Source organism: Amblyomma americanum, chromosome 4 (genome assembly GCF_052857255.1).
Source record: "Amblyomma americanum isolate KBUSLIRL-KWMA chromosome 4, ASM5285725v1, whole genome shotgun sequence".
In the NCBI taxonomy this organism is placed as follows: domain Eukaryota; kingdom Metazoa; phylum Arthropoda; class Arachnida; order Ixodida; family Ixodidae; genus Amblyomma; species Amblyomma americanum.
This window is the reverse complement of record NC_135500.1, coordinates 117,067,553-117,355,910: the sequence shown is the minus strand read 5'-3', so window position 1 is coordinate 117,355,910 and position 288,358 is coordinate 117,067,553. Positions and strand designations below refer to the sequence as shown.

Genomic DNA, 288,358 nt, shown 5'->3' with positions numbered 1-288,358 from the left:
CCTTGTATAATAAGGGCCTTTTCATTCTTCAAATCAACGAGCGCGAAAACAAGTCTTTGAAACCTATTCTCGAAGGGCCATGCATAAGCCGCCTTGTCTAATATGACATCGCCACCCACGGAGGAGCAGTACTTCGTATGCGGCACAAGCTTTATAGGCTAAAAGCTAAGAGGAAGACGGCTTGTCGAAAACGATCACGTCATGCGGTACGATCTCGAGCTAATTGTGTGTGCGTTCTTGCATGTGCCCGTGTCTGTTGGCTTAAACGTCATGCTATTCATAGTCCTGAAGAAAGTGAGATAAATTCAAATTCCCCAGACTTAGTAACCAGCGTGAAAAAATCTAGTGGTGCAATGGTAAAGCGAGGAGAGAACTTCCTGTTGGCGTTTATCCCAAGCGGCATCTACTGGACTCTTGATTCGGAACAATAGCACTGCTTGGGATTTTCGCCCCTGTCAGCGGCGTCCAGCTGACGTAAAGTCTAAAACGATTTGAAAGTGATCACTTTAGGCTTAACCTGTTATTATTAAACTGCTCTAACCCTGTTTGTTTTCGCAAGAAGGCTACACTGAATACACGAGCTTAGCTACAGGAAGGATTTCTCTATTCTGCACCCTCGTGTTTGTTGCGGAGTTAGTGGCCGTCACAGGAGGAAAGAATTATTGACCCGTTTCAGCCGGAAAAAACGTGATAGCCTTCAAATCCCGTTTGACTGTACTCTTTTGTAACGAAGCACTCCTATTAGGTCGCCTAATGGCCCGTGACGATGTTATTCAGGTGGGTGAAGACCAGAGAGTGGGAACTGTGAGTAGCGAGCAACCTCTGATCATACCATTCTAGTGTGCATGGGCCTGGAAGAGCACCTTTCCAAAATTTGGTCAACGGTGCGGTCCAGCTGTGTCTGTTGTTTCTTTGCGGAGAGTAAGGGCGATCAGGTAGAGTGATTTCTCGAAGTCGAGAAAAAAAAAATTTCAGGCTGCTGCAAAAACTTGTTCTTGTTTACTTTTCTCGAACTTTCGTCAAAAAGGGAGGAGCAAGTAAGGGTAATCAATCTAAAACACCAAGATGTGTATTTGGATCATCGCCACGACTTGGTAAACAGATTTTTTGGCTATTCAATCCTGCATGGTAGTTCATGAAGCCTTTTGTAGTTCACTGCTTTCCTGACTGTCTTTTTTTGTTCCGTTGTCGTGGCTCATTTGATCAGTTTCTCGCTCAACATTTTTTAGCTTGCCCAGGACTACGGGGAGACGTCCGTGCATAATTTGTTCATAAGGTCATCGCTGGAGGTTAGCCATGCAAACCTGCACCATGCGCGGGTAAATTACATGCAGGTTCACCTGCAAATTTCGGGTTGTAACAGCGCGTGAAAGTGATGCCATTCTGACAGTGGAATGTTCCAGCTACTAAGGCTTTAGGACAATTAGGCATGTTTGACGCGTGGACGCATGACGCATTGCTCTGGAGTGCACAAGGCAGTGCATTCTAAAGCTGCTCTGTTTTTCCGAAAGTAATAATGGAAGAAGTTGTTAATATGTAATTCATTATTTTAAATCTTCCTAATTCAATATTCTACCTACGCTTCTTAAGAAAAGACGCAGCTTGTTGACTTCAAGAAGGCGCCATCACGAAAAACAAAATTTGGACCTTTTTGCAACATTTTAGCTATTATGAATGGACTGAGATGAAGTACAGACCACGTCTGGCACAATCAGCGTGACCTTCTCAACGGCAGCAGCTCCTTTCGATAGATCAACAGTGTCTCTGGGCGCACAGCTTCCGAGACATAGGCGAATTCAGTTAGTGGGAGCTGAGAAAAACACAAAAAATATTTTTTTCGCTGGTCGGCAGGTGGCACCAATCTGTAGCCAGCAGAAGCGCTGAGCTCAGAGCTAGGCTTCTTTAGAAGACTGTTTTGAGCTGGCAAGAGCAGCGGCCGACTTACTGATATGTTTTCCCTGATCTTATATATTACGTGCGACCCCTAGCGGGTAGAGCTCCAGAAATATAGTGCTCTCACTTCTCTCTCACGCTAGAACAAAAATAGCACGTCTGCAATCAATCGTGCTCCCATTTCGATTCTACCAACAGGGCCTTACTAGCGTTCGGTTCCTACCGAGCTGATCGCGAAACTGTAGCCTTTTCATACACGTTCATTCCCACTGCCAATGTCTGCTGCGGAAGTGTCATTTTTTTGTCTTCTTTTTCATTACAAAAGGAAAAATTAAGGCATGTCCTGCTTTTGAACGTCTCAAAGACTAAGGCACATCAGTTTTTTTTTTCATTTTACGACCTACTGTCTCAGCCGGAGCAATATGGTTTTTTAGAGGGCAGCATTTTAACGCATTTTGTTTAATTTTTCTTTTCGTGCACTTGAATTATAAGGCGCAAAAATTTAAACCTTGTTGAAGTAAGCTGCCAGGGACACATTTTTCAAAGCGGCTGTACTCGCATTCGCTGCAGTACATTTCAATGGGCCCAACATGGAAAGCAAGCAAAAGCCCACACTTTTAGTGGAAGGCTCGGTAGCAATCATTCCAGGTTACGCACGTGCCACTGAGTGCCCTTTTCGTTTGTATGTTTGTTTCGGTGAGTGCCGTCCCCTGCTAGCGAGCGTCCTTTATGCTTTTATCTTTTTCTTAATCTGAGTGCAGCTCCCTGCAAGCCGTTTACGACCGAATGGCGGCCATCCCTTTCGTTCGTAGGTCAGGCGGTGTGCTCGCTCGGCCGCGCAGCTGGGTGTCCGATCTCAACGCACGGCCGAAGCGCGGGCCCGGAAGCCCTTTGACATTTCTCGGAAGGCAAGCCTCTGCAAGTGTGCGCGTCTCTGTGTGCGTTTGTGTTTTTTAGAAATTTGGAAAACTGACGAAGTCACAGAGTTCGACGAGTTTAAAGTGTGCGATCTTGTGAAACTTGCAGAAAACGCAAGGAAGCATATCAGTGCGAAAGCACTTCGTCACGACTTCAGACCAACTCACCACGTCTTCGTTAATCTTGGCCTTGAAGGCGACCTTGGCAAAACTTAACATGACAACAGCTCATGCATAAATAGAATAAATATTGCCGCAACTCGTTTTAAAAGCCGCGGCGGCGCGAACAGATCCGCTTCGTCGCCCACTACACGGCGGCACAATGCTGTCGCCGCAGCCAATAGCAAATCGTGTTTATTTATTTATTTATTTATTTATTTTTTATTTATTCATTCATTCATTTACTTATTTCAAAATACTTCAGGCCACTACTTGGCCCAAGCAGGAATGAATTAACATTGTTACAAAACCAAAAGAATAAAATTATACAATATTAGCAGCTCACGGGTACTAAAAGAATAAAATTATACAACATTAGCAGCACACGGATATAAAGAATAAAATTATACGACATTAGCAGCGCAAGGATACAAAACATACATATAAACAATATTAGCAGGTAAGTAGACGATGTAACGGATTAGAAAAATTTTTAGAGGGAAAAACTGATGCCGGTAACGAATTTCAATCTTGTACTGTTCTAGGGAAAAAACTGTACTTAAAACTGTTAGTTTTGGCGAAAAGGGGAGCAAGTGAATGCTCATGAACGCTCCGAGTCCTTCTCACTAGAGGACGCTCAATGCACTTTAGAAGCTTGAGTTCATTTTTTCCTGTTAAATAATAAACAAGAATATCAATCTATTAATTTTTTGAAGGTTTCTAGTGTATGAATGTTACTTTAGATGATTGACTGCGAGGGAGAGTCTTCCCTCTTGTATTTTTCGTATATAAACCTAACCGCTTTCCTACTGACATTTTCAAGAATCCTTGTGTCATTTTTCGTGTAAGTGTCCACACTACTTAAGCATAGTCAAGTAAAGAGCGCAAACAAGTTTGTAAGAGAATTTTTTTATGTGTGCTGGGTCAGTTTTTAGCTTTCTTCTCAAAACCTATAGCCTTCGTAATGCAGCTAGCTGTAGAAATATTAGTGATGTGTGCCGACTACTTTAAGTTATTTATTGTCAAGTGTTACACCTAAATATTTATTTGTCAACTTCGAAAATTATATTTCCGCGAAGAAGGTAAGGAAGCAAACTGGGAGACTTTTTTCAAGTTATACTTAAGGGCACCGTTTTTTTCATTATTAAGTTCCATACCCCATTTCAGACACCATTCTTCAATCGCAAAAATTGCTTTTTGTACAAAGCTGTGGTCATGTTCGGATGAAATTTGTTTAAACACAACACAGTCGTCTGCGAAAAACTTAAGAGACATCTTCAGGAACAACCGTAACTAAATCATTGAGGTATATTAAAAACAACTATGGTCCAAGCACACTTCCCTGGAGAACTCCTGAGTGAACACTAACAACGCTAGAAGCGGCCTAATTAATTTCGACATATTGCCGTCTGTCTGTAAGGTAGGCCTGAATCCATCGAATGATAAAAAGGGCACACCCATAATCTGCAACACACTCCGCGCTGTGCATTGTACATCGTAGTTTTAATCGGCTTCCTTCTCTGGCGCGAACAGATAAGATCAGCTTAAATTCGATCAGAGCTTCATCATCATCATCATCATCATCATCATCAGCCTGACTACACCCGCTGCAGTGCAAAGGTCTCTCCCATTAACTATCTATTATCTCTGTCATTTACCAGCGCCGTTCACCCTACGCATGCAAACTTCTTAATCTCATCTGCCCACCTAACCGTCTGCCGCCCCCTGCTCCGCTTACTTTCTCTTACTTTCGCTTACTTTCGCATGTAATGCCTTCGCATTACATGCCCTGCCCAAGCCCATTTCTTTCTCTTGATTTCTACTAGGATGTCATTAACCCGTGTTTGTTCCCTCACGCACTCTGCCCGCTTCCGGTCTCTTAACGTTAAAACTATCACTTTTCTTTCCATGGCTCGCTGCGTTGTCCTTAACATAAGCTGAACCCTTTCCTTAGCATCGACAATTATGCCCCATAGGTGAGTACCGGTGAGATACAGCTGTTGTATGCTTTTCTCTTTAGGGATATTGGTAAACCGCTATTCATGATATGGGAGAACCTGTCATATGCGCTCCACCCCATTTTTATCCTCCTAGTTATCTCCCTCTCATAATCTGGATAAGCTGTCACTACCTGCCCTGAGTAGACGAATTCTCTTACCACTTCCAGAACCTCAATGCCAATTCTGAACTGCTGTTCTCTTGCTAGACTGTTGAACATTACTTTGGTTTTCTGCGTGTCAATTTTCAGACCCACCGTCCTGCTTTGTCTCTCCAACTCATTGATCATGATTTGCAGTTCCCCTCCTGAGTGACTCAGCAAGGGAATGTCATCAGCGGATCGCAGATTATTTAGGTATTCAATGACTCTTATCCCCAACTGTTCTCCATTCAGGCCTAGGATTACCTCCTGTAAACATGCGGTGAATAGCATTGGCGAGATCATGTCTCCTTGCCTGACGGCCTTCCTTAATATAGTTTTATTGCTGACTTTATGGAGAACTATGGCAGCTGTAAAGTTGCTATATATATCCACTGCGACCGGGGCAGTGGAGACGAAACAGCTTCAAGAGACAAGTAGCGAGGCTGAGTGTGGGGCGAGATGTGCGAATGAGTCAGCGTGTCTTTAAGCTCTGTTAGTAAGTTTTGCTTGGAGATAAAGCCTAATCTATTTCTCCAAGAAGCATTTGATCGCCAGTAAATTTTAAACTTCTAAAACAAGGTATGCTCTTCTTCAACAGGCCCTTTTACGTCTTCAGCAACGCATCCTTCGTCAGTCCTGATGAAGATGCTGCCACTGCGGTCTTTTGCAGCGGAACAGTAGATGCGGCGGTCGATCTTGGCTGTTGAACGGGGCGTTTAGCATTTTACGCAAAAAAAAAAATACTTTTATCTCCCTTCTTTGGCAAACTTGGGCGAACATCGTCCAGGAACCCCGGCGAACTTTTCGTCCCACTAGCTAATACATGGGCGCGCGCTAACTCAACCATCACGCCGCGTCTAAAAGGGCGCCTTGCGGTTCTTTCGAGCCTCTTCTATCACTGCGATGCGAAGACTGCGCTGCCAGAGGCAGCGTAGCGCAGCGATTTTTTTTTCTCCAAGACACTTGCCATCCGCGACGCTTGGCAGCTGAAGAGAGGAAAGCTTAAATTTTTTTTTTAGGATTCGAGATGATTCAAGAATTCGGATGCATGAAGCTTCTAGGTAAAGCATGCCAAGTAATTTTGTGGTAGCGTTTAAAATGGGGACGTAATCGCCAATTAAAAACGCGACAATGTTGAGGCTTCTCCTTCATGCCGTTGAGATGTGCGCGGAAATTCGTGATGACTTCACTGTTGCGGAACCATGAAATGTCCGCTCCCTTCGCCCACATGCTGCTGTGCGTCCTGCGATGCCGCCTAGCAATACTTCGTGGGTTTCACCTTCGGTGGCGTTGGTTTTCTTTCTTGAAGCAACCGTTTGGTAGCCGTAAATGTAGCGCCGCCGCACTGGCAGTCATCATTACGGCCCCTGCCCGACGCTGTGCACTGCTGAGAGCCTGAGCGCCAACACAGCTTTATTCGGCGATTACGTCCCAATTTAAAATGCCGCCACAAAAAGACTTCGCAATATTTTCCTGCATATTTCACTCATTCTACATCTCTGCACTTATCAAATTCTAGCAGCTCTTCAGTAGCCCTTTAAAAGAGACCAGTAAGTGCGACGGAAAGTCGGTATAGTCTAAGGTGGTCGTTCTCTCGCCCAAGAGGCTCATTGGATCTTATGGCTCTCTTTGGTATTTTCCAGACCCTTAAATTAGTTCGACTCGATATGCAGTAAGCCTACACACGTGTGTCATTGGCTCACGATCCCGTAATTGTGGGGGCATGTTTCTGTAGATCGTTCTGTTCATCGACGAAGTAGGCGGCAAAATTGCTTTGTGGTGTGACGTAGCGTCACCTGTTCGAGACACATTTCAAGAGTGCGGCTAGGAACACCTATAACCATATCCCAAGCCGCTTTTGCAAAAAATTTCATAATTACATCTACTCTGCACGACAAGAGAGAGTGCCATTTTTTTTATTCCCCGTCTTGTGCAGCAAAGTTTCGTCGGGCTTGCGCGAGACGGCAGACTTGAGAACCACTTGCAGCGGGACCTTGCGCCATTGTGGAGCCATTTCATGCTGCTTGCCACGTTTGACGACAACGTAGACGGCGTATCGCAGCTGGCTGGTGAAGAAGTTCTTGAGGCAGTGGCAGAAACTGTGAACAATGGCAAGCTCTAAGCTTCTGCAGCTCAGTAGCTCAGCAATTAGGTGAATGCTTTAGGAGGACGTGGCACGAAAATATGGTTATCTTGCCTTCCAGTGGCGAAATATTACATTCTATAAAAAAAACAGGACTCTTTAATAGGAAAGGCTCGGCATGGCGCCGCGTGTATTAGAACTTTAAAATAGAAACGAGAGGGAAATACAGGTGCACAAAAGACATAGAAACTTCAAAAGTGTGAAGTGATGGGCTAGTTTGTAGATTGAAGGTACATTCGTAACTTACAGGAAATGGACGAATATGACAGAAAACAAAATGGCTATTACAGGCACTAACAACTGTTCAAAGGGACCACGCACTAAATCTAACTACGGGGCACGGATCACACCTTTCTAATCATTACGGGGCTTGCACTACGAGTGCCTGAGAGTTCTGTGCCGAGTAGGCTGCAAACGTCGCAAGACCATGGAAGCGAGTCGCACACAAAAAACTCGAAGTAGGCTAGGTGAAATTTGAATTACCTTGCAATGCAACAAAATAAGCCCTTTGCCGCTTTTTTTTTTTTCAGTAAGCGAGCTAGAACTTTTCTGAATGTTTTTTTTATCGGTGCGCATGCGCAGGTGTGCGTGCGTCCGTGTTTCACTTCCTTTTAAACAGTTGTTCCAGAGCAAGAAATGGGCTTGCGCCGGGCATGTAATGCGAAGGCAAGATAACCGCCGGTCATTAAGGGTAACGGACGGGATTCCAAGAGAAGGCAAGCGTAGCAGGGGGCGGCAGAATAATAGGTGGGCGGATGAGATTAAGAAGTTTGCAGGCAAAGGGTGGATGCAGCTGGCAAAGGACAGGGTTATTTGGAGAGACATTGGAGAGGTCTTTGCCCTGTATTGGGTGTGCTCAGGCTGATGATGGTGATAAACAGATGTGATTTGCATCCGTATTTCTCGTTTTTTTCATTTGTGCGCCCCGCCATGGTGGCTCAGTGGTTAGGGCGCTCGACTACTGATCCGGAGTTCCCGGGTTCGAACCCGACCGCGGCGGCTGCGTTTTTATGGAGGAAAAACGCTAAGGCTCCCGTGTGCTGTGCGTTGTCAGTGCACGTTAAAGATCCCCAGGTGGTCGAAATTATTCCGGAGCCCTCCACTACGGACCTATTTGTTCCTCTCTTCTTTCACTCCCTCCTTATCCCTTCTCTTACGGCGCGGTTCAGGTGTCCAACGATATATGAGACAGATACTGCGCCATTTCATTTCCACCAAAAACAAATTATTATTATTTCATTTGTGCTAAATATATACGTACAAAGATGGATTTAGATGATGGAGCGTGGAGCCGTTACCACCCGCGGATTAGGCATCACGTGCCGTTTCACTTCCGATCTGTAACAATTCCTTCTGTTTATGAAGGTGAACGTTGCAGGGCGAAGGACCCCGCGCATGCCTGATCAGTTTAGAGGAAGCGTTGGCCTAGTCAGCTAATCGCTCTCGACAAAGGTGAAGGGAGACGAGGAGGTGATGAGCGCATTAGGCATGTGCCTAGCCTCTCGCCATGTCGCTAGGCTTTATAGTTCAGCGTTTTCCAACATGACCGCGAATAATTTCATCACATGAATACATGGATCACCTTGCATTATTTAACTTGCGCTCAGATCTCATAGCATTTGGGCATCATTTGCGTTTTGCCTCTGGCAAAATGTGGTCGAAGCAATCGGTATTAAAACTGTGTCTTTGGGCTCAGCACTGAACGCGCCAATCACTGAGCCAGGGTGCGAAGTAACTGGTGCTATAGACGATTATCTGATTTTCAGTGCCTAATGGAGAGCTTGTGCACGGAGCGATATGGCTGTCAGCTGTTTCGCCAGCGCCTGGTGGCGTGGGCGACCGGTTTCAATGTTATCCCGGCGACCGAAAAGCACACCAGGGGAGTGCTAGTACTCATTGCAAACCAGTACATACCGCAAGCAAGTGCGTATCGAACTCCGCACATACCGAATGCCATAGTACGCGGAATGTGCGGAATGTGCGGAGTTCGATTCGCAGGAAGCAGTTAAACAACTTGGCCACGCTTTGGTTGCAAGTGGTGTGTTTCTCTTGGTTCCAAGGAGAGCAATACATGTTCTCCGGTTAGCGGAAGAAGATTCAGATACCTATCCACATTTGGAGGTAGTCAATAAAGAAATGAACTATACGTTAAGTTAGAATGGGAAACCACATTAGAAGGCCTTTCCCAGGGCACGAAAGACTGACGTACTTGAGCCCTAAATAAAACATGTTTTGTAATCAGGATAAAACAGCACCATAAAAGCACGGCTTCAAGAAAAAAAAATAATGTAAGGAAAGGATAAACAGTTAACGTTCAGATCAAAATCTTCGGTATTTTTATACCTCCTGAGAAATAGCTGAGTAATAAATGACAACATTATGAAAAATTCCTCACACAGTAATTTCAGAAAAATCCAATAGTGTTCATATCGAAAAATACTCTCCAAAAGCAATAAATTAAAAGAAGAGGCAGGTACTTTTACCTAAGTAAGGCTCAAAAGAGATTTTTTGAGCTGAGAGATTTTTAAGTGCTGCAGCCAGCAAGACATGTGGAATTAAAAAACTCTGATAAGATGATCAAGGCCAGGACCGTGGATACAAGCCAACAGGGCTAGAGTACATACATAGCCAATATCAATTTCTGATATCAAGGATCTGGTTGAATAAGTTTTTTCAAGACTACGTGACGTAGATATTCTATAAGTCACGAAGTGCAAAATTTTTTAAAGTCCGAAGTTACTAACAAAATGATGCGTTATTGTAAGCGAAGGAGTGCAATTAAGTTCTGTAAGTCAAGACACACTAACACGACCATATTGTACAAAAGAAACGCCCCTGAGTCGGACCCTCCTTGGCCTGCGAATCGCTGATGAGGTGCCTGTTCCCCCGGTTGACAGTCCATGTCCTCCATGCACCATGGTTCTCGAACTGCTGTGTCACTCCTCCTATTTCGCTCAGAGTGTCTCGCCCGCCATTAGATGCCTTCGCCCGGCGTATGTATGTACAGGGTCGTCCGCTCTTAGTGCGGACGCGCGTGCGCATTGCCGTACATCTAGAGGGCAAGTTTTGCGCAAGATCTGGCGATTTTTGCGAGCTCAGAAATGTACGCGTGCAAAAGAAAAGCTCATTTCAGTATTAAGTGACATAGAACGTCTTCTCTGAAGGAGGGTATTGACACAAGTACCTCGTTTAAAACGCATTAGGAACCTCTCAAAGTGCTCGATTGTGAAGCTGTTTTGTTACGCAAGCGAACCAGTGGAAAGGGAAAGAAAACGAAGTGGCGGCTATCCCGGGGCACGGGGCAAATTGAGCAACAGCAAAATACCTTTACGGAAAACAACTATTCCGGATGTTTGAGGCATTATTCCGTCCGATGCTCCTGTCAAGCATCGAAATCTTAGTTCGGATAAAAAATTTAAAAGCGAGGCTGACATAGACGCTCCCTAGAAGCAGGAACTCGCAGTGATGCTAAGAATCTGGACTTGTGCGGGAGAAGTGACAGACTCTCGCCTCCATGACGTCATCTATTCCAAATGTTAAGTTTCTTGTAGCCGCGATAAGGATCGTTTCTCTTGCAACATAGTTCTTATATCTTGCTGTCACTGCAAATCTGTGATAATATCTTCTGACATTGCAAAGATGAGTATCCGTAGAAGTCGCTACTCAGAGTACGGTGGTGCTCGCGCTATAAGTCATGTGTACATTGGGGCACCAGAAAAACTAGATCAGCGTTGAGTGCAATATTTTGGTGTGATCTTATTGGGTTTATCGGTCCAAAGCGAGTCAGGCTATGAGGGACGCTGTAGATGGGGGCTTCGGTAATTTCTGCAACCTGGGGTTCTTTAACCTGCACTGACACCGCACGCTACATGAACCTCTAGCATTCCGTCTCCATCGAAATGTGACCGACGCGTTAAAAGGGACAAAAAGCCGCAATGATGCATTGGTATTTTCGGTCATCGTTAGCATGCTGTAAGGCTTTTCTAACACACTTAAGCAAACGCAAGACACGTGTGCGTAGTCTCCTAGCAGCAGAAGAACGTTGCGTGAGCAGATTAAAATTTTTTATTTAAACAACTTGTAGAAACCCGTCTGTTTCTTTTTATGCTTTGATAAAATGTACGAGGAGTCTCAGGGTAGCCCGCCACACATTTTTAATTACAGGATTTTTTAGATAAACGCAAGCTTTTCGCGACATAATAATACCACGGATGGCGGACGTCAAAAAACAGACGAATCAAGTTAACTACTAAAGTTATTGGCTTAAATATAATGGTTAATCCTTAACTATTTCCGGTACGCGTCTGACTGCAATTAGAGATTTGTAGTCGCCGATTAATGATCGGTTAGTTAGTCTGTTAGTAGCCGTCGGTTAGTTGTCGAGCCTGGGTACTGCGTGGTCGAAATTCTAAAAACTGATGTCGCCATTACTAACGGCTGGCTACAAATCTCTAATTGCAGTCGACACATATCGGTATTAGTTAAACGTGAGCTATTACAATTTAGACTATCACTTCAATCGTTAACTTAAATGGCCTGTTTTTTGCCGTCCGCCAATACAGCAAAAAGCTTCTATTTACCTCAAAAACCCTATCTCTAAAAATAAGCAGTGGGCTTCCCTGAAACGTCAAGAATACACAATGTCACTCTACGCTGCGCTGATGTCGTGAAGTTTCCGGACAAACAGAATACTAGCACAACTTGCGTACAGGCATAAAAGTCCGTTTTTCCTGACAGCGGAGTTGAGGTGTTCACCAAGAAGTGACACAGGTACTGCGCCATTTCCCTCCCTCAGAAAAAAAAAGCAAAAAAAAACACGGGCGTGCACGTACAGACATGTACCGCTTGCGCTGGATTCCCTTGCAAGATTTGTTTCTTTTTTTTTAGTTGACTGGGTGATGGACGTTTTCGTCACTGCTCGTTTTACTGCCGGCTCCTGCTGCAAATCGGATTACTACGCTGTCCTGCTTTCATCGTTCTCCTGCATTCCCGCGGGCAATGCGCATGCGTATGCTTTCTTCTAACAACAGCACGCTGCATTCCGCTTTCTCTTTCTTTTACATCTCTTTATGTTTCTCTGGTCTGCCGTATTTTTCTTTGTTAATCTAGTGCGCAGGGCGGACCAGCGTTATTGCTCCGCTAGTAAAGCCTTTTCTCGGAAACACGGAAAGGCAAATATTCGTCCAGGGGTCGATTACGCCATGTATTTGTTGAGCCCATACACCAATCGTCGCATGGGCTCTATATGGAGGCTTACTTCACTATTCCTCCCTTGGTGGTCGTATACGATATTGGTCACTAAGCCTATTTTTTGATTCAACGCCGCTCAAGATGCAAACAGGTTTCATGCCGCAGCAAGGCTCGGACTCCTGCAAGAAAAGCATGTCAACAACGAAGTTTAGTTTCGCCGACATATAAGTTTTAAGAGCGCAGCCCTCGTGCGCGACGAACGGAAAACCAGCTAGCATAGTACGTATGTTATACTATGTTATACTATGTTATACTAACTCTTCTAATAATGTATACCGGGTTTCATGGGTTTCGTTAAGTGTCTCTGTACTACTTTGCAGGAGGCTAAACACTAGGTTAATTCCGTAGATAGTTCTGCTGTTTTTATTTAACGACAATAACTGGTCGCGCACACCACCACGCCTCTTTGTAAGGCAAGCTGAGTTCGTCATGACACAGATAGTCGCCAATAGAACCGTGACTTTAATGTGTAGGAATATTGCAGCTTTCTCTATACCAGCACACGTCATATAGCCTAAGTCTACAGATAGCTGCTTCGACTACTTTGACTATGCCAAAGAGGTTAGCACACCGCTTTCTCTTGTTTTTCGGCCATTTTTTCATTCATCATAATTCCTGGGAACATGACCTGGCAAGCTTTAGCAAGCACTTCTGAAATAACATCCACTAGTCGAACTTCCAAGTTTCCAACTAAAGTATGTGTGCGCACTGTGCTACCCGCATTTTGTTAACCTATTGCGCATACTGACCCATGAAGCTACGTTTACTTTTCCGAAAAATCGCGCAGTGGAATCACACGTCAATATTGTTGATTCGCCGTCGAGGCGCTGAGCCAAATATCTGTACTCCACCTGATTTATGAATCACGTCAGGGTTTTCCGCCCCACGCCGATGCTATCGGCCCAAACGACGGCAGTTTTAATGGCTTGTGGCTTGAAAAGGAATTCCATCCAGCCTATTGACGGATGACCACTAAACACTGTAGTCGCACTATCCGTTGCTCACACTCACAACGAATGCGCCCCATGAGGGCAACTTACATGTGCAAATTTTGGTGCGCCACACTCAGCATGATATTGAGTGTACCCTTTGAAAAACGCCGCTACACTCTCTCGCACAGCGGCAAAAGCAAGGAGAAAAAATCTTGGCGACATGAACCAACGGCCGACCCTGACATTCTTTTCACATCCGCGCCAAGATTTTAGAAAGATGCATTACCGAAAGCAGAAAATACAACTAAAAAACGACGTAAATAACATAACTTACAGAAAAAGCAATTGGCGCGAGCTTTCAATGGCCCCATTTGAGAACTCGGAAAATACATGAAGTAAGCTCTAATGCGCTAGATTTTTTAAACAAAAAAAACTCTTTCACAGACTCGTTTGTGCTCACTGCTCTGCCTAGAAATGAGTTTTACGCGAAGATAGGCGCGCCATTCATCTTGAATGGGGCTTCGCTTCTCAAGAGAGAGAGAAAGAGAGAGAGAGGAATAACTAATTTGCACCCGTCAAAAATGACGGGGGAGAAGGCTTTAGCCTAAACCCCCCTTCATTACAAAAAATTTCCTGTTAAGAAAAATTTTACAATTCTGTTAATTTTTATGAATGCAAACTTTAAATTTTCAATTGCAAGTATACTTTGAAATGAATTTGAACAGTTCTTTGTGTCTATATCTCAAAACCTAATTATACTTTAATTTGAAGGATATTTTAAATCTGAATTTGAATATAAATTTTGAGATTTCTTATTCTGGTAATAAAATATAACCAAATTCTAAAATTTCGATAAAGGTTGTTAACAATTTTTATTTAAATATAAATTCCAGATTTTAAATAACAAGTTCTAACTTTAAATTTACATTGAAACATTACAAAATAAAAAGTCAAATCATTACCCACTGCAAAGGATTAAGCTTCATCGACAGTTCAGAGAGGCTACCAACCACGGTTCTCAGCATAAAACACAAACGCAGCACAAGTTCCAAGAGAGCTTATTAGCGCCTCAAGCCCGTCCTCGTATTCAGTGTCACTGCTACAACCCACACAAGTCGCGATAACAGGGCACTTGCGGCAACAGACTCCTAAGAGGCCACAACGCTACAGTTAGGCCCCTGAAAGGCAGCATAACGGAAACAGCGAACAAGATAACATGCCTTTTGATGCCCATGTTGTTTGCAGCCATAACAGTTCCGTGCCAACCACTAAAGAAGCTTCTCAGGAAAGGAAGCTGTGCTGGTACTGGAGCAGTCGATATGAGAATTTTACTCTTCACGTGGTCATATTCACCACATCAACAATCAGGGATTTTCCAAAAATCGTATCATCCCATTCAGCCTTCCGCAGAAGTCTCCACCATTGAAAAATATTTAGGTATAACGCTAGCGTCTGCGTTCAAGATTACCAGAATTCCGGCAGATTTGGAAAGCCTACCACTTTTTCTTCATTCTTATCTCAGAATCTTGTCCCGACAAACTGTGTCCTCATCGTTCCGGCTTCAGCGGAACAGTTTCAGCAGAGCGGATACTACACTCATTATGCGCAACGATTAATGGCGTCCGCGGGCTACCAGTGGCTTTCCGCAAAAACATCCCAGCTGCTTTTATTGACGTTCAGCCACGAAACAGCAACCAATACGTGTGTGACAATTCATAGGCAAGAGCTCATATCGTGAAAATTGGGGCTAAGTTCGAAATTAAGAGCGCCATCTTCTGAATGCATGACCTTACGCTGGCAAGCGAGCCCATTAACAGCACTAATTTTATTCATTCTACTGCCACTAGCAATGAAGTTTCATTTAGGTCTGTCAGCCTGCCCGGCTTAGCTGCGCTAGGCACTCAACTTTTTATTGGCCTACTTGTATGACACTCGACTAATTGATAGACTTCAAAGCATTCTTTAATCTCCTTTGATATGTACTCGCCACGCGCTGAACATTGTGTCTGCCTATCTGGTGAACATTAACCTTCTACACTAATTTTAAAACTTACCTGCATTCCTGTTTGATGTATATTGACCCGAATTCAATTACCATATATATTTTAATTATTTTTGAGCTTCATAATATTACTTTAGTTTCTACAACCTTCCTTTTCGGCATCTCTGTCCAAAAACAACTCCCCAACACACAGCGTCGTCTAATCGCTGTTTGAACGCCGACTGGACTCTTTCATTAAAAAACTTCTTTCTCTTTATCTGTTGTTGTAATTTGGCTAAGTGCACACGAGCTGTATTTAAAAAATGTTACGCGCTGTGCACAGAAGACTCAACGTTTGGAGATTGTGTCGCAGCCGTCCCTTGATTTCTTGTTTTTGTGTTCTTAGTTATCCACTGATACGCTAGGTTACCTAGAGAATCTTTTCCAGCCGGTGGTCGGGTTCTAAGCCGACCGCGGCGGCCGCGTTTCGATGGAGGCGAAGCGTAAAAAAATGGCTGTGGATTGGCTCTGGTTCATCCTAGTTGAATTGCGAAAGCTTCGTTTCCTCGGCACGTCGTCTGCACAGCGCCTCATTCCGACGCTCTCGACAACTCAAACCGGCCTCTTCGCAGTTGAAGAGTCACTCCGGGACGCTTGACCGCGTTGTCTCTTTCTCTCTTCGTTTTTTCGTTGTCGCGTCTCTTTTGCGCTCTCCATAACGACTACACTACACTGAGGCGAAGCGCATATATATATATATATATATATATATATATATATATATATATATATATATATATATATATATATATATATATCTTAATCCGTTTCTTCCGCACGCCGCCGCTTCTTAGCTGCAGCACATCGTTGCAGCTTCACCTTATACACATCATCCGGCATACCGTGGAGGATTTGCTAGGACGACTGCGACGAGCCGAGTAGGGGGGCCGCTTTTCCACAGCTGGCATGACGTCACGTAGAGCGAGCGACCCTCGCGGCCGCGGCGCGCAGCTGCAGCATGGAGGATTCGCTGGGACGATCGCGACGAGCCGAGTTGGGGCCCCGCTTTTCCACAGCTGGTATGACGTCACACATAGTTCACGCTAAAGGTCAATGGTGGATTCTCCAGGACGACGGCCAAGAGCGGAAACCTCGAGCAGTATTGCTTTCGCAATAAAAAGGCGCCCGTGTACTGTGCGATGCCAGTGCACGTTAACCCGAGTACTACGTCTACTGATCCGGAGTTCCTAGGTTCGAACCCGACCGCGACCGCCGCGTTTTTATGGAGCCGCAACGCAAAGGCGCCCGTGTGGTGCGCGATGTCAGTGCACGTTAAATGTCCCCAGGCGGTCTAAATCATTCGGGAGGCCTCCAATACGGCACCTATTTCTTCCTTTCTTCTTTCAGTCCCGCCTTTATCCCTTTCCTTCCGATAGACACGCTCAGCGATATATATGATCCGCGGCAGAAGGTAATTGTAATAATTCTGAAAAAGTGTCAGCTCCATGCTCATGTCTACCAGAAATCGCTGAGATGTCGATGTTAAAAGTGCTGTGTGCTTCTACCCAAACTGTAGTACTGTACCAGAAAAAAAAGTGTGAATAACACTGAATGAATCCACACCCATGCAGGCACAACCTAGTACCTTGTTCGACTGACACGTGAGTCAACTGAAGCAAACTATTCGTGTTTTCTTTATGCCATTTTCGCAACAACAAACGAAAATAAAAAAGGATGCATTTTACGGTGAAAAAGACTCAAAGTTCATCTAGCCTTCTGTGCTAAAATATAATGACTTCAAGAAAGTGAACTGAAATTGATCGACGCAGTATCTAAAATACTGTGTCTAAGAGGCATCTCCAGACAAGGCCGAACCTGGTGAGCCTATTGCGAAGAATAAAAACAAAACAAAAAATTACTGTTATTTCATATTGCCACACCCTTTCCCACAATCTAAAGAGGATAATGAGCCATGCTAAACTAAAGTTGGTGTTCTCCGCTCCTGACAAGTTATCAAACTTGTAAAATGGCGTGAACCCTCGCCCTAAAAAAAGCCGTAAAATGTAAAAAGCAGCATGAGAACAGATATGTCACCTGTGAAAAGAATGTAATCTATTTCCCGTTGAAATGAGGCCGGAAATACATAGGACAGACAGGCAGATGCCTCAATGACAGGTTGCGAGAACATAACAGTGATGTCAGGAACGGTGTCGACGGGTATCTTGCTAGCCACATCAGCGCAAAAGAAAAATATGAAAAAACAAAGAAGTCTCCTGGTTGTTATCCGGATTTTAAAAGGTCTGTTGTCATTGGATGCCACAAATATCAGCTTAAAAGGGAAATTGCAGAGGCGTTAAATATACTATCGCAAAAAGAAGATGCGTGCGTTAGTGCTGCCTCAGTGTTTTTATCTGACAAAGAAATGCATTTCAGGTATGCTAATCCGTAAAGGTTGTTCGACGGTAACGTTGTTTGAGTGCATCCTATATTTCAATGGTTTTATATTTCTTCTTCACTGTTAAAAGTGCTTATATTGCCTGGTTTCATGCAATAAATCTTGAGTTGTAAGTTGGCAGCCGTACGGTTTGTCTCCCTACGTCCGTGTCTGTTTAGCGCTATGTGGCAAGTGAACCGTCACCAACTCACCCAAGCTTCCACTATGGATCCTCCATACAAAACTCGCAAGATTTAGACACATGGCACATGGTGCAGAAGTGGTAGTCGTGTTCGCAACATGTTGGCATGTCTCATGGGCGCCACTGAGCGAAATTACTGTATAGTCTGTATTGCAGCGGAAAAACGGCGAACGGCTAATGTCATTTCCGCCGCCATCAGTCACCATTGAACCAAGGCGCGTTTATCTTGCGCGTCCATGTGCTCGACAGCAGTAGTGCTGCATTGCTTATGCGGTTCGATGCGTCTATATCCAGAAATTGTCTTCGAAACATACAACACAACACGCGCTACCGCAAAGAAGAAGTCCTCCACTGATCACCAGCGCTGTGCCAAATATGCGTATCAGAAAAATTGTTCAACATACAACTTAATTTTAATTGGTGCATTGTTGCATATATATTTATTGATTGTTTCAATAGAACACAGTTTCTCTTATTTAACTAGAACGCTTGACGAATGTTCTCCGATCAACTTCCACTTACTAAGCTGAACCTATGCGCGCCTCAGTTGACTGTGTTCTCGCTTCTTCCTTGGGGGGACATAGCCTTGAGCGGTGAATTTCACATACCAATGTCACTTAAACATTTTTGTTTTCATTTTACTACTATGTATGATAATTCACATTGCTTCATGTATCTCTGGCATGCATGCATAATCGGGCTTAAATTTAAACACATGCTTGGCCACACCCGCGATGTGCCGGACACCAGAAATGCCCCAGGGAACTTTCTGCACACGAGCCAGCTCGACTTTTGTCTCCAATGGCTTCATTTGCTCCTTTTCTGAGCCATCTTCGTATCCAGTCTAATCATTGTCATTATAATTTTCCCCAACTGCGTGAGAGCCTAATTATGCCCCCTTTAAGATCATCGCGACGTTTGTATAGTTTCCGTAGTATTCAACGCATTCATGGTTCAACCAATGCATTCAATTCCTCGTTCTTGCCAGCTGCCATAGCCGAGTGGAATGTCCTTCCAGACAGTGTTGTGAATGAAGTTAATTGCCTAAAATTTAAACAGATGTTAATTGATTTATTCCCCAACTAATTCCTGTTGAAGGCCCTTTTTTCTTTTTTTTTGTTTACTCACTTACTTGCTTGTTTTTCTTTTGAAGTGTTCACAGTTGTATCTACATGTGTTAAGTTTATGTTCCAATTTTGTTCTTTGTGACATGATTACTGTTCGCCCCCCCCCCCCTTATGTAATGCCCCCTGGGGCCTTTAAGGGTAAATAAATGCTGATGATGATGATCATCAGCATCACGGTTATCCCTTCAGTTGCTTTCCTGATGCTTAGCATCAGGAGATAACATATTGAATGCCCTGACCTATAAGATATTGATTGAAATGTCCCACCCTTGCTCTTTATCTGTTCTTGCAAGCACATGGCGAAACATAATGCTGCCGCCTTATAACCTACTTTTGCAGCAGATTTGTCGTTTACGATTATATTTTACAGCGACAGGTTTATACAGCAATTTCGGCGAAATACCGCCGTCGTAGGCGATGCCTTCCGCGCTCCTGCTTCTTCATTGCTTCCTTGCTTCATTCAGGCACGGGGACCCGCCCACGCAGTTGTAGCTTCCAGGACGCGGCAAATTTGTGATGAGAGGTTATGGTAATACGGAGGTCAACTTTCGCGTGTCAGTATCACACTCGTCTTATATAGCAGTCAGAATTTCGAACCAATTGATCGCCAGTAGAGCTGTTAAGCAGGCTTAAGCTGTCCCTAAGTGCATCTAACTGGAAGTTTAATATAGCGCGTAATAACATCCATTTGTCTCCGCAGTAGTGCAAAAAATGATTTCCCGTCTAATATTCTTCATTTTTGTTGAAGTTGTCAGGTGTCTTGAAAAACGGTAGAAAATAAGAAAAAAAAAGGGGGGGGGATTGGCTGCTACTATATTTTTTAGTAGCACTGGAACATGCTGCTTTATTTTGAAAATGTCCTAGCCGTAGCAAACGACTGAACCGTGTCAAAAATACCGCGAAATGTTTTTTTTTGTTTTGTAGCATTTTTCAGTAGCACTGTAGTTTTTTCTGTAGTACCTTTCTGTATTCTGTAGTTGTACAGCGCTTTTGTGCAGTAACTGCACAGAATTCAGTAGTTACTACAAATAATACTGTTGTTACTACACGCTTTTGGTCAAAACGTTACAGGAACTCTATTTTGACGCCAGGAATTTTCCTGTCGTGTTTTTCGACTTCAGCAGAATGTAATGGACTTGCAATGCCATTATTCGAGAAGACTTATTGGACCACAGCAGAAGGGGGCTGGATTCCACAACCTAATCAGCGAAGCACAAAGTCAATGCCCTTTCAAGAAAGCCGGACGGTGGTCTCACACCAGAATACGATTGTTTCTAGAGTGAAAACTCAGAGACACTGAAAGCTGAGCCCAAAGCCATCATCGCTGGTGATTCCGCCGTCGTGGAAAGGTCGAAGTTAGCAGCTGACGTGCTTTTGCACACGTGGCTAACGGCGTGGAGCACAGTGCTCATGGTTCAACTTCGAAAGGAAGCTCGAGAAATAGAATTTAATCCCGTATCAGAGCGTTACAAAATCAACAGGCTTTTTGAGAAGCCATAAGAAACATGGCCGAACGTGACGCTCTCGACAGCTCTTATGGATACAGTTTACGGTGAGAAAAATAAGGCAGAAACGTTGGCACGACAAGGAAGTAGAATAAAAAGGGCATGTATACTTTTTGAAGAGGAGCATTTCGAAGAAACGTGCCCTGATCGCTAAAGAGAAAATTGCTTCCCTCTCAGGCGCGACTGTTGTTGACCTTTGGCTTTGGAGCGGAAACAAGATAGCTATCTGTCTTCTTTGTTGTTTTTGTTTTTATCCATTTCTCAAGCCGATATAATCGAGCGGAAAAGCCTCCAATTGCCGTCTATAAAAAGTCGCTAAATAACTGTATTACGACGGCACAAGCAACCTCCTCCCCAAAAACCAGAATTATGGAAATTTACAAAAAACGTAAACATTTGATATGCTCAATTTCAATAACATGATGCCGGCAAGGATTTAGAACAGAAACAGAGATCTTTTTTTTTCCAAAGCGTTGGGTGCGTGTAGGGTATCGTTAAGTTCAGATCACTAGCGCATACACTGAAAGCTTCGAAAGTTACTGCGAGACAAAAAGCGTTTGTGTTAAGCAAAACGGGTTAGTTGCTCTTATCACAAAAAAACACCTATTGAAAACAGCTATTGAGAAAGGGTACACATATTAAATCTTCGTACCTTTTCCCCTTCACCTAGCAGGACGTGTAAAGTGGCAATTCACACAAGTTATGCTGTAACAATATACTGCAGATAACATAGCGATGTCCTTAAAAGTGTGAAGATGAAGGCGAAGCATTGTATTTGCTAGCCGCCGATAGGTGCTGCGTTTTTTTGAGCTTCTTGGGCATTCTCGGTTAGTAACACCCCTCACTGTCCCTCTCAGAAATGTCGAAAGCCACTCAGTGTTATATGTGGGTTTTGTTTTTTATTATATTAAAAATAGTGCTATAGTAAGTGATTAATCTAGTGCGCCATTGCCGCGCTTTTTGAATAACAGGCTTCTTATCATATGTGTTTCTAATACTTGTGTTTAAGAACTGCGCGGGTGCCGCCGTACTGGTAAAGATCAGTGCGCTGTTCGCAATATTTCTCGAAAACACGACGAAGTCGGCGCCGCTTTCATACTGCAGCATCCTTTTTTTACGACAATGTCAGTAAGAATCAGGTATATCTCACTGAAGGAGTAAAATCAATAGTAAACAACAGCAGGTTCCGCGAGAAAGCGAAGTCTAGCAGTTATAGTTTAGAGCTTAGGAACGATTTCATAACACGTCACTCGTAGCGTGAAATGTTATAACAGAGTGTCGGCGAATATTCTAAATTTGGGATAAGAGTAAGAATATGTTTTTTAATCGGTTACTTTTTCAATCCGCAAAGATATATCGAAAAATTTTCTAATACCAAATATTCTGGAATAGTGACGGAATGCTGCCGACTTTCGCTAATCCTGGAGAGGAAAAAAAACAATATCCTGCAGCTTCAGTCAGGTTTAAGTCTCAGGGCAACAGCACAAAGGCGTCATCATTGCCTTCTTTTCAGTCATTTTCCTCGTCGACCGCTCATATCGCAAGGTTGCCAGGCTTGGTCTTGAGGCGAAATTATATCAATGGTTTTTCTCACAGACCATAGCTGATGAAAACAAGATGGCCGACCAATGGCTTCAAAGAATCTCACCTTGAAAGTATGCAGTTTCTTGTGTTATCCTTCTGTACGCGTTCAATGTATATTGTGTTTTCTGTAATATGACAACACTCGTGGCACTTCTCGTGTCCCATTGAAAACCATTACGACATGACCTCCGTCACCTAGCTTACGTCAACTCTAATATGCGGGAAAGCCATCTTGCAGAATTTCACATGGGAGAGGGCGCACACTTGAGCTGTCACCGGCAGCGAAAGAGATCGTGTAAAAATCTCTCTTGTTCCGTGGTGCATTGTAGCCGGTTCAAATAGGGGGTTCGAAGGTAAAGGAGGCACGAAAGTAATAGGAGAGGCCCGGTCGCTAGACCAGGTCCTGCACGCGTGGTTTCGATTTCTTAGCTTCGCTACCGTAGCTTCGCCGCCAGCGTGGGGCTACCGGCCGCACATTCATCGGTGTGGAAATACAGCTGTGCGCAGCTTACGGACGCTTGAAGGTGCGTCGCTGCTCATTTCGGTTTTGTTTTGGAAGCAGCCTCACCTTTCCGGCGCCAATGTGCGTTGCGCTTGCTTACGTCCGTGTTGTTTCTCCGCCTCTACACCGGTTGTTCGCTTTTTGTGCGATTGAGCCCCCTTGTTTAGCCCAGTTCTGCATTTATGGCAGTTTAACTTTGTTTCTTTTTAGCTGCCAGTCATATTTAACTTCTGTATTTCATTTGCTCACTCAATTTTCAATTACCACTTTACTGGTTGCTTATGTTGTGCTGCCTAATCGATAAGTATACACTTGAGAGTATGCAATTTTTTTCGTGTTTGCGGTGCAGAGTCATTCAAGCTTTGTGTAATCGGAGTTGCAAGCTCATACACTGCTCTGAAAAAATGAGCACAACAATGTTCGCCTATCAACCTTTTCCTTAATCTTTTTTGAAATCATGAGATTTATTTGACATTCGATTCGGCATTCCAACGCGTATTTTGGCCTTATTCGATTCGGGCTAAAAAATTCAATATTTGCGCCCATGTGCTGTGCGATGTCAGTGCACGTTAAAGATCCCCAGGTGGTCGAAATTATTCCGGAGCCCTCCACTACGGCACCTCTTTCTTCATTTCTTGTTTCACTCCCTCCTTTATCAATTCCCTTACGGCGCGGTTGAGGTGTCCGCCAATATATTAGACAGATACTGCGCCTTTTCCTTTCCCCCAAAACCAACTAATTTTATTATTATTACTCCTCTTTTTATAATAACTGATACACTCACGATTACTCGAGCCTTTGGCTTATTTAATACAAATGAATTTGTTTGCCAGCGTATGCCAGCGTTCTTCCATGGAAACAGGTTTAAAAAGCTTCGTTCAGTTGTTTTAAACCTTCATTCAAGATTAAAATACATACCTGCCATGTGTGCGCCTCACTGTGTTGTAAATGGTTAAAACACACGAGAGGTGAAAACCATCATAGCCTGCCACTGCCGCCTTCAACACGGTCGTAACGTGGAGCTTATTTAATACAGATGTCCGGCTCGCGCAAACGTTTCGCCGCTTCATATACGCTAGCTCTTCGCATTTTCTACAGCTACTGTATAAATATTCTCTGATCCGATGAGTGCGTTGTCTCTGCTTTCAGACAGTCCGTGGTGGGCAGTCCAAGCGAAATTCTTTGTCATTCGGAGTAGTAAGAATAATAAAATCTCTCTGAAGAGCACAGCAGGTGGGAACCCGCAGGGAAGTGAGGTGTCGAGAATGTTGATTCATGGCATGTTGATGCAACGGAATGGCGAGGGAACCATTCGTTAATTCGGAACATTTTAACAAGTGCAAGTGTTTTGTGACGTTCCTTGTGGAGTGTGACTTTCCTTGTGTGTGCTACGAGGTTCCGCGTTCGACGGCGCGGCGTAGACGGAGATCCAGATGACAGCGGCATCATCAATTACCCAGCCATGCTCTTTGAGAGTGACGACCAGAACGAAGGGGTTTAAGCCCAACCGGACCCAACCGGACCCGCCGCCGCCGCCGCGGGGAAACGGGCTTTATCCTCCCCAATTGCAGTGGCGGTTCCAGGAGAGGCCTCCCGAGCACATCCCAGGACAAGGGACCACTTTCCCAGCCGGTGACCCGCGGGAACTGTCAGCGATCCAGAGCGCGCCTTACATTGAGGAGCGAGTGTCAGTTGATGGATGGAGAGCGGAGGCCGGTGACCCGCGGGAACTGTCAGCGGGCCAAAGCGCGCCTTACCACAGCCGACGCTATGCGCTACCTCGAAGACAACCTTCTTTCCCTCGGACTCAACACGTGAGGGGGGCGAGACCATAAGTGCGGTGGTATGTTTGTGCGCCCAAGTGAAAGCCCTAGCCCCCCTCCTTCCCCTCCGGCGTGGGCGTCTTCACCCTAGGGAGTGTGGAGAAGAGGATATAAAAATCGACAAGCAGTACGGAAGAAGGACGCTCAGGACGACATCGTTCGCCAAGAGGGCCTTCAGCGCCGAAACCCGACGGCGTGCAGCTTCTGCCAGCAACCGCTCGAGCCCAACTCCGGAGCCACTCCATCGCCCCCATGAAGTCGTCGGCACGTAAGCTCGGACGCCCCAGCCTCTGAATCTTAATCATGTATAATTATTGAATATATCTGTTTGTTTAAACTGAGCCATACGGTGTCTCTTTGCCTCTCCGTCCCGTGTGGACCTGCGCATTATGGGGGTCATCACAGTTTTCTCTGTGTACACAGGAAATGCTTCCGACAACTTTTCTCCATACGCAGCGGTGACGTGACAGCCGTTAACATGACATGGTCGTGGTTATCACGCAAGGCAGGCAGCACATACGGCGCGTCAAGGTGTGAAAAGTGCAATGTTCATAATAAAAAGAAAGCGTAAAGGCTAAGCCAGTGGCGATGATCACGAGAAGCGACAGATGGACGCCGTGTGCCGAAGGCAGCGAGACAAACACGATGTTCCTGGTTAAGTAAAGCGTGCTATGACTTCTTAGTTTTTGAAAACAAGGGGTAAAATATTGCAAGTAAGAGGAGATCTAAAGAAACAGAGCAAACGTACAAGAATAAACAGGCTAAGATTATATTGGCGGGCGACTTTAATTTGCCGAGTATCGATTGGAAGCAGCGCCTCAGTACCAGAAATGCGTACAACAAACACTTTAGCATTATCTTTGATATTATGTTACGCTGTGATCTACAACAGGTAGTATACGAGCCCACAAGAGAACAGGGTAACTGCAGTTTTATTCTCGATTTAGTGTTTCTTAGGCAGGAGTTTCCGTATGGTCTTGTTTGTGTAGAGGAAGGATTGTCCGATCACCACATGGGCACCTTAACCCTGCCACTTGTACAGATGACGGAAAACTTCCTCACTGCTCAGTTACAAAGATTATTCTCATGCCGATGACGTGTCCATTATAGAGTATATGGAAAACTGTCTGGTCGAATTTAACAGCGCTGATGTGTCTTTCCTTTGGAATAGGTTCAAGGTAATGTGCCACTACTGCATAAACAAATTCATACCTACAAAGAAAAAAGTTCACAAGCTTACACCTTGGATGACACGCGATGTTATTCATATTAAACGTAAAACTAAAAGGTTAAAGAAGAGACATGGGAACCCAAATAAAATAAGAGAAGTGCAGATCTCTCTTGAACAAAAGGTGTACGCAGCAAAAGAGCACTATTACAATACTTCGCTGCCTAACATTATCAAAAATGACCGTGAGAAATTTTGGAAGCACATGAAAGAAAACAAGAAACCAATTTCACAAATAATGATTGATGGCACCCCGATAACTAAGGATGAAGGCATAGCACAGCTTTTTAATGAGTATTTTCAAAGTGTCTTTTCAGTATCAAATGTTTGCGTGACGAATTTTCTAGAAAGACCGGTATATGATGTGGATTTTATTTCTTATGCTGGAATTGTCAATATGCTAGTAAACCTTAAAAAAACTTCTTGTGGTCCTGACGAAATCCCAAACATCTTTCTAAAACGATACCCAGAACTTATTGCCAGATTTCCTGTAAAAATTTTTTCTGTTTCCCTCTTGAGGGGACAGCTGCCGGATGACTGGAGGGTGGCCCGCGTTGTTCCTATATTCAGAAAAGGGGATCGCTTAAAATTACAAAATTATCGCCCTATTTCTTTGACCTCACGATGCTGCAAACTCCTGGAGCACATTGTGGCCAATTGTATCAAGGAATTCCTGGCTGCAAACAATGTGCTCACGGAGTTGCAACATGGCTTCAGGAAGGGTTATTCCACTGTAACACAGTTGGTATCAGCGATTCATTGTTCGCTTTATCCCTTGACAATAATGGCCGAATGGATGTAATATTTTTAGACTTCACTAAATCATTCGATAAGGTTCCTCGCGAAAAATTAATAAACTTAAAATTATTGGCATACCTGATATTTTTGTAAACTGGATTATTGCGTACCTGACTAAACGGACTCATTACGTCACAATAGGTGAACATAGCTCGGCCACTCTTCCAGGTACGTCAGGGGTACCGCAAGGTAGTGTTTTAGGTTCCCTACTCTTCCTCCTGTACATTAAAGACATCGTTAATGTCATATCACCCGGTGTGAAAATTAGGCTTTTTGCCGATGATTGTGTCCTGTATAAAGAAATAACCTGTCCACATGACCAGACTGTTCTTGAAACATACTTAAACAGGATATTGAATTGGTGCAATGAATGGGGAATGTTTCTCAACGCTGAAAAATCAGTATGCCTTCGTGTCACTCGTAAAAAACCCACTTATTTTTTCTTATACATTAGGTTCTTCTCCACTACGTGAAGCTATCAATTACAAATATTTGGGTGTTACCTTGACACCAACATTGTCGTGGAACACACATATTAATATTATTTGTTCTGCTTTCCGCAAACTGTGCTTTTTGAGACACAAACTAGAAAACGCCCCTGCTAATTTGAAATTACCCCGTTACTTTTCATTTGTTCGACCAAAGCTCGAGTATGCATGTATTTCATGGGATCCTCACACTAAGGCAAATATCAGTCACCTTGATAGAATACAAAGAAATGCAGTTAGGTTTATATTTAATAAATTCGCACGGCTTCACTATCTCTCTAAAATTATGCCAGACAATTGCAAACCCACTCTTGAATCACGTCGAAAGCAGTTAAGACTTGAATTCCTTTCTCTCCTTCTTAACAACAAACTTAAAATGAATAAATCACCTTATTTAACGCCTGCACTAACGCGTCTCACAAGACATCATCATCCTGACTCAGTCACAGCCTATTATGCTCGAACTTATACGTTTAAATTTTCCTTTTTTCCTCGGACAGTATCCGATTGAAACCATGGTTTGCTGTATGCAGTGTGACTAAAAATTGTATAAATGTGTACTTGTTTGTTCCTGTTTTTGTTCATTATTATCTGTATATATACTAATTCCCCTCTGCTTGGACCCAAGGGCCTGCAGTATGTAATAAATAAATAAATAAATAAATAAATAAATAAATAAATAAATAAATAAATAAATAAATAAATAAATAAATAAATAAATAAATAAGATTTTAGCGTCCTCAGTCTCGTGTTTCCATCTTGCGCAGTTGTTTCCCTGTGGCGGCCGTCTGTATCCCGAATGCTTCTGTAGACTACCGCTTTCTCCATACTGGAAACGTGTGTTGCCTGTTCTGCTTCATGAAAAATATGACGCTCGTGTCACCTAAGCATCTCTCTCAACAAACATGACCTGCCCCTTTTATTTGCAGCATATATTCTGTGCAGGGCCCCTTTCTTCTTCTGTTAGCGCTTCGTGAACGAGGTACTATTTTTTTCTAGTCAATTTTTTCACATCCTATCCGAAACAAATGTTCTGCACTTTTTATATGGCCGGTTTTGCCATCTTGGCCAAGACAGCACATCCTGCTAGCATTCCCCACGACTACAAGCTACGATACTTTCCAATGTGACGCATTCATTTCTCACGAATTGAGGAATAAGAAACTATCATGGCAAGCATGCTGAATGGAAATCTTTGGGCACAAATGGCACGAAGGCACATTCAGCGCCGCACACGAAGCACACGAAGTCATACTAAATACGGCCGCCAGCATAGTGCGTCATTTTATGCGAATGGTCGTCTGCACCGCGACGCGCTGCACCACAGCCGAACACGGAGAGCGAAGAGCGAACGCTGCAGGCGTACGCCGCACTATTTTTTTCACTGCTTCGTTATCGAGGAGAGCGAAAGAGAGGGTACATCACCCCCTCTCTACGCATACCCTGGAAACACAAGCGCGGCGAGAAAAGCGTGCGATAACAGCGCCCCGATAGCGGAGAGGAGCCGCTCCGCGGCCGTTCGGAGCGGCCTGGGATTTTTTGACTACCCCTGTACCTCTCAATTACTCAAACAAAAACCTACATGAGTACCTCAATCAGCAAAGCATTGTCTCAGCAAAGAGACTTACCGCTTACATTTGTGAAGATGCAAGAAACATCAAACAGATGCGTCGCCGCACCGTAATATTGGAATTCGCCAAAGATTCCCCACTGCCTAAACGGGTTTAACTGGGCGTTCGTAGTTACCCTATAACTGAGTACTCTGCACCAGCAACGCAATGTTCCAAATGCCAGACCCATAGACACGTCTCAAGACATTTCATAGCCCCCTTCGCTGCAAAGTATGCGCTGGCCCCAACTCACGCAAGTAATGTACGTCGAGAGCGCGATCAAGGTGCGCAAACAGCGATGGTCCACACCCCACAATATACGGAGGATGTCACAAAAAGAAAGCCGCTACACTTGCACGAATAGTGAGACAAGTACCAGAAAAACCGTCCAAAAGTCATGAACCGCCACCTAATCCTGAATTTGTTTTTTACAACTATGCAAGACCAAAATCAACAAACTTAAGACAAGACAGCTGGAAACTCTTATGCAGCTGCTGCTAAGAAAAAGCGTGGCAAGCCCCTCGGTCTCTTCACCTATTTTGAAGTTAACCTCATCTTCCGCACAAGACGCGATAAATGCCAACTCCTGCCCTCCACCAAAAAACGCGGCAACCGGACAGGATGACCTACCAAAAGCAGCAAATTGACACAGTACACGATATTACGGGATTACTGATACCTATGCTGTTTGCAGCCATCAAGGCTCTTGTCCGCGCAAGGCCCTCGTCAAGAAGTCTCCCGTTTCCTTGAGGTAGGAGCAGTTCTGGCAATGGACCCGTCGATGTCAGCATCTTACGGCCCACAGTGGCGCAGTTCAGCACAGCAGTGATCATTGCGTCTGCAACAACAACCTTACCTGATCTAACCATTCGCAATATCTTCCGCAAATGCACAATATTTCAGTGGAACGCTCGTGGTCCACAGTAAAAACTTTCACACTTTCGAGAGCTGGTGCGTGCGTATGATGTTTCTGTAATTGATTTTTTCAGAATTGCGTATTGGAGGCCAGTTCTGATTGAGCGGATAGCACCTCCTTTATTCGCAGATAACACAGGACGTTAGCAGGTTGCTGATAGGCTTCCGCTAGAATAATCCGGCTTCTTTGAAGTCTTTTTTTTTATTTGAGAAGTGTGCCATGAGGCATAAGTTGAAATTGGAAATGGAGAAGGAATGCACGGGATTGAAAGTTAAAAGAAGGAGTGAAGAACCGTTGCGCTGAGGTAGTCGCAGAGGTTGTTAATGAAACGGTTGTCCATTGTCCACTTCACGAAGTCACTTTCGCGGTTCCATCGCAGGCCCACCTCCCTGAGGAGCCATTTTTTGATAGCAGCCGTCGCTGGGCACGTCCACAACACGTGCCGCACATCACATATGTCCGGTGCAGCGCCACAGTGAGGGCACCTGTCAGGTAGTGGCAGATCTTTGGCACGCCACCGATGACGGACAGATGGTGTCAGAGCCGCCCCTGCCCGAATCCGGCGCACGGATACTTCCTCCTGCCGAGTAAGACTACGGGGGAGAGGGTGCGAACACGGAGGAATTAGAGCGCGTGTTCGCTGGCGCAGAACTTCGGAATCGGAAACGTGGGACAGGAACGGATCTGGGGGAAGATGGGAAGGTGGCGGATCGTCTAATGTATGAAGATGAGTCATAGCATCCGCTTGAATGTTATGTGGATCCTGGGCATGGCCGCGAATCCAGTGTATGCGCACAGGACATGGATACTTTGCGCAGAGCACATGAATAGATTGTGAAATCTGGAACGTTCGTCGAACAGCCTTCAGCTGTTTAAGGGCGGCGCGGGAGTCGGTGTAAATGTGAACTGTATTGAATGTTGGAACGAGCGGAAGGGAAGCAATGGCATTGTAAATGGCTTGAAGTTCCAATGCCAGGGGAGTGCACGTATCCGCAGTATACGTTGCGCGAGAGTTGAGATGCGGATGAGATGGACTATACACAGCAGTAACTCCCCTCTCTGCAGAATGAGATGCATCCGTGTATAATATGCACCCTTCAGGCAGATACGCTGCTGATACCGACGGGGAAACAGTGGGGCGATTGTCAGTGAGCTGGCAATAGCACCACGGTGGAAGTGTCTTTAAACGATGAAGTTTGAGAGACTGTTTTCGAGCTCTATTTGCCACCCGTTGGTCGATGATTTCACTTAGTGTATTAAGTTGGGCGAACTCCTGTAGCACAGGTATGGGTGTTAACGAGGCAGATATGTTATGACGCACATAGCCTCACGATTGATAGCTTCAAGGGAGTCCCACTGTCTGCGGGTGAGACGTTGAAATTGAGCCTGATATACTATCCGTGGCTGAAGGATAGAGCGCACAAGCTGGCGGGGCGTATGAGCACGTGCGCCACCAGAGCGCATAGCTATGCGACGAATCAGACCTAGAGTAGCGTGAGCCGATTTACGGGTGGCTGTCAGCCACGGGGTGCCAGTCCCAGATGTATGGAGAAGACCAAGAATACGAACAGTTTCTACCTGAGGAATCAGAGAATTATGTACCGTAAAATTTAAAGGGGGAGCTTTCCGTAAGGCGGCTTTATTTCCATTTCGAATGAAACATGATTTAGTAGGAGAGAGTGTTAGACCCAAAGGTGGGAGGCGAGATGTCAATACATCCAGCGCGTGTTGAAGGACCGACTGATGAATAGACGCATCTGAATGACAGCACCACAAGGTGATATCATCGGCATATGCAAGCACGCGGATAGAAGGGATGGTCTCTGGGGCTCGAACAAGAGGAATTAAAGCCACATTAAATAATGTGGGGGCGAGAACGGAGCCCTGCGGCACTCCTCTATTGGAAGTGAAATTACCAAAGGGCTTTCCGTGGACACGCACGCTGAAGGTTCGATTTGCTAAAAAGGCGTGAATGGAGAGGAGGAACCGGTGAGGGAGACCAAGAGTTTGAAGGGAGGCAAGAATGGCAGAGTGAAGGATGTTATCATATGCCTTTGTTATGTATGTAGCGATTACGGTTCGTACAAGGTGACTCTGTGGAGAGTGGTCAAGCACGTCAGCAGCCAAAGTAGCAAGGCCGTCCTCCGTTCCAATTTGTGGGCGGAAACAAATTTGGGATTCTGGGTAACAATCATGGGATTCCAGCCACCATGATAAGCGTGCGGCTAGAATGTTTTCATAAAGCTTGCAGATGGTAGGGGTAAGGGAAATTGGACGAAGGGCCGAGAGAGATACTGGAGGCTGACCTGACTTGGGGATTGGAACCACAATAGAATGCTTCCAGTCTCCCGGCATGACGCCAGAAAGCCACACTTCGTTAAAAGTAAAAAGTAGGGTTTCCAAAGCCCTCCCTTCCAAGTTACGGAATAAGGAGTTAGGTATGCCGTCGTGCCCGGGAGTAGTAGTAGTTTTTAAACGGTCAATGGAGGCCAGCAGCTCTGCCATGGTGAGGTCAGAAGTAATCCCATCGGGGGGCTCTGTTACCGATAAGTCAGGGGGAGACTTAGCGGTGCAGTCATGGTTTGGAAAAAATTGACGGGCCGCTTGTTGTGCAAATGTGTCCTCATCCACATTTAGCGCGAGGCGAATGCTCTCTGTGTAATCTGCAACCTGAGAAGGGCGCTCCATGGCGTGAAACACTCTCCAAAGATGTCGATTGCCCTGCGTAGAGGACAGGCGGGCACACCATGCAGCCCAGCGTTGCCTGCCTAGCCGCTTTGCATAGCGCCGCGCCCGTGCGGTAGCGCGGTGAAGAGTAGGAAGAGCCGAAGGGTCATCGGGGTGACGAGTAGCGTAAAGATCCGCCTGGCGACGAAGACCCCACAGATTCAAGAGATGTATGTCCGGGTTTGGGTCGTCTTCATTTACAGTAGTGGTAATAGTGTGAGTAGCAAGAACAGCAGATAGAGTAGACAATGCTGAAGAGGGGTTGAATGTAGATAAATGATTGTCTGCGCGTACAGAATCCCATGATGTTATTCGTACAGTGCGGCGTATTTTCCGTAGACGCGTAGGCGTGAGGGAGATAAATATAGGGCTGTGATCGCTACCCCAAGTATCAGAATCAACAGCCCAACGAGGGTTACCGGGGCCTAACCACCAAGTCAAATCAGGTGAATACGGGCCACCTCGTGGGCGGGTAGAAGTATTCGGGTGGTTTAAAAGTTGAAAGGAATGATCCGAAAAGCTCCCTTGGATGTGTGAACCCCTTGAGGAATCCGATGGGTAGCCCCACGCAGTGTGTGCGCCGTTGAGGTCACCACCAACCAGAATAGGGATACCCGAGTTGGTAGAACGTAGAAAACGAACCCATCCCAGATTGGGAGATGCGGAGACAGGACGACTATAAAAAGAAACTAGAATAAGGGGTGTGCGTGCAGGTTTTACGAGAAGGGCGACAACCTCTTGACGTGTGTTGCACCACCGTGAAAGGTCGAGCGGTGTGTGCGGAACTGAACTGTGAATATAAATTGCAGATTTACCTGGGCTGAGGGCGGAGGCGGTGCAACGGCGATCAGGGATAGATGGTGAATGGTATGCGCAGAAACCTGAAAGGCGTGGGAGTGCATTATGCTCTTGCAGTAGGAACGCCCATGCCCTCAGCTTTCCGTCGCGAAGGCGGATGTTCACTTCAGAGGCCTTATTAGCGAAACCTCGACAGTTCCACTGCACCACCACCGATGATGATGCGCTATCCATGACGAGGCCGAAGAGCTTCCACGATGAGGGATGTCACCTGCTTCATCAGCGCTAATATCTTGTCCACTGTCGGGGTAGTCACGGCTAACAGGTGGTCGGCACCTGATTGTGGGCCAGTGCTTACCCTAGGTGATTCCTCTGATGATTGCTCCCGAGTTATGAGAATTCTTCGAGAGGATTGAGAACGACGCTGTTCCCGGCGCTGGGTGAGTTCGTCTAGTCGGCGGCGAGCCTCCGCGATTGCATTGTCTAAAGCTGTGTCTTCATCTGTGGTGTCCACATGTGATGGATGCACTGGACGTTTGGGCGTACCATTTGATCCGGGAAGGTGAGCCGCTTGTGCATATGTACGCTGGCGAGGAGACGTATGGTGAGCAGCAGGCTCAGATAAAGGAAGTTCAGGGAAGTCGTTGTCGTCACATGCGAGAGCTGCAAAGCGATTACTTGTAGGAACATCCATTTTTGCAGGCGACTTGTGAAACTTCTTCGCTTGCTTCTTCTTTGGACAAGCGGGGGAGCGAATGTCATGGTCCGGCGATTTGCACAGGGCACAATGAGCTGTTGGTTCATTCATGTCGGCCACAGCTGCTGGATTAGGGCAGGTGTTTTGCATATGTCCTTCTTTGTGGCAGTGATAGCAAAAAATACGACGAGGTCGAAAGGGCTGTGGTTTGACGATCGCACCGTAGCAGGTAAGGTACTTCGGGAGAGTCAATGGGCCTTGCAGGATGAGCAGGTATGAGCCCCGGCGACCCATAGGCCGTGCTTGCAGTACAACATGAGTTGAGCAGCGAATATTTGCGCGCACCTCCTCGGGAGGGCTCGTGCTGTCGAAATGATAAACCATGCAGCGGAGTGTGTCAGGACCAGATGCAAAATATATTTGCACCGGGACATGCTTGCTGTCATCCAGGGGGATCCGCGTAACTGCGCAAAGTTTCTGGGCGTCCATCAAGGATGACAAGTTTACCATGATGGTGTTCGATGGGCGATGGACGACAAACCCGCAGTAGTTCGAAGAGCCAAGGGCATGGTCAATTGTGGCTTGAACATTCCGGGCAGGGATGGCAGTCATATCAAAGCGCAATGTAGGCTTGATGGTAACGCGGAACGAGTTCGCAGCAGGCGGAAGAGAGCCTTGACTCACGGGAGGCATCTGTGGAGGGGGCTCAGACGCTGGTGACGGCCCTTGGTGGGAATACTGAACTGGCGCGACGGGCACAGTTTCTTGAGGGAGTGCCACGGGCACGGAGGCGGTAGAGCAGTCCATGTCACAGGCCAAAGTCGTAGCATCGGAAGACGGCGCAGGCTGGAGGCCCAGAGGCGCTGACGATTGCGTGGACGTGGAGGCTGCGTCAGGTGGCAACACAGCGGGCATCCGCGTAGCCGTCGTCGACAACGCAGAATCCATGCAGACGCGTAGCACGGCCTCGCTCGGCAGCGCCGAGCTAAGCCTAGCTTGCCCCTGAGGGTTCCGGTTGGGTTTTCTCACTAGAGAATGCGCCCGCCGTGCCGGGAATTTCTCCGCAGGGGCGTCGTCAGCATTCGGTCTCACGGAGGGCACTGTCCGACCCACGCCACACACGAGAAGACAGCGAAAAGCGAAAACACAGACCTAGAAGCAGACACGTATCCACCCACTAGGTCTTCGTCTTCTTCCTCTTCTTTGAAGTCCCGCCTCACGGCGACGAGTACGTGTGTGCCTTGGCGCTAGTTGGTAAGCAAGTCCACATTGATGTATATCTGGAGCCAGCAAGCCATTAGGCATATCGAGGTTTACATATAATATCGACAACGCCGTCGCCACATATTATTTGCGGAGACTTTAACTCTCAAAGTAAAATCTGGGGCAGCTTCCACGCATGTGGCTGAGGGGCGGAACTTCCCGACCATTTCGCAAAGTATTCAATTGAGCCCCTAAACGGCGACAGCACAACCTAAATCTGAGGTGTGACGTCGGTCCGGTGCATTTATATGACCTTTGGAACACGTGCAGCTGCTCAAAACTTATCCTGCTGTACTGACTTCGAAACACGTGGCAGTGATCATTAGCCAATTCTCATAAGCGCTGGTAATACGCAGACGTCACCTAGGAGGATACTTACAAAGTCCACAAATTGGGATACCTACAAGAATGGAGTGAACAGAAGAATTACATCTGCAACCCAGAAGACAGAATTAGTCTCAACATTAGCTCATTGTCTGGAATCGAGCACACATATCTCAGCAAAAAGTGGCGGAGTACAGTTAAACGAGAAGCTGTGTGCGACGCGCAAGCATGCTGAATGGAAATCTTTGGGCACAAATGGCACAAAGGCACATTCAGCGCCACCTAGACAAACTTAGTCGACAAAGATGGCGAGACTTCTGTTCAACTTTGGATCTACGAAAACCGGCTGTGTCAAGTACCGACTGTTGCAAGGAGACAAAGTCTATCAATACTTTCCAATGAATGACCCTTTTTAAGATCCTAAGAAAAGGTGGCAATGAAAGGGTGTTTATTGATAAAAACCAAAACAGCATAGGAGGTCATATACATACCATGGATAGTTCTAATGAAAGGAGCTATATAACATGCGTGTCTGAGGTAGTACGCATCATGCTTTAGGAGCGTTTGATTGAAAAAATTCAAGTTTGTTCTTATATTTTTGTTAAAAAAACGGAGTAAGAAGTAAGCTCATGTCTTCAAAATAATATTTTTGGCGTCAGCAAATAAGGCAATGTAAGCTCATGAGTCTGTAGACAACGAATGGAGCGAATCGTCTATTTTGTATGAACTATTCATGTGAGAATCGGCTATGTGTTGTGGCACCAGACCAAAAAACAAGATTAGAATCGAGAATCTATGAGCGAGTAAAGTATTGTTTTAATCCAGATGAGTAAAATGGTTCTCCCTTTTTTGATGGCGCCAAGAGACCTAGAGATACTTGTTTATAATTTCGCTACTAGAGAATTCCATTAGAGGTTATCATAGAGAAAAGCTGTGAAATATTTTTGTGATTCTTTTCCTTCAAAAGGGAGGGAGGGGAGTAAGAGATTACTGCGGCAACCAGGAATGAGGAATTAATATCGACAATAGCGCATTGCCTAAGACACTAAGTACTCGAATTACAACTAAACATGAAAGGTACCCTACACATGATGAGGAACTTCAAAGGCTGTGTGCTATTCGTAGGAGACCAGAAAAGAAACCTTTGCGCCCAAAAAACATTCAAGATCTTCGCGCATGTCGACAGGAAAAACGCCACATTCGGCACTACCTGGATAAGCTAATTCGGCAAAGATGGCGTGACTTTTGTTCTACGCTCGATGTGCGCCGACCAGTAACCAAAATTTGGCGGATAGCGAGAGGTCTGCGCGCTCCATTCCAACAGCTTCACCTCTTCGCTACCCTCTCTATGCATGAATGTAATTCTCTAAAAGAAGTCTCAGAACAATGCTGTAGTCTACTGTCAGCAGGGGTTGGTGTCTGCGGCATTCGCCGCAGGTGTTCAGTCAGGCATCTCAGAGGCGGCGTTGACCGCGTCTGACCTGCCTTTCACAATTGAAGAGCTATCCACAGCTATTGCTGAATCAAACAGATGCACCTCTCCGGGTCATGACGATGTGACCTATGACGCCATCGAAAATCTGCCCCACAACTCGCCGTCTTCGATTCCTGGTATAATAAAATTCTTCCTGGATGACTGGTGAGGTTCCCACGGGATGGAAGCTGGCGAAAGTTGTGCCTGTTTTGAAACCTTGTAAACAGCCAACAAGCTACGCGTCCTACCGGTCCATCGCTCTACCGAGCTGCGTAGGAAAGCTAATGGAGCGGATGATCTCCAAACGCATCACTTGGTTCCTCGAAAGCCGAAACGCGTAATCCTAAGAAATGAACGGGTTTCGTCAAAACAGTTCTGCGACTGACAATGTTAATTATTGCCCTCGCCTCATCACCCGAAAAGTACCTATATGCTGGCTGCATACCGACAGCCGTTTTCCTCGACTTCAAGTCCGCTTTTGACTGTTCTTTACCATGCCATTCTCGCTGCCTTGGCCAGTCTTGGCCTCGGAAGAAGGCTATACAAGTGGATTGGACACTATTTGAAAGAACGGCGAATTGTTATGAGCACTCCAAGTGACCCAACACTATTTCACGCAGTGGAGAGGGGCGTACCACAAGGAACGGTGCTCAGCCCTCTCCTGTTTAACATTACCTTCTGTTAGAGACGAGGGGTCCTTGAGTGAGCTGACTCTTTCAGCGCCGCAGGTCTCTTCTCCGAATGACGTTGTCGGACTTGGTTATGAAGGAAACTGTACAAGGGGTTTATTTTACATTATTTACAAGATTTTGGAACCCATTGAAGGGTGATGGGGGAAGGTCGGAGGATCTGAGAAGATCTGAGGATGATCAAGGATTCTCTTCTCACGGCACTCGTCGTCCGGTTTAAAAAGGGTCCGGTCCCTAGGATTCCCCAGGTTTGAGGAAGTCTTCGCCAGGTTGGGCGTGGCCTAACTTGCGTTGTCGTACACACACACCACTTCACATAGGGACACGCCCCCGTCGCATGCCTCGCCGGAGAAAGAGGGTGCCGCTGGACAATCGCCCCCACCAGAGAGAGCGTTGTCTTCGCGTCAGAACGACAGTTCTCACGCTCCAGCCGGACACGTCTTCCGGGAAGTCCGAATGGGCGAGGCGCCGGCGAGCAGGCATAGTTGAAGGGGTGAGTCACCCCTGCTCGGTTCTGGCGGTCGCTAACTGCCTCCGCGCCGCACGGTAGATCATCCGGGAACAAGGTTTACAAACGGCAGTGAAATCCTCCGTCTCGAATCCAATAAACCTCGCGAGGACCGGCCGTGGGAAACAAGATGCCTATCGCCGTGCAGGGACCCCGGCTGCAGGTGTCCTGGCCGAATACGCAGCTGAATCAGACCACCGGCTGTCGCCAGAAACCTTACACTTCATACACCTAACAAGATACCTACCGCGAGGAGTGAGCATAACGATCTATGCAGATGGCATCTGCATCTGGAGTGCGTCACGTTGCGCTATATTACCCAGCAACTTCTTCAGAGAGCGTTTCTACATATCTCGACGTACCTGGCTCCCCGAGGTCTTTGTCTCTCGCCAGATAAGAGTGTTGCCACGGCTTTATCAGAAATACGACGACACGATATCCACTCCTCCCAGGTGGACGGCCACGATTTTTTGTACGATCACACCGAATCCTAGGTGTTATCATAGACAGCAACCTCTCGTGGTTGCCTCAAATAAGAAAACTACGCGAGAGGATCACTGCAGCATTGCAAGTTTTCAGATTCATGGCGGGAACAAGGTGGGGCAGGAACTGCCGGCCATTGGTTCTGCTTGAAAAAGCCTACGCTGAAGAAACCTTGCGCTACTGTCTAGCGGTGCTTCAGATATCTCCAACAAGCAAGAACATCCTCGAAGCCGCGCGAAACAATTGTCTGCGGATATATCTTGACCTCCCAAAGGGGTCCTCTGCATCAGGAACAGTAGCGGAAGCAGGCTGTCTCCCGTTGGAGGTGATTGCCTCTCAGGAAACTATGCGTACTGATCTCCGCCATGTCCTCCATGGAAGAAGCACTTCCTACACCGTGTTGACCTAAGTCACGGAAACTCTGGCTTTGGCCAAGGTGTGCAGCGCTTGCCCTTCCCTGCTATCAATCAGCCGCAGAAACTAATACCTGTGACCTTTCCCTCCAGGAAACTGTCGCCTCAGAAGGTAAAGAAGTTTGTTCCAGGTATGCTTTCTAAAATCCGCATGCCTCAGGCACCGATTTTACAAGCTACTCTCGCTTACGTAACCAATGATTATACGCAGCATCCCCACATCTACGCCGACGGTTCAACTAGTCAAGAAACTTCTTCCTCAGCCATTTATGTGCCCTTAACCAGGCGTATCCTTTCTTACCGACTGCAGCGGAAGACATCCTCGACGGCAGCTGAGCTTCACGCATTAAAGATGTTTCCTATACCCTGCGCCAAACCGCCTACTATGGGTTATGTTAATCGACTCCAAAGACTCTCTGCATATCCTGTCCAACCTGCTGAAGAAAAGCAATCATCAGCTCGTTTTCCATGACGTCGATTATCTACATCACTTGGCTATTGCTGCAGGCCACTGCATAGCATTTCAGTGGATACCAGCGCACCGTGGCATTTTGGCCAATGAAAAAGCAGATCAAGCGGCCCGTAAAGGCTACCAACATCGGCTATACATTCGGACTTCGCAAAATCTGATGCGTCACAAATGGCTGAAAGATTTGCTTCAGAAGAAATGCATCAGATCTGGAGTTTGCCGACACATCATTACCAGTTTGTTTACTCAGTCGACCCTCATCTCAGGTCTGTTCCATTATAGTCCCTCCTCCCCTCCTCCTCATCTTCAGGTCAAGATACCCACCCAGAATTCTTTGCCACCTGGAAACATTTTACCACCGACCTCACCTGAACGCTGCATTTACAAACGGCCTGCGATACCATTTTACTCAAATGAACAGTCCATTTTGTGACAACTGCGGCTCGATCGAATCTTTGGAACATATCTTGCTTGAGTGCCGTGCATATGCTGACGAGCGTGCATATTGCGAACAGTACACGGAAAAGCTCTCCCCGGTGCGTGTAACCATGGGCTGTGTTTCAAGTCCCTTAGCCTGCCCTAGGCATCAGAGACACGCAGTGAACTTTTTGTTTGCGTATTTAAAGAAAATTGGACATCTCGACAAGCTCTAATTACATCTAGCTTGTTGCCCTCATGCATTCTTCTTGCAGTGAACTTTATCTCCCACATTCCCATCCCACGCATAGTGGCATGCCAGCGATTTTTAAACGTCGGCTTCATTCTCTGCCTTTTTATTAAAGAGTTCCTCTCTCTCTGTCTATTTGACCAAGCTCTGCTAACATACTATTAGATTTCACTTCTAAGTTTTCGGACTTTTCATCAGAAAATTATACACTTGTGTCGTCTTCATTATAATACGACCTCTTGTGTGATTGTAATGTTAACATAATCATTAATGTATAACAGAAAGGAGCGACGCTTAGTACAGAGCCTGTCGGAACCCCTGTACGCGCTTTGTTAATTTAATTAACAAAGCGCCCTTTACTTGACAGCGCCCTTTGGCGCTGGAGACGCTGGAGCTCACACTTTCAGCGTGGAACACGGGAGAGTTTTGCAACCTCCGCCTCAAGGCACTGGACCCTAGACTGCGTCTTCGTCTTCCACATAACTTAGCACGTCGCTAAGCAACATTGTTGTGCCGTTTATGGATCGGTGTTGCTTTTACCAACCACTATGCTTTCCGGATGGGGATGGCCGACAGTCCTGCCGGTGAAAGCTGCAGTTGTGAGGAGACCATCGCTCACCTTCTCTGTGATTGCCCTGCATTTGCGAGTGCAAGACATACACTTTGTTGTGCCCTGGACCGTCTCGATCCTCGCCCATTAACAGAGCAAAAGATCCTCGGTCCGTGGCCACGGCAGTCGACTGCCCTCAAGGCATACAAGGCGCTCTTTTCCTACTTGAGAGCGACTGAATTGAGTGACAAATTGTGACAGCGTTGTGCGTGTGTGTGTGTTATGCCTTCTTCCCCTTCTCTCTTCCTTCTTTTAGCCCCCTAATCCCTCTTCCCCAGTGCAGGGTAGCCAACCGGAACCCCTTTCTGGTTAACATCCCTGCCTTTCCCCCCTCCTCTTTATCTATCAATCTATCTATCTAATTTAACTGAGGACAGTTCTTAAGGTATGTACTAATAAGGTTCAATGGCGGGCTTCTGATTCTGTAAATAGCCATTTTTTATTAAAATGTTGTGCTTGAAAGGGCCGATTTCCACTGTTTTTCTGTTAAAGTTGAGTTGCGCAGTGCATCAGAATGGCCTGTGCGCATAACATGGAGCTGAAGCCTAAGGTTGTATTTGATGGATATTCTTACCGCTTTCAAGGCTTACAAGTCAGAGTGGGATGAACCCTTATCCGGTATGTTGAGCGTTATGTCAGTCCAGGTCTTATTCCGGTCGAGCAGATAGCTAAGTTACAGCCCAGGGGTTGGTCATCCAATGGGTCAAGGGAAGACCATATTCGTCTTGTGCTTTTTAAAAAAGAGACACTCATGTGTGCTCAGGTTTTCTGAGGATGGCTTTTTTTTCAGTGCCAGAGTATTTGGGTTCAGAAGTTATCCTCGAAGCCTGTCCTCTCTCCTCTCTCAGAACTTCAAGCAGCCGCACATTTGTAAGTTGGACTCGAGATACCCCTCCGGCTATTTGTAAACTCCACTTGGAGGCCGCTTCCTACAAGACACAGCGCAGGAGTAGGTCGGGAGAGCACGGCCTTTTGTGAATCATTCGCCCCTACATGCGCCACTAGTGGGTTCCATCCCTGTCTGCCCTCTATGGTATTGATTTGTAGTTTTGAATTCTTTCGGGGCTCCTTATTACTTTCGTGTTATAGTGAAAGGGTAAAAGAAAAAAATCAAGCGGCAGGGAATGGAGGCTTTAGGGTTAGTAAGGGTGGAGCAGAGGTGAGCAACGCGTGTTACAGTTTGAAGAGACTATTGGTCTGAAGAGAGGGAGAGGATGTTATGGAAGGCAACTTTATGTGGTCACCCTGTCTTGACTGTGACTGTGTGCGTGTCGACGTTTGAAGTTGTTAATTTGTAATCTTAGTGATTTTATGCTCTATAAGTTGTTTCCACTTTTTTTATGACTGGTTAATGTGCAACAGTGCCCAGGGGGACTTTATCACTGATTTACTTCCTTTTGTTGTGCGTGAGGAAGCAATCAGTTATACGAAAGTAAACGTTATTCGCTTGTAATTAACATTCACATGAATCATGATCTGCTCTGGGTATTTTTTCAGATAAAGACGAAGCGGCTATCCCCTCAATAGCTTGACGAATAAAATAATAAAAAGTACTGTGCGAAGAGACTGTGCTCAGCGTTCAGTGTCCATTTATATGTGTCTGGGTTTACGCCTTCCGTGTACCACTCCTATGAGCTTGTTTCTCTCATTTGATGGTAAAGTTGCGTTTTCACGTATGATGTTTTCGCTGGAATTTTTAACGGCTTACGGCTTGTGGCAGCGTTTTTGCGGTACTTGACCGTCGCCTCATACATAAATAAACCAATTAACCAATTAACCACCGAACCTCACTGCCCAGCTGATGCGGAGCAACTGACTATGGCGGCAGTAAGACTTGTGACGCAGCGTAGAGTGCTAACACTCTGCCTGCTGAGATAGTTCGCCATTGGGAGCAGAACCCGGCAATGTTTAACCTCACAACTTCCTCCAATGAGGCTCCAATGAGCAAGGATTTAGGAAGAAATAGAGGGTATTAAATCGAATATCGTGGGTCTTAGAGAAGTTAGGACGACCGATGAACCATGTGCGGTGAGAAGGACGGGTATCGTAGTTTAACAGAGCGGCGAGAGCTCAGTGTCGGGTTCATGGTCACTAAGGATATATCAGACAACTTACAGCAATCATGCAGCATTTACGAGAGGGTGGTAGCTATGAAAAGTAACCACAAGAAGTCGTACTAATTGAAGTTTGTACAGGCCTAGGCGCCTGCTTGCGGTCGTGATGAGGATACAGTAAAAAGGTTGTGCGCACATAAGGAGTCGGAAATGAATACAGTAAAAATGCAGCAAACTGTCCTGATGGGCGACTCAATGCTAAAGTAGGCAAGAAGCAGACAGGCGACCAGTCAATGGAATATTACGCACATATTCTAGAAATGGCAGGGGCGAGTTATTACTGAAGTCCGTACAACGAAATAATGCATAGATCATGACATCCTTCTTCCGCCAACGAGACAACCAGAAGTACACTTCTAAAAGCCCGAACGGCGAGAATAACTGAAGGGTACTTTACATTGTGAAAGTATCGGGGAAAAGTGTAGTATATGTAGTTGCTTGGTGAGGTGAAACGTAGTGACCATATGATGGTGGGGTGTCGGTGTCGAATTAGCCAAGATCTGAACGCGTAAATAGGTGAGTTGGTATTGGAGCACATGAACTAGTTAGCGATAAGTGGGGAAGTATATCGAATTCACGATCACGCTCAAAAACAAGTATTCTGATTTCATAAAGGACGATGGCATCAGTGTTCACAACAAAAATGTTAATTGCACAGATGTCGTTACGGAGAGCCCAGCAGAAGGAGGCACTACGGTACTTAAAGAAAAAAGTGAGAAACTCTCCCACGAGACGTAACACCTGATTAGGCAACTCCAAAGTATGGAAGCTCCCGATAGAACGGATATAGCGGGCGGAAGTGTGAAAGCTAATCAATAAGTATAAGAGAAACGCTTTAAGGGAATACCAGGTGTTCCACGAAAGCCCGCAAGAAAAGTTCGCAGTATTGTTTATGTTGTAAAGTAATAGTGGTGTTTGCGGACACCATAAAACCGGTGAAACACATTAAATATTAAGCTCGTTCCAATAGTTTTATCAGAGATAGGCTTTCGGATAGAATTAGTGATTTATAGCTGGCTGTTAGTAATAACCACATCAGTTTTTAGAATTTCGATAACGCGGATCGGTGCTGTGGCTCAACAAATTCCGGGCATTTCCAACGGAATTCAATATTTGAGTGCCTGCGGTAAGCGCACACTGGCGTCCGTAAGACTGCGTAATTCCTCGGCGGCGCAGTGAGCAGTGGTTAGCACCGCAGCGCGGACGGGACAGAAACGGTGACGTCACGTATCCGCCGGGGAGTGCACGATTTTACACATCGCTTTCATCGCTGGCACGCGATTTTCTAAATGCGCCACACATTGCCAGGACTCGTTGAGCCGCGGCCCAGACCACAATTACGTTTTCAAAAGTCTAAAAACTGATGCGGCTATGATAATAACAAGCTACAAATTTCTAAATGTAGCCAGGTAACCAACTCCAATCGTTAAATGGTTAACTATTAAAAGAACCTTAACGGCTGTACTGATTCACCGTCCCCTTCTGCCCCCCTGCCCCCCCTCCTCAACACTTTGCCGTACTTTCAGTGATCGTCGGCCACAGTCGCAAGGAACCGTCAATCGCTTATGATAACACCCTTGTTGGCTTGTACAAACAGCTTTAAATGTTTGTGTTGTTTTTCCGTACTGTAACCGACTGCAGCCATCTACCGTCGAATGTTTTTGTAAATGAAATTGGCAATTCCAAACTTTCTTCAGATGTGAGTGCGTTGATCTGCTCCGACGTTTTGTTTTGCATATATACTTTGTTTTGCGTTTATACTTTTATCAGCTCGTGTAACCCGAGTCTTTTGTGTGATCCTACTCCAAGTTGGGCCATATTTTGGACGCAGTATTTGTAAAATAAAAAAACTAAAATTGAAAGTTCACAGTAATATGCCCGCCAAAACAATTCGCCCAAGCTGCCTTTCTTATCTCTTCGCGATCCCTTCTTACCTTCCAGCCTCTCTGGGTTAAGCGGCGACTACCCAATTGTCCAAACCTAACGTTACATTGTAACACGGATTTTTATTCACTTATAACACCAGCTCCCCTGACTGCGCCTGCACAGCCACATCAGGCTGATTACTGAGGGGCTCCAACATGATTGCTTCTCATTTCTCTTACCACCGCGATTCGCGGAAGTCAGCCTGCAATCAGCAAAGTAGACATAAGTTGTAGAAGAAAATTGAATACAGGGTTCTTGATTGCTGAAGGCATAATCTAGAAAAGGCAGAAAATCGGAGACCGCGGCGCTTGAGAGAGAAAAGTTTTGAATTCCTCGCGCGACAGTTTCACAGAATTATTGTTGTAGTTATCTCTCTTGTAAACTACAAAGTATATGACGTTTGGATCCAATAACTGGCACTGAAAATGACCAAAATACAAAACGTTTGTGCTTCGAACTTCATATTAATCAGGAACATCGATTTTTTTTCATTTATTTCATCACTGCTCGATTGCTAGCGCACAGAGCGGCATCTGAAACATTCCTCAGTGGAGTTCGTTTCATTAAAGCCGCTGCTACAGTGTTTTTTTCCAGTCTGTCGCTTTGCTAAATTCCGGATGAAGCGAGTATGTGAGTTCACAATCACTGGCACGAAAACCTTTTTGATCTGTTCCAAACTTTCTCCGATGGACTTAAGACGCAATTTATGGTAAAGCCTGCAGCTTTGCTAAGCTGAATGCACTTCGTTGCCTGCGACCCTTGAGATGAAGGAATTTATGACGAAAGTCCACGTGAGTACCTGCTAAAATAGAATGTTCTGAAGCAGCTCAAGGTAGATTTTCCGGTAGCGCGATGGCACAGAAAAAAAGCTTTATGTCTATTTCTTTTTCTTGTTGCAATATTTTTTACCATTCGTGGGAACAGTTTGCTGGATGAAAAGCGAGCATTACTTTGAGGTCGACTGTATATTTTGCCTCCTTTTTATGAAGCCCGAAAAAACAGTGACAACTGTTGAAATATTTACAAGAATTCATAGCAAGAAACCAGGATTCAAAACCCATTTTCCGCACGTAACTTTGCAACAGCTCTCCGATATTGAAGGATAAAAACGACAAAAAAGACACTTATTACCCAATGAAGCGCCTTAGAAAGGAGTTTTTAAGATGTGGTGACACTTCAGTTTTTACCAAGTCATACCTAAGGCTACAATAGTGGGAGTTGGCCCTAATTATGCTCAGATGCATTGGTTGTAAATAAAGTCTAAAAGTTTAAAAGGCCTTAAAGCAATTTACTTTATCTTTATCGTTTCTACTCATTTGTCCTCAGAAACGGTTAGAACACAGCGCATGTATTATTCAAAAAGACCTATTTATATCACGGAAAAGACATAAGGCAGCAAATTACTGATTACTACAATTAGTGGAACTAGAATTGCAAGCATAACTCAAAACATGTATTTTCTAGGCTTTTTTCTTCAATATAATTGGGTGTTTACACTAGTTTATTCCAAAAAATTATAGGAAATATAATATTATGTATTTCACGGGAGCGTAATTCCAAAATTGAGTAAATATTCCGTTATTCCCCTTCTCCAAAATAAATGTGCCTTTAGCGCTCGTAATTTTTATGCTGTTTACGTGCCATGTACGACAATAAGGGGTTAATATGTAAAAAATAATTATGAATACTGGTTTCTGGAATTTTTTGCTCGCTTTTCAGTTTTTTGGGGCTACTGCGTTTGTCATTATTTCTAAGTGAAGTTCATTATTGCAGACTCTATTATACAATTTGTGGAGAATATTTTTATATACTATTTTAATGTCTTGCCCCACGTTAAACAGCCGTGAAAAACATTCTGAGGAGAGTGCATAAAGTCGCTCAATGAATACTTTCCCTCGTCATGAACCACTGAGCCAAATAATACTTTCAGGCGCAGCAGGGGGCCCAGACTGGCGTCGAAAGTTTTCGACTCCATTTCCTGCGTGTTTTTTGTGTTGTCGCCATCCTCCGTCGCAAGCCCCATGTGTAATTGTGCTAAGAGAAGGCTATTGCATTGATTCTTTCATGCATAACGTAGCTACCAGGGCTGCGGCCAGACAGCAGCCTCGTTCCGGCGGCCCAGGAAGCTCCGTCCCCCTGGGCTTTGATCTATGATGAACCAGAGCAATTAGACAAGTAGATCTAAGAAGAACGACGTGGACGGAAGCGCTACCCAACAGCGAGTGTTACTAAAGTTCATTCTTGTACAATGATTCTTCTACTTGGCCATTTTCTTTTCGCGCTGGTTCATCTAAAATTATGATACGCCAGCTAGCCAAAAGCAAGTGTTACTCATATCACCCTGGAAATTCCAGTAGGCTTCGGCGAAGGGGCTGGCTTAGGTGCGCCGAGCTTTGAGCTTGATAAAAGTGACGAGAGGACAGGAGAAGGTGAAAGGACGCTCAAATTCAAAATTTGACTACAGATTGCTCTGCTTTTACAAAACGCATTTAAAATTCTTGTTAGAGGGTATCCGCGAAGCGGCTTAGTTTAACAACCCTGGAAATCCGCACCTTTATGCAAACTCCTTTCAGAGCCCCTTTAAGTAAAAAAAGCAATACATGCACTGGCGTTGGTCATGTAAGTAAAAATTTCGAAGCTACACAAGTAGCGATATTTCTTATCCGGCGTACTGCACGCTGCACACTGATAAACACTTATCCTGCATCCGTTAATTAATTGATTGAAATATAACCTTTACTAAGTGCCCTTTCTGGGCAATTAGCTCGAGGAATCTGTGTGGGCATGTGTAAGTACTGATGAGTTGCTGCTTTTTCGCACGTACAACTGCACTGCAAAAGCAGCATTGTCTTCAACACTCTTTTAACTCGCGATCCAATTCCGAGCAAGTTATCTTTTTGGCTTACGCAATGACTGGCAGAGAAATATTTCTTTTTTCATCCGCATGCTCATGCCTTTAAATCATGCTTCATCGTAGGGTTTTGGTTTCAGCAATGGAAGGTCGTAAGGTTCGCTCCCGGCGCTAGAAATGATGTAGGACCTATATATTTATAGATTTCTCATCGCTGAAAGGCAGTGTTTCCATGAGCACAGCACTGCTTTGCTCTAAGCTAGTTGATTCACTGTGCTCCGATGACCTTAGCCTCGTCGTCATTCCATAAGAGCTCGTTTACACTCGAAAGAGGGCACGTGCATAATGCCTGGCGTGTTATGTACGTACCCTACCGCTTTAATGTTGCAAAGTGAAAGCTGGACGGCTATTTTCCTCGTTTCTCTGAAATTAGCGGCTTTTCAGAATGATGTTTACATTTCTCACAATAAGCTTGCTTATTCATTTAATGTAACAGAGGATATTACGTGGTAACAATGCAAAAAACTACGAATGAAAGGATGAGAGACGCATATGCTGGTATTTGGAATAAACCGTGTAAACTTCGATGGCTTCACGTGCGCTCGCCTAGGATGTCCGTAGACGTTAAAGGGGCTCTGAAACGGCTTTCGAGGAGAGCACATTAACTAACGTAATCACTGCACTTTGTTGCCATAAAAACCAGAGCCAAATAATACTCTTCTACATACTGCAGATGACCCACAATCACGCGTCAAAGTTGGCGAGCCCTTCCCGGCGACTTTTCATGCTCGCTCCCTCCTCCATCCCCCGCATCTGCGTAGACATGGTGAGCGGTGGCCATTGGTTAGATTCTTTCAGACGTCAGGCAGCCACCGTGACCGCGGCCAATAAGCCGGTTAGCTCCGGTGGGTCGGGAAGCTGCGCTCCCAGAGGGGTGTCGGCGAAGGAGCGCCTACCTTCCAGCGTGCAAAAAGTGACGAGAGGAGATGGAAAGGCGCGAAGACGCTGAAATTCAAATTTTAACTACAGATAACTAAGCTTCTACAGGGCGCATTTAAAAATTCTTGCTGGAAACTAGTCGTGAAGCGGCGTGCATCAATATCCCATGCATGCCGCAATTTTATTAGAGCCCCCTTCACAGCCCCTTTAAACATCCTCAAACAGTCGAAATTATTCGGGAGCCCTCCACTATGGCTCCTGTTTCTTTCTTCTCTCAATCCCTTCTTTACCCCTTCCCTCACGGCACGGTTTGGGTGCCCACCGATATATGTGAGGCAGATACTGCGTCATTTCCTTTCCTCAAAACCAACCAACCAATCCGGCTATCAAGTGCAGATATGCGGGCTCAGCAGACGAGCTTCTTATTCTCTGAGCTATCGCAACGGGTAGCTTTGGACTACGCAGTGCCAGTGCGCAGTATAGGGTAAGAATACACACGGCCGGGATCGACAGGAGGGCGTATAGGGTGCGTTGCCCTCGAAACTGGCCGTAGAATGCCAGACAGATTTGGCAGTCCAGCGTTTCGAGCGGGAAAAGGGCGGACTCTACGATTTCTAAGGCGTTAGCATTAGAACCGTGTTCGTGAAGAAAAAATATCCGGTTTTGTCCGGTGTTGTCCGTAGACTTGTGTACACTTGGCTCCACCTGTCACCTGGCAGGTGGCAAGAGTCACCTGCCATGGTTACAAGGTAAAAAATAAAGAGGGAAATCTCTCTATCTACTTTGAGGGGAGAGGCTGGAAGGAGCCTATACTTCTGGCTTTGCCTGGCGTATAGTGTTTACAATTACCACCGCCTTGCATTGCCGCGGTTGGCAGTGTGACAAGTGGAGAGAGCAAAATCCCCTCTTCACCTGTACGGACTTGAGCAGCCGGAACGCTGCTATCTTTCAAGCGCTCTCCGGCATAGCGTTGTGCGACAATTGCTAACGGCCATCTGGCAGGTAACAACCCAAGCAGCACAAGTAATTGGCCCAACATTGGAACCGTATTGGCAAAGGCCGGCAATACAAAGGACCAGGATGGGACCATCCTGTTGCAATACATGGCCGATGATCTGTGCTACTTGGGAAGAGCCACCTGACACTGTTCGCTCATGGAAGAGCTACCTGCCACTATTGACATTCAGCAAAGTGTAGAGAGAGAAATTTCTCTCGCCTTTGTAAGGAAGAACAGACAGGGATGGCTGCCAGGGGGAGAACCAATGAAAAATACCACGAATGAACCATCAAAAATAAAAATAACTACGACTGATACAGTGAAGTTGCTCAGCAGCTTGGCTGTATTGATTGCATTTGGTGCATTGTACTCAGCTGAGCATTTCGGTGCTCAGCAAAGCTGAGCACTGAACCTTTAGATCGTAAAGCAATGCATGGACAAGTTCTAGGATTCTATGAAGAGCAGTTAAAAAGAACCCCCCTCCCCCCCCCCCCCCCCCCCCAAAAAAAAAAGAAACCATTTTCGATTCGAATTTACTCTCAGAATCACTTTTTCGAGATGGTAATTTCATTCATGCTTTGGAAAAACGCTTACTTACGTTACGTCATGTTATGTTATTAGTACTATTATATTGGTCGCCTGCTCTTGCTGATTTATGCTTTGTGGTGTATATTTATTTATCATTGTTATGTTTTATGCTCCTACTGCTTGGTTCACATAGTCCGGCAGTATCCAGAAATAAATAAAGAGGCCCAGTAAAAATGAAAGAGAAAATCTCATGCCAGTGCACTAAAATCACATAAATGATAATTAAGTGCACCAGTAGCCTTTCTCTTTGCGCTCAGAATTTTACTAGCGGGGATTTTTGGCTTTGCTGATCACTTTGACCAAGAAGCCTCCATCACGAACTGCACAGCTCTGCAACCCTTTACTGCGTATACTGATTCAGCGGATGCAATACGGACAGGTAAGTTGAGGCCTGATAGTGATTTAAGAAGAGAGCCTCTTGCGCACCCTTGCGGTATCGCGAGTTTAATCCCGATTATAATATAACATACGTGGTCCGTGAGCTCGGAAATATAGCGATCTTGAGCACCCTTAGGTGGAGATACAATAATTAGGAAAATGCTCCTCTAGCGACCCACAGCACGGAGAGAGGGCCCGAGTAGCTTTCCCTAAACTCCCCTGGTAGGAATGTACTGTGATGAAAAAAATTTTGGTGATCAAGCTGAGGTAATTGGAATTTGGCGGTCACTGGGGAAAGCGTGGAATTTTGCGCTTCATCGCATATAGAGTTGAGCTGCTTTTTAGGTCTCCGTTGAGGATGAGCACTCACTCTTAGCGGTGAACTAACAGTTTAAATAAGCGAATAGACCTAGAACAGTGGAGTACTTTAAAGAAGTCGCTGGGCAGCATCTTCTAAGTCAACGTCACCCTTCGCTGGGTACTTGACTGCGAGGTGGTTGAGGGAAGTGGGCTCGCTCACGGCATAAACGACCTGGCACCCTCTTTCCCCTGGTTAAGCACTGTGACTAGGAGCGACGCAGGTGTTCGAGAGCAATAGGAGAAGGAACACTACGAACATATTGCAAAGAGTGCACCTTGCTGCTTTCACAACACCTTTAACTGACTACACAGGAATTAAGCCTTGTGCGTAGAATTCAAGCCAAGGTACTCTTAGCCATAGCAAACGGTAGTTACTCGGGTTCAGCAGCAACCCAGGCGGCCTCAGTTATCTTCATCCCTTCGCAGGCCCCGAGAATATGCTCTTCATACGCAACGCTGCCCAAACCACGCCTTATTCTTCACATCCCCTACTCAAAACCTACAACTCTTGGTTAATCTCTCAGGATTTTGACGAACAGAGGGATCTAGCCTAACACACTCTGACTGGCTCACTGTGTTAAAAAAAATCGAGCTAAAGCTCTGGTTCATGTTTAATAAAAAGTACTAACGACCACCTTGCACTTCAAAGTGACCTCGATCGCATTAACGACTGGTGTAAAACGTGGCTAATGACCTTAAACATTTCTAAGTGTATGATAATTTCTTTTAGCCGAAAATCAGTCAATTCAGATTTTCTCTACCGCAATAATAACGACACATTGGCTTGAACTACGCAGTATAAGTATCTAGGCGTCCATCTTTCACCAAACCTTTCTTGGGCTGAACACATAAACACCATTTTCGCTAATGCTTCCAGGTCACTAGGTTTCGTTCACCGCAACCTGAAATGCACTACCTCTCACGTGCGTAAACAAGCCGACATTACTTTTGTCAGACCGCAGCTAGAGCACGCTTCATCCATCTGGTCACTTCATCAGAAATATCTTATAGAGAAGTTGGAAACTGTAGAGTATGGGGCTTGTCGTCTCATTTCACAAAATTACAACTATCATTCTAGTGTATCCCAACTAAAAATCGAAATTTCGCTCCATCCGTTGCAGATTCGTCGTGACATTGCCCTTTTATCTATTTTTCACAAATACGTCCATGCCACTGATTCACCGCCAGCACATTTACAGCGTCCCTCCTACTTATCACGTAGATTACATAATAACATAACTACAGCTATGCTCGCATTTATGGCAACACACATGCTTTTAACTTCTCATTACTCCCGCGTGCCATCCGTCTCTGGAACGATCTTCCAGACTGCATCGCCCTGCAGGGTAGTCATGACACCTTTCGCAAATATCTATTCAAGCACTTCATTGATAACGCATAGCACGTCATTCTATATTCAAGATGCATATAACTTCGTTTCCAGCTGCCTGAGACAATTGCCTCTTTGATTCTGTTGATGCTCAGCTTTCCTCATGTATGCCTGATATACTCTGTTGCTTTTGTATAACTTTTTGTGCATTTCCCCTATTTTTGTTACATGACGCATAGTTCTTTTTTTACCTTTACCGATTTTTTTTAATTGCGACATCGTGTCTGAACTCACCTGTTTTTTGTGTTTTGCTGTACTTTACTATGTTTTTTTCCTGATTTCTAACTTATTTAGCAAAAACTTCTGTATTTGACCCCCCTGACACAATGCCTCTCCGGAGGCCTGTAAAGTATCTGTAAATAAATAAATAAGTGTTCTGGCCTTACATATAATAAAGGTCATCCCAAACGCGGCCGAAGCAGCAAATATCATGTATTTTGTGCATAAATAATAGAGCGCGTCAGACTGCTTGTAACCTTCTTGCATGAATCCATCCTGCAGATTAGTGCACGGGGCACTACATTTAAGACGTTTTATCTAGCCTCTAAGTACGTTGCCCGGGTGCTCTTCGCGAACAAGGAAACTCGCTTCTACTTAATACAAGAAACGCTTAGCCGGCCCCAGTTCTCACTCTCGGATGCCAAGTGGAAGTTTAAGCCGTTGTTTTCGGCGTCCAGAGTTCATCGCACTATTTCCAGTGTAACCCCTCGAAGCAATCAAATTCAGACGAGGCGAGACGTGCCGCCGCTGCCGTCAAAGGTTTCCACCCAACTTACGCTAGCACAGCTCTGGTCCAGAGTTACTTCTGCACTTTTTGTGGCAGCAATTGTTGATGCTTCAGCGCGGGAAAAACATACACTCAGCTTCCTCAATAACAGGATTAGCAGCGAGTGCAGAATGGAAAGCGAGAGCAATGCGCCCGCCTTGATTTGAGTGTGTCTGGCGTCTCGGAATTGCACTGACAGAATTGTAGCATGTCAGCATAAGAGCGGATTATCTGAAAAAAAAAAACGGTCACTGAACAACGTTAAACAAAAAAGTGTATGAGGTTCAACCCAACGGAACATAGAAGATCGATGAGAGAAAGCAAAGGAGGCAGTATTTATAGCGAAGAATTTTCTGATGTCATTGCTACGTCATCGCATGACGTCACATCAGGCGATTCTCTACAGGTCAAGATGAAAGGTTAAGTGACCATTGGTCATTGTTCATGCGGTTGCTGGTGATTAGCTGTGACCACGCCATACATGCATACAATTTCTATGGGCAGCAACACATATAGTCTTACATTGTGAGTCTTGGAGGTGTGCGTTTGGTTTGACCTTGGTCGGGCTTTACAACTCAGTTTCGCCTGGCTTTGCGCGTTTGACCTAGGTCGGGCTTCAATGTCAAATGCGCAAAGCTAGGCGAAACTATGAGTTGTACCTCGAGTAGTAGAGCTTTCACTCTAAAAAAAAGGGCAACTGGCGCCTCGGGCTTCAAGCAGAACACTTCTTGTTTCCTCAATGATGTTTCACCCTGACAAGACAGTGCTTCTGCGAACGCACGAATATGTCAGGGGCTTGTATGTAGCACAGTAACTATAGAAGTGGCATGCCGACGCATGCGCTGGGTTCGCGAGCGCGCCTGAACAGTAGACGCGTAGAAGCTATCATCTCGCGCTTCTATAGCTTCGCATAGAGAGTCTTCATTGGCTGACCATGACCGCTCTTCAGCCCACCGGGTTAGAGAACCGATTGAAAGTAGAACTTTGTGATCAAAATACAAGTAATTGCCTAACTCGCAAAAGGGTACAGTGAACCCTGTTTTATTGAATGAAGCTCTTTGTTCTCTTCTGCCTGAATTGCGCTCGTTTTTATGTGTTGTATAAAAGTTAGGAGAGCTGAGTCGTGGATAGTCAAGGACCGCGCGAACTATGGTTTGCAGGCCCGTCACGCTGCTACTGCTGGGATTTTTATTCGATTCTTCCCTTCGTTGTAAATCAAAGACACGTGCTTAAATGTCCTCTTTCCTAGCACTGTCCCACTCTCGTTAAACCAATTTTATACTCACTACCATATTTGTCTTCTGTCGGGTACTGCTGACTTGTGTCCGCGTTTACGGGGTTAAATATAATTGCACTGCGTCGTAAACGAGTTCTCTAGGACAGAAATCTAACAAGAACACTTATATAGTGCACCCTCCTATCATAGCTTAGAATTCATTTTCTGAAGTTGTATATCTTCTGTTTTTCTACAGTAAAAAGGGATTTTTTTTTATTTTGCAGCATCGACATTTTTCAAGTTTTCTGAAGTGCTGAAGCGGCTTGATATATTATGTACTTGCTAGCGTTATTAAGTAATGCCAAAGGCAGCTGCTGCATATTTTTTAAGCCCCAGAGTTTTTGAATGTATTTTGGGAAGTACGAAGTACAAATCACTACATGATGAGAGCCTGTTGAAATGCATTAAAATTCACTGCATAAATTTGTGCTTAATGAATTGTTTCTTCACCCTTCTGGGCTGTGTTTTGCGGCTTTTTGTGTATGCTTCCTTGGTAACCTGGGCAGGCGCCCTTTCTTTATTATTCTATGACGCATTATTTCCTTAGAAAACATATTGCTATTTCTAACTGTTTATGATACACTTACCTTTTCTCCTTTATTATTCTGTGCGCACACTAATTCAATGTCCCAGAGGGCACGTAATAGAAAACAACTAATCGAATAAAAACTAATCAAAACGTTTACATGTGAGAATGTGTTTTTCCTGAAACTTCCTGCAAAATCCTAAATTTTATTTACCGCAAAGGTTTCATGCCTTTGGCGTTGAAGCTTCGCGCAAATGACGTTGAAACGTCATGAGCAAATGCAGCGAAATATTTTGTAAGAAACTTGCACGCTACCTGCAGTTTTGTTTTCTGCTATTCGTGTAGGGACTGGCGTATTGAAGAGAAAGGCGCCAAAGCATGGCACTTACTGGAACGCGTTGCATCGCCGCTAGTACCTGAGAAATTTTCTCGCAAATATGCTAGCTTCGGTTACAGTCCGCATTGACGATTTCGCACGTGATGCCCACTAAATAGAATGGGGCTTACTCATTTCTGTGCGTACACGATCAGTTATTTAATAGAGACCCTTTGGCGTAGCGTAGACGGACTAACGTAGACGTATGCCGATTTACCGGACACCGACTGCGCGCGCGCAGCCGGCGTCCGTTAGAACGGTATACGTCGACGCTAGTAGGACTCAGCTATAAAAATAAACCTTTAATGATACCAGATGATATGAAGAACATCACTGCGGAATGTTTACGCAAAGACAGCGAATGATACTTGCCGCCAGCATGGCTGCAGTTTGCAATAACTATTTATTGCACTTCCACCTGCTGGTGCAGCATGCGCACATTGTCGGATGAGCCAACAGATCTGCCCTCTAGGAGACTCAGGGTATCAACAGCTTCCCCACGTACTACCAGCAACGAATGAAACGCGAACGAGAAAACCGAAACACGGATAGCAAAATGAGACTATAATAACTGGGAGAAACTTAATACTAGGGCAGGTTTATTTCATTTGGCATGCGCGAAGACTGTCCCTTTGAGGAGTTAACCAACATCGCTTGTATTTCCTCTCTAGGCGCTAATACGTGTGTGTTTATGTGTCGGCATTTCAGCTCTCTTGTTGGCGTTTCATTTGTTGCTGATAGTACACGCCCACGACGTAATGTGACACGATAGCAAGCTTTGTGATAATACAAAGAATGCCGATAGCACGGTCCGCGACGCCCAAGCGGAGAAAGCAAATAAGGAAATGGCAGACCTCGGGGACAAAAAAAAAAAAGTACCCCGTTGTCCCACCTTAATTGATGGCCATAGTGATTGGCACTGCGCTTTTACAGGTAGGTCGAAGCGTCACGCATGCTGCCTGACTTTCGAATCTCTCACTCACTGTCATTATCATCAAATTTCCCGGCCCTGCGCACATGCAAGCTCCACCGTGTTTCCAAATAAATGAAGAGCAGCCAAAATCTTCAGAATTAACGACAGTTTCATGCTGTAGGAAACTAAATATGTTGCACGGAAATAACAAAGGCGTGCGAATTATCGAGTTTCCCGAATTAATGATGGTTAGCTCACGAGCTTTTAGAACGATACGTTTAAACAGCTCTGCTACAGCTCAAGATATGTAGCTGCTTTCAATCGTGTGCGATATTCTCTACACCTACGAGTGCGTCTGACGAATGCTATCTTTCCGCAACACACCATTAAAAAAGAAAACTGCAAAGTGAGCAGTATTGCTGTAACTCTTACTGACTTGCCATACTTCCTTTTGCACTCAAGTTCATCCGAACTGCAGAAATAGATAATACCCAGGCGAAGAATCCGCGGAGTCGATAACACAGTGAGAAAGACACAGCAGATGCTGCTGGCATATGTGACAGCAATGTTAAGCGTCGGCGCTACTGATAAAAGAACAAGCATTTCAGTAGCCTCCCTCCCAAAGCAAGAAACGCTCACAAGTTTCTAAAAGAAAACACACTTGCGCGAGAAGAGAACAACCATAATTTATGCTACATCGATATCAACACAGCCAGAAAAATAAGCCGGAACAATCCAACAATAATAAGTAGTTGGGAGAAATTGAAAGGTACTTTCTCCAGCACATGTTCAGATCTTGTGGCAGGAACAACGCAGCACGAGCAAAGAAGTGACAGGCGGGACACGACGCTGACTAACAGCCAGATTTTTAACCCACGTTCGTGGAATATATACATATCGCTCTTGCAAGAAGGAAAGGAAAGAAGCAAAAAACATAAGATCCACGCGTGGTAACAGATTAGGACAACGCCCCCAGATAGTAAATTTCTGTCACGAAGCGCTATCGAAGGTATGCTATCGCATACGTCGCTCTTTTGTCAGATGTTGAAGACTTCTTCAATCTCCCTGGTCCATTGATCAAATATGACGCGATGACCATTGCGTTGTTAAGCTGCGGAGAGCAATTATGCTCTCTGCAATGCTTTGCTAGTTCACTGCTGATGGCGCCCTTTAGGGATATTTAGTACTCTTGAAGCCGTTCACTTAAACCACGCCCAATTTGAAAAATATAGGTGCATCCGCATGACAGAGGTGTTTCATAAACTCCCTTTTCACACATTTCACGTGTTTTTTTTCGGTGCTTTTTCTTGCATTGATTTTTTCTTTGCTCGCTGTTGACTTTGGCGCATAGGCTTCTAAACTTGGTGGTGGTGACATGAGCACTTTTATGCCAGCTCTTGCGCCTAAGTTTTTGAGGTTGTGGGAAATGCCATGAATGTAAGGAATGATCGCGTACGGCTTCCTTTCTTCTGATGTGGTTGTGATGTATTTTCTGCCTCTAAGTGCTTGCAGAATCCCTGCTTGCAGCAGGTTACCCGACGAGACTTCTATCCAGCGTCGCAGAAGGAATTCTGCAAGCACTTAGAGGCAGGAATTACATCACAACCATATCAGAAGAAAGGAAGCCGTACGCGGTCATTCCTTACATTCATGGTATTTCCCACAACCTCAAATACGTAGGCGCAAGAGCTGGCATTAAAGTGCTCATGTCAGCACCCAACATGTTAAGAAGCCTGTGCGCCAAAGTCAACAGTGAGCAAAGAAAAAATCAATGAAAGAAAAAGCACCGGACAAAACATCTGTGTGAAAAGCGCTGTGTATGAAATACCTCTGTCATGCGGACGCACCTACATTGGTCAAATAGGGCGCTGTTTGAATGAATGGTTTCGAGAGCACAAAAGATGCCTAAAGGGCGCCATCAGCAGTGAACTAGCAAAACATTGCAGAAAGCATTAATGTGCTCCGCACCTTAACAACGCAATGGTCATCGCGTCATATTTTGATCAACGGACCAGAGAGATTGAAGAAGCCTTTAACATCCGAAAAAAGAGCGACGTATGCGTCAGCATACCTTCGACAGCGCTTCGTGAGAGCGAAATTGTTTATCTGCGTGCGTTGTCCTAACATTTTACCACGCGTACATCTTATGTGTTTTTTGCTTCTGCCCTTTCCTTATTGCACAAGCGAGAGGTATATATTCGACGAAAGTGCGTTAAAATTCTGGTTGTTAGTCAGCGTCGTGTCCCGCCTGTGCCTTCTTTGTCTCGTGCTGCGCTGTTCCTGACACAAGATCATGCACCAACCAGCCCAACTTTTCACCTCGCTAAAGTACCTGTTCAGAGTTTCTTCTACATTGGCAGATACATCCGCGCGTCAACATGCACGAAAAAAATAATAAAATGGAGAAAAAGAGGGCGGCCTTTAACAAAAGCAAGTTGAGTGGGGCTCTAAAAGGGACTCTCAAAGATTTATTCAAGGATCGCATGCATGAACGCCTTTGAATGATGGCGGCCCCATACATACCGCGTTCCCACGAAGAAGTTGTGTCAAACCGGCGACAGCACATGGTAAATTCTATGGCCTAGAATCATTCAACATTTTCGACATTTCTCAGCACGTGTCGTTGATGTCACAGTTGTGCGCGGAAGCCGGCTGCCGAAAAGGGGACAGCCGACTGTTGACGTCATGTGGCCTGTTACTGTGTTACCACAAAAGGAAAATGGAATTGGCACTGGACGAAATGAGGCGCAGCTCAAGTTTCGTTTAGTTTGCGAGGGCCATGCGCTGCTTACCGAATAGCCTAACTTAGCCGTAATACTCACGGTGGTCTCCTGACACGCCACATTAAAGAAGTACTTCATGGCTTTCATAATAGAGCCAGATAATTTTTGCGCATCTGTGGTTGAAAAAGTTTTTCAACACTTCCGGCAACCGAGATCGAAGATTTATGACACACAACCCCACACAACGCAAGAGACCAACACGAAGGATCTCAAAGGATCAGTGTTGTGTATTTATGTATTTCTTCGCCCAGATCCTTTATTTTTCGCGTACGATAAGCGATGTGGGATGTGATCGTTTTTATTTTAATCGCATCGGAGAAATTTTATATTCCAAATACCTTAATACCACGATGTAATGGCTTGTCTAAAGGGCCCCATGAAAGCAACAGCAGAGTGTGTCGAAATAGAAAGTGTTTTTTCTTCCGAATAAAAATAATTCACTTCGCTCCACTTTCTCCAGTACTACTTCTGTTGCTGCTGCGGTTTTTGTACGTCAGCCTGATTTACCGTTTGCGCCAGACCCTGTTTCGGCTGCAAGAAATACGGTATCTCCCACGCCGCTTCGTCCCTAGAGCCATTATGTCAGCCGTTAATGAACTACGTGATTAAAGAGAGGCACCCAAAAGGCTGCGCCCTCAAGGCACGACAGCATCCAAATTTAGGAAGAGAAACCAGAGCATGCATTCCAAACGCTCCTGTTTTTACACGTTTTGTTCCGGCAACAAACTTCCCTCATTAGTACTCAGAAACTGAGTAACAAAAAACGCAACACAGAATTAGAAGCGTTCAAGTAAAAATTAAGCACGACTTAAGATAGAGACTGCTTGATCTCGATTTGCTGCTTGCTTCGTAAACAGCGGGAGAATTCTTTCATTACTGCGTTCGCGTACGACGCTGTCACGGTGTGAACAGCGGCATCCTTAGCTTAATATAGTAAGGAAGGCAAGGCACGGACGGGAGCCTCGCAAACATTCCCTTCATTCACAATGATATCTCTCATTCCATCCGCGGTGGCTGCGTTTATCTGAGTCCCTCCTTTATCCCTTCCCTTAAGGCGCGGTTCAGGTGTCCGCAGAGATGTGAGACAGATTCTTGCGCCATTTCCTTTCACAACATATTTTTCTTTTTTTTCGTTCCGTTCATAGTCAGCGAATAGTGGTCGTGGCAGCCTTTTTTTCTCGAGCTTTTGTGAACTGCGACATTAGATGGGCACACTATGATCATGATATTACACGGAAATTACGAAGCCTTGTCAATGCGTCAACACGTGTGCTGTGCCCGGACGTGGAGCTCGTATAATGTGGCGTAGCGATTGAAGAAAAATCAAACAAGCGACTAGAAAACGAACGATGAGTTGTAGCCTCGCATTGAATGTTGACACAAAGCTTCCCAGTTTCTTTGCGGCCTTCTCTCAATTGGACTATTGGAAACCGTGTGAACAAGTAAGAGAGCGCGTTATCGCGTGTTAGAACACTTTCAGACTTACAACATTTCACAGGAATGTCACAGAAAACTATGGGTTTATGATTTTTGTGTACTGGTATCATTTGTTAGCTCTGAAAAATACACTGCACAGCGCCCTAGAAGAACCTTGGTCCTTGATGCTTAGAAGCTACTTTGTTTTTAACGCCTCGGATTAAGCCCGAATTACTGAAGTGGCTTACAGAATAAGCACATCGCTCGGTTGAGGATTGTTGCATTTTAGATTTGGTGCGCAGGCAGCGAGAATTTTTTTGACGCCATTGAAGATGGGTGATAAGAATTTATCAAGTGCTAAGTGCGCGAATTGGTGCTTTTCTTGGAATGTCTACGGCGATCTTCAGGCAATGCTTTTGGCTGGGCAAAACTTTGAAGTAGCGCCTGGCCTTTACAAATCTGGACACCAGAGCACGTTAGCTCAAATCAGACTGCTAAAATATTCGTAGCCACGGAGATCCACTCGTCGATCCTCGCGTCGCAGAAACGCAGATTTTAATAATAAACGCCTAATATAAAATGCTTTAATGCGACTCGTCTACTGCATGAGTAATACCGCAGCGATGGCCTAGTGGTTTGAGCATCCGCTTCGCATGCGGAAGGTGCGGGGTTCGATCCCTAGTGCGGCCTTGTACCTACCAGGAATACAATGGTATACAAGCTTTCTCTGGCCTGGTTTTTCACTTTTTTGGGGTGAAGTGTTTAGGGAGATGGGTCTCTCAGCCCCCTTGAGTGGACGATATTACATTGTGTCATGACCCGCTTTCAACAAAGCTGGCACTGCGTCTTTAAAATGCATCATCACTGCTTGACTAAGAGAACCATACAATTCTCTAAGACAGCCCGTCAAATTTGAAGTATACCAACCAGTATTTACCAATCAATGAAATATTCCTCTTCGGCCGTGCTGCTTACATTGACATTCTTATTTTCATTATATTCGAAGCACCGAAGTTTTCACATAATTTGCGCAAATGTTGAGTGAGATGACGCAAACAACCCAGGTTTTTTCTTACGATTAAGTCGACATTTCTTAACCAGTTACTACAATAAAATATTTTCATGAAAAACAGATACATTCTCCGCAAAGCCTATCTAAATGTTCATTTACGTTGTAGAATTAAAGGATTGAAGATTAAACGCCTAATCAAAATATGATTTAATGCACCTTGAAAGCCAATTAATGACCATCGGCGGAAGCGGAAGGCCCCACTAGCTGGTGACATAACAGCTGTGGGACAGGACAAATAACATTACAAACAAGAGGTTTGCTTTAACAAAAAGCATCTATATTATCACAAATATGCTTCCATTGCACGAATTCACAAATGATCATCCTGACAGCTTTTCTGAACATTGCTTTAAAAAAATTCAACATTACATTGAAAGAAAGGGCGCATTTGTTGCAGTCCCTCGATAGTGGCTCATTAAATTCAAAAATACTAAACACTTGGCTCATGTTACGCCCTGAACTTAAGCTAGTGGTCGGAGTATCGTATTCATGCAATATCCAGCCAGATAGGTTACCGCCAAGGAATATGTTTTCATATATAATATATTGTGAGAAAGGGCATAACAAGTGACAAGACGACCTGCTCATCTGACTGCGCATTTGGTTGAAATGCTATGTCTTGGTTAACATTAATGCATTCATGTCAGTCTGAAAGGACGTAACGATGGGAGTGTGGTAATTTAACACTGGAGTCCCAAACGAGCAAGTATCTGCGATTTAGAATGCACCCCAAAAAGGACGCGTTTTTCTTGGGGCAAAAGGAACCGTTCACCCTCTATTTTTTTCGCCGTAGATATTGTTATTATCCGCATCCAAAATATGCGGCGCTTTATATAAGACATTTGTTTAAAAAATTTCACTTTATAAAAAAACTTTTTGTACTCCCTAAAACAAGGATGAAGCCTGTACGTCTTCCCCTATTTTCACTTTGTTTTTCGAGAAATCTGGTTTTTCGTTTGTTAGCCTTCTCTCTGAAGTAATTGTCTGCTAAATGTTAGTTACCGTATTCAAAGAATTTGTTAATATTTAGTGTGCTCCTTGAGAGAAGTTCTTGGACGTTATTTGTGTGTAATTGTGTTTACATCAACATAAGATAAAGATGCGAAACGTGTGAATCAGGAGAAAGAAAGTCTAATAATCTTGCCATTTAAGAAAACAGGGAAAACCGCGTTATTAGTTTGATCTATTTGGATAAATAGTGATTTCATTCAGATTTTAAATAAATAATATATTAAAGATAGGTGGGTTCTGGTTTGGTTTATGGGGGTTTAACATCGCAAAGCGACTCAGGCTATGAGAGACGCCATAGTGAAGAGCTCCGGAAATTTCGACCCCCTGTGGTTCTTTGACGTGCACTGACATCGCACAGTACACGGGCCTCTAGAAATTCGCCTCCATCGAAATTCGACCACCGCGGCCGGGATCGATCCCTCGACCCTCACTATGTATACATGGGAAATAAATTGTAATTGAAATTGAAAGTCTTTCGGGCCAGCAGCCGAGCGCCATAACCACTCAGCCACCGCGGCGGCTATAGGTAGGTCCTACTAATGCGATAGTAATTGAGCTTATGGGGCAGTAACTGGCTTTGAGCAAATGAAATTTTTTCAAACAATCAAGCTTTATACAGTCTGCTTTATGTAATGCTCTCTACAATTTTAAATGCATTAATATCCAAATAGAGGAGCCTTTTTTCGGCATAGCATTGCGAGCAGTGTAGTGTATCAGAATTCAGATAAGACGAGCTACCTAGCAGTCTGATTAACTAATATTGAATAGCTGTCTTTCTGACTATTACAGTTAGGTTGCTTGTTTATTGGTAGGCATGTAGTCCACCATAAGATGTATCCATATCAGTTGTTATAATTTATAAAGCCTATTTGCCCTAGCCGTTATGGCTTAATAAACTTGGCCACTTTTCGCGCCAATCAAAATCGTGCGTCTGTGGAGAGCGAACAGCAACATACATCCCGTTTTTCGAATGGCGTAAGAAATGGCTCAAGTTTGTTGACCCACGGCGGCGAGGACGATCACATTTGCGGAATTATACGAACTGGTATGAATGTTACGTACGGTGGCCTGCATGCCTCCCAATAAATGGGCAGTCTAACAGTTAGAGTTACAGAAATGGTATTAGTTAACCAGTGTGCCAATTAGCTCATCTTAGCTTTACTGTTTTGATTCACTACACTGCCGACAATGCTATGTCAAAAGCGTGCAAGTCTGACTCCAAGAGCTCTTTTTTTTTAAATTGCAGAAAATCTTAGGTGAAACGTATTGTATATACCTACACCTGCAAAATGCAGTCTACTTTCAAATGCATTTATTGCTGTAAATTTCCTTTAATCACTGGCATTTCTGAGGAATTTTGCTTTATGAAACAATAGTGTTAGTTTTATAATGCGGAACTCATTGCTGAGAAATAATTTATTTTCAGAAAAAATAGATATCCGCGCGCTCACATCCGTAGTCGCACTACTCGGCAACACTTTTGCGTCCGCTGTCTAGAGCTAATTTTCATAAGTATAAACGCTCCCAATGTCTCTACAATGCGAAAAGTACAGTTTCCGCGTAGGCAGAAAAATACATTCTCCATGTCACCCAAGTGAAAGTAGACAAATAGCGACATAAAAGAAAGGAGCTAGCAGTCGACGAAGAAATCCTACACGGTACAGTTGCTTTCATGAGAGGCCGGTGAGAAAGCATTACAGCAGCTGTATCACTGAGCGTTTAGCAAGTTCCTCTTCAGTTTTGTTTTTGCACATAAATTAGTCATGTGATGTGATTACACAATTTATGATTTAGTTTTTTACTTATTCCCGGATCACAGCACTACCCAAGCCGTGGGCCGTGTTGCCATTTCTGCCCTTTTTCTGCGCACTACTCAGCCCATTTTCACCATGTCGTTATTATTTAAAAATTAAACGCTCTCCTCGATAATACCGCCATGGCAGAAGCAAAGTGCAATAAATAAATAAGCAGCTGGAATGATGCAACACTTTGATATTTTATTATTCTGGGAAAATTGTGAAAATAAACATAGAACAGAAGACAGTATTCTCAGTGGGCCAGTTCATTGTTGTTCTATAACGTTATTATGGCCAAATCAAGCTGCACAGTGTTTCGTGCAAAACAAACCTTTGAGAATAGTCTTTGATTTTTACCCCAAAACATCTCTGAACAGTATCTTGCTTCAAAACATTGGCGACTCTGCGACTACATATTTCTCCTAGTAGAGCTTGACATGCGCATTTCAGTTAATTTGGCGCAAAATTCTTGGTTTGTTTTTTGCCTTTCTTCTTTTTCTGCTATCTAAATATTAAACATGTGTTTCTTTCTTTACTTTTTATAGTAACTTCTTGGCTGGCTGCTATGTTTCTTCATAATAGAAAGAACCCACTGTTTTGTTTCATGGTCTCGCAGACTCTTGAAAGGCTTGGAACACAGGTCGGAAGTGTATGCAAATTTGGTAAAGCAATGTGTGCAACAATATCTTGCATTTGTCTTCACTAAGTGCACTACTCGAAACAACTCGAAACTTCACTTCACTTTTTCACAGTCTTGTGTGCGATGGGCACTACTAAACCCCTCGCTTCCAAGCCCGGCAACTGACCTGGTGACCGGGCAACCTTTAAAAAGGATGGTTCATATTGCTTCCGTGTCAGCAATGTAGTTATCGACGTGGCTTGTGAGGTTGCTCAATTAAGAGTTTATCTCTGATGACAGCGCTGGCCTGTGTAGTAGACATGCAATACGAACCAAATAGCCCAAACAAAATTTCAGGTCGAACGCAATGAACTTGTATGCATGTTCGGTACTGTCCAGGCTACATCGCTAAACATACTGGTATGCGGTCTGGCTCTTAGTTCCAACTTATTATTCCCAACCAGTTAGAGGAAAATTGAAAACGCAATACACCTTGAGGATGTTGAGAAGCTTCAGCCACTAGGGCCTTCCAAGCTGAACCAAGAAAGAGGGGTTATTAATTATGCAAATTAACTTCCTGTTACCAGCCGTCCGACGAGCTATTAGCGCTGCAAGCCATGCAGAATTTCGCCACCTGCTATTTCAGTGGTTGTGCTCCATACAGGAAAAACATACATAATGATTACGGTCATCTTGATAACGATTCTGAACACACAAGAGAAGTCGTTTGAGAAAGGCAAGTCTAATAAACATCATGGAATCGCAGCGCTGGCAGAAAAGGACACAGAGAGGACACACACAAACTTGCGCTGAACTGTCAACTTTATAATGAACATGTTTGATCACTGCCTTATATTTAACAGAAGGGCATTAACACGCAAGCGCATCTACTGCACAGATATGAAGGGGATAATCTCTAGTATCTCCGTTTTTTATAATTAATTCAGTGAGTGTTCGATCCGGACAACAAGAAAACCAGCACGAAAAAACGCCAGAGGGTCAAGACTGGGTCAAGACCTAGTCAAGGCTGGGTCTTGGCCTTGTCTTGACTGGGTCTTGACCCTATCTTGACCACTTTGCGTTTTTTGGTGCTGATTTCGAGCTTTTGCCACCGTAATTTATACATTAGAGCCTGGTTTTGCGTAATATTTCTCCGTAACAAGCACAATACGCGTGACAGTCCTGAGTCACGGTTTTAACTCCCACAAGATCTTCCGTTCAATGAACAGGGTGCATTCTTCTCCCCTACCGCAATTTATACCAGAATCAAGCTCCACACTTTCTTGACGTAGGTAATAAAACGAAAAACAGAGCCTGAATGATGGCAGCAGGACTGTCTGAAGAAAGTGTAAATTTGGGATAGGCTTTGGCGAAAAATGTAGATAGTGTCACTTAAACAGCGATTGTGTAAAGCTCAGAGTGAGGCCAGAAAGACAAAACCTTGAAAATCGTAGGGAGCACGGTATCTGAAACGGGACGCCGAAAAGGAGGCAGCATGTCAAAAATCGGATAAAATACAAGCTCTACAGCAGAAAAAAAACATCGCCTTCCGCGACAGCTTGATCGCCGGTGCCGGTTGTGAATCAGTGGAGACGAGGGAACTAAAATAAGTCAACCAGAATTTGGCACTTCGCTTAGAACTAATTATATCTGATATTTTTCGAACCACCTGCAACCTCATCTTTCTCCTCTAGGTAGCTCATTGACGGCATAAATTTGAGCAGAAAGGGCTATGGTGGGACTAAGAAAAAAAAATAATTAAAATAAGAGGGTCCCGGTTCGTGTCACTTAGTTTAAACGGTTGAACGACCCCAGCACTCAAAAAAATCGCCAGATATTAGTGATGAAGCCCTAGCATTAAAAAGCGCGATGTGTCATCCGATCACGTTCGCCGACGTGTTCGTACTATTAAAACTATGCTTATTGAAAATTTTGTTAGTACAGTTATCAGAGGCATTATTGAGTGGCAGCTAGCGTAATTTTAATTTTGTGTATTTGTTGAACAACCCTTATACTCTTTTTTTTTTTGTTTACGAACGAGGAGCTGGCGCGTCTTTCTTTTGCCCTTTGTGAGAGTCGGTGGGCGAGAGCTGCGGGAGGGGGGGGGGGGGGGGGGTCGCTGTGCATCGAAGCAGTGTTCCCTGCTTCGAAGGGACAGCTGAAGCTCGGATGCGGGACTGCTCTGATCCCGGACGTTTCTTGGAAGGGAGACTCTTGCACCTATTTGTCTCTTCTGTGTGTGTTTTCTGAGCGTATTTGTTTGTGTTTTTAACTGCGAAAGTGTCAACTTTGACGCAGAACAGAACACCCCAGAGCCGGAGCGGAAAACGAGCGAGACGACTTTGGGCGGCAGTGAGTGTTTGAGCGTGTGTCTGGCGTCTGCGCGAGCGGTGTCTTGAGCGGAGAGATGTTTTTAAAGTTTGTGTAACTATAGGCATCGTCCATTGTGTACATATTAAACTTTCATATTCTCAAGCGTAACCTGCAGTCCATCTGTCTAGATATACATTCATTTTCTTTTATATTACTTAGCCGTTTGGGCCCGACGTGGCCCCAAACGTACCCTCTTTTCTTTTTGTCCGTAACGTTTACGCCATTTACGTCAGAAAGTATTAGCACTGCTTAAGCCACTCCGCCTCTTCCTTATCCATTTTCAGTTTAATTCAGCCTATACTAAAACTAGTCTACTTAGCGTAAAAAGGCATATTGGAGAATTTTTTTTGTATTTGGTGAGCCTAAAGTTATCTATCAGTATTTTAATGTATAGAATCTTTAGAGTGGCTATTTGGTTTGGTTTACGGTTTTTCAGTGTTTAGCATCCATGCTATGTGCAACTCATGCTATGTGGGATGCTGTAGTGAAGGGCTCCGGAAATTTCAACCACCTAGGGTTCCTTAATGTGCACTCACATCGCACAGTACGCGGGCCTCTGGAATGTCGCCTCCATCGACATTTAATTCGACTGCCGTGGCCGGGATCAAACCCACGTCTTTCGGGCAGAGTCAGAAGCCGAGCGCCACAGCTACTGAGCCACCACGGCGGCCGAGAGTTAGTGTCAGATCAGGTGTTCACCTGAGAGCCCTATTCTGCGGAACCTGGCCTATATGTATATTTACTGATATCTCTATTTACAGCAGTACAACGACCGCGCATTGCTGATCATCCCACATGCGCCAGGGGACCACGCGGGTTTCAAATTTCATGCAGCTGACTGTTGTGCCGGCGCTTTCATGGTGCATAATAGGATAGCACAGCTCCTGACCAGTGGTGCTTTCAAAAAGATATTAAAGCTGGCCCTTTGTAGGGCGCCATGAACAATGTACGCCTGTGTTTTGTTTCAGCCTCTGCGTGCCAGCCGTTTTCTCATATCTTTGCTTGTCCTAGCTCTTTATTATGACGAACACGAGTCAACTTTCTGCGCTAGTGTATACACTCAAAGCGGTATTCTAGAGTGAGTTTGGATGGCACTTTCTTGGTTAAATGTAAAATTGTTTTTGCAGGTTGCCTTTTTATCCTACGTTCGGGTCGTTCACGAAGGGCACAAAAGAGATGCAGTCATCGAGCGAGTTCTGTGTCCCTGCAACGTGAGCTTGCAATCTGTTCAGCTCGAAGATATTTATGGCGCATCAGAAACGTGAACGCCGCATTAGACACTATCTGCGGCTTAGCCGGAAAAATTAGACAATTTTATGATTGCATAACCTGAAGAATATTTGCGGCACTTCAATTTGCATTCAAAGCTTCGGCGCAATATGCTGATAACGGCGGCAGAACAATGGCACGCTGGTTTTTCCATTGCTGATGCTTTAAATACGCTTTCCGCTTTCGCTGGAGCTATGGCGCTTCTGATTCCCCTAATTAGGCGCTAGCGCGCAGACGTAGCCCAATAAACGCCTGCCCAGGAGACACTCAGTTGTCAATGCATGAATTCACGGAATTCCCGGAATGTAAAGGTAGATATAAAAAAGCCGAGATGCAGTAAGACAGTTACTTGCAGTGTCAGTAGTAGTCATTAGTCGTTCTGAATAAACCTTCTTACAAACCGAATCGAGTACGAGTGCTCCAGCTAAAAACGGAATCGAATATGAACTGAACTGTAATACAGAATCAAATATTTGTGCTAATATTCACCATGTATGCGAGTATTCCTGCAAGCCCAGCAGTCATGCGAAACAATGAAGAGCCAGCGGTGGCGTTGCGGAACTGTGCTAAACTTGTGAATTTAAAGCTACAGCCTAAAACACGCAGTTCCAATCTCCACACAGCGGTCGCATCAAGAAGTCGGTAAACCAAATTTGTGGCCTTCAGAGTATACGAATCGAAAAAATTAACTTTTTTCTGCTGATGACCAAAGTGAATAAACTAATGCCATGCCTTTGGCGACATGATGGGCGGTAATACACATGAGCCATGGCCTCTGAGATCGGCCATCTAGGCAGTGCGCTGAGCTTGCCTGACCTCTGCTGCGTCATCCTGTCTTAAAGGTCACGGCTCAGCATTACGAATACCATCACAAGAATGGACCGTGTCGCAGGATGAAACGCGGTGCCGGTGTTTGCCCTGTGTTTGGAAGAATCGTCGAAAAATAACGTGCGGAATATTTGAACCTCTTGCATATTAGTCGAATTTCATCTGAAAAGTGGAGAACATATTCGATTCTTTCGAATAATCTTGAACATACTCTATTTCATTTGTTCGAATTATGGAATATAAGGGTATTTAATTCGCTATTCAAAATTTCCGAATGTTCGTACACCCCTAGCCGTTATAAATACTGAAGACATGTTTTAGGAGATTACGAAAAACTTGCCATGCATTGACAAGTAAGCGTTGCAGAGATATGTTTTATATTTATGCGAATCATGAAATTATAATTGGAGAAAACTCTGGCACCTGGCGTCTGCGTAGAGAAAAGAATACAATTTTCCGCGAGCGGAGTTTGAGCCCACATGGGCGCAAAAAAAAGTCAGTTTCTCTGGCCGCTGCAATAGACCACTATATAATCTTCGCTTTTTTTTATTGGAAAGAAAATTATACATTATATGCATACGCAAGAACCGCGAAGCAACTTGGGACTGACGTAACCACCAAATGAGCAAGAGAGGGAGAACCTCAGGGTGCTTGCCCGCCTTTTTGCAGGTCAACCGGTTAATCAACTCCTCCTCGGAGAGATGATCCTATTTAAACCCCGCCAATGATGAATGTTTTTTCCCAAACGAAGACAAGTTCTCTTATTGAAACACTGGCTAGCACCCTGAGGTTTTCCGGCCCTTCTTCACTTCGTGATTATTAAGAACCATCTGACCAACCTCTCCCTAATATGGCACTGATGACGAAAGGCTAAAGTTCTCTAATTGTTTCTAAAGTTTTAATGTAGGGGAGCTAGTCAGATGCAGGATCCACAGGTTTGATTATTTCTATATATCTTGCATTTTCTCCTTTAACGCACTGTTTAACTGGCTGCGCATCAAGGTCTGCGCTACGCGCTGTTATCATGCTTCTACATATAGTTTGCAGTCCCAAAGCCTTGAGAAGTTCATGAGAAGCACCATACTCGCTTTCAATCGGGAGGTCTCTAATTCCCAGAAAATCCTTCTTAAGAGTCCTTTAGAAGATATCTCAGAAATAAATAAAGGAAACCGCCTCCCAGCACTCGAAGAAAAAAAAAAGCATGGTCAATCGTTTCACACTTTTTACCCTCAAAGTAGTGGATTGCTCACAGCACAAATAATCCATTTTCCTGCAGCCATGCTTTTGCGGGTACGTCCTTATATCTTGCATTTTTTTCTTAAACGTACTCTCTAACTGGCTGTCCAACAAGACATGCGCTACGTGCTGCCATCCTGCTTCTCCATATACTGTGCAGTCCTAAAGCCATGACAAGATTATAAGAAACACCATCCTCGCTTTCAATCAGGAGGTTTCTAATTCCCAGAAAAGCCTTCTTAAGGGTTCTTTAGAGGGCATCCCAGAAAAAGAAAAAAGAAAACCGCGTCCCAGCCGTCCAAAAAAAAAAAAGACATGGTCAATCGTTTCTTCCTTTTTACGCTAAAAGTAGTGGAACGCCCAAAGAACAAATAATCTCTTCTCCTGCAGCCACGTTTTCGCAGGGTAAGTATAGCTGTGTAAATGAAACAGAAAGATTTTGGCTGCAGGAGAAATCATCTTCTTCGCCATTTTTAAACTTGACTACAACATCGCCGGAGCCAGCCTCTCGTACTGTCCATTGGATGTCGTCGTCTCCATACTTCCATTCGCTTCCAAACGCAATATGCGAAAAAGGTGTAATGACTTCATCAACCTGTGCGTCTGCAGCTGTGCTTGCGATAACGTCGTTTTCATCAAAAGTCACCCGCTTCCAAACACAACGTGCAAAAACGGCGCAATGAAGTATCACGTGACTTGCATGGAGTGGAACGGAACGGCGGGAGACTAGAACCACCGCAGCAGGGTCTCATGAAAAAAATAGGAACGCTCAAACCACAAAGTTCATGATATGACCTTCTGACGCAGCAGTTGCACTGATTCCCTCCGTACTTTTTTTTCGAAATTCTGTTGCAGTGCTGGAAGTTTCGACCAGTAAATTTGCACCATTAATGTTACAGCGCCTTCTACAAGCTATTCTCGGAGTCCAAAATATGAACTAGATTACATGTCCGAGAGCACTGTCACAATCGAAATCTAGCGGGACGTGTGCTCTAAGAAAAAGAGAAATATTGTAGCTGTGTCTTGCATACCAGTCGGGGAGTATTTCTTCTAGCCGGTTGAGCATGCACGTTTCCCCATTTTTTTGCTACATTTCAGGCTACTGGATAAACTGAATCTGCCGAAACTTTTTAAGGCATATTCGCATCCCTTAAACTTTTTATTGTCTTTGTACATGTGGTGATAAAGGCCTGGTTCATTTAATTTAAGGTTTATGAGCTCTAGCTTTTGTCGCAATGAAAACCTTTCCGCTTGCATTTAATTTTTTTTTCTGATCCACTGGTCCAGTCAATCGCTAGGAGTCTCATCGAACACTAAACGGAGATTAGACAACTGGTAATGAGCAAAATACGGGCTAATTGAAAAGCGATTTGGATTATTTACTCAAACATGCAACTCGAGCCGGATGGCTACGCCCCTCTCCACTAGTACACTCGACTGCACCAGACGCGAAATGCCTACTTACACAAACATGCCTTTGTCAGGAACTTTCGCTCTGTTTGTTTTGGGCGAATCAGTGCGAGGAGCACCACACGGGTTATGGGCACTAAGTACCTCCTCTATTCTTCCGATCACGACGGGCTGCAAAGGCGCTTTTGAAGAAAACAACATTGAACAACACGCTTAGTCCGGGAACCTAACACGTTTAGGTTCCCGGACTAAGCGTGTTGTTCAATAGGTGCTCCGCATATCAGCCGCCTCACAAGACTTCGCCCTGTAAAATTTCGGTTGATCAATGAATTTATAATCGATAACCCTACTGAGAAAGTTCCACCTTCTCTATGGGTGTCGTTACAAGCCACACATCCGCAACTCTCTAGCTTCACCGGCATGAGCCAAACCGAAACCGCATAACCTCGGGTGGCCACTTTTAATCCCACGTATAAAACTCTCGCCACCTTCCGCGTGAAGGTAGTATCAGAGCCTTGCCGTCGCAAGCGCTAGTAGTACCGTCATTAGCAAAAATATACGAACCAAAGCTTGAACATTCATTTCTTGATTAGTCCATAATTATAAGTGAGAAGCAGTTTGTTCTCTTTTCTAAGTAGTTTACGTATGTTGTGGCGTATAATATCCAAAAGTCATTCACGAATTCAGTGGAAAGAAAAAAAATTACTACTTAGAGCAAAATTTTGTTCCCTCTCTTATTGCTCACGACTGTATATAGCTGGCGCCATCAGCTTCGAAAGGCAAAGGCAGCGTCGTAACGCTTGTCTATAACACATTTTGGGCGTGTTTCGGGCTCAACACGCGATATCTATTAATAACATTAGCTTAAAAATGGTCTGGATTTAAGCATGTGCAGTTAAACTCATGAGATTTCACCCTCATTTTTGGCCTTCCTGATCACAGGAGCTTTGGGAGCTGCGGAATACACAGTTCATTCGTTCTAGACATCTGTTTCCGTCTGTACAATTCACAAGAAGGCAGTTTGTGCAAAGCTGTTCTGTTAAATCAAAAATATTGTTCAAAAACATTTCTCTTTGAACTAGTTTATAGCAGAAAAGACCGTGGCAACTGAAAGACGACAAACGCGGGAGACGATTACAAGACCTCTGTTCGTTGTCTTTCGGATGTCCTTGTTCGGTTCTGTTATGTTCAGTTTTTGAAGCGAAAAGCTTCACATCGCTAGGTAAAGCAGTCGTCTCGTAGGCCGGAGAATGACCTTGAACGACCTTTAGCCCAACTACGTTAGCCGTGTATGACCATATGTGGTACAGTTATGGTGTGATACCCTTGACCCCTGACCTTGATCCATGACCCTTAGTTCACCTCCGACCTTTGACTCTTGACATTGGGTGACTTTTGGGTTCACATTTGACCTTAAGAACATGCGATGGGGTGATGTGAAGCCACGTGACGATATCCGATGGGGGTGTCGAAAGACCATGTGATAATACGTCATAGCCACGTGATCGTGTGAGTATATATAGAACGGCTGTCGCGAGCGTGTGGAGGAGCTGCCATGAACGAGCCTGAGACGCTTAGAAAGCGTCCTCGCTTTTCGCTGAATTCCAGGGCTAGGTAAGTTAAGCCACTGCCAATTTTTTTCTTGGCCTCCAAAAACCTGAGCACAATTCTGCTTATGGTGTTTGGCTTCCATCTTAGGTTTAAGCATCGCCTGTGAGAGGAGAATTTTATTGCCTCAGGCAAAACTAGTCAGTGTTCGGTAGTAGTCAAAAAGAAATGTTTCCATTGCCTGCGTACTGACACCATTTTAAAGACGGGATTTTACTCGGGTGCTGGATTCGGGGTAGTCGATGAAAACATTCGTTCTGTATGTATAATTTTCCGCAGGCTGAGAGTGCTCGATTCAAGGTAGTGTTATAGAGCAAGGTTCTGTTTGACGCCAGGAAACACAGTACGCTTCAGCTCATCCAATCAGCGTCCCGGCAGTATATAGCTGGCGCCATCAGCTTCGAAAGGGAAAGGCAGCGTCGTAACGCTTGTCTGTAACACATTTTGGGCGTGTTATAGGGTTGAAAGCTTGTTCAGCACTGGTCATCAGTAACATTCAACGTATTGTACTTATTTTTCTTCCCCTCAGTGTAAAACCACGATTGCATTCTGTTCTCAGAACGTTCGATGGGAGCTATTTGGCAGGGCCCTATAAAAATTTTCCTTACTTTGTTCACCGACTTACCGCTGCACTTGTCACAAAGAAAATCAATGCGATTTCACCGTGCGGACAGCAATTTTTTTCATTTTGTTTGGGGCTGCGTACCAAAGAAATACAGCCGCAAAAATGCCGTTCAAACGTACCCCAGAAATTGCGTGGAGCCAAACATTTCGGCACTTGCAAACGACTTTGTTGCAGTTGTCAAAGTTAGCACTGCAAGGGCTTCTTTTCTACGCACCTCACAAAAATGTCCTAAGCTCCCGATGTATCCGCAGCAATACTGACGTACTCATTCGGGTTGGAGCTTCTGCATAAAACTTCAGCGTTCTTGCTCAGCCGCTGCTCCCTATGAAAACAATTGATTGCGGTACCGCTGTGAGATTGTTGAGAAGTACATAAGTGGCCTGGAGCGCTCGGTCACTCTTACATCCACGCGGAGAGCGACGAGGCGACAGAGCCAAGCGCTAGTGATCAGCTGGAAGTACACATCAAGGGCGCCTTTCTTCGGCCAGTCGAGTAAGTGGCTACTCTCTATATACGTAGATCACTCTGGAGCGCTCCGAAACGGTCAATCGAAAGTGCCATAACTCAGCGAAACCGTTAAGCTGGCGTGTTTTTTGCATGAACCCAGCCCGTTCAGCGGGCACGACTTGGACATCAAATCACCTTAATTACGTGAGAATCTGGTAACAATGACCATGCTCACTAAATTAAAACGGATAGGCCGGTTTGTACCAGCAGTGACGTCAACGATGCTATACTTATCAATCAAAAGGATATCTTGATATATCACGTAAAGAATGTTACTGCGAAATTCCAGGCCTTCAGACTAAGAACGTAAACGTCTGCTTAACAAGCAAATGGCTGAGTGGGTTGCACTTGCAGAATTTTAGTAATCCGGACCCTGACCCGCACAGCGTCCAAAGTGAATGAGGAGAATGAGAATGCGAAAAACAAATCCTGTTCTCAAAGCCGTAAATGACTGCCTTGGACGTTCCTCTCGCTCTTCGGCCTTCGTGAGAGTCCAGAAAGGGGCCACGTCTTTCGACGAGCTGCGGAGAGCTGCAGTCATTAGGTCTAATTGAAGCGCTCCCGCACATCGTGAGATGAACGGGGAAACGAGCATCCTCCGCCGGTTTCTGGGGAGATTACCAGTCTTCCACACTCTGTAACTTCATGCACGAGAAAGCGTCCAACGGTGATGACGAGGTCAAGGCGTATATCCATTAAGGGGACAAATGAAACCAGTCCCTTTGTTGCGAAATTGCTTCCGACGCATTGCTGCAAACGATGAAGGGAATCCGGAAACCGCATATCGGTCTCCGAGATAAAAAGCTGTTAGCTGAACTGCACTTCGCGCTAATAATCTTCAAGGTTACAACATGAATGCGATGCACTCGTTCATTTTTTGCCCGGGACAAAAGTTCGAAGTCGCGAACGAAATTCCGGGAGGACTTTGCTTGCTGGAGCGAAGAAACTCGTCAATGATAGAAATCAAGCGCGGTAAGAAATTTATAGCATGTGTTTACTCGGCAGTCATTTTGCAGTTAGAAGTTAACGTGCTGGAATCATCTGCATCACTTTTTCTAACTCCGCATGTTTCGATTCATCCAACGTTTGTAGCTACGATTATGAACTTCCCTGCTGTGACGACTTCTGAAACATCTACACCTTTTCTGTTTCTAGTGTACTTGTACAATTCTTTTTGTTTGTAGACACATGGACGAAGCTTCCAAGCCAAGCTTGGAGATCGCAAATCATAACTTAATGCCCCGATCCCAATGTTCCATTCCTTATCGTTTCCAACTACGTGGTTACATAAACGTCTCACAGATTGCCAATCTAATGGAGTCTGTCCTTCCATCCCCAGGCGGCATCGGCCCCCGCCTCCGCCGTATGCACAGTCGCTGCTGTCGCTCTTAGGTACGAAGCCTTGTGCTCCGCTGATGATGAATAATCTGCCCAAAGAAACAGTTAGTGACGTCGCGTCTGTTGGCTTTGCGGCATGTTTCTTCGCTGGAGCGGCGCCTAAATCCCCGGCCACTGCTGACCATAGGCGCCGGCATCATGCGTCCTTCTACTGTTGTGACAAAGCACGCCGCCGTCTTAGTATAGCATACTGACAAAGCCAGCAGTGCTTTATGCAGGAGGCTTGGGCCCGCGCCCTAGCTCGGCAAGCGAAAAGGTAACGAGCAGCGCGACCGCCACGCTGGTACCTATGCTTCACTGCGGCGAAAGCCTTTAGCGCGGTGTTGTTGCTTGTGTCACTGATGTGTGGTTAAGATGTTAATTAAGTACACAATTGTTTGCGAATCTTAAATGCTGCGCACACTGGAGGGCGTTTCGAAGCCATGCGTCTGATTAGACGCCTTTCTGCACTCTCCAGTGTCCTAGACCAGGAGAACTACATACGCGTTGGCAGGAAGTAGCGCAGTCGTTAGCATGCTCGGCTGCGGAACGGAAGGATGGTGGTTCCAATCCCATCGTGCACAAAGCTTTTTTTCTTGTCTAGTTCAAGAGCGTAACGGACTGATGGTATGAAGTCACTTCCGTTGTCGTGATTTCCGGTTGACGATGTAACGGACGGACAGTATCGCGACCGGGAGTATGAGCCATTAAAGGCTTATTTCACCTTAATAAGCCGGCGCGCAACGTTGTCCCTGCGATGAACTTGCCTGTCGTACGTGCCGTTGGCACAACTCTCTTCTCGTCGGCCTTCTGGTAACAACGGGAAACTCTCGGTAAGCTCGCTTCGAACATTGCCTGTCATTCCGTCCTTACAGGGAGGCTGATCACGTGCGCATGACATCGCACTCGAGGACTGCTTGTTGGAAGAAGCCTTTCACTCCGTCTTGGCAGTGATGTCTTTTCCTTCTGCAGGCGTCAAACGTAGCATGTAGTCTGTGTCAAAAACATACAGCCCAAGAAGCTTGCTTCAAAGCCCTGTGGCGCGGCTCATAAGCACACTTCACAGCTTGGGAAAGCTTGGAAGGCTTGGGAAGGTTGAGGCCTTAAGTTCGTCTCGCCTTCGGTTCCTGAGTATGGAAGAGGAGCCGCGCTGCATGGCTCAGAAGCAGACCCCTTGAGCTGTATACTTTTGGCAAAGACAGTGCCTCCCAGCTGACTGTGTTGCATGACTTTCTGGCACGCAGCACATCTTATTTTATTGCCTATTTTGCAGATGGCAAAATAGACTAATTCGTTATTTCGAATTTTGTGTGTTTTTACGTATTTAGTCAATTTCTCATAACATTAATTTGGTCTAAGGAAATCAATAAAAATGCATCCTGCGAAAGTAAGGCAGCCGTTCGGAAACACAAAGCAAGCGAATTCCAGAAACTCAAGTATAGGAGACGGCTGCGCATGGGGTAACACAACTTCACTCGCGTAGAGTATCCCCCATAAGTAAACAAACTTCAGTCATGATTTATGAGCGGCGACCTGCGCTCATCCATCCAGACGTGCATACGCTTTCTGCTCGCGTGAGCTCGCGAGGCTCATTACGAGCTAGAAGTTCTTCGCGGCAAATGGATTCAGCGCACGGGGCTCCACTCCAAGAGAGGTCAGCTTCTCCAAGGAAGTGGCATTTGTCAATACATCTTTGCCCTGCGCCCTTAACTCCGTTCTCAGCGCTGAACTTTCTTCGTCGAGTTGCCTTATGTCTCAGCGAGTATGCCGTGCGGAAATGACAGCCTCCATTCGGCAAGTATAATCAATTTCTCCGCTCCGTTCTTCTTCACGTCCGCTCAAGTCTCCGTTTTAGAATCTGACGGGGCTTCAGCGAAGTCACTCAGGCGACTTATCGGTATACATTCGCTTGCTCTTACCGACGCCATGCCTTTATTGGTCGTTCCTCTAACGACACCGGATAACTCAAAGTATTCGCGTTGCTTTCCCTTTCTCTTTGTTTGCTCCGAATGCTCAACAACTGGGATTTTTAGGCCGGAAAAGTGCCCGGCCCGCAATACTTACAGCGCAAATAAAACAGTTAAGGAACATCGCATTCGGTCTAGCTCTACAAAATTCCTTGCATAACTGTTGGCTGGAAGTCCTCGAGTTTCGTGGTTTTTTATGGTACTGAAGTTTCCGGACAACGCATTTCTTAGTGCGTGGTAAAAGCGCTGTAAAAGTGCGTTCTTAGTGCGTTCTAAGAGCGTGGTAAAAGCGTTCGCACCGTCATTTCTCAATATCTTCAAAAGATGCGAAAAATTGGCTGGCGGTTTGGCACCACTGAGAACAAAATATAGTCCGAAAGCACAATTTTTTGCAGGTGAACACCATCGCCACGTACCCGAAAGCGTGATTGAGGTGTCCACTGAACCACGCAGCCAGTTGTGCGTGTCTAAATTTTTCATCGTCAACGCGACTTACCCAATGAACGCCGTTGGCCTATGCTCGAGTGCCGCGTTTCCGCAGCAATGTTAATGCAACGCGTATTGCTCTAGTGACATGTTTCTGCCAAAATGTAGTCCACACCAGCGCATGAAGCGCACATCTCTCTGTCACCACCGCCACATAACCAAAAGAGCGAATATTAGTTTGAGAGTAGTATTGGTCGATGAAGAAGACGATGTGCAATGCCCAGCGCGAGAGTGTGTCACAGTTTAACACGAGGCCAGTCCCCCACCGTGGGCATGTGCCATTCAGCCAGAGGCCATCATCATCATCATCAACACGAGGCGTGATCGGCTTCGGCGATAGCCTATTGCTCTCGCGCAATGGCAAGCAGTTACCCAAGGTTGCAAAATAAACAGGCCCAACGTTTTCTTTCTTTTGTTGCTTTGTTGAGGCACCGCTGTAGGAGCAACATGCGTTGGGAGCAAGAAACCCAAGGCGTGCCAAATCCTGTATTTCGTCGCCGGGTTTCGATAGAGGCAAATTGGAAAAGGCACCAGCGTGCTGTGAAATGTCAGTGCACGTTAAGCAACCCCCAGGTGGTCGAAATTATCCCGGAGGCCAGGCCACCACTACGGCACCTCTTTCTTCCTTTCTTTTTTCAGTCCCTCCTTCAGCCCTTCCCCCACGGAGCGAATGAAGTGACCACCGAGAATTAAGAAAATTACTGTTTGTTTGCTTCATTTTTTTATTACGAAATCGCGAACAGCTTCGTCCGCAGTTTTATCCAGCTTGGCAGCTGCTGTGAATATTGCAGTAGCTTTTCGGGACCCTTCGAATGTATATTTATATGTTTGTTTGCCAATTATATTGTTAGTCCGTCTTAGAAAAGTTGTTTGGCTGTTTTTCGTTTGCTTCGTATAAACAGGCTTTTCACATAATTCCATCTCCTGCACGTCCTGTCACTATAGGAGTTTTCAACGCGTAAGCGTTAAGGATTCAGTTCAATGGAAAACCCCGCGTCATAGCTGGCACAGGCGGGGTAAGGAAATCCGGATGGGTCATGATGGTCGTGACGTCAGCGGAGAGCTGCGCAATTAAAAATTGATTAAACACTAGATAAATTTTGCTGATAAGGTCACAGCATGACTTGAAAGTCATTATGACATGCAAGAATGTCAAGTAAGTTAATGGCGGGGAAAAAAATTGGAGTAACTAGATGGGAAACAATACTGTGAACTTTGAGTAACGAGTCAGACACACTACCACTAACCCATCGAGGCACGTTCATTCGACTTCGGCAAAAAAAACCTTGTGTGGGTTGTCCGACAGAGTGCGTGTCTTAAGGCGGAGCTTAAGTGTCCACTGAATTTTTCATTTCAGAGTCGCAATACTCACCGATGTTGCAACGTTTTTCAATCTGCTGTTTCAGCCTCCACGGTGGCTCAGTGGTTATAGCGCTCGGCTGCTGACCCGACCGACGCGGGTTCGATCCTGGCCGCGGCGGTCACATTTCGATGGACACGAAATGCTAGATGCTCGTGTACTGTGCGAGGTCGGTATACGTTAAAGAACTCCAGGGTGCCGAAGTTATAAGGAGCCTACTACAACGACATCCATCACAGCCGAATCTGATTGGGACGTTGAAACATGATAAGCCAAATTAATGCGCCATCTCAATCAAGCCTTCACACATGGCCTAGTTTCACTTGCTTACCCAAGCACTGCAAGCGGACTGACAGCATGAATGACACAAAATGGAAAAAAGGCAAACAACAGCCATGCCTTTGCATTTCCTCTTACACCGTCTCAATCACTACGAGTGCACGACAATAAGAAAGAAAGGTTATTGCTCCGCACATTGTTATACGATTAATAGATGAGGTCACTTCATAGACCAGAATAAACGCAAAGCAGCGCTTCAGAGCGGATGCCTGACGCTTACACACAACTCGGCAACATATCACAACAACTGTAATTGAATCTACGTCTTCCTTGATATCCGATGCCCGAAAGTGTAACGCGAATATTTATTTGGTTGGTGCTACCTTTTCTGTTTTTTCTTATATTTTTTATGACCAATATCAACGCGCAAGAAAGGCTCACACAAAGCACAAATTCCTACTCAAGCAAAGTCTCGTTGCTGATATTATCAATGCTACCTTCTACAATTCATATAATTGAGATTTACGTCTTCAAAAGAAGCAGATTTCTAAAAAAAGAACCACGGCTTCCGCTTTGCCCGCCAACTTCACTCTGCCCGGAACGGTGAAAAAAAACAATAGGAAGCCCCGAGCTTTGACTGCTGGCGTTTACATCCTGTTGCTTTTCTCGTTCAAGGACGGCGTCTCGGCTTTATATTCCTCACGAAAACAGCAGCAAGGGAAATGCGGATAGACGCCGGAAAAACAAACGTTATTTCATTCCGTCTCGGCTGCGACATTCCTCTTCAGCAAAACCCGACCGTAATCAAGAGCACTGAGCTGTTCTGGCGCGTGTTCTACTATTAAGATAGTTAAGTAACGCCCTCATATTATGTAACCACGTTAATCCGCAGAATTTAAAAGAAATGATAAAAATTGCAGGCAAAATTTTACTATATAATGGCAGCAAAGTGAGGGTGGAACTGCACGCTCCAAGCCATAAGCTGGTGTGCCTTGATTATATTCCCCGGCTGTTAATCGTTTTTGCATGGTCATAATATGCTTAAAGAGTTATGCAGTGCTGGCAAAAAACGCACTGTTCTTTCCATTCAACTTTGAAGAAACTGATGACAGCACACAAAGCTTGAGCAACATGTTTTTGCAATATATACCCAGAAAATCTGGACAAGTGCATTTGTATATGGGAAGATTTTCATGTACGCAATTTTTAGCACTTCGTAGAATTTCACCATTACAATCAAGATTTCCGCAGAGTCCCTGCCTGGGCGCTCGTAGCCTACTTGTATTTATCGTTAGAAACGCACCCCATTGTCTTTCTATGGCAACATTAATTACTAGGTGCGCGCAGGACAAACTTTAAAAACCTGATTTTGCAACGCATCAGAAGATTAGACCATCCCCACCAATATGTTCGTAACAGTATCTTGCAACGTTTCACAGTTGCCTCACAAATAAAAGTGATGTCCAAGAAGGCTGGGCTTGCCACAACGCGCTGCCAAAGATGGAGGCATTGCTAAGGCTTGGCAGGCAGGAATTTGGTAAGAAACACAGAGTGCTCTGGATCGCAGCATGTGCGCGGTCACTCCCTTGCCGGCCTGTCCCGAACAAATGGGGGAGAAAAAACGGCACACGAGCGCAAAGCTTCCCTGCCTAGAAGCTTAAAATAATGCCAGCCGAGCTACGCTCGGCATGCTAGAGGACGCACATGACGGAGCCACGCGCCGTCTGTGAGTTTTTGAGGCCGCGTTTTGTTCTGCTTTCAGGTGCAGTTGTGCATCCCACGTGTACTGGCCCCATAAGCGACAAACCGCGGAAAGCTGCTGCAGTTAGCGAGGTTTCGCCGAGGGCCAGTTTATGTGTTCTATCTCGCCTTTTTACGTTGTCCGGGGAAGAGTACGTACAACTGCGAACTGCCGCCACTACATCCGCTTCGGCACATGCGCTCATATATTTATTTATTTTTATTCACAAATTCTGCTATCCCATGAATTGGGACATTGCAGGAGTAGTACAGAGGGTTTCACATGAAACTAAATTATTAGGAAAATGCATGATTACAAATGTGAGTCCAAAAATTACACAAAAAGCAGTGCAGTATCAGTAACAAAATACCTAGATAGGTAATTCTCGTACAAAGTGATCAACAGACATCTGACGTAATCCAAATCATTCTATAATCGACTGTGAAAAGTAAAAAAAAATGAAAATTTAAAGCAGTCAAAAAACGGCATGAACGGCACGATGTTAAGCTGGTTGGTACGGTGAGTGACACGTGCTGAAGAACTGCTGAAAGAAAAGGGGGTGTCGTTATAAATACGCTTGTTAATGATGTTGTGAAGAAGGATAACGCGATCACATGTGCGTCTGTGTTGAAGTGTGTCAAGTGATAAGGTGCTGGCGTGAGCTGGGGGAGAGAAATGGCGGTCATAACGCTTATTAATAAATCTTATTTCTTTTTTCTGTATATTTTCAAGTTTAGTGACGTCTTCAGTGAAGTGCGGTGACCAGACCACCGAGGCATATTCAAGAACAGGCCTCACTAGAGATTTGCGCACTGTCAGCTCACAGTTCTTGGTCGCATTTAGTACGTACATTCTAAAAACCCAAGTTTCTTGAGAGCCTTTGAGCAAGTTAAATCTATATGTGTACACCAATTCAAGTTTGAACAGAACGTTACACCTAGGTACTTGAACTCGCTTACGTGTGTTAGTTGATGTGTGCTGTTAGTATATGAAAAATAAAAAGAATTTTTCTTATTGGTGAATGTCGTCGACACAGTCTTGCTAGAATTTATATTCATCTGCCATGTGTTGCTCCAATCAGAGAATGGAGAAAACAAGTTATGTAAATTTGCCCTAGAACTGATCCCCGAGGGACGCCAGATGTTACAGAGACAGACGTTCATTGAGAGTGATTAAACGTTACAAACTGTAATCTTAATCGCAAGAAGTCCTTAATCCAGCCTAGTAGTCGGACACCGTGAGTTCCGTTGAAAAAGGCACCACGACCTTACTATGCCAAACCAAATCGAATGCTTTAGAGTAGTCGATGAAAATGGCGTCCATCTGACCGCGATGATTTAGGCATGATGCAATGTCGTGTGTGAATTCGTTTTACGGCGTGAGGGTAGAGAACAACGCCTGGAATCCACGCTCATCATTTGAGACTTGACAACATATTGTGTCAAGAGAGTAGAATAAAATATGAAATACAATCATTGAATGGACGAACAAAAAAGATTGAATGAGCGAAGAGATGCGTGAGACGGAAATACTCCTAGTGCATAAGAGTGTTTACTAGCCACCGAGTGACTGAACGAACGAACAAATGAATGAATGAATGAATGAATGAATGAATGAATGAATGAATGAATGAATGAATGAATGAATGAATGAATGAATGAATGAATGAATGACGACTTTAGAGCAGCATTTCTCTGGCGGAATTATTGCTAGGTACGTTTCGCCAGCGAAGAGAGGCAGGAATTTTTCCGTGTGCACGTTGTGTAGAGAGAGGAAACTACTTTATCGCTCGCAGCACTCGCACTGAGATATATATAACAGTAAAAGCGACGCCAAATGTATCTGAAACCTCCCCATTTGTCCTCTGGAACCCAAAACAGCAATAAATAAACTGAAGTCCAGACACTGTTCTGAAACATTTTATCTCAATATTACTTGATTTTTAAGTTTACGTAAGCCATATAAAACAGGACAAATGTAGCAACCTAATACTCCGCGTGTCGCACTCCGCATAGATGTTTTCGTATGTGTTATCTTGCCTTATTTTACTCAATAAGCGAGGGCTGTCCATGCTGGACGATTTGATCTTCAGGTAGTTGTTTCATTTTGCGAGAATGCAAGTGATAGCGCTGAAAGGGGGAAGAAAACAATCAGTCACACCAAAATACAAATGGATTTTGTGTGAACACTGAAGATTAGACCATAATCATACGCAGGTGGCGTGCTTATGAACCGAACTGTAATTTGCCGTTAAAGTGTTTTCTTTTAGGAACGAATGGTCTTTCCTATTTTTTTTCGAACATATAATTTCAGATGATTAACTCTGCAGTGCTAGTTTGGCCACGAAGTCTATAACGCTCGGGCTTGGCTTGAAGCATCGCTTGGCCTTCTCGCCTTTCATGGTTTCGATCACGGTCACAAGCACATTTGCAAGCGGCCGTGGACGGCTGCTCAGAAGTCACCACGTCCGCCAAGCAAAACTCGTTATAACGTGTTCCACTAGTTGCTCCTCGTGTATGCAATGGATTGGTGTTCCTGTGTATGCTCCCGGAAGCACAGTATCTCAAAAGCACGAACTGTTGGTGAGTTGGTTTTGCCATGTGCCGCTGCGCTTCTTCACGTCTATTATAGTAACTTAGAGGTCTGCAAAGTCTTCTTTCCAGCACAGCCTAGATGAACGTCCTGCAGAAAAGCCATTCCTCGTGTGGCAGGAGTTATGATCAGGGCAGCGCCAGCTCGGTAATTCACTTGCTTTTCCTTTTCCCGCAAGTTACGATGGTTCAAAGGAAGCATGTTTTTCTTGCAGTGTTTAAAAATGCAGCCATTATTGCAAAAGTCTAGCATACTTTACAGAAAACAGTGTTCCAGAAATTCGATCGTAACACAAAATGTTGGATGGTTAGCAAAGCGTACGGCTAAATCATGCATCAACGGGGTCGCCTTGCATATAATGAAGCGCTCATAAGTTTGGGTACCAAAAGCCCAAGGTCCTGGCACAATGGCTGAATAATTCTCGATACAACCGAAACTGCGCGAGTTATGCAGAAATACGAAGAGCACTAACGTTTTCTAGTTACAGTAGCTGCGGAGCGGAAAATTAAGAAAAAAATCTCGGCCTTTTTTAAGTGACCAGGCAGGACTACTGGACGGCCCACGTGACAGATTAGGTGACGACTTTCGGCGAAACATTTCAGTAATAGTTATCCGCTGTAAAAGAGCAGAGAGACCAGAACGCTAAGAAAACAGGCCAAAGGAGGATATGATATCGAGGGGCCGTTTTTCTTCGGTCCCGTGGTAGTCGCATCTAGAGGGCAACTCATCGCTTCGCGTGGATTGAGGCTTTTAGGTGTCTTTTCAGCCTTCTGTTATTTTCAGGCATCACAAGATTATCCGCATACGAGTACAAGAAAGAGCGTTTTGTCCTCATGATAAGGGGATTATAGACAAGGTGTGCCAGCTAAATGTATCAAAGTAGTTTTAAGAAGACGGGGTGTCCCAGTCAAGTGGAACCAGCTCAGTGCTGCTGAGAGTCGTATGACCTATAGCGTGCAGTAGTTTTTTTTTCGTCCTCTAAAGTTACGTATTAGTTCACATCATCCACATACATTTTTAAATATTACCTTCGGGAAAAGATGTCAATTTGAAAGTAGTAGATCGCCTTACAGAACATCCAAATAAAATCAAGTTAAGCTTACTTGGACATCACATCAGGCGACTGTGCAATATTGTAAGATACTGTTATGAACATACTAAATGGTATGGTCTAACCGTGCCATGCGCAGCGAAATCTTGCATTTAAGTTTGTCCTGCTCTCGGCCCGAGCTGTTGAGACTGACAGAAATCGAAAGGGGTGCATTTTTGAAAATAATTACGAGGCAGCTGCAAAGTATACCAAGATACTGTTAGGAAGATAATTGAAGGGAATGGTGTAATCTTTAGAAGCATGCAAAAATATCCCGTTTAAAGTTTGTCTATACACTCGCACTTCGCACTCAGGGCTGCCATACAAAGCAAAAGGGATGCATTTTTACTATAATTAACTAGAAGCACAAGCGTCCCTCCCCAGGAGGAGTCTGAGGTTATGGTGTGGTTCAGTCCTACGATACGCTAAAGCAGTGGGTTCCTAAAAACTACTTCCCATTGAAAAAATACTCTTGGCCGTAATTTCTGGGTATGTGTTTGCTACAAGGTACCATTTATGCGGTTTTTTTTTTACCGTTCAAAAAAGTGCGCGAAATTTGCCTCATTATGCCGAGCAAGGTGCAAACGCAAAATCCTTTCGAAGACAGCGTTCAGAAGATAAGTGGATTTTTACTCTCTCGCAGCTCTTCCTAGGGAGCTCAACCAGCATCGCTGGCGGGTGGTTCATATTTACTGTCATGTTTTCTTTCAAGTGCAATAAAAAAGTTACGCAAAACATACCTTGTTGCAAGAAATTAATTCGGTTCTTTTGCACTTTACTCTCAAAACCATTATTTAAAAACTCACCTAGTTAGGCTTAACTACCTGAAAAAGTTAGCAAAGGGAAAAATATTGTCCACAAGGCATTCCGTTTCTCAACTGCACCGAGTTGGAATGATTTGCCTTTGCACAGTCCGTCCATTTTAAAAATATGTTTACGTTTATCTGCATTGAGTCAATATTCGCAAAACATTTTTTTTTCGAAGTAAGGCTAAGATGAGAAGGTAATTTATTATATCCACCGCGATTAGCGAACGGAACCTCTAAAGTGTTCCTATTATCGAAAATGCAGAGGTTCATTTATTAAATAAAAAAAATAATTTACTTTTTACTACTTCACAATTTTAATTCATTCTGTGGAAATATGGGGACCAGTCTTCCGTCCGGCACTCTCACTCCACGAATGCAGCGTTTCCGCTCGGTAATCGCGGAAGGGGTTCGTGCTCGAGGAAACAAAGAGAGGGACGACAGAGCGGGAACGCTCATATGCTATTTATTACCCCTGCAAATAAATACACACAGCGAGCCATTTAGCTACAAAACATCAACGAGGCATTCCTCGGTAATAGAAGGCTGCATAAGAAGGACTTACCGGCTGGTGCAAGGGTGCGACTCGGAGGTTTCGACGGCGAACGCTTGTATGCACCGGTAGGGCTTTCCCGTACGCGCCACATTCTTCGGGGCAACGCCATCCCCGAGCATCGGCTCGGGAAGGGGCAGAGAGCGCGCGTTTTCTGCGCTCACTTCGCTGCCTGGAATTATAAGGCCAACGGTAAGGCACGACGGACCCTCCGTGGGCATGCCGCGGTAGGTGACGACAGCGTGCGGCTGCAACAACTGGTTACGCTGGCGGGATCCTAAAAAGACTCTCACCGGCTCCGCGGAATTCTGCGTAGCCTTCGAGGTGGCTTCCGCTTCCCCCATGAGGGAGACTTTCCTCATCACACAGCCGGTGCTGGCCTGACGTACGATGATGAAGATGGTCGGCCGCGTCGAAACGGAGGTCGGAACAGGTTTTCCACAATTAACTTACTGCCACTTTTATAAAATGAATGGGTTATCCCAACGAACTAAATCATGTTCGGCGTAAAAAGCAATGTGGAAATCTTTCATTCATTTCTATTGGTGTATGACAAAGTGAAAACTCTTCCTGTTCTGAAAACGTGAAAATTTAGTTGTTTTGGCCACATGGACAAAATCTCCCTCCAACTATATAGACGTTGATTTGGTTTATTGGGTTTAATGTCCCAAACCGATTCAGGCTATGATGGACGCCGTTTGAAAGTGCTCCGGAAATTTTAACCATCTGGGGTTCTTTAACGTGCACTGATATCGCACAGTAAACGGGCCTCCAGAATTTCGCCTCCATCAAAATTCGAACGCCGCGGCCGGGGTGGATCGAACCCGCGTGTTTCAGGTAAGCAGACAGGCGTCATAACCACTGGGCCATCGCGGCAGCTATACACAACCACCACCATCATCATCATCAACAACAACATCATCATCATCATCATCATCATCATCAGCCTGACTACACCCACTGCAGGGCAAATGTCTCTCCCATGCCTCTGCAATTAACCCTGTCCTTTGCCAGCTGCATCCACCCTTTGCCTGCAAACTACTTAATCTCATCCGCCCACCTAACCTCCTGCCGCCCCCTGCCACGCTTTTTTTCTCTTGGAATCCACTCCGTTACCCTGATGGACCAGCGGTGATCTTGCCTTCACGTTACATGCCCTGCCTAAGCCCATTTCTTCCTCTTGATCTCGACTTGGATGTCATTAATCCGCGTTTGTTCCCTCACCCACTCTGCCCGCTTCCGGTCTCTTAACGTTACACCTGTCATTTTTCTTTCCATGGCTCGCTGCGTTGTCCTCAACTTAAGCTGAACCCTTTTCGTTAGCCTGCACGCTTCTGCCCCTTAGGTGAGAACTGGTAAGATACAGCTGTGTTATACTTTTCTCTTGAGAGACATTCGTAAACGGTCATTCATGATCTGAGAAAACCAGCCATGTGCACTCCACCCCATTCTTATTCTCAATCTTATAGAGCTCTACACAGTGCTTTATACAGGCAGCGTCAATATGAAGGCGAATATGTTGAGAGCATGTGGCGGATGATTGTTCCTCCCACATGCACAAGAAAAACACTCATTTTTTCGAATCAGTTTTGGACTGGGCAATTGATACAAGATATTCTAAACCTCAGCGCAGAAATACCAATGGGATCTGTCCTTGTGTGCGAACTGAGTGCTTCATTCATATTTCATGAGTGTTCTCCTGCAGTGATGAACTTCGCACTTATCATTCACTTATCAGGCCTAATCTCGAGTATGCATGTATCGTGCGGGATATACGCACCAAAAATCAATTATAATGAATTTGAAAGAATTACTTCATAAAGGTATAAAGTGCCCCTTCACAAGCAAGAGAAGCCGACTGCATTCATCCCAACAAATATGAGAAAAAAATCCTAGGCGAGGATTCTTTCACTCTTATTAAACAATAAACTGGCACTTGAATCTTCACCCTATTCATCGCCCTTGCTAAAGGGACGCAAACGTCACAGTCATCCTTGTTCTTTAACCCCATATCTCGCTCGGATAGGTGGATTCAAATTTTTCTTTCTACGCAAAAAGAAAGGAAAGATGAGCGTAATAATTTGTCGCCACAGTGAATGTCATGTGGCACGGAACGTAGCTGGTTCTTTCTGATTTTTCATTCCTTTTGGTTTGTTGCCCCACTGCTAGGACCTGTGAAGCTATATGTAGTACACAATAAATAAATCAAATGGACACGACGAACATGAAACTTGACGCGGGGAAGTTGTGTGAGAGGTTGGGTTTACTCTCTAAGGCGTTTACTATGATCTGAAGTTCCACACGCACTGGGGAGTTTCTGGGGAGGGAAGGTGGGGTGTGGTGGGTTAGGGCACAACCACGGGTAGGGAAGTGGCTTGAAGGTGGCAGTGGAATGTTGGGCAGCTTATTATTAAGGGGTGGAGTTGGTGGTTGGGTGGGGGGTGGTGAAGAGTGGTGGGTGGTGCTTCTGGAGGGCAGCTGGCTCTCCCACTGCGTCTTTGAAGTCGATTTCGCCGTCGCTTTTTCGTTCCCCTGCTGCGGGAATCGGAGGAGAGGGCTTGTGGAGGGTGATGGGAGAAGGGTTGCTGGTGGGTGGGGCTTCACTGGCAGAGGCTTCAAGCGGACCACTCAGTATTTGTGCCAAGTGTCTCTAGTACTGCTATGGTAGGGAAATATTGGAGCTTCATGTACCTCATTTCCTATATTAACTTCATTCGCGACGCACCTATAATAAAGTCCGTTCTTGCTTTTTGATAGATAGGGCGTTAAATATACATCACTGTGTGCAAGGCTTCAACTCGGTTTACTTTTAAACTTTTTATCGATTCGCATTAGAAGGGTCAGTACAAACTGAAATGGCTCCCGCCGTCTGTCAGTAGCCAGTGGAATGTTAGCCGTCTGCCATCCGGGCTACAAAAGTACTTAGTATATTATCTATATCAGAGGTCTCAAACACGCGGCTTGCGAGCCGCATGCGACCCGCAGAGCTGTGCCCTGTGGCCCGCCGGCCCTCCAAGTTTCATCTATTATTGTGGAAGCACATGCCAGATTCACGTGCACGTGTCAGCTTCTCCACGGGACTTGTTTTCTAACGGTAATCGAACAAAAAGTTACGTCCGCAGGTGGCAACCATTCTTTGCGGAAAGGGAAAAACAGAGGGGCCCCTTTCTGTGCTTTAGCCTCAAACGTACATCGGCTGCCCTCAAGAGCGCACAAGATGCAAGGCGCCTTGCAACCCTCTCGATTTCTTTCACCCATTCAAACCCCTAAATCGAACAAAGAACCCACTCCCTACGGCATGCGTGAACAAAGGCCGTAATTCTTCCCCTTCCTGCGTAGCCCTCGCTGCAGAGTCACGGAAGGTTGTCTGCGAGTGGAACAATATCCTCTCTAGAGTGAAGTACTCTGGCGTGGAAAAGAAATGCAGTGACTTCTTGCTAGTCTTGTACACGCTACAGAAAGTAAGTAACCGATTACAATTACAAGGGCCCCACCTGAAATGCAACTGATTACAGCAGTCAATTACCGACCCCAGAAAAGTAACTGAATAATTACAGAACAGGAATGGATTACTATTGCGGCACTTTTCATGACTTTCACATGGCCATCGAAGTCGAAGTTTCGATTACCAAGTGGCTGACCTAATTAGTGCTGGTTGTACAAGTGCACTTGATTCCAGCATTTATGAAAGCCTGCCCTATGGCTGCTAACGCATTCAAATGATCCAGCGAGGATCGCCTAACACTTTATTTACAGCAATTTCCTCAACCCGTTTTGCTGAGGATAAAAGTGATCGAGGAAACGACTCACGACGTAGCTTCCGTGTCGAGGCTGTGCTAGACAAATATATTCTTAAGTTACAGCACAAACGAGGAAATTCATTTAGTACGCTTGGCGGAGGCGCAAAATTTATTACGCACACATTCGCTACACCTTCTGGGCGGCACTCTTAGGTGTAAGCCATTGCGCGGGCTTCCCTCGAAACCTGCATGAAGGAAAGCACTGTGCGTTCTTTTCCATTCGTTTTTTATGTATTTTTGTGTGGAGAACTTGCCTTTCCTATCTGGATACCGACGCGAGCTGGCCCTGTCTTTACCGCTCTGACCAGATAGTAGCCAGCAGCGATTGAGCCAGCGACAGACATTCCGCGCCGAAGAATTCAACAAAATGCTTGAGAGAAGAGGTCCGAGGAAAGACAGAGAGAATAGGGGCTACGATAATTTATTGCGCCTACCAGCACCTTGGGCGATTCGCGACAGCGACCGCGGAAGCGGTCGAAGTTTCTTAACGCCGCCGGCGCGCTCGGGACAGGCAGACGGTGCCAAAAAGAATCCCCCCCCCCCCTTCTCCCCCAAGTCCCGGACGCTTGCGCGCGGCAAAGTACTACTATGCGCGAAAGCGGCGGAGCGCTCTCGTTGAGCGCCGTATCGCCGAAGCGTCGCCTCATAGATGGCGCCAGCTCCTTGAACACCCACACATGCGCGCGCGTGGCTCCGCGGGCGAAAGCGCGCGTAGCGTCTTTGTCGTCATCTGGCGCGGCGTGGGTCCGCGTGCGCGGCTTGTTGGCGTCCCGGCGCGATCGGTGTGGCACGTTCTGGCGTTAAGCTTGTTCTTGACGGCGGCGCCTGCGCCACGCGCCACAAGCAGCGCCAGTCGTGCGCGCGTAGGGAGCGCGCGCTTGTCGGGATGATGCTGACGGAAAGCAGGAGCGTTTCTTCTGTGTCGCTGCTCTGACAGCGAGTTGTGAAAGTTTTGGCAATGAGTACTGTGTGCCGCGGCATGGAGACTAATCACAGCGCTGACGCGCTCATGTCCGACAACGCATCGGCCGCGGCGGCTGAAGCTGCTGTCGCGGGTAGTTGTTGGACGGGCATCAGCTTCGAGACAGCCTTCCGGATTTTGCTGTACGCCATCATATTCGTGTGTGCTGTGGTGGGGAACTCGCTGGTTATAATCACTCTGGTGCAGCGCAGACGCATGCGAACCGTGACCAATGTGTTCTTGCTCAACCTCGCCGTCAGCGACCTGCTGCTGGGAGTATTCTGCATGCCCACTACTCTGGTGGGCAGCATCCTCAGGAATTTTGTGCTTGGCGGAGCCATGTGCAAGCTCATACCATATCTTCAAGGTGCGTTCTTTTTTTCACTTTTTCATCTTTTTTTTAATTGCAGGCCGGTACTGTATGCCGTGGAAGATCCTGTGTATCATTCTTGTTTTTCTCAGAGAAAATATGTCGACCGAACAATGTGCTATGGAAAATTTCTCTCCGCGTGCCAGAAATGGGCTTTGGAAGCTTTGAAAACTGCAGACACAGAGCTATGACGATTCAACGTCGTCTTGGTGGATTTGTGAAAACTACTGACCGCGTCAGACTCAACACTTATAAAGTGTCCGAGCGTTAGCCAAATACAACGCAATTCACTTAATACCGCGCTGAGAGCTTTCCTGCCACGCGTGGAGGTGACATTACTAATGCATAATGTATGCGCGCTTGTGAGCAGAAAAATGTTCAGTTTTGAATATACGTGTGATGCATTTCGTTTTCCCCTTTGATTTTGAAGCTCCGTGCCGTAAGCGTTGTGCGTATTATATTGCGTGTGGAAAAATATTTCACACATATGCCCAGAAAGTAATGTTACTGCAGTTGATACCAAGAGTGCGTAAAGGTGGACAAAAATTCCACTATAACGGTGATGTGCTGCTAATACACAGAAGATATTATTACAGGGTTGTATTTTTGGATACCGCAAGAGTCAGATGTCGTTTCTCAATGGAAATTTTCGTATTATCACTGAATCTTATGGTGCACACAATAATTGTATTTACTAATTGAAAGTCGTAAGGTAACGAAAAAGTCGACGACTACCCAGAATATGAACATCATTCGCCTGCGAGTAAGACTTAAGCCAACACGAGACAAAATGCTTGCATTCACACTTCGTGTTTTTCTGTACAAAAAAAAGTGTACTAAACGCAATGATGCCTGCAGCATAAATGCGTAGTTCGCAATGCGCTGCGGCACCACGGCAGCAGCGTTTACAAGATTAAACATGTGCGTGGCCACTTAACGCAGGCTGGCACATGCGCCGGCTTTGTGTCGAGATTGTATTCTAGTCCAGAGTTTGACGGAATACCGTCTGGCGAGGGGCGAACATTGTAGGAATAAAGATACACTCGCCAAAGCATAAAAAATGCTCTTAACAGGACACGTGGAAATCTTCCAGAAATCTACAATCGGACATTACGCAATTTTAACCGTACTTAAGCCACCGTCCTTCCATGCGGCGCTCTTATGTGATCAAGGGAGCCGTACGGGCCCCGAAACGTCGTGTTCCTTTTTTCGTCGAAACTTTTGGCGAGTGTATGTTTAATTCTACAACGAGATTGTATTCAGTACATGTTGCAATTAATTCCTATGTGGAAGCTCGTGTTCGTACATGAGTCTGCAAATCTAACTTGACTTCATCTCTGGCGTGTATTGTCGAAGTGAGAATTTGGCAATTTAGTCAAATTCCCATTCCACTCAACGCTTTCAGTGGCGATAAGGCCTGCGACCTCGTTCGTTCACTCACTTCGTTCACTCTCTCCATGGCAGCCAGTTTCTGCTGGCGGTTTTTCCTCCCTGACAGCGATGCAGTGCGTGATAACTACTGCGACGTGCGAAGCATCTAGCACCGGGAAAAAGCTACAAGTGCATGAAGCGAGCCGAGGTCTTGTGTCGTTTCAGCTTACGACGGGGATTTTCCTCCCCTGGCAGTCTAGACAGCCTGGACACGAAACATATTTAGACAATTTTAACCGCATCACAAATTACTTTGGTGTAACCACTGAGGGGTCATTTTTCTTGTTTCGACTTTTGGTAAGTGTTTAACTGTACTCGCGGCATCATCAGTTGCTCAATGTGACGTCATTCACATAACCGTACTTAACAGAGGCTTCTTCATGGAGAACTTCTTTTGTGCTGTGATACCGATCATTAACCAGCTAAAACTTTCGCGGCATTTCTCTTCCACTTTTCCTGAAACTGCCGTACAGAGTGGCTAAACATTCACGATAATAAAATGGCCTTACAACAGGTGTTAAATGGCACTCACTAAGTACTAAAAAGGGCTGTCGCTGTGGCTCAGTGATTATGGTGATCGGTTGCTGTCCCGAAAGACGCTTGTTCGATACCACCCGCTGTGGTCGCATTTCGATGGAGGCGAAATTCTAGAGGCCCGTGTACTGTGCGATGTCTGTGCACGTGAAAGAACCCCAGGTGGTCGAAATTATCCGCAGCCCTTCACTAAGGCGCCCCTCATAGCATGAGTTTCTTTGGGGCGTTAAACCCCCTAAACCAAACTAAGCCATACTGAACAGGTGTCAGTCACACGGGGCCCTAAGTCGATCGATAGACAGCGCAGTATTCGCGATGCACCTTCTACTCCGTGCTCTAATCGTATCAGGTTGTTGCAAGACGAGGCAGAATTAAAGTAGTGCTTTCTATTATCGTCTACGCTTTAAGTTCAGCGCATGCTTTCCCACGATGTTGGGGCAATGTCTTCTGTTTTAACACGAACGCTGTGAGGGGCGCTAAACACGAAAAAGGGCCATTCATTTGTAGACAGTCAATGTACCCTTGCGGCAATTCTGTAGCTATAAAGGCTAACTGTGATGTCACGTATCGTACTGCAAAACCATGCATATAACTTACGTAGTACTTACTTCTTTGATCCAATGCATTTTCGCCCGAGAATAATGCCTGATGCCATTGCTATGTGATTACGTACATAGAGCGGCAGTATCAAGAGGCTAGGTCGACCAGCAGCGCTTGTTTGCAAACTCATTTTCTCTATCTTTGATATAATCTGCTTTCCACAAATGGAGGCTTCTACGAAAGATGCACTTTTGGGCTGAATACAAAACCAAACCAACACGAATGCCGCGCTTTTTTTTATGCGAGAATAGGTTTTGCGCTCGACAGAAAAGGCAGCAATAGCAATGCTCCCTGAGGATGTAAACTGCGGTTTGGTGAAACAACACTGGGAAAACACGGGCAAGAACTGCAGTTTCGCCACAACGCCTAAGGGCGTCTCTCAATAAGTTTTCTTCTTTCCTTCTATCTTTTGTTTGTGTGTCTGCTTGGTTTTGAGTACATGCCCGCATGCACGTACGCCGCGCCAGTCAGGCTGTTCTGTGCTCCCTGAAATATTAATGTCAAGAAAGCTTCCTTTTTGTTCCCTCTGTGCCGGCTCATTGCATTCTTAGAGCAGTTGTTGCTGGGCTAGTTGGTTTTGGTTCATAATTAAATAGTTTTTAGGCGCTTCGTCCTGTCACCTACCCTATGTGTCTTGTCCTTTTTTGCGCCTAAAAAATATTTAATCATTGCATTCTCGCAGCTCCGCTCCAAATTTTATTTGTCACCTTAGCATCAGTAGCGGAAAATGGTTGCAATTTTCGGAATCGAATTTCTGGCGGCGAGTTCCCTGAAGTGAAGAACCCAATCTGTTGGCAAAATTCAGTGCTGTTCAGTTTGGCAGAACGCAGCGAATTGTACTGTCTCTGACTACCGGCTTGTTCTTTTTTCACTACCAAACATTAGAGTACCGCTGTATTTTTTTATCTTAAATTCACGCAGCATGCTTCAAATGTACTGTATTGCTCGTTTCCAATTTCATTCCCTTCTTTCTGGGGCTTATAACCTATGTTCCCCAAATGACAATACAGTAAGCGGTGCCCTATTACTGAGCCCCGCAAGACCTGGAAAAAAGTTGTAAGGAGGGTTACATCTGGACGAGACCGGGGTGTGCTTCATCGCAGGCACAGCTGGGTGACCGCGTTCAGGTTATTGCTCTTCCTGCTAAAGCTTACTGATGGCGGCTTTACATTGGGGGGGGGGGGGGGGGGGGGGGGGGTTGCATAGGAGGAAAGTGAAGTTTTTATCTTTAAATTCAAACTTTTCTGACTTCACTCAACGAAAATCAAGATAGTCACTTATTCTTACAAACTTTTCTCTTAGCGTAAAATTTTCTCGACACTAGTGTAGACAGGTAGTTTTTGGTTCACAGTTCGGAAAGGGGAAAAACTACCTGGTCTTAAAGGGCGCTCGGCGCAAAACGAACTAGAAACAAAATAACTTCCTCTTGCGCAAGTTGACTGGGAGAGAGAACTTGCGATCACTCGGCGATGCTGCAGAATCCCAGGAGAGGGTTATGGCAGAAATTGGAGGTTGCTGCAGAATAGTGACTGCGGTAGCAGCAGGGTGATGCGGTCCTCTGCCAGAGCTTTTCTTGAAACTGGAATAACCATGCACTAAGCGGTACACGCTGTCGTCTTGATGCGCTGTCAGGCCTTCATAAGCCCTTGATGTTGTGTTGTGCACTGTGTTTGAAATTTTGCTTCCTCGACATAAACAGTTTCGGACTTGTAATAATTGTTTCCAGTGATCTACGTGGTCTACTCGGTGTGACATTCTATTTCTACTAGACATAACTTCTTCTGCATCTATGGGCTACAGTCGGTGATTTAGAAGATTTATTACTTTATTTACACGAGTAACGAATGCAATTTTTTTCCAGAAAATTCACTCTTAAACTCGGAGTTTGTTCTCGTAATGCGTGGTATCATTTTCCGAAACAATTTTAAAGCACAAAGACGGAATGAACTATAAGCTGGTGGAATATATACTTCATTCGGCACCACTAAACCTTTAGAGTGGAATAAAATCCACTCTCCCGCAAGGTCTCCGCGCTCGAAAGCATAATCAACAACTCTCATCCTAAATCAGTGCGTGTAACGCGCATAGCGGTCCATAATAATCTCCAAGGAGAGCACAGATAAATCATGTAAAGGAACAGCGCCACTAAAACATGAAGAAAGAAGTAGAGAGACACAACGCTGACTCATGACAGATGATATTTATTGCTGCCACGCAATCTATAGGTCAACAACGAAAAAAACCGACATGTGGCGCTGCATCAAAAGTTTTATATGTAGGACGAAACTTTGTTGAGAAAAGGCAAGTAAAGAATGTGCAAAAATGTACAAAACTAATAAAAAGACCACCAATATGTCTTCTTAGCTGCTGTTTGCCTACTTTTTGCGTCCTGTCTTAGTCGCGCTGTGCCTCCGCAAGATGAGCATGTACCGACTAGTTCAACAAAGTACCCTTTTGCGCAACTTAAGTTCACCCTGGCATATCTCAGAGAATTCAGCGCTTAGCCCAGCCGCAACAAGTTTCTGCAATCATTAATATGGCAGATGAAACAGAAAAATCGTTTGTGAGCAGCAATAATTCTATTGGTTCGCTGACTCTTCGCTGAGCACAATTAACAGCTATTTGTCTCGTATGGTTAGCGTATGGTCTCAACATTCGATAAATGGCACTTGATAAAATTGCGTAGTTGTTTCGGGTTAAGAAAATTGCGTCTGCTAACGTTCACTATGATCATCAATAGACTGCACGCCGAGAGAAAGTAGTTCGTTTATGGCGCTAGGAGAAAAAAAAAAAGGTATTTTTGGGCAGCCAAAGATGGGGAGCTGGGGGAGGGGGGGAGGGGGCTAAATGCATCAATGTGCCAGTGCGTTGATTACACGTACGAGTAAATACGGTATTTTTATTTCTTCCTCGCCTTCGCTCCAATTAAACGCATAATGCGGCACGCGAGCTAAGAGCACCAGAAGATGTCGACATCCATTCCTTTCATGCAGTAAAGGGAGAAAAGGCAGCTGCAGAGTCAGGCAACGTTTTATTGTTTCTTTTAGGTTTCTTCAGAGCGCAGTAATCTCATTTTATTGAGTCTTCGCACGGGAGACCTCGCGAACCTAGGAAAGGATACAACCGAAAGCGCAACTTGAATTGCAAGCTAAGATTGCCGCTGTTTCCGCAGGAGCGGTGCTGAAGCTAGTGAGAAAGGTTTAAAATAGATATGAACTGAATGCGTGGGGCTTGAAGGTTACGGGTGTTAATTGCAACTTTGTGCGATCAGGTTTCAGAAGAAAAGAGTAAGTTTAAGGGCAAATCTAAAAGTGTGGAATCCGACTATCTGCTCAGCTTTGCCGAAAACTATTGAATGTTTCCAACTATAGAGCCATTCTCCAGATGAGGCTTTCAATCTTTCAAGGCGCTTTTGTCTCACTGTTGTATTCATTCTAGGTCTTCCTTTCTTTTTCGTTTGCAGTAAACAGGCTGATTTCCATACGATCATGAAAGCCCAGCTTTGTGCACATAAAGAGCATTCTGAGCTTGAACGCAGCGGTAACCTAGTCGATTTCAATTATTTACGGTGCCGAGACCGAACAATTTGATTTAGCAGCGAGTGTTACGGACCCGAAAAAGCTTTTTTCTCTCAATTCCGTTTCAATGCTACATTGATTGCGTTTACATGCTCTTGTCGACCTGTAAACCAAGTGCAGGAGAACCGTGTGAGGATTGGAGTTCTCCTTGCACTTTGGAAAAGTTAAGAAGGAAGACTACTGCCGATGTCTTTTGAAGAAATTGCTTGAAGGCAAAAGGATTGGCAGTGGCTTAACTTGGCTAACCCTAGAATTCAGCATAAAGCAAGGACGCTTGCTAAGCGTCTGAGGCTCGTCCATGGCAGCTCCGCTACACGCTCGCGACAGCCGTTCTATATATACCCACACGACCACGTGGCTATGACGTGGTATCACATGGTCTTACGACACCCCATTCGGATGTCATCACGTGGCTGCACATCACCCCATCGGATGGTCTTAATGTCAAAGATGAACCCAAAGGTGACCCAATTCTAAAGGTCAAAGGTCAACTAAAGGTCTTGTGTCAATGGTTCGACACCATAACTGTACCACATATGGTCATAGACAGCTAACGTGGTTGGGCTGAAGGTAGTTCAAAGTATTTCTCCAGCCTACGTGACGACCGCTTTACCTAGCACAGTGAAGCTTTTCGCTTCAAAAAATAAAAGAGGCCGCCACCGTCTGGAAGGCGCTGAAGTAACGGGCGTTTGCTGTTTGGTTTACTAGACGAAGAAAGCGAAGAATAACGTGTCGGTCGTCTGGAGAAACGGAATGAAATACCCTTTGAAACGGGGTGTTTTGCCATCGTGCTCGGCTACGCGTGCACGCACGCCGCCTAGCGGAGCGATCGCCGCCTAGCGCCATATATCAGAGAATTTACGATGCCTGTCTACCCATCGTCGAGTTACACCTCCTCAAGATACGTCCAAGACAGAATTTGCTTCGTTTGGGGGGTCAAGGTGGGCCTAGAATTCGGCTTGCGGTGCGATATGGTAACGTTTCAATTAGTAATTGCATGTATACAATGGTTACCTGAACTGTGGTTTTATTTCTATGCCACAACCCATAGGGTTTTGTTTGCCTACTAAATTCGGTATACAACTGTCCCCGGATGGGTGGCCGTTGTTATCTCAGTATATACAGCGGAACAAAAGTACACCTACATAGCGGGCCCATAAGCAGGCCGTTTTCCTATCCGTTATAGGATATTTTTTGGGGGGTGAGGTGAAAGTGATGGGAGGGCACAATTAATATTAATGGCCGCCATTTTGGATTCGAGAAACCGAAACTATGCCGCCATTTCGTCTCTTGACGTAATATTCACATAGTTCCACCTCTATCCACCATTTCGGACCGTGGCGTGAACACTGCACGCGGCAGGTGGTTGTTTCTACAGTGCTATTGTGGAGAGCGCTACAAGTCTCAATGAGAGATCTCCTGTTTTCTATTGGCTGCCACAGATGGTGCTGTGATCTTAGGGTGGTAGGAGACCCCATGAAATCTGGAAACGTGGTGAGTAGTTGCCGCAGATGGCGCTGTGATGTCAGGGTGGTGGCGGACCCCGCTAAATCTCGAAACGTGATGAGTAAGAGCTAACGCTCTTGAAACTAGTTATAGCCGAAAAAAAATTCCGCTCTTTTAACATGGATGACACACTTCTCTCTCGCTTTTTGCGTGTCTCGTCGCGTCCTAATTCATGCAACACAGCCCATGCAGATCTAAATTTTCAGGTCGTCTCAATGAAAGCTAGAACATTCGCTTGTCAAGATAGTTTTCACTGGCTTTGAAAAAGTGCTCCTACGGAACCCCAAAGATGCGTTTTCGCGCCTGAATTCTTTATTGGGCGATGTCCCACGCTGCTCGCCCATTGCACGCGGGCAAAAAGAGACAAACTCGAAACTTCGTTACAAGGCTTGATGCCCGCTTACTTTTGTAGCTCAAGTAAGCTTTGTTGTCTGGCATTAATTACGTTTACCTCCGATCCTCGGCAAACTCAGTGGGCACGACGCGACATTCTTTAATTTATTTGTATATTACAAAGGCGCAGTTTCTATGCCTCTTTCCTACATATTCGCTGTTGCCGGAAGAATGGGGCCCCCTTAAAGGATCGGCTCCAAATGATGAGAACAAATAAAGCCCGAAGAGGAGCTAGTTTGAATAAGACAAAAATTCAGCGCTGACTTTTCCGCGTTCTTGGCAAGCATTTACTCTCTTCTCGCGTTGAAAGCAACAGCAGGCTAGTGCTATTTCTGCTCAAGAACCTTTCCTCGGGTTGCGGGCGTCTTCGAGAAGGCAGGCAGTCTGGGAGGAAACCGCACTTCACGTGAACAGTGGTGACCAGCGCGGCGTATTTATGGATGGGAAGCATTGGTTAATAAGTGAACATAAAATACGGTATTACGGTTTATATGACATTGATACCGCCGTTCTAGGATCTCTGGAGTAAATGGAGTAAGCATATAAAGTTCCTTCCTTGAAACATCACGTTATGCTTTTTTTTTCTATCTGAATGTTTGTCGGATTATGTGAAATAGCGTACCCGGCTATTTTCACACAAATTGTAAGCTCTTCACATAGAAAATGGCTTGAATAGCACATCCCGGTTACCATTGGTAGCAGGAGAAGGTGCGCCTGCACATGTACTGCTTCCGAATTTGATAAAGCGTTTCGCGTTTCGCCAACTTGGTAAGGATTGACTTAGATAAACGCATTCAGACGTAGGTATAAATGGGTGGGAATCCAGCTGCTGCACAGCATAAAGCATACGAAGGTTCAAAATTGCAGTCCTTCCTTAGAATGTGTCGAATTTTTTTATTTCGGCCAATTCACCTGTCGTCTAATAGCGAAAACAACTGTCCGTTGAAAATAGTGCAAACGCGTTTGCCTGGGATCTACTTTGTTTCGGTATTTCTCCGCTTTTTTTAAATGTTCAGCACTGAGGCCTCTCATCGACCAAGTTCTTTGTCAGTTTTTTTTTTGCGAGAAAATTGTTCCTGTGGGGAGCGTAGCATAAAAAAGCTAAAAATAGCTCTGACAATATTTACGCTCTCCTGCTTCAATTCCCGCGCTTATTTCGATGGCTTTGACAGGGCGCTCCTTCTCGCAATCTATTCTGTCATATTGAAAGCGCTCGAAAGCGGATTTATGAACGTAACAAGGTGGAAACTGGGCATAGCGAGGAGCATTGCGGAATTGTATTTCGCCGTGGCACACTTGAAATTCCACTTTGTTCTTGTGTTCCGCCTTTCGCTCAAGATTGAAGTTCTTCCTCTGGGCTCCCACTATGTGCGACGGCAATTTATTTGCTGTATAAAAGGGGGCTACCGATTTGCGTGGAGGAACAGCGGTTGAGCCTTCCATTCACTTCAATAAGAGCAGATGAAGAAAAGGAAGCGACGGGAGTAAGTATATCATTACGTGGAAAGCGATGTATACAACTGGGCATTCAGAAGATATCTGACACGCGTATGTTGTGCGAGGCCCTTATAAGTTGCATGCAGTTATGAGTGATAGCTGATGTCGTTCGATTTTTATTATCACCATAATTTTCACTTCGACATCTGTCATGTGTTAAAAACTGTTTCAATTTCTAATTTTATTATCTTACGGCTCCGCATTTAATCTTACTTACAAGTGGCCATGCTTAGATGAAAATAAATTTTATGCAACATCTCTATTTTCAATGCCGGCAAAGTATCAAGTAACAAACTTGATCCTCCTCACATTTCCGAACATTTACTTCTTGAATCGTCATCCATAACTTTATCTAATAAAGTTTGTTTATAAAGCATTTGCTCCCGCTGTTCCTAATAAGACAGTAGAACATTATTGGTATGTAGGGTTAAAGGGGCTCTGTAACACCTTCCGAGGAGAGCACATTAATTCACTTAATCACTGCACTTTGTTGCTATGAAAACCAGAGCCAAATAATACTCTTCTACACGCAGCCGACGACCCACAATCACGCGTCAAAGTTGGCGAGCCCTTCCCGGCGACTTTTTCATGCTCGCACACTCCTCCGTCCCCCACATCTGCGCAGACAAGGTGAGAGGTGGCCATTGGTTCGATTCTTTCAGACGTCAGGCAGCTACCGTGGCCGCGGCCAATAAGCCGCTTAGCTTCGGCGGGTCGGGAAGCTGCGCTCCCGGAGTGAGGTCGGCGAGGGAGCGCCTACCTTCCAGCGTGCAAAAAGTGACGAGAGGAGATGGAAAGGCGCGCAGACGCTGAAATTCAAATGTTAACTACAGATAACTCAGCTTCTACACAACGCACTTAAAAAATCCTTGCTGGACACTTTTCGTGAAGCGGCGTGCTTCAATATGCCATGCATGCCGCAACTTTATTAGAGCCCCCTTCACAGCCCCGTTAAGCAACATAGGTGCCTGGAAGGGGGCGTTAATACGAGAGTAACTGCATTTGAAGTCAGTTACTCATAGCCTCAGTGTCGCTTTGGGACTTTAAACCCGATAAGCCATAAAGCCCTTTTTAACTAATCAGAAGCCAGATTCAGGATTATTTCGCACTCGCGCGCTGCTCTTTACTGGCCGGCCCCTGAGATATCATACTATCATCAGCATCATCATCAGCAAGCTTGTACAAACTGCGGGACAAACGTTTCTAGCATTGGTCTCCCGTTAGCCCTGTCCACTGCTCCATGCGACCAACTTTTCGCATCTGGTTTCTCTCGCACACGCACACGCACACACACACACACACACACACACACACACACACACACACACACACACACACACACACACACACACACACACACACACACACACACACACACACACACACACACACACACACACACACACACACACACACACACACACACACACACACACACACACACACACACACACACACACACACACACACACATACATGCACGCACACACACACACACATACATGCACGCACACACACACACACACACATACATGCACGCACACACACACACAGACACACACAGACACACACACACACACACATACATGCACGCACACACACACATACATGCACGCACACACGCACGCACACGCACGCACACACACACGCACACACAATGATCAGCAACGGAAAGAATAGCTTCAGTGACTGTCATTTGATTTCCTCTCTCTCTTCCTTAACGAGTCCCTGCAGTGTTTTGTTCACGCCGTCAGTATATATATATATATATATATATATATATATATATATATATATATATATATATGGGGGGGGGGGTGGAGATTGGAGATGTATTTTAGTCTTCTGTAGATAACAGGCTTCATTCCGTGCGCTCCTTCCTTTTCTTGATGAGCGGAAGTAGTTGCTTTTATACCCGGGCAACCTGCCTGCTGAGAGCACATAAGAGAAGTCTGATCTTGGCGTCACGGAAGTCCTCCATGTTTTCTGCCGCCTGCCGTGTTTTCTGAGCAGAAGGCTGTTTCTTAAGTGTAGTGGCTTTGGCGTTACTTCTACAAAAGCAGTCCAGGACAAGGGGTTCTGTGGCTTGTTTTCAGCCCAAGGAACTGGTTAGCTGTGAAGTGGAGAAGGGGTTAGGTAGAAAGAATGTGGAGGCAGGGATCCTTAGACTACCTCCAAAGTAGTTCTCGCAGTTTTCTTCGGCAGCAGTGCTCCAGCGCATTGTGCATCGCAAAAAGGAGAGAATTGAAGCCATGCTTCATGAGCTTGCTAATTTACACGTTTTTGTTTTCTTCGCTTCCATTGGCTAACCTTGCCTTCGTTACGAAAGCCGGTGACTAGAAACACTTTCTGGCCGTCAGGCTTGGAGTTCTCAAAGCATTAGATGCGACTGATGCATGGGCAGAACAAACTAAGGAAACATCTATGACAGAGTGCTGCTCATGGCGCTGTTTTTTCCTTGTATTTGTCAAATTTTCGTATTGTATTCTGTCCACGTTAAGCTAACGATAGGAATGCTTACCGTGAGAAGACGCTTCTTTAATGAGGTTGCATTCAGGGCTTCGTAGCAGACCGTTCGCCACCTAGGCACGATGGCCCATCAATGCGTATGCCGAAGTTGTCGCGTTAAACTTGCTCGTAAATTGCGAATCTTCGCGGGACATAGCCATTTAGGGTTCAAATATTCCTGCTTGGGCCAGTGCCAGAAAGAAGATAATCTCTCGTTCTGTGAGGCGCCCTGACGAGACGGACGTCGCTTTTTTGCAAGCGGACCTTAAGCACGGGAACATTTTCTCGTCGCACTCGCCATAAAAGAGCACTAACTGGCTGTCTGGTTTATTACCTTCAAGAGAAACAAGTACAGAGGCTCGCAACGCTCCACTGTTTGCGAAAGCACAAAAGTCTGTCTTGTGAAACTTAACTAGAACGTCTTACTCAAGCTGGACTGCGTAACGTAACGCCAACTCCAAGGCCAGAAAGGTCCGTGTTTTTGCGCGTGCCTTCACGCGATTACGTCGCAATTTTTTTTGTTTCTGAAAGAACGGAGAAGCAGGAGAAGATGCAGTCACACTCGTTGCTAAACGAAAAACAGAATACTGAATACCAGTGACGAGGATCTCAGAAAGCTTGAAAAAAACCTTAAATGATATAAATTATGGCAATGAATGAAAGGATGCGGCCAGACGTTGCTTAAAAATGAAGACTGAGAAGGGGCAGGCAGCTGGACGGATAGAAATGGGGGAAAAAGCAGTGAACGGCTGATTGAAACTCTCTGAAGCAGGGGTGACATGATCGAATAAATAAGAGGTGTGTGCTGCTAAAAACTAAAAGCTAGTCCTGCCACTGCGTGGAATGTCACGAAAACCTTTTAAGCCCCACCAAATTCCCAGAACAAAATAATAAGTGCTCAATACTTAGCTTGTTGGCTTACAGCCTACGTTTGGCTGCGGTGTTACAGCGGTTTTAATTGGCGCAATGGGCAGTTATGAATGGTGCGCCCATCAAGTGACGTTTTTTTCGAAGTAAGTTTTTTTTCCTTTGCTTGGAAAGGTTTCTTGATCCTCATTTCACGCAAACATCAATCGACTGCGCCACGGCCTTATGCGACTATGCCTCAAATATTCATCTGATGCCGTTTAACACCATCGTGACCACTTGGAATGAATCCACAGCACGGCAAAATCCTTTGGTAAACTGGTATATTGGTTTTTGAGAAATGGAAGTAGCGCAGTAATTGTCTTCACCAGAAACTATGTGTACCGCGCGAGCCGTTTTCACGTTATAAAAGCAAACTTCACAAGCGTTAAATTCTATTTTGCTCTCCAGTAACAACTTCATACTTCCTTACCATTTTGAAGGCCATAGGGCAAATGTTGGCACTGAATATGCATTTGCGATTTTTAGCGGCTGGAGTTCGAATGTAAAACGTCTACACATTTCTTTAGATATAAAAAAAGACTGCCGTAGTCGGAAATGCATTTCATTTTAAAGCAAGAGTTTGGCAGCGTAACCTAGTTAAGAGCGCAGTATATTGCTACATCGACAGTCTGACGCAACCATTCAACGAGACAAAGAGCGGCCGCCCCGATGTTTCAGGTGCTCGTCTCCTGAGCCGGAGACAATCAAATCCAGTGCCACAGAATCAACGGATGCAGCATATAAAAAGAAGCGTCCGCTTGCTGAGGGATGTTAGTGCCCGCTAAATAACAACAATAAATCGAAATTAATCCGGAGCCGTCGAGAGCAGCGCCTCGCAAAGGTTATGTACAGCTTCGGGACGTTGAGCTTTACATAGCTGATGTAACCGCTAAAGGCCAACGCCAGTGACTTCCTGTTCCAGGCTGCTAGCCTCGGAAGCTGGTGGCTATACGGAACGTTAAAGATTTGCCGACCCACCTGATTGGCTGTTTTCGCCGGAACAACGCAGACGTCACCGTGTCCTAAATGTTTGTCAGAATCTAAGTTCAAATTCTCTGCAAAAAAATGCTGATGTTCATAAATCTTGCTGATTTACCTAAGCAGCGAGAAATTGAAGCTAATAATGCTAACACAAAGGCCACCTCGTTGGTCATTTCTGATATGTATCTTGGGACACACAAAAAAGTAAGAGACACAACGACGCACACCACAAGCGCGAGCTTGGAGCTGTTTATTAGTTTTTGACGACGCACTGTTACACATACAGGTTATCACGATCACAAGAGATGCCATGAATGCGAGGCAGCAATTTCGCCTTGTCCATTTCTTCGCTGCTATAGTGCGGCGAAGTGTGAGGAAATAGCTCTAGAGGGTGCGAGGGAATGGGCGAGGTGAAACGGCTCGCTTGTATGCATGACATTGCTTGTTATCGTGATAACCCGTATGTATAAAAGTGTGTCATTAATAATAAACAGCTGCAGGCTTACGCTTGTGGTGCGCCTCGTTCTGTCCCTTGTTATAGGGTGTCGTGTATCCCAATTAAGTTTAACGCACATTTAAAAAAGCAGAAGTTATTGGTCTACTTAAAAATTTCTGTCCCTTTTTATTTGATTTATTGTAACATACATGAATGAGAAGCGGATTAAGCCTATGGGCTTTTTCGCAATGCCCCAGAGAGAACGGCCGTGGCGATAGGCCACTTCTGCACTCCACTATATAGTCAAAGTCAAAGAGTTTATTCAGGCAACGTGTGGTACAGTTGCCTAGGGCGCAGACCAAAAGGCAAATGGATGCCTGACAGTCTGCGCCCTTCTTGCTCTCAGTTGAAAGCACAAGACATTCAGCGTACAAATTAAACACTAAACGAGGAAATACAGAGTGAATTGGTTAACATTGAAACAGGAGTTATTTCATATTGAGCATTTATGTACAACATTTGGGCAAATACTGCGAGAAACAACAGAATAAAAACAAGAGTGGTCATACCTGCAGTGCTAACAGTAGATATAGTGGATATAGACTGAAACAAAGAAATTATTTGTTGCTATTCAGGTGCTTTTATGCAACTATAGCCTGTAATAACATCGATGATAATCAAGGGGACGGGCACACCGAGAAAAGAAGATATGTCAAGAATTTTTTTTGTTCCTCTTCGCCTTCATGTCCATCCCCGGTCATACGGCTGTCTCTCAAACTCTCGACTTCATCGTTAATGTTTTTTTCGCAGTTTTTAATTCCTTCTCTTCATTAATCAGAACTGCCTTTGGCATTATTTGAGGAGGCGACAAGCATTGCTTCTTTATTCCTTCTTACCAGCCCTGACGCCACGTCCGGTAGCCAGAGAAATCATTTGGGCGATAAAGTAATTTAGAAAATAACTGCAACAATATACGAGACCCCCTTGACTTAACGAGTTTAAGGAAAACATGTTGCTAGGTTCACAAAAGCATTATGAGCACTCCCACTGCTTCCTTTCAGGTGCGTCCTACACATTGTAAATCTGTGCAGGTGCATTATTTCTCTAAGGGATAAACCGGAACTCAATGCCCACACAATCCACTTAAAACATCGCATGCATCATGCCCCAGTCTCCTGGTATCTAGCTGCAAGCGCGTTCTTGCGGTTACAATATGCATACAAGTACGAACCACCAAACAGCCCGCCTTTCCCCGTTATCTATCGTTTATTACTTTGTCGTAAAAGAGCCTTATAAAGTTTCTGGTGCCTGCCTGTATGTGTGTGAGATGCATACGTTTTGATATCACTGACAGAGTATGTATAAAAACAAATGTTCAAATGTGTGAGCAGCGCAGCTGCACTACCCGTGCCATATCCTGTTTCGGTCAGGCGGAGAAGGTCCTTTAGTGTTTATCGTAAGACCCAAAACTACCGAGACCGGAAGCAACCTCGCAAAAGAGAGAGAGAGAGAAATACAAACGGAAAGGCAGGGAGGTTAACTAGGCAGCGCCCGGTATGTTACCCTACACATGGGAAGGGGAACGGACGGAGAGATAGAAAGGGGAGAGAACAAATGGAGATGAACACTTTTCCACATGTCCGTTGGCCATTACTTGCAGGGTACACAGGGCACACACTCATCACAACCTTGCACTCAGTACTGAGTACTTCAAGAACTTGAAGAGTGCCTTCAAAGCTGTCCTCTGCGATGAAGGCTTACTCCAAGGACCCAGAATCTTGGCTTCAGTAAGGGGCCGAGGATCTAAACGGCGGAGTGTTGCAGCCAGGGGTGCACGATCACGCTGAAACCGAGGGCAGTTACAAAGAAGGTGTTCTATAGTTTCGTCGCACCCACAGATCTCGCCAAAATTGCTATTAAAGTCGGATGTTTCCGCCACGTGTTTCTCGCAGTCCTAGTTGGGAATGAACGGAGAGCATTACGGTGCAGATGACGCTAGCTGGCTTTCAGACTTCTAGCTTACTGTTTTAAGGAAAGTACTAGCAGTTTGTGAAAATAAATGTAAAACACACCCCCCTACTTACACGCGTGGATGGTAGCGCGTGGCAACTTTGCGAACACACATGTGCTTCGCCAGCAAAGCTAATTTAAAATCTCTCCCAGGCACGTGTGTGACATGAATCAGGGGCAACCTTGTCTGGCGCGTCGCATTTTCAGAGCTTACTAGCGGAAGCAGTGCTTGGCTGAATTCGTGTTCCGTGATGGCGAGCACGAAAAACTCAGTGTTTCGAGAAAGCCTGAGTGTCGAGGGCAACGGCGCAGAGTAAGCGCAGTGCACTTTAATTTCGCCGTGTTTGATGCACACGGTGCTCTCAGGTGTGCTGGAAAGCTATGTTAACGCGAGGAGATTTAAGAACCGTACGGGAAATTAATAAAGGCGCGAAGGCTTCCTGTTTTAACAACCACCTTGTTGCGAGTGAAGTGCCATGACGTAAGGCCCGTTGCAAGCTTCCTACAAAGTGACACTGCCGGCATTCTTCTACGGCTGGCGAGCGATTTTAGTAACCCTTAAACAGGAGCTAGATTGATAAAATTCGTTTATTAAACGAAGGAGATTGCGAAGTAGTTCTGGTTGGTTCTTTATCTAAGAAACAACAGAAAATAAAAGCGGCGCTTAGAACACTATCACATAAGGGGACATTTGTTTTCTCGGCGTTCATCAGCTGATACTGCTCTCACCTGTCGCCTCCTTCTGTGTCCGTGTTCTAAGAGCTGCTTCCCACCTTTTCTGAGAGCCGTTAATGAAGGGAAGATTGCCTACCTTGGCCTTTCAATATACGGAGGACGTACGCTTTATCTAATAAGAAGTGGCGTCTCCAAGCAAAGGGATGTCGCTTAATCACGACGCTGTAGATTTATTATTTTTAGTGAGGTGGCAGCGGGAAGCGTTGTGTAAACTTTGCGAAGGAGTATACGCCAGCTGTATCTTGCCGGTTTTCACCTGCGGGGCAGAAACATGGAGGCTAACGAAAAGGGTGAAGCTTAAGTTAAGAACAACGCAGTGATCTATGGAAAGAAAACTGATAGGTGTAACGTTAAGAGACCGGAAGCGGGTGGAGTGGGTGAGGGAACAAACAAGAGTTAATGACATCCTAGTCGAAATCGAGAGGAACCAATAGGCTTGTGCAGGGCATGTGATGCGAAGGCAAGACAACCGCTGGTCCTTAAGGGTAACGGAGTGGGTTCCAAGAGAAGGCAAGCGTAGAAGGTGGCGGCGGAAATTTAGGCGGGCGGATAAGATTAGGAAGTTTGTAGGCACAGGGTGGGCGCAGCTGGCACAGGAGAGAGTTAATTGGAGAGACATGGGAGAGGCCTTTGCCCTGCTGTGGGCGTAGTCAGGCTGATGGTGACGATGATGATTTTCACAATGTTGTAAGGTTCTCTTGAGCAATAGCACTCGCAAGCTTACTGAGAAAGCAGTCGATTGGCATAAGAGGGCAGGGACCTCTCCGCGGAGCTGCCCAGGAATAAAAAGAACGGAATCTCCCACGCCCTTCGCGTGACTTCACCGCCCTCTTCCTTAGGGTGAAAGCTTATGACCACGGTGTAAGAATAATATACGGTGCAGTATTCTCGCTCCGTGCTTATGACCGCAGATGTAACATTTGCCTCCCTTACATAGCCACCATTAAAAAAAAAAACAAAAAGGAAGCATCGACAAGTGCTGGCATCAACAGACGTGGAAATGACGTGTCCACATTACTGCGTAACCAAATTCGAATTAGTGCGTTCCGCCTATACCCGCCGCGCTGGATAAGTGGTTAGGGCGCTCGGCTACTGATCCGGAGTTCCCGGGTTCGAACCCGACCGAGGCGACCACGTTTCTATGGAGGCGAAACGCAAGAGGCGCCTGTGTGCTTTGCGACGTCAGTGCACGTTAAAGATCCCCAGTTGGTCGAAAATATTCCGGAGCCCTCCACTACGGTTCCTCTTTCTTCCTTTGTTCTTTCACTGCCATCTTTAACCCTCCCCTTACGGAGCGGTTGAGGTGTCCGCCGAGATGTGAGACAGATAGTGCGCGATTTCATTTCCCCGAAAACCAATTTTCATTTTCATTTTCCGCCCACGTGACGGCTTGTTTCAAAAGCTAGTTACAGAGCGCAGGCGACGGGTAACGAAAGAAGGGCGTCGGAAAGCCAGGCAGCTCTGCGGAAAAGGCGAGAATGAATCAAGCTTTAACTATTGGAGGTCATTTTTCAGTTCTTTGCTTACTCGTGAAAACCGCCATTACGTTCGCAAAAAATGGGCAATAACGAATGAAGAGCTGGCTGATGCCTTAGCAAAACGTGATGAATGTAAGATCATGTTTTTTCCAAGTCAACGAAGATGCTAGTCGTAATGTATTTACATAGGAAAATTACATCACGCTATTGCGCATGCCACGCTGGTTGCGCAACTTGCGCGCCATGAATAGCTGATGTAAGCACTCCAACACAGCTTTCATACTGCTGCCTACTTTCATACTAGGTATTCAAATTAAGGTCTCTGCTGCACTTCCATTTTAATACAGGGGCACTTAAAACGCACACAGTCACGCAAGAGTGAGAAAAGTACTCAGAGGTGCTGTTGACATAATACCATGTTCGATGCGAGCAGCTCCAGGGGTTGGGTGATCTAAACGTTTTGCAACTCACTTATAAGAAAAGCTGTCAGGCCTTGGAAAAAAATTTATTTTTCAACATAATCTCCCCTCACAATAATGCGCTTCTCTTATTTTCCTGGAAGGCTTTTGATACCTTGTAAAAAGAAAAAAATCATTCTTCCTGGTTGCCAAGCCACTCTTTAGCAGAAGTTAGAAGCGAGTTCAAGTCATCGAACCTTGTTCCCCGGAGGTGCTTCTTCAAATTAGGAAATAAATAAAAGTCACTCGAGGCCAGATCAGGATGTAGGTTGGGTGGACCAGTTTTTGGAAACCACGCACTCGAATGGCAGCCTGGGCAACACGAGATTTGTGAACCGGGCCGTTGTCCAGCAAGAGGAGGACATAGCTTGTCACCAATCTTCGGCGGTTTTCTACGATGGCTTTACGCAGTTTTCGGAGAACGTTAGCGTAATATTAGCCTGTTACTGCCCTACTGTTTACATGATTCTCAATGAGCAGGATCCCCTTTGCTTCGAAATAAATGTGTCCGTCATTTTCCTTCCTGGGCGTTTGGTCTTGACAGTTTTCAGGGAGGGGGACCCAGAATGCCTCCACTGTATAGACTGCTGTTTTGATTCTTGGCCCAATTGGTACAGCCACGTCTCATCCTTATTCACGAGGCGAGAGAGAAGACCTTCTGGGTAGTTCGAGTAGAGGTACAAAAGTTCCCTTGATGAATGCACATTGTTGTGCTGATCTTGCGCTGAGAGGTTCCATGCCGCCCATCGTGCCGAGACCTTCGGTATACCCAACATGTCGTGGACGGTAGTGAAAACAGTGCCATAAGAAATGTTCAATTCTCCGGCAACTTGGGACACCTCTATGCGGCGATTATTTATGATAAGGCTCTCTGCTAATGCTGAATGGTCCAAATTGGTTGAAGTGGCCGGCCGCCCTTATCTTGGGGTGTCTTCCACGTGCACGCGACCACGTTTAAACTAACTGAACCACCGAGTCACTGTAGCATATAAAAAACATTCACTGCCACACACATTCAGCACTAATGTGCAGCGTCTCCTCACAGCACACTTGCTCGCGCTTTCCTCGAAAAGGCCGATGCGTAAAGGATCCACTCGTATACTTAGCTTATCGAAAATGGAGAGGCGATGCTACGGTAGACATCGCCGGCCTTTCTGTAGTACGCTGAGCCTCTGCCGCTTAATTTCGGAGGTTTCGGATGTTACGGCATTCAGGTTTTTACGCGGCCGTCCCAGCAAACAGTAAACAGCTCATGCGGTCGACGCCCCGCGTGGGTTGCGACACTCTTTGAAGGCGTCTTTGTGGGTTCCCAGAAAAGCCGTACAAGGCCGCGCCCACGTCATCCTCCGCCTCTCGAATACTCCGGCTGTCTTGATCTGCGTTCTTCAAACTCGACTGTTGGCGTCTAGACACCTCTCCTTAGCGACGGTGGTAGTGAAGTGTGTGTGAACGCCTCCAAGCAGCTGCTTAGATAGCAGCGGTGCCTTTTTTGTGGGAGTGCGTTAGCTTTCAGGGAGGAATTTGGGGCATGTTTGGCCGCATGAAAATCAATTGGTGCGCCCTCTTTCAATGTTGGCGCAGTCGGAGGGCAGTATACAATACCATACAGGGTATAGGCGTTGTCATTACAAAAAAAGTAACGTTTTTACCCCGTGGAATGTGTTGGCGAAGGCAAGATAATCGAGACTCCTTAAGGGTCAAAGACGGTATTCCAAGAGACGCCGAGCGTACACCAGGGGGGACAGAGAGTTAGGTGGGTGGACGAGATGAATAAATTTGTCCGGGATAGATGGCCGCAGCAAGCACAGGACGGTTTTAATTGTAGAGATTTAGAAGCCTTTGTACTGTAGTGGGCGTAGAGAGGCTGATGACGGTGACCTGTTGGCAAACGCGGTTGTAGGTACTAGTGCATGTCTGCAACCTCGAGCATATAACATCAGTTTTAGCGTAACTACCGTTGATCTGTCGGCTGCTAGTGCGCAACAACATCCCGTCAGTGCAGACATTACCTAACTTTGCTTTTTCATGCGAGGGCACGTGGTTCGAGTCGCTAATCGACCAAGGACAATGAAAGGTCGCTGGTGTTTGTGTGTGACTTCAACCCCTCTATATTGGGCACTGCACTGTATTCGCGCAGTTGGCTCTTTTCGGTAGTGCCGGGATTCCTTTAATCCCCCCCCCCCCTCCGCGCGGTCTGTGCCGCTAAACTTGCTTTAGAGGTCCGAGAATTAATTTGCGCTATGATTTTGGCATTGAGGAAGAAAAAAAAAGACAAAATATATCACCAGAAATTTCTTTATAGCATGAAAAAGAAAATTCAAGCGCACGACAGTTTCAACTAACTTTATTTTTGACACCCAAAAAAACCATGAAGACGACAAATGGAGACTCACACGAAGTGCAAGTTTTTAACTCCAATTGCTTGAAGCTAACGGTTGCAAGATCTCTAAGAGGGTTTGACCAGCATTTTAAATGCTACACGAGCTCTCCGCCTTTTAATTACATTAATGTTGCATCTAAGCGCTGACATAATAGCTGCGTGTCTGATATCTTTCTTGATTTTCGTTTGGTTTCCTTCGAAAGCGAGAAACAATATTGCAGTCATATGAAAGTGAAGTTATACGGTACGTGCAGACGTCCCCCCCCCCCCCCCCCTTTAAAGAGAGATGAAAAAAGTGGAGGTGAGCGGAGAGATAAATTTTCTTTCCATATTAGAGCATCTGTACCACCGCGTATATTTTTAGATAAAGATAGGTGACACTGTAATCGTACCGCTACTGAATATTAGAGCGTATTTTTGTCGTATAGCACCGCACCCATTACGAACCCAAACCTCCGACCATTTATATCCAGATAAATGATACGAGATGTAGCGTGTTGTGAGCGCATCTATCACTCGTAACGATGGCAATCTAGCAGCGTACGCAACGAATTTCGGAACCAGCGTTACTTTGTTCTGCGAACGTGATGACTATACCGCCCTGATCAGGACTGGATGCTAGAACTGAGGCGCGCATTCAGGAGTCACAACGTTTCCATTATGGCTCTTAGATGACCATACAACGAAACACATGCGCCGAGGACTTCGGGAGAGGACCTTTGGCCGAATATAACCCACACTCATTTCCCAAAGCGGTGCACTTGATGAATTTGCAGAGTGGCTGCCGGGACACCGCTAGAACATACTTGCCGGTCAGTGGGTTCCAGATGAGGCCAATTAAAAAACCTCGACGCAATCCACAAACACTCGTCATTCAGGCGATGATAAATTGTGCTTTGGAAGCTAAGGAATTATTGTGGTAAGCAGACGAACACTGCAACGATGGTGGCCTTTCATAGACGTCCCACTTATTAAGTTTCTTCCCCCATCCCGCCGATTTGAATGTCAGGCTTAAAACTCGCGCAGTAAGCAGTTTTGTAGCTTCCGTTCTCGTTCGGATGTTTCTCACATTAACCTCTCTCTTCGCTTTTCATAGTGAGCTCTATATAATGGCAGAAGGCGGTTTGGCCGTCTTTATCACAGTAAACAAAAAAAAAAGAAAACGTGCACCTGTTGGACATACATTAGACATTCCTCTTTTATTCCTGGCAGTGGCACGTTTGGTGGGAGAGTAATAAGCACCTGCATATAGAATAAACTTGCTTCGTCGGCACCGGTGGCACGGTTCCAAATTTTGCCGCATGACGAAAGCAGAATAGTTTTACATTGATACGAAGTCATGCAACGTTTCTCTTTATTTTTTAAAGGCAAAACGCGAATAAATTTTATGAGAAAGTTCGCACGCTCATCGCTTGTACATACAGCAGATTACGTATTGCGATTTGGATTCTATTCATCTCTCGTTATTCCGGCAGCTGAGGAAACTAGTCGATACTGCGCCTCCGCTTCCTACATTTTGATGAGTCGACACCAGTGTTGGAATCATAAAAACCTATAGTTAATCCATTCTTTACAATGCCTACTTGTAGCGTAGGGTAAGTAATCGATACTCTCAATTTAAAAACTTCAACGCATCTGCTAACGATTTAGTCGAGTTAACGCGGCTGTTTAACAGTGCCTGAGTGTATATTCCGCTGCAGTTCTGACGCAGTTTTCAACTGTTGTTCTATCTATGTGACTACGTTTTTCCATTACATTCTACTTTAATTTCTCTCGCCCATCTTTATCTTCAGGAATCGCTATGTCGGTAGCATTGATTCAGGGGCGTAAGATAACTGCAGGTAAATCATTCGTTACGTTATGTAGGCCCAGAACTGTGATGATGACAAAGTTGATGTGCACAGTGATGACGAGACGAATAAAGCTCTAATTGTAACCGAGAGTCGCTACCCTCGCAACATGACTGCCTTTAACGTTCTGAAACACCAGTAGCGTGGCAGAGCATGCCGAATGTAATAAAAGAATAACTCTGACGTCTGAACCTATAGGTGTAAACCGCATAACGTCAAATCAGGCGACGAAGCTCAGGGCCATGCGATGTGCACGTACTCTACATGTAGTGCGCGTTGTGCGGATGAGCACGGAAAGCAAAGTAAACAAGAATAACGACATGCACACGTATTAAAGTGCCAATGACGCGCCGGGAGCGCAGCCGACAGGCCACCAGAGCTGAACGAGCATATATGCATGACGCAGGTGCAGGAGCGGCATCCTTGGCACCTACGGTTATCTTCCGCCCCGCACGCAAATTGGCCTGATTTCCATTTTTGCTCACCTCATTGGGAACCTAAACTCGGTTACGAGTATGTAGGTAAGCGAAATGCACGTGTAGGGCGCACTGGAGAGCTGACGCTATTATCGGGAGTATTTAGGCGAATAATTATATAATCCTTTTCTGGATTTGCTATGCCTGTTATCCATAGCTAAACGAAAAAAGGAGCTTCGTGATTCTGCAATGTAAATTGCAATGGATGACGTTGTAAGCTCAAGCCCTTATAACGCGAAAGCTCTGTGCGTGTAAGACACGCGCACAAATATTAATTGTGCGTAGAATATCGTCAGGAATTGAAGTACATTACTTTGGAGCTGTTTCGACCACTGTTGCAGACAAAAGGAGTACGCAGTTATACGAATGATTTCGTATCAAGACCTCCGTATTTCGTTTTTTTTTTACCTGAATCTTTTGGACGTATAAGACAACTTCCATTAGAATGGAAGTTTGCTTCTAGAAGTATTATTAGGCAGTTGACAGATAGAAGAGGCTGAAAAACTCAACAGTTTTTCATTTTTTTTTTGGCTGGTAAGCTTCACTACAGAAGGGCTGGATTCTGGCTGAGGACGGTAATGATAGCAATCCTCGAAGTCTGGTGAATGGTTTATTGGAGTTGGTGTTCCAGAGTCCATCTCATGGGCACTGCTAAACTTCATGCTGCGCAGTAAAACAGCGGTGTTTAAGATAATATCCTACATGTAATATGCCATTCTGGAAGGAATAGTTTTGTGCGGTACTAGAAAACATAAAGCGGATGCAACGTAATACAACAAATAAACTAAGTTCCAAGAAACCAGTGGTGAAGCAATTGCTCTGAATCTCGCATGACGTTTTGGAAAATGGTCAACCTAACCATTGATACACGCCGCTGGGTATACAGGGTTTTGTAGGTGTGCTTTAGCTAGCGCCGCGTAAAAAGTGAACTAGAATGAGAATGGCCCGCAAACTAAACTCAACTGCTATATTGCGTGTCATATAGCACAGAACAAAATGACGGTCATAACAAAGCAGAGTTGGAGCAGCGGCTGAAAACTTAAACCGAAAAAAAGGATAAAATTGATATCTAAGAATTCTTTGCTTGTTGATACAAGATTCCAGTTATATAGGCGTGCTTCGTCTCACACAGTTTCAAAAAAGAAAATAATCTTAGATGAGATCGCAACTATGCTGTTGTGTGCTCTTCCTCGGTCCTTCTCTTGGGGTTTCTGTGTGGCATTCAGCAACAACTACGATAGTCAGGTAAGTGCATGTGCAGCAAGATTCAAGTAAAGTAACAGATGCTGCGTCAGGAAGGCCCGGCCGTGGACATATCATCCCGTTATAAAAGGCTCACAGATATTTCATCGCAATAGTTCTACTCACTCTCTCAGCTCTCCCACGGGATAGAGCGCTCAATGCAATGGGTCAGACGCAATTTCGCCACGTCACAACACTGTCTAACGCTCCAACTCCTCGCTACAGACTGACGATTACTTTTACTTGCTATCAGGTGTAGGCGAGGATTTTGTCGTAACTTGCTTCGACTGCAACCCAAAGAAAGTATCGTGTACAGCTGCTGTCTCCACTAAATAGGAAACACTCTCTTTTTGAGAACAACAATAGTTTTTAGGGTAATTTAAAAAAAGTACCGTTTTTAAAAACTGTTCCAGTAATGTTTAAGGTGACACCGAACAAGTTGACCTCATCGTGCTGAGCAGTCCTGCTTTCAGATGTCGGCGACACGCAAGAGAGACGGACCTTCGTGCCTCTAGCTTTAAGGGCGCACACGCGCGCGGGCCTTTCGCCCGTAAGAACACCTGTTCGTGTGTTCCATTTCATAATCCCCGCGACTGTAATGAGCGCTCTTCTCCTATACTCGCTTTGAAAAGCCTGGAAAAGAAATTAAGTGCTGCTCAAGGGCTTCTATAAGTTGCGTAATGTAGCAGCGTATCATCACCTCGACTGTCTTGCACGTAGCGAATGGAGTAATTCCACTTTCTGACGTGTGACTTCCCAAGACATAAGGTTTGCCAAGAAAAGTGGTCAGAATGAATTAAATGAAAAAAAAAGTCCAAAGAAGTGCCATTAGCCTGCGGGATAAAATATAATTGTTCCTCCCGACGTGCCGATTACATGATACGTGTCAGGACGCCCATCATGCGGCACAGAAGCTCACGGTCCCAAACCTTGCTAGAAGAGGACGTTACTTCAGAGGTCGCGAAATCACACCCGCGTTACCAGCAGTATCACAACCTGCCATTTGCAACGTGCAGAAAAAAGAAGGAAAATAAATTGGCGCAGCAGAAAACGAGTTTATGTCGCCGAGTTTCGCGTACACGCCATGCATCTTAGAACTCATGGCCCTGCACCGAGAGATTTCGTCTTGGAAGCCATTTGAGGAAAATATTCTTCGGTTACGGTAAGTTCTTCGTGCCTACGCTGCCTGGAGGCCAATGGAAGGCGTGCACGGAATGAAGGCGTCCCAAGCAGTCATTTCAGTGGCCACCGATGTCGAAACGGAGAGAATTCGATCAACACATTCCGAGGTACCGTCATGCGGGCGCTGTGCAAGATGCCGCGCCGCGTCCACGTATTTAAGATAAGAAGAAGACCAGGACAAAAGAATCGGCAGTTTCCACTCTGTTTCTTTCTTACTGTCCCCTCACCTCAATTATTTCACTTCTTCAAGCTGCCTGCTATCCTTTATTTCCGCTGCCCCAGCTCAGGTGCCGCTGGCAGTGATGGCACATGCCGGGGTTAGCAAAGATCTTTTACCTTCCTTTTTGTTTTTATTTCGCATTAAACACCTACTGCTACTACTACTACTACTACTACTACTACTACTACTACTACTTTCCACTCTATAAGAGATTGGTGCTTTGCGAAAGGATTATGCCAACGCTGAGGCATGTCCGTGGTGTAAAGTTTTGTGTTATGATATGTAGCTCCCGTTTTTTTACTTTAAAATGTGCCAATGTTTTAAAAGTTTATTTCACAATTTTTTAAAACCTCAACAAATGAACGGCGTCGCGCCATGGCAACCCTTTGCTCTTTCAGCGTTCAGAGTCTTGATGCGCGAAGACGCGCAACGACCCCGGTCCCTCCTTGCACGAGGTCTTCACGTCCTCGAGACCAAGATGATATTTCAAGATACATTATCTTCTTCAAAGAATACACATTGAATTGATATAAATATAGGCTCCCTAAAACACCCGATACTGTCACATACCGGTGATGTCAGGCAGAAAAGCAGGCATAGAAGAAAGGCTGTGAGTGTGGATTGAGTACAACTCGAAACTAAACGCACTATTGGACCAAGAAGTGCCCGAAAAAACATCACAGAAAGAGCCAGACAAACTAACCCAAACCCGGCCGCTTCTGTTGCAATGTCGATGGCGGCGATATTGACAGGCGGACTAGACGGTCCCCGAAGTCCGAATGACGGCAGCTATCGGCTACGATTATTAGAACATGCCACAGAACTATCGGTATTGCCCTGACATCGTTGGGAAGTGTCCCCACCGTCACAGAATGAGGCGCTTTTCTCGAACGCTCTAGTAGCGTCTTGCGAAGAAGCCGAAGTAACTCGCCAGCATGGCAAGCACAAAGATATTTAGTGACACGCCGCTGGTAATGAACGACGAAAAATCAATGATACACATAAACTAAGTGGTCCTTCGCTGCACTATGCGAAGCTTCATGTAGATCGCCTTCGTTTAGGTGACAACGGAAATAAGCTTCTGGTAGCGAGACTAAGGGCAATTGGCAGTGAACGCTGAAGAAATCCACCCCGGCTGCAAAAGGGGAGGTACTACTGCTGACGTTTACGAAGGCGGTGGTTCAGCCTAGCGGCCGGCGATGCTTGACCTAGCGTTCAAAGATAACTGCTTGGACCGTGGCCAACGAGCTCACTCCGCAGGAAAGAGCTGTCAGAATAACGAAGGACTCGTAAGCTGATGCACGAGGATGGACAGCATTATAATTTGTTGTCCTCTTGAGCGCACTCTTCACGGACTAATGCCCCATTACTGGCTTTGCTGGAGCGTTGAAAACTGCGGGATTTTTGTGCATTTAGTGCCTCCATTTTGATTCTAGGTAGCGTATTTTATTTCTGTCCTTTTCTTCCCGGGTTGCAGCAGAGTACGCCGCTTTAGATTTCTTTTTCCTTTTCGCTTTCCGACCAGGTATGATCACCTCTTCAGATGGAGATAGCGGAGAGTGAAAGCACCCAGGGAAAATGTCCTCTAGCACGCATGAGCTTGATGCGCGAGTTTTCAGAGTTGAATGAATGCACTGGCGCTGCTCAGTCCAACTAAGTGACATTCGCAGGCTAGCCTATTAACAGGTTTCCGCCACATTTTCCCACCCTACCCTCCTTGAGGTTGGAAGAGAACGAAATACATCGAATAACTTAAATAATGAAGGGATTTAATATTAAGGTACTGTACAGATGTACTGAGTAATACACGGCCATCTTTCATAAACATGCACCAACTAGCGCCATCTGTTCTCTGCTACTAGCGGCCACCGCGCAACTCAAAGGGGAAATTTGTTATTTGTAGTTCTGAGAAACCTATAGTGGCTGTTTGCGAACATGGTCATTATAATGGCCGACTCTCCCTCTTCGATGCACATTCTGACCTATAAAATGCTTCTGACGCTCGCACTGAAGTTCCAAAGGGTCATTGAAGGTCATTGAAGGTCAAGGTTAGGGGCCGAACATTTGAAATTCCCGCGGTGATTCTGAGTGTTCAGCGCAAAGCTAGACGTGGTGGAAGCAGTGCAACCTAGAAGCGTTTGTGCATATTTCCTTGGCTTGAAAGAAATGAAAGGATTAGTGTGCACTCAGCTCAAGTGCAAAACCTGCTCATTCTTCTTCTTGCGCAATTAACTCGTGTATCGTAATGATCGACGTTAGGTATTGCTAAAAGTCCACCCTCTCTAAGCATTCTTCTCTTGAGCCCGAAATTTGGCAACCATGATTGTAATTAACTGCCGTGATTTACTAGATCCAAACACACGCCAGTCACGAGCCCAAAAAAAGCACTCAGGTTCTGTGACTGTGACCTGAACCCTGTACAGGATCAGCTAAACTGTACTCCGTTTTATACATCAGGGGCAACGCTGTCAAAGCTAGCGTTCTTTCTTGCGCTGCCTGCGTCCGCGACCAAAAAGTAGTGCGTTCCTTGAGGTGAGCGAAATAGCAAATGTTTTGCCTGCAGGCTTACTACATGAAGATTTGTCACGAGCTGCTTGATTAAATGTACTCTTATTGCTGGCGACACCCTGCTGCTTTCTCAAGCCTTAGACCACTCGGCCACAGAGCAAGCGCGGAGTAATACGCCTCCCTTTATTTTCCCATGCGGACTGCTTCCGTAGCTTTCACTGCGTTGCATCTAATGCAGGAGACGGAGTATAATGGAGACGACCAGAGAAAGGAGGACGCAGTCAAGGCGGGGTGCGTGCATCTATGTTTCTGCTCCCACCCTAAATGATTCAGTTGACTTTGTTTAGAGCAGGAAGCCGCATGCTGGGTTAAAACAAAACCTGTGCCTTCACCTCCCTGCCTTTCCTCCTCCTCATGTGCCTTCAAGCGAACGGTAAGTATACTCGTGTTGCATGAGCCTGAACGCCAGAATCCAGAGGCAGTTCTACGGGTACGGGAACATTCGTGATCAGAGCTAGTTGATGTTTATCGCATGCAGCTTACATACACACCCATCTGACTGCTCAGCAATTTTGCCGTGGTGGGAGTCCCGCCCGCAACAGCGCTGCAAGCGTTAAGCGGTTTGCGCTGTCAAGGCCGCTGCACGAAAAACAACCTCGCTCCTCGCAAGTGTTGCTTTTTATGCCTCGCTTGCTTAGAGAAGGAACGACCCCTTGCAGCTACTCGACATTATTGTGCCTGCATATGGATTTTGGGTTTATGGCACCCTAAGAATGGATCTATGTTTCCCATATTGAAATTAAGCGGTAAACAACTCCCACTAATTTTGTAATTACAGGAGCTAGCAAAAAAAAACTTTGTCGATTCCTTAGTCACGATGCAGAAGGATGACAGTTAAAGCGCTGTCTCTAGATATTATTTTTCCTGTTATTTGCTGCCTTCTAAATGCAGGCTTTAAAACAAGGTCTCAATTCCTTCTGGGCTCCAAATACTGAATTAGAAGCTTTGAAGTAAAAGAAAAATGCACAAGTTTTTATCTTCATTACTGTAAAAGGCGCGCGCAGACAGGGCTCCTGCTTAAACGCTTAATGTCAGGAGCAAGTTCGCACAATGCCAGGAGCACGCTCTTTTAGAAGCCACACAAGCGAGAAACTTAGCCAGAATCAAAAAAAAAAAATTTTCAGATCTTTGTTAAAGATACGCGATAACCCCCGCTTTTCATGTGGTGTTCCAATGAATAGTGAAAATCCTTTATTTCCCAGATGCTGGGACACATTAAATGACGCTAAGGTTATCAGGTAAGCGATGTGACTCTAATTTCACGGAAGAAAACTTCAAGATAAATTTAATTTCCTCATTTGCGGAAGAAATCATGCGAGCGAAAGAAAGGCCGAAGTATCCTCATTCTTATATTTCCTCTCCTAGGCCTTCTTCTCATCCGGTACTTGTGTTGTGCCAGTACGGCTGACATTTTCCTAGCTTCTAATGGTTTAGGCATGCCCTTCTCATCGACGACTTCAAAACGACGATGTAGGAAGCTCACCTCTTCAGTTTTTGGCGTCCTATGTTAATGACTGAAACGCTTTGTATGCAGTATCTTAACTCTGCGCCTTATCGATTCTAATTATTTAGCTAGTTACGAATGCAAGTCACAAACTGTATCGAGCGACAAGGAGAGGCAAGCGCAAATGGTTTTACACATACATGCTGCATATTTGTTCGCGACAACACTAGAGCCTGTAGCCCCATCGTGACCGAAGTGTTAACAAGGATCACTCTACTGATTCGCTTTTCTATACAGAGTTTTGATTCTGAAAAAAAAGGCTTTATGCACCAGAGTTTTTCATTCCCGCGTATTTCTCGCCAGCTATCGTCCAGACGTCATGAGCAGATACGAAGCATGTTTCTGCAAAAAATAATTTTAAAAAATTAGGCGTCTGGAACCTACCAAACTCTGGCTTGAATTCTTTTAGGAGGTTATAACCGTGTTTTGAACTCAAAAAGCACTATTCTTTTCGCAGGCTCTGCTAATAAAACTACTGCAATGCCTCAAGGCATCTTCATAACTCAACGCAAGAGGCAGTGATGCTGCAGCGCACCTTTCCGAACCTATCTTCTGCTTTGGTTAACGTGAGACAAATGAGTGCAGCATTCAGCAGGTAGCAGCATTCACGAGAGTAGATTTTTTTTAATTTATGCAAATACAGTTTTGCCGTGGAGCCGAGGCATAAGGTCACAAACGAGTCAGCTGAGTTGGCCTTCGGCACCAATAACTCCCCGCCCCAATCTGCCGTACACCCCAGGCCGGTCTTACAGTTTCTCGGCCAGCCCATGAATGCAGAAATTTGAAGGTACGACATAGTACACCGATAGCAGGGAAAGTGCCTCATCAGGCCCCCGTAAAATACCCCTCATACGGCTACCGTTGTGATCGAACCTACCGGCGTCAAGGGCAGAAACCGGAAAGAGAAATGAATTCCATTCTTTTCGCTGGAATTGAGGGCCATTTCATTTCAACGCAGTATGACACAGGGAAAAGGAAGAAGAGAGAGAAAGAAAATATATATCTGCATAGACTGCCGCCCTCACTCCTGATCGCGCCTGTTCACTAAATCGCCCTCAATCAATCTTTTCCCCAACTTCCGGTGCCCTCCTTTCACTTTCTGCCGTTTTTGACATTCTACACTTGGGTGTTATACTTAGTGAAGCTCCAGTTTCTGTTTCTTTCTTCTTTCCCGGCAGTCTGCGCACATCTCGGGAAATACTCACGATCTGCCCACCACCTCACATTTCCCGAGACAAACTTTGGCGCGGGCTTTTAATCAATAGATTGGTCGATCTGTTATTTTTTCCTTCCTTCTATTTCCGTTTCTTTGCGTCTTTTGCCAGCGCTGCCCATCGCCGGAGCTGAGCATTCTTTATTTTCCTCCCCTGCTCTCTTCTTCCTTCAAGCCCCGCCGTTGAGAGCTGTTTTTCAAACCACCTGTCGCCTCGCCCCAACTGACATCTTTTGTATTTACGTGCGCTCTTTTTTTTCTCATTTGCTGCTAAAATACAACGGTCTGTCCTGTCATGGCCTTATGTGGGTGTGCGCAAGACGCTCAGAAGAGGAAAAACCGCGCTAGAAGCTCGTTCCGGGCCGCACCAGAGATGCTGAGCACAGAAGTAATTCCTCCGAACAGAAAAAGAAAAAAAAAACACAGTGAGTGCGCGGCGTGGGTGTCGAGGGAGAAGCGTATGGCCCCCCTGAGAATACGAGTAAGGGGAAGCGGCGCATTCCTCAACCGCCTTTGTCGGCAGGCGTGCCAACTGAAGCTGGCGTTCCTCTGAGATGGAAGCACTGATGAGCTGGGCGATAGGATCGTCATTCTGCGGATCCATCAGTACCGGCCGCTAAGTAAGGAGAAAGGAGTGACGTGTCCTATGGTGTCAACACTCCTGCACTGTTTTTCTCTCTTTTTTGTGCAGCTTACTGGACAGCGTCATCGGACATTGTCCTTTCAGGAAATCGATAAAGCTTTCTCTTTTTGCTTTCAGCTTTATTTTGTATGTCCATTTCGAGGCAAGCTGGACGCGAGGAAACTGGGAAAAGTATTAAGGGATCTTTACTGCAAAGTTCCGGCATGGTTACGCCTGATGACTGCAGATAAAACACACTCGGAGCGTTTTGTTTAAATCCGGTCAGCATGGAGTGAGCGACCGATAGAATTGGCTTTTTTTTTTATTGACATGACTTTTTAAAGTAAGGCCACTGTACCGATGGTACAACCGGCTACAACTGCTCACTCAGTTGAACAAATGCAGTTTAGAAAGTTTTCTATACTGCTATTTGGTCGTACTTAAAAAAAAAAAAACTCTTGGGTCTTTTTGATTGGGACTGCGCGGACCTCACCTGAAAACTGTAGTTTCTTACGGTCATTTGTACCTCAATTGTTTGCACCAGAAGGAAATGAAATGGTATTATAGTCTTCCCTTCGCTCAGCACTTCCGACTTGAAAGGGACAGTCAGTTGGAAATGACTTGGAACGTTAGCACTTGCAAATGGATTAACATAGTAATCTCTCAATACGCCAGACTTCAAAGCACGTCACTGGTCTGGGCTTTTAATGTATCTTCATCAGAGCGTTACTGGTATAATCGAGAGGGACTGCGTTTTTGTTTTCACTACTGGTACAGTGGTTTATGGTTTATGGGGGTTTAACGTGCCAAAGCGACTCAGGTTATGAGGGGCGCCGTAGTGAAGGGCTCAGGAAATGTCGACCACCTAGGGTTCTTTAACGTGCACTGGCATCGCTGTAGACGGGCGTCTAGAATTTTGCCTCCATCAAATTTCGACCGCCGCGGCCGGGATCGAACGCGCGTCTTTCGGGTCAGCAGCCGAGCACCATAACCACTGAGCCTCCGCTGCGGCACACGGGTACGGTGAAGGGTTCGCGATATTGTGAAGTGCTGGATGCAAGGAACAATCGGACAAGTTAACACTAGGTCACAAGGATATAGATTTGCGCGGTCGGCGGTTGGTTTGTTTAAAAAAAATGTAGTTTAGAGTCTCTGCGCCGTGTTTGTGTCTTCTAAGCTTCTCTTCCGGGGCACTGTTGGTGAAAAACCAATATTACCCTTACGCTTCTATGACCTACACAACAGAACTTGGTGTTTTTAAATATTTTTTCCTTCCAAAACAATGATAGACTGGAATAACGTACATTCGCAGTTATTTGTAGACACCCCATAAACGGACAATTTTGTGGAAAAGTTGGAAGGGCATGTTATCTAAGTTGTTGTCTGAGCGTATGTTGTAGTCTGCTTATAGGCACTTTTGTTAATCCTCCGATTGTATACCATACCGAATCCCACTCTGCATGCTATGCAACTTGGAAATTGTTCCTTTGCGTTCCTGTTTTATTTATCGAATTTCCACGCTGTTAGCGCCCGAAAGGACCAACAGTATTTTAAATAAATAAATATATAGGGATCAGAGAAAAGAAAAAAGCAGCCTTGCGAAACAAGTGCCAAAAGCGTATGAAGCTCGTGAACACATTTAACGCGTCCTTCGAGGATCTCGCATGTATTGCAAGAATCGCAGCCACTAAAGCATGCAACTGGGAGGGTGCAGCGTTCATCTAGGGTGTCCCTGGCAGGATGATCAATGATGTGGGCGTGCATCACGTGAAGGAATGATGTATACGGTTGCTCAAGTTTGCCCGCGTTGCTGTCGTTTAGCATATCTTATGATTGCATCCCTTTCCATTCTACCAGGAATAATGCGGTAGCGATAAGCATCGAAGGCTTTCGAAATGGCAGGAGAGTCCATTCTGTGACTTCATTCCAAAGATTTGGTAATAAAAAAAAGTAGGGACAGCAATCTCGAAGCGAAGCTCTTCGCTTTTGATAAGAAAGCATTTCATCTTTGGTCGCCTCGGCTCACTCAGGAACTTTATCAGAGTGGCTCTTCGGGCAAGTTGGTTTGCCATGACGGAACATATAGCGCTAAGAAACCAGGACGAACAATGAAAGAGACCCGCCGCGGTGGCTCAGTGGTTAGGGCGCTCGGCTGCTGATCCGGAGTTCCCGGGTTCGAACCCGACCGCGGCGGCTGCGTTTTTATGGAGGAAAAACGCTAAGGCGCCCGTGTGCTGTGCGATGTCAGTGCACGTTCAAGATCCCCAGGTGGTCGAAATTATTCCGGAGCCCTCCACTACGGCACCTCCTTCTTCCTTTCCTCTTTCACTCCCTCCCTTATCCCTTCCCTTACGGTGCGGTTCAGGTGTCCAACGATATATGAGACAGATACTGCGCCATTTCCTTTCCCCCAAAAACCAATTATTATTATTATTAATATTGAAAGAGACACCCCGAGCGCGAACTTTCAGCTGAAGTTTATTCATTGCATGTGAAGTACTTATACAAGCTGAATATCGCAGAAAAAGCTACCGGGCTATTATGCCGTGAGTCACCACATAACACATACTTACATTTTATTTACATCATCAAGGAAATCAATTTTTTTTATTTGAGAGCGAGATAGATGCTGCACTAACACATTTAGCTTTCAGTTTTCGTATCTGTCTGGCTTCTACAATTTCACGTGTTAGTTGCTGTTTATTTTTACTCATGATTCGGCATTCTTTGAAAACTGGATGACACTCCACCGGCTTGCAATCCAAACAGTGTTCGGCAAGGCTTCCTTTGCCGTTCTCCAAGTTCCTATTATGTTCTGGGAGTCTTTCATTAACACGCCTACCGGTGTGACCAATGTAATATTTTCCCCACCACAAGGGGAGGGAATATACGACGCCTTCTGCACATTCTACACGTTTCTTTTGGTGCTTTATTGTGCACGTTTCTTTTTTAACAGCAAAAGGACCGGTCATCCTACAAAGTTTTGTTAGTTTAGCGGGTGCTGAAAGCACTACTTTAACTTTTGCACGCTGCCCGATTTTTTTTAGATTATGCGAAATCTTGTGGATATATGGAAGCACCGCTACTCGTTTATATTTCTCGGGCGGGCTTTCAACTGGTGACTGTTTTTTTCCAATCAAACTTTCGGCTACTGCTACCAAGAGTGCACTCGGATAGCCTGCTTCTTGTAACCGTTCAACCTGCTGGCAGAAACTATTGCTCATCATGTGCTGGCATGACTTGTCCAGCGCTTTCTTAAAGGCGGTTTTGATTATGCTTCGTTTGACTAGTTTTTAATGAGCTGAAGTGTACGGAAGCAATGGTATGTTAGTCCTAGGTGCATAGCTCCAGCATGTGCGATCTTCTGCAAATTTTAACTTGATGTCTAAAAAACGAGTTTCATTGTTAGCTGGCATGTCATCCGTCAGCTGAAGCGAGTTCAAACATTCTTTGAATACTGAGATTATCTCGGAGCTTGAGTTCCGAAGGTCGTCCATGGTATCGTCGATGGTACCCAGTGGGTGTTTTAGTCTGAAGAGTTCAGAAATATTCTCGAAGACCAAGATTGTAAAGAACTTTTCACTCATTTTTTGTGCAACTCTGGTGGAGACACGAGAAAGACAAGAAAGACATGATTACCAGCCAGTTTGGCCGAGATATTGCGCAAAAAAAAAAGATCGCTCCTTGCAAGTTATTTTTCAGAAGAAAGAATGCTTTCCTGTTGTGGTTCTGATGACTTCTCGAGAGTTGCGCGACCTTGATTTCATAACAGATTGGCACGCGAAAATGCAATCAAGTTTTTTTGCCCAAAGAGAAAAAGTTTAGCGCGGTTGATTTTATAAACGAGGTGTATAAAACTGGTGCAACGCTGTTCACTGCTCGTGGAAAGTATTGCGCTTCCAATGGGAATCATTACGCCGAACAAAACGCAGAGGAGCTTCTAGATTTCTTGGAAATACATCATTCAGAACGGGATGGTGGCAACGTAATTTCGTGTGTGCTTCCGGGTTTGCTCCTGAAATTAACCAATACGTACCTAAACAACAATGATTTGAACACTCCGCAATAAAAAAAATATCCTAACGTTCAGTCCTTGCATCATGTTACAATGAAATTTGAGTTGGATTGGGATCAGCTTTGGGCGTTGTGACTTTGGTCACGCTCGACACATATTGGAGAGAAATAAATTTCCTGCAAAAATTTTGCTTCCCTTCGTTTGTTACTATTTCGGCCCAGCGGACTAGTTGACTTGTTTTGCAACCACTTGAAAAAAAAAATGCATGGCGGTAGCGAAGGCTTATTTGGATAACCTTTTTATTTGTGTGCTATAGTGTTAAACCGCACGCCTACGGTGCGACGTATAGGTGCGCGTGGGCGCATTGGCTTAGAACTATGGAGCATGAGATGTGGTAATGGTCCAGGGAAAGTGTCGATTTTGAACAACCTTTTTTTTTTGCTTGATCTGACAGACATGACACTGAAAAATGGAAATACCACTACCTGGCATAATTGAAGCCACTCAAAAAATTTTCGGAGAGATTGTTGAATAACTGAGCTCATCAGCCAAAAGTTTTTGCTCAAAGTCCAAAATTTAAAAGTCACCTTGTTGCAAACATGGCCGATATGTGCAGACCAGTTCAGGTCACTAGTGAGATAAATACCAAGATACTTATATTTATTTGTTTCTTCTAAAGATATGGGGTCGAATTTCGTTTCATTGGCAATTTTCTCTACCACTGGTCAGGTTTCTCAAAATGGCTATTAAGCCTCACCTGGTCATCGGAACAGCAAGACTACGGTCTCACCTGCGTAATGTGCCGTATATTTAGCTAATATTTATATCAATGATATTGTTAGAGATGAGAAAAAGTACTAGGACCGATCCCTGTGTAACACCGAATCAAACATGTTTAGTAGTACTGGATGAACCATCCAAGGAAATAGGTTGTTCTCTTTTGATATAGATAAGCTTCAATCCAATCGTCAAGCTGCTTATTCTGCAATTTCATCTTAAACTGGAGTAATGACTTAGGATGAGATGTCTGCTCAAACCCGTTTATAAAATACACAAACAGTCAAATCAGTTGACCAATAGACAACAGACACATATACAAATCAATTGTCTGATAATATCGTGTACAGCTTCTGCAATAATTGTCAGTTTTAGTAACGGCGTCCAAAACCATGTTGATGGTGACCTAGAATGCCAGTTTTCTCAATGAATTCTATGAGATGACTAATTAACTATGATCAGTTGAACTAAGAACCTCAATTTTACCCATTGACGTGTCATAGGCTGTACGACTGAGCTGTGCGAGCTACGAACTGTCCCAAATGCACGAAAACGATCTGACTCAAATTACGTTGCATACGAGGTTCGTAAGTCTTAGCCTCATTAGCTGCATGCAGGTTTGCGGTTTTGCTTGTCTTTTCGTCGGACCTACTGCATGCGCGACTGACAGAGAGGAACAACAATTGTGTCGACGTTTAGCACGGCAGTGACAGGGTAGAGAAACTAATTGGCTGCGCAGTGCAGGCAATTAGGTTCTAGCCAATTGAATTACCTTGCGCACTCCAGTACTGACAGACTGCACTGTCAATACGGAAGTCCGTCAGCCCTAAAGCATGCTTTATTGCTCTGGTTTTTCTGTTTTCAGTGTCCACTTATCTTTTACTCCATTCTAAGGAAGATGAAGCTCTCCCTCTCGCGTAGAAAAGAAAGCCGAATGCGACCTGTCGTCTGTCCCGTCCCGACTTGGAACAATGGAGCTGGTATTTCTTTTAATGGATTTCACGTACCGTACTTAGTAAAAAAAAAGTTTGGATACGGTCTTCAACGCGATGTGATTTAAAGCATAAGGCATTTGCACCTAACGTGTAGTATTAAAATGCTTAAATAGACAGTTTTAGCTAAAAAAAATCTAAGTAGTGTTTCATTCTTGCCGTTTGTACATTTCTTTCGAGTTATCGACAAAAAAACGTTCTTTTTTATTGCGAAAAAAAAGATGATCATATAAGTTTGAAAATGATTAAGGGGGCATGGCATGTATCACTGAAAGAACACAGAACCAGGGTGAATAAAGGATAAAAATTGAAAGAGAGACAGCCCATACAACTGAGGATGATGACTGCAGAATGCAGATATTGCCACTTCCCCAATCACAGGCGCAAATACAAAGTCCGTGCTTTGCATGATGTGAAGAAAAAAGCATTCGCATCTCGCTGAGATGAAGGAACAAAATTACAAATAATTTAAAGGAGGATGTTGAACCAAGCCCAAAAAGGCTGGAGGCGTAGGCGTAATATGCGAAGGTCGGCTGTGTATGGCTGAATGCCGCCATCCTTAGCTTGCCGTGCAAAGCTCAAGCATTGTTTTTCGCCCCCCTTCTAAATCGAACTCCGTTTGTCCCCTCAACAACATTGCCTTGTCTTAGAGGGCGCTTACACTGATGGGCTCTGTCGGCAGAACTTCAGCTTTGAGAGAGAGAGAGAAAGGAATCTTAATGAGAGGAAAGGAGGAGAGATCAGCCTTGAAACTGTGGCGTGCAAGTATGGACTATGCGGTTCCTATGCGACTTTCGTAATGCAAGTTGCGCTCAATGTGTGAATTTCTGCGCTAGCTTTCAGTTTTCGAAGAGTGCCAGGTTCAGTGGAATTTAAATTTGTTGGTAAAATCCGTGTGTTCGTCAGCGGATTAATATACGCCTTCGGCATCTTCTTGCTTGGTGTTCGTTCAAATATCTCTAATAGAAAAACAGCAAGAATAAAAAAAAGATAAAGGAGGCAGCGAAGAGGAGTAGGAAGAAAAAGAACGGAAGAAAGGAACGAAGATAGTAAAGCGAAGGAAGGAACCAGAGAAGGAAATACGAAATAAAAAAGAAAAACAAAAGGACAGAATGTCGAAAAGCGATGGCGAGAAGTATGAAAAGAAAAAAAAAGAGGAACGCGAAAAGGAAAGGAACGAAAGAAGAAAAGAGACTGAGGGGGGGGGTTAAGCTAGAAAAGAATGAAGGAAAGAAGAAAAAGAAAGTATTGAAATAAAAATAAGAAGGTAAGAAAGCTAGACAGATGAATGAATGAATGAATGAATGAATGAATGAATGAATGAATGAATGAATGAATGAATGAATGAACTGTTTATTTAGAAAGGGTGGCTCAAGGCTGTTTGTTGAGGAATTTGGTTGTAAATAAAGGAGATAGGAAATCACAAAGAAAGGAGGGACTGAAAAAAGCACAGAAAGAAAGGAAGAACAAGGAAATAAGAAAAGAAAGGAAGCACAAAGGGTGAAGGGCAAAAAGAAAGAGCAAAAAAGAAGGAAATAAAGAGAGAAAGGTTGAGAGGAAGAAAGGAAGAAGGAAAGAAGAGGGAACGAAAAAAAGACAGAAAAAGGGAAGAAAGAAGGAAAAACATCCAGACTGGAAGATCTAAGGCTAGGCTACTATGTTTTTATTCAGAAACTGGAAGTATGCATGGTTTAATTTCCCGGCCCCTGTCTGTAGCAATGAAATCGGCTGGCAGCGAAATGCGGCTGGACAAAAGAAGATAGAAAGGAAGAAATTTAAGAGAAAGGTATGAGAGCAAGTAGTATTTGCAAGACGGGAGGCTGCCTTTGAAATCTGGCCCAACTATTCGCCTATCGGAAAGGAAAACATTGACAAATATATTGCAGTGTGTTTGCCTCGTTGTTGCTACCTTTTTTTTCATTGCTAGTTTTTCTCTACTTCTACTTCACACTCACACGACAAACCAATGGCGCTAACTGCATCATTCTAAGCTCTCAAAGTGCAGGGCTCATGTCCAGCCTATGAATATCGTGTTTTAGTTCCCTTTGATCTTTTTTTGAGCGGAAAAACTCACTGTGAGCCTAATACTGCGTAACATAGGTACCCTGCATACAAAAGCATACAGTTGAGTTGGTAGATAACTATGAAATTCAGTACACTTGCCCCCAAAACAAATGCCCTCCACTCACGCTAAAAGATAATGTGTTGGGGTGCGTTTCCTGCAGGCTTCTAAGGTTCGTCTGCGTAAGCAATCATTGAGCGCCTTTCTTGTTAGCAAATTATCGATGCAGAATTCTCACTCTTCGTTGTGTTGTTGCGTGGCTTTCCTACGGCTATATATCTCTAAAGCTGGTTTCCCTAAAATAATAATAATAATAATAATTGGTTTTTGGTGGAAAGGAAATGGCGCAGTATCTGTCTCATATATCGTTGGACACCTGAACCGCGCCGTAAGGGAAGGGATAAAGGAGGGAGTGAAAGAAGAGAGGAACAAATAGGTCCGTAGTGGAGGGCTCCGGAATAATTTCGACCACCTGGGGATCTTTAACGTGCACTGACATCGCACAGCACACGGGCGCCTTAGCGTTTTTCCTCCATAAAAACGCAGCCGCCGCGGTCGGGTTCGAACCCGGGAACTCCGGATCAGTAGTCGAGCGCCCTAACCACTGAGCCACCGCGGCGGGGCTTCCCTAAACGTGCGAGAATTGCGCCTAGTTGGTTATTCATCATGGTTTCCCCGCATGGAGCAATATTCATATCGTATGACTGCTTACTTCTCTTGATCTGTTTCCTTAAAGTATTCGTGCCTTTCGATTTCTTTTTCTTTTTTCATTTTCATACTCTCTATTCTTCCGGACGACGCGGAAAATGCATAAGTTTGCCCATATTGATGTCGCACTGGGTTCGCAGATGCGCAGAAAAAAGTTCTGCAATATCACGGTAATGGGCTGGTGCTACGAAATAACAGCGTCCTTAAGCGCTACCTCTACATGGCGGGAGCGCCCAGACATGAAGAGAGCACGTACCGAGTTCTGTCAATTAAGGAAAACCCGAAATCACGCGAGCACGGAGCTTCCAGGAAGCTTTTTTTGGTGCGAAACTACATTTCTAACCAGCTATCTATAGGCGGCTGATTACTCCGTCGCAATCGATGGACGAAGTAACCGCGGCAAGCGTTCATTGTGCCTGCAGTACCGCACCATTGCCGCAAACCTGGACACGTGCGACGAGATAATTATCTCGATAGTGAGCGGGAGGCGGAAACCAGAAAGGCTCTCAATTTATGCGGCACTCTCCGAAGCGCTGTTCTTCGCGACTATCCCAGCCGCCTCCTGGGACCGGGAGTGCCAAGAGACCCCCGGCTGTTGAGCTTGCAAGGCCTCCTCCGCCGCCGGCTCTGGTGGGCTCGTATTGCGGTTGCTCCTCCTAACGGCCCTGAAAGCGAGCGCGCAGAACTCCGCTGGTTGTGAACGCTTGTGGGCGGTATGCGCACGCAGAACAATGCGCCCGAAATAATGATGAACGCGACTGTTGGGTCTCAGGCGGCGCTAAGGTGCCGCGCGCTCCGCTATTTTTCGGGGATGCATTAATTACTCTTACCTGCATACGGACGGCCGTGACTTGGGTCGCACAAGGATAACAGGTGGGCATCGCGGGTGAAGGTAAACACCCTGCAGCCATTATTATTTTGGCATTTCGATTAGTATATGGCGACTCGAACGCATAGCCCAGCACTAGCGAATCTTTTATCAGCCTGATGGAATCAAAGCTCCTAATTGAAGCGCGGAGCGTTCTCCGATTCTTTCCCTTTCGTGGCCAAGCAGGTGGAAGCGATACGTGTTTAATTACTCTTCATGCAAGGATTGGAGCATTGCGAGATTATATGGGTGCAAGCAGTGTTATTTTAGTAAATATTTCTTGGTGTTGGTTGCTGTTTTGTTTTATTTAATGTCCTCACCCAATCCTGAGCCAAAAGCGACTGCCAAAAACTATACGTATGTGTTGCGCAATCCCTAGAAGAACCTAAGTCCAGAGACAAATTGGCGACCTTGCACTGCAGTTTACGTTTGTTAATTTACAATGAGGCGCAATTTTAGGGACGCGATAGTGTTAACACAAGTTTTCTTTGCATAGCTCTCACTACCACCACTATCGATACCGCTTACCACGTACAGCGCGCACCAGTGCGGACGCACTGATTAACCCTAACATGGCAGGCCTGCGTGCAGTTAGTCGGCATATGGCACAATCCCAAAACTCCCTCAGGGCGATCTGTGTAGAGGCGGCGCGCAGTAGAGGAGGTGGTATTCGCTGTGCTAAATACCTATATTCTCTCTCCGTCTGAATTTCTTTCTTTTTTTTCAAAACGCAGCAGGAACGCCAGCCTGCCTTAAATGGATAGTTAAGAGGATACGAAAGAAGAATAACTGGCTCGTCCTGCGGCAGCGACTAACCACTCTCTGCATCATGAGAGTCATCTTTCTCTAAATTCCGGACCCGTAGGAGGCCGTGCATATGCAACTCAAAACCTTGCGGGCTGTTAAGGACTTCCCACGTAGGACTAACACTAGCCCGTTACAAATACCGCCTTCTCTTGTTTCCACGAACCCTTAAGTGGCTCGACTGACCACGTAAGGAATGACCAATATGTTTAATGCAACTTGTTTGTTTGGTGTGTGACCTCCACGCCGCGTTCTCACCGTGCCTCAAATTCGCTTAATCTACTTTCTGCAATAATGCAGACATCAGGGTTAGTTGAATTTGTCCCAACTTTTGTTTTTGCTTTTTGAACAGCTTCTTTTATTACTTACGAAGCAAACGTTTTTTAATAGCCAGCTACATTGCTCCGTATTTCGTTTCACTACTTATATCTCACTACTTCAAGAGACGTGTATTTTATGATAGAAAGTGGAGCGATCAAGATACCACAGAATTTTCTTGTGGCGTGTGCATAAGCTTCAATGAGATATAAGACCGTACTGGAAACGCAAGAGCGAGACTTCTATTTCTCGTACGGTCCGTTCAACTTTGGTCAACAAATGAGGTCCAGTCTCACCGTCTGAATAACGAATCATTATGACGGTCGAGATAAGGCTTTGGTCCTGAATCTATCCTCAAGTGGAAGCAAAGATTTGAAAAAGAGAGAAAAATGAGGAAACTCGATTTTATCTCTAATACCAGGCTGCTCCGTCCTTTTGAACGCGCGACGACGCACTGCCGCGCATTGCTGGTGAATCTGCTAAGGCATAAGCTATAAGGCGATACTATTAGCAGGCTGTTGTTGCCTCTAGCGGAAGCAACCTCACTTCCGGTCTGGTAACGTCGCTTCCCTAGCTCCCAGACTATGGGGATGCTCCGGTCTGCTGACGTCACTGTCCTCCAACCAAAGTGCAAATTTTATTACATCTGACGTATTGTGGCCCCATGTGGTTTCCAAACCCGTGGCATTAAAACATTGTTGTGACGCCGTAAAGTGTTTCTAAAATGGCGAAATACTTCATTTCATTCTTTTCCAAAAACCTGAATTCAAGCGAACAAGGCTATTTGGACAGCTAGATTAGGCTAATCACTCAGGACGGCTCATATTTCTTGCGGCGCTGCAATATCTCCGCTTGGCGCATGGCGACCGAGAGGGCAGGGGGGGGGGGGGGGGGGTTGTCGCGAATTTGCGCCGAGGAGCTCCGTAACGTCGAACTATAATCAAAGATTGCGAAAGGAAAAAAGAAGGAAGGCAAGAACAAGTCCAAGCCGTGAAGCAACCGCTTCTCGATGGCAGTGCCAAATGGAAGAAGCTACAGACCAATGCGCGCCGCGAATAGTTGGCGCTGTGCCAGACCCCTAACGATGCTCCCCGAGGTGAGCAACTTAACGATGCGGCGCCAACGGCGGGTGGCCAACTCGAAAGAATGCGCATTTTCCGCATCTGTCCAAGAGAGATAAACTCGTGCATGGCGCTTCTGTGCAATTTTGACGGAATAAAACGGCAATCAAAGAAGGCAACCGGCCGGCAACTTGGATGGCCGCGTCTACACTGGACGACGGCGAAGAGAGGGTAGGCTATAAAACTGGCAAAGCGAGTGATCGGGAGCTTGAGAGTCGGGAAGAAACGGGATGCGTGTTCGCCTAACCCTAAACTCTGGCCTGCAAGGTGTACAAAGCGAACCTTGCTCACTGACAAGCCCCGCCGTTCAAAACTTTTTTCATGCACTGTTAGCGTTTTAGGGAGCATCACGCAATAAAACTGGGCAGTAGGGACTCTGCTGCGTGAGGTCTTTTAAATATTTTTTCGGTTGCAGGGCTCTCTTATTCTGCGTAACGCGCAGTGACAGAAAGTAAGCCTATCTGAGCGTACCATCGCACCGCTTTCCTTTTGTTTCCCAGCTGCGAGGTCTGATAAAGCAGTAAATGAGTCCTGAAAAACACTCTTGTTGTTCTGTCGTGCGGAACAAATTAAACGTTAGACTTTGCCTAACGAGTGCCGCACCGTTCTAGATCAGCGCAATTAGATTGTGAGTGCGGTGTCGACACCTTAGGCACATTTCTCTTTCTTTTTTCCTCATGTTCAGTATTGCAACGAGGCATAAGAAATAAGTACATAAAAAACGCCATTATGAACACAGGCAGTGTGCGATTGCAGCATCGCTTCGCCCATATCACATTTGAAGCTGTGCAGCCCGTCGTCATGCTCAATTGCTGCTAGGCACCGTGTCCTGACTGTTTTTTAGTGAGGCTTCCGTTTTAAATTGAGGAGTAAAGAAATTTATCACAGAGTTTGTCTGTTTAATTCTCTGAATGAAAACCAATGTACCCCTTTGCTGAGAAAATGTACAGCGAGCGCTGTCCACTCTCTGACATTCGGCTCTGTGCATAAACTGTTGGTTTTCCTCCCGTTAAGCCTCCCAATCTTGGCTCCCGACGCTGTTTAGAGCACTGCTTAAAATCTTTTCCTAGCTTAGTTACAGTGTTCCGGAGGGGTATTCATAGCGACACATTGTGTGCCGTCGTGTAAAAGGAGCTGTTAGACCTTGAGTAAGGTCGTGTTCAGGGCGTCAGCCAGGAGTTTGAACGGTTCCATGCTCAATTATACTCTGCTGTACGCGTCAGGGTGAAGTATATTTGGGGACATGTGTAAATTTTGCGTGTGCGCATCACCGACAGAATATCACTGCGCCGTTAAATGCTGATGTTCAAGGCGCTTAGAGTGAATGCTCGCTTTTCTGGAGGAGTCGAGGGAGTTCCACCCTAAATACGGCAAAAAAGAGCACAGTCGCGTTCACAAATCTCTCTCTTTTCACATACATTGAAATAGACAGAAGGCACATGAAGATAGCATTTAAAGGGGCACTTCTATTGCGATAAGAAAAAAATACAGGCGATGCATCGCATTGCGCAAAAAACACAAGATCGCACGTAATAATGATTTCCACCAAATAGGCCAAAAATAACTTTAAAAAAAACTAGAAAAAGCCTTAAGAACGAATATAATTGTGAACGGCGAACCTTGTCCGATCAGGGTGTCATGGTACCCTGAAGACACCGATGTTGTTTTCAGAAGGATGTAGCAGAAAGGAAAGGGGTTCGCTGCACAAATTACAAACGGCACTATCTTCATCACGCTTGAATGGTCCGGGTCATGAACTGGCACTTTTTAAATGACAAGCTTGCTCTGTTTCTTTGGCAGGGCACTATTTTTCTTATTTATTTTTATTTCCCGCCCTAACGAATGTCTCGTAGGCTGTTGCCCAGTTCAGTGATTCTTGACAGCGATCTCTATCGCATTGACATCCTCGTACATGAGAGCACTTTCGCTCTTGGCTGGCCCCATCAATAACTGCCGCACTCGGACAGAATTTCCTTCTTACGGTTCATCCTGCTTCGCGTCCATTCTGTCTGACTCTTCTCCTTCAAACCGCACCCTTCTTCTCTCTCAAGTTTGTCAGAGGACAGTCCGTAAACACTGTCCGAGCCCATGATACAATCTCGGCGACTCAGAATAACAGTTAAGCGCAGATAGTCGATCGCGGCCTGCTCTCCATTTACTTGTGTTTTTTTCCTCGAGGGTTACTGTTCATGGCTATATACGGAACTCTGGCTGGGAGCTCGGTGCAGAGGTTCCAGATGCACTTTTTTCATCCAGCATGGACAAAACCATTTGCCCATTTATTATATGGAATGCTTTTCAAATCGTACCCGTAGCGTACGACGGAGGTCTGGCTGAAGTTTGTGATACTCCCTTAGGGAAGAAAGTTCAAGGTTGCCGTGAAACGTTTTAACCATTATTCCGCATTTATTTTTGCCTGTGGTTGCCATTCGTAAAACAACGCGAAAGAGTGTGTTCCTTTTTTAGTGTAAAATAAAAATCGTCTAGCAGTTACATGCAGGAAGCTCGCCTGGCGCTCGGCCAGAGGCTTCTTAATGCTCTTTTCATAAACCAGTGAGTGCAGTTGAGGCAGCAGTATTTGTTTTTTTTATTAATTTAGCTTTAGAAGCTGTTTATTAAATTCCATTATTTGCTTGCACTGATTAGCTGCATTCTGTTAACCACCATGAAAGCGGTAACTTGAGAGTTACAAACAAAACAAATCCCGAACGCATATCGGCTCACAAAGACTGCCACAGAATAGAAGAATGTGCTTTAAAAAGTGGAGGCGAAAGCGAGGCAGTAAGCCTCAGATTTAAGGCAACGCACAAATAGTGATCTTTGTTTCCTTCCTCATGGTTAGCACCGGCACCAACCCGTTACAACTCTTGTTTAATTTATTGCTTGCGTCATATCGCGATCCTAATATTAAGAGAAAAGCACTTCCATGTTCGAAGTTGTGAATGCTTGCAGTTCCTCTTCCTCTCGCTCTGTACTTGGTTATTATATATGCCCTGGTAAAATTCGTTTCAGCAACGTTCCTGTTAGTGACCAAAAAAAACGATTCAGAAACACTGATAAGAACAGCCAGCGTGCTCCTCCAAAGTTCTGGAAAGCACTGGCTAGCGCAGGGGACACTGGATAACTTCTCTTAGCTATCACCGAAAAGAAATCAATTCTCGCGCCCTGACCCAGAACAATGACAGGCAGGCCCAATGATTGGGCCCATCGAAGCGTAATAACACGTCTTCCGCTCCTCGCCATCGCCTGAGCCTCGGCTCGCCGATGGCGCTATGCTTTTCACCATAATACTAGGCGTGCACTGAACGAGGGGATGCGGTCCCGCGGCTCTTGAGCCTCTTGTGCGAATGACACTTTGACATACTTGTATCGCAAAGCACACAGGCGACAACGAACAGAAACGCACACCACGCCTAGTAGTGGTGTGTGTTCCTGTTTATCGTCGCCTGGGTCCTTTGCCCTACCCGTATGTCATAGAATACCGACATGCAGAAGCAAAAACGAACCTTGTGAAGGACGCTGTGACTTCGCGTTAGCACTGATTTCATCTTTCTCTTTCGTGGTCATTTTTTGTCCTTTATATTTTATAACCGCTTTTACCCCACGACTGAGTCTGCCTGAGTGCTTCGTTCTTGGATGACGTTGATTCCTGGAACCTGGCCAAGAATTTTGATAGATGACACCGCGTTGTAGATCGGACGCGCTTTTAGTACGGAGTACGAGGAATGTCAAAGGGGGGAACTTTATTTACTACCGAAAAGGAAATTTATATTTACCTCTCCAGGGAACTTCAAAACGCATCAAAAGTGCAATCAGTTTAAGAGAAGAACGGTGAGGGAAAAATAAATAGCATGCTCCGCTCTCATACTTCGACAATAACTGCTGACTGCACCAAAATCGACTTTTTGCGTTACTGCATGCACTTTCACGTTCTTGTGCTTAATTTTCCTTAACAAGCATCACAACAAACCAAAACACGAAGGACGATATACGAGGCGTCACTTCGGATTTGTCCCCATCGTTTTTCTACGAGTTTTACTCTGAGGAGAGAACAACTAGATGTTAGCATGACGTCACACGCTCAGCCTCCGCAGGCCATCCTCCTATGAGGCGGCTGCCTTCTCTTCCTAAGTTCCCTTTAGCTCAGAAGAGCTTCATAATGAGGCTCTCGAGAGTTGTGACACTATCTAAGCAGCTTACGGTTCGTGGTATTTTTTTTAGTGCACCTGCACACTGTCGCGAAATGTGTACGAAGGTTCTTTGTGTGTGTAAGCGCTGTGTGTAGCGCTATGTGTGTCATTTCTTGTTCTCTGTCCTCGTCCTGTGATGCGTTACAACTAGGAAGCTTTCTTGGTACGACGTCTTTTCGTGATACCCCTGTGCTTTTAAGAGCGTTAGCTCTTACTCATCACGTTTCGAGATTTCGTAGGGTCTGCTACAACCCTGAGATCACAGCGCCATCTGTGGCAGCAACTAGAAAACAGCACATCTCGCATTGAGACTTGTAGCGCCATCTACAATAGCATTATAGAAACAACCACCTGCCAAGATGGCGGCCATTAAAATTGGTTGTGCCCTCCCATCCCTCCCATCCCATCCTACCTATGAAGCAAATGTCGTTTGGGGCGTATCTTGAGGGGGTGTAAGTCGACAACGTGTAGACGTACATCGTAATTTCTCTGATAGATGGCGCTAGGCGTCGATCGCTCCGCTAGGCGGCGTGCGTGCACGCGTAGCCGTGCATGGTGGCAATCTACCCCGTTTCAAAGGAGACGCTCTCATGTTCCATCCATCTATCCGTAATGAGCTGTCTCCCTCGGGAGCTCCCCTCAGATGTGGTCGTTTCTACGAAACGTTCACTACCAGTGTGTTTTTGAGGACATGGATGATCCCAAACCATCGACATCTTACGCCGTGGCCGAAGAAGCAAGAGATCAGACATGCTCGGATACTTCCGAGAACGCCCGGCGGCCGAAACCTCCCTTTAATCTCATTCAAATCAATCCTAGTAAACCAAACAACTAACGCTCGTTACTTCAACGTCTTCCTAACGGTGGCGGCCTTTTTAATTATGACGCTGGTTTGACTTACGAATGCTGCAATTTTTCTGTTTCATTTGTCGAGAACCGCGCTCTATACTCACGCATTAAACGAAAGCCCCGTACATCGTTATTAAGTGCGGATCTTGCACCACGGTGCTAAGAATATTTGATGGCGCAGTAGGTGTGAACCAACCACAATGTGAGAAATTCGCTGCTTTACGGGCCCATCCGCCAGTTCCGCGGGCTGCTAGTTTAAGAACCGCTGCTCGAACACAGCGTTGCTCTAGAACGTGGAGGTCTCTTTCCCGTGAAGCTTCCCGTTTAATTTTTTAATGACTTTAATTCTACTGTTTTATGCTCCTTCTTGAGGCTTTTTGCCTATATGTTGTTTTACAGTGTCAGCTGCTAAAGGTTCAGCGTGCGGAGGTTTCGTCGCTAGAAGGAAATGACGTCATGATCACCCGACTAGGAGCGTACCTATGAAGCAACTTGCTGACGTAGCCGAAAGTCAACATTCCCTACCCGTAGATTTCGTGGTCGTCGTCAAGTTTAGTTTATGGGGCTTAACGTCCCAAAGCGACTCAGGCTATGAGGGACGCTGTAGTGAAAAGCTTCAGATAATTTCGACCACCTCTGGTTCTTTAACGTCCACTGACATCGCACAGTGTACAAGCCTCTAGCATTTCGCCTCCATCGATATGTGCCCACCGCGGCAGGAATCGAACCCACGTCTTTTGGGTCAGCAGCCGCGCATCATAACCACTGGGCACCGCGGCTGCAGTCGTTGTCAGCCTGACTAACGTTGTCACATAGAACAGTAACATAACCAATTTAACTGAGCCTTCATCCTGGCCCAATTAGTAGATCATGTGACTGAATAATGGATTAAAGCACGGATAACATTTTCCTGCTGCAATTACGCGGGCGCCTGTTAATCTTTCCTAATCTTTACGTCTTTAAATTGGCCTTAAGATACTCGCTCCTACAAGTCCAAGCAGAAAGCAAATGTAGACATTCACATATTATCATGTACGGGACCACTACCCCCCTAGCGCGCGCACATAAACAGCATGTGCGCACACACAAACTCTGTCCCATAATTTCTTGCCGCTAAAATGAAAGTAACCGGAACACTAGCAAATCGGCGCCGAATGCTTAAAGCATGTCACACACAACTTTTTCTGACTGGCTCCGCTCCGACGCATCAACCACCGCGATAGCCCCGTGTATGATACTCAATGCAGCGGATAACCACTCGAACGTGTAAAGAGGTATGAGCACTCGACCTATGATTTGTTGACACCAGCAAATTGTGCGGCGAGAGTAGAAAGCATAGCTTCAGGCAAGATCCTGTGCTCTGGCGCCTTAGGCCAGCCTCTTGCTTCTGAAAGACAATAATAATAATAATAATAATAATAATAATAATAATAATAATAATAATAATAATAATAATAATAATAATAATAGTTTTATTTTGTGACCATCATTACCAATGCAGGCGAGACAGGCCGGTCTAAGCCTTTAGATGGCTTGTAGGACCATGCCTAAAAAGAAGAAAGAAAAAACAACAACAACAACAACAACAACAACAATAATAATAATAATAATAATAATAACGTCTTTATTTCTGTCAGTGATGTAAGAGTAAGAAACTGCAGGTAAAAGTCGCTTTAGAGGGAAGCGACTTGATTCAAGTATTACAGTAACGACGCGGTAACTCTTGAGACAAGATGGAGGCTTGGCACGAAACGCGACCGTATGGGGCCTACATAAAAGTGATGGGAAGAATTGTTCTCGCAAATGAGAATGCATTTTTCGTAAAATTATAGTAGACTCTGAAAAATCGCATGTTATGCCGCAGTTATAGTAAGGCTATGTTGTTTGCGCGAAGAATGCAGGACGCTTTCCCAAGCACTGACATTTCTAAACGGGCTATAAATCCCGCTGCTCTAACGGCGTCCACTTTGGTAGCACACAGAGCTCATCGAATCCGTCCTCCAAGTACAATAAAATATTCCGCATTGTGAACGAAAGGCGACTCCTTGCCTACACACCAGAACAAAAAGAAGCGGGCATCGGAGCAGATAATATAAAGCACTGTATTTCTAAAGCGCCAACTTGAGCCTATTCTGTCTTTTTCTTCCTTTTAGCCACACGCTGTACATCGGTTTATCCTGCATTTAAGAACACAGTCGCTAAACTCGCGTCTGACATGTTCTCTACGAGATTTTTTTGTGGGCTGAGAGTCGCCTGGTGTGTACCTGCAAGGCATAGAGCAGTGAACAAATCGCACAACCCAAGCTCGGAAACAGAATTCACGCAAGGATATGCGAGAACACTATATGAGCTACTCAAATGTAAAGAGAGCACTGACAAAAAAAAAGAAAACACGGAAACAAAAGATGGTTCTGCCAGTTAGGCGCCACCAGGCACGGGAAAGCAAGAACTAAAGCAAACACGCGCGAGACGAGCAACCCGAGATAGTCGGCGTGAGAAAGGCAAGTGTATGTGAACATAACATAGGCACGTCGCGTTCAGTTTTCCTGGTCGTATATTTTGCAAGCGATATGTACATAAAGCTGGACAGCAGGAAACTTGTTCATCCCAGTGCTTCTATTTGCAGTGTATATCTTGTTCCTACAATACATAAGATATATATATATATATATATATATATATATATATATATATATATATATATATATATATATATATATATATATATATATATATGAAGGGGGCCAACAGTCACCGAAACCAAGGACGCTTAGGGGAACGTTAATTTTTTTTTATCTTAATGTGTTATGCTTATGAGTGGGGTAATAATACTTAGAAGTTTCCGCCCTCACCGTTAGTTGACGTTCTACGTCACGCTCGCGGTATTACAGGACGTGCTACGTCCGCCGCTATGGTCGAGGGTGGCGCTGGTGAACACTCTCAAGGCTCGCTTACACCTAGTAAACATAAATACCCACGAGAGCAGCAGATTGGACAGCCGTCGCCGTAGCTCAGTTGGTAAGAGCACCGGACGCGATATTCGGAGGTCGTGGGTTCGGATCCCACCGGCGGCATGGTTGTTTTTTCTGCTGCTTTATAAGTAATTTTCTTTAAGCAATTTATTATTCTAAGTATTATTACCCCACTCATAAGCATAACACATTAAGAAAAAAAAAATTAACGTTCCCCTATGCACCTTGGTTTCGGTGACTGTTGGCCCCCTTCATAAATTTGTCAAACGGGCCCCTCATTTCCTTTAACTTGTCTGCTAATAGCTTAACGAGGGTCTCGGTTCTGGCAGTCTTGATGCCATAGGTAGCATAAGAGGGCTCTCGCACAGTTTCCGCCCTCACCGTTAGTTCACGTTCTACGTCACGCTCGCGGTATTACAGGACGTGCTACGTCCGCCGCTATGGTCGAGGGTGGCGCTGGTGAACACTCTCAAGGCTCGCTTACACCTAGTAAACATAAATACCCACGAGAGCAGCAGATTGGACAGCCGTCGCCGTAGCTCAGTTGGTAAGAGCACCGGACGCGATATTCGGAGGTCGTGGGTTCGGATCCCACCGGCGGCATGGTTGTTTTTTCTGCTGCTTTATAAGTAATTTTCTTTAAGCAATTTATTATTCTAAGTGTTATTACCCCACTCATAAGCATAACACATTAAGAAAAAAAAAATAACGTTCCCCTATGCACCTTGGTTTCGGTGACTGTTGGCCCCCTTCATAAATTTGTCAAACGGGCCCCTCATTTCCTTTAACTTGTCTGCTAATAGCTTAACGAGGGTCTTGGTTCTGGCAGTCTTGATGCCATAGGTAGCATAAGAGGGCTCTCGCACAGTTTCCGCCCTCACCGTTAGTTGACGTTCTACGTCACGCTCGCGGTATTACAGGACGTGCTACGTCCGCCGCTATGGTCGAGGGTGGCGCTGGTGAACACTCTCAAGGCTCGCTTACACCTAGTAAACATAAATACCCACGAGAGCAGCAGATTGGACAGCCGTCGCCGTAGCTCAGTTGGTAAGAGCACCGGACGCGATATTCGGAGGTCGTGGGTTCGGATCCCACCGGCGGCATGGTTGTTTTTTCTGCTGCTTTATAAGTAATTTTCTTTAAGCAATTTATTATTCTAAGTATTATTACCCCACTCATAAGCATAACACATTAAGAAAAAAAAAATTAACGTTCCCCTATGCACCTTGGTTTCGGTGACTGTTGGCCCCCTTCATAAATTTGTCAAACGGGCCCCTCATTTCCTTTAACTTGTCTGCTAATAGCTTAACGAGGGTCTCGGTTCTGGCAGTCTTGATGCCATAGGTAGCATAAGAGGGCTCTCGCACAGTTTCCGCCCTCACCGTTAGTTCACGTTCTACGTCACGCTCGCGGTATTACAGGACGTGCTACGTCCGCCGCTATGGTCGAGGGTGGCGCTGGTGAACACTCTCAAGGCTCGCTTACACCTAGTAAACATAAATACCCACGAGAGCAGCAGATTGGACAGCCGTCGCCGTAGCTCAGTTGGTAAGAGCACCGGACGCGATATTCGGAGGTCGTGGGTTCGGATCCCACCGGCGGCATGGTTGTTTTTTCTGCTGCTTTATAAGTAATTTTCTTTAAGCAATTTATTATTCTAAGTGTTATTACCCCACTCATAAGCATAACACATTAAGAAAAAAAAAATTAACGTTCCCCTATGCACCTTGGTTTCGGTGACTGTTGGCCCCCTTCATAAATTTGTCAAACGGGCCCCTCATTTCCTTTAACTTGTCTGCTAATAGCTTAACGAGGGTCTTGGTTCTGGCAGTCTTGATGCCATAGGTAGCATAAGAGGGCTCTCGCACAGTTTCCGCCCTCACCGTTAGTTGACGTTCTACGTCACGCTCGCGGTATTACAGGACGTGCTACGTCCGCCGCTATGGTCGAGGGTGGCGCTGGTGAACACTCTCAAGGCTCGCTTACACCTAGTAAACATAAATACCCACGAGAGCAGCAGATTGGACAGCCGTCGCCGTAGCTCAGTTGGTAAGAGCACCGGACGCGATATTCGGAGGTCGTGGGTTCGGATCCCACCGGCGGCATGGTTGTTTTTTCTGCTGCTTTATAAGTATTTTCTTTAAGCAATTTATTATTCTAAGTATTATTACCCCACTCATAAGCATAACACATTAAGAAAAAAAAATTAACGTTCCCCTATGCACCTTGGTTTCGGTGACTGTTGGCCCCCTTCATAAATTTGTCAAACGGGCCCCTCATTTCCTTTAACTTGTCTGCTAATAGCTTAACGAGGGTCTCGGTTCTGGCAGTCTTGATGCCATAGGTAGCATAAGAGGGCTCTCGCACAGTTTCCGCCCTCACCGTTAGTTAACGTTCTACGTCACGCTCGCGGTATTACAGGACGTGCTACGTCCGCCGCTATGGTCGAGGGTGGCGCTGGTGAACACTCTCAAGGCTCGCTTACACCTAGTAAACATAAATACCCACGAGAGCAGCAGATTGGACAGCCGTCGCCGTAGCTCAGTTGGTAAGAGCACCGGACGCGATATTCGGAGGTCGTGGGTTCGGATCCCACCGGCGGCATGGTTGTTTTTTCTGCTGCTTTATAAGTAATTTTCTTTAAGCAATTTATTATTCTAAGTATTATTACCCCACTCATAAGCATAACACATTAAGAAAAAAAAAATTAACGTTCCCCTATGCACCTTGGTTTAGGTGACTGTTGGCCCCCTTCATAAATTTGTCAAACGGGCCCCTCATTTCCTTTAACTTATATATATATATATATATATATATATATATATATATATATATATATATATATATATATATATATATATATATATATATATATATATATATAACTGGCTTTCATTTTGAAAAAGAGCGCCACGTGCGCACGTATTTCATACGTGCACTCTTGAGCGCCGTTCTGATTCTCCAAAAAGCAGGGCTTCGGTTTTTTCGAGGCACCGTTTCTGTTTTGTCTAAATTTGAAATCGTTTAGCGTTTTGTTTTTCATAGTGCTACTGAAAATTTGTTTTGCTTCTTTCGGTCAACTGTGCGGGTAGCTGTAGAGTCGAAATGCGAGCCAGGCCATATATGCACTGAAGGAAAAAAATAAAAAGGTCTATAATGCAGTGGAGATGGTGGAATTCGATAGTGTACTTCAAAGCATTTCTCAATCTTCGCAATACGTGAATGGTTCCAGTGGTCTGCACAAACATGATTCTCTCAAGTAAAGTGAGTTCTTTGACCTCAGACCTGTTTTTTTTTTTTACTGAGGCATGTGCCAATGGTCGGGCGTTATGAAACAGGACTAGTAATGCGACCACTTTAGATGGGAATTCAGTGAGGTCGCTGGTAACGCAGACCCCCTTTCTGCACAGCTCGCTAACCGGTCGTAGCAGTCGACTGTGTGCACACATTTTCAATATTTAGTAAGGTCAGCATTGAAGGTCGTTACCACTCAGCGATTTTGTAAATGTATTGTAAAATTGACTGTTGCATGCAAAACCGTGGACGACAATCGCCGCTCTGAGGCATATGCTTGGATAGGAGATCGTAAATGCGCAGACTTTTTTATGTGTTGGCACAGAACATATCTTTTTTCCTTCATTATGGATTAATTGAACCTATACTTAGACTTCAAATTTCTTTCGCATTCATTTGCGTGAAGACATGGCAATCGAGATGTATTTTCTCATGTTTCCCGTGGCATGCTGAGCGAGTACTCAATATAATAAGGCTTTCAGGTATTTTTAAGCTGTGCATGGCGCGGCAAAAGTCATGTAGTATGCCATTCCAATATTTATTTAGATTCAGTGCTCTATGTGTATCCGTTCGTTTTGATTGCTCTTTTCCTTTTTTCATTTTTTATATTTTCGTTTTAAATATTGCCCACGTCATATGGCATAGGTAAGTGGCATTGTTTTACCTCGATATTAGAAAGACGTATGAAAATCAAGCACCTTAAGGTAGATGTCGAAATACAAACCTTGCCTTCCCGCATTGGACAGGTAGGTGCGCTGTGCGCCTGGCCTACTGGGGACGCATGAATGCGTTCCTCTTTTCTGATCAGGAAATTAGCAAAAGGGTACTTTGAAAGACTGTCATTACCTAAAGCGTTTAAAATACAGCGAGGGCGGTTTTATTTCCATCCACTGTTTTTTCACAACGATAGAAATATATGCGGCGTTCTGTTCTGCACCAGAAGGTAGCTATAAATTCAGCTCTTTAGGCGCTTGCGGATTTTCGTTCAAGATCAGAGGGTGCTTGCGGTACGAACCATACCAGACCTTTACAAAAATAACTTTGTTTTTACCGCACGTCAAATTATTTCGGCCTTTTCCATCTTTCTGTACTGCTCCACACACAGGGCACGGTAGTTACTTTCCATCTTGTCCCCTTTGTCAGATCTGAATTGTGCGAACCGACTTGATGCGTACAACGCGTTTTCCGGGTTTCCCGTTCATCTGCCGTTGTTCAGTGCTCCTAATCATTTTCCGCATGAAAGAAACGTGTAATCTTCGTTCCCGCATCTATTATCACGCTATTGAAAATGGCAATCATGCTTTGTTTCTGGTACAAAGCTGCTGCCCGAAAGCCGCAATTTATTCAGTTTTGTTGCAGTTTTTATTTACACATATATGATATATTGCATTCAAACGATTAGGCTTTCTCTCGAAAATATTTTCTACTCGTACATCATTAAAACAAAAAAAAAAATACGTATTGAATGCGCAAAACTTCATGACTTTAGATTTGAGCACCTATACAATATTTCTGTTTTCCTTTCTGATCTGTAAATTTGCCGATCATGACTCTGCGCGATGGCTGACTGGCGTTCGTTGAGCACGAGCTCACGGGATCGCTGCCAAGGCGCGGAAGGTGCATTCCGGTGAAGGCTAATGTACAAACACGACCTTTTACAGACATTTTTATGCCCACTGAACGTACATAATTAACAACAGCTAATCTGGGTCAGCTCATTTCGGCATGAATATAGCCAGCGGGGTGTATCCTCGAGAATTAGAAAACAAAAATTTTTGTAAAAAAAACTTCTTATTGCGAATTACACTCATTGTTTTGAGTGCACCCTTCAGTTCCCTCACTTTGTCGTTATACTCATTTCTATGTGAAAAAAAAAATAATTTAAACCATTATTGAGTCGATATTTATGATGTCTTAATCCCCAACCGACGGGACTGAGGAACAGGAAAGTGGGAGTCGGGAGCTATGGGGAGCAACTCTTAATATCTTCAAAATGTTTTCTGGCTTGTGGGGAGCGCCGCCTAAGCTTTTCGAGCCATACTACCTCTCGCTACTCGGGAAATCAGGAACAGTCTATTAGTTCTGAGTAAATTAGTCCTGAAAAGAGAAAGTGGCCGACCAGACAGCGAGGTAGCGTGTGTGTGTATGTGCTAAACCTTTGCGCGGTAGAGCACGCCAGGAACATTGTCTGCTAATACTCACAGCAGCAACAATGAGTTCCTATCTCTGTTTAGTCCGCTCCTCGGAGGAGTTTCCTTTTGAGCTTTGAAAGTGGCCCCCAACTCAGTCCTTGTTTTAATTCCTGTCACAATGAGTGGGCTACTACTTCTCATAACGAAGCAAGCACTCAGGCTTAATGCTGCCACTAACCTTAGTCAACATGCTTTTGTTGCTGCATTTTCCAGCGTAAAATGAACCCAACCTTCCATCGAGCAAACGTATTATAACGATCAGTTAGTCCATCCAAGGCGATGTCCCCAGACGCTTCCTACTCCATGGAAAATTGAAAATTGGTTTGGACGAAATCAAATTACGCAGTAACTGTCTCACATATCTCGGTGGACACCGAACCGCGCCGTAAGGAAAGGGATAAAGGAGGGAGGGAAAGAAGAAAAGAAGAAAGATGTGCCGTCGTGGCGTTTCCCAAGGCGTACTGACGTAGCGTTGCTGTGTAAACGATAGCGACGTCTTCGTCAATAGCGACAGCTTCGTCGAGTGAGCGGTGTTCGCGTCCACGCAATCACTTTGATTGGAACTGGACCAGATTCCTCTGTCGACAAACCATTGCCACATTCGACTTCCCTCTCCTCCTCTGGTCCACGTAGGAGACGCCACCTACATCCCATCGCGATATAGATGCGGACAAGTAGCCAAGGCAGACTTCTTTTTTTTTCGTTGTTTTCACGATGTCATGTCGTGCGGATTGATAAAGTCTGCGCATGCTAAGGAAAATATAAACGGTCATCTACTGAAACGGAAAATTTGTTTCATTCGTAGTCTTAGGGCTGATTTGTCCGACTCACAATTTTTCTTCAAGCTCTCGCAAAGCAGGTCTTTGAGTTTCGAGGACGCGGTTAAGGAAGCAGAGCACGATCTTAGTGATCTGACGGCGTGGTGCTGCGCAGCGACGTCTCGAGGTTGCATTCTTGTTCAGAAAGCACGGCTAACCGATGGACAATGTATAGCGCACTGGTGACTGCAGCTCATCTTGATCCTGACCATAGCTTTGTGGTTTTACTCTAACCATACTTTTTGGGGATGATGGGGCTCAAAGATACCGCGAAGTGTGATCATACCCCTTTTCCCGTACTTCCCCCTCTCTCTATTCCTCTAGCTCAGCGTAGTCGGTCTGGGCATAGCCAGCGTGAGTAAGTTTCGTTTTCTCATCTACCTCTTTATGCTCAATGGTGACACTCATGCCTACGCCACTAACACCACCTAAGTTGTAGGTGGTGAGAGGAAACGCCGTTGAACAACTCCGTTTTCAGACGCGGCTGATGGTCTTCAGCGCATTGTCACCCACTGGATTGTTTAGGCCCAGGTTGGTTACAGGGCGTAATGGGTTCCGATGGAGCCGTCCCGTCTGCTCTTAGCCATGGCTGATGGGGCCTGGGTTCGACTCCACTGAGCGTTCCCACAAGTGAGGGACGTGCACGTGTATGGCGTCGTTCAGGACAAGGACGCGACATGTATGGGCACTGTTTGGGTGAGCCTCTTGATGTGGACATCAAAACAGCCTTGGGCACGTCAGGCCTTATTACTGCAATTACAACAAAACGACCCCAGAAAAGAAACTGGAAGGTGGACACGGAAAAAAACCTGTAACAGTTACGCTTGTGCACGAAACTAAGGTTGAAGAAAGTGTTTTTCGCTGACAGAGATAACAAGAGCTCTAACATAAAGAAGAGTGCACTTGTAGACAGGCGTTGACTCGGGGAAGGGTACCCCTGATGGAGAAGGTAGCACAGTCAGTGTAAATTACTTTTCCTACCATCTTTTTGTACTTTGCCATGGGCAACCACTTCCTCTCCATCGCAGCACCACATCCATTTCGGAAGACTGATGAGCACGTGAGAAGGAAGCCCGGGAAATAAGCAATACAGGACGGCGCTCTGCAGTCTTCGTAAGATATCTTTCTCGGCGAGAAAGCCCAGGCTACCACGTGTTTATGGCTCCCTAGATCAGTTTCATAAGGTCAAAGAGCGCCTTCTGAACGAGGCTCTACGATGTGGCTGATATCTACGTGCGGCCAGTCTGGCTCCTGTGTTGACCCGAAGACGGCTTGTGCCTCGGTCGTCCGGTAACGAGGAACGAAAGGCGGACAAAAAATGCTGTTGTGCATTTGCGTGCTGCCCTGTCCGACAGACGCCTAGTACTACTACATTTTGTCGGTGTCAACTGATAAGCTGAACATTCATTCGAAGGGTGCGGCGTTTCACGAACGTCACCGCACTGCGCATGGGAGGCGCCCATAAGTTTCCATTCACTGAGCACGCTGTCATCCTTCATTATCACTTCGTGGATCACTGCATATTATAGCTTAATACCATCCGTGCTATGGTTCACTCATTTACGGTTGGGGCAAGAAGTACCTTCGCAGTGACACTACTGGCCCTGGCTGATCATAATGGTGATCCTGTCCTAGCAACAAACAAGTGATAATAGCACCCCCATCCTCATCGCGGCCGCCTTCACTGTTTCTTTACGGCTTTTTTTTTTCACCGGGTTATAAACGGTTGTCGGGGCAGTATTATCGTATCATGAAATCTGGTACTTTTATTTGAGCTTGAAGGTCTCGAAGATTTGTTTGGTCTGAAAGAGACAACGTAATGGATGTCTGCAGACTTATTTCAGCCATATTTGGCTACCCAGAGTACACTGTTGTAGCGAGGTATCTGGGCTTTTTTTCTTGCGTTTTGAAGCCACCCCGGCCGAAATTCCATGCGGCTACCTTAGAGTCGGAATTAAAGCAACGTAACCTTTTAGGAGAGTAGAATGGTATCGTCTGGAAATAAATGTCGCTGATTAATTATGAACACACAATTAAGAGAACTTCGAGTGTGCGACGCTCTTCGTAGTGCCAGCATACGGTTAGGCCTGCACATTACTTCTTGTCTTCAGAAAAACTTCCTTTTGAAAGGTCACTAGCCGGCAATGTGAGCAGAAGTATTGTTTTTGTTGTTATTTACGACAGCGAAGTGCAGTCCTTCCCACTGCGTGGGCGAACGAGCCTCTAGTGGCTCGTTGCAATTCGCAAAAAAAAAAAGGCCGCGATGCTCGACGCACAAATAGGTTATATAAGCACGCTCGTATTATTTTCCTCTTCGGCGAGCCGCGTAACAACGTGGGCGCTGCCAAAGAGGATCTTCCTGCTTGACTGCTGAGCGGTAAACAAGTTGGCCCCACGCGTTTTGTTTATCGCCCCGAATTCAGGCAATCTTGTTAACGAAATTAGTGGCCTCACCTTGTGCTGCTCGGCACAGCGAGGCCACCGAGAAAGGAAATTAACGGGTGGCCCGCTGACGGTTGCGGACATACGAGTGAGGAAACTGAGAACTGCGTCCAAACAAAAGGGTGAGCAACAGCCAAATTGCGAACGCTCAGAAACGTCACGTCAGCGTTCTGGCTTCACCAAACGAAGCCGGGCAGAAAACTGGAGAAGTTAGCGTAGAAAATGCATTTGGAAGCCGGTTGTGCATTTCCCTCAGCCTTTTCTCGTCCGAGACAATGACGGAAGCTTTTTCTTTGCGTTGCGATGTTCGCACATTTTGTCTTTGCGCGAGCGTGCATGCCTGAGTTTGTTTAACCATGTCGGTGTGTGCCAAGCCGAGCCATAATTGCGCTTCTGCGCTCGCCGTTATCAATGCCGTGGAAACTGGATGAAGGTTGATTTTTCGAGCAGCTTTTCTCCTTTATTAATTACAGCACAGAAGCATTTCGGTGCACTGTGTAAAAACTGGTCCGTAAAATTGAATTTTCTCAATTTTGTAAATGTTCGCAATGCACGTTGAAGTTCAAAGGGAACTGCTAGATTAGTGAACTTTAAAAAGTCACAACTAAATTTTTCACTGGAAGTGGTTAGCAATAGAATTATTTATTTCGAAAGAAGCTTTATTACTTTGGAAAGTTTTCGGTTAGGCGTTATGGTGGTGTTAAGTGAAGGTCGTTTTAAGAATGTCAGTGATCCTGGCCAGATTTTATACGATTCGCATGCATACTAAACAATACGTTTTGTGCAGCAGTCTTTGGGGGATATCTGCCGCGAGTATCATGAGAAAAACTCACCATTTCAAAACAAATTGGTTTGAAGTTGCGTTCATGCCTACAGCATATGAAACTATATAGATCTCATTGTTTGCTGCTTCAATGTTTTTCAGTGTTTAGGGAATAGGTATCGGCTGCTTGTTCGTCTCTTGATCTGACAAAAGGGCTTCTGAGACTCGTGTTTCACTTGAAACCGATTAGCAATGGTCACATCATTTTATGCAACACCTAAATATTTTATTTTTATATACATTCTTTAAGCCAAAGATGTAGTTTATTGACCAACACGTGACCTTTCTTTGTGGTCTCGATAATTGTTTTCAGCTTTGTTCTATGTCTGCTTTAACAGTGCTAGCATCGCCATTCTAGACCTGCCAGCTTTTACATATACTTTTACTGGTCAAAACATCATACTAATATGGAAAAATTTGTGTCGTTCCTCGTTTCCGTACCGTATCTTCGTTTAACAGTGTGAAGGGAACGAAACATTCCAGAACGACAAAATTCGGGAAATACGTTCAACGGAATGTTTATGAAAGTTGGTAAGGGTGCCTGAGAGCGAAAATCAAAGCTGATGGGCCCTGAATGTTCCTGAATGCCGCAAAAACGTCGGCCACGTTACCCTTCTCGAAACTCTTAATGCCATATGACATAAGATGAGACACTTGACCAAATGACCTCATGAGAATTTTGGATCTGTACTATCACCTATCTCTCATGGACGGAATGCAGTCTGTGCATGAAATAAAGAAATAGCTGTAGTTTTTAGGCACCTCAAAGACAAGGATATTTCAATGAAGCTTTGTGCTACTGTCACAAGCGGAGCAGAAATGTCGAATTATTAGTAGAACTTATTGATTTGCGTCGCTGATTACTGTAAAAACATTACTCATTATGAAGTCGTGTTACCCCTAAGAATTTTCTTTAGATATGTAAACGACTGCTTTTCTCTCATTCGGAAAAATGATTTGCTTGTCTTTTCTTCTCATTTGAATTCGATTGAAGAAGGGATTAGAAAAAGCAAACGGTGCGTTTCTCTTGGTCGACGTATTGGCAAAACGAAATAGTGGAAATCTATCATTCAGCGTTTACAGGCAGACACCCACACCGGAAGATACCTTAAATCCGTAGAAAAGCAGAAAATCATCCGTAGAAAAGCAGTTGTCTTGCCCAACACGTGAAGCTCCCGTGTCGTCCCCTCTAAAAAGTTCCGCTATTCCGTACACACTGGAATAAGCGAAGCCTTGGCCCCCATTCTCCGGACATTCCAAGTTCACGCTGCCCATGCCGCCACAGGAAAACTAGGGCATGCTCTGGTTAACATCAAAGACGTTCTCCCCAAAGAAAAGTACCCTGGCGCTGTTTACAGCGTCCCGCGATGCGGTTCTGATATCGTCTACATCGGCGAGACTGGTGATTTTAAAAGGCACCAAAAACAACATTGCAATGATGTTAAAAACCGAAAATTGAACTCTAATGCTATCGCCGCACACTCCGTATCAACCGGCCACGATATCCACCGGGGTAGGGCACACGTGCTGGCAACTGAAAAGATTCTGTACCGTCGCCGTCACCTCGAATCATTATTAATTCAACCGACTAATCACACCCTCAATCGCAACACTGGAAATCTAAACTCTGTATACGCAGGCTCCCTGCGCCCTCTTTTCAAGCGTATTTAGTCCCGATGCACTGCCCAATTCTTCTCATTGTGAATAAGGCTCCCGTACGGGAGCCGAAACGTCCTTTTGTTTTTACTTTTGGTCGGCGTCCCTCTTTTTTTAAAGTTTTATTACTCATTATGAATTTCTTACTACAAACAGAAGCTGCAGGCTTTGTGGTATCGCTTTGGGAGGAGCAAGAGTATCGTGACATGCATAAACCATTCATGGCGCGTGCGCTTTCGTGCGCTATCCACCTTGCCAACTCCTGGGTCACGCCTAGAGCTTTTGAACTATTCCTCATTCTTGCGCTTAGCTTTAGAATCACGTCCAGCGGGAAGGGAGGCCTTGAAATAATAAGAAAACAAAGAAAAGCAGATGTACGAGCGTTGTTTGAGCAACATTTTCAAGGAGTCTCAATGGCGCCTCTTTCACACGTGGTACTTTTGACAGGTGGTACTTAAACATTCATCTCGGCTCTTCGTGTAGGCATCGCTGAGCTCCTGTCCCGCGCTGCTTGGGTGAACACTCTTTAGCGTGGTCGCGTGTTCTGTGTAATCTCCTAGCGCCTGTCTTAGAGCCTGCTAGTATATAGGAATCAATGCGCTGGCAATGCAGTCCTCTAATGCTGGCAGTGCATTACAAGCTCCTGACAGCCAGGAAACTGGTTAGATAGAATAAAGGGAAACCTACCCACAATAAATTCTACTTGACGCTAAACGGAAGACGTTGCCTGACAGTCTTTTTTTTTATTATTTGAGCCTTCCGGGCTACTTGTGCATGAATATTTAAATGTAGCGATTGAGAAAAATCGTCTCTTAAATGCCTCTTGAAAAAATGCAAAGCCAACTACTCAGCTGAAACAAAATATTAGGGCAACAAAACGCTGGTTGAGTTCGTTTTGCTCGTTAAACATAGCACAAAAAGACGAGGACATATGTATGTCTACCATCATGTCAACCTGATTTTCTGCGGAATGTTTTAGAAACAGGCGCGTGTGTGCTTTCGATTGGTCTATGAAACGACGTCAGACCCGCCGCTCGGATGAATCAGGGCGGGGCGCACCAGATTTTTCAAAAGCAATGAGCGTGCGCAGAGAGGCTTTCAAATAACTTCTCCACATAATGGCTGCAGCGGTAACAGGAGCAGGACGATAAGAATGACAAAAATCCGCGCGTAAAATTTCGTCCGCAAGCAGGTTCGCGTGAAAATGCTTTGAAAAGCAGAGGGGTCATATTTTATGAGGGTTAGCACTTAGCGTTACGATACCGTTCTTGATACAAAGCATATTTTGGTAATTCAAAAATTTATTTTCATTTTTTTTTTGTTCTGGGCGCTCTATTTGTGAAGCATTTTGCCACAAAGCTTTCCTAAAAATCGTGAATCGGCATTCTCACAAAAATTCTGTTAAAGCTTTTTGAACGTAGCTCCGAATGTGAGGCACGTTAAAGAAAAACCAGCATTCATCCAAAAAAATACATTGTGCACATAATTGATACATTGATAAACGTTTATATTAGATGCCTCTAAGGCATTCATAAAACACGCGTTGCTAAAATACTTGTTAACAAGAGGCTGTAGACAAATCATCGAACGGTAGAGCGACGGCCCTGTCAAGTGTTGCTTTCTTGGAAAACTGATTGTTTGCTACCGCTTTCGTACTGCACCGAAAAGAATAGGCACACAAGTCCGGCCTCCATTGAGACGCTTGTGAAAACGCGTTCCTCTCGATATCAGCTGGTTCGCCCAGTACCCATCTCTTGGCCGGCCGAGATTAGTGACACCCCTGCCTTACTCGAGCGAACTCTTATTAGTGGCAGTCACGCAATACTCGGGCTTGCCGGGGCAGCTGCCAACGTCCGCTGCAAGCAATTGTGCTGTCGTCGAACCCACGTCCGTCCATCACGGCTCTGTGACACGCTAAGTAGCGCGCCTCTCCTCGATGAAATGTAATGAGACGAACGGTCTAGCGTTCCAGGGAAATGACCAGCGGACAGGTGGCGGCGGGGGACTAATACATCGTGCCGTGTACATAGCGATCTTAAGCCGCGCCCGTTTGCTTCGTGTTTCGTAATGACATCCTGCGCGCGAGGTCACCCCATCCTTGACCGTGAACTAAAAGACTCTTTAAGCATTCTGCCTGCGCAGAATGCGACTCTTGCAGTCCACGTGCCTGCCTAACTTTTTTGCGTTATCGCTAAGATCAGGACGAGAATCTGGTCGTCAGTGTATGCATTTGTGATGCTGATACATGAAACTCTGAATGGACGATTGCCTCTAAAGCAAGTTAAGCCAGTCGATGCTTCAAAGCAGTGAGGAATGCCCGCAGCACGGCTTATGAGTGCACTTCTTCAGGAAGAACGTATAGATCATATGTTGTTTTCTTCTAACGAAGCCTGTGCGGTTATTTGTACCATCCGAAATATATATTAACATGTGCAAAATATGTAATGAGTAGTATCGGCATTTCTTTGCCGCATCTTTTTTCGCTGAGGTGAACAATGTTTCACCGCAGTTTGCTAGAAGTGTTACTGGTACTAATTTTCTGCCTTTTATTTGCACAAGAAATGGATTCGTATTTTACGTGCACTATACTGCTCAATAAAGCTCTTTGGACGTGGTGCCACTCTCGAAAACTTTTTTCTTTTCAACTTTAATTTTCTCTTTGCTGCTTATTCGAATTACTGAGACATGAAGCTGGCGGTACTGATAATATAGGAATGAGGCAGTCGTTAGTATGGCTGTGTTTAGTGCTAGGTTAAGCCGCGAGCTGACGACGTTTTCATTCTTTCTTCCTACTGCAGAAAAGAAGACTCGAAGCAGCGCATGCTGCCGATAGTTCAGGTGCTCCAGATCAGAGAGTTGTAAATGTAATTTAGAACCAATTTCTCAAAAACACTTCTTGTTTATTGCCCTTTCTGCTCACACAATCACGTGCTTAGTTTTTTCGTAAATGCTTGACAAAAAGATTTGCACAAGAAATGGATTCGTATTTTACGTGCACTATACTGCTCAATAAAGCTCTTTGGGCGTGGTGCCACTCTCGAAATTTTTTTTCTTTTCAACTTTCATTTTCTCTTTTCTGCTTATTCGAATTACTGAGACATGAAGCTGGCGGTACTGGTAACATAGGAATGAGGCAGTTGTTAGTATGGCTGTGTTTAGTGTTCGACTGGAATTAATCGGCAATGATCGAATCAGTTCTTGTGTCGGTCGCACGTTTAAATGAATGATGTAAAGAAAACTATGTTCAGGGAAAAGCACTTGCTTGCGCAGCGAAATGATAGGTTAATTTTTTTTAAATGTCTAGTTAGTATGTTTGTGTGTTGTCCGCGATTTTTGCTACTAAAAGCAATTTAGGATATTACTTTTTTGTGTTTTATGATGTTTAACATCACAAAGCAACTTAGGCTAAAAGGTACGCTGTAGTGGAGCGCTCCTTATAATTTGGATCAGCTGGGGTTCTTTAAATTGCACTGACATCGCACATTGCACGCGCCTCTATCTTTTCGCCTGCAAAGAAATGCCCCCGCCACGGCTGGGATCGAACCCGCGTGTTTCGAGTTAGCTGCCGAGCGCGATAACCACTGAGCCACCGTGGCGCAGCGAACAGATAGTTTTTAGGCCTATGTAGGCTTGTATAATGAATTAACACAGGACGTCCGTTACGTTTCGTACCAGAAAAGCAAGAGGCTGACGAGACCATAATGAGCTGAGAAACTCGCTCACATAGGCGTGCAAGAACAGATACCTGTATTCACATGCAGGGCGATGTTGAGTTTTTTATACACTTGTCTAAAATTCCAAGGCTAGCGCGCTCTGCCTAAACAACGCGGCAGATGTGAGAACAGACGGGACGTAAACACAAATGAAAAAGTAGGTACTTTGGATCTCCGTATTAGACAAGTGTGCCAATGTTTAAACTATGAACGACCACCGTATGCAGTGCTGCTGCGGTCCATGTCTATCACTCCTCACCTGAATACTTTGGTCACACTTCCAAATGCAGCACGTTTTCTCATATGATTCTCAATGGCTGTCTGTGTACCATTGATCAATATACATGCGATGACGCTTTCCGTAATTGTTGTACAGATTTTATGCTATATCAATTGTGCTGTAAATCCTCTTCACAACAACGCGATAATGCCTTCATTATACTTGGACAATAGAGAGAAAAGAACAGCCGCCGTAACACGAGACACACAGAAACTTGCATCACTCCAACACCAAGAACTTACTCTATGAACGAGTTCTTAAGTTACAACCTTCCCGTCTTGCTAAACAAATTAGGCCGTGACGAATTTGATATTACCAGCAATTCGAGACACAAAATCCGTGACTACTGCCGTGAGAATATCTGTCTGTGAAAGAAGCAGACGTATTAATTTCCGTGCTTATGGTTTTTGACACCTATACTGTATATTCTAGTTATATGCAAACATTTCCTTTCAGTGCATGCGTGTATTGCGATTTCTTACATGTGTGTTCACGCCTAGCGTAAGTGTGGGCCAGTGTGGCCTACCCATGACATTCCGAATTGATGTGAATGATGTAATCCTCCCTTCCCTTCTGTACTTACACTATCTCAAGGATTCGGGACCTTTAGTCAAGCTGTAGCCACAGCTTTTAGTCCCGACTCCTCCTTTGTAACAAAGGAAAATAAAATTAAACTTCAACTTCCCGTATTATACTCGACGACAGGTTTTCTTGCCAATGGAGGAAAGCCTACCGGGCGGGAGAGTAGGTAACTCTGTCATTCCGGCAGATAGTTCGGCCTCACGACGGCGCGACCGTGCACCCGGCCCTTTGCACTTTACACCGGGGCTTCTTTCGGTCATTGGTGTAGCTGGCGCCATTTCTGGAAGGTTACTGTAACATGGCGCGCAAGCAAATTATTTGCAATCAACGAAACTATTTTCCTTTACTTTCAAACCTCCTTTTACTTTCCGACGTACCTATACATTCTAACAGCCTCCACGTAATCTAGCCGTCTGTTCTGTTGAAGTTTGCCGGTCTTGTTAGAAATATGCCTTATATAAAAAGCACTGAGTATATACCATGTTTTAAGAGAAAACTAATAACTGCAGGCGAATGCTATATTCCGCTCTGTAGAAAGAGAATATATATGGTCTGTATAGCTTGCTTTCCAGTGCGAAAAAAAAGTTTTGACGGGAGTATAAATTAGCCAGCCGGTTTGTAGCTTGACCAGAAAATATTATGCCGTTTTCTGGCATACACCGCAGAGAATAGGGCGCTGGTGAAAATAAATTTAAAAAAATTATCCAGAGGATTAGGCAGGAATGCCACCCCTGAGCAGCAATTGTAGGCCAACATTAATGAAGGCTGCCTCGACTGACTTTATGTTGCAGATAGAAAGTAAAGCGCTGACTAGTGTCAATGCAGACGAACTAGTAGAGAAGGCCTCATTGTTGTTAACAATATTTTTTTTTGTTTTAATCGTGTCGGTATGCGCTACTGCAAACGTGGTGTTGGCATCCGTGTGTTAAGTTGAAATTCCGCCCTTAGCTAAACTTATTTCCATTAATGGCACGCGCCACGAATTGAAACTATTTTTCTTTTAAGAGTGGCGCGTCCGGCAGTGGTTTAAAGGTCGTTCCAGAAGAGATGGGCATCCCGTCAGCACCTGTGCACGTGAACAGGATTATGCTGCAGCCAACCGACTCCACTGGCCTCTGATCGGATGACACCCACTTTCCTCGAGCGCGTGGCTACGACAGCCATCGTAAACAAGTTGACAGGCGGTAGTCACAGAATTAATTCTTTACGTGCCGCCACCCGTGTCCTCGCAGCTGCCGAGGCATCACCGTCCAAGTATATCGCTTCCTCTTTCGGTGCGCCCGAAGGTGGTGATCTTCTGAAGAACAAGTTTTCAATAATAAAAAAAGAAACTTGTGAACGTACACTTTTCTTCCCTGAGCGCAAAAAGCATGAGCATAAGGTAACCTATAGACTGGGCAGAATGTTGGGTTAAAGGCTTGCTTGCCTGCCGTCCCGCGATCGCAGGCTTATTACTGGCGGTGTTTTCTTTCTTCATCGTGTCCCAAACAGCAGAGGAATGTCACTGAAGAGGAAGACCGCATGCAGATTCCACGGCACGTGTGCACCGATCGTAATTCAAACCAAACCGGGAAATCGCATGCTGTTCATGCTCGATACACGTGTTTTCTGAGCATGGAAATTGGGAATAGAGGATGTACGGTTTCGTCCAGTGCTTTTAAAATAATACCCTCATCTTCATAATATAGGTTCATGCATATAAAGAAGCGTACAGTTGTCCGTACACCTGTCTCGACCGCTCAAACAGCGCAGCGTGGAGGAGTACACTTGCATCATTTGCGAGTGCCCTACGGCTCGAAACGAGACTTTGACGAGGATGCACTCTGCCATGGATCGTGTTTAACTAGGCATATTTTTAAAAGGTATATCGAGCCCGCTAAGCAGCGACGATTGCCTTAAATGAACTACGGAGCGCGCTGTTTAAACCCCCGATGCAAGTGTGCGGAGGAATTTGATTTGTTATAAAGGTAGAGTAATAGTAATTAATGGGAACTAGGAAACGTACTTGCGACACAAACCACCGCGACTCTTTCTGTCTGTTTTTTTTTTTTGGCAATTAAGTGTTATTTCCTGGTGGAGGGTTGTCACGTAAAATAGAACAACTAACTGAAAAGTAAGTTTCATTACCTCTAAGCAGCACTTTAAAGACAGAAAATGAACCTCCCCGAGCACAAGCGTCAAGCAGGGCAAACGGCGCAGGTTGGCACATGCTGAGCGTACAGTGAGAACCCAGTTGTCTCCCGTTCGCAGTGCATCCGTGGCATAGTTCGTTTTCTCACGTACGGCCGCGGCGTAGCGTAGATTGAAATGTGCGCTTATTATCATCCGTGAAATTCACACCACGTTCTGATTACGCAGCACTTGCTGTATAATGGAAAACAGACACACCTTTGGAAAGATATGTTTCATCACAAGCTATCACAATGGCAACTGTGCAGCATTAAGAATGATGTTTCCCTTCACATATCGTAATATTACCACTGGCATATCCTTAGATAGAAACATCTCTGACCATGCATTTCATTGACAGAAAACGCTTTCAAAATTTGAGGGTGTCTTGCTTCATATGAATTTCGCAAGTCGATTTATGCAGAGGAACCTTCAAAATTCTTCTGTATAGACCCTTTCAGCAGCCCAGAAATCTGTGCATTCTTTGTGAAATATTTTTGTGGGCCCCTTGCTCGCGTCTTAATCAATTTGTGTTCGTCTTAATGATTGTAGAGAGATTTTTCTTGGGTACCGTCTATAGACTAAGTTGGGTTTTCCAGACGTTGTGATCGTGCGTAGTCAATTGTACAGTATTGATTACGGTTCGTTGCAGTCTATGCGAGTTGACTCAAAGCTATGTTATTTTGGTTGAACTGACCGTGGCCAACATTCACGCCTCTTCTCGTCTCGAAGACTGTTGCCGCCACCAAGAGGGTGTATTTAGTCATGGACCCATTTTAGCCCAATAAACATTTGCTGCCGTTGTCTCCCATTTTCCGCCTGTCCTCCCGTGTCTGGTCGTGGAATAGCCTGAAAAACTATGGTGGTCATAAGCACTGCAGCTTGCGCCTGTCGCAGGTGTGACGCTAATTTGTTTAGAGAACTGCGCTATGTGGATTCTAAATTATAACCTGCGAGATTTAGTTTCTGCTGGAGCGTAATGGATGATGACTACTCCAACCAGTCCATTTGTTAAAGCTATAGAAGAAAGAAAATGCATCTGCTGTCAAAACTGGATATCAGCCGCACTCGTCTTGCCAACAGGATATTTGCCCTGGCGCCAGTGCAGCTTCAGGCGCCACTGTGCATGTCCTGTTGGCAACAAACATTTCCCCGATGCGTGAGCGCAAACCGAAGACGATAGCTGCTTTACTGATTGATGACTGTAGGTCATGACTGCGGAACTAAAAGTCCAGCTCACGCTCTCTTATGTCTTTTGGTCAAATGAGGTTACCATCAGCAGATAAGGCACCTTTGAGCACTGATCGCCTTTGGCAGGCGTGGAACCTTTTCGCCTTGACTTTTGTGCGTGATATAACATATTAATGAACGGTGACCGCTTCTAGACTCTCGGGAGCATATATTGCTTTTGCTTAACAACTGGTGAAGAAAAATAGCAGAGCTAATGAACGCAGTTGGCTAATAATATTCTGAAATGGTCGAAAGAGGGCCTGTATTATATTTATCCTGTGTTTGGATATAGTTTTGCCTGTGACTGTATAATAGGTGCACAGCTTCACTAAGTGTTGCACAGTTCATGCATCAACGGCTTTTAGGAGAGAAAACTGAAAATGTGATTTTCTTTATTAAACGGCACACACGTTGAAGCATCCTCACGAAAAACACAGCTGCGGACCTCTGAGGCCTTTGACGTAAAGATTTTGTTTCTAACACCTGCTTATCTCAAATTGGATACTAAATAGAGACTTTAGTATGTATTTTACTGCAACGTGAGTAATTAATGTTATCTCTTCTGCCTGCCAGGAGTTCTGCGCGTAAAATAATTAGTTTTAATACCGGTAACGGCTCCTTTAATGAATAAAAAGATCACAAATCCAGCATCTCTTTTTCTTACGAGCAAAATGTTGTCATTAACCTCCCAAATGTACGCCGAAATCACATTGCCGTAAATACGAACAGTACCCAGACTTCCCTGTTTACAGTATTGAACGATTTTTTTGCTTTCAATTAATTTATTCGTTGGTCCCTTAAAAACCCGAAAGCATTACAAAAGATGGCGTGTCTACTGCGTTACCCAGAAAGACTCAGTGCTACGGTTTGTTAAGGAAAAAACAAGAATAAAATTAAATAAAATAAATGGTGGCCGCGGAGCATGTACATAACCTTACTCAATAGAAGAAAAGAACAACATAAGCTGAGGAAAAGAACAACATAAGCTGAAGAAACAAACAACATAAGCTGGCAACCACGAACGTGAAAAGGCAGTTAAAAAGTAATTCCTTTATCCAGAGGCTCTACCTCTATGCAGGTGCACATAATAGGGGTGCAAATGCGTATTAAGAGCCTAAACGAAGAATTATGCTGTTCGCAAGACAGCTTGTGGCATCACTTGCCTTTACACACTTGGAGCACGCTATCGCCTGTGCACTTAGCGAGTGTGTTGTGCGGCTAAAAATAGAAACACCGAAGGGTAGCAATCTTCCTGTCCGAGCTGCTTGCAGGAAGCTGCAAACAATAGAGCCTCGCAGAGATGCCTTAGCACGCCTTTTCTACCCTCCTCACAGAGAAAATGGGCCCCGTCTCACTACTGACTGTGATTCAGCAGGACCAGGCTGTTTGTGAAGGAAGGCACAGCTGCTGGCTGCATCCTCGCCATGGCGTAAACAAACTTCTAAGGAAGGACATTCTGGCGAACATAAACGGGGAGCTCACACAATTAAATTGTTCCTGCCGTTCAAGCAAGAAAAAAAAAACGGGAGAAAATGGCATACCCGGAAACAGTGCCCTCGAATAAAGCGGGACAAAAGAACTCCCTGCCAGTCAGCTCGAGAGAGAGTTCGATGCAGGGCCAACGGAAACAAATGCGGGCGATGCAAGAAAGGCGCCCTGTATTACAGGCCGATTCGCAATCGTATCCGAAACAAGCATGTGCAGCTTTTCTGAATAATGCCTGAATAATTTTACACCTTGCATTCTCACACTACAAGTCACTACTGTAGATATCTCTAGACGGAGTTAACATGCGTCTTAACCCGCGTGTCAGCCAGCTGGGAAAGAGCAGAATATATTATTGGAAAGAGTACTGCTCTTGCATATATACCTCAACGTCTCTGTATCTTACACCCTCGAGGGTTTTACGTCCCGCACTTGCTAGCTTCAATACTCATAGGCTCTTGTCAAAACGGCCAACATCTTTGCTCCTCGTTATACGCAGCAAACTTGTTGAGTTGCGACGTCTATAACGTAGGCAGCATGGGCATAGAAGCATTTTCCCGCGCGTGGTCGCTTATACCGTGTCAGTAACGTTCTCTGGGACGACAAACGACGGGTACCCTTTCACTTTTTTTGGCACCCATCTCATAAACAACTCGTACTCTCCACAAACTCAGTCCTTCAAGAATAAGTACCGTGCGCACGTATGCTAACAGTAGTCAAGCTGCGACTGAAATTTACGGCATTGCAGTATAGTGCCGTTCTTAACTGTGAGGGTGTATGCAGGGGACTTTCACCTCGGATGTGGAGGTTGGAAAGCTCGAAAAAATGAGTTGCGGGAAGGTTAGCGGGGAAAAAGGCCCTGCCGCACGTCGTATATTCAGGCGCTCTTCAGATGGGTGCGCTAAGGGCGAGGTCTTTGCAGTTCTTCTCTGCTTGTTTCCTTCCTTCTTTGTTCCTTCTTTCTTTCTTTGACATGGAGGCTTCCCAGAAAGGATTCATTGCACTCTTGAGAAGTGGCTGCCAAGTTACGCAAACTAACCTCGCGTTTCGTAAGACCGTCTTGAGCCGGCATCACGATGTGGGTTTTGAAATAGGAAACTATCTCTTTGTTTCTCCCTTCTAAATAAAAGGTTACATTTGTGTCTATTCTGTGTGCCACCTGACACTCCGCTCGTCATGATTATAATGAGACTTCACCGCTGATCTTCAAACAAAGTGTCGCTCTTTCTTTGTATCTAGGCAGCCGCGATTCACATTTATATCGGGGTTTCCTTAGTTCCATAGATCTAAAAATATTTAATGACTTAGTAAAGCTCATTTTGATTGGTGGTTCGCAAAAAGAGGAGCAAAGTTCTAAAAGAATGCTGTGTATAACCCGACGACCTGCAGAAATGCAATCTGCAGTCACGCGGGCAAGCTGCTATAAATGCTCTATAACAAAACAATTTAAGATTTCATTCGTAATTTTTAAACACACTGCTTCCATATGACCTCTTACTGCTTCCATAAGATTTCTAAACGCGTGCGCCTTCAACAAAGTGAATATTTGAGTCGTCATCGCGTGCCGAAGCTAGCGTTTAAAAGCAGTTTTCGCAATGAGAAGCAATATTAATCAAAGGCTCTACGGTGAAGCACGAGCGAGGTCCGGCCGATAGATCGAATGAGACACGTCATGATGCGCGGGTATTCAGAGCAGACTAAGTTTGTTCTGTCCCACACACACAAAGAAAAGAAAACGAACGCGAGAGGGGGGCACGGAAGCAACGAGGGAGATAGCAGTGATAGAGGGAGAAAGCGCAGGGCGAGCCTCTTCGCGCTTTGCGCAGCCGCTCTGCGCAGACGCTCTGCGCCGAGAAAGTGCAGAACGGCGTTGGTGTAACCCGCGATTTGGCGGCGCAGAGGTACCAGACTACCGACGTACCGAGGTGATGGCGCGTCCCTTCCGCGTCGTGCCGCCTTCAACGGTTTATTCCGCCGACCGTGAGTAAAAGCTAGAGCTTAATCAGAAAAAAATGCCAGCAGAGAAGGAAAGTTTCTGCAGTGACCCCTAGAATCATTTCAGTGTCCCCAAAGGAAAGGCCTGGGTGGCCACAACCCAGTGTTCCGGTGCTTGTTCGTGCTTCGTCCCCTGTCCTGCTCTTCCTGCGTTGGAGAACCAGTTCCAGTGTGGTAGAGAAGAGTCATTTGGTACACACTAATGTTCTTTCGTGGAGCTTCTGTAGGGAAGTTGAAAAATGGTGCATGGCCATTATAAGTTCAATGGAAAACTATCCGTAACTGAGAAACTTTGGAGGAATCATTCGTTGAACAACGATAATAGGTTCACTGTTATGTATGAGGTATATGTACAAGGCCTCGCCGCGGCCACCATCAGTGACCATTTGTCAGCTATGCCCATGACGGTAACAAAACCAATTCTTTTCTGTTTTGAGAAGAATAGGACGTTCACTGCCAGTAGCTTTATGATTTTCCGAGAAATTTTTTACTTCTCTCGTAAGTTTGGTTTATGGTTTATGGGGGTTTAACGTCCCAAAGCGATTCAGGCTATGAGGGACGCCGTAGTGAATGTCTCCGGAAATTTCGACCACCTCGGGTTCTTTAACGTGCACTGACATCGCACAGCACACGGGCCTCTCTAGAATTTCGCCTCCATCGAAATTCGACCGCCGCGGCCGGCATCGAACCCGCGTCTTTCGGGCCAGCAGCCGAGCACAATAACCACTCACCCACCGCGGCGGCCATACTTCTTTCATAAGTAATGGCCTAGAAAAGGAATCTTAGGCACCGCCTTTGCGACTTTTTCGATAGCCTGATAGATAGATAGATTGTTGCCAGGAAGAAAGAAAAGGAAAGTGCACAGGCCTGCTCACTGGCTCAAGCCTAGACACAATCGCTACCACGTGCAGATAGTAGGAGAGTTGAAAGATAGGATAGAAAGACAGGATAGTAAAGACGCGCTAAAGACAAGGCCGATCCCGGAGGTAGTGCAATACAGGACCAACCGGTGGCGGGAGTGAAGCATCCTTCAAACTCTCCGCCACATTTCCAAAAATAAGTCCAATAGGACCCGTAACAGATACTTACGGGGTCCGGACATTCGCTAGTGTAATTGGAGCTCTATGCGTGCCACGAAGTTCTCGGGTTGCTTCTCCGTCTAAATGCAAAACGAGTCGCTCTTATGCAAGTGGCGTCTACGTACCCAACTCTATAGGGTTTTATTGTGTACACAGTTGTATGGATATAGCATCTACGCTTTTGCTTTTTTCATTTTGAAATAAACAGCGCATCACAAAGGACTCTGAGGGAACGGGTACGCAAACAGCGCTTTTCGCGTGCGCTCATAACAGACGTTGAGGTCAGTAAATTCTTGTGCCACGGACGCACGAAGGGCAGTAAAGAAGAGCTAATAAGAAAATTACCTCACCTAGTCATGGCTTTTTAGTTGATTGCAGTCGTAATAGTACGCAAGTTTTAAAGAGAGCGAAAAACTTTAAGGAGTGGAAAGGCTGAAGTTTCCCTCCGTGCATGCGTGTTTATGTACCATAGATACTAAGTTTACAAGCGAAAATTATGGAGAAATGCTGAACTAAAAGATTGTCATACAACATAAGTCGAACACTCGGTAAGTCGCAGAACGCAAGATGCTCTGTGCATGTGCTTAGTAAGTTGTTAGTCTCTAACACATTCCCGCTTACATTCTTCGCCTGCGCAGGACTGACGCTGTCGATATTTGAAGCCGATTTCACCTAGCACTTAAGATCTGTGAAGTTGTGAATTAAAAAAAATTCTAGTGAGCTTGAGATTTATTGCAGTGATGAAATACAAGCAAACAAAAATTGTGCTGCCAATCTCACCAAATGCAGCTCCGCCAAACCGTTTTTTAAACTTTCAGGGTTGAACTTAGCGAAAGCTTTCGCTTGTTCTAAGCAAAACGTTAGTCAAACTAAGCTTTAGAACGTCGCATACAAAAAACGAGAATTTCCTCTATTCACTGGCGCGATGACATTGCTGTCTACTCAATAACTCACCATTGCCGGCGCTGTTTGCTTGCAGTCATAAACACCCACAAGCGTTCAGCTTCATTTCGCTCAGGCAAAGCTTCACAAGATGTCGCCCTAAGTGCTGGCACGTGTAAGTGCCCTGGGCAACGCCTGGACACGAAAGTGTCATCTCAGACTAGAGCAGATTTAGTCGCTTCTGTCGGCCTGTGGCAGCGTGTCTTCCGGCATTCAAGTACAACGGCAGAGTCTACATGGAGGCAGAACTTTATTTTGGAGCACTCAGTGTGGACGGAACAGCGAAAGCATATCGTGTCCCTTCAGATTCAAGAACGCAGCTCCAAGACAGCGGCTTTTTTACAGCCTCAAGTGGCGAGGCTATGTCCAGTCGGCCGGAAACCGTTGAGCAACAAGAAAAAGATAAACCTCACGTTCGCAGCTCGACGCATAAATGAAGTTTAGGGCAACGTTGGGAATACCAGCGGGAAGAAGATGCTCCAGACTGCCGGGTAGTGAGCGTAAATCTAAGCTTCGCAAAACAACGTTTCTCTCTTATAGTCTGATTGTCTAGGCGAATCACGCAGTGGAGGCGTCGCACCAGCGAAAATACACGAGTTCCCTAGCCACGAAAATGTCCCTAGCGGGCTATAAGAACTTTACTTTCCGTGCGAGCTTTGTTAGAAGCTTGTGCACGTGTGAGTATCCCTTGGAGTTGCTTACGATGCGTTTTTTTTCTCGCGATAACAAAAATACTTTTTTGGTTGAAGCAGTTGCCGCGAAGAAGGGTTCTGAGTAAAGAATGCCGATCACGGACATCATTTCCTAAATGGAGAGAATCTCGCATCGGTCTGCTAAACGTGCTCCCAGTCTTGTTTCCCCAATAAGAATGGTCGAGTGCCGACTGCTGGGGGTCGAGTAAACGTGAGGCTCAGACCGTGGTCAAAAAAAAAAAAATGCAGAGCGTCTAAGATGAGGTGTTTTATCAGAGTGCGTCAAGACTGCAGTCTGAAGCAGGATTTTTTTGCTGTCCCTCCAAGGCCCTACCCAACTACTTAGAGTCCCTGCCTTAAAGTCTACTTTTTCGAGGACGAATGAATGTATGGCTGCAGTTCACCTTTCAGAAGCTCTAGCATGAAGAGGAAGCCTTATGGGAAAGCACGCGACAACAGAACCAGACTGGACCTTTTGTCCCACTTCTTCTGAAGCTGAGCAAGTTTACTTTGTTTGCTGCGCAAGGAAAAATTTTCCCGGTTGAAAGCTCTTCTGCTCTCTCTCTCTCCCTCTGTTTTGCTTCTATGCTTGGGGTCCTTTTTGCACAGTTTTCGTTTTTTTTAATTTTATACGTGTTAGTGAGAAAGTTAGCTTCTATTTGTTCACTGTTTTCATCCGCTCATTTGTAGTTTAGCGCTTTGCGTGTCGTGTTATCCTTCGCCTGGGCTTTAAGGGTGAGGTTTATGTCTGGGCGGGGAAATTTTCCTATCGTTTTTATAAAGGCAACTAATGAACAAAGTTTTCGCATTCCTTATAGTTAGAAAGAAACGGGAAGCCTTACAGACAAGCTTTATATTTTGAGTGTCTGGGGCACTTCCGTTGTAATCACTTTCATAGAAAGTTCATAGCTTATTTAATACAATGTTTTCTGTTGGTTCGAAGAACTTCTATGCGCTGTTTGAAACTGGAGCCGTAAATTTTGCCATTCTAAAACTTCCCTGTTTCTAAAATTAAGTGTAACATCCATTCAAACACTTCAAGTATACTTAATGTTTATCTTCATATACCTAAATGTTCATATTGGCATGACGTAAAAGAACATATTGGACAGGAAATACATATGTATACATGTATACAAAGCCGCAGATTCGAACTGAACTCCGTGGTGCAATCATTTCTTTTGCGTTCGCTCATCAGTGATGGAGCGTCGTCAGCACCGCGTTACGCTCAATATTCTTCACAGCTGGAAATTTATGCTTTACTTTTCCTGTGTTTTTGCGTTTAGTGGCAAGCAGCTGTGGTGCCCTTGTCTTTCTTCCTCACTGTGCAAACAGCACGCATTGTGACATTAGCGAGATATTGCGCTGTTTTGATGGGATTGTGTTCGCTATTTTTCTGCCACGTTCGTTGAAGCTCAAGTTTGGTTGAAGTGTAAACAAGGAAAAGTAACACCGCTTTGATCTGTGCCTTTAAGTGCCTTAAACTATGAAGGCTTTGCACGTTAAGAAAAACTAACCTTTCTTGAACCTGTCATCAAACTGGCTGCTCGATTCTTCATGTTTATTTGCAGTTAAATCGAATGTATATTCAGAGAAGGGGATGAACTTGGGCATATCCGAATTCTGGAAATAGCCAGAACAGCTAAGTTTGACTTGATTGCTGATTGTAATAAGGAGAAGTGAATTTTCAGAACCGAACGCTTTTTTTCCAGGACGCAGAAAATGCCATCACACTTCTCATTTTTTTTCTATGCTAAGCCGCCTCCACACCTTCAGCTCCGTAGCTTCATACGGTTTGGTCACATGACATATCTCTGTTTATATTGGCACATTACGTCGTCCTTCGATCCTCCTTCGCTTGTTCCATTTATTTCATCTTCCTCGCCTCGCACTATTCCTCTGAGAACACTAGGACAAAATGTTCCTTATGGAACGCTGTCGTTCCTTCTCGCTTTCCAAGAGCAAGTTCGTAACGTCGCCAAATTGTTGCACTCACCCCCTCTCGCGGTTCGTATCTTATTCACCGCACGGATGGTCTCGGAAACATAAGCTGACCCGGCAGTGATAATATCGACCCCGCTGAGCGCGTTGTCACGGCTTGTTTATCGAACGACGTGTCGATACGTGAGTGGGCGCGAACAAAGCGTAGCTTTAGCCGCCCAAATACACCCGGAGAATTGGGCAAGTTTTCCTGAAGCGAACTTCCTCGAACGCCGGGAAGAGTTTCTGCATCACGATCCGGAACGTTCGCGAGAGACGCCATCGGAGGCTCTGCTGATGCAATGGAAACGTGGCGGCTGGCACGTAGGCCACGTTGTGTTGTAATAAAAGTTACGGGAACAAATGCCAGCCTCGTATCTTTCTTGAATCAATCGAAGTGCACGCGCACAGCGTTCCAGCACTGCGGGAACATGGGGGGTTTTTACGCCGCCAAGATATCAAAGACACGTTGCTTAAAAAGAAATTCAAGCCCGGGACTCCCCGCTCGTTTTGCTGCGTCCAAACACGTACGGTGAACACGAGTAGTAATCCTCAGCGTTTGCTCTTTCTTAAGGCACGCGTCTACTAAATGAGCAGCACGTGATTGCTGTACGCTTATTTTGGCATGAAATATTCCAAACTATCGATCGAACTGCTGGTTTATCGCTAAAAGAAAGTGCCGCAGCCTGTTGCCTCGTGACTTCTAGCTTCTCTGTTCTCAATCTTCGCCATGTGTCGTTAGTAGCGTGGTTTTACACCCCGAATAACGGGCAGAGCAACGCCGTGTCATTGCCCGGGCCGAGGCGCTTCCGTTACCTTCAATAAAGTAGTTTTAGATGGTCAGCACAGCTCTCCATTCGCAGCGACACGTAACGAAAGTCACACGCTGAACTTGAATAAAAAAAGCGAGATGTTGGGGCTTTCTTTGAAGTCGACCCATTGCCGCTCAGGTCACATCCATTGGACAGCGATTATGTAGACCGTGTCCTGAGCGCTGTCAGTCCTCATGCTGTAGAGCGCTATCAAATTTCAGCTCACAACGGTTCTCGAACTTAAGAGGAAATTACACGAAAGCTTCCATTAGAAATTGTTTTTCTTTTTTTCAGTTGGCTGTAGTCGAAACAGCCCGTGTCTGTCGTAGTGCTAACATTTTACTATGATAAGAATCGATTCCACGTACAGCTCCCATAAACCCTTTTAGTGTAGGCAAAAACGAAGGGCCGAAGTTCTGGCTTCTGTCGCTTGTAACGGAGCAAAGGAAAAATGTGCGGTCAGTCCACCATCAAGGAAAGAGCGTGGTTTGTGCCCAACCCGGTGTGCATTTACGGTCAGAGCGGTAGCTGTTCGACAGAAACTGATGCCTATCGTCCACCAGGTGAACGAACTGGCCCCACTAGGACGTAGGTATGAGGGCCAGCGATGACCTGTCTAATTTTCTTTCTACTTATTGCAAGTAGTACCAACAAAAAAAACCTGGTCGGCTACATCGACACAAGACACCTAGCGACGTCTGATTCAAGCCTGAGAAGTCACCACAAGCAATTTTTTTTCTGGGGAGGGGGGTGGGAGGGGAGAGGGAACGGAGCAATTGCTCCGACTGCTATTGGAAAATGCTACCTGCATGTTCAGTCAGGAATAAATTCGCCACTTGGAGTAAAAAAAAACAACGTTGTCTAAACATTGTTCCATACCACCCGCATTTCTTTGCGCGAATAACAAATCCTTTAAGAAATGCAGTGGCAGTAGTAACAAGATGAATGCAAATTGCAATAATGACGTACACATTCAAAACTGGCGACGTACAAACGCTGTAAAAAAGTAAAATTGATGTCGTTTACAAAATAGTGTACTGTGAACATTTGTTTTTTCAATACGCGAACGCGTTCTTTGAACGTTATAGGTGCCCTTAGATGCATCTGAACATCGCTCTCATTGTATCCTCTGCCACTCGCGGCTCTTCTAATTGCAGTAAAAAAAAAATTGTTTTCGTCTCATATGCTAAAAGTTGTTGCGCTGTGGTTGAAACCCGCTGATGTACGCTAAACGCGCTCGAAAGGAGTCCCGTTGTGATGTTGTTTGGCAATTCAACCTCATTGAAAGAATATTGTGGTTTTTAGTTACAGAGCGCGCTCTATTGAACCACACTGCTTAGATGATCAGTAACCCCATCAGTAGATTCCTTCAGCTCAGTAGATTCTTCATAGCCAACTGCTCTGCCGGCTGGTTGAAGGCGAGTCCAGCAATCCAGCTTGTGGGCGGGGGCAGGAATAAGGAAAACATGGTAGGATTTCACCGCACTTAAACCGAGTAGGACGTGGAAAAGCACTTGATGTGCTGTGTGATTTACTTCTCAGCTTCTGTGTTTCTCTTCCTTGCTACATGTGCGTCTCGCCTGCACGCTGAGCCTGAAGAGCTGGTGTGTTTGTCACGAGGACAGGGAGTGATTCCGGCGTCGATGGCTGTCGCGCGTCGGGAGCGGGACGGCAAAGAGCGCCGGCTTAAGAGTCCGTTTCCTGGGCCAACAGTGGTGGGAAGACCTAGAGAGGACACCTGTCGGAAGGAGCAGCTCCGCGGCCGCTCTCCCAGCGGCGGCGCCAGCCTCCCCCACTTTCCCCACCTCGGGAAGGGGTGGCGGGAGCCGCGCGTGGGGAGGGGGTGCCGGTTCCGCGTGTTTAGGCCGCAGCTTCGCAAGTCCTCCGCCGCTGTCACTCCGTCAAAGGACAAAGGTTGAGGCTACGGTGTTCTAGAAGGCTTTGTAGTGACAAGAGCTGAGCGGGTTTCGACAGCGGGCGCTGAAGCAAAAAAAAGCGGTCGGTCGTGCGTGGCGCTGCCGTCGAATACTGGCGGGGAAAAGCTGGCCGTCTGCGTTCCTGCGTCGCTGCAGTCAGGGAGTTTGAGCGTTGTCGTTGCGAAAGGGTGGCGCTTTAAGCTCGTTGGGATAATAAAAGCAGGCAAGCGTGTCCCTCGGAGACATAAAAATATGCAAAAAGTCTACAAAACGCTGGTACTACTCCACACCCAGCCGACCGCGAACATGTCGCCTAAGCGGGGCACGCTGAGGATGCATTGCCAACCATAGGCACAAAGGACAAAAAAAAATTATGGGGCAGGGAAAGTGCACTGCAGAGCAGTAGGCAGCCAGCGAACGCGGGCAAAGTCGACGAACAATTACAAGCGATGAGCAGTGAAGCTCGAGGAGGAGGTGAAAGAAGATTGGCTAAATGAAATGGAGGTGAAACCCCTCGGCAATAGCACGAAACGACAGTAAAGCAAGAATGAAAGGGTGTGGGCAAAGAGTAAAAGGAACGAACGGTGCTGTTGGAAAAGATAAAGTGGAACGTTTGGATCGGTTTTTGGGGTTCAACCTGGGGTTTAACCTCGTAACGTGAGTCGCTTTGGCACAAGTGACTCGGGTTACGAAGGACGCCGTAGCCACTCTGTATAATTTCGAACCCCAGGGGTACGTTCTTTAATGTGCTCTGAAATCGCACAGTACACCCGTGCCTTCGCCTCCATCTAAATGCGACCGCTGTGGTCGGGATCCAATCTGAATATTTCGGGTCAGAAGCCTCTCCAGTGCGCCCTACAATTACTGATCAGCCATCACGGCGGCGAAAGAAAAGGGAAGCGGGTCAAAAAAATACAATAAAGCAATGCTCATTAAGCACGAAAAGGAAGGCAATAAATAAAACTATGGGAAGAGACAAACAGATCAGAGACTTAGCTCTACGTCCGCCGACGCGGACAGAAACGACATTTTCCTTTCTGTGAGAATGAGGGTGGGCTCGCTGATGCGGCAGAAGTAATTTGAACGGTTTCATTTAGTTCTTTGGTAAGGCGGCCACTGTTATTTCGTGATCACTGAGCAGCTCTCAGACTGGCAGGCAGCCGCAGTCCCTGCAGTGACACCATTAAGGCGTTCGCCACGGTCCCTTTAAAACACTCTTCCCATCGCTTGAGCGCCAATACAAATTGGAAAAGGCGAAGTTTTCTGTATATATTTATCATGTGAACATAACAGCTGTTATTTTATTAGTGAATATGTCCCAACTGAGAATGTACGTCCAAGCCCGAAATGAATGCTCTAGTAAAAGCGGAAGTTTGTTGTGTTGTTAACTGCATCAAAATTACGATTTTATAATTCTAAAGTTGCATTTATTTGGCTTGCAGTTACGTTAACGTTAAACTGAAATTTTGAAAAACAGTCATTTCTAAGACCAGACAGGAGCTAAATGAAACTCAATTATAAGGTCTGCATTAATTAATCAGTAGTGAAAACTAAACCTTTGATAAGCGAGTATTAGAAGAAACAGCAACAGTATGGGCTGCCCATTATAATTAATGGCGCAACCAATTTAAGTGAACTTGAACAAAGAATAAGCACTGATATCATCGATAGAAAATGGCGCACTATAAGGCGATTTGCATTAATGAAGGTAGTGAAGGGCCTTCATTTTGAAAATAGTGGGCGCCGTACTCCCATGCAGCTGATGCTACATCCTCCCGTTCCATCAGCCATGAAATGTCCTACTATGGAAGGGTAGCTATAAAATCTCCTAGTAGCGTTATAAGAACGCCTTGAGCGCGTGATATTTTAATAGCATTATAAAATTTTCACGAATAAAACTACAGCCAGAACGGTGGTGAATTATTATATAGGAAAAAAAAGCAAGGATCCAGTGTCCTGTGTTGTGAACCTCAACGAGTGTAGCGAAACAGTAGAAGACACTTGCGGACTCATCGTTCATGCGCTATCCTATTTCGTCTGAGAGATATTTCACCTGGATTTTCTTGAAAAAAAATAACCAAACAATGCCCCGGAAAAACCAACATTGCCAGTTGCTTTTTTTTCAAATACAACAAACTTGCAGGCAAAAGTTGTAGGTTATTGTTTTACCATTCCTAGGGCTGCCCAGGGTGTCCTACGAGGATGACGAACGTCGAAGAGGGAGGTAATTTTTGGGCGTTGTTCCTCTTAAGCCGCTTAGGTGCTTGTGAGCGAACAAAATCAATTCCGCCAGGAACAGAAAGGAGCGCCGGGCAAATTTTCGAGGTAGCGGCCGCCATCTCTTGCCTCCCGTTGGCGCCGTCACTGAAACACGGCCACTGATTTCCTTTTAAAAGGTTAAAAATTATTATCCATTGGCTTTTTGCATCTTCATTGGCAGCCAAGTGGTGAAGCATTAAAAAAATGTGATACTTATGTAATAACGCCATAAAAAAAAGCGCGACTGTCCTGTCGGCCCCTCGTAGCCGCACAACGCGCGTACCGACGACGCGCTTGTTTCTGCTCCAGGAGTCTACGCCAGCGCCGCGCCGCGGCAACCGCTTCTAAAGCCTCACGGGTGGAGTGCCGCTTTGCCACTACAAAACCTTCTAGAACACTTTAGTTGAGGCTTCACATATACCTCGGGGTGTCCGGCTTCGCTAGTACTAGGAAGTTCCGCTTTCGCGCTAAAAGACTACGGTGAGGGCTGCAGAAGAAGGCTGAGGGCAACAGAAAGGACAGTGTTCAGGATGGACGCGTGTGGAGGGGTTGTTACTGGAAGCGTTAGGAGACCTACCGGAAGATCTTGAGCATCGAGCTCTGGGGAAATTTTTAGTGTGCATTAGACGGGGTATTCCTGGTGTATTTTGTCAACTATGTGATTAGGGGAGCAGGGTGTTTTCTGCTTGTATAAGTGAATAGTTCTCTTTCGGACATTTCTTATAGCGTCGAACTTCGTCATAGTACGTCTGCGTCGGCAAGAAGTTTGCATTTACTTGTGTTGTCAATAAGAACAACATCATAAGCAAGGTAACTGTCGCAACACTGCCAGAGCCAACGCGAACAAACTCCGAAAATAACGTTCGTCTAGCGTCTATAGCTCTGCTTGCCGCGTTGCGTGTGCAGGCGCGGGAAAAGTCCGCGACACACGCGTCTAGCTGCCACACGGGAGTTCAGGGAATCGGCGTCCATTTTGTGACCTTAGCGTGCGCTCTCATCGTCTCTGCCGCTTCCGTCTGGTCGAGTGTGGGCCCTCAGGTGAAGGAGGGCTCAGTGTTGTATCCCTCCAGACATTGTCGCTACGCAACGGTCGCAAGTGCGTTGATCTTCTCTACTTCTTGTATTGCATTGCCACGCGCACTCCATTTATATATTGACACGAGTGTGTTCTTTGCTGGTGTCCGGTGAAAATTAGTCTCATGTGGGTACATCGTGGAAACTCTTTCTTGCTTCAAAAGCGAGCGCGGTGATCTTTTCTACTGCTACATCAGCAGTACGAGAGACAAGAACCTTGCACATAAGGAACGTTTGTGCAAAAGGCGTCTCTTTAGACTTAGGCTGACGCGGAATCATGAAAACTAATGTCTTTACTTTGGTCCTTGGCAGGCGGTGCTTCTCAGGCAAGACTTTCACTGTCAGAAGACTTCAGTCTTTGGACGGCCATTCCACTTTGGCCCGCGATCATCTGAGCACTTGAATGATTTTCTTAATTCTCTAAATTACTAACTAAAAGATTAAGCACTCCCGCCTTCATGTCCTGCAGCTGCTGGGGACCTCCATACGCTGTGAATTCCTTTTTGCATTGTCGTGTTTAGTTAAACACGATTCAGAATTTTCGCTGGCGAAAATCTCATGTCTATGCCATAACCGCAGCTTGCTGAAAATGAAAAACAGAAGACTTCTTGCAATGACTTACTGGAAAAGGTATTTTCAGTGAAGCAAACTAAAAGCGTCGCAATATAACCGTATGCGAATAAACTATTGATGGAAAAAACTATGCTTCCCTTAAGCGCCATTCTCACGCTGCTGGGGGAACAGTTCCACCGGCAACTCGCTTTCTCAGAGTCCGTGTAATGTAGACGATTCCGCAAAGGAACACCGTGGCGTTGGGTGCTGTCAGAGAGCACTACATCTATGAACGGCGCCGAACGAGCTGGTGAAAATCTCCCGCTCAACTGCGAAGCGAATACCAAGAGATACATACTCTGCGCTACCTGCGCCACAGTGGACACGTCTCTCGAGCCTTTATTTCAGATAACACATGCTTGAGGCATAATCAGAGTGGAAAAATACTTTAATGCGGCTTGACAGAGCTTGTGCTCTTAGAGCACCTAAACACGAAAGGAAACAACTCATCACAGATCACACCAAAAAGTCACACTCGAGGAAAACAACATGAATATTGAGTGTTCTCAAAAGCGCAATAATATAAGATGATGATTAGTATCAGCAAGCCCAATTTGATACCCTCTTAAGATTTCTTGAAAAACGATGTATTACCTGCATAAAGCTGCTGTCGATAACTCGTGCATTCGATATTATAAGTCGCGCTGTTCACAAGGGGTGTAGCAAAACGTCGTAGGTTGCTAAACACCTTTACGTGGCTAAGATCTCGCGTATTTTTCTCGGGAATCTTGTCATCTCCAAAAGGGACATAGCTACATGCCGGTAAAACACCGTTTTCTTGAAATCACAAGTAAATTGGTGTAAATTCCCAAATAGTACCTGGCTACATTTTCTCTCGTTCATGTGCCTGAATCAAAGCTGCGAGGTTTTTCGATCTTCTATAGATAAACGGTGCAAATAAAAGAACATAGCATACTCACCGATAGCGCACCTTATCCGCGGAATCACACACGTGTTTAAAGAATACTGCTGTGAAGGCTGCACTTAGTGGTATAGATCAACAACCTACGGCCGTGATACAGAATGGCGGATGACATTAGTTGTTGGTTCAGATGTAGAAGTTAATGTTCGCGCCGACTAGCAGTTTTTGATTTAACGACTGCAGTTGCAACAACTATATGGTCCTGTAACTCTGCATCTCCCATCATTGTCACGTCATTGAAATCTGCCCTTTCACGGTTTGTAAGTGCATTACTTATCGCATGAATTCAAGGGCAGCGCCGCGCACTCACCTCTTGCGCAAACAGCAAAATAGAAATATTGGGTCAGCGCTACCCATAGCACGCAGTAATCCTTGAACGCCTGTGCCTCGACAGGGCCCGTAATGCGTACCGCTTGAAAGCTCTTGGCACCCACTCGAACACGAGGCGTCGCACGCGCGGTCTGGAGCCATTCAAGGAAACCTCAATATCTTAACGTTTCGTGCTTTAAATACCGTTTAAATTTACCCAAAGCAGAGGAGTTTACTCGGGAAAAAGTCAAGCGAATGAAGACACCGCATCCCTAAAAAAAATTGCGTCGAATCTCGAAGGATGTAGAAGCTGCTCTACCGCAATGCACGTTCCTTGACCTTACAAGTGTACCAATAAGCGAACTAAACTGACCGTGATTTCTTCCTTAATATGTCAGCAACCACTTCAGGCTTATAAAAATCGTAGACACCTATAAAATGAAAAAAAAAATGAATGAGGTGCATAGTTTAGCGGCAGCTGTAAAAGTGTAGCTTCCAGCAGTTGTAGGCTGGCTATCAGAGAGTGCTTGTATTCTCCCATTGCAGCTAAGTGGTGGCGCTAGGAGCACATAGACCTTGCTGAACCGGGAAAAAAAATACGTGCTTATTTAGAACTCCAAGATGTCCGGGAAACGGTTACTTAGAGGAAGGAAAAACAGAGTAAAAACTGATGAGGCTCACATTTTGCACCAGCTTCGGGAGCTTAAGATTGAGGCTGAAAACTTGCGGACAGTAAAAAGAAAAATTTAAAACTCGCACAGTTTTGAGGCCTTGTGTCTGCTGAGTAATATATGAGGAAAGCGAGGGCGAATTAGAGTAGGATTCAGCACAACATAATCTTCTCACACTTCCCGAATTAGTTTCGGCTTCAAATTACGACGTACTACGTCTTCGTTATATCCTCTGTGTTCGCTATATCCTGTTTCAAGTTACGACATATGCCTTCTAAAATACCCTCGCTTCTCTGGACTAGGTCGCCGATTGGTGTAGGAGATGGACTGCTTATCCATTGGGCTCTGCCCACGTTGGTTCGAATCCCATCCTGGTCGAAATTTCTTTCTCTTTCATTTTATTTGATTGACAGAGGAAGCGAAAACGTCTACACGTTCCCAGCGGACAGGTGTTGCCCACACTGATGAGGCAAGGAAGGCGTTCGCCTTGAAAAAAAATCTAGGAAAAAGCGGGTAATGAAAATGGGCATGAATGCCTCCTTTTTGAGCAGCGTGCAAGCGAAGATTAGCTAGTTTTTTTTTTATCACATTGGCGATGGGGTGCGACGTGTTGAGTGCCTTTTCTACGAATAAAAAAATTTATTGTTTACAATAACTGAGCCTGTGTGAACGATTCCTTGAGCGCCTTCAGACATTCCCTGCAATTAGGAAAAAAGCTTCCCGTTTCAAATTATCAGGGCAACTTTAACAGCTCATCTAATGTTCGAGTTGCCACTTTATTTCGGGAAGATAATGTGCCTCCTTTGAGAGGGATTTTTTAAAACCCCTGTTTGAAGTTTTGTGCATTCTTTGATTTGCGGTTCCAGGCAAAAGAAACCAAAGAGCGATATTCGCCGATCTTTATGCTTTTGCAACAATGACCTAGGCAAGCGGCTGATATGATGTTTTACTCGCCTATTTGCACCCTTATCTCATTCCTTCCTGCCGAAGTGCGAACTCCCAAATGGACCGTGGTTAACCAAAGCGCTTGCTGCGGCATAACAACACCTAAGTAATGGAGTAAACTTTTTACGTATTCAATGCCATTCTCTGCTAGGAACATTTAGAAAAACATTATGCCTCATTACTTCCAATTCACCTTGAACTGACCCAATAATTGCCAGATATGATCAGCGACTGAGAATTGCGCACAATTTAATAAACCCAGAGAAAGTGCGTTTAATTAGCCACCATTCATATCAAGAAAGCGTTTTCAAGTGAGCGGAAATATATTGAATGGCAATCGTGGAAAGAAACTGACTGCCGCCGCGACACTGCGAGAAAGGTAGATTGAGTCAATCATGTTCCGCAGTGCTGTAATTTTCGTTGTATTCCTGGTGGGTTTTATGAAGTTTACAGTCAGTAATTCTCTTTGGCTAAGGCATCGGGCAGAAAGGTGAGGAATATCCAGTAAGATGGCTTCTGGAAATTTAACATTTCAGTCCTAAAACATTCGCAAATTCGTAAGAGGATAGAAAACTTAATAATAATAATAATTGGTTTTTGGGGAAAGGAAATGGCGCAGTATCTGTCTCATATATCGTTGGACACCTGAACCGCGCCGTAAGGGAAGGGATAAAGGAGGGAGTGAAAGAAGAGAGGAACAAATAGGTCCGTAGTGGAGGGCTCCGGAATAATTTCGACCACCTGGGGATCTTTAACGTGCACTGACATCGCACAGCACACGGGCGCCTTAGCGTTTTTCCTCCATAAAAACGCAGCCGCCGCGGTCGGGTTCGAACCCGGGAACTCCGGATAAGTAGTCGAGCGCCCTAACCACTGAGCCACCGCGGCGGGGCATGGAAAACTTGCCGTTCCCGATTTTTGAATAGCATAAAACCGCTAGTGCGGCTTGTCATTTTTCTGACAACGCAACAAGAATGGGACGCGAGTCGAAAGACTAACACGAACAAGCGCTGACTATCACCTGGTCTTGTATTGAAGAAAGAAAAGCGTATATATACAGACACTGAAATACTTATCAAGACAAAAAAAATTGTCTGCAAGGCACGTGAAATGTCAGATAACTCAATTCCCTCCCGGATAACACAATAGAAGGGCTGCTGATGTACATCGTACCCTTGTGGTGAATATAAAAGGCCCCCATTACCTCGCGTATTAGGTTATCGCCGTGTCGGAACAGGATAAAATAAAAATCAGTTGATTGTCAGCGCTTCTTCGTGTTAGTCTCTCGTCTCGCGTCCCGTTCTTGTCGCCTTGTGAGCAAAGCGAATACTAACCAACTCGCCCAAATTTCCGGCTTGCTGTACAAGTGCGGCATTTGTTTACTGATTAGTTAAGCCTCGTATTACGTTAGTTTTCGTCACCTGTCGAACTGTCAGAATAGTTTAGTTTATGTTTAGTTTATGGGGGTTTAATGTCCCAAAGCGACTCAGGCTATGAGGGACGCCGTAGTGAAGGGCTCCGGAAATTTCGACCACCTGGGGTTCTTTAACGTGCACTGACATCGCACAGTACACGGGCCTCCAAAATTTAGGCTTGGGTTTTGGGTTAGGGGGATTTAACGTCCCAAAGCGACTCAGGCTATGAGAGACGCCGTAGTGAAGTGCTCCGGGAATTTCGATCACCTGGGGTTCTTTAACGTGCCCTGACATCGCACAGTACACGGGCCTCTAGAATTTCGCCTCCATCGAAATTCGACCGCCGCGGCCGGGATCGAACACGCGTATTTCTGGCGAGCAGCCGAGCGCCATAGCCAGTGAGCCACCGCGGCGGCTCTAAACTGTGACGGTGCGAGGTAGCAACCATCTAGAACTCTAAGCTTAGGATGCACGATTTTTAGTCAGTAATTATTCCCATTAATTCGAGAACACTCACAAATTGAATGCTAGAAAGAAATTTAAAAAATGAACACGTTAACGCAGAGTAATACTGAAAAAGTGCTTGTTGCGACCTGTCATTTCCTTCTCATATTTTGCTGTGAACACTCGTTATTTTTAATTTCAAGCTGTGTGCTTTGCAGGGCGTGAATCTTGCACGAAGCTCAATCGCAGACTGAACCTTAAGTGACGAGCGTAAAAGAAGTAAGAATGCAGAAAATGAAAAGTGGAACACTTATGCAACGTTTTTGTAGGCAAGCTGATCAGTCGTTAGCCAGTGTTCGTAAAGTTTGCTTCTTCAACGTAATTTGCCTTGGAAAAAATTTCATCAAATCAGCCCGCCTTTTTTAATTTATTTAAACATCTTACTCATCTCTCACTTCATAGTTTTAATGCCCTGAGGCAATAAACATCGCTTCAAAAAAAAAAGAACAAATAACCCGTGAAGCGTTAATGTTCATAACATTTGTGCAACACTTTATGAAGAAATGTGTGCAGCATATTATGAAAGAATGTGTAGCGCGACCTAGCGGACAGATAGAACACAAACACGCACAGCGCTACACATTTTTAGATACCCTGTACCAACATGCCCAAGTGTTTGTCCTTTAGAGCTGTAGTTTAGTTTTATTAGCGAGGCACCTTTTAAGGACGCCACGAGAAGATAAATCAGCACACAGGGAATAAATGGGGCAATTTATTAATGTTGTCCTTGCTCCCAGTGCGCATTGCTCATCCCATGCGCAAGTTCTCAAAGTGTGACTTGACGTTTCCCAATTTCATTGTTTCACTGCTTTGTTTCACTCCTAGTCCCTAACGCACGCTTTTGACATCTGTCAAGAAGTTTCACTTTTTCAATTTTTGAGTGGCGCAGTGCGACAGTGTGTCGTCTGCTCATATTTTTCTTTTACGTATATGGTCACCCGAAGTGAACCTGTCGAATCTACTTTTCACAAGTTCACACAGGGTTTCATAGTGAACGCAAGGACTTTAAGGGCTAGCGGTGAAATGGGATCGGAACATCGGAAACAGTGTCGGACCAAAGTTACTTCCCAACTCCCGTTAGTCAATTTAGACACCAAGCAAAGTGAGAAAAAAAAGAGAAAGAAAACAAGATGTGAACAGCGCTCCCAAGATAAAACGCCCGCCCTTCTCAATTCGGAAAATTGCAGCTTTACACCAAACCATCGGGGATAACCGATCGCTTTCGGGTTCTTTGTTGGCAAAAAAACGCAATCAGTGACTGTCGACTCCAGCCGTCTGAAAAGAATGATGTGGTCTGGTGCTTTCTTGTGTGTGCTGTTTTATTTTTCTCTTTCTTGTATTTGGCGGTGGTCGATCACGCCCTGCTTTATCTTACGCTCGGCGAGTGGGCGCAACTCCGTCACCTAAGACGATGTATGTTTCACACAGTACTGTTCTCGTCTGTAGCGGAGCTTTACTTGGCTAAAAGTTTCAGCACATGCCGGAAAGATAATGCCGGCGTTCGCAGGTGGATCATCACTCAATGTCTTGCATTTCTGATTTTTTTTTCGTTTAAAAGAATAAGGAGAATGCGCTAGACATTACCAGCAGCACAAGATCTGTGGAGCCGCCTCTGTAATGTGTTACTACAGGCGCGATGAAGTTTTATATTAGACAGACAAAGGTGCACTTGATTTAGTGACCCGTCGCCACTTAGAAGACAGAAAAAAACTGGCTGAGAAAGAAGCCAAAAATAGAAGATACATTCATTGGAAGGCGGATCTCTGGTGCCCTTCGAGAGTCTGAACTAAATCTGAAGTTACTCTTTACACGAACTTTTTACAAGTCATCCGGACTTCTACTTTTTCTCTGGCGAAGCGAACAGTCAAAGCGATAACTTGAAAGTCATCATATTATGCAATGGGTGGCCGTATTTCACGGCTGCTTTGCAGACAACGCCACGTGCCTGAGAACTTCATACCTGCTTTGACGGCGGTTTAGTAAAACATGCGAAACACCGATCCTTTTCATTTAGCGTTAGTTAGTCTGGTATATTTTACTGCTGCACAAAAAAATTATGAAGACTACTTTGAAGAGGGTTGGTGTTTGGGGAGACGAAATCATTCGAAATGATATCCTATTTGTAACCTCGGCCGATATGTGCCGTTGACTGATATGTTCCTTGACTAGGTGTCTACTGAAAAATGTCTCACTGAACATTATATATAAAATCTCACCTGAGTATTCTGCACCTGTAAAATGTAGTTTTTTCTTCTCAGAACGATACTTAGTGCACCGCTTATATACGAACTCTACGGAACTGTTTATTTTTAGTGGAGGTATCTCTGTAACACATTTTACCAGTTTTGTCTCGTGGTATTTGCACATGGTTTTTTATTTGGGCGTCGTGCGGTATCTTTCACTTTAATATGCTTTTTAAACACTGTCTCAGTCATTTTGTGTTGTGACTAAGAGCAAGTGCTGACGTACTGCTTTTGATCCTTACTCAATCTTGTAAGGTTTGAGGTTTGCGGTTTATTGAGGTAATACATAGTTCTTGCCATTGAGGCAGGGCAAAAGGAGGGAACACATCCTCCTGACTGGGCCCTGGCCTCAAAGGGCACCGACGGTGCCCTTTGAGGCCAGGGCCCAGTCAGGAGGCTGTGTTCCCTCCTTTTGCCCTGCCTCAATGGCAAGCGACGGTACAGCAACAGTGGCGCGTCAGCAGTCGCTCTCCACAACAACCGTTATACAAGAACAAGCAACATTATCCAGAATATTGTAGTATGTCAAAATGTACATATGAAAAACAGAAGATAACAGTGCTGTGCAAAGAGAAAAAGGTTAGCAAATTTAAAGGCAATCAGCGAAAAGAATGCTCTGTTCAGGGTGAGAGTAAGAAGTGAAAAGAAAAAAGAAAAAAGATCACCGGACCGCGCGTTACAAAAATCATGCAGACTATAATATGAAATTCCAGCATTCACGCTTAAATTTGCGAGCTGTTTTACATTTCTTTGCAATACCAATCAATTTAGGGTCAGAATTGCAGATTAGCATAATTTGATATTCCACAGTTCCCTTTCTATAATTGGTACGAGGACGCTCTACTAAACGAAGAAATCTCGCCAAGAATGTGCCCACCTTTGTTATATTCGGAATGTAACTTATCGATCCTGGTTTTGATGATTGCTTTACTTTCATCATTGTATAGTTATTTTTCATACTTACGTTCTGATTTTAGCGCCTAAAACGCTCACTCTTACTGTGCTTGTCCGATGGCACTCATGTGCTGATAATGCGGAAGTAAAAGTGAAAGGATCAAGTTTCGATGCAGCATATACCGAGCTTCGATACGGGACTGCATAGTTCTTCAAGTTGCACTGTTGATTTCGCAATTGCGATCTCGAAACACTGTCAGAAACTTAGTTTGACGAACGTGCCCACTGAAACGTGTTCGCTACCTTTATAGATATAACACAAAATTATAAACTAGCACGAAGGAAATATCCTCCTCTGGCTAAGGGCCTCGATAAAACATTTGAAGTTCAGATCCGACGCTGTGCAAACACAGATATTGCGATATTGACCCAAGGCACATGTCGTAGACCAGGAGACTCCTTTGATAGGGAATGCCACTTCTATGGCGAGATCTCCAGTCTACATCATATGTTCTGGGCCTGACAGGACAATTTAAAATTAGTACACATATGTCGGCGAACGAGCGATTGGCAGGAGGTAGCTCTGATGAGCTCGAAGCTGTAAGATAAAGTCCAGCTCCTCGACCTAGCGAGGGCGAAAGAATCTGCCAACTGACTCCAGGACTAGGAACCCTGACCACCTCAGTTCCTGGCTCCTAAACGAGTCACTCAATCATTCTTACCGCCACCGCCTACCAAATGGTATAATTAAGTGCGCGATCACATTCCATATGCACAAAAAAAAAGATTCGCAGTCTATCGCGTGGCAAAGAGTTGTTATAAGCATGGAATGCAATGCAGGATAGGTGAAGCGCGTTTGAGGACGGCTAGTCAATAGTGGTAGCAGCACTCATGACAGAATCTTTGACTACTGAGCGAACCCTCGTCTTTGGCCACTTGTGCCCTTCGAGCTAGGCAGCGTGCATGATCTCTCTGGAGCTTCTGTGGTGTGGGGCGCCTCCGCCTTCAGCCGCTTTGCTAAACTGGACAGCGTGTTCGCGGCTTCCTTCTCTGCTTTGGGGGGTTTACGTGCCGTGGCGTTCAGCGGCTTCTGCTTTTCGTGAAGGTCAGCGCGCTCAGCGTCTCTGGCTGCTTTCGTAGTTTGATGCGCACTAGCGCTTCCCCCTCTGCATCAGCTTTGCGACGCGTTTGGCCACCTTGGTCGCTCTCTCACCTTCGTGTGCCAGTATTGAAGAAGTTTCTTGACTCAACGAGCACATTTGCACAGTAATTGTAAAACATTTTATTCGCCGGGAAGAGCTTGGCAAGAGGTCGCGTTAAGTGGTCGAGAGTACATAGCCCTCGACGACTTTGTCAGCCCACTCCACCGCCAAAACTTGCGTTCTGGGGTCAGAGCTAGCCAGCACGGTCTCCCACCGTTCGAGAGAAGGAGCTGTAACTAGATCACCCGGAGGTGGCTCTATTTTGCAGTCCCACAGGATGTGATCGTAGGTAGCACGTTGGCCACAGTGTTTGCAGTTTGGGTTGTAAAGATCTGGATAAATGTGCGCGAGGAGTGCTGCGGGAGCCGCACTGCTGGTTTCAACCGCACGGGAGCCTACACCTAACGGATGAAAGACGAAGAAATACGAGTGCCATAGGCCACGTGATGTAACACACCGAGAAAGAAGCTGGCACCGACGCTGTTTCGGATTACGCTTAGGGCAGAGTTTTCTTTATGGGTTTATACTGTTGGCTGGCTATCGTTGTGACAGAAAAGGTTGGAAGTGTTGAAACAAGTTCCGCTTCATGTTCGACCTGAAGTTCGCCATGCTTTTCGGAAGAAGTTTGCCTGAATTTGCCGAGGATGAGAGCTAAAATCAAGCCGCGCGTAAAATAAATAACTGATCGAAGCTGTGTTCTTTTGGTGAACTAGCACAAGTCCACGTAGAATGAAGTTTGATACAAGCGCGATACTTAAAATGCACGATTATGTAAATAAGCTGAAAGTAGCGCACTGCTCAGGCGCGGTTTCCCGAACTCTTAGAACACGGCAGTGAGCTTCTTTGTGTTTAGGTTTTAACAATATTCTTCCCTTTACTTTACCTCCTTCCCTATGTTTATGCAACTTTTCAATACGGAAACGTTTCATTTAAAATTTGTTTGATTTCATCTTTCCTTGAGCAAACTGTAAGCAACATTTTTGCTTTTATTTATTCGAAATTTTTTCAACCGTCTCCTAGCGAAGATTTACAGGGATGACACCGGAGAATATTCATATAGCCACCGTTGGAAGCACGGCGTGACGAGATTGTAGTTGTGCTCCAGAAGAAATTTCCGCTGCGTTGGTCCCAAAGCATATCCACTGCTTTTCTAAACAGTGCGTAATGCGGAGTCCCGGAGGAGAGTCGGCCGCAGATTTCTCAAAGCACAATGCTTTTGCTACAGATCGGGAATCTTGGTGAAAAAGTGGGGAAACTTCTTGCTGGCGTGTGTACTTTGGAAGAGAAAAAAATGAAAATATAAAAAGCTAATGTGACGGAAACATCACAAGGCGCCTTGCGCAACCCAGCACTGCACTAAGAAAGGAATTTTTTCTACAACGTTCATCGCTGCCACCAACCTGAAAAACAATTCAGCTCGCCTAAGCCAATTTTTTTTTTGCCTCGTGGCGCAATGTACATCAAGCAAACAGGTTTTCCTTGCTGGAAGCTTTGCGCCGTCACTTGATTCCCCTTATATACTTTTGTGCTCGGGACTGGAAAACGGTTCCTTGAGACAACATACCTTTTTTCCAACGTCGCTGAGAGGTGTACTACGCGTAGAAATTGAGATGTTTGTCGAGTGCCTTCAAGCCTTTTACCTCTTGTCATCTCGATGTATTTTATCTCCTGAAAGCACGCGCCATCTCTTCGAGTCCTTTCTCGTTTATTGCTCAACATCTTCCATGATGGTGCGCATAAGAAAAAGTTCAATAAATACAAAAAGAATCCGAAAATACAGTTCTCTGCTCGGTTCTGTTATCTGCGTTGTGCGCTTGAGTGCGGTAGAAACTTTCGCGCCAAGTACTTTCTCGAAGAAAGTTATTGTTTACGAGAGTAAATATCCATCGAAGAAGCAGCAGCACTCAAGACAGAACTTGCTGATGTCGTAAGCATGCTTGAAGTGATAGAAAGGGAGTTGTTTTTTAATATGGGCTTGTGTACGTACTAAAGACACGCAAAATGTATGCGGCTATCTGCAAAGGTTATATTCTAGCTTGCCTTCTGAAGCCAGGTCTGTATTCGTTTTGCAGTAACGGTAGCAGTTCACAAATGGTAAACATCGTTCGAAAGCTATACCGATGATAGCTGTGATGCGTATACCTCTCTTTAAACAACGTTTATGTTATTTTTTACATCGAAGACACATGATTTTGCCTGAATGGCAAAGTGACCTCGAAGGAACCAGTCCTTTTGGCGTAGTTGTTAGGTCCGGTGCCCAAGATTCAATGGTTCAAGTCCATTGTTGTTGTGTAACAGTTAGCCATGCGACTTCAGGCTCGCAGAGTGCACGAATACTTGGCAGTTACAGATTTCAGTGTGCAGTCTTTAACTGGGACATCAAAGCGAAAAAGCTGACTTTCCTCGCGGCACTAATTAGTGGGCTCTAACCAAGCAGGAAAAACGTGCGGTGCCTACTTTAATAAGGCATAGTTTACATCACCATGCTTACAGCAATGGCTAAAGGATTGCCCAGTAAAGGAACGGCTTACTTACCAGCGCGTTTCCTTATGGGAGGGAAACTCGTAAAGATTGACTGCTGGTTGGGATACTCACAAAGGTGCACCTAATTGTGCTTCTTGCCTGGATAAGACGAAAGGGGGCTTCAGCAATAAAGCGCAACGCATTTGTTTCGTTGATCTACCTTAATTAGCAGAAGTGTAAGGCTCAAGCTTTTCCGGATGTTTCTCAAACACCTAATGGTTTCTGAGAATACACGTCAAGACTCACTCCCGCTTTTCTCGATGGAGAGCCTTTTGCGTTGTGTCGAACAGGACAATGATGGGCAGCCGTAAACCCCAGTCACACAAAGGTAACTGCTCAGTGCTTACAAGACGTGCACGTGATCTTCTGGCATGCTTCAGTGCATTCTCAAACAAGTACTTGTTACGAGCTCACAAGAAACGGAGGACCTGGTTTAATCCAGCTCGTTATAAATGTACCCACGCAGCGCAGGTGATTGGGCCAATATTGGAGATGGATGGTTTTACACTGGTCCTTTGTAGAACCAGCATTTGCCAATGTCGTTCCAATATTGGGCCGGTTACCTGTGCTGCTTGGGTACTTAGATTCGTCAGTTGTAAGCTACATGGTAATAAACTTACAGTTGCCACTATACGGGCTAACTCGAGGGCAGATTAAACGGGTGTAAATGAAGATCAACGTTAGAAGATTTTATACTTAACTGGAAGTAACCGTGCCTGACGTGATGGCGATGATGATTACGTATTTCACGAAGTTCCCAACGGCTCCAGGCAAGGAAATCGTTTCCCGAGCCATTCGCGAGTAGTGCAGCATGATTTCAGGAAAAAACTTGCTGCCAAAATCTGGGGGCTACGAAGGACGTGCATAGCCCGTAAGCGCGGCTTCCTCCGGTTACGTCGGCGTACTAACTGGCATCGACGACTAGCGAGCGTTCTTCTGTTTTGAAATGAGGTTAAAGGGCAGTGCCACTAAATGGTAACACGGCTGCAGGTTGCTTCGCGCAAGAGGCTTAGTCACGAGGGCGCAACATTTCGCTTCGACCTACTCTGCCCATCCTCTGTAAGACGCGATATTTGCGCAGTGAAGAAGCCCTCGCGTGTGGCTGCTCTTCAGCTGAGCCGTTGTAAGTTATATGTGCAAAATTTTCTGTTTCTAACGTGTCTGGTTTTTTACCATAAGTGTGAGACATGTCAGACCAGCCTGAGGAGATGAAATCTGTCACTGGGCAGTGTCGCTCTAGTGGTGTTCGTGAAAGGTCCGCGAACTAAGAGGGACACCATAACAAGACTTCTTTTCAATTTGTGAAGCGTCTTTCTCGCTTCGACTAGGAGGCACAGGCGAAGTAAGTGCTGATGTGTTAAACCTAAGGGTAATCCCGCCTGCCCTTCAAAGCCACTACCACTGGAACCATCATCTGGTGCCTATCTTTGGTCATGAGGACTTAGGCAAGAGCGTTAGTGTCAGCGTCGCTGACAAAGCGCTCGGAATTTCTCTAGAAATAAAATCACGCATTTAATAGTTGGCTATGTAAGCTCATTCGCTGATCTTGTTACCTGGGAATGCTAGGTGGAGAAATTTAGGAATGACAATCCCTTTCCACTTTGGATCCACAGCAGCTAAACCAGCTTAGCGACTCCGGATTAGCAGGAGGGATAACAGCGCATGTGGGATGAGCGTGAAATACTAATTCCTTTTCTATGATTTTACGCTGGGCGCGCTCGAACGCCGATATTAGGGCAGAAAAACACGAATGGCATTGGTAGTACTCTTCTTGACATTGACCGCACTTACTTCCAAAGTACAGCGTTTCACATTCAGGATAGAAAACTGAATGCATGGTGCAGTATAAATGCATTACAGTTCCAATTTGTTAATTTAGCATTTAGCATATAGATAAAGAGAGAGGCTCGAAACTATGAAAGGAAGGGCTTTTTTTCGAGCTTTGTTGTTAATTGGGGGGTGTCGGCAGGCGTCCCAAACTGAAAGAGTCAGACGTAAGTTCAGAAACGCTTTCCAACTTATGCTAGGCTTCGTGAAGTGCATAAATGAACAAATCTGACGTCTATCGCTGTATAACTGAGATGACGAAAACAGAATGCCTAGCGCAGCAATGCAGGCTTTGAAAATTTCTGCCGTAGGCGCGGTCGGCAGCCTGCGATACAAATTCGCAGCAAAGTAATTATTAAATTGCTCAAAGCATAACGTGACCCCTAAATAAATCACAGAGTCGCATTGCTCGCAGGCATATTCTACGCCTGAGACGAGCTACCACGCCCAGCACGTGTTTCGCAGTACCGGCGCCTCCATCCGTTACCCTGGGGCAACAAAGCGACACTGCACACACATATATATTAAGCTGTCACACCTTCTCTGATAAACGGCGTCCAGAAGACCTTACCGAGCAAGAGGGCGTTACCAGCAGCACGTGCTCGTGGCACTCGCACACTGACCGCTGTCTGAATACGGCCCTCAGGCCACCCTCTTTTAAACTCCACACTCCGGTTCGCAGCCGTAAACAGATTCGATATCTGCGAATAGGCGCGTTTTACGAGCACTGATCCGTTCAGATTTATAGTCTTTCTCGCATTTACTGCCCAGTTGAGAGCATTTCCCTCTGCGGTGGGCAAATTGTCAGTGGAGTGGAACCATTCCCGAAAATGTTCAGGGGGACGCTGGTAGGTCTTGAAAAATCACTGCGTAAAACTTATCGCAGTGCGCAGACTCCTGCTACTTTCGTATCATCCAGAGGAAGGCGTCCGCATTTTTGCTTTGGTGCCGGCGCCTTCAATTTCTTTGTCGTTCTTCCTGGTTGAGAGCCAGACGGGTCATGCTTCATAAATATCAATGGAACACTATGGCGTTATTGGCGTCTTAACGACAGCTAAATAAACGACCGCAGGACAAGAACCTCTCTGGCGATGGTGCAATACATTTATTGTGAAAGAAATCCGGGAAGAGAGCCATTTTGCCGAGTGGGAGTGCTGCTGAAATTGAAATGAAGTGAAAGTAACACCAGGAGTAGTAATTGGCGGCGACGAAACTATGCCCTTGACGTGGTGCTCAATGACGCATTGAGGTCAAAGGGTCCCGAAGAAGGAAACTTGGCAGACCCAACTGGTTTCAGATGCATCAACCAAATGGCAGAACCGTACAGAAGCCAGCTGGCGAAGATACCATTCCTGCAGGATTATCTGCAGTCTATATCCTATTTTCCAATCAGGTCAATGCAGTTCTGCACGCATTTATACTCAAGTACAAAATAGCCCCGGAGCCGTTATATCCAATTGAAACTTTTTTATCCATATCTGTACACGCACAGACGATAATTTCGGGCTCGGATAGTATGTATATATTTGTGAATTGTTAACAATAAAAGTTGTTGGAAGTTCAGCGCTCGTCATTGTCTGCTCTGCATCGATTGTACCCTTTTTGCGCTGCTGTCATTATTTCTGACCACGTTTATTTGTTGAAAACTGACCAGAATGAAGCATTGCCAAAAAAAAGCACCGCTCACCTTGCGCTTTACATTTTTAGGCTTGAATTGACGCAAAATAACAGATATTGTTAACATATGAAATCGAGATGTAGAAGAATCTGTTGACCGTCATTGTGCGCCAGGGTGCGCTCAACACAGGGTGCTCAACGTACAATCGTAACCTTTGCCGCATCCTCATTGTAGTCGCTCTGAAACCCTAAGGGCTTCTTCACGGGGCAATGTTTGGCTGGAACAATTGCTTACAAAAATGATCTTCCATATGCATATATTGTATAAATTTATGCATGGGCTTATCTTGTTACTCACGCTGGTTTTTCAGGTTTATTTTCGCATGCTCCCCCTGCTAGGAGGCATGGGCCCGTAGTACATAAAGAACGATGAATATTTAGTCCAATAATGCCTTTCTATTAATTAGCATCATTGTGCTCTCAATAACGCCGCCGAGCTACAAAAGTGATACTACTTCGATTTGAGCAGAGATGTAAACAACTTCCGAAAACAAGTAACACGTGCCGTGCGTTCACCAGCCAGTCCCCTTGCTGCCGAAAATATCGTATTCTTTCAATGGCTTGCGCAGATGCAGGATAAGGTTTAAATCATATCCGCAGACGTCTTCACTGTCGTGTTTCCATCCTCCTTCTTGTCACCGCCATGAATTTCCGCCTGCATATCGCTTTTTACGCACCGAAGCGGCAGGAAGCAGCTGGTGTTTTTGAGGGAAGAACGGAATCACGCGTGCTGCTAGCAATGTTTCTTGCTCTAACCCTTTCATCCAAGAAATATCCTTCTCACCTGGCAACAGCAGTTCATGTCATGCAGGCCAGTGACCTTGTGTATCATTATGAATCATCGCTGTCAGCGAATAAGTTGCTGCGTTCAGAATATTGGACGTTATGGCCACGCGCTGCTATTGGGGTTTGGGACCTGAGTCCATAAAATGTGCTCAACTTCGACGCTGTTCATTACGTGCACTCTAGCAACGACCGATTCTGCCTTGGATTTCATTCATACTATATAGCCTGAAGGTGCCAAAACACAAAGAAAAATGCCAAAAAGAGAGGTACGTGACAGATTTGTTTATTGGTGATTGTGATCTCCAACTTGTTTGCTTTTTACCGTGCCTTAGTAGGTAGGTAGTGGTGGATGTTCTCCAGAACTCACAGTGCGGCTGCTTGTAGGGTATTGTGACTTTTTCTGTGGCATCCACTGCGATGTGTGTTATTCCCGACGTGCTGCATCCAGCTGCGTCAAGAACAATACCATCTCGTCGGGAAGAAAACATGCAGACTCTTTTTCACCAACCTCTGCGTGACATTAAAGGCGTGTGCCAGTTAGGTCACGCCCTTTAGCTTATTTCTGAAGCATACACTGCGAGGAGAGCTGTTAGAACACCCAGAGCCTTGCATAGCACCCGAAATTGTTCGAAGAAGAGACATGACAAAACTCCATCGGATACCGTGGGCGTCACGTTCGCTCTAGAACGCGCACCAGCGCCTGCAAATGGTGGCTTTTGTTACAAGAATGACAAACCCCCAGAATTCCACTCAGTACCATCAGTACGGAAACAAAAACCCCTGTAAAATGTAATCGCTAGCGTTTGCCAACAAAAGCATAAACGTATACAAGAAAAAGGAAAAACATTTGTCGTAATATTGAGCCTATAAAGCCATATTTTGGTCACCTAGTGGTCAAAGGGCATTCACTTCTGCCATGTATTAGGTAGGTGATAAAAAAAAAAAAAACTATTCACATGTATACTGGGCAGTCTTTCGCTTTCCAGATTTGGCGGACACCTACTTTCACTGCATTTTACACCTATGACTGAAGGGTTGTCAATTAAAAAATGCCGTTTTGCACTTAAACAAATCTGACGCAGCTTACGAATAGCAACCTTTTGTATTTATTTAGTTGCTTTAGGTTCTTACGTAAAAAATTTGGAGCAGCTTATGCTTTCGCCGAATTAAATTCTTATTCAAGCCTTTGTCTAATTCAAACAGAAAGGTAAGCATTACCGCCGTCTTACACAATATTCATGACGGTTTTATATATTATTGATTCTCACTGAAATTATTCACTTTCCGAAGATTTGAACCGATTCTACCAACTGCGAGGGGATTTTCAGCTTCGAGAAGGCTGCGCTCTAACGCAATCTTTACGGCGTGTAACTGCCAGCCATCGTAAGTTCCTTGCTTCCCAGGAAACGAGCGGGCAGTTCAGAAGAAGTTCTTGAAACGGACTACATTATATCTACAGACAGTCTCGGAAAGAGGATCGGAATAGGACTTTCGCCCATGGAGTGATTTATCATGCCTCGTCTTGTTTGCGCAGAATAATCACAGCGTTTGATACAATCGCATAACGGTTCAAGCCATGTCTTGAATAATTGGTTTTGGGGGAAAGGAAATGGCGCAGTATCTGTCGCATTTATCGTTGAACACCTGAACCGCGCCGTAAGGTAAGGGATAAAGGCGGGAGTGAAAGAAGAAAGGAAGAGAGAGGTGCCGTAGTGGAGGGCTCCGGAATAATTTCGACCACCTGGGGATCTTTAACGTGCACTGACATCGCACAGCACACGGGCGCCTTAGCGTTTTGCCTCCATAAAAACGCAGCCGCCGCAGTCGGGCTCAAATCCGGGAACTCCGGATCAGTAGCCGTGTGCCCTACCCACTGAGCCACAGCAGCGGGTACTATGTCTTGAACGTATAGATTTTTTTTCTTTTCCGAATGGGTAACTTGTTCAACAATGAAGCCATATCGAAATTTCCGTAATTGATCTCTTTAACAAATTGTGTCTGTCGTAGCTAAATTTTGCTGCATCATTTTTTTTTGCATACGAAGCACGTCACTTCCTCTTCACGTGTACGAAAGACATCTAGCTTGCATTTTGACTTAATAATTCTGTTTAGATTTAATAATTTTGTTTACAATAATTACATTTTTACCTAATAATTCTGTTTAAGTCCTTTTATTTATTATTATTATTATTATTGTTGTTGGTGTTATTATTATTATTATTATTATTATTATTATTATTATTATTATTATTATTATTATTATTATTATTATTATTAGTAGTAGTAGTAGTAGTAGTAGTAGTAGTAGTAGTTGTAGTAGTAGTAGTAGTAGTAGCAGTAGTAGTAGTAGTAGTAGCAGTAGTAGTAGTAGTAGTAGTAATTTTGAAATCAAAACTTTTATCCCTTTTCTGTTCATGAGAAAGAATCCTCCGGTGTTGCGTTCCGGTCTGTTTTCATTTTAATTACCTGAGTACAGGTGAGTACCCACCCGATTCTTGGCCGATCACCCAGTGTGGGTATGTACCATCTTTTAATAGACTAAAAATAACAACATCTAGCTGCAAACACGCCTCTTTCGAGGTTCCCAAAGTCCCATAGCAAGACTTTCCGGCTGCTTACCAGAAATACCAGAAAGGAGTCAACTGTCGATCATTGAACAGGCAAGGCTCCTAGGTGGCCCTAGGGTGGAACGCTAGCAAAATGGAAATAAATTCGGCAGCTCGCCATCCGAGCTCCACGAAGCCGGCCTGACTTCAGGTGCAATTGTGCGAGGCATATAACTGCATAGAATGTACACTCCGTATACTATCTTGTTAAGGTTCTTGTTCGGGCATGAACGGTCAAATTCAAATGTCGATCATGCTCGCCGATTAAGTTGACAAGCATTCCTTGCGTTGTTACTGTGAACCTGACAAACAGACCTGGCGGGCTGAACACTGAACAGTAAGAACTGGTGTTTTATACGGAGACGGAGCCATATGTGTACGCGAGTGATGGTTGTATGCACACCCAACGCGAAAATCTGAAATACGCCTTTTTTTGGCATAGTGACAGCGCACTAGCTTATTTTTTCCCAGCGCCAGGTTTAAAAAGCAGCATGCGAGGTCAAATAACGGGTTGGGTGAGGTGGTAAACTGCGACGGAAGAAGTATAGTGACGGGCAGCAAGGATTCTGGGAAGCACGTTTTTGGGCAGGCTGCTAGAAGGCTTGCATGACGGTTGCAGAGAAATCCAGAAAGATGTCCAATATGTGTTGTTTTTTTTTTAGAAATGAGCCCTGCAGTATTTTTTGAACACAGAAAATAAAGTCGGCCAGTCTATCAACTGCGTTTTTCATGAACATCTGAGATAAATATTAGAATTCCACACTCAAACAAAAACGCTCAATCACGCTCGAAACTTGGTTCGCATCGTCTTACCGCAACCAGCCTACGTGTATTAATTTTGAAACGGCTATTCGTGAGATACATTCAGGGATGACATGAGCGTCGCGCATAAATTACAGCGGAACAGATGCATAACGAGCTGACAAAGTGTGGCTCTGCAGCCTCCGCAGCCCGGACAATGCCGAGCGATATGCCTTGAAGTAGCCGCCTCGTGACGTAAAAAAGAACACAACACAAATGACGACACTCTAAAGTCAAGGATAACATTTCACTGGCTGTGGTCAGCGAAAGGACGTACGCTTTTTCAGCGTGCTCGGATTTATTACACGAGAAGGTAATGTGCGAAAAGGGCAAAGTGCGAATACTGGTTCACTACCACTCGACTTCTACAAACCGCGCCCTCAATTCGTCTGTTACGCTGCAGCCGGCTTGTTTTGTTTTTTATGTACAATAACAAAAAAAATAATGCGACCACCATCCGTACGAATGATTCTTCCTGGAATAGATTCATGAAGGAGTTCCCTTCAACATTCAATGCACGCCCGACATTTTCGAAATTTCTGCAAGGCCGTTTTGAAGTTATATTTCTTGAATAAAGTCGCGGCAACCGGATCGTATCTTGGCACGCCAAGAACCATGGAAGATTGCGAATGCGCACTGATGAAAGCAAGTATGTTTTCTCAAGAAAGTTTCCGTGAGAAACGGAATGCACCTCGGAAATCTAAGAATAGTGCTTTATTCAGGCCCAGCACCAACCACGTGGCTTCGCCATGAGTCTTCCCGCCTTCTAAAGAAAGCACGCAATCACAGCTATCTCTTCTTTTTTTATTGCGAAAACACTGCTACAGGGGGTTAGAGCCAATTTGAATCTTGTGGCGTCTCTGACAATTAGGGTGTAGAAATAAAATAAACAGTACCATCGACTGGGTTTCGAACCCGCGGCGGCGCGAAAAGATCGTCTTCGCTGGCCACTGGACGAGAGCACTATGCTATTGCAGCAGCCGATCACGCCTTGTGTTAAACTGCAACAAGTTGTCGCGCCGTGCATTGCACATCGCCCTCTTCATCAACGCTTAAGCTCAGTGTAATATCGTCGCCAGACATGCACCGACGAGCCAGCAAAACAAATCCATGACTCAACCAGTCTAACCACTTGATTTCGCTCGTCTACTCGGTTTTACTACGTTAGATCCCTACCACTTTTTTTTCTTCAGATAAGCGACACAGGGTCGATGTTGATCCCGGGCAAGTAAGGCCTTCTCATGCAAGGGGTTGCTTGGCAGTTCAAATGCGTCGCACACGACGTTTTGACTTACTGCGAAACATCATATGCCTCGCGTATAAACGCGCTTAAGCATCAGAAAATAACTCCAGGTAATGACATTGATTAGAACAAAAAATTGGAGGGGACACTTAACCTCCGCCTTAAAGGTTCGACTCAATAGCGCTAATGGCTTAATGCCCATATACGTGGAATTGGTCATTCTCGATTTCACAGTCATGCATCCCTGGGAGTACTCCTACCTTTCATGGCGCTGGACTGAAGCGATTAAGCAATGCACCGCTGCCCTGTGATGGCAGGTGCTGCCTCAGGTTGGGCGTGTGCGACCCAGGCTGCGTGAGCAGTCATTTATTTAACTGCCAGCTGCCACGGTGGTCAGTTTGCTTACAGTCCAGTGGGTAGGTTGTTATGACGCCACAATGTCACGTGACCTATGCGGCCCAATTAGGTTCCGTCTCCAGGAATTTTTCGCTCACAACGAGGACGACGACGTATTTTCTGCAGAACGGAATCCTTAACGCTCCCGCGTTAAAACAAACACATGACGCAACAAAGAAAGGCTACCGCGCTCACGTCCAAAAAATGTGTATTCCGAAAACTGCTAAAGCCGGCTAAAATTCGTCCTCAATCAAAAGCTCCAAATATACGAAATTTCAGACGCAAATGTGGTATTTTTAGCCCTCAAAAGAAGCTCGCAAAGAGACACAGAAGTCTTTGGGCAAAGAAGCTCGCAAAGAGAGAGAGAAGTCTTTGGGCAAAGAAGCTCGCAAAGAGACAGAGAAGTCTTTGGGCAAGATGAAAAGGACCGCATCGCTCTCATGCCTCGATGGTGAGAACCGTCGCCCACGCGTAGGCTAGGCCCGGAAGAGAAGATGGGGGCGGAAAGGAAGCCCGGCGACTGACGCAATGAAAACGGGGTGCGTGCTGAAAGGAACTCATTACGGGTGAACCTAGACAAGGAACGGAAAGATCGAGTGAGCCGTTTGACAGTTGATAAACAACCGAGGTAATGAAGCCCAGCAATTGGGGAAGCGGGCGCAGCAGCCCTATATTGGCTCTTCACTTCTTTCAGCTTGCTCGTGCCAGAAATAGAGAGACCAAGGTGACAATAGTTAATGAATTTAATGTGCGGAAGCGGCACTATGGGTTGTCAGCCACGCTGAAATTGCGCATTAATATCCAGCTCTTTCAAGTGTTTAACGCGCGAGTAAAATATCATCGCATAGCTGTTCCTTCCATTTCACAACCATCGGGTGGCGCCGGCAGCTTTTAGGCGCCCGCTGAGTAACGATACCGTGCCCCCGAGCCCAGGCGCTATCTACCCACCGCCGCTTTCCTTAGGCTGTGCGTGGTGAGTGCCTTCCGTTCCCTTCTCACCCCTTTTCGTCCATATTCATACCATGCCTGGCTGCGTGCCTCAGGCGTCAACGGAGAACGCCTTTTGTTGAAACCTAACTTATCTAAATGCGGCCGCAGTCGCATCCGTGAGCTGATCTTGCCCAACGCTCGAATGTCGAGTATTCACTAAGCAATTAGCCGTCGCCGCCGCTCATTTCTCTTTTTACGAGGTGTCTGGAAGACACGAAATATTTTATGTTCCCCTAGCAACAGCGCACAACTTTATAAGACTGGTAGCCAAGCGAGTTCAGCCTGTAAGAGATTCACACGACTTAAGTGAATATTCGCTGTCGCGACTTTCGGAGCCTGTTCATATATCATCCAGTAAAGCAAGTGTCTCGATAATTATTTCAATATCTTTAACTCTTAACGTTCAGTTCACTTTCCCTGAATGCGCATATTGGAGTTGTCAGCTGATGAACACACGCTTTGAGGGTCTGTAAGGTATCGGTGCAGTTTTTCTCAAATTTCCTAAACAGGTGCAAGAAACGTTCATGGTCTCTCGTTTTTATTTGTCTTTTCCTTTCTCACAAAGCAGTAATTTCTTTTAATACTGGTCTTCTATATTATTCTGCATATACTTCTAACAATATTCAACAAGTTTAACCTTATCCCCTGCAATATTTGCCTAGAAGGCATGCATAAGTGGGCGGCTACATCCACATGCCAGTTTGTTATGCCCTATTTCCTTATAGTGAGGTCTGTTCAGTAGTATCTAGCAGCAACAGTGCAATTCCGCCATCCGGAAAAAAATCTTCACGGTTGCGCAGTGCTGTGCAAGCCGTCAGTACCTGCCTTTAATTTGATAGCATGCACGGCCATCGGAGGAGTGCAGCATTCCGTGGGTTCTAGATCTAAGAGTGGTGCGCCCGTAGGAAAACCTCCAAACGATAATTTCATAAGGAACGCTTCATTCCCTGCATATATTACAAATGCTGAATCCCATGTGACAAAATATTTTGACGACAACTCGTTAAATTTTGCTTTGCATACAACACATCGCCTGCTTTAAATCGGGAGGCAGGAACGAGGCGCCATCGCATTTAAACCAACCCTGAGAGCTTTAGACAGTTGATGAGAGCACTAAGCCTGTGAAACTTTTAAAGCCTTAGCGGTTCACCTCGCGGGCAGCCAAATAAACAAAAAAAGGCTTGTACTTGTAGTCCGTTAGCAGGAATTCATTTCTACACGCGGATTAATTAACAAACCAACAGACGTTTAGTTCTTACCTTCTACAGATTTTGCTACGATAGTGATAAACCCTTATCGGGTTCGAGGTAGCGTGAAGAGTTTCAAGTACGAAACGAGTTTATTAGTTTTAGATGCGCCCTAGCTGTCGAGAAAACCCTGGACAACGAGTCGCTCCACCGTGGCAGTTTGCTTCGCTTAATGTAACGTGATCTCTGTGGCGTGTTGTTAGCCGTTGCCATGGTGCGTTTATAGAGGGAGGCTATAGCCCTACTATCGACGCCTTTCAGAGTGAATGTAACTTCTGCCGCCTGCGCTGTACTCGTTGTGATGTACAGATAACAGTGCGACAGGATGGCGTCACATGTAATATGATTCAGAAGCCGAGGACCAATTTCGATCGAAGCGCACCATATCACGCTGAAGAATAGCTCTGTGGACTGGCGGGTTACGTGAATTTATTTGTCTTTTTTTTTCGATTCTAGAGCTTCCGCGTCTTCATTGTGCGATTAACATACAAAGTTGAAGCACTCGCTCAGTTTCGCCGCTGTTTCACAATAGACAGGTTAGGCGGCACTGTAGAAAACTCAGAACGCATTTAAACGAATTCCGTCTTTCCTTCTCTATACGTCGTGTTCTCTCTGTGTTCTGTTTTCTCTTTACCCATGTGTTTACGCTCTCCACGGTGATCTGCTCAAAACGTCTCGTAAACACGCCCCAGGAATATTTTATCTCATCTGAACGCACGAATGGAGGCACGAAAACACCACGACAATTATGTTGCCACAGATACTCTTTTGTGCCGCATGACTGGCCTTTATGTAATGAGCTGTTTCCGAAAGAATATTGGCTACTCTATCCCATAGCCGTGTTTATGAGAGCAACTGTTTTGCGATGACCATCCTTGTAGTGTTCTTTTAGGTGGATCTTGGCGGTGCTGTGCAGCGGTTAAGTTTAGGAACTCTACTGACTCCATGCATTGCGGTCAGAATTACAAGAAGGTCTGTCGCACGCGGGCGGGTTTCTTACGTGGCTACGCTTGTCGTAATTACCTGTTGAATAACTATATTTCGTTCCTCCTTTGTTCCTTTCTTTCTCAGATGATTTATTTTTCATAGTTTCTGTATTTATTATGCCCACTGTCTCTTTTTTTTTATCTGTCCTTCCTTTTCTCTTTTCTCTTCTTGTTTTCGTCTTCACTTTTCTCATTCTTTGTTTATATATTTATTTGTCTTCTTTCTTTATATGTTTTGTTATTCTTCGCCCCGGGTTTCTTTTCTTTTTCCCGTCTCCATTCTTTTCTTTTTTCGTTTTTTTTTGCCTTCGTTCAACGAACCGTACATGACCAGCAGAGTGTTCACGATAATCGGCGCGCAAGTTATGAGACGCTGGACGAAAATCCCTTGGGGTCTACTGACGGGGAATGCTTATGCCATCTCGCGATTGGCCGTACTGGTATAGGGTTATGACCTACTGACCATGGCGCGCCTTCGGCAACGGTGACTGCTGATTGTTTGCCTCGGCGTATCTTGTGTGCCGTCGGCGTTCGTTGATTAACGAGCGACGCGGTCTGCGGGACGAACCATGCTCGCTCTGAGGTCAGGCTGCCCGCTGGCTGCCCCGACAGCATAGGACGCGCTAAGTATCAATTAGGGCACAGTTGTTTTCCCGGCGACATGCAACACATTCCCCCTTTTCATTTTCGCTCTCAGCGCAACACGAACGGGACACAAGACGAAGGACTAGCACGAACAGGCGCTGACTATCAACTGGTTTTTTATTGAAGAACAAAAAGCGTATAAATACAAACAGTGAACTACTTATCAATTAACAAAAGTTATCTGGAAGGCACGTGGGAGGTCAGATAGGTCAATTCCCTCTCGGATAACGTTATGGGAGGGCTGCTGATACATTTTGTGCCGTTGTGGTGGATATAAAAAGCCTCCATTACCTCGCGTGTTAATTTATTGTTATGTCCGAACAGGATGCACGTGTTCTTGTAATCTGGAACACATTGGCACTTTTTGCACTGGAAAGACGCCTGGGCAAGGGGGTCCCCTTTAGTTATCCTTTCTGCATGATCCTTTTCATGCCTGCATTGGCATTGCCTGCTGTGGGAGCCTGTGTGAGACAGGGGGTCATTTTTCCTGGTGTTTTCATGCTCCATCAAGCGTTTGTTAACGCACCTGCCAGTCTGGCCCTTTTGATGAAGCCGCTGTTTCCTTGTTCGAGGGTAATGATGATTGTTTTTCTTGTTTCTTGAGCAACCTTGTCGCGTCACACAGCTCTCTCAAGTGACCAAGAGGTGACATTGAGAAAAGGAAAACTTTTTACCCTGGCCGACATTTTGGCTGGCTTGAGCAACATATCGAATCAATAGCGTCAGCGTGCTTTTGATGTAACTGTTGAGTTTTAGACTTACGAAGGTATCGCTGGCGCGTGCGTTTTGAGCGGCCGTGAAAGCAGCTTTAAATGTTTTAACCCTCAGTTGCTTGTGCGCGCTGTTGAACCTGTGGGATGGGGCTACTTTAGCACCGAGGTCACTCTGTTTATGATTAAGGGCTAGGTCATCATCCGCGTACATTCTATACAAAGCGACTTGAGGGGAGGCGGGAGGAATTCAGCGAACGCGCTGTCGGCAAGTTTGGGGCAGTATATGACAGTACCTGATGTTCTTGTATTCTTATTTTCCTGCATAAAAAAAAAACTAAGAACTGCGTCGAACTGTACGTTGCCACAAACCAACGTGTCCTTCAGAAAGCTGTGGTGAATTTGTTTTTTTTAAGCTATATGCAGGCATCTTTCATTTTCATTAGCAGCTGCTTGAACGGCTTCGTTCATCGCCGCTTGTTATGTACTGCACAGAAAGAGAGAGGTTGTTTTCGTTATCTCTGGCGTCATTAGCCTCCTTATTAGCTTTACATGTCGCTCGAGATGTACAAAAACGCAACAGCGAACTAACTTTGGCACCGCGCACTGCTTGTGCAATTAACGGCCTGAAAATTTCGAACGGCTCCTAGTTGCCGGCTGTGAACGCTCTGGCATCTCTACTTACGCTGGAGTTCCTGCTAATTTACACAAATTCTGCTCGTATTCATAGAAACCTTGGCTCGAAAACTACCCCCCCCCCCCCTCGCCTGCCTGTGAGTCACACTACCGCTAGATGTATGGGCGGTCAGCTCCCCAGCTTCGCTCGGAACCTCCGTACTCCGATGCACTCGAAACGTCAAAATTCGCACTCCAATGAAGTCTGCATGCAGCGCAACAACACGCCCCTCAGATTTCGTGTTTTACTCGCTTTTTTTCAGCCTGCGCTCTTGCTACGTTGAGCAGAAAGCATGCTTCTGTGCGCATAAACAACGACGTTTCCAACTATCGACCAGCGCTAAAAAGTCCGCCTCAGCGCTCTGGAGCGCCTGGCACGAATTCGTACTGAGGACTTCTTTATTGCGGCCATGTAACGAACCGGCCCGCCTTTTCTCTGTTTTAGACTGCGTGCCGGTCGTCGCTTAGAACGACTCCAGTCACGGCGTGTCACCATTTATGCTGGTGATTATGCAAAGTGCCGCACAGCCTTAAGAAAATGTGAATTTCATTTGAATTCTAAGTGAACAGTCCAGAGGCAGTACGAGGCAGCTGCGTTTGAACTTCATGTGAACCAAAAATTGGTCCTTCCGTTGAATTCAATCTCGATGTTCTCTCGTTCAGCTTTCCTTCAACTTCTTTCCGATATAACCCACAAATTCGGTCTAAAAAATACCGAAAAAGCGGCCGTAATATCAGTTAATAAAGCAATATAAAAAAGTAGAAAAATAAAGCTGTGCATCACCACGATTCGAACCGGTTACCTTCAGACCGCTGCCTGTCAAACCGCCCATTTCGTACCAGTGACGTTCCGATTTCTAACCTACCATGCTATCCACTATACGCCACATCACCACTTGGAATGAAATCTGCTGCTGGAGTTCTCCACTGTTTGGCTGTTTTCATGGAGTTCAAAATTTTCAACTGAAGTTAGATGTTAGTACCCGCCACGGTGGCTCAGTGGTTAGGGCGCTCGACTACTGATCCGGAGTTCCCAGGTTCGAACCCGACCTCGGCGGCTGCGTTTTTATGGAGGAAAAACGCTAAGGCGCCCGTGTGCTGTGCGATGTCAGTGCACGTTAAAGATCCCCAGGTAGTCGACATTATTCTGGGGCCCTCCACTACGACACCTCTTCTTCCTTCCTTCTTTCACTCACTACTTTATCCCTTCCCTTACGGCGCGATTCAGGTGTCCAACGATATATGAGACAGATACTGCGCCATTTCCTTTCCCCCAAAACCAATTATTAAGTTAGATGTTAGTCGCGAAGAAATATTACAACTCCTTTCAGGATTCCTGTGAATGTCATCGACATTCACAATTTTTTAAAAGCGAAAAAACCGCGCACTCTTGTGTTATTTGTTCCGCGTCAATATAGCTACACACATTCCGGCGGTGGGATCCGAACCCGTAACCTCCGAATGTAGCGTGGGTTCAGATATCCCACCGCCAGAATGTGGTTGGTTATTCGTCGGCTTTCGGCTTTAAAATCAATTATTTTTAAATAATTACCATATAATCTCTCATTGATGAACACCACATATAAAAAACACTCCATGCACCTTAGTTTCGGTGACTTCTATGTGTTAACGAGCGCCTCATTTCCGTTTAGCTGACGATGGCCTCGATCCTGGCACTCTTAATGCCATAAGTAGCCTAAGAGGGTTATCCCACAGCTTCCCCGTGGCACTCGCGGTAATACAGGACGCACTACGTCCGCCGCTCTCAAGGTTCGCTTACACTACTCCTAAATAGCACCGAAAGCAGAAGATTGGACAGCCGTTGCCGTAACTCAGTTGATAGAACGCCGTAGGCAAAATTCGAGGGTAGAGGGGCGGATCCCACCGGTGGCCGGCGGTTGTTTTTTCTTCTGCTTTCTACTAAGTTATCCTTAAATAATTACCGATTATTCGTCTACTGATGAACACCACAGAATAAAAAAAACATCCCCTGTGCACCTTTGTTGCGGTGATTGTTAGCTCCCTTCATAAATGTCATAATCAAAGCCTCTTTCCTCTTCACCTTGTCTTGGCAGAAGAAAGGAAGTTTAAATGGTCATTTGAAAATGAACTTCTTTTTCTGAGATGAACGGAAGTTTAAGCAAGGTCAGACCAAAGTGAACTTTGCTATCAGAAGAAAGGGTGTCTAAAGAAACGAAATTCAAAGTGAACGTCTTTTTGTCTCAAGATGGAATGCCTAGTTCAAAATGAACTTCGATTTGTCGAAAGAAACGGAGCCTAAACAAAGTCAATTCAAAGTGAACTTCCTTTGTTTAGAAGAAAGGAAAAGTCCATAGAAAGCCTGTTCAGGAAACGCAAAGGAAAAACAAAGGAAGCAGGAAGGCGAAATTCGTTTTCATAAGTGATAAACGCACATCGTTGACCGTGAATGTTCGCGCCGCAACTTCTGCGCTGCAATCACCATCAAAGCGAAGCTGAGCATCCTTTTCCGCATTGTGCCTAAGGTGCAATTTCGAGGCTGGGCGCCAAAGAATGGGTGCTCGCTTTCATCCCACCGCGCCGTCATCAACGCACTAGGCAGACAAGCAGCAGCGGTGGTCATTTTGCCGAGGCCGTTACACTACCTCCGTGTGGGAACAGGATTCCTTACCGTTGCTGCAGCATCAGTGGTCTGCTGTTGATCACCGGGAAAGTAAAGCGAAATTACTGACACAGAGTTCTGTGTGCAATTCAGTGTTTCTGGGGCATAAAGAACGGTGCTGATGAAGAAAGGTCAGTAGCAAATGCATTGTTACCGACATGGAAATGTCGCACTCCGCAAACTCTAAGTTTATAAGCGTACTGCACCATTTTATCCGACGCTCGACAACCCCCCCCCCCCCCCCCCCTCGCTTCTTCCGAACTCTGCACTTTTCTGTGGTATTATTAGAATCAATTTCTAAACTTTTATTCTCACAATAGACCACTTGTTGCTATGCATCAGTAACTCTACGCTTACCAGTACTTATCGGTGGACTGCTGCCTCCAAAAAAAAATATAGTTCAGTGGCGGTGATAGCAACAAATTCACTGTCCGATCGTCGGAATAAAAGTGCCAGTGGCTCTCCTCTGTCGCTACCTATTTAAAAATGACCGCTCACGTACAGGATAGCCTTCTTAAACAGCGATAAATACTCTGTATACATCGACAAAAGCTGTCACGTCCGCGCGTGCTCCTGTTCGATCCAGAGCGGTCTTGTCGCGTCTCGGGTAGCAGACGAAGTAATATGACCGCGTGCAGGCGGCGATAATCTAAGTACATTAGAAAGCAAGCCCAGCAAAGAATCGTGGCAATGTTTTGCACAAAATTAATGATTTATGCGGTTCTTGTGCCTTTCATAGGGGGAAGTTGTTATTGCGTGCATATGCGCTTCTTACCTTGAGCGGATACATTGTGAATCTTCCGTCTTTAACTTTGTTAACCGAAACTATATATTAAGTGTTTAGTGCCCGCGGATGTTCACTCTTTCGTAACCATTAGTGCGCAATGACTTATTTTCATTATATACCGCATAGTATATAAGCTCTTCCATGCCAAATTCAAATAGGCATAGTCTTCTTCTGATTAACATTATAGCGCCACTTCTGCGAATATTTCGTTCGTATGTACTTTTAAAATTCAAAACAGCGCTAAAAAATTGCATGCATTGAATTTCTGTTCTCTTACCCAGCAGAAAATATAGAGATAAACAGCGTCCTTAACTCAACGCGAAGTCTGGTAACTGGCCAAGCTCAAACAGGAACTTTGCTTCGTTGATTAGAGCTTAATGTGCGAAGAAGCGGAAGTGGTGTGCTCAGCCTGATTTCCTTTGAGATGTGATGGCAGATTTGGATTTCGATGGGGCGCAGGAAATCGTTGAGGGCGACTGGAACTTGCGGCTTGCAAGAAATTGCACGGATCGCATGCCTAGTCCCACACTTATATCTTTATTGAGCCGGGGTAGTTGAAGTTGTTAATATCCAATCGTCATTGAGCACAAAGTGACCTTGAACGCTCGCTTCTCAGTGCATTCCCAAGACTTTAAACACCTCACTCGCTATTGTTGCCTGCAGCTTTACCTGTGGCCACTGATATGGCAATAGAGTGGCGAGTATTGCGGTATTTTTGACAGCCCGAATTACGAATGCTTGCTATATATTAATTTGAGACCAATATAAGTTTATAAACAAAAGGCACTACTTTCGGTAAGTTCTAATGTGCTGTTCTAGGTGATTCATTTGCACGCAGTTGTTCTATCTATTCCTTTTTGCTAATTTAAATTCTTTCCCAACCCTTACTTATATTACAAAGTTGGTAGATAAAAATGCAACATTTTGTTGCATTGTTCTGGAACATTCGCTTTTGATCGGCAAAAATTGCACTGCTGTGTAACGTACTCGTGCTGTTCCCTCTAGCGACTGTGCACGGTAATGAATTTATGATATCAAAAAGTGGATGCTAATTGAGCTAAGTGCACATTTGATTTCTGCAACATCGCTCACGCTGTCGAAACCTGCCGAAGAGGAGCGCCCCGGTTTCTCTTAGCACTCAGCTTAGCTTTCATCCTCGTGTTTGCAATTGTGTCAATAATACTGGCCGCTAAGATTTAGCCCCCCCCCCCCACCTCCCCGCGTTTTTCGATGTTTAATCAGTAATAAGCAAGAAAAAAAGCAAAATTTAAGTCGTCTTCTGCCGCACGAACCTTCGGCCTTCATCGCAAAAAAAAAAAAACATTTCTTTTTTGTGTGTGTAAACTTGATTTAAATAGCGAAATGAGTGCAAATTGATAAAGAATTTCGCAGTATCAACTGTGATCCTAACCTATAATTTATCTATTGTGAAGAAAGAATGGTGGAATGGGGCGGGGGGGGGGGGGGGGGGGGGGGGGGAGCTGTGAGCTGGCTTCTGCGAACGGACCTTGAATACTGAAAAAGGAGGAAACATTCCTTTCCGCGTTTTGATTATCTTCCATTTTCTTGTTTTGGCAGTTGGGACGTGGTATAGATACACAATGCCTGGCGGAACCATATTTTAAGAGCAGCGTAGAGCTGAAAATCCCACCGAAAATGTTACTCAGGGAAATCCTGGTTAGTATTTCCATTACCGTGTGTTTGGAAAGAAAAACTATGGGCTATGATTAGATAAACATCACGCGGATTAACTAAGTGGAGAGACGCGACAGGCAAAGGGAAGGAAAGTGGGGTACTTTCCAAAAGAGAAAAAGTGATCAAAGTGGTTCCTTAACGCAATCTCATGCGTCCGCAGACGTAAAACGAGAAGCCGCTAGTAATGTTAAGACCAAAGAGATGTCGAAAGTAGTACTCGGAAAGCCTTTTATGCGCTTGTTTGCAGGGGATGGGGCAATCGCTGTGCATATGCTTAGCGTAATCAGCACCCAACTTACACGGCCTCTGAATCGTATTCTTACGCCACCGATTAACGCCCGGAAGGTGAAAAAAATGCAATAAAACTAAACGAAAACTTGGGGCTGCTCAATCCCTTATGGGTTCGGCGAAGTCCGTGCTTTCGCGGTCGCTGCCGTGCATTTTCATTGCCGAGCAGCTCTCCTCGGGTGTTTCCACGTGACGGGCGGCAGGCAGCCTCGGGCGTCGGGGGAGATCACAATCGCGCCAAGCTTCAGCAGCGAAGGTCAGCCGGGCGGTTTTATCGCTACCACCAATACCACCACCACTGACGACGAGCGCCCAATCGCGTGATCGGAACCAAGTCGATCGCTGTAGTGCGCCGAGCAACGCGAATCCCGGGAGGGGTGTGTGTGTGTGTTGGGGGGGGGGGGGGGGGGGAGTGTTCTTCTGTGCGGCGGAAATTTCGTTATCCTCTTTGCACTAGGCAGCAACGGTTGCAGCCTTGGTCTCTGCAAATATTGCTTGGACGCAGAGGTCGGATGCGCTGATTGAAACGTATCTGGCAAGTTCCTGCCAGTCTAATGACGCATGCAGGGCCGTATATATCAGGACAGAGGCGAGAGAACATTTCGCAAATCCTTTCAACAAGTATTGGCCCATCAAATTGTTGCAGGGCGTGCGTGGCATCTTTTTATACACAAGAGATTCACAACATGAGCCAAGTTTTGGTTACAGTGCGAAAGCCGGTTTGCGCAGAGGAAAAAACTGGTTACTCAGTCCGGAGCACGTGCCTGTCTGCTTGCGTGCGCTTTGATAACAGTGCTTTCGCTCGAAAATATATTCGTGCGTTTGGCGCACGATGACCTTAGTTGTCTGTGTTCCTTGAGGCCCAGCACAACACAAGAACATATTCTAATGTGCTAAGGCTCCAGGACAGAAAGGTAGACAAAGGAAATTAAAATATGAAGTTCAGAACATCATTGTGTTCAATTGAAATATGGAAGACAGAACAGGCTTAGCGCTTTTGAAGACATCAAACCAGGCCCCTGTGCCTGAGAAGTTTCGCATTTGTAAGAGCGACGCGCTGACACTGCGAACGCGCCCCGCCTTTTCAATATTTTTCGGTGTTCACCTTGCTGCCCTTCTCGTCATCACGTCCCGCTGTGCTATATCGCCTCTGTCTCTTCAGAATAGTCTCTCAGAAAAACTGTTGCGACACTCACCCCACCACTTGCCTCGTGCAGTGAGAAAGACGCGTGTAAGCAACGTTGTCTCCAAATCTTGTTATTCTTAACGCCTTCTGCACCTTTCATAAGCAAGCAGCCGCTAACTGTGCTGTTAAGGGCGAAAACTAAGAGTACGGCACAATTATCGCTCAATTGCGGCTGAAACACGAGAAAATCTGATGGCGATGAAAGGACAAGGTCGCCAGCCTTACGTGAGTGCAGGCAACTTAAACCAAGGTGAAAGAAATCAAGAAGAAAAGCAATGCACTTCACTATTTTTTTTTTTCCTTTTATCGGATAACAAGGGAGCTGCCGGTCTCTGCCTGGCACGCAACACCTTCCCGTCGTCCTCGTTGTCTCGCCAACTCACTCTTTTTTCTTTTTTTCGGTTCTTCTTTCGCGACGTCTTCTGAGCGAATTAAAAAAGCCACGCGCCGCTGCTGCATGCCGGGCGCGTGCCCCTCTCGCGACCATAGAGGGATTCGGAAAGCCTTCGCAACAGGAGAGCGAAGGAGGCTGGGGGAGGATGAGGTGGTGTAGCGTAGTCCGGGGGCTTTTCGCGGCCTTGGAGTGGTCCGGTTATTAATGGTCCTCCGATAGGCGACGAGAGACACTCGCGCCGAACGCACAAGAAGAGTCTTGAGCCCGCACGGAGGAAGCAAGAAGGCAGACTTGCGTGCATTGAAGAGGACTCGAAGATCTGCTGTCGCGGCGGCCTTAAAAAGAGGGGACCCCCTCATTTGGCACCCGGAAGGTGTTTCTCACTATCTTTCCGCGGATATCAGTGAGGGCGATTTCCTTTGTAGCCATCTGAATTGGCGGCTGTTGTGAGGCAGCTTCGCAAAGTGTTCTTTGTGTGCACTTTGGTCGGTTATACTTGTTGCTGCTATCTGTTAAGAGATCAGAGCTGCTTCAATGGTGGCTACTAATCACTTTTTATGCATTCTGCGCGCTCGTCTCGTTTAGCTCTGGCTGGAATTGAAAATAGGCATGTGGTCAGGATAGACAGTGCCACCTCGTATCAGGGTTGCGAAGAGAACCGAAAGTAGGCGTAGATAAGTACACAAGTGCTTCCCCTTGGATATTGCTTCGGTGTTCCCTTTACTCGCGCATGCGGAAAACATGAGAGAGTTTTTGTGCGCAGTTTCGAAACAAAGAATGGAAGGCTCTTCAGGAAATCGTTCTATTACTCAACTCCCCTTGCCCAACAATATCGCACATGTGTTTTTTTCATTCCGTGTGAGGGTGGCTGAGAGGGTGGGAGAAACGGCATTGCAGAAGTAGTATAACTCGTTGCATAGAAAAAAAAAAGCTCCACAACTCTCAGATATGATAATCCTGTGACCAACCGGAATGAAACGCGTTCGTGTCTACCTACTCACCAATAGTTACTTTCACATTTCTTGTCTTCGGAAATTTCATCTTTACGGTGGTGCGTAGACTAACTATGTGTATTTGTGTTCAAATTTGATATCAGTTTTACCATTCTGTTTTGTTCAGGCAAGCTGGCCAGGGAAACAATAACAATCTTGTGCAGGGTTCAAATAGAGCTTCAGGAAAAAATGTGGAGCGAAGGGCAAATGTTCTCCAGGAATCACGACAAACCAAGGAATTTGTTTAAATGAAACCGCTTGGTTATTTTTGCAGAATAATCGCAACCTATTCACCAAAGCATTTAAACCCATTCTTTTTGAATAGTCTGTGAAACGAAGGTTCAAACGATAAATTTTTAGTGCGTTTTGTAATTCATCCTTTTGTGTCGTTATCTATAGCTTATATTCCGTTCTTTGGCTGGTGTTGTTCTCACTATGGAACGGGACAACATGGACTGCATGCCGAGACAGCTCTTCGTGACAAATAGAGGGAAGGCACAAAACTAAAAGGCGAGGATATTCTGCCAAATAGACAAAACCAAGACCACCTGGAACGCCGGTGATGGGAAGCGAAGCAAATAGCTTCGCAAGAGGAATGGAGCATTTTTGTAGCTGCAACTGCTGGGTAGCACAGTCTGCACAAAAATGAAGTCGAAGTAGATAGTGCATTGTGGTTGTCAGGCTCCTCCAATATGAGAAGGAGCTATCAGTTGGCAGAAAATGACCAGTTATATGTGATTTCTCTAATAAAGTTGACCATCGACTTCCGGATATTACACGCCAAGCGGAAAGCTAGTTACGAAACAGGAGGAAGGGGTGGCTTCTTGTAGATAATTTTTGAGTAATCATTAATCGTGTTTTCAATCTTTGTTTTAGTTCATATTGGACTGGCCTGTGTCATATTCTGGAGAGCAATAGTGGGGCCTTGCATTACAAGAGCTCACCAGATTTATGACTCCCATATGCCGCTTGAGACGTTTATTTACGAACAATAATGCAAGCTGCAAGAAAAAAAAAACATTAGTAAGGTGCTACTGGCTTCAGCAATTATCTAGATAAATCTTCTACAGTTATCAAGAAAAAGGCACCATTCTAAAAGAATCTGCACATGAAATAATATACACAAGGGTGAAAGCACAACTAATTCAGAAAAACCAAATCGGAAAAGATAGACTTCCCAAACTAGGTACAGTCAACGCTTGGAATTAGTCGACGTCATCCAGTTCTACCCGCTTGATCTGAGGCCTTTCCACTGGGCTTTCCGGTAAAGAACAAAAATTGGCATTTAATACATGTTCTTTCTTTCAACAAGAATCAAAGTAAAGGCATTTGGGCATCTTGTAGCGTAACGAGATATACCTATTTGCAACAACTTGTCAACGAAATGTTCAATAATTTACTTGATGCGCTCAACGTAGTCTTGATTTGCGTAGGCTTATATGAAAAATAGTAACTTACGCCGAGCAGCGCCAGCTATACTAATTTGCAGCCCAACGTGCAACCTACGATTTCTGGGAGAGTTAGCCTCATTAGACGATTCTCCGAACGAGGCTGGCTAAACCCCACCAACAACGCGCGCCCGCATGCCCGCACGCAGCTCCTGTGATTCATGGGTGTTTCCAAAGTATCAGGTATGGAGATTGTCTCCCGCCCTGTACGAATCTCGCAAAGCCTGCCTTTAACCATGTGACGGCAGCCATGGAGAACACTTGTTCTATTTATTTTGTTTGTCAATGGTTTTATATCCTTAAAGTGCGCACTTTCATTGTTATTTCTCTACTTTGTTTAGAAATTACATTCAAATAACGATTGCTCTGTAAGAGTCCAAGAGTGTGCTACATTCGTTTTTTTTTTCTGTGATTACAAGTTTCAATTAGGCAATTAAATTGCTCAAAATTTGTTTCAATCTGTGGTATAAATGTCGTTCTGTATTTTTTTGTGCGTGTGATCCTAGTTTCTGTATTGCTATCCGCTGCCGTGTACTCGGGCGTTGAAAGCGTTTTACACGTTCGAATCTGGCCAAGCATGCTATACCAATATGTTCAGCATTACACTAATTTCGGCAGCCGTGACACTGGCCAAATGCAGCGTACTGAGGTGCTGATAGCAGATGCGCAGCTGACCAGCGCGGCTAAATACTCTCCACAGTTCTGTTACTCTGATGTCTTTGAGCTTATTCATTAGCTAAGATTTAAACTTTAACACCACTTTTGTAATCTTGGCGCTTCCGCCAGATAGGAAGTCGTGTTGGTTAAATGTGTTATGCATAACTATTTTATACAATGCAATAAGCTTCTCAGAGAAGGGGATGTTATTTTTAGGCGTTAAATATTTTGCCAAGAATTTTTGGCCAGTAGCTTAATCAAAAGACACTCGCTATTGTTCTCTACGCCGATATATTTTTTCTTAACATAAAAGAAATGTTATCATAAATGGCACGATCTGCCGAACTCGGGCAGGCGCCGGTTAATACTATGCACATTTATACGACCATTCAGTTTTATGGAGGAACGGTTAAAACGCACGTCACTGAAATAAAAGTTCTGTTGCTCGGACGTTCGAGCTTCAGTGACAAACAGAGAATACGTTTTTCAAGATAGCGCTATACGTTTTATGTCCACTGTTTGCGGCAATTGTCGTCATAGTTTCGTCAGCGCTGCGTCATCGACGGTGATCGTTCAAGTTCCTTGCGTAAGTTTCGTGTGCAGCGTAGAGAAAGGTGACGGCAGACGTGCTCACGTAACTGGCGAACTGAAACGACTCGTAACCCGTGACGTTCACGAAGGTGGCGCCGCAATAAAAACGGCTACCAAAACTGCGTCACCAATGTTCTCGCTTTTTCCAGCAACGTGTCGGATCCACCTGTGACGTTTGTGGTCGCCTCTTCAACGTCACTTTCATTCTCAATTTTCAAGCTCGGTGGCCAGTTTTCTCGCATCCTTTTTCTCGTCTTTCTTTATTTTTTCTAATACACGTAATCAATGCAGAGGCTAATACGTGGCGATGTGTTTCAAAGCTGGGGCCGCATTACTTATAGAAGGCATCCCCCGCGGCTTGTCGCTTTCCCTATTCGAGAGAGGAGCCGCCGCGGCACGTGGAGTGACCGTCGTCTTGGTTCCCTGCCAATAATTACCTCTTCATTTATTCGGCAAATCGACGACGAAGCCTTCTTTGGGTGCGAAGTTAAAGAAAAGTGCTGAACATGTACCTTGGGCAGAGGGCTCCTCGGCGCTACTGAGCCAGCGCCTTGGGTGAGCGCGTTTGGGGAACTCTGGACTTGTGCTAAGGGCAACAACAGTAGTTGCGCTACGGTTGTGCATCGTTTCAGCATAGTTGCGTAAGTGTTTCCGGGTGGCTGATTTTCTACGAATATTGCTATTACTGGCCGGCCTTGGAACTGGATACTACAAGGCTGGTTAGTGGATAGGCTGGAAGGCGCAGCAACGTATGAAGGCACTAAGGCGAAAACATTGTGCAATTGTAAGAAGGGGAAGGAGCGAGGAGGTAGAACTGTGTTGGCAAAGCCCCCATTAATTAATTCATTGAACGAGGTGGATGCGTGACGTGTGAAACAGTCACCAATAGGCATCCCACGGATACACAGATCTCAAAATTATGCTTTAATAGTGACAGTTAGAGAGTACGCCACCTTGTGGTGAGCTCAATATTAAGAGCCGAGAAATTGGATGGCTTCTTGGATTTAGTTTGATTATGGCATCTTCTGTGTTTATTTTCTTCAACAGGGGCTCAATCATTGGTGCGAAAGTCGGCAAAATGTTTGCATAGTTAACGTAAAACAAAGCAATTTGTTCACTTAAACACTACATACCCTGTCCCTGAAAGCGTTTATTGGCGACGCATCCAAATCTACACAGCCTAAACACTTCGAGTTGTACGCCGCAGAAAGTACTCTCTAAGTGAACTTAATAGCTTCCTCTTAAAGCATAGTTTACTGGTAACATAGGGTACTTAAAGTACCTTTTTAACATAACTGCACATTAACAACGTCAGCGAGTGATGCAAAAATATTTTTGAACAAAACACTTTTTGGGGGGCAAATATAGTTTTTATAGATGGCTGCAGCAACAAAATCGACGGAGCGGAGGAACCGCGCAGCGACCAACGTATCAGGCGACGGTCTTGCGGCCGAACTATTGGCGGGTTTGCATAGTTACAGACGCTCCGTCCCTTCCTCTTCATTAAAAAAAAAGAGGTAGTCGTGCAGAATAACGACATGCACCTGCCGCAATGCCCATTCGATGATTCCGTGTAAAGTCGTCCGAAGACCAATCTGGAGCTCTCTGACGCCGTGCTCCGCTGCGCCGCGCGCGAGCGACATCTAGCGGGGCGCCTGATTATCTCGAACCAGGCGCTCTCGCTAGGCGTCGTTCGCGCGCTGTGCCGCGGGACGACGGCGATCGAGCGCTTTAGACAGGTCTGTGGACGACTGTACGTCAAACGCGGCGCGTGGAAAGTACGAAGAGAGAGAAAGAGAGAGAGAGAGGATCAACGGAAAGGCAATGACGTTAACTAGGGGACGCCCAGTATGCTACCCTACACGTGGGAAGGGGAACGGGGGGAGAGCTAGATATAGGAGGAAGGAAAGGGAGATAACTTTTCACGTGTCCATAGGCCATTACAGACTGAGCACACAGTGCACACACTGAAAGTTTATAACCCTGAACTGAATCCTGAATCCTTCAAGAACTTGAGAAGCGCCTTCACAGCTGTTCTGTGCGATGAAAGTTTAGTCAAAGGGTGAAAGCACGAAGCGTCTTGAAGGCTGAACCACCTGAGGGAAATATATGGGCTCATTTTGTGATACAGTGGTCTTAGCGTTTCAATTACGTCATGCTACCGTTTTTACTACCCCTGGTTGGCCCTTTCAAAGTAAGAAAAATTCATAAAATATAATTTACAATTTGCGGCCCGACATCAAATGAACATAAAACGTGGTTCTTTGCTAACTTATCTCTCTTTTCGGTCCTATGTATGCAGAGGGATCATGAAGTGCGGAGTAGATTTCAATTATGGAGTAATTATTGAGAACTATTTGCCAGAGCGAAGGCATAGAGCTGCACAGGCAAGCTCTACGGCTTTCTCAGAAGCTTCTGACACCGAGAAAAGTTTCTCCTTAACAGGGCATGAGCCTCAAACTACCGGCTAATCGGGGTAGCCTGTCTACCACGTGAGCTCAGTAAGAAGGCTAGAATATAGAATGGTGAGGGCGAACTAACAGTTAAAAGCGGAAGGAGTGTGCAGTCTGGGTATGAACAGGAATTCGCCATGATGGGACTGGTTTCGATTAGGGGGTAACTAGTTATTATCATCCGAATAAGCACAGCCACACATAGACGCAGCAAAGCCGCGCAGCTTGTTTTGTGAAACTTAACAATTGAACAAAAATTCGTCTTGGTGCCGGGTTCGAACCCGGGACTAACGCCTGCCTGGTGCAGCCCCTCTGCCGACTAAGCCAACCTAGAAGACTAGCACCTTGCCGGACAAAAACGAATTCATCAACAACCGCAGGTAGGAACAGTGGTGCAGCAAGTGATTTGTTGGAGGGAGGGGAGGCATTCTTCAATGTAGATTGTATATATTTCAGTTGCGTATATTAAGTACTCAAGAGCAATCGCTTGAGCGCAGTCTAGCGGGGCACGCCAAAAGAAGTTCGCCCACTGCAGTTTGCGCAGTTCGGGCGGCGCACGCTGGACGTTCGATCGATGAAACGACGCAACACAGTGTCCTTGAATGGGGGTCCAGAACGCGTTTACGAGCTGATCGTAAACGCTTGGTCTTTTCCTTTCCGGTAAGAGTGGTGGCGAATGGTGGCGTGGCGTATTTGTCATTGCATCTCTTAACTAACAAAGGGCACTCTAATGGAATCAAAATGATTGTTAGCGATGACACTAAGCCATCACAATATCGGGCCCCTTAAATCTTTCGGAAGAAAAAAGAAGACAAAACAAATCTTCATTTTTAGAACTTTCGAGTGTACACTAAACATGCCAGAAAGGTCTCCACACTTCCCAGAGCCCTTATTCTTGCCTAATGGCTGTGCATTGCAAAACAGTATTCGCTGTTACCCTGGCTGCGATGCCTGCAGCATCGCGCCAGTCCGACAGCAGTGCCTGTGCAGGTGCCGGCCTAGCGTGAGCACGCTGTAACCTTACCGCGAATCACAGCACTAACCAACTCCCTCCTCCTGTTTCCCGCAGCCGTGTCGGTGTCCGTGTCGGCCTGGACGCTGGTGTCCATCTCGCTGGAGCGGTTCTTCGCCATCGTCCGGCCGCTGGAGTCCCGGCGCTGGCAGACCCGCTCGCACGCGTACAAGGTGATCGCGCTCGTCTGGCTCTGCTCCATGGTCACCATGCTGCCCATCGCCGTCCTCTCGCAGCTGGTGCCCCTGCGCGGAGGTAGGTACCACCAGTGTGAGGCGGACGCCACTCTTCATGTCGCACGTGTCTCTGTAGCCGTCCACCCCTTGAGCAAAGCGACACGTGCCTCCTGCCACTGTACTTGGTCTCGTTACTGGCTGCCCCCCCCCCCCTGTCGGAGCTACTGCTAGCGTTACTATCTACAAGTAATCTATCTGTCTAAACTATCTATATGTAAACTACCTCAACAGGTAACAACAGGATATCAAGGGCAACGCGGCAATTGAGCTACTACTATGGTACATCTTTGAAAACTTTCGAAAGCGCTGCGACAGGGGACACAAAGAGAAAATCACGAAGGACAAGCGCTACTATCAACTGAAGTTTATTGGAAAAAGACACAAGGTTAAAAGGCCTAACAATCTGGTTCGGAGGTAATAACAGAGTGGGATTGACCCGCGCTGCTTGCTATATACGTCTGTATATTATGGTAGGCGGTGTAGCGGGAGCGCGGAACTAATCCTTCATACATTTGAGGCGCCTTAATAGTTAAACCTTTTCCTCTTGGCGCCAGCCAAGCCTTCTAGTTCACAGCCTGTAAATTGTATGACTATCTACAAACCGCGTGTTGGATCCGTAATGCTCTGTAAATGCAGGAGGCAGCATTTTCTTTTGATAAGAGTTGAAATGACAAATGAAATGCGGATTTTGGTTCTCAAAACAAGACAAATTGTGAAAAGAAGACAAAGGGTGTGGATAAACGAGGCGCAAACATCCAAAACTAGAGGATACGCCACTGATGCCGTAGTTTAGTTTGGACAGCAGAGCTCGGGGAATGAGGAGGTCTGAGTTTGGATCCCTCCGGCGGCATGTGGTCTTTTCGGTGATATCTGCGAAATAAATAAATATCCTCTACGTGATAACTGCACAACAATTTTATTGCTTTAGCCAACACTACATTAAAATGAAAAGAACCTTTCTATTGATGTCATTGTCTAAGCGTCTGTTGGTTTCTTTCTTACATAAAAAGTATTTAAATCTCAGCACTTGGCGGAGACCAGATGGCGCCACCGGCTGTTAGTGAACATAAAGTTATTGTCCTGGCGGTATTTCAAGCATCTTCGGTGTCACATACAACACGGGCCTGTTGGCCAAACCTACTACGAATGAAGTTTCCCATACCAATCATAATGATATGTGCTGCATGCTTATCACAGTATACATAGGCTAGAAAGTTAACATGGCAGTTTTTGTAACTTCGGCAATGTACGCTGATGGCCCAGTTTATAATCTGCAGGCTTCAAACTCAAATAATGATCTATATGCACGACACCGGAGAGCGCGCATGTCAGTTTGAGCCAGGTCGCCAAGAATGCTGGAAAAGCAAACTGTTCATCTCACGTTTGCCGTCAACATTTATCTTGTTTCGCTTTTTCGCTGTAACCAATCAGAATGAAATCCTTTTGTGAGAAAAAGGAAAATGTATGACTTAGTCGGTGTTAGTTTTTTGTATAGCTTAGTTTCTCCCGATTGGGCTCCGGCTGCATGTCTGTGAGGCTCATTCCTAGCAAGTTTGAAAACATAAAGGCAGCAAGCACCCTCGTTATTAATGACTGCGTCGCCGACAGCCATGAGACACAGTATTGGGTGCCGCTATGCTTTTCAACCTGTTTGTAATCATAAGAAATGGACAGACTTTGAGCAGGTAATTTCCCACCGTAATGGCGTCAACTTGAGAGTGCAGTGAAAGTTGCGCCCGTCGCTTTCTGTCCTGCTCTTTGTCAGTGTCTTCTGCGGCATCGCACATACATCGTAATTCTTTAGTTGGATATTTACAATTCAGATGAAGACTGATTATTTGGTAGATTATGTCAGAAAAAAGTATATTAGTTTGAGAATAAGTCATATTTCGATGAATTAGTGGGTGGACTAGGAGGATTAGTGGACTTAGAATTCTACCGTCAAGAGCTCTTCCAGTATTTATCGAGGCACAACCATATCCGACCTTAAAAGAAACGCATCTTCGAGCTGAGCTCGCAGCTCCGAAAGGTTGTGGTTTTTGGCTGACGTACACCATTAACGTAAATATATCAGGATAAGTAAGTTGCACGCAAAACATTGATGCAGTTCCACGGGAGCCATCAATGTTTTTGTATTACCTGCACGTAAGTCCCTTAAATACCTTTTGTAACATATTTTTCTCCTAATTTACAAGCTGCATCCACAGCCGCAAACACGAGATCACAAACTCTTTTCTTTGCTGTGCTGTGAACCTCATAATCTCCGATTCAGTCACATACATTATTAGGCCGCCATATACCCTTACAAAAAGCAGACAGAAGGCATTGTATAGAGCGATGACGCTCCTTGTAATGTAATAAATGTAATAAAACATAAATGCGCTTGATTAAGCCCAGTGTATTACATCGCGACAGAGAGATGGACACTCTGCTCGGTATGTTAAGGTACGTAAATAGGTTTAAGCTCGTGCCACACATTTAGTCGCAAAGAGAGCATTATCACAGCACGTGCAAGTGTGCAAGTATACCAGAAAAAAGAAACGACTCAATACAGTGTCCTTGACTCAGCCTTCAGAACGCGCTTACGTGTGTATAACAAATGCTTTGTCCTTTCTTTCACGGCAAGCGGGGGGGGGGGGGGGGTGCAGTGGGGGCGTAATTTGCTAATGTGTCTTTGGCTGAGCAAAGTAGCACGCTAATGGCAGCAAAATGACTGTTAGCCGTGACCCTAACGCAAAACAATGTCGTGAAGATGTGTCGGAGCCCTTAAAGCTTTAGAATTTGCGGCAGTTTGTATGCAAACTTTAGTCCTTTGAAGGTTTTGTGAATTTAGAGACAATATAAGAGTACTCGCAACATGAGTGGGGGAACTAAAAGAACTTTCTCGAGTTGCGCACTGGCGCCAGCCGGCGATAAACGCAGTCGGTGTTTTTCTACTGACCGGCTTGGGAGGGATGGCTGTTGCTAAAACTTCGAACGTTGCACTAAGAACTACTCAGAGAGATTCCTACTTTGGAAATGCCTATTCCCAAGTGTTCACTTTACTCGGCCACTTCTGCTGTGGTCCCTTTTGCGGTCGCCCAGACACTTCACTCCAACATCGATTTCAATATCACAAGCCTTCAAGGCACGGCAAAAAAAATTTTGTGGGACGATAAAAAGAAGGAAAACTAAAGTGTCTCTGGCACGACAAAGTCTTTTGTGTTGTATTTTTTTCCGAGAGCTACAAGCGGTACAGCGCCGGACAGAGATTCATATTTGCGCCGCTCGCTGCTTTGTTGTCTGTGTCTCTTTTTTTTTTTGCTTTCTACGCACCCTTCCGCACTGCATAAAGTCTAACGGCGCGTAGAAAAACGCCATGTCGTAAACAGACCCAGAGAAAAGTTCTAGCCTGCTAGTTTTTTATTTTTTTATTTCCTCGAAACAGTCTGCAACGTAGTGCGAACCAACTTGGTTCGTACATCGGCCAGGCTATTTCTGTGCAGTTTGGCAGACGCAGTCTGCTTGCGTTGACCTAGGTATCTGGTGATGGGCTCGCCTTTATAACTACTCTTTTTTTCTTCATGCACCGAGATTTTTTCGATTCATCGAGTATGGTTTAAGTGAGACAGGGGACCCTTCAGTCCTTATGCGTGCCAAAGCATCGCAACAACCGCCGCACACTAGTCTGAAACCGTCAATGTCTTTCTTGCTGTCAGCTTCATGATCAGGTAAAAATGAAGGGCTACTAGAAGCGAGGCCAAGATGTCACAAAATCTACAATGTTTTGTGTTATGCCTTTCTGTATGCCTATCTGTTTTCATCGACACAGCCTCGTCAGCTTCCGTTTATTTTATTTCCCCGTATCCTTTCGTCATGCCTCGTAGGAGGTCATCTCCTAAATTGTTAAGCAAAATTCGGACTCTTCCTGCCATATTCTCACGCTCGCTCGAATTGAGTGCATTTATGGGTCCGAAAATTTGGTTCCATCACTATCTATTAGGCTTAAAAACATCAGACGGCAAAGTTGCGGCGAACATCGAAAAACGTATCATGACGTGGAGAACTCAAACGCGGGTTGACTGCGTATCCCAGCTGAAGCCGAAGCTTATGCAATGCTGTATAGAACTGACGACGCGAAGCACGCTACGAGGCAACACCTAGGTTTCTTATCGTTACCAGCCAACTCCGGGTGCCGAACTGTCTCGCCACCCGCGTCGTCAAGAGAATGGTCGAACGCGCTCTGGCACTGGCGTGGCTCACATCGACGTGTTCCAGGCGATGTCGCGTTGTAGGCGGCATGGACGTCGCCAGAGTAGTGCCATCTCCGCGGCGATCAACACCGAGCTCTTTGCCCCCGCATTCGTTATCGCTCAATGCGAGTTCCCCAGCTGGCCGTCATTGCACACAGGGTCCCGGTAATAACATAACGCTTGTCGTTAGGCGTAGCAGCATTGCCTCAGGCTTGCAAGCTTGGTGATAAGGTTCTGAAGGATAAGGCATATTTTTTTGTGTTCTCCAGCATCGCGGTGGAGTCAAGGTTTCAACGCGGTTGACATAATTTCCTCAGGATATGACATCGGTTGCGAGTGTAGATAACCGCCTTGAATTACTAAAAAATAACCAAAAGCTTCCTTTTTTTGTCAGATAATGAATAATATTTCTCAGAGGACTGCTGACTATTCGTCATTCATTTATAATAATGTTATACTGAAACCATCGAAACAATATCGATAAAGGTTGCTCTAAAGAACAAAACGGTCAATTTACTTTTCATATCATGGCCCTAAACGAACCTCGACCACAGCTGCCTTTCTCGAATCACACGTTTCGGAGCCTTGCAAAGTACTGTGGATCAGGTGACTTTGTAATACCATTTATGCTGTAACTTAATGCACGTCAACCGGTCAATTGTGTTAGTGTGTTTTCTTTTCGTTTCTTGGTTCACACCTAGTGCTGCTCGAATCAACATTTGCTCTGCTTTAAAGGGGATCTTGTGCTCTATGTTTCCAGTATGTAAACCCGAATGTAGACTTCACTGTTCTGCGCATCGGTCTGTAGTGCGCTCTTTCCTGTTCGTCACATCCGTCTCTTTAATTTTCACACTATACAGCTCTAGGAGCATTCACAGAACCAAATCACAAAGTAGCCAGCCTGCTTGAGACCCTTCCTGAAGACAATTTTCACTTGCCTCACAGAGTAACGCTATGCCTACTTTCTTCTCCTCCACGCGTGTCATGCAGAGCGTAAGAAGTGCCGTGAGGTGTGGCCCAACGTGACCTCGGAGCGGGTCTTCAACGTGTACCTGGACGTGACGCTGTTTCTGCTGCCGCTAGTCATCATGTCGTTCGTGTACAGCTGCATCTGCGCCACCCTCTGCCACGGCATGAAGCTCGACAACAAAAGTACGCTGTGCTGCTGCTGCTGCTGCTGGCCTGTTGTGAGCCGGGCCTTGGCGCGCCGTTGCCGGGCTTGTGCAGCCCCGACGCCCGAAACCGAACAGCACCCCTCAAGTGAGACTGGGCCCTTCGCTGCGCTGGCAACAACCTGGACTAACCCCCGCCGACACTAACCGATTCCCCTCGGCTACTGGCTCCTGCACTGTCCCTGCACTCTCGTGTGTCTCCGGGTCCCCGCGTAGTTACTCCCTAATTTATTTGTAGAACCCTACGCGTCCAGTCGGAAGAACTATTCTAATTTTGACCATTAAGAAAGACCCCATTTGATGAAGCACGCATGTCCTAAGGGCGGATGTGCAATGCAGCGTTCCGTCGCTATTTCATCAAGAAATAATTCTGGATTGGAGAAGCCTGCAAAACATTCCTCTTGGGCCTGTATTCTAAAATACGCTGTGGCGGACGCAGTTTTCTTCGCCCGGAACTTATAACATCAATCGGCTTTGATGGCCTTGCACTAGCCGTTGATAACATGCTCGATAATACCACACTGTGCTAAGGTTTTCTGTCACGGATGTTGATATCAATTCGACGAGCGTAAGCGTAGAAAGATGTTGATAGGATACCCCAGATTGCTCACAGACGTGTTTTTGCCGACGCCCCTACAGTCACCAGAAAGGGCTCTCAGACTAGCTGAGAAGTACCTTCATATTGGCTCCTTCATATATAAAAGTATCGAATAGAAGAGACAGAGATCAAGCCACGCTTCGTGTCCTTAGGGTTTTCCTCGAAGGAACGCCACGAACAAAACAAAACCAATAGTATGTTTTCTCCCATTGATATTCAATAAGCACTAAAAGCATGCTTTAAGGCTGTCCTATAATATTAAGAATTTGACACTTGCCAGCATTTTTTAAATTTTAATATTTTATCAAGTTTATATCGCTGTCAAGAAACTAAGCTCTGAAAAACTATTTACTCTGCGATGCAGGATTATACAAAAGCAGAAGTTGAGGAGCAAAGAGGATGCAGTGGTCCATGTTTTGTTTAAATAAAACGTAAGGTTCGGTAAGAGCATTTTGAACCCTTCTAGACTTCAAACAAAATTTAGATAAATTTCGATATGCTGATTAGCTCTTCAGCAGAATTCTAGTGTGCGAAGCACATTTGTGCCAAGGACTTTTAGCAGCACTCAGCTCTATTTTAGCAGAGTATAAGCCCCATAGAAAGCCCTTAGTTAGCTACGGAAAGATTTAGTTAGGGAATCACCTCATATATTTTCATGTCTTCATACATTTTTTCCATGCGTATCGGAGGTTCGCACGGAACGATGATACATTTAGTACCCACGGCCTTCTTTAAGTCACTGTTTAAAAGAGTAATGTCAGAGATGTGAGACATCATTAACGCCAGGGCTTGAAAGCATCAGAAAGAGCTAGTAACTAATATTAGTTCATCTAGTGCCTAGGAGTAGCACCTGCTTTTCTCTTTTTAAACTCTCGCAACTGATTGCTTAAAACGAAGAAGAAAAGAGAAAGATATGTAGCACTTTTTGTGACCCCAGCACCAAACAACAACTGTCTCAAATATTGTTACAAGAAGTTAAAGTTTGCATACTTATTGCTTTGTAAGTACTTTTCATCTCATAATAGATACGCTAATAAGGCATATACATAACGGAGCAGAATAAAGTGCACTGTAGCAGTGGGTGTCAGTAGAATCTCAGCTCCATAAAATTATTAGCACTACTTAAAATATGCTGTGCTTATTAATGATTTGAAGCCAGTGTAATCGTCAATCTAAGTATATTTTGCTAAGATTTCCGTCGCCGCCTTAAAAGTCAAGCCGTGACTTCTTTTGAAAGCTTTAGTTTAGACAGGATGCCTTCATCCTTAAGTTTATCCTGCAGATAGCGATGGACAGAAACATTGGGAAAAACACGGTAGCTAAAAATATTTTCAGTGGGCAAAATATTATGCTCAGGAGAGAGACGTCATTCTGGGTGCTTTAAAGGGAAAACACCAGTTTTTAGTTTAACTTAATGAAACAGGTATTGTACCGAGACAAATCAGTGACAGCTCACGCTCGGAAATTCTGTCATTGCCCTAATTTTTAAAATTGCTTGAGTATAACAGATCACATTTTTCAGGGTGTCCATAGCACAAACGTTCACCCACGAGCACATTCATACTGCGCATTAACCACATTTCACTGAACACTGCAGTAACCTCTGACTATAAAATGCGTCTTTTATGAGTACTCTGCGAACCGACCGACCCAAGTGATGCCATCCACGAATCGATGGCACGCAGGCAAGCTCTCGTGGCAATGCACTTAGCTGGATCCCAGTCTTTGCGCGACAAAACAACATAGCACACCATCCAGCCTTTGACTTCTCCCACTAATGTTCCGTCGGTCCTTCAAAGTTTACTTTGGGTAGATCTATAAGCAGCCGAGAGTGTCGTGGTGCTATTGATCGCGGCTAGCAGCGTTCGCCCGTCAGAAGCGGCAAATGGGTTTGGACGAGCCCTTTCTCACGAGTCAATATTATTTCCGTATTTGCGCGTTTTTTTCTTGGGAGCTTTGACAGAACATCAAAAGGAGGAATTTGCAGCTGAGAGCGACCTCATTAGTCTTCAGGGAAACCTCTTGGTGGAAGACCAAGAAGCAATTGCAAAACTTCGCTCAGTGTAGTGTGCCGAAAACTTTAGGGCAGTTATTCCAAAAGTCGGTATTTTTTTCGCTTCTTAAGGCGTAGATTTAAACATTCTACGCTGGCCTGTGTCTCTAATGCGTTAGTAGGGAAGCCAGAAAAATTCAACGCACCGCGAGTGTCAGCAGGTTTTTATCAAATCAAGAAAAAATGAGCATTAAACTGTCGCTCCTGATGCCATCCATGCGCAAGAAAAAATTTGACTCATGGGAAGGCTGTAAGGATATGGTAATGCCATATATTTTTGCTTTTCGAACGCAAGGATCCCGGATGTTAGAAATCCATCTGTGAAGCGAAAGCCAAAATATGAATTGAAGACAATCTAAATGAATTGTAACTGACGCGCTGGGTAAACAATCACAGACCTTTTAAGACTTGACTCTAGATTTGTTGCCCTTATAAGGTCATTGCATTTCTAGCTGTGAGTACTCTTTTAGTGTTAAGCCTCTTGAATACAGTTATGCCAAAAGTACGACAGCTGTGCTTAGGCATGAAGGAAATGATTAATTGGGCGGAAGCAGTCAACGAAATACAGCAAGCTTCGATACATTGTGTCGTCTCATTATGCCGGCAGAAGAGGGCATGATGCTGCCACAGTTTTCACTATCTGGGACGCAGTATAGGACATTTGCATTCTAAGTCACAGAGGGCGTTCACTCGAGGAAAATGGCAGCAGGGCTATTCCGCGTGCACGCTCCAGCCGAAGCTAAAAATGAGCTTTACTGAAGAATAAACTTCTCTCTGGCGCCGTTATGTGGCCCGAAAGGCACTGTTTTTCAAGTCTGAAGCTCAAGAATAAAAAAAGAGTAGACAACTTGTACAGCTACAGCGGCTATAAGTTCATCGACCTATAGTTTCTCTTCATACCTTAACGTTTGGTTGTCAAACGGTAAAGTGTAGAGAACAGTTCCTGCCATTCGACGGTAAGAAAGCTGTGGGCACACGTGAAATATATGCTAGGTCGTTTCATCCCATCACCACAACTCTCAGGAATGGTTACCCACCGTATACCGATCGCAAAGGAGTGCTGGTCCGCAGATACGAAGCCGAGCCGCAGGCGAAGCAGAAAAACTGCTTTACGTCACGGTAGGCAATACGCACTTCAGTACTGCACCCGCATTTCGTAAACGTGAGTTCGTAAAACCACACGAGCTGTGCGGTTCAACGTGAGCTTTGCCGGCAACGATCGCAGCCGACCGGCTCCATCCGCTTTTGGAAGCAGCGGGATCGCAGTGGTCTGTTGTTTAGGTCTGAGGTAAATCAATTATTCAGCGGGACGTGTCAGTGACCGACGGTTCTCACGTACAATGGTTTCGCGTATCTATTGTCCTTCCCTCGGTTGGTTCTAGCTTCGCTATAGATTGAAGGTTACATCTCTCAAGGTTCGCTTTTTACCCGAAAAAAGGCGCAACTGCACCGTCACAAGTGTATTAGTACCTAGGAGCAAGTTCCTCTTGGGGTCTGAAACACGGCGTACTGTAAATACTGCATGCCATATAGTTTCAGGGTATTGTAATAACTCTGTGTCTCGTGATGTCTTACTTTAGCTCCTATCCAACTTTTTTTTTGGTGTTAGTCTTGTATTATTCATTTTCCTAAAACACTATTACACCGGACAGTCACATCATGGCTGCCATAACAGTGACTAACTCTTTTGAATATAACTTTATTTAAAACTTCCACCAGTATCGCTGGGACTTCTGCCTTGGGTACGTCGTGGTTGCACTAGCCTGCCTCATATATTCTCTTTCCCCTTGGCACTGCCGCCTTCCCTAACCACCTTGTTTCCAGCCTTTCAATTTGCCTTTTTTGTTCCTTGTTTTGCATGCAAAATGGAAACTATTGACTGCAGAGCAAATTGTTCAACAATGGTAACTTTTCTTACGAATTATGGGTGACCTTTGAGAATGTCTAAAACTGCATTCTAAAGCTTCCAACATTAAATGAGACGATTACGTATTATTGAAACACAGAAGCAGCAGTTACTTGTCGAGGATCGTTACGAAGTTTTGCGAAACAACAGAGTAATGGAAGTCGAATTAACTGATGTGCTGCTGTTCGGTTTCATCCTAATTCTGCTGTCGTCCGGGCAGAATCAGGAAATTCGGAAAAAACTTTGGAACAATGAAGACGGAATGAGCCGAGAAATCGACTCCGTTAAGATTCCCTAAAAATATTACATAAAGCGCAGCTGTCTGAGCTTGTTTGAAGAGGGTTATTCTATGAACACCACAATTGCACAGTCCTAGCCCTGCCTACTCGCTCCGTGCAGCGCTTCACGCTTTATTACACGTCAAAAAAAAATTGCCACACTATACTAGGACGCAAAGATTTAGCCATAGTTAGAGGCACATAGCGGCACACCTCACTTGCGTCATCGAAGCTAAGCTAGCAAAGGAATCGCGGATAACACCCATGATTATCACCACCAGCCCTCCCTGCCCTGAATAAAGTCGCCTGAATAAAGTCTGCCTTGTACTCTCTGTTCTTATTTCGGCTTTTACGATGTGCCGCAGAATGTGAATTTGCAGCACTGTCATTGTAATTCGGCAAAACCGACAACAAAACTTAGTAGAGTTATGTAGTCTTCAGCACTAGTAGGGCGCCAGAACGTCTTATGTGATCCCGACTGGAGCGAATAGCCGTGACCATGAGCACATTAAAAGATGGCGGTGACTTAACCTCCTTCGCATTAATATGCTTCTATTTTTCTCCTTTACTCTTTCCACCTTCCTCCATACTCAAGCAGACGAGGAACTCATGTCTACGGCTGTGGTCCACGAAGAGTACCACACCAACCCCGACATGCCGCAGCTCTTCGCTCCCCCTGATGTCGAAGCCCGGCTCCAGAAGATGCCCAGACGGCCGTTCATCTTCAGGGGAAACTACCGGAAGGTACGTACGGACTGCTGCTGTGATACCTTTGTTCTGGTCTGCGGTGCTTAGGTTTTTCCGACCTGCTTCACTGCACTATCTTGTTCATCCTGCAGAATAATTGGTTTTGGGGGGAAAGCAAACGGCGCACTATCTGTCTCATATATCGTTGGACACCTGAACCGCGCCGTAAGGGAAGGGATAAAGGAGGGAGTGAAAGAAGAAAGGAAGAAAGAGGTGCCGTAGTGGAGGGCTCCGGAATAATTTCGACCACCTGGGGATCTTTAACGTGCACTGACATCGCACAGCACACGGGCGCCTTAGCGTTTTTACTCCATAAAAACGCAGCCACCGCGGTCGGGTTCGAACCCAGGAACTCCGGATCAGTAGTCGAGCGTTGTAACCACTGAGGCACCGCTGCGGGTCGTCCTGCAGAAAAAAAAAGACGACAGAAAGCTTTTACCTTGCAGCATAACCTTTATAGTAATACGTTGAGACGCCCATTTTTTGGTAACCAGAAAATTTTTTTCGGATAGTGACAACTTTTTGTGCACAATTATACTGACTGCTTTCGTTATGAAAAAGTAGCTGTATCGCGCTACCTAAAGTTTTGTAGTCTCGACAGCGCAAGTTAACTCGCCGTGATGGAAGGCTGCTCAATTCTGAACGAAATGCTGTCGCTTTTACGGGACGTGGCAGCGACAGAAAATGTTTTTTGTGTTTTCAGCAAGATTTTACGTTGTTTTTACCTTGTACTTGACGCTTCTTTAATACACACTGTCGTGTGGTGGAAGCCAGTGTGTCACTTGGCTCTTCTTTTGGTGAGACGATCGTCTTCTTCCTTGTTGGTTATGTTTTTTTTTTAACCTCTTCTGTGACAAATGGAATTGGTGCACAACAGAATTATGAATCGCGACGATGAAATTCGTGTTGCGAAATTGGTATTAAGGATTTTTGGGCTTTCGCTCACCAATGTGCAGTGTGATTTCGAAAAAAGAATGTACGGTGAGTATTTTGCAAATACTCCTTACTGATATTTACTTTTGCGCGTAAAGATTTGCTGAAGATGGGTGGAATTGAACTCCAGAGTGGTGACATCTTTTAACCGAGAAAAGATGTTGAAGAATGAGGATGATGAGGGAACTTTTATTTCTATGGGCTCTCAGTTCATGGCGGTACATTGAACTATGGAGTCCCGCTAGTAGCTAATAAACGCCTAAACATGCGCCACGGTTAACAACGCTCCTGTAAGTTTCATGAGAGGTTGTATAGACGGACGCCTAAAAGGGTGCAGAGGGCTCGCACATGACAACGAGGTAGTCATCACTAGTTGATTAAACAGAAGCCAAGTACTAACTGAGGGGCGCTCAGGCCGACATTCTATCTTGCATGGCCGAGAATCAGGCGGCTTTGCGCGCTGGAAACCTTATAATTGGTGCGAAATTGAATTCCGGTCTGTTTCCCTAAAAGCTTCTAGTTTCTGTTTGGCTTCTAAGTTTCTTGGCAGTACATCGCATGAACCTCCCTCTAGTGATAGTTGGGATATAAAGAGCCGCATTTACCATGCATCTTGCGTCGGCCCGGTGGCTCAGTAATGGTACTCGACTGCTCGCCGGGAAGACGGGGGTTTGTTTCCGGCCGCGGAGATCGAAATGCTAGAGGCTCGTGTAGTGTGCGATGTAAGGGCACGTTAAACTACCAGGTGACCGAAATTATCAGGAGCCTTTCACCACGGGACGTTATCGCCAAGATATACCCATATTAAACCCCGTAAAACGCTTTAACGAATTGAGATAATCAACGCATTGCGGCGCTGAGAAAGTTTGGTAGTTGGGAAAAAGCTCTCCAGGACTGTATGTTTGTACTGTTTTACGCCGGTTGATTATTTTGCCCCTCTTTCATAGGAGGTCTCTTCTCCTGATAACAGAACCGATGATTTCCATTACTTGCTAGCTGTCATCCTGACGATCACAAAAGCGGTTACCGATAGAAAATTAAAAGCAGTGCATCGAAAAAGAATCGTTGCTTATCGTGGCCGCTGCTGCTTTCTTTTCTGGCGATTCTTCTTGTGATTTAGGTCTTCCCATTCGATGCCGCTTTTGACGTCGGTAAACAGGCAGATTTAATTCTGTAAAGAATCCTTGCCCAATACGGGCCCTACTCTCTTTTCACACTCTTGGCCGAGCAGTTGGCCCCTGTGGTGAAACTCGGCCTTAACATTAAACCGTTTACACTGCGAAGCTCCACAGTGATAAATGTTTTTATTTTTCTTTCTTCTAAACGATAAAAGGATAAAGCGAAAGAGAGAATAACGTAGTTAGAGATCAGAAAAAGATCAAATCTCACTTTAGACCAGCAGTTTGACGCTCTAAAAGGACACTAAGCAGAAATTCAAGTTGGCTTGTATCGATAGATTGCCGCATTATAACTACGAACACGATACTTTCACTGAAAGCGGAGTTTTCGTGAGATGGAATAGGTAAAAAATTTAAGCACACGTGTCACACCATCACCGGCCGATTTGAGAAGTAAACTGCGTGCGTCAATATAATTTTGTTTGAATCTGGACGCTAGAGGCGAGGCTGCACCGCCGCAGTACTCAGCCGGTGTAGACGTCGCAAGTTTCAATCGACTACCGGGAAAATTTTTAAATGCAATGTTCTCAGCAACATATTCTTCTTTTGTTCCAGGACAAACATCGAAACATTCCAAAAGAGCCGTAGAACCGATATTACTATGCACATAACTTGGCCAGAACTCTCCTCAAATTTTTTAAGCGTCAATTGCTCTTTTCTCAGTACCTACGTTATAGCGTAAATCACCTCACGTTAAGTATACCATGCTTGGTCCACCATAGAAGCCAAAGGATGTTGATTGCAACACTTCATCATCATCATCGTCATCATCATCATCATCATCATCATCAGCCTGACTACACCTACTGCAGGGCAAAGGCCTCTCCCATGTCTCTCCAATTAACCCTGTCCTTTGCCATCTGCGCCCACCCTATGCCTGCAAACTTCCTAATCTCATCCGCCCACCTAACCTACTGCCGCCCTCTGCTACGCTTGCATTCTCTTGGAATCCGCTCTGTCACCCTTAAGAACCAGCGGTTATCTTGCCTACGCAGTACATGCCCTGCCCGAGCCCATTTCTTCTCTTGATTTCGACTAGGATGTCATTAACACGCGTTTGTTCTCTCGCCAAATCTGCCTGCTTCCGGCCTCTTAACGTTACACCTATCATTTTCCTTTCTATGGCTCGCTGTGCTGTCCTGAACTTAACCTGAACCCTTTTCGTTATACTCCACGTTTCTGCCCCATAGGTGAGTACCGGTAAGATACAGCTGTTGTAAACTTTTCTCTTGAGGGATATTAGTAACCTGCTATTCATGATCTGAGAGAACCTGCCATATGCGCTCCACTCCATTCTTATCCTTCTAGTTGTTTCCTTCTCATGATCCGGAATCGCCGTAACTACCTGCCATATATAGACGTATTCCTTTACCACTTCCAGCACCTCATTGCCAATTGCGAACTGCTGTTCCCTTGCTAAACTGTTGAACATTACTTTGGTTTTCTGCATGTTAATTTTCATATCCACCGTACTGCTCTGTCTTTCTAACTCATTGATCATGATTTGCAGTTCATCTCCTGAGTGACTCAGCAAGGCAATTTAATCAGCGAATCGCAGATTATTTACGTACTCTCCATTAACTCTTATCCTGAACTGTTCCCAATTCAGGCCTTGGAATAACTCCTGTAAACAGGCGGTGAATAGCATTGGCGAGATCGTGTCTCCTTGCCTGACGCCCTTCCTTATTGGAATTTTATTGCTGACTTTACGGGGGACTTTGGTAGCTGTACAGTTCTTATATATGTCTTCCAGTATTTTGACTTAAAGCTCGTCTACACCCTGATTCCGCAATGCCTGCATGACGGCTGAGGTTTCCATTGAGTCGAATGCTTTCTCATAATCAATTAAGGCTATTATATACAGGGTTTGGTTATATTCTGCCCATTTCTTTATCATCTGATTGATAGTGTGAATATGATCTATTGTGGAATATCCTTTACGAAAGCCTGTCTGATCATTTGGTTGATTAAAGTCGAAGGTTGGCCTGGCTCTATTATCGATTACGAACACGTTCTTTCTAATTATGAGACTATCTGGGGCTATCTTCTACCAAAGCAGCATTTACGCAATGAACAGAGCATAATAAATCAGGCTACGGAGATTTCTATTAAGGGAATGCTTGTTATCTAGGTCAGTGAGACTATTTCTGTTCCTCTCGCCGGCGTCCGTATGGCCTGGTCATAGAATTTATTTTCTCATTGTATTTTGGTCCTGCCACAAAGCAATTTGTTGCAACTCATTTGGAAGAGGGCGCTGTGCAGACAGCACAAACTGTGGAAAATTGTCATCGCAACCTGAGAAATTAATTATTTTTATTCGCTGCAATTAGTGTGCAAGTTTGTTTCGAAAACTTAAAGGCAGCGGTATTCAAGGACTACTATATAATTGAACATTTTAACTTACGCGCCTGTGTGTTAAGATATGTATGTCTAATATTTCAGCCCACACAGTTCAAATCCCCATACGAGTCCGTGGCACTCATAATGAGGCTCCTGGCTAGTGCGACGCAGCTCGCAGTTATGGCGTATAACACTCTCCTGACAAGAATGTGCAGTTGTAAGCAGCGGTGATAACTTATTGTTTCGGCCAGCGAAACTGAAGAACCACTGCGCCTGGCGGCGTGGGACGAGCGCTGGTTTTTTAAAGCAATTGCTGCTGGAGTGAGTGATGAGACAAGCCGCTGCTTCAGGCTGCGCATGCGGTCAACCGCAGCTCTACCACACCCCTGGCCGAGAGTGATAATTTATAAACCATCGCCTGTGCCTCCACATTCTTGTGAGGTGAAGCGCCATATGCAATAGCTTAGTCACATCAGGAAGGAGCTTCACGCCGAGAGCCGAGACCTCGCATGCGCAATTATACGCAGAGCGCTGAAAATTTAGACGTACATAGCTCAGGACATAGACGTGTTATAAAAATCGTAAAAATAAGATAGATTTCGGATACTACTGTCTCTAGTTTTCAATATAAACATGAAGGCTAAATGAAGTTAATGAAAAGATAATTATTCGATCTTAACTAATAAGCTCACGATTACAGCTATTCTTGCACCTCCTGTCCGCCTGTCCGCTTAACCGATTTACAAGAACGACTTGTCTTTACTACGCTTGTTGTTGCGTAAGAAAAAATCCGTAAAGCATAACTTTCAACAACCACTATGCTTCAAATAACGTTTCCATGGTTGGCGGCAAGCAGAAGAATTGGAAGCCATTGGCAGAGGTCTCTTTCCTGCAGTGAAGTCAACTGGCTGTGGGTAGTGTTGTTGATAGTGATGACGTCATTATGAACGGCGTCGCAGCGGCTTCGCTCCCTTTTGAGTCTAACCCATACCACTTTAACATTTACGCAAACTGCGATAGTTCGCGGCACCTTGGCTAAACGCCTGATTTCAACTGCCTGTACAGATCTTAATGGCGTGACTCTAGCAACCATGCTTTTAAAGAGATTAAAACTGCATGTTTTGTGGCACGTCATAGGAGTGCTGCTGGTTTTCGGCCCACAGTGGTGGAACACGTTTTCATGTCAGTAAAAGTGTGATAGTAGCACCCAAAGCTGGAGTCGCACATAAGATTGCGCACGAGAAGTTGGGAAAGAGAGAAGTGTAGTTTTTTTCAGCAGAGCAGAGCGTTCATTCGAAGAGGAGCTACCAAGCAAAAAAAAACATGTAAGTTCACTTCCTCCTCAATGCGTAGCGGTTCGTGTCTCCACATATCTTCCTGACATTTTGAAATAGTGCCTTCTTTGATATGAATTGAAATGAGCGCCATACTTAATCGCTAAGGATTGACGCCGAAGCTTCAGACTTTACTATGGAAGGTGAATGTGAGAAATAAAATGCTTGCTTCGGCGACGGTACTACCATTACAGAGTGACTTTCTTCCCTATTGCGCTGTAACAAATTTCCTCCTTGTCGGACATAGGCCGCTTCCTCTCTTGTCGAAACTCTCTTGGCCTGGTGTGCTTGCGTTTTGAAAACAGCTTGCAGCGCAGAGTAATTCTTATCCTCACTAGAGACAATTACTCTCGCCTTCGTGAACAGTCGCTTTTTGCTAATAACTTTGCTTATCCTGGACTTCGCATACAGGACGAGGAAAATGCGTAGAAAATTTGCTGTGCTCTCTGCAATTTCTAGGCAGCGAATATTGAGCTATTCATTGAATATGGTATACACTCCTGCATAGCTTGACAACCTGAGACAGAATTCCAGAAGTCTTTTCAGTGTCTTTGCCAGAGTAACCTTAAGGATGCCGCGGCATAAAATTAAGCCATGATTGAAGGGTAATTAACAATAGCAACAAAATCATGGATGGTGCAACTTTCCTGATATAACGCACTGCTTGCTCTTGGGGCATCAGGTGGCCAAGAAGCTTTGCGTTTGCATTTAGTGTGGGTACTTTTGAAAAGGACAAATTATTTGTCGTTAAGCCACTGCATCGAACGTAACGGTGAGCTGACGAGAAGTACACCATTATTGACAGCCGGTGTTATCCATGAAAAGAGTAGGATGCCAGCGTTCTCCCATTATTTCGTAATTTCGCAAGAGTATCAAACTTTCTCCGCCATGGAAAATTCCTTCCTCTTAACGGGAGACGCATGGGCGGCGCTTGCAAGTATCGACTACACGGTCGTCGTTTTTATTTTTGCCAAGTGGTGACGACTTTTCGTCCAGTGCTGTTTGTTGGGATTTGGGAGTGAACGAAGTCTTAGCATGTGTGCTCACATTTCGTACAACTCATCACATACAATCTTAATTCCCAAAAGTCAGTGAACCACTCTAAGAATTTTTTGGAAGATGAGAAAGTTACGTAGATAGAGCAATGCACATGCCACTGCTAAAAAATGCAAGAAAGCAGCTGTGTTGATTTCAAAGTTTGCTTCCTTGATGCAGCTTCGTTAAAGAACTGGATAAAGTTAATGGAAGAAGATACCTTAGTGTTTCATTACTTATGCTGCCTCAGAGAAAGGCTGATCGGGTATCGCAACTGCTATCAATGGGACCACTGTTGGTTGTTTCCAATGCCTACTTTTCAGCGGGAGTCTGCTAAGTGTGGTTTGGGGGGCTGCACACAAAGTTTACGGACAAAGAAGGCATACACGCAACACAGGCGCTAACTCCTGAAGGAAAGATTCCCAGACGACCAACGCGAATCTGAAATGAAAGGACCAACAGGCGTATGTGCCAGAAAAACGCGAAAGAAAACAAGGAAAGAGAATGTCGAACCACCGGTGTTTAGAACTTAGGAAGGTAATCAATTTTTTTGGACAGAGAGTTGGAAGGCATTTTAAGCATTAATGTGTGTATCTGTTCTTTGTACGTCGTCTTGGTTTGCGCTACCCTCCGTACCATGGATCACCATCACCGACTTGGCCATGTCTAACATAGAGAAAACTTATAGCCGAAGACTATAAAAATAGTTCGGAGAATCGTGCCATCTTTGGTCAACCGCACTCCTCACTCAAAACGGAACGCACATGCGACTTGTGGTCCTCAACTTCGAATAGCTTAACACAGCTCCTTGCCCACACTGTCGTGAAGTCAGGACAGACACTGAAAATATCTATAGTCAAAGAAGAAATCTGTAGTTGATTCTTCGTTTAAAAGAAAATATTTACAGTCTGAAACTTTCTTTAGAAAAGAGAAGAAAAAAAAAACAGGGCGCACGTCGAACTTCAACTGAAATTTCACTTCGACAAATGTTTATCGTTCGTCCTATACTATCTTCTTTCTTTGTACTCATGTAAATCGCGAAGCATTATCTTCGACTCATCATTTACATATATAACGCAACCATTACCTCCCCATATTTTCCATACCCTCCCCCCTTCATAGCAGCGTCCCTGGTTCTAGATTGCTCGTTTTTTTTTTCGGACTTCGCTGATCACCAAAGTGCCATAGCGGCCTAATCGGTCCTTATCACTTCACTTTAGTGCCTCCCTGTAATAAGGATGTTTTCCTTCCTCCTCCTCCACGCAGAGTCGGGCCTCGAAGCGGCGCGTGATCCGGATGCTGTCGGTGCTCGTGCTCGAGTTCTTCGTGTGCTGGACGCCGCTGTACGTGCTGCACACGTGGACTGTTTTCGACGCGCAGGCCGCCTACAGCCGCGTGCCGTCGGGCGCCTTCGCCGCCGTCCACCTGTTGGCCTACGTCTCCTCCTGCTGCAACCCCATCACGTACTGCTTCATGCACGACAAGTACCGCCAGGCCTTCCGCAACGTGCTCGCCTGCTCGAGCGCCTCGGGTCGCCGACGTCGGCGGTGGTCCTCCACCAAGAGCCACGACCGCTTCGTGTCCCTCAACAGCATCTGCAGCAACGGCAAGAACGCGAGCGGTAGGTTCCCGCTGTCACCTCGCTGCCTGTAACCGGAGTAAACAGAGCCGCTTATTGCCCTCCTTGTAATGTGCATGCGTTGTGCGAATGGGCTCTTTGCTGCTTCAACTGCCAGGCACAAAGAAGAAACAGAGCAAACCCAAGAGGGTACACACAGGACAACGAGACCTATGTTGTCCTGCCTGCTCCTCTTTACTCCTCTGCATCGCTCCAGCTGACAGTACGAACAAACATATAGCAGTTGGCTTAGTTGCAATGTTTGTTCTCGGGTGTTGAGATTTGAGCCACCGCTCTTCTCTGTCGCACGTACCATTCAGACCCACTCCGGTCGTGCTTTTTATTTCTGTTTGCTCACTGTCATCGTGACGGTGTTTGTATTTTGCCGGCTTCCGATGCGCTGCTGGCGCTTCTATAGGTGAATGCTGTTCTGTCTTCTTTCAGATAATGCCCGTCGCATCCTCTTTACATGACTGCACTCTGCTGCTTGTGTCCCCAAATCTCTGCTTGCCTTACTCTTTTCTTTCTTTTCCGTTAGTCACTTTCAGCTGACGACCTCTTCGTTCTCTTTTAAGGCTTCGTTTATTTTGTCGGTGTAATAAAAATGATTTGTTTATGGACCTCGGATATTACACGTATGTTACGGCTCGGCGCGCATGTAGCGGACATATGCTCCGGTGTCATGCGATCCGGTTGAACGGACTCCGCATAGTAGGAACGTTTAATGGTGCTGTAAAGAACCCCTGAAAGGAGCGTGTCTTTGCGAATCCCTCACTCTTTAATGGCACCTTTCATGTGCTTGTGCACCGTATTAATACCGGCATAAAACAGGCAGCGGCTGGCGAAGGAAGTCTGAGCTTCCCTTTTCATGACGACCATAATTTGTAATTTTCCTCGCAAGTTTTGCTCTCAGTTTTGCCCGCGAATAAAAAAAAAGACATTAAATGAATAGCACGGACGTTAGCTAGCTAGAAAGAAATTATGATTGATATACCTCTGTGCTGTGTCTCTATGGAAGGACTTCGCCTGCAGAGAACTCCCGTGTATTCTGTTGTAACAAACGTGCTGCCGCAGGGGTTTAGAAGACCATTGTCTACCAAGGATTAGAACATAAATAACTGTAAGGTATCGCTGAGTTAGATGTAGCATAATTATCTCAAACGACAGCTAAAACAAAAAGGCGATTTTGGAGTAACCATCCGCTGCTGCACTTGGAGGAGGAGTCAGTCAACCTGCACGCATACACACAATGAGGACAACCGCATTAAGTTTATGTTGATAGAAAACATTGAGTTCATAGCTTTTTCTCTGTATGCTTATGCTTGTTCCGCAACAAAAATAGCACATTTATTCTTGAGAAAAAGTAGATTCAAAATGTTCTCACCTCTCCGTTTAAAGGCGTGACTTCTACACCAAAAGGAATTCAGAGATCACTGTTTTGAAAGGAATAGCAGAATGACTTAAGGTCAGAGATCGGCGCCTGTAAACTCTGTCCGTAAACTGTGTAAATGATGGCGATACCTGAATTTCCTTTCATGGCCTTTCCTATCTTATAACAGGTTCGTATTCGGTACGAGTATCCTATTTGTGACTATTACGCGGTTACCTACTGATGCCGGCGAACTTTGCTTTGTTCTCAGTGTACCTTTTATGACCCAACGACGGCTTCTTAAAGAGCTTCTTAACACGGCTCTCGCTACTCAATGCAAAGAGATATGCTTCCCGCATATTAGCGTATCGTCCAGGGATCGTCTTTAAATGTTTTTGGTATTCTCGATTTAATGCAGAGTCGACGTTAGTTAGTTCCACTTGCAGTACGCCTCTTTTCAACCTCACCTGGAACAAGCGGGCGATAAACGTGAAAAAATTTGCGTGCAATAAATTCTAAAACTAGATCTCTTATTCCCTCGCTCAAAACGCCCAACATTTAAGAAGCTAGATGTAGCTTTCGAATACCAGTTTACAAACCATCGAGCCAAATTCGTTGTTGATTAAGTTTTAGTTAATATCTAACTCGTTACCATTGAGCCTAAATATACTGATCCCGAGTATTTCAAAATATCGGATATACTTATCATACAGATTATCTCCATGAAAATTCTGTGTAAAGTTATAGGACAGTTTGGCAGCATATCCAGCTTGAATTGCGCTGGTCTTTCGACACATCGAACTTCGCGGCGCTCCTAAAAGTGCCTCTTCCTCTAACGGCACTATTCGACCACTTTTCGCGCTAAGAACGGTCGGCTTCTCTGCCTTGGACAGCTGCTGGCAGCGCTAGTTATCTGAAACCGCATGACGTGATGAGCGTGGCGTGCGCTTCAGGGTTGCCTACAGTCTCCACATAGCTGTAATGCGGTGAAGCCAACCTAACTAAAGCCCACCGGCGGCCCTCACCTGGCATGCTTGGCTACTGAAGACGCCGGGGTCTATGAGCGATTATTCTAATTACAATGCACTGGTAACAGGATTAGTCATCGTACAGGAAGCAGTGGTTGGTTCCAGAAACCGCCGCCGACGGTCGCGAAGCGAAACAAGTGAGACCTAAGAACACCCAGCGAGCGACGAGCTGCCAGCCCGCCGGCAGGCAGCACGTCGCTACAAGAAGTGCGTGATTGATGTGTGTGCAATCTAGGCTGTAGATAAGCTTGCTTCTAGGCTCTAGATAAACTTATATATCATCATTATTCATATATCAACTTGTCGATATATCATAGTATTTCCCCATCTTCTTAGAGCTTATATATCCGGGTTCGATTGCAACATCACACCATTGGAAAGCCAGTTCAGTTCGGTTTGGCGCGCCGTTTCGGCTTCTTATTTGGCAGCATCCGAGCGGCGGCAGCTCTTGCTAACAACCGGTGGTAAGTGGGATTTAAATGGAGAAGCGGCAAGTGAAATAATAATGTGCCCCACAGAGAGATAGTGGAAAGGGCAATGAGAAAATAATTTTTTTGATAAAAAGCTGTACTTGGTTCATTTTCAGTCCTCCTGACACTGACGATTCGGAAACATTTCTCAGCTTGCACTTTTTTTGCGACTTCGACCCTTTGCTATCATAAGCATCCAAGAGTCGCTAGCGGTTCTTATTTTAGGCAACATGAGACTTGCCTGTCGGCGTGGCCACTAGTTATAGTAATCGTACACTGATATTACTGGCGCCGCAGCTTCCGCCCCGCTATGACGCATCTCAAGCTTACGCTTTCCTGAACTTCGCTGTAGTCCAGTCAAGATTCTTTGCCGAGTGGAATGTCCCTACCGCCGTATTAATTGATGCTGTTGTATTTCTTCAAAACTGTGCCTCTTAATATTGTCGTTTCGCCGGAGTCTGTTCTTGAGAGCAGACTGGGCCGGCTTCATCTTCAATCGTGACGCTAACGCTCTCGATTGAGTATTTCTCGGAAAATTTATTTTACTAATCCGGACCTGAAAATAAACTTTCTTCTCCATAATACACACGTTTGAATGGGTTCAGCGATCATCGATTCATTTAAAGTTGGAGGACCATATGCCGTGCCACTCTATCAATCGAAATTCATAAAACGCACATTCAGTGACTGGAACCTTCTTCCCACTTTCATTTCTACGTTTGCAAATTATGCTGCGTAGAAGACGGCAGTGTCCGAAATTCTTTATTAAGGAAACCACTCATTCATATTACATCCTGTGGACCATTACGGTATTGGAATAAAAAAGAAGTGAAACTTAAAATGCAGCCACTACTAAGAACAGCACAGAGTCAATGTATACAAGTGGTAGCTTGGAATAACTGAAGTCCTTAGTGATAGCTATCTCTCCTTGGGCCTCCGTACAGAACTTGAAGAGGTGTCATCAAAATTTTACTTTAACTGTCCAGAAGCTAGCTGCGTTTTTCATCGCCTTGTCGAACCTTTTCCCTTGGTCTATCCCTCCTTAATGCTTGTCACACTTGTGCTAGCACCTATCGCTGCTATCGAGCTCACATGCACCCAAAGCGCTGCCCCCTCCAAATCGCTGCCCCCCCCCCCCTTCTTCTTTAAGCAATTCCTCTTTGAAGCGAGCTTTCCACCAGGCTTTTATTTTCTATTTGTGCATGCGCTGCAGAAACCCTTGCTGACAATAAAAGTAGCATACAGGGGTGTTTCTTTACAAGTGTGGCACCGAATTTAAAATTCATTTGCCACAATTAGCATCTGGTTTACTGATCATCACCTTCTAAAATAAAGCACTCATAAAAGGTGTTTTCAAGTTTAGTTCTGTATAATATAATTATGCGTCAACATAGAGTGCGAAATTATACGGGGGATTTTAGTAATAAGAAAGCGGCAACCGCAACTTTCTTGCCATATATTGCATATAACCTACACAACCGGAAGCACTTTACTAACACGGTCGCGATTTCGGTGCGACAAAAATAACAAATCATTTTAGTACTTTGATATTTTCGTTCCTATGAAAAGAGCGGGTGATTGCGGACGGGTAATGATTGTTGAGAGTCCGTTGCGGTGTTGCAGCTATGCCCTCTCAATGTGTACCCCTGAGAATTTCGAAATCATGCGCACCCATAGTATTCGCCTGCCGTTATTAAAGCTACGCATTTTATGTTAAAGGTTTGTGCTGTCGAGCCTGATTGACTTTGACACGATCTTGAGGATTCTCTACACAAAACTTGGTGCATAAATATTATGGGTCATGCAGGTTATGTACTACAGCTAGAAGTAATTGAAACGTAAGTGTAAACGGTGACAGCCTGTTTTGATGTTGGCTCCTAAAGTTCTTCACCCCTGAAGAGATATTCTCTGCTTCTTAGGAAACTATTCAGCGTCGATTAAACCACTTTTAATCTTACTGAAACGCAGCAGCTCCTACTGTACATATCTTACTGAAGCCTCGAGTGATAATGAAGATTATCTTTTCATGCATTGTGCAAAATCGTAACCAAAATATTACATATTGACTTGCCGGTTGCAGTTGATGAAATTATCCGCTTTCCTGAAGAGTTGCCCCCATATGCATTTGCCCATACTTAATGATATAGTGAGTGATGTTTCCAAGAATATGTTACTGCCAGACTCTGGCAGTAACATATTCTTGCAAAGTAAGAAAGGTTTTCCTGGTATGGTCGACCATATCAGAAAAATCTTTTCTAAAAATGTAGTGCGCCTCAAAACTTGGCCAAGCTGCCATGGCCTTTTCTTTTTCCCAGGTATACTATTCACAATACCAGGAGGGCTCACGTTTTTGCATAAGCGAGCTTATTCTCTCAACAAGCACACCGGTCCACTGCCGTTAACCTGCCACTGTTTCGAGTAATCGAAAGTAATGTAGCTTTTCAGGCCAAAAACGTAGGTGTGAAACCTCGTACATGGTCGCCAAGCTCTCTTCGCATTTATTGCTTCGATAATGAGGGAAACACAGATAGCATACATTCGCCATAATGAAAGCACGCATACTTGTCAAGTGCGCATGCTGATGTATATACTTGTGAGTCGTATACAATGGGCAACGCAAGCACAGCATCTCTTCGGGATAGAACAAAACCTAGCCCTTGAGGACATATTTTAAGTGTAAACCCCCCCGATATGGTCCAGGTTTCCACTAAAATTACTACTCGAATATTCTAAAAAATGACCGGAAAGTATGTCAACCATAATGAAGACAACTAGGGCGATTCGAGTCGGTCTTTTTCAACTCGATCATAGCTGCACCATATGCCGAAAACTGGTCGCCTGTTAGCTTCATCTTTTGCTGATTGACATTACACCACTTAAAAGAAAAGGTTCGAAAATGCAAAGAGCTAAGCTTATTATCGTGTAAAGTGTGGATTTTTGTGCACAGCTTCGTGTACAGCTTGCTTTGTTTGAGGAGAGAGGCAAAAATTTCGGCGTTCGGTGCCATTTTTCTTAACTTTAAAACACCACACCCCATCGAAGTATAACTGGAGTCCACTACGACGTCTCTCAAAGCCCTATGCATGTGCAGCCGTGGCACCTTAACACTCACATGCTAAATACCGCGAGAACTAGGATGATAGTAATGTTTTGTCAAGAGTTTTGGAAGAAATTATAGGGACACTGAGGAGAAATTGAAGTTGGCTTGTATCGATAGAATAGCAGCTCCTGATCACAAACACGCCACTCTTACTGAAAAAAAGCTCTTGTAATGTAGAAAATTGCAAGAACCAAAATACAGGTGGCGCCGCCACAGGCCAATCTCGCAAGTACAAGCGTGATGACTTCCTAGGACAAGAGGCGCCACCTTGGAGGAACTTTCCTTACTTCACGGACGCCACGAATCTCTGAGGCTGGCAAAGGAAGGTTGCGCACCACACCGCTAGCCGACAGAAATCACGGAGTCTGCGTTTACGTCACGTATTACGTCACTCCGTTCTGAGACGTCATAAGAGTTGCCGTGGCGTCATAAGAGTTCCCTGAGTTTGAATCAGAGCGGCGGGAAAAAGTTTTTCATCTTCGAATCCAAATTTCTTTGAAATAAATGCATCTTTCGCGCCCGGACAAGCGGCAACAAAGCCATGAAATGCCGAACGATCAGATTTTGCTAACAAAAAAAAATTATAGAGTTCTCCTCAGTGTCCTTTTAAGAAAACAAGCAACAAAAGTGGCTAAGTATCCCACAAGCCTACCACGAAAGCTAGCGTTGCCCACGAAACAATAGCTACACAAGTAAAATATGTGTTCGCTTTCCTCTATAGTAAACATTTATGCTGACGATAATTGCGACGCAAAAGATCGCATGCGGGCGCAACTGAATCGCTTGTCACAAAAGTCTTGAGTTCCGCAAAAAGATAAAAAAAACTGTGTAAGTCATAACAGTTTTGTTTACCCGGCTCGAGCGTACCGGCTGAAACGTATGCGATTACCCCCACTTCCGAAAAAGAAAAAAGAACACAGCAAAGGGTTTCGATAAGCCATTATCGATCGGCTCGCTGCGTCCAACGTCTGACACGCAGGAAGATCCTCGATGCGGCGCTGCCTGTACAACGGCAGCCGACGAAGCCTACAAAGTCCCGCGACCGGACCGACGCGGTCGCAGCGGCTACGCGACGCCTCCGCGAGGCAGTCGCCCACCTCCCCCATCGACTGCCCCGCGAGGCAGGAGGAACAGCCAGAGATGTGAAGAGCCGGTCTCTCATCCCGTAATCCAGGAAGCGTGGCCGGAAAAAAAGACCGTGAGGTAAAGATGGGTTGAAGCGATGAAATGGCACGCCTCTCCTCTAGGCCAGCTCAGCCGCCGCTGCGCACCAAATGCGAGAATGTTGCTTCCGGCTTAACGACACCGCTCGCCGAAGGCTTCAGCCACTGGCTGCTCCTCGCTATGTCTTCACTCTTTCTGCGAGAGCAACTGTTTCGGCACTCACGCTTTCATCTCACTCACCGCTTTATCACACCGCTTATGCGCCACTAAACCCAACACAACACAACGCTTTATTACGCTACTATTTCATTTTTATATCTATATTTTGTTTTCCTTCTAACTGGCGATAGGGCCGCCGTGGTGGCTGAGTGGTTATGGCGCTCGGCTGCTGGCCCGAAAGACGCGGGTTCGATCCCAGCCGCGGTGGTCGAATTTCGATGGAGGCAAAATTCTAGAGGCCCGTGTACTGTGCGATGTCAGTGCACGTTAAAGAACCCCAGGTGGTCGAAATTTCCGGAGCCCTTCACTACAACGTCTCTCATAGCCCGAGTCGCCTTGGGACGTTAAATCCCCCATAAACTAAACTAAACTAACTGGCGACATTGTGGGACTGAGAGACACATGTGCAATGAAAGCGCGAAAGCGAGCACCACTTGCATCCGAACTCAGGCTCACGCTCCTCTTAACGCACGGTTGCTTTTTCTTTATTAGTATCCAGGTGCACATAATATATTAGTAAGCAAATATTGTTTTGTATATGTAAGCGTGAGAGCGTAAATTGAAACCTTTAGTGTATGTTTACAGCATTGTGCTGCGCATACGAAACAATGAAAAAAAAAAACGAGTGATTTCTCAGTAAACACTGGAAGTAATTGTTGCCGTCTATGAAAATGAGGACGTTGTCACTGGCAATCTACACCTGTGGTTAACTGAGTCGTTTCTCATTTTTTTTCAATTTCTTCCGTATTACGACTTGGGAAGTTAGGACGCTGAGGCACTGCCCTTCTTCATACGTTACACAACTCAGAGTAAGCGCGAACTGAACTCTTCGTAATTTAGGACCTTCAAATAAGCTGTCAAGGAAAGTTTAAGACCAAGGTATTGCGGAAGGTGGACCACAGCCACTTCGTACTAATTTCAGGGGAGGTCCAATTTCTCCTTCACGTTAATTAAGAGGCCCCTTTCTGTGTTTTAATGCTGTATTCTTGCAGTGGCTCCATTTCTGTCAATCGGTGTCACGAAAAAATGAGAAACGCTTTGCTTTGTTAAACAGTGCGGAAAGTCAAAACACACGAAAGAAAGTACACGCAACACAAGCGCTGACTCGCAACTGATTTTTATTCGGAGAAACGGTCCATAAAGGCTTTCGGTTACAGAAAGAAAAATACAGCAAACACCAAACGTAAAAGAAGAAACAGAAGAACCATCCTGCTCTTCATAAGGAACCTATGATGAGTAGGATGACCTTTTCTCTTTTCCTGCATTGTTTAACAAAGAATCAGTATTAACTCGCCGAAATCGCAGCCTTAATTAAATGCATTACCACACTTTTGTTTTCTAAAAAAAGTAATTTGCACGTAGAGGGAGCAAATAGCGGTCGGAGTTTTCTGATGATAGCATTAAGTCCGAGGGTAAGGACAAAAGCACAATTAATCACTGCCAGTAATCTTCACGGGACAAAACAAAAGAAAAACCAGCACTAAAATTAAGGAAAAAAGATCCGTACACTGATGACAGTGATTTTATTCTACCATAAGCACGGGTCGATGGTTGCCAAGTTCTGTCGTTCGAAAGACGGGCGGCCTGTGATTTAAGAGACAGTATTTACAACAAGGATTTAAAAACACCAACTAGGAAACGGAGTGCTTCTTAGAGCCACTGACAGCCGGATTAAACGAGCAGTACTTAAAAGCGGAAGGAGGCCCATTGTGTTTTACTCGCCTTTTCCTGTAAAGCTTATCAATTATGGTCCAAGAGTCACTGAGAGTCGTGCTCTTTCATGAAAGTTGAGAGCACGCTGGCCACTTCAGGTTTGATGGAACCTTGTTAAGACGATGAAAAATATCGATCGCAAGCAAAACACCGACCCCGGTGTTCTTGTATGCGTTGCTTTAATGCTGATTTTTGCCGCGAACCGCCCGCTTGCAGGTATGATAAGTGGCATGAAGGCGGAATCGTGCATTTTGTTTTGTTTGCTTGTGTGCAGAATGTTTCTATCGCGTTGAAGACGCAAAAAAGGAATCAATACCAAGCATAACTTTTGAGTACGCCCCGAAGCGGGGTTTGGGAGACTCCGGTGCACTCAAGGTACTCGTCTCTGTCAGACAACGATCAATGAGCTTCCAACTGAGGTTATTAACTTCTTCGTGCACATCACACGCTTTCTTGTTTTTGTTAATACAGAGCAAGGGACGTAACTGGAGCCTATTGGAGAACGTGAGCTTCGCGATCAAAGGGAACTTTGTTGCCGGGTGAACACAGCGTATTCTCGGGAGTATCGCAAGGGTAAGAAGGGCAGCATCCAGACTCACTTCCCTTTGGCCATGCCCAGAACTACGACGCCGGGTTTGCTGAAGGGTCCGTGTTAAGCTGTACATTAGCCTTTGTATTTTTGTGGTTGTTATTGTTCACGCCCGCATAACGAAAAATTTGATTCATGAGGACTGTTTGTACGCAGAGGACGCTGCTCGTAATTTTTTATCTCACGATCTCCAGGAGCCCCATGGCGAGTAAGACATTCCCGGGGCTTTTTCTCAGCTGTAAGTGCGGCTGAAATCAGCCATGAAAGCGTTACTTGCTCCGCTCGAAGTACAGAGGCGTGACGCTTCCAATACCTGTACACCTCGTGATTACCTCATGGTTTCGTTTCTTGTAAAGACGAAATGCTCCGTTGCCATGCGGAATCAGAAGAGGTAATCGCCTTGATGGAGCCTCATGTTTTGACGGGCCAAAAAATAATGCTGCCATTACCCGTGTTAGTCAGCTTAGGGCATAGCAAACGCGACCCTCCAGAACATTACAGCACATATGGCGCCCCGGAAAGAACAGTACAAATTACGCTTATAAAGAGTAGCTGTTTTCCTTTTCCTCCTTCCTTCTCATAAAAGGAAGAGAAAATCTTCAGATGATGGGAAGAAGCGATGTCGAAAGGTGAGCGATAAAAATGCATGTTATGAGAAAAGGCGTTCCTAATAGTTCACCGTGCTATTTGTTCGAAAGCGTCTTTTCGCCTTGTCGTTGGCGATGAGATTACCATTGCGTTATTTCACGAAACATGTGGCGTGTTTCGCAATATGCTAGACGAGTTTCAGTCCAGTGCCAGGTGTTTCACTAATGCGCTCTGATGGGCTCCCCACGGATTACAATCACAAGACGCATTGAGTGCTTCGGGGCGCCGAATGGCAACTTCTTCCTAGTACGCCGCGTGGCACCGTGCTCCACTTGCAAACACATACATGTACCAGCCCCTGGAACGACCGTACTGAATGACAAGGTTGTCCCCCATTCGCAAAGACACCGTATAACTACGAGCGAAAAACGAAAGGAAACAGCGCCACGTCGAGCCTCTGCGGCGTCCTAATAGACACAAGCATTCATGGGGTAAGCCAGAAACTCGCAGACCGGTGCCACTAATGCGTCTCGCACATTACGAGAGCCTGTGTTCCCTTTTATAACATCTTTCAATGTTGCTTCAGTTGTGGTCGCTGTGAAGAGTGTTGGTGGGTTTCTTTAGGCAGAGGCAACAGCGCGCCAGGTGTTAACATGGCGCTACGGCCGCTTCTTACAGATTTTCTTGCTTGGAAGCATTGTATGAGGGGCGTTCGAAGCTTCTTTTAGTTTTAACCTCCATGGTGCTTTGCGATCTTTTCTTCCTAGTAGCACATTACTACATGCGATACTTTTCAAACCTCTCCGCAAGGTATCAGGCAAGGGTTACACGCGCCTTAGACGCTCTTACTCTGAACATTGGAAGCCGCTGCTATGCATTCCTTATAGTGCAAACATTCGCAGCGCTTCCCTGGGGTTGCGATCTCTCCCGTCACATCGCTGCACTAATGAAAACAGACCATTCTTGCAACTGTAGAAGTGAGCTTAAAGCACGGCAAAAAGTTTCTCCACTCAGGAGCAGGAATACTTGTAGTGATATCTCTGGGACCAAACTCAGCATACAAGTTGTCACGACCGCAGTACTTTCCGTCATCGCGAAAAATAGCCGACTGCGTGGCACTTGCACAAAATTCTCTCCTTGCGAGAACCAGGCATAACACAACAGATCTCGCCGTTAACAGGTGCCCTTTTCATCATAACGGCTAAGTTTCTGGAGTAGTTTTCGACTTCAAAGCTACTGAGTTTGTTTTGAAATACTGTCGCGTGAAGAGTGGTTTTATCTATTCAGAAAATAAAAACAAAATGCATTTTTGTGTCTACACTTTGCTACATAGCCGGAAGAGGTGATCCTCTGACACGAGAAAATACCGGAGTATGATACCGTTATGATATCACAGCGCAACCAGGTGAGAACGACGAGAGACACATGTAGGACTTAAAAGGTGCTGCTTACCAATTTTTTACGGATCCGAATATGACAACAAGATAACCATATGAACTGATAGTTCTTAGCAAGAATGAGAGTGCTTTTTTTTTATTCTGTCCCTGTTAACTTCATCTGTTAATTACTTGAAGAATGCGACTGATTTGACAACTGTTGTCTTTCCTGGCATACAAATGGCTTCGCTTTTTCTCTGCACTAATCTCTTTGCTTAGTTTTCGCCTAGCCCACTGCTGCAAACGCTTCACTCACGTTACTTCTGCTTCCTCTGTCATATAACTAATATTTGAAGCTTTGACATGTTTCTTTTATTGCGCAAGCGTGCCTTGTGTGTCTGGAATGTTTGCCTCTATTCTGAAACTACACAGCCTTAGAGGTTAGTGATGTTCTCTTTCGCTTTACTTTCAAATAAAGTTATTAGTGTCCTGTTTAGCTTTCAAATACAGACTTACTGATATAGCTATTGTTTAAGTCCGCAACAAAAAAAACTGCCGTGATGTGACAGACATTTCGACGAGTGTCTTATAGCTTATAAGGCGGAAGATATAGACTTTGTTTTAGGTGGCGTCCGCTGCAATCAAAAGTCTTTTTTGATCACTGATTGTACTGCGTGAAAGAAAATTAACACCAGTATAGTCTTTCCAAATGTAGTCAGAGAACAATCCTAAAATTTTTGTTAGCAGTTTCGGACAACTCTTTGCCCAAGGTGTGAGATTTTAGTTGCAGTTTCGGACAACTCTTTGCACAAGGTATGAGATAGAATTAAAAAGAAACACTACAAATCGATTTTTCTCGTCCGCAAGAATGCCCATAAAAGATGACTAAAAGTGTGCGTTAATGGAAACTTTCTCGCGCGCAGAAGCGCTTCGAGCCTCGCTCTGATTGAGCGCGTTTCAGCTTAGCCCGCTTTAAAGGAGCACTGTTCTGTATCGATCGTCTGGTAACAAAACCTAAGATGCTATATTCCTCTGCAAACGGAGATTTTTTGGCTACATAATACCGAAGAATGAAAGACAGATATCGCTGGCACAGGCCGTAATTTTGCAAGGACACTTCCATGGTGTCATTGTCCGTTAAACGATTCTTTGAGCCTCGACAATCCTGCTATTCGCTTCAAAGCCGCTATCACAGAGTCCGTCATAGACACTATGTCTTCACCCTCGTCCCGAGTCCAAATCGAGTGGCGGAATAGAATACTCACTTTTTAACCGAAAATTGCTTAGCAACGATAGCGTCAATTGCTGCTCAAGCAACGTGAGCAGAGCCTTAAAATTCAAATATTTTAGTAATAAAATTTGCATGGAGTTGTCCTTCGGGTCCCCTTAAAGAGCGTGCAACTCGCTTCGATTTATTGTTAGCGACTGTGGCATACATGCACTACTTTTACTCCTATAACTTGTTTTACAATGGCACAGTTTTTTTAGGCTTTACTAAAATTTTCGAGGACGCAATTAGGATACTATGGAACTGTCATTTCAAGGTGCGGGCCATGCCTCCGGATGAGCGCATCATATGCTCCGTAAGGTTTTATTTTCTTGATTTTGCGGATAATATGCTGCTTATTCTTACTGCTTTTGTTTTGCGCGGTCTTTACGTGATTTGGTTTCATGCTACAAGAAGAAAATACCTCCTTTCCCACACCCACATAGGCAGGGGATCATTACGGAGCACGCTCGCCAGCCGACTCTCCAGCCTCAAAGAAGAAAGGGAACTCAGCGATGTCAACGAAGCCAGTGACAAGAAGCACGGTAAAAATGCAATCGTAGAACGCACGAAACTAACATTATAAAGCTTGCCTTTCCCCACAAAGCTGCATCTTAGAGGTGCCTTGCGATTTCAGCCTGTATATATTGAGTAATAACCTGCGGTGGTGGTGCTGCATGTTTGAAAGCAGAGGAGCTGTCAGGGCTTAAAGGCTTATCGTTATTATGCCGACGAAAAGTTTCGGATAATTCTAAGTTAAGGAGCAAATGTCATTAGTTTACTTACAGTAAATTTTCTCTTGACGTATAAATGACAGCTTAGCTCATACTTGCCCTGATTTAAACAACATATCTGCGGATGGTAGCATATTTTTCGCATGAAATTTGTTTTCACAATAAAATTTTGCATTGCGTCACAAAATTTGACACCCGGCTTAACGGCAACCGCTCAATATGCACTAAAAGACAAATCCAGTTATTTTGCATTCAAAGTAGGGAGGCCTTTCTATTGAATTCCATATCCCCTTTTGAACTCCGGGTATTGGTTATTCCACATGGTAAGTTGCCCGGTGTTTATTTTTCAGAGATTCTACTATGTGGTGATCACTTGTATAAACTATTGCAGAAGTGAATTTTCGTGTGTGGAAGGTTTAAACCGCCGCCCTTATTTTCCTCGTCAATAACTTTAACTATTGGTTAATATTACACTATTCGGGTACTCCTCATACCATTTTTAATGAGGCACCGGTATTTTAAAAAATATTACTAGGCTGTTAAAAAGCTGTGTCCACTATTCAATTCATTGATTTAACAATTGTAAACCTGAAGTGACCTTCATAGTCGTATTACAAGAGGGAAAATGGTTTACATTATACAAGATAAATGGTAAATGAATGGCACTGTTATAGCATAACAGTGTCAATGGAAATTGTAAAATGGACGGTGCTTCTGTGGACTGTGGCATCGGCAGGCACGCCATTCGAGTCGACTGCTGTCTGGCCAAAGAAAGAATATAGTTGCGCAGTGGTAAGTGCATGAGAAGGATAAACGTGGCTCGGCATGACTAGTGGAAAAGGAAGCGTGGTGAGCTAGTTTTTTTATCTGCGACGGATAAAAGATGAAATTTGGGAAACACGCGTTCTGTACATTTTGCGCCGTATCTCAGTGTCAGGCAGGTAGCTTTAGATTTGTTGACAGCGACAGTCGAATGATAAGAGTAATCAGAGTGGATGAATGTAACTGCAATATTTGGCACTGAATCATGTGTTTTTGTCAGATAAGAAATGTGAGGCTCCCATGCAGCGCATGCATAGTCGTGATTTAGATGAACTAACGTTATGTATGCAAGATGCCTAATTGGTAGTGTCCTAATTAATATTTATGAATGCATCGATTCTTTTGTTGTACATGTTATTACAAATTTAGAGCTAATATGATGCTGCCTAAATCTTAACTTTAAAAAATTAATAGTAGGCGTTTGTTATCGACCCCCTTCGGCTGACACATCCTTCTGCAATCACCTACACGATTCTCTGAATCAGATTGGCCCGCGTTTCCCTGAAGCTGAACTTTTACCTCTAGGTGACTTCAATTTTCCAAATATCGTCTGGTCACATGATCACCCATTTTCGAATCCCTAGTCCACTGAATCTAATATATTTTTTTCGTTTGTTCAGACTTCGACTTGTCACAGATCGTTAGTTCTCCTACACGTGTAACACAAAATGCCTCATCAATTCTCGACCTTATTCCTTCGACATTAACAGACAACTTATCGACTGTTTCGCACGTGCCGGGGCTGAGACATCATGATGTCTTACATTTCACGATAACGATAACTCAAATTAAAAACAGCACACAAAAAAGAAAATTTCGTGATTTTAACAAAGCTGATTACCGCGCGATCAACAGCGAACTCTGCTCGCTTCAAGATGTGTTCCTGCCATCATATCTTGTTCGGTGCATAGATGCTAACTGGGCATGTTCAAACATAAAATTTCTGAGTTAATCATCCAATACGTCCTCCTTAGAACCGCGTACACTAGCCACAAAGCGCCTTTGTATAACGCTCATCTAAACAATTTATCGAACAAGAAAAAGCGTTTATCTCAATCACCAAAACGCTCTTCAAAATTATCGCATTTGTAGCGTACAAAAAAGAGGCAAAATCTTACGTCACGTCTTTAAGGTCAGCTAAGTTTTAATTGTTGAACACTACTCTTCCACGGTTACTAAAAAAATATACAAATAGATTTTGTAGTGTCATTCGAGGCAACACTAATAAGAGCGTCTTATCACTACTCACCAGTTCTGGGGACTCAGTGCCGCCTCATCTCTGTTCAAAGTACTTAACACATTCATTAGGTCATTTTCATCTACTGCACTCACCACTCGGATGCCAGTTTTGAATCCTACCAATTATCAGATCATGGACCCCATAATATCTGAGTAGACAGGTACCAAAGCTATAATAAATAAATTAAAACCCAAATTATCTTGCGGAATTGAGGAGCTCAATTTAAAATTTTTTCAAAATACGGTGGAATACAGTTCATTAATACTAGAGTGAATTTTTCACAATCGTTTAACTCTGGCACTATACCTCATGACTGGAAATCTGGAAAAGTAATCGCCATCTACAAGTCAGGTCCAGCACATGATCCCCACAATTACAGGCCCAATACTCTTACATCTGTACCATGTAAAATCATGGAGAACATTATATACACGCCACTTGTTAACTTTCTCGAAAGTAACTTTTTCTCAAGTGCCCAGGATGGATTCCGTAAACATTTCTCTTGTGAAACTCAGCTTGTCTCCTTCACTAGTTATTTGCATGCCTATCTTGACTCTTGTTTTCCAATTCACTGTATATTTCTTGATTTCTATAAAGCTCTTGACAAGGTAAACCACGCGCTACATCTTCATAAACTAAGCGTCCTAAGCATTAACCCTGCCGTAATTGATTGGATTCGTGCTTTCCTCATGTCCCGCGTTCAGTTTGTAACTTCTAATGAAGTTAACTCACCTTCGACCCCAATACAGTCCGGCGTTCCGCAAGGATCGGTTCTGGGTCCCCTCTTATTCTCGATTAACATAAACGACTTGTCTTCTTGCCTTTCTTCCAAAATTTGCCTATTTGCTGATGACTGTGTATTGTACCGTAAACTTACTGATAATTCTGATGTCCTATTAGTTCAGAATGGCCTTAATAATATTAACGAATGGTGCAGTACATGGTGCATGCAATTAAATATTAACAAATGCAAATTAATGATGGTATCTCGCACTAACTTAACCAATCCCACGTATACGCTTAATAACGTCTTAATAGAATCTGTGACATCAGACCGCTACCTTGGTATAATTGTTACCAATGACCTGTCTTGGACATCACATGTTAGTTCCATCAGCGCTATAGAGACAGTCGTAATTTCGGTCTTGCATCATTATCATTAAAATTAATTATGTACACAGCCTACATTCGTCCACAACTGGAATACGCATCATCTCGGATCCCGGCCAAGTAACTCTCATACAGTCCCTTGAGGCAGTGCAAAATCGCTCAGGCCGGTTCATCTTAAATAACTATCAAATGACAGCCAGCGTTGCCAATATGAAAGCATACTTGCATCTCCCGCTCCTGTCAACTCGAATAAAGCTATCTCGCCTCTCAATTTTTCATAACATATACCACCATAACTCAACATTGCGCTCCTTGAGGGTTCAACCCCCATCATATATTTCATATCGTCGTAACCACAGTCAAAAGGTCAATATTCCACACTCAAGCACGGCTGCCTGTTCTAACTTGTTTCCTCCCCGGACCTGTAATGATTGGAATAACCTAACAAGTATAAGTCGAGAGGAAAAATTTAAATCCGCGCTGCTAAGCTCCTTTCTTGCCTAGTGTTTAACCCTTTTTCATTTGTCTATCTTCATTGTATAGTGTGTTCCTTGTTACATTTTATATCTTTTGTTATATATTTGACACCAATGCCGCCTTCTAGGAATTACATTTTGAACTTCGTTGTTATAATTTTAATTTTGCTTTATTTTGTTTTCTTCGTGTCCTAACATTACTTTGTATACATTTAATATCTAAACCTTCTGTCTTGACATTGTATAACCTGTATCCGCCCCTCCCCTCTCTAACCTGCATCTGTACCCTGAGAATATTTTAAATAAATAAATAAAACAGAAGCTATTGTCAAATTACGTCGTAAAACAGGACACGATTAGCTTCCTTAGTAATAGCCGTAATGTGGACGGATATGTTTATTCCCATGTATTTCCGTTCTGATATATTGTTGCATTCTTACGTCAAGCATGCTACTTTCAATGAAGACAGTGCTTTTATAACGTAGGAAACGCCAAGAAAGGAGGTGCTGGTGTCGTTATCACCGGCCGGTTTCGCATGTAAACTGTGGCGCGTAGACGCATATTTTAGCTTCGGGGATTTCAGAGGCTCGACTACAGCGCCAGTAATTTTTAAAGCGGACGTCACAAGTTTAGATGGATTGGCAGAAAAAGTAAATTTAAATGCAATTTTCTCAACTGTAACTGCTTCTCTTTCTGGCGGACGATCATCAACATAGGAATATGGAGAGTTACTAAGAACTAAAATTGTGTGTTTTTTTTTCTTAGGGTTGTTTTTAATTGCCCAAACTTCTCGTATTCTTCATGAACCATGTCGGGAACCTGCACCCTACGTAAACCAAACCTGGCCAATAATTGCAGTGTCGGTCGCTTTCAAAAACTGTTGTATGTGATAGGCCGGCGCCATGAGATTTGTGTCATTGTCTGTTGCGACTCATCAGTGCAGAGACATAAGGTGCGACGAATTATTGTATCCTGCTACCAGGGCACGGAATTTTTCAGCAGTGCTAGCACGAATGCTCAGTTCTTCACTGGAAGGCTTCCTTACCCAGCCAGTAGTGGCTCTCGTAACGTATGACCGTGCTTTGAACTTGAGAGTGGACGTCAGTCTTCAAGCACACGTTAATTTCAGCCCATTCTGTTTCGAGCGCTACAGCGTCCTTCACTCAGTGGCCTTCGAAGTTACTTGAAGTCGCAAGTGGCTGCTTAGATGTGTTGTGTAAAACGCGCTGCTCGCGGTGTTTTTCATTTGCTTCGCATTATGTGTCGCTGCAGCACAAGTCGACACGTGAAAAGGAAACTGCATGAAATTCACATTTCCTTGACGACCGATGACCGTCCAACCGGAGGAAAGGCTTCAGAGTCCCCTTGACCTTCGTGTTGTCGGCATGTCCATCATGCTCATTTTCCCGACACAGCACGTAACAGCTCTTCCGGGAATAGTCACGCAAGCCGTAAACACACTAAGGCTAGTTGCTGTAGAAGAAAAGGGAGGGGTGGCTGCTGTTAGATTGGTCTGAATCGCTTTGGCATTCGTCTGCGACGCCTGAGGAAGCGGTAAGAATCTCAGTAGGTGTGGTCGCAATTGAATGGAGAGGAAATGCGAAAACATCCTTATGCTGTGCGATGTCCGTGCATGGTAAAGAACATTACTTAGTCTAAAAATATTCGGAACCGTTGATTACAATGTGCTTTATTCCGAAACTGCAGTGCAGCTTCAAGGTGCCAGCCCTCAGACAGCGTACCAAACAATACTAAAGAAAAGAGTAAGATGAAATGCAATGCCACACTGTGCCATACTATATCATGCTATACCGTACCACAACGTACCGTACCATACCATACAATACCATAACATACCATACCATACCATATGTTTGAAATTTAGCTGTGCCGACAGCGTCCACATTTCTGAAACATAATGCCCATATCTCATACAGTTTAACTAACTATATGAAAAAACCTCTGGTCGCTATGCATTTATCAGGAACATGAAAGACCCTGAAGACGCTGCGCTTATGATCCGCTGCTTATCAAACTGGTTTTTAGCAAAAAAATCTTGTTCTGCCGGTCTGACCGAAGCAAAATTTCAGCATTCCCGAAAGCGCCTCTCCGTCACCTGAACTGCACTTCAAAAGAGTCGTACATCTGCTGACTCGTCGGTTGAGCGAAAAAGAAAAATATTTCGCACAACATTCCAACGCGCAAAAGGTGAATGTTTGTGTGCTCGCGCTTCGCTCTTAATTTATTCGCGCCGTATTCATAACTTTGCCAGGACCTTCAATTAGCAGAATTAATCGTGCCTCAAACCCCGCAGAATGAACGACCTGAGGAAAAGCGGAGGGACATCCTTGAGCCGCGGGGCACGGGCTACGGCCAATTAAGCTTTCGACAGGTCGAGCCATTTGTTCTTGACAGCGTTCGCTTCATGCAGCCTATGGGGACGCACCGCTTTGTATGCTTGCGCCTGGGGCGTGAACATTGACTCAGACTTTCTTTTCTTTTGCAAAGCTTCACCTCACTCTATTTTCCTATAGCATTGAAGTCCATTGCGCTGTAAGCGAAGCTCAACTGGACGGTACATCTGCTGTATAGAATCTCGCGCTTTTAGGTCCTTAGCTGCACGATAGTTATCGTAGTGGTTCATGTGATATTTTTGTCTCTGCAATGAGGGAATGATGTCTTTGTAGCAGCGAGCCGTGTTATTATTATATACATGGTAGCGCAAGACAACAAGGACGAAAGTCTAGAAGACGGGACGAGCGCTCGAGCTGTCTTCTAATCTCCTTCCGCGACCATGTATATGCGAAAACTAAGCAGCACAACTTCGGTTATTTTATGTCATTATTGATGTTACACTGCACAATCGTCGCAGGTAATTCCTCCAAAAGTTTTATCTTTCATTTCCACACAATGTCATCATGCCTTCACGGATAACAGCTCCCCCAAACATCGCGTATACCTTTACCTCTTCGGGATAGGAAAACACGAAATCTAATTCTACAGATATTTATTCGGTGCTGGTGTAATTTGCGTCTTCTTCCGTTTTTTGTTTGTAAACGCCCATGTCCAGGATTTTTTATGGTTCCAAAAAAGGGAATCTTTATAAAGGCGAAATGCAAAAGCGCCTGTATGATGTTTATCGTTAGTGCACGTTAAAGAACCAAGGTGTTTGAAATTGCATCAGAACCGTCCATTAAGACGTCTTTCATAGACCATGCGCAGCTTTCGTTCGTTATACCCCACTTTCCTTACCTCACTTCCCAACCACTGTCTCGTACGCGGTAGTTGGTCTTTGCCAGAGTTACTCTTAGCGCGTTACAGGCAATTGATTAGTTTTAATGCGACAGCATTTCTTGTCTCATGCTGCGGCCTGTACAGGAGCTCTCATCAGAGCGTGTCCGCACGAACGGTCAATCATCCATTATAGGGGTAAATAATTGGATGGTTGCATAAACAAATATTAATTAATACGGATTGGTAGTTAACGGAAGAAAAAATAATTTGTTGAATTAGTCAATTACTCAAGTCATTGGTCAAGTTGAATTAGTCCACAAATTAATCATTTTTTGATGGAATTGATAAAAAAATTAATGACTGAATTAAATAAATGAACAAGTGCATTCACATATGTGAATAAAATTCTTAATTGGCCGAAATACCTAAATAGGACAATTAGGGAGTTCAAATATTGGTTGGTAATTCAACCGAATTCATGAGTTACTTAATTAGTGAATTAGGTTATTAATCAATAAAAACCACTAAATAATTGATTAATTTGTATTTTGTTGTGCTGAATAGACGCTCTAGAAACGGGACGTACGTCTTCGGATGTGGTAGATGCGAAGTTAGAGCGAAAACACGACCTAGAAACGTCAAAGGCGCAAAGAAACGAACACGCAGCAACATAATCGGCGGCAGTAAGAGAAAAGCTTTCGCATTAATGCACCTAACAGATTTAAGCGCACCCCTGTAATTTTTTAATTATATTGTCTTCATAATTTGTAGCTCATTCCTTACATTTTGGATCAGCGTCTTTCGGATAATTCAATAATTTTTTCTCTAGCTGATTACTGTAATTCAGCTAATTTTTCCGAAAACTTGTCCTAACCAACGGTATTGTTTCGAAAACCTCAAGTTGGCGGCAAACACTGCCGCTAGCGGGGATGTGTTTTTCGTGGCAGAGCAGCGACGGACCAGCTCCGGAGAAACATCCCACACACTACGACCAGCTCACGGCCCTCTCTTGCGGTAGGGCCCGTCCCTAGAAATATCATTCTCACGTAGCCGCTTTGTAGGGGCCGCCCCTCACCCCTCGCCTTCCTGTAAGGAGCCGCCGGAACGTACCTTCCACTGCACCCAAGTTTCAGGCTTCCACACAGAGCATCAAGGCGGGAATATAGTCAAGTAGGCGAGTAAAAGAAGGGTTGTACTGAAAGCAGCACTACTGCTAGAGTTTATTGTACTGTTATCAAGAAACGTTTGTGGCCCCCCTAGGCTCCTCTAGTTCAAAATATCAGCGCAGAAAACAGGAGGCTGAAAAGGCAGACGCAGCTATGTGTGTCCTTTTGTCTTAACCTTTCTTGCACTGTTTTTTTTTCAGTATCTACAAGTGTCTGGATTAAACTTCTACTGTTGGTACCTTTAGGTGCCATTGTTGAGGCGCTTTACAATGCATTCACAAGCGCAGACCGGCAACGTCTTATCAGAGCGCCAACAAAAAAGTAAAGCCGCGCTTCATAAATCGCTCAGACCCGATGACATGCTTGGGTATCGGGACCGAGGTCTTCACCGCATGACGATGAACTCTGCAGACGACGGAGGGAAGCCTTCAGGAGGGTTGGTAAACTTGAAGGTTTATTTACATATTTACAAGAGAAGCAGGGAGACCAAAAGTCAGAGATGAAGTGCCGTGAAACCAGCCAAATCGCGGCTTAAATACAGTGGATATTCCCTAGGCACCTAGCTAGGGAAACCGGTGGCTGATCAAGCGTCCAATGAGCAGACACACTCTTCATAGTCTCTTCCCTAACCCCGTGACCGCTCCGCCCTCACAAACACGTGCATAGGCGATAAGGAATCCTGGCGCCTTGAGGTCCTGGAATGCTGTTTCCGACGGATTGACCAGGTGCATAAGGCCGTTGGCTTTGCAGGCGGTGATCCCCTCCGTGGGAAAGATGCGTCCTGACGGCCCCGTGAATTCCAGAGGGTAAGATGAATCAGCCGTGTCCGCCCCCGCTTTGTCTGGCCGCGCAGGTGCAAGCGAGCGAGGAGGGTCCGGCGCCTTCGTTCGGGTCTTTCTGCCGGTCCACGTGAGGGCGCAGTTCGGGAGAAATGCCGCATTCCATACTCCGGACGAAGGGATTAGAGGCCTTTCGTCACAGCTCGCCGTCGCCAGCAGCCGTTCCTAATCCTCTTCTCAGGACGACAGCACCTTTGGTCGAACATAGTTCGATGGCGCCTGCCGGGCTCGTCTGTTCCCGCGGTCGGGGACTCCGATCACAACACCGAGCATTGAAGGACGGCGCAAATACGAAGTATAATACGGAAGTTTTTCATAAGTAGCAGTGCCGCCATACCCTCCAGCGCGCACATCGAGAGAGTGCTCAGTGTCGCTGCTGATCTCCTGACGCGCAAACGTGGCAAGATTAGCCACGAAAATTTCAAAAATCAACTTCCTTTGAATATAGGAACGCATGAACTTCATCAGAAAACATATCAAGCAAATCGCACATGTTCTTTTTTGTCGGAGTATATTGGTATTCTAGTAATAAATGTTAAAACGCAATTAACGCAGTACTAATCGATTACGTTTATACAATTGTTCAGTCATTTTGCTGCCGTTCTGATTATTGCAATTAATTATATTTCAGGGAATTGTTTTTGTAATCGGCTACTTCCTTTTTGTGACGTTTCCGAGAGTGGTCTTTACTCACGCAATGAGCGTACATATAGCTGTGACGATTCCCCAATGCAGCAGACGCCAAGGACACCGCAGGCGCCTTCTCAGCGGCACCCAGCTGCACGGGGAAAAAGAGAGAGGGAAAAGATAATAAACGTTCCCCCGCTTTTCAAGGAGAGGGGCCAGTCTGACTCCCGCCAACAACGTGTACTGTCGGTTTACGGGGCGCTCTTCCCGCGCCCTCCTTAGGGCACGTCGGTGACCCGTTTCGGCGTTCGCTTCTAAGCTCAGCCCTTTACAATGCTATAACAATAGCTCTTAGGGGCACTGCGCTTCATAAAAGTATTGGCTGCGTAAATATTTTCTAACAACTGCCCAAATCGGTCTATTCGCTTGTCTTTTATGGAGCAACGCGGTAGCTCCCTGATCGATAATAATAGAGTTTATGCAGCTCTTTGTGCCTCTAAAATTTCATTCTCAATATTGTTTCTCTTCTCTTTCTAGTTCTTCGTTTTTCTAATTAAAAAGCAGAAAACTCGCTCCACAGGTTCCTTGTATACTAGGGTACCTACAGAACAGGCTGCATGCTCCCACTCCAGCGACTCTTGGCCATTACGTGTAGAGTAAAAGCGATTGCTGAATATACAACAACACTAGACCTTTAAAATTATGCTGTAGTGATTTTTATCCTTGGGGCATTACTTAAGAACTGCGACACACGATTGACCCAGCCAGCACAACGACAATCCAAAACTTGTTTAGCGCTGATAGGGTTATAGCTGTCCGACATGTCCGATCGGACGCGTGTTTATAGTTATGGCTGAATGTGGAAAGCACTGCTAGGAAAATTTCTTCAGTGATGCGTGCTGGTACTGACTTGCGTTAGGAAACTGCTAAGCCTAGCTGCTTCTGCCATGTGATCAGGCACGCATCGCAGTCCAATCGATTTATTAATACTAATGGTGCCTTGCGTTGATCGTTCACGCATTCAAGCTTCGTTTACGGCCAGATGGGTGTTTTGCACTTTGTTTTGTTTCTTCCGTTTTCCTATATAACCTTACCACGGGTACTATGCAAAAGAGGACAACTTAGGCGCAGGAGCTCGGTTTTGAGGTTGAGAGGTGTTCAAAAGCGAGGTTGTCTGCACTCGCAGGTAATTTTCATTCGACGTGCGCCAAAGTGCACGTGCCGTGCAATGGCACCATCGGGGCGCTATCGTTTCATGGTGAGCAGCATTTCTTGCTGATCCACTCTATGCTCAGCAGTATCGTGAAACGAGCATTTGCGATAACTGACATTTTAAACTTTTCGCGCTAACTGAGCTTACATAATTGTCGGCTTCAGCAGCGTGTGCCTGCAGGCGCATGTTGGGGATGCAAATCTTTTGGTTTAATAATATTTTCATTGTCGAAATCTCACATGAGTGGCGAGGAAATAAACGGCTCAGACGCGCATTCATGTCTGCGTCCATTATTTCTTTTTCCTGCCGCAAACTCAGGAGGATGCGAAGAGTTCAGTTAATCAGTCATTCAGCTAATCGCAGTCATTATAAAAAGACGGCCTAGTCGGAGAACAAATACCTTAGTTCTCGAAACCCGCCTTTATACCGTAAGTTTGTAGGCGGCACACTTGCCGCAAACCCGTGTCGTTCGCAAACTCAGCGGACTAACTGTTGATAAATAGACTAACGGGGGCACGAACCGCAGCATAGCTGCCCCTGAATATCGCAGTAGTAGACATCGATTGCAGTATGCTCGATTTTTCGATGCGCAGAATGTCGCGTAAATTTAGCGAGAGCACCACCGCTGTCCCTGCCGAAGCGGATGGACTCCAATATTAGCACGAAAAAAAGGTTTCGTGGAACCGAAGTTTCAGACAGCTGAGAATGTGCATAAAAATGTACTACGCGCTTCAGAACTTCTCGATTGTGATTTCTGGGAGTTATGTTTAAGCAAGTACAGGTAATTTCATTTCGTTGTCTCTTGTTTACGAGCCTATGTGATGCTCAATAAGCATCGCCTACACTTAGAAAAGCAGTGAGGGGCAGAGTCAGTTTCTCGTCGCCGGTGTCCGCCAGTAACAGAAAACGAAATGAACCATGGTTTTCTATATTTGTTTTCAGAAAGCATTAATAAACTGATGTTGTCTGGTGCAAAAAGGCCAGCTTATGCGCAAAAATCGAAAAAAAAACAGTGATTTTTGGTTCTGATGTATACATTGCTCGATACTTCTTTGTTGGCCAGAAAAACGCAATTTTGTCCGCTGTGCGTTTGATTTAACGCCTACCAAAACTTGTTGCAGAAGGATATGGCAGCAAAGTCACTATGCTTTGCTCTGAACAGCAATATGTCTGAGAAACCTGCGAGCGGTGAACCCACGCAATTTGTTTGCTTCTTAAATACGGCTTCTATTTCCTGTTCTGAGCTTTCGGCTGTGGTGGTCCGTCCAAATACGCTCTTGGTTCCTAATCGATAGGTCGTGGGTTCGAGTCTTGGCATACTCTTGTGTGCGCTTATTTCTGGTTCCTTTATTGTGGTATGTGCGCTCGGTGCTGTAGAAAACTGTCCCTCCCTAAATTCCTAAATTATCCCGGAAATAACGCTTTGTTTGCATATTTTGTCGCCCCTTTCCACAGAAACCAACGGGTAGACATTTTGTAGTTAGTCCTGACAAGAACTAATGGCTGTGGCAAATCACTTAGTCCCGAACAGGGCTAACGGGTCACCCTTCCTTTAGTCCTTTTTTGCTTAGAGTGATAGGGGTGTGCGGTTATCCTAAACTTTCGAATAGTTAACCGGAAATTCTCCTATTCGGTTCGCTGAGTGAATTAAATTTTTCATTTTTGAGGTTGTTTGAAAGTAATATAATGTGTTCTCATCTTATTGAATAGTTTTCAAATAGCTAGTACAAAGTTCGAATAGGGCGCGCCGTAGCTTTCTTCAGCGACTGTTTCACAAAAAGAGCCCACTCCGAAGACGCACCTTCGGACGCCGTACATACTTTATTGTGCCGGTTATACGGGATACCTTTAAGTTCTACGCTTGAAGTCTACGTCAGCGCAATTGCTTTGCAGAGAAAGAGGTACTACAAGATTTAGCGTCTCCACCTCACTGATCAAAATGTCAACTTTTTGAATGATCCTGTCTAGAGCAGAATTAAGAGCAAACATAAAGTTTATTAAGGTCAGACACCAAATTATTCCTACTCATGTGTACATGACAAGATGGTGTCCAGAAATACTTCTCCATAATGTCCCTCTTGATACTCAATAAAGATTAAGAATATATCTTGTTTTTCGCCCTAAAATGATTTGAATGACCTGAGCATTTCACCAGTGATATATGGTGAGTCTCTCCTTAGAAAATTGCGCGTAATGCAAGTGAAGGGAAAAATAGAATCCTTCTTTCATTACTCAAGCCCCAGCTCCTTTAACTTACAATGAAAGAGGTTTCTTCGTTGATTAATATTATTTGTAAAGTTGCGAAGCGCTTTACTGTTACTCAAAGGAAAGTTTCCATTGGAGTAGAGAGCTTGGAAAAGAAGTTTGCATGGGAAACACTTGACACTCTCAGGCAAGGGTCATAAATTTTGGAATGAAAACTTGGAGCGCAAGAAGCCTATTCTTTTTTTTATGTTTGCGGGCTTGTACATTTTAATGCGAGAGCTTTCAACTCTAAAATTACTTATTTTCATTTCATTGTATTGATTGTATGCATTAGTCAATACTGTTGGCTTTATACGCTGCTGAAAATGTCTGCACAATGAAGTCAGGAATTAAAGTACTATAAAAAGGGGGTTATAAGCTCGGGATAATAAAACCTATAGAAAGCGTTCACCTCTAATGAACGCTCTTTTTCTTGTTCCTTTCTTTGAACCGTGACCTCTGGCTTAAGTGCAGTTGCTTCCACTTTTTTTGCCCACTTTCGCTTCCTTTTTACTCTTTTGTCGATTTACCTTTTTGATTTTCTGCTCGGAGCTGACGGTTTGGCCACAATTAGAGTGCCGTATTGTGCAGGCCTTTATTCTCCCCCAATATTTTTTTATCGCCAGCCAAACAGGCTGTAAGAGCCTTTCATTTTACAAGTCCGGGAAGCCTCTGTGGGCATTTATGTGCGATCTTTACGGTTTTTTTGCGAACTATTCGTTCTCAGTGCACTCCAAAAATCACAACGTATTTAAGGGAGCAACCCAATATGCCCGGAGGCTCTAAGCCTTCATTGAGACGTGCACGCCGTCTCTGAGACGCGACACTCTTGCACAATAGCAGTCATTCACGAAACAGAACGTGGAAGAGAATATTTCTCCTTTAAAATTGTTGACGTATCTTAGCAGGCAGCTCAGGGATGCCTCACGGAGTGACATATAGTATGGTGGAGCTGCCATAAAAAGAATGTAAACCAATAAGCTCCTGCCTGCACCACTGACGTATAACAGGCTTGACCCAATCGTAAAATAAATGAAAAGGCCCGAAGGCAATCCATCGTTTTGCCACCCGTAGGTGGAAAAATAAAAGAAAGGGGGAGGGGGGAATGCTACAAGCGACCCATCGCCGGGAGAACGGGCCCGGGGAGACTCCCCTGATCTCCCCTAGGACGTAGCGGAGGGGGTGGGATGTAGGGTATGGGAAATTGGAATTGGGAAAGGGTTATGGGAATTGGGATGGGAATGGGGACAGCGAGATTTTGCTCTGATCCTTCATTTGACATCGACTCCATTTCTGGCCCGCCTGGCCATGACAGGTAAGGGCATCGAGCTTTTCCAATGGTGCGGCTCCCCTACGGGATGCACGACCACCCACTGGCTCCGACCGTCGGAGACAGGAAAGAAAGAAAAAAAAAATTCCTAACTTGGGGTCCGCAGCCACCTGCTCCTCCACGATTTTAAGGGTTGGATCGGACCGGCCGGTTGCTAGCCGTCGACTGTGTTTCGCGGTTACAGTCCTCGCTTTCCTCTGAAAAGCAGATATATGACCAACGTGTTAGCAGTAGAACTCAGGGAACTGACGAAGAGGAAATGTGGACAGCTGAACAACTCAGTGAGTCTACAAACCCCGCCCACATTATTCGCGAGCACGGAAAGCATGCGAGTGCTTATGTTTGAATACCTCGTAGTCCCCAGGTAGCTGGAACGGCGCACTGTGACACAGAAGCCCCGGGACTTTGTTCAATGTGTACGCGTAGTTGTGCTGAAGGATCTCCATTGTTTCCTGATATCTTGCGTGGCGATCCTGACGGAGGTGCTACTAGGTCCAATAAGCGAAGGGGGTTCAGTCTCGAGCGTTTCACGAGCAGGAATAAAATTTATTGGGCTTTGACCTCACGTCTTTATTTTCCGTTTGTTCATTGTTATCGAGAGCAATAAAGAAATATTATGCGTGCTTGGCTCGTTTCTTTATCTGCCGTACATTTAAAACGCCGCGTCGCCGCTTCATGGATCACGTTACAGCTTCCATTTTTGTGAAAGTATAGCAGTAATAGAGAAAATTGCTGCTGTAACTCAAATGCAACAATGACAGGCAAATCAGAGATTTATTTCACAAAAAAATCCTCTTTTTGAAAAGCGACGAAGTCATCCACAACGGCCTTCACCTATTTATCAGCATTTTGAACTGTTTGCTTTACAGTGTTGCTTTAAGTTGAAATAGAGATGCAGAACTAACCTTCTTCGGAAGCATTCTTAATGCAGTAATGAAAGGTTGATCACAGCCGTCGGATTGTTTTTTTGTGTGTGTTTTCATAATTACAAGGAATATGAGAGATTCAATTGCATTTAATAATGAATGTCGGACATGAACGCATCTTCCTTCGTCTTGTGTGGCGGACGTTCTTGTAGTGTCCTATTGGACATTGTATTAGCCCAGGTTAGGACGTTCAGGCTGTAATGCTCAGATGTTGCCTCCGCACTACGAAAAGATTTGAGGCAATGCGAATTCACGTGCAACATTGCAAGCTATAGCACTAATAAAACTCATGTGAGGGACATGCACAAGCTTGGACGTCATAATTGAAGAAGTATTTAAAACAGCATCAAGCAGGTTGGCAATACCGGTCGACTGATTATTCAGTCAAGAAATCAATCAAGATAGAAGCCTGCAATCAGTGAAACTAATAACTGTTTAGAAATTTGATCACTGAATCAAGACCTAGGAAGTCATACAATAGTTGCTGACATAGTATAAGAGAAATCCCGAGCGTACTACCACTAATGGCTCAGTCTAGTCAATTGTATCAAGCTGACCTACGAGATGGGTTGGTGTCCAAGTTTGCCCAATGAATGTGGTGCTGCTGATGTACGTTTTTGCTCTCTGAGTCAGTTGAGGTTAAAAGGAAAAATCCCTAACACGTGCGACACAATTTGTATTCATCGTGATCAACTGTCATTTATTTTAACGTTAAGAATTCAAACGGCAGTACATAAAGGGAGATGTAACACATAAGATATGTAGGCACAGGAGAAAAGAAAGCATTTAGATCGATAATAAAACAGATATGGCAGCGAATCAAAAACAAACATTACACGCCCATGAAAAGGCAGACGGTCGCAGGCAATATAACGGTGAGAACAGAGTGAATAACTTACTCAAATGACACTTAAAGACGCTTGAAATGGTCGCTGTCCATAGAGTGGTATTTTTCCGGATTATTTGCAGTAACAACTAAGTTATGTATTTTGCTTCGCTGTGGGCCGAGGGAAACACAATAGAGCACCATTGGTTTCTTCGTGTAATTCATGTCATAAATTTGTGGTCTTTCTTTGAACTGCAGTGATTGCGAATAGTCTTAAATTATTCTAGATGTGGCTGCATGTCATGTCACTTCCTGCGTCTTCTCGTACACCGGCGCTTTATAATCTTGACCGCCTATTCGACTGCACCCACTCATGACGCAGCATTTTGCTTATTGTTATTCCCGCGCATGAACATCAGAAGTACTTACAGCAGATAAAATGCTAAAATTTTCCTTGCAATAAACTGAAGTATCGTTTATGGGGTTGAACGTCTCAGGCTATGAGGGACACCGTAGTGGAGGGCGCCGCAAAAGAACCACCTGGGGTTCGTGAACGAGCACTGACATCGGACAGGTCGCGGGCCTCTAGCATTTCGCCAGCATCGAAATGCGACCTCCGCGGCTGGGATCGAACTCGCCTCTTTCGAGTCAGCAGCCGAGCTCCATAACCACTGAACCACCGTGACCGTGGCGGCTAATAAACTCCAGGACCATTTTTACACACCTACTCCCGTGGATGTACAGGAAGTTTTGCCCGTTCAAAATTTTTCGTTGTTCTGGACCGAATCTTTTTTTTGTGGCATGGCCAAAAGAGCATGTGTCTGCGTTCAGAATCGGAGCTTGCTTTAATTGCACGTGTGCTCTTTAGTTGCTTACTGACATACCTCAATTTGCGCTGCATCATTTTTGCCACTTCGTTTCCAACATAAACCGTTCAATGCGGAATGCTGTTTCAAGCGAGTAGACAAGCCTGGCCACGTCGTTTCAGCTCATTTGATGTGCGTGGCTACGTATAGTATGATATAAGTGCAGTTTAGTATAAGTATAGATAGTTTAGTGTAGGTTAGTTTAGCGTAGCGTAACCTGCACAGCCAGCGAAAAGAGCATAGAATCGGAGGGAAGTGACCAGGCGTCAAGAGAATTCCTCACTGAGCGAGTTTGAGTTCCTTGATGGTTAGAATTCAGCGCAAACACACGAGAACCAAAAAAAAAGTTTGGTCATGCGTAAATTTCATTCTCTGTCATCCGTCCTCCTGTGTTTGCGATGAAATCTACCTATGAAACCACACTTGCGTCGGGTTGGCTACGCTTCTCCAAGTTAAAACAATAACAAGACGAAAAGGTGCTTAAAAAAGAGATGTCAACGAATGAAGAGCATCGCAGATTGATGCAAACGAAATTTTTAAGCTGCCGTTCAAGTCTGTAACTTAGGGTACTACTGTACAACTACAATGTCGTCGTGGGCAAGGGAGCAGTGAGGCCATGGCCCAAGTATTCTAGGCTACGATAAGGGCCTTACGTACAGTGGAATAAGTTCGCCCGAAAAGAACGATAACACTATTCCACAATAAGAAAGAGTGGCCGCACAACTCCCATGCCCAGAGCCAACAGCGGCTGGTGGTTTTGTCCTCCCCAAGCGTGTGTCTCTGGTGGCTGACTGCCGCGGTCTCTGCTTCTTTTGGTCGTGCGCAGCAGCCGTATGCAAGCCGCCCGCGACATCGGTGGCTGATGGGGAGTCCTCGTCTTCTTGCAACATGTCCACTTACTGCACCCGGCGTGTCGATGGCGCCCACGCAAGCGACACCGAGTCCTGAGCGGGCCCGCACCCCACTCACCGCCGAACAGCACCACTTCCGCCCGGAAATTACGTGCGCACCGGTGCGCCGTCAACGGAGCCGCGCCCCAAGGTGACGCCTGTGCGAGCGCTTGTATGGCACTTATATGGCACCGCTACTGTTCGACCACCATACCGTCTTTAGTTCGTCTTATTGTTCCCTCTTGCATACGTGCCCCGCCTTATATAAAGCAAAAGTACCTAGGAGCCCTGACATTAACAGAAAACAGGAAAAAGGTACTGAGCATAAATGTATGTAGAGGATACTACGACTTTGTGTTGACTAGCGTGTCGACTTTAGCAATAGAATTCTACTACATTCTAGACACTCTTTAAAACAAGCGTAGCAGTAGCTACTGACACCCTTTGTAATGAATGTATTTTTGTGTGTCCTCCATCGTCACACACAAAAAAAGACTCGTGGTGAAGAAATACAACATCGTGTAGAACTATACCCACGTGCAAGAAAACTTCTTGAAATTTCAGTTTCTTTCATTTTTGGTGTTTGATCTGTTGACATCCGCAGCAGCGAATAAGGCTGCCGATTCATGTTCGAATATGCGTCGCATTGAAAGCACGGTTAGCGCACGTATCACCCTGCTATGGCTTAGCATACCTTCATATATTTGCATATTTCGACTACGTGGTATTGAATTGGTGCATACATCCCACTGCACTTTGCTGGAAATGTTGCATGTGAGCCCAAAAAAAACGCTATTTCTCTGTATCAAAAAACATATTGTCATCGCAGAGCCCGCTAGTTGAACCCCTCATACCTTTTCAAGCCAAAAAATTGGAATTTTAGCAGTACCGAGAAATAATTATATAAAGGAAGTGAAATCTGTGAAGGATAGTGTGCATGCATTTGACGTTTTCAGTATTTTCGATTCAACCATATGCATGGAATATTTTCTAAACTTTCATGAGATGTAGCCTTTAGGTATACCGCCGATGAGAGAAATTTTAATGCACCATAATAGCGTGCTGGCCTAGTTGGCAAATCTAGATAGGTAAGACTACATACAGCAGGGTAAAGGACAAGAAAGGGGCTGAGAGGAGTAATATTATTTTAATTTATTTCTTCCTCTCTTTTCCTTTTTAACACAGGCATCCGTCGCCGCTGGAAGAGTCCACCGTTGTCAGCTAAACGCTGCATTGAGCACAAGACTGTAGTGCGGAGATGGACACACTGTGCTGACCTCCATGCACCACTGCTTCCTTGTGTATGTGTGGCTTATACCTCGCGGCTGTAAACGTGTGATATTCTGCCGCACGAGTGAGGACATAGCGCGCATACCTGCTCCATTTCTCCTGGTCAACTCGCGACGTGTCGTGTTTTCATTGTGTCGTGCCAAGGTACTCAAGTCATCTATCGTCAACAACGGACACCTTCTCTTCTCTGTGTTCTCCTGGTCAAAAAAAGCATGAAACTTGTTGGGTGTGTCATCAGCATAAATAAAACCATCATCGTCAGTCACTACTGCTGCAAGTTCTATTACTTTGGAGCATTGTAGCCACCTTGAAGACAACGTGGTTATAGTAAGCTGAGCTCAATAAGTATAAAAGAGCAATTTTCAGTATCACCTGCTAGCTTTAACTCTCATGTGTGCTCTACTGCTTTCTGGTAAAACATTTCAAGTTACTGTACATTTATCTTGCCTCTGGCTCGACGCTGACGTACACTCATTCGTTCGTCCATTTTTTTCAATGAAGGCCATAATATATTTCCTCCCAACCACATCGTCGAGAGCTGTGAAAGCAGCAACTACCATTGTTTAACCAGGGATGCACTTGCAAATTTCGCGCATGTATGCACTACCTGACTCCAGCGTACAGGTCTGTGCCCATGCCCCCGCCGGCAGTAAGAATCTAAAGCGCAAGCCAATTGCATAGGAGTACTACAAAACGTAATTCCCTGATAACATCATGACCTAAATTTTCAAGCAGATGGTGTACTACTCGCAGATCGAGCAGTGACTGACTGCAATTATTTACTGTGTTGCTTACACCACTCCAATATTGGTCAGTAATTGCCCCGAAGCCACCTTCCTTATTTATCAACCATTGAAACCAAGTGTTATTCGTTGGCAGCCACCATGCTGCATTCTTGACAGCCAAAGCACGTAGTCGGTCACTTCACACATTGGTCATCCACGCTACGCCAACGCAGACCAACGCAGACCAACGGAATGACCGAGCGCCTGAACAAAACCATCGGCCATATGCTCGCCATGTATATATGTCGATGCCGAACACAAGACCTGGGACGTAGTGCTGGCTTACGTTGTCTTTTTCTACAACACCGAAGTTCAGCAAACCACCCAGATGACGCCTTTTAGGCTCGTCCATGGCAGGGAGACCACGACCACGCTAGACGCCATGCAGCTCAACGTTACCGAAGAAGAGAACGTCGCCGCCTACCTCCAACGCGCAGAAGAAGCTCGAAGGCTTGCCCGATTACGAATCAAAGACCAGCAGCGAACCGACGCCAGACGGCAGAACCTACGAAGACTCAATGCGGTATACAAGCCAGGAGATGAAGTCTGGGTTTGGACGCCCATTCGCCGCCGTGGATTGAGTGAAAAACTTTAGCGCCGCTATTTCGGCCCGTACAAGGTTCTCCGTCGGCTAGGTGAACTGGACTGTGAAGTTATCCCTGACGCCATGACTATCCTAGCGACGCCTCGTACGACCAGAAGTCAATGTCGCCCGTCTGAAGCCTTATTATGGGAGCTAAATTACGCTGCATTTCCACATTCTGTGTTTATTTTCGCACAATCCGTTTATTTGTACTAGTAGCAATTTGTTTTAATGCATCGGGTCGATGCTTCTTTGAGAGGGGAGTAATGCCGCGAATCTTTGCAGTGTTTGTTCATTCTTCAAATCTGCCGCCACGTCGCTTGATCGCTTTGTTTGCGATGCAAGACGCGAACAGATTTAACTCGATTGATCGCATCCAGGCAGAACTGATTCTACGTTGTTCCAGAATGTTCTAGTAACTTTCCACGCTTTATCTCGAAATTTCGCTATCAGCTTTAAATTGAGCACGGCCGACAGCGGCTAGCATTCTGTTCGACAACCGCCGAGCAAGCTTGTTGCTACGCCTCTGCCGAGTGATTCAGTTCATTGTGGGCGCAAGTCAGGCCAAATAAAGAGTTTTGTTTAGACGCCATTTTCGCTGTCGTTCTGCTCCCCGGATTGCAGTCACCTTTATGTGACGCTATAATCATCGGTCTCAATCCATCAAGGGCCCGCCAATTACGCCGTAGATGTTCTGTGGTCAATTGGAGCACCTTTCACACCATCGTCAAAGATCCCTCTCTGCAGTCATCTACACTACTTGTGGACTGCATAAAAATTGCGCTGAATAAGGGTACGGTTGTCACCTGGGCTGACGTCAATCGCCCGGAGCCGGATGTGGGTCTGCTTAACCTGTGGGCTGCTCGCCGACGAGCGGAGATGGCAGCTTCCCGAGACCCGACTTCTGCGCAAGCACGGACAAGGCTCAATTAATTTACTGCCAAGGCTCGCAGATATGAACGCCATCTCTCGCGGTGGCAGTGGCATGCGTGGTGTGAGCAGTTCTCGACAAAGTTATCGAATGCTTCGCTCTGGCGAACGTTCCGTGCAATGGAACATGGTTACCGTCGTCCGGACGCAGTGGCCACAGCATGCTTCGCAGCTAATTTATCTCTGGATGATTTCGCCAGAGAGGCAGCGCGGAAGTTTTCGCCGAAGTAAGATGTGTTGCCTCCAAAGGTCACAGGAGCCCCCTTGGCTGCCATTCCAGCATATGTCGAGAAGCTCACATCTGCAGCCGACGCCGATGGAATTGCAAGCCCATTTTCTATGCCTGAATTCCTTGCAGCAATAGATGAGGCCCGTCGGAAGACTGCGTCCAGACCGGACTCTATCCCCTACGAGGTTTACAAGAACTTGAGTTCCGCTGTACACCCTCAACTCCTCGCCACCATTAACAATGTATGGATAGAAAGCGTCGTACCAGAAACCTGTAAATCGGCTATTGTGATCCCCATCCCAAAGCCGGGAAGTCGCCGACAGACCTCGGAAATTTCCGGCCTATATCGCTTACGCCAACTTTATGCAAGCTTAGCGAAAAAATGCTTGCCACACGACTGTTATGATGGCTTGAGTACCATAGTTTCTACTACCCCGTCCAAATTGGATTTCGTGCGTCCATAGGTACAGAAAATGGTCTGGCTGTCTTGGCATCAGCAGTTCTGGCACCTACTCGCAGACACAATGTACGTACTGTACTGGCCAAGGACGTTGAAAAGGCGTACGATAATATCAGTCATGCTGCCATCCTGGAATTGCTTGACGTGCTGCATTTCCCCGTCAGAGGGCGCAATTTTGTAGAATCCTTCCTTGAATAGGCCGACACTTAGCCATGCGCCTCAGTAGTGAGGCCGTCCTCTTCGCGGCGTTCCCCAGGGATCGGTGTTATCGCCAACATTATTCAATATTGCTTTTATCCCCGCTGCTTGGCGCTTACATGATGTCTCTGACATTAAGTCCTTATTGTATGCTGATAATATAACGGTGTGGAGCACTCACAACGACCTGATGACTCAAGCAGCAGGCCTACAATCAGCCATAGCTATTACGTCGACTTTTGCTTCTTCAATTGGTCTGCAGCTTTCAGTGAGCAAAAGCACGTTCGTGTCAGTCGCCAACCGCAGGGGGCGCTGTGAACTGGCTGCAACATCAATTCGTCTCCATCTATCCGGAACTCCAATTCAAGAAAGTTCGACCGTAAAAATCTTGGGCTTGACAGTACACGAGCCAGGAACAGGAACTGCTTCGATTTCTCGGACTAAAAAGCAAGGAATTCAGGCGTTTGGTCTTATTAGACGCATTGCTCCTAAAACAGGCGGAGCCCGCTCTCATACTGCACGGCAGTTGATGCGGGCGGTAGTGCGACCGCGCCTCGTTTACCAAGCCCCATTCCAGCATTTGACGAAGGCTCAACGGGATGGCCTTGAAGCTGTTAATCGAGGGGCACTGAGAATAATCACTTGCTTTCCCCGCATCACCCTGATCGTGGCGCTCCAAGAACATGCGTAGCTGAATGCACTAGATGAGCTGGTGCAGCAACGACGCGATGCTTGACGGCGTAAGTCTAACCTTATACACACAACGTGTTCACTCTGGGCATATGCTTCATCGCACTCCATTCTACAGCCGGCAGCCCCGCCAGTTCTCTCCCCCCCCCCCCCCCCCCCCGGCGTTTTGTACACCTAAGCGACAACAAACCAACGGATCTACGTCGGCCATAATCTACCCGCGCGGCATCGTCGTTTCGCGAACAAGACTCCAATCTGCGGCATGGCTCCATCGTTACATACGTTGACGCAAGCATCAATGTCTGCGAAACTACAATGGCAGTTTACTGTCGTTGCAAGCGTGCCCTGAACAAAACATCCAGGTTTCGCCTATCAGAACCCCCTTCCTCCTTCTGTGCGGAGATGCTTGCGGTTCAAGAGGCACTTTGCTCTATGGTCGCCGTTCCCATGCTACTACCTACGGCCCGCATTGTCATTCGCACAGACGCCCTTCACGTCATACGCTTACTACGACGCATCAGTCGCATCCCAGAAATCTGCCAAAACATCCATCGTCTAGCGGCACGCATCCAGCAGCAAATCCGTATTGATTGCGTCCCGAGTGATCTGCTCAGCGCACAAAACCGTGCAGATTCTGCGACCCGCCTTTCGACTCCAACCTCGTCTTTGCTTCGCGACCTCACTACGGATGACACCACCCTCCCTTTAACAAGAAAGGAAGACCTCCGGCGCCGCACACGTGCTCTAATCCCTCCTTGTGCGGTAACCCTCGCCCGTGGTCTTACCCTTGCAAAGGAGGTTGCGCTTCGGAGAATACGGGTTGGGGTAGCCCTTACTCCATCCGTGACACGCAAGTGGTCGCAATTCCAAGATTTATATCACCGCCACGGGTGTCCAGTCTGCAAGATTAGAAATATTTATATTCATTTTTTTTAGTGAGGCAGATATTCAGCACGTGCGGGGGGTTTTCCCGGTGCTGAAGCCGACGAGAATTCGGCACCTGGTGGCAGTTGGTCCCTCACCGTACAATCCGGATTCATGTTTCGCTTGGACGCAGGGACCATATCATCGTTTCCTCCTTGATTTGACTAGATCATCCAACCTTTATTCATTTATTTACGCACCCTCATCATCCTTCATTTCATACCTTTATGCCCTGAGGGAATAAACATCGCATTAGAAAAAAGCCTTGAGAGAATCAAATCACGCTCAAGCCTTAGTATATTGCAGACTTTATCACGACTGAAGCAAAAATAAAGTGGTTGAAGGGGTACTCGTACTGCCTCTTCTTAGTAGTAATTTCATAATAGCACAAGCTGAAAATGTTCTAGAGATTTTGCGAAGGTAATTCGTTCAGATGCTAGAGAGTTATGATTACTGAAAACCCATGACCCAACTTGCTCAAATTTCGGTTTTGTTGTCAATAAACAAGAAACTCAGCCGTACTGAAAAGACTTCCTCAGTAACCTCATAAATTAATGGTCGCATACTTCTTCGGCACACTTATGCTCAGTGTACGTGCAAGGACTTAACAGTTCACGGTGGGAAGCGAAGCATAAGAAATTGTCAGGTAATTGATTTGTTTAGTGCAGGTAATTACCGCAGACCCTAAGGAGAGTTAAATTACCAGAAGTATTGGAAGAGCGCCAAAATACATGTCATGAGTTTCAGCTCTAGTATCCCTAAAGAAGTAGGTGATAGTCTATGGAGGCTGAAAGGAAGTGTCGAAATTTATTTGATGGCAGTGCAGCATTCTGGGGAAATAAAAACGGTGTCTAAAGTTAAGAGATTGGAAGATATTAGACTGAGTAAGCGAACAAACATGAGCTAAGATCAGTTGATATCAAGAAGAAATGAGCATAGGCTGGGCATGTAATACATAGGTAAAGTAACCGACAGAACGTCAGTGTAAGAGGATAAGTAATTAATTCTCAGAGGAGGCAGTCTAGCTGAAGGCAGCAGAAAGTGAGGCGGGCAGAAAGGATTAAGAAGCTTGCGGGAATAAGGAGGCCGCAGGTCGTGCGTACCCACTTTAATGCGTACCCACACAAATCCGTTATTAAAAAAATGACACAACAGAACTCTTAAGCATTGAGTAAATTATACTTGGCCACTACGGAATGGAATGCACAGAGATAGACACAAATATGCAAAAGAACACAGAAAAAGAAAACAAGCTTGGTAATATACTCCAATTATTCAAGCAGCACAAGCTATAAACTTGCTCACGGAATGAAAGAGGATTGTATAACGATGCAGTTGAATCAGGAAGATTACTGCGAAGTAAGATGGCACGGGGCAGTGCTGATGAATTAAAAGCCTTTGTGCGTCCCAAGATGTGTGAAGAAGTGACATGATTATGCTATAGTCTAGAAGCGCGCCGTGGAGTGTAAAGTGGCAGGGGAAAGACCTGTCGGTATATACATATTTGCGCAACAAGCATATAAGCGAAACTGAGCGGCGATATTCTAAATGTGGGACTTCATTTTCTTTTTTCGTATTTGCAACACTAGAATTGTGGCTATAGCTGTTGAATATGAACCTGGAAGCTCTGTTTTGAAGGCGCCGCAGTGGCTCAGTGGTTATCCTCGGCTGCGCTGACCTGAAAGACACGGGTTCGATCCCGGCCGCAGCGGTCGCATTTCGATGAAGGCGATGTGTTAGAGCCCAGTGTGCTGTGCAACGTCAGTGCACGTTAAACAACCCCATGCGGCCGAAATTTCCGGAGCCCTCCACTGTGGCGTCCGTCCCGCGTAGCCAAAGCCGCTTTGGAACGTTAAAACCCATAAAGCAAAGCAAACTCTCTTTGCATTGCTGATAACTTTGTGATCAGATAGTAATGATGTCGGGATCATATCGGTGACGTAGATTCTATCTGGAGGCGTACATAAGTTACGTAAGCTAATTTGTGAGCATAAGGAGGCACTTTTTGAAGATTTCAGCGGAGATAACCAAGTCAGCGATATGCATTAGCCCAGATGAAGGTGTTATGGTTGGACCAGGGAAGGTTTTGGTGTTAAACAAATGCTCAGGTATTTTTGCGATGAAGTCTCAGACGCAGGAACATTATTTAAAAAGTAAAACAGCTTTAATTGGCGTAATTACGGCTCAATGACAATATCTTTCATTTGAAAGGGTTTAGCGTCGTGAGCCAGTTTTCATACCACCTTTAAATATCGAATCTTTCTGAAGAACGTCATGGTAATCAGTTGACTTTATTACGCAACAAATTATCCAATAACCAGCGCAAAAGCGCAAACAGGATGATGTATTAGTTGGCAGGTCATTAATATAAATAAGGACCAACACAGGACCGAGATCAGAGAAAACTGCCTCGTGGAACACCTGACGTAACACAAGCAGATGAGTAGGAGAAATTGTTAACGAAGGTAGAGTGCTCGCAAAGCGAGAGATGATAGGGGACCTTCGTCCAAATCAGTAGACTTTCAAGGTGGATCTAAAGCTTCAGCAAGCGTTTTAATTTTTTACCTGCCAGTGTGTGGTCTTCCATCAGCAATTTACCAAGAGTGTAAGTACGTCGGAAGACCTCCGAATTTACAGGAAGCCACGCAGAGATAGACTTTCGTACTAAACCTATCGTACAAAGATTTATTTTTGTTTTAGGCCTCAATGAGTACGTAAAAAGCGTTGAATATAAGGAAGACAAAGAAATGGCAGCGAGTATTCTGAATTTTTTCTCAAGCATTCAAGCACATTGAGGAATGCCGAAAGAAGTCCGAATTTTTTGTACGTACATCAAGAGGGAACACTTCAACTAGATGGTGGAACGCAGATTGCTCGCGGGATTGCAGACGCAGAAAGGCTGCATGGAAGATGCTCCTACACAATCTGTGCCCAAAAAATTGGCATAATTATAAGTGCGTTCCGGCTACATTTAAACGCACAATCTCACAAGCGAAAGAAAATTATGAATCCGAGCTTTTTGATTTCCTAACCAAATCTGGAAATCGTCGCGCACTTTTCGGATTCTTAAGACCGCGGAAAAAGATTCTGGTTTCAGAAAATTCACCCTCATGTGTTTTGACCCCGCAAGAAGCAATAGAAACATTTGAGACAATTGCCAAAAGATTAGAGCAGCGTTTCTCGTCTGTACTTCCTTTGAGCTCCGCGTTTGTGGCGTCAGTGGACCAGATACAGCATGTCCCCTCTATTACCCTTCCCGAGCTTTCCCCGATAGTGTTGTGGTTACCATCTGCTGCTCCTGGCCCTGACAGGGTAACATCAAAAATATTAAGGATCCTCTTTGAGGAGTTCCCTGCCTCCTTATTGAAGCTGGTTAATTTTTCATTCAAACATGCATGGATTCCTCCTGAGTGGAAAATCACCAAAGTGATCCCTTTACCTAAAACAATGGAGGTGAATATTCTCTGGATACTATTAGACCCATTTAATTAACATCAAACGTGGTTAAGTTAATTGAAAAAGTCATACTCCTACGTGTTTCGCAGTTTGTGGACCGCAATATTATCCTTAGTCCCTGTAAAATTGGTTTCCTGTCAAAAATGTTCCATATGGAATGCTCACACCGACCTTGAGAGCCGTATTCTTCTTGCGCGGCTCCAAAAATGCATGCTGCGTTGGTGACAGATGTAGCCAAAGCTTATAACAGCGTTGAACACAACATATTATTGCAAAGATTACATACTCTGCAGTTTCCGAATTACTTACTTGCGTGGATATCTGCGTTCCTTGAAAACAGACAGGTTTTTGTATACTAAATGATGTCAATTCTGGAAGATATAAACAATCCAAGGGTGTTCCACAAGGGGCAGTCCTGTCGCCTGTGCTCTTTAATATTCTATGAGCTCTATTCGCAGCCGTCAACACATTCGCACGTACGTCTATGCGCACGACATTGCATTTTTCGCTGCTGTAGCTGACATACAATCTCTCCATGTGTGCACGCAGTCGTACCAGAATTTGCTTGAAAGTTGGTTGTGTGACTTACGTCTCACCTTAAATGTGAACAAGTGCGTTGTACTTGTTTTTCAAATTAAAGATCCTGTTCATCTGTCTCTCATTTGCCAGCGACAAAATATTCCTCAAGTTAAGGCATTAAAATATCTTTGTGTCATTTATGATGACAGCCTCACATGGCGCTCTCACATTGAGCATATTGCAGCGAAAGAGCCTCGTGCTGTAGGCATGTTGCGTAGATTAAGTAAACCCCGGTCTGGAATGCGGAGAGATGCACTTTTGCTGATATATGTTTCATACGTCCGAGTAGCTTTAGAATTTGGATCTGTGCTGTTTTTCTGGTACGGCTGCTTACAAAATTCGCCAGCTCGTTCTTTTGGAGCGGGAAGCGCTTCGGATGTGCCTTGGCCTCCCCAAATTTGTGGCCAATAAAGTGCTTTATCTTGAAGCCAGTATTCCTCCTTTATAATCTGGATTTCAATTCCTAACTGTTCAGACGTTTCTATGGATATATGAATCTGATTTACACCGCTCCCTGCCTGCTTTTTGTTGCCAGCCGACTTCCTTTTTTGAGTCCACTGGCCTAGATTTCATACCCCGCAGATTGTTATGGTGCAAGATTTGCTTGATCCTCTAAATATCATTTCGTATAACATCCTTCCGACAAAAAACAGTGGGTTCTCTGTAGAAATTGTCTATGATGACATTTTTCCGAAAAACGCTAAGCATTTACCACCCCACAGTTCAAATGGTTTATTAGAAGATCATTTGCAAAGCATACATATTAGCTTAGCGATAGGTACTGACGCCTCACAATGTGATGAAAAGGCAGGGGCGGGAATATATTGCCCGCTTCTAGATTGGTCTTTTTGTGTGCGGCTTCCCGACTACACCCCAATTTTCCAAGCGGAGTTTCTGGCGGTGGTGCTTGCTCTTCGCAAATTAGAGCCAGCTTTCTCTTCAGTGGCTGTCATTACAGACTCTCTTTGTGTTCGTCCTTTGCTACGGCTGTGGATTCGCCAATCATAAACACCTTCTGTTTATTATTCCCTCCGCATTTGAACCTTGTTCACATGATATGGGTGCCAGGTCATAGTGGTGTGACAGCCAATGAACTTGCGGACTGCCTTGCAAATGCGTCCCTGAATGGTTTTGTGCTACCTATCGTTCCGGCTACAGCGGACATCACAACAGCGAGGTATCGAAGACAGAGTTTGTTAAGAAGGACAACTGAATCTCTTTTAAGATCTGATGATTACCTGCACCTGAAGTATTCATGGAGCAGGCAATCAAGCCATTCACGGCAGTTTGAGGTATCTTTATCAAGGCTCCGCTGCCAGATCCCACCATTACATTTTTATTTGCACAGGTCTGGGTTGGCGCTTAATCCTCCCGTCTGCGTATTCTGTGGTGAGCACGAAACCGCAGACCATTTTTTGTTGCTTTGTCGCCGGTACAACATGATGAGAAGACGGTTTTTAGAGAAACCACTACAACAGCTTGGCCTTGGTTCGAACAGCCCAGTCATATTGTCGTTTGGAGCCACCATACTTGGGTACAGCCATAAGTCTGTTTTTACCGCCGTCCAAAATTTTTTCATGAGATGAAATCGGCTAACTTGGTAATTTTATTTTTTTCAATAACATTTGAATTCTTACTATTATCATTATCATTTAACCACTCGGCTATAAAGATCAGTCTCGATCTCCTGCGTGCGTTATGCATTTACAGTTTTATTTCGCTATCCCTTTTTGTTTACTTCTTCCTTCCCCAGCATTCATTTTATTTTCGTCCAGGAAATATTTATCTGAAAAACTCTCTGTGCCCCCCCCCCCCCCATTATTGGCCAATCCCCCTATGTGAGCATGTGCCATTGTATGAGGGTAACAAGAAAAACAACAATCAAGCAGTTGTGGCCAGTTTGGCGGAACATGCCTAGGCTCCTACTAAGAACAGTGTTCTCATTCCTCCAAAGGCACAGATCAGCCCATGACAGAGGAACGCAAGCAAGACTAACTGCGAAATGAAAGGCGGAAGGGCAGTGAACGTAGGCAAAGGACAGAACGCTGAGGCGCATCACCATTCAGGCCAATACCCCGCAGCGACGCTCATCCTGTGCTAACTACCCGCAGAGAGCCACCCATAAAAGGCGGCGTCTCCTGTGGTCTCAGTGCGAGGCTGAATGTGTCGTCACTGTGTGGGTGACGACCCCCTGCACACCGAAACTTCGGCCCCAGGGAAATCTTCTCCGACACTCGCGCGACACAAAAAGCATCTTCGCCTCGCCGCGCTTGTCCGGGTGTATGTAGCGGCGAAACGCGCAGCCTTTTTTCTGGGTCGCAATGCGGTTCATTAAATTGACCCACAGACCAGAGCGCTAACGAGAATTGCGGAAGTAGTTGCTAAAGGGATAAAGTAGGAACAAAAAGAATTCAATAAGTTCTCTTTCTCTCTTTCTTACAACTCACGCGTAGATTGTAGCTTGAAAGAGAAACTGAAACGGTTTTCAAATTGCATGTAACGCTGTGGTTGGGAAGAAGGAACCTTCAAAATCATGCGTGTAAATTTGTTCTTAATTCTGTTCGCAAAAAGGGCCGCAATCGCTTATTAAAAACCCGCCGCCGACACGCCCTCGTCGCTTCCGGAAGCGCCGGATTGGGGACGGCAGAAAGGGGGAACTGGCGGAAGTGACGCCATTTACGGGCAGTCTGCCGGCCGTCCTCCTTTGCTTGATTCCTTTCGGCCCGCGCTTTCGTGAACGACGAATCAACACAATCCTCTGCCAGTGCCGTTTGCTTTCTCTGGTTCGGGCGTCTGTGCCGAGTGCGTGCAGCGACTAGTCGTCATCATGACCTCGTTTAGCGCAGCGTTCGGTTGCGCGAACACTGGCGGCCGAGACGACGTGGCGTTCCACACGTTCCCAAAGGACCTGAAACTTTTTGCGCGGTCGGTCACTGCCGTGAAAAAGAAAAATTCCGTGCCTACGAAACCAACTGTGTTGTGCTCCGGCCATTTCCGCGACAGTGACTATCATGGAAGCTTGGGAACGATGCGGGCACTCGGTATTTCAATTATTTCGGCGCAACTGAAGCCAGGAGTCGTTCCGTCAGTGTTCCCACACAACAGAAGCGCTTCGCAACCTAAAAGAGCGGCCTTCGCCGAAATAAAGAGGCGTGATGTAAGTGTTTTAATGCACGTTTGTGTATTTAGCGGTTCCTTGTTTCTGTGGTTGAGCGTTCTGCGAACCGTGTGTAGCCATATGAAGGACGCAGTAGCGAAGGTCTCGCCTACCCGCGTTTACATCATGCATTTCCCAACACTGAAATGCGGCTGCTGCAGCCAGGTCAGGTCCCCCTTCACCGAAATCAGCGTCCTAGAAATCAGCACCCTAGGACCATAACCACTGAGCCATTGCGGCGGGGCAATCGTTCGGTCGGAATACCGTTGATGTCGTAGCAGTAGTGGTTGTAGTTTCCGGCACCGCGCGTCGGAAATATTAGAGAGTTTTAGCAGAGCGGGTTTACTGCCCGCTCCGCTCGCAGTTCCCAACGGAGATACAGCGGAGCGTCGCCAAGAATAGAGTTTAAGCGCCGCGTGTTCCCCGTCCGCTCAGGCGAAGAGTCCTGTTACGCCTCCTTGTGATCGTAATTGGACTTACCAGAAAATGGTTTTAAGCAACACTGCCTAATCTATGAGGGAATAAAATAATAATAGTTGATTACGTTTACTGTATATTTTTTACAAGAGCGGCAGTTTGGTCTTAGCAGCGATGTTTTCGTATTACGGAAAATAGAGAAGTCTGCCTTTGTGAGAGCCAAGTAAAGACCACGCAAGCCGTTCCTTGGAGCGCGTTGTCGTGATCGTGTGTGATCGTTGGGTGCGCCTGCGAGCATCGTGTTCGAGTTTTCCCCGAGTTTCGTTCGTAGGTTATCCGACGCCACCTGTTCGCGATGCAGAAAAGCATTCTGCAAGACCTGCTCCTGCTCTCACAGTTGAAGTGGTCCGAAATAGAGGACTTGTTATGTCTACAAGTGTTCGTACAAAATCGCCGTGGCTCGCTTTCCGAGCACGGGTTCATCAACATCGATACGATGGACAGTGGGGTCCTTCGAACTGCGCTTAGATTTGAAAAAGACGATATACGAAGCGGCAGAGGGCATTGCTAATTCCCGATGCGCTTGCCACTCCGCAAAGCGTGACACTGCCCGGGGATGAGGCCCTTTGTATCACTTTACGTCGGCTTGCGTATCCGAACCGCCTCCGCGACCTCAAAGGCGTTTTCTGGCGGCACAGTTCGACTATATCGCCAGTAACAAACACCGTTCTTCAGCACCTCGAAGAGAAGTTCTTTCATCTCCTGGATGATGTCAACAATCATTCTTGGCTGAAAATTTACACATTGGAGAGGCACTCTCAAGTAAGAAGCAAAACGCAGCAAAATTGCCCAAATGGTAGTTGCATACACAATCGCCCTACTGTTTTTAGGCCTTTCACGCCAAAGGAGCCCCGCAGAAAATTTGTTGGGGATTTATCGACGGTACGGCGCGGCCAATTTGCCGGCCGTCGAAAGATCAAAAGATCTATTTCAGTGGGCAAAAACACATCCATGCTATCAAATACCATGCAATCATGTGCCCGAATGGGATCATCTGCCAGTTAGACGGATCGTATCCAGGCAGCAAGCATGAAGCCGGTGAGTCTGAAAACTTCGGCGATAAAAGCTCTAACAAGCATACATTGTGTAACAAGCTTCTCCTAAGCCCGCAGCTTGGAGGCTTTTCTGTGCTAATTTTGAGTTAAGGTTTATTTTTATACCCTTCCAGGTAACTTCGGGAAGAGCGATGTGTACGCAAAGTTGAAGAGCCTGGTCAAAGGTCAAAGCTATTGCATATACCCAATGGGCCTTCCGAAAAGACTAAGCTCCGCCCCTTGACCATTCTTTACACTAACATCCGCAGCCTTCCACCTAAGCTTGACACCCTCGCCAGTCTCGTACGCACGACGGAGAGCAACATAATTGTACTAACTGAAACATGGCTAAATTCGTCCATAGGAAACTCCCGAGATACTTTCCGTGTTTCCAGATTTCAATTTCTCTCGACATGACAGGATAAACAGGCAAGGAGGAGGTGTACTAATCGGTGCTCATGAGTCATGTCGTTGTTCCGAGATTAACCTTGCATCCCCTCTAGAATTGCTTTTCATTGAATGCCATGCTTCCTTCCCTCCAGTTATCATCGGCGTTTGCTATCGACCACCTGATCTAACAGATTCCTTTGTGGCTCACTTCCACGAAACACTCCGCGTCATAGCCACGTCACATCAGCACATTCCCATTCTTCTTTATGGTGACTTTAATTTTCCCGATATTACCTGTTCCGACCTCCCTGCCATTACATCCAAAGATAACATCGAAAGTGACTTTGTTAACACGTGCCTAACCTTTGGCTTGTCCCAGCTCGTATCTAACCCTACCAAGCAAACTAATCATTCTTCTATTATTCTTGACCTAGTATTCCCTTCCCACCCAGATAACGTGTCACCTCTGCTTCATTTACCTGGGCTTAGTGACCACTCCGTAATACTAAGCACATTTTCCTTCAAACTGCCATGCCTGAAAAAGCAAAAAAAGACACTAACCTTATGAACGCAGAACTGTCCGACTTTTGGGCGTGGCTGGTCCTTGACTTCTCAAGCCGGTCTATTGAAACTAACTGGTCTCTCTTCAAACACAAAATGCATCAACTGATTGATAAGCACATCCTTACTATCACCATCACAGAAAAATCATCGTCACCGTGGTTTAATAACGAACTGAAACACCTCAACAACAAAAAGAAAAGACTTTTTCGAACAGCCAAACGCCTGAATACCGCTTGCGCGTGGAAAAGGTATCAGTCTGCGGAAAAAATATTCCAATCTTTAGCAAGCCAATCCAAACGTTCCTTTTTTTTCATCAGTATTACCGTCTATGCTGCGCACCAATCCTAACAAGCTTTGGAAAACTATTAACCCTACCCGCCACAAACCTCTAACATTACACAAAGATGGTAACATTCTCATACCGGAACAAGAAGTCTGTAGCACTCTTAACTCTTTTTTTTGCTCAGTTTTTACTAAAGAACCTGAAGGCGAATTACCATACTTCCCTGTCTTTGATCACCCGGTTATTCCAGACATGCTGTTCGATACCAGTGGAATTATGAAACTAATAGAATCAATGAAAGTGTCCTCTTCATCTGGTATTGATGGCTTAAACTCTAAAGTCCTAAAAATACTAAGAACATTGTTAGTGTCATCTTATGCCACGTTTTTCAACAGTCTCTAACATCAGGTGTGCTGCCAGAAGACTGGAAAATAGGTAAGATCGTCCCAGTCCCCAAAAAAGGTTAATCTTTTTCTTGTAAAAACTACCGCCCGATTTTCCTCACAAGAATTTGTTCAAAACTGATGGAACATGTTATTTATTCTCACATCATTAAATTCCTAGTCTCAGTCAACTTTTTTCACCCTAACCAACATTGTTTCTTAAAAGGACTTTCCTGTGATTCCCAACTAGCCCTTTTCATCAATGACCTTAGTTCGCATCTTGACTTAAATATTCCTCTTGAAGCGCTGTTTCTTAACTTTGAAAAAGCCTTCGATAAAGTACCGCACAAAAGATTACTACTAAAACTCTCGCGTCTAAACCTTAATCATATAGTGATGAACTGGCTTCAAAACTTTTTGACTAACAGAGAACAATTCATCTACGCTAACAAATCGTCGTCCCCTCGTTCTCCGGTTACTTCAGGTGTTCCTCAAGGCACAGTGCTCGGTTCCTTGCTTTTTCCCATTTACATTAATGATCTTCCTTCCAACGTTACCTCTAACATAAGGCTATCTGCAGATAATTGCGTAATTTACCGCCCGATTTCTACAAGCTCTGACTCCGACACCCTTCAACAAGATTTAACCCGAATTGAAACCTAGTGCAAGCATTGGTTAATGTCCCTTAATATTGCTAAAACATTTTTTTATGATTTCTTTCCATCGCAGGCAATCCCACATTCCCTCTAGATATGTTCTTTTTGGTTCTGAAGTGCGTTTCGTTCTTACCTGTAAGTATTTAGGCATTACTTTAACTCATACCCTAACATGGTCTTCACATATAACGAACATCGCTAATGGCGCTAACCGCACCCCTGGCTTCCTACGTCGAAATCTTCGTTTTGCTACCCCTTCTATTAAATTATTAGCTTACCAAACTTTCGTCCGACCTAAATTAGAATTCGCTTCAGCAGTATGGGACCCTCATCAGTCGAACCTCTCGCTAACACTTGAAAAAATACAAAATCGCGCTATCCGCTTTATTTACTGTGATTATTCATATTATACTAGTGTGTCTTCTCTAAAATCTAGAGCCTCTTTATCTAGTCTTGAAACAAGAAGAAAAATATCTCGATTATGCTTGTTCCATAAGTTTTATCATTCATCTTTAGGATCATCGATCATATCAGCAGCACATCGTCTGTCCAGCCGCCTTCACCACAGCAAGACAGTGTACCCTCCCCCTGCAAGAACCGCATCTCATTTACGATCTTTTTTGTCAAATCATCTCGGGACTGGAACGATCTGCCGACGGAAGCCATACACCTTACCAACGCCACCAAATTCAAGAAAAAGATTGAGGCCATCATCTTGTAGTCTGTCATGCCCATCCCTCATGTAATGCCCCATATCCGGGGTCTTTGAGGCAATAAATAAATAAATAAAAAAGTAAATAAATATATGGAGACCCGGCGTACCCGCTGAGGCCCCTCCTGATGAAGCCTTATGGCGGTGCCCATATAATACAACGACAGATAGCTTTTAACAAAGCCATGAACACCGTGAGACCGGCAGGTGAGTGGAGGTTCGGGAAGATTGTTGGAGCGTTTACCTTTTGTGACTTCAAAAACAACCAAAAGATCTACCGCCAAAATGTGCCAAGGACCTTCAAAGGTAGTGCCCTCCTCGCCAACTGCCACACATGCTTGCACAGTGCCCAGGTGTCACAGTACTTCGGCGTCAACCCCCCATCACTTGAAGTGTACCTAGCCCCTCGCTAATGCTACTCTTTAGCATATAAATTGGGTGGCATTTGTCTCTTATACCTTTGTTTACAAGGTTCCCGCTGCACTGGGCCCCTCGAGCTAGAGTCGGATACAACTCAAGAACGAAGTGGCTTTTCCCTGACAAAGGACCACCTTCTAGCCAATGGTGTCGACCGATTGTCATGAACCTGCTAGCATCACAATGCAAGGAGGGGACTACCCCCTTTCATCTCCCACTCCGTGCATTGCCGTGCTAGCAGACTCATGAGAGTCGGCCGAAGCCATTGCTTGAAGGGGGCCTTTAAGGGGAAAAGCCGCTTCGTTTTCAAGTCGTCTCCAATTGTAGTTGGGAAAACAGGACTGAAGAGATCACATTGTTTTAACCAGTGTGCTTATACGTGTCTGCAAGCTAAAGGCCCGCGTAATGTGCGATGTCAGTGCACGTTAAAGAACTCCAGGTTGTCAAAATTTTCCGCCGCTCTCTACCACGGCGTTCTTCATAGCTTCAGTTGCTTTGGGATGTTAAACCCCACAATCCACAACCACATCATTGCCCCTTGCAAGCAGTAAATTAATATTCCATCAAGATTTACTGTGAGTGATTGCCTGCAC

General features: G+C 45.1%; 1 protein-coding gene across 6 annotated transcripts; it reads left to right on the top strand.

The window, feature by feature from the left end:
* Nucleotides 1–91,503: 91,503 nt before the first annotated feature.
* On the top strand, nt 91,504–271,123 carry LOC144128266 (cholecystokinin receptor type A-like). Of its 6 annotated transcripts, none has more exons than XM_077661545.1 (8): nt 91,504–92,086; nt 218,540–218,737; nt 223,941–224,102; nt 229,556–229,701; nt 237,791–238,145; nt 251,472–251,570; nt 269,505–269,719; nt 270,754–271,123. In XM_077661545.1, the coding sequence occupies exons 1-7, from the start codon at nt 91,717–91,719 to the stop codon at nt 269,624–269,626; spliced, it is 1,452 nt and encodes a 483-aa protein (XP_077517671.1). In that variant the 5' UTR covers nt 91,504–91,716; the 3' UTR covers nt 269,627–269,719; nt 270,754–271,123. The 6 variants fall into 6 exon arrangements, with proteins under 6 accessions (XP_077517671.1, XP_077517669.1, XP_077517666.1 ...); XM_077661543.1 differs by having other exon boundaries at nt 229,553–229,701; XM_077661540.1 differs by having other exon boundaries at nt 223,941–224,210.
* The last annotated feature ends 17,235 nt before the right edge of the window (nt 271,124–288,358 follow it).

Bases quoted from the DNA above. Each gene is read 5' to 3' on its own strand.
- LOC144128266 (XM_077661539.1), top strand. From the start codon at position 91,717: ATGAGTACTGTGTGCCGCGGCATGGAGACTAATCACAGCGCTGACGCG. The intron at 229,702-237,790 runs GTACGTACGGAC...TCCTCCACGCAG, and splicing joins TCAGGGGAAACTACCGGAAG to AGTCGGGCCTCGAAGCGGCG. The intron at 251,571-269,504 runs GTAAAAATGCAA...GGTCGTGCGCAG, and splicing joins AGCCAGTGACAAGAAGCACG to CAGCCGTATGCAAGCCGCCC.